The sequence below is a fragment of the Aythya ferina genome (genome assembly GCF_964211825.1).
Source record: "Aythya ferina genome assembly, chromosome: 2".
Classification (NCBI taxonomy): domain Eukaryota; kingdom Metazoa; phylum Chordata; class Aves; order Anseriformes; family Anatidae; genus Aythya; species Aythya ferina.
This window is the reverse complement of record NC_140297.1, coordinates 147,991,119-148,205,149: the sequence shown is the minus strand read 5'-3', so window position 1 is coordinate 148,205,149 and position 214,031 is coordinate 147,991,119. Positions and strand designations below refer to the sequence as shown.

The 214,031-nt window shown below is 39.0% G+C and overlaps 3 protein-coding genes and 1 long non-coding RNA gene across 8 annotated transcripts; 1 reads left to right on the top strand and 3 right to left on the bottom strand.

Moving 5' to 3' along the window:
• Positions 1-3,171: 3,171 nt before the first annotated feature.
• Positions 3,172-34,002, bottom strand: MTBP (MDM2 binding protein; the record flags this gene model as incomplete). The annotated part of the gene is made up of 22 exons (XM_084507425.1): positions 3,172-3,650; positions 4,955-5,020; positions 7,550-7,663; positions 8,922-9,168; positions 10,441-10,707; positions 14,496-14,591; positions 17,153-17,308; positions 18,543-18,636; positions 19,270-19,434; positions 20,769-20,882; positions 21,962-22,135; positions 24,552-24,669; positions 25,509-25,581; positions 26,791-26,885; positions 27,644-27,778; positions 28,354-28,468; positions 29,920-30,064; positions 30,977-31,035; positions 31,505-31,650; positions 31,744-31,817; positions 32,321-32,401; positions 33,765-34,002. The coding sequence occupies 22 exons, from the start codon at positions 34,000-34,002 to the stop codon at positions 3,615-3,617; spliced, it is 2,808 nt and encodes a 935-aa protein (XP_084363551.1). The 3' UTR covers positions 3,172-3,614.
• MRPL13 (mitochondrial ribosomal protein L13) lies at positions 33,784-67,810 on the top strand (the record flags this gene model as incomplete). Of its 2 annotated transcripts, XM_084507426.1 has the most annotated exons (7): positions 33,784-34,027; positions 36,396-36,519; positions 40,361-40,454; positions 41,686-41,746; positions 50,785-50,871; positions 51,202-51,323; positions 67,519-67,810. In XM_084507426.1, the coding sequence occupies exons 1-7, from the start codon at positions 34,001-34,003 to the stop codon at positions 67,541-67,543; spliced, it is 540 nt and encodes a 179-aa protein (XP_084363552.1). In that variant the 5' UTR covers positions 33,784-34,000. The 2 variants fall into 2 exon arrangements, with proteins under 2 accessions (XP_084363552.1, XP_084363553.1); XM_084507427.1 differs by lacking the exon at positions 67,519-67,810 and having other exon boundaries at positions 51,202-51,327.
• LOC311430646 lies at positions 55,307-61,423 on the bottom strand. Its single transcript, XR_014688924.1, has 3 exons — positions 61,025-61,423; positions 59,810-59,881; positions 55,307-58,018 (listed from the first exon to the last, which is right to left on the bottom strand). It is a non-coding gene; the product is annotated as an uncharacterized lncRNA (long non-coding RNA).
• Positions 67,811-70,665: 2,855 nt separating the features above from the next.
• On the bottom strand, positions 70,666-196,026 carry COL14A1 (collagen type XIV alpha 1 chain). Of its 4 annotated transcripts, XM_084507423.1 has the most exons (49): positions 195,941-196,026; positions 192,245-192,360; positions 186,561-186,677; positions 183,119-183,262; positions 179,925-180,011; positions 158,209-158,364; positions 157,370-157,489; positions 156,190-156,354; positions 155,636-155,797; positions 154,006-154,157; positions 152,831-152,960; positions 148,945-149,090; positions 147,521-147,650; positions 143,406-143,545; positions 141,521-141,647; positions 141,011-141,150; positions 137,364-137,496; positions 135,529-135,600; positions 134,606-134,757; positions 131,099-131,228; positions 129,906-130,028; positions 128,379-128,528; positions 127,309-127,425; positions 125,262-125,408; positions 122,719-122,793; positions 121,259-121,398; positions 120,217-120,340; positions 118,927-119,070; positions 116,766-116,930; positions 115,261-115,299; positions 114,906-115,044; positions 112,350-112,492; positions 110,826-110,935; positions 109,027-109,185; positions 102,640-102,717; positions 102,262-102,348; positions 98,615-98,668; positions 98,097-98,192; positions 96,827-96,880; positions 95,535-95,588; positions 87,705-87,758; positions 84,876-84,947; positions 83,122-83,157; positions 82,630-82,696; positions 81,929-82,117; positions 73,962-74,039; positions 72,910-73,065; positions 71,495-71,587; positions 70,666-71,401 (listed from the first exon to the last, which is right to left on the bottom strand). In XM_084507423.1, the coding sequence occupies exons 2-49, from the start codon at positions 192,324-192,326 to the stop codon at positions 71,262-71,264; spliced, it is 5,568 nt and encodes a 1,855-aa protein (XP_084363549.1). In that variant the 5' UTR covers positions 192,327-192,360; positions 195,941-196,026; the 3' UTR covers positions 70,666-71,261. The 4 variants fall into 4 exon arrangements, with proteins under 4 accessions (XP_084363549.1, XP_084363547.1, XP_084363548.1 ...); XM_084507421.1 differs by having other exon boundaries at positions 70,666-71,587; XM_084507422.1 differs by having other exon boundaries at positions 70,666-71,587; positions 134,615-134,757.
• Positions 196,027-214,031: the final 18,005 nt, after the last annotated feature.

Sequence of the window (214,031 nt, the reverse complement as noted above, 5' to 3'; positions counted from 1 at the left end):
TGTTACTGGGACTATTCTATCAGAAGAAAACAAAAAAACAATCTACAAAGTAATTGGAAATTGTATCTAAAATGGACACTTTGAATTCAGTGGCCTTATGATTTATAACAGGAGAGGTTAATAACAAACTAGCAAAATTTCAAGAAACAAATCAACTTGCTTGGTAGGAGGGAACCTCTAGATTAACCAAGGCAAAGTTTAATTTAAAACCACAAGGGGAAAAACAACCTTTCATGAATATATCAGCTCCATTGTCCATGTAGGATTCAGTTTGTTTCCTTCATTAAAATTTTTGTACTTGTGTAAATATTCAGTGGCATTACAAAATGACTCCTTAGGAAGAACTGGTGAGTTTGTTAATTAGGAAAAGGATTTTAACCAATTTAAGTGATATTCATAATGCAATTGCTGTAATACAGTAAGTACTCACCTCACCAGGTAATCATGACCGTATTAGCATTGTCTTACCCCAGGCTTGTGTAAGCACAGGGGTAGACCCCAATGTACGCTGATGAACGTGACACATCCTGAGGTGCAAAAACATGAAAGCAAGCACCCAAAGCTTCTACAGTAAACATGCACAGGGCAGACTAGAGTGGGATTCATCGCCCAGAAACAAAACATTTGAAGTTCAGAGGCACAGAGTGACATTACGTCCTGCATCACAAAGGTTACTGTGTGTTAGCTGGGCTGTGGGAGCCCTTAACTGTGGGGTTTTAAAACTATGGCAGGTGCAAAATGTTTTGGTTTAATGCTGTTACTGTAGGCCAGGTCAAATTATTTTGCATGCTTTTTGCTAGGTTAAGAGGATGCACGGGGAGAGTTATCACAGCTCAGATGGGGCACAGTAAGTTATTAAGCCATGATTACAAACTAGCTGTCATTTACCATAAAAAGCAAACAAACAAAAAACCACAATACAACAACATCATAATAATGAAGTGCAAATGAGATGCGGGCAGCACTGTATTAGCTCAGTATTGGGAATCATGCAAACAAATGATACATCAAACTGCTTATGTTTCCCTGACTGCTTTCCTGCTGATTATTTCAGGCCAGCCTTTGAGTCTACAGAATTAATTAAAACACTAACCATTGGCTTCTACTTACTCATGAAGCGAGATGGTATTTAAATCCAGGGCTCACTATGTACAGCACAGAAAGGTAAGGGAAGAATGAGGTGTGTTCCTGTTTTATTTTTTTAAGAAAAGCACTTTTATATAAAAGCCATTCTACAGATACATACAGATAGTTTTTCATCACAAAAGCCAGTTAAAGATTATGAATTACTTCCATGAAAGGCATTTTCTCTGCTCATGGCAGTAAGCCACATATTTTATGAAACGTAGTTTTTATACTTTTGCTTGTCAACTTATGTGTGAACAGAAAATTTATTAACCATATTTTTTTTCAATCTGCTGTAGCAGATTACAACTATACAAAACAAAAAAATCATACAGAAAATGCAAATTTCAGTAGCTTGCATAAATATCTACACAATAGTATCAGCACTCAGGCTGAATGTATGACTAGAACTTAAGACTTCTCTCTTGGGAAGTAAAGACTTCAATACTGGATGTTAAGAAAGCGACATCTTATTCCTAAGTTTCTTGTTGTATGGGCAAAGTATTTTATATTTAACACAAGAAGTGTCTGTGTTCATGTATTTTAAAAAGTGACTGTAAGAATGCGTACACAATTACATAGAAAAACAGCTTGTCTTAAATGCAGAGAGAAGGGAACCATGAACATCAGTTAATACAGTGGAGCAATTTTGTGCATACACTCATTATTGATATGAGTAAAAACCTTTTAAGTTATTGACCTGGATACTATGGATGTGTTGCAAGCACTCTCCAAAGCAGTTGTGCCTGGCCAGAGCCAAGATGATGAGGGGAGGCCTCATGGCAGCCTGCAGCTCCCTCACGAGGGGAGTGGAGGGGCAGGTGCTGAGCTCTGCTCTCTGGGGACAGCGACAGGACCCGAGGGAACGGCATGGAGCTGGGACAGGGGAGGGTCAGGCTGGGGGTTAGGGAAAGGTTCTGCACCCAGAGGTGGTCGGGCACTGGGACAGGCTCCCCAGGGCAGTGGTCACAGCACCGAGCCTGCTGGAGTTCAAGTATTTGGACAATGGTAGTCCTATGTGGAGCCAGGAGCTGGATTCAACGATCCCTGTGGATCCCTTCCAACTTGGGATATTCTATCATTCTATGATTGTACTCCAACTTACGGTCACAGTAAAGCAGAGAGTACAGTTCAAACAAGTACACACCCATATATATGTATAAAAGTTCATGTAGAGTTCAGGAGAACAATGCACATTGGAACAAAGGAAGAGAAGAGTAGAATGCAAGATCCTGTTAGACATGCACACGTGCATACACACCCCAAAGCAAACAACAAACACAGCTCCTTAGAGCTTGGCTGTACACAAAATAGAATTTAGCAAAGAATAAAATCACAAAATTATAAAGACTCCTCAGAGAACAGGTAGATATTATAGTATTAACTCTAATCTACACATGGTTTAGTTCAATCATATTTTCTTGTAATAATAAATTTTACATATATTAGTATTGCTTAATCCATTTTCCTTCTAGAAGAATATAGCAAACAGTAACACTGCATCTCTGTCAAGTGAAATCATGTTAGACTATATGAGAAATAGGAAATCCTTGCACTGAAAGCTATAAAATGTTTGAGTTGAGGAGATCCTACCAAAACAACACAATACTAAACGGAATAATTACCAGTACAAACCTGATACGTGCCCAAAACTTAAGCAAGCTGGGGCTGATTGAGTAGCTTCCTGAGTTTGCAACTCAGATAGAAATTCTTGTATTACATTTCATCAGTTTGCCCACTGTTTCACAGCTCTCTCAATCATCACTACTACTAGCATCTTGATTTTCTCTTCCCCCTCCATGAAAAAAACCCTCAGACCTCTGTTGTGAATTGTTTCTAAGGATTGCTAGGAAGATTACACAGAAATCCAGGCTGTAGCTCTCCCCTTAAAATATCCTTTCATGGGACCTTTCATTAGCTTTGAAAAGATGGTGATTTTCTTCTATTACAGAACTGAGAGATAATTGTGACTCAAATTCTAATTATATTTTGTTTCCAGGCGCAGAATAGGAACTGTTGTCAGCTACAATATAAAAATGTCAAAGGTCCACGCTGTAAGCAGTTTTATTCAGCTTATACAACAGCAAGTAGTAATAAACAGAGGTCTTTGTGCAAAAAAGTATAACAAAGTAGACCCATTATTAAAATTAAATTGGCATTTTTTTAAATTCATATTAAAAATACACTCATTGAAAAAGATACAAAGCTTTATAAAGACCAAGCTGTATTCCTTCTAACAATGAAAGATAATAAATATGCAAATAAAATAAAACCTTTTTCATTTGAAATGTTTTAAAAAATTAAAACTTTCAGTATAAAAAGTTTCAAAGCATGCTACTGTGCTTGAAAAGGAAGTCTATATAATTACACTGACCAAAGTTCTTCTGATGCTTGCATATGTGTATGCACGTGTTATACAATGTCATGTTTTTCTTGCAATCAGAAATTCTCTCTCTCCAGTTTCTAGGAAGGTGTGGATAGCAGGTAATCTACTTGCCAGATTTTTCCAAAACCCATTCAATCACCTGGGAAAATACATGAGAAAATTATTTGCATAACTCTTCCTATTGAAAGCAACTTAAGAACATCTGAGACATATTGTCAATTCTTTCTTGACCTGAAGACCTGTTGTTACTAAACGAGATTTAAAAGGCAATCCATTCAAAGGAGAGAGTTTTTAATAAACTGAGAAGATAATGTTACCTCCCAAGAATGGTATTTAATTGAACAGAACACTTGTCTTTAGAAAAAGGCATTTTTAGATCCCCTGAACTGAGCTACCTCACCCCACACTGTACAGTTTTTTTTATAAGGTAGTTTCAAAGTATTCTTTATTACAGGGAGAGGTGACCAATTTACAAGATGCCCAATTTCACTGCTGTTGACAAAGAGGTATTAATGTTCATATATAAAACTACTGACCAGTTTCCCCAGACAAAGACTGCAGTGGGAAACAGTGCATCAGCACAATATCCCGGTCCGGGATCAAACAGCACAACCCGTGTAGTTTTTGAAACCTTATGATCTATATGAATCAGTTCACAAGGCAAAACAGTGCAGAACACAATACTGTCCTGGCAGGATAAAATTCTGTAGGGATCTAGCAGTTTCACTTAAGAGTTTTGAGGGGAGACTATTTAACTAACTCTGTTCAAATCCTTATGTTTCATTTATAGTTTTGAAAACTGCCCTATAAAAATGCAAGATCGTGTTATCCAGAATTTAAATCAAATATTTACTTACTTTCTGGAGGACAGGAGTGCTTACTCCTGTTGTTTGCTCTGTGCTAGTGTTCACAGAAGCACCCATTTACACACAAGAAAACTCATTTGATGTCATTTCTGTTTATAGTTATTTCTAAGCTTAATATTACTGTGTTTTTTTTTCTTATACAAAATTTATTTCCTTTGATAGATCCCTCTATTGGCACCTAAACTTTGAAGACAAATGTTACTTCCTTGAACACAAAGAAAGAAGAATTCCTAACAATTTTGTCTTCTCTCCAAGGAAGAAAAATCTCATGATTTTTTTTTTTTTTTTTTTTTTGAGTTGTGGAAAAATTTTCTTCATCTACATTTATCACAGTGGCATAACAGATAGACTGTATTCTAGCTAGAACTGCCAAAACCATGATCATATGGAATGGAAAACTTTGCTTTAGAGAGAGTTTTTGTGAGATCAGAATGCAAAATGACCCACAGCCTAAGGAATGCTTCTCTTCATCTCCTAAATCTGTGGACCAAACCATCCTACAGCCAAGCAGCGGCGGTTGGACTCAGCCTAGGCTAGTGAATAGAAAAACATCCACAAATCAAACAAATGCTCTTACCTGTTTAGCATTGTTATTTGCTGTTTTCTTCATTTCATCAAGAAGTCCTCTAGAAGTTTTAAGATCCTAAATACAAAGCACAAAGCCACTGAGATTAGTATACTCATATCCTCATTATAGGTGGATGATGAGGGGATGATGAGAGCCCTAATTATCTTGGGGAACTTAATCCTTTCATGATTTTTTTTTTCCAGAACTACAGAAAATCAGATTATTTGAATTCACTTTTTCTACAGATTAAGTAAATCTAAATTCACTCCAAGGGCCGTAACTTTTCCTACAGCAGTCCAGCCCTAGTACTGAAGTGTGACTAAGCCAGACCTTTCCTTACTTTCAAACTTCTAGAAATGCAATTTTGTTGTTGTTTCTTTGTTTTTTTTAAACACCAGAAGTTCTTACAGTCTGGATTGAAATCTTCCACGAACATGGAAATCAACCGTCTGTTTAGACCACAATACAGAGTTCTGGCAAAGAACAGAAAAGAGGACTTGGAGGAAAAGAATAAATGCAGGACAGGAAAAATCTAGAGTGGTTTGTCTGCTTTGCCATTCAATTTTCCCAGGCTAATCCAAGAGCCAGATTGCTTGTATAGCAAGCATGTAACACCACTGTCTGAAGAGAAACCAGAAACATGAATCTACTAGTAGTCTCCAAAGGAAAACTGTATCTATATCATGCTTCTGATCCATGCAGCACAGTAAAGTCCTACAGACCCAGAGTACAGTTCAAGAGAACAAAATCCTGCCACTAGAGCAGCTTTCTGAAGAAAAGGATCATTGTCTCATCTTCTTTTACTCTTCATTTGCAATGGAACCATTAACCCATCTGAATTCGCTTCCTCATATCTACACACGGGCTCTGACTTCAGATGAGATCTTCCTTCAGGGCCTACTTTGGGTGGATCTTGGGAGTGCTTACAGAACGAGCGAACAACTGTCCTCTAATTATTTAAGAAGCTGCTGCTCATCAGCAAGATGTTATAATGGTCTGTGTCAGCTTGTAGCCCTCTTCAATTGCAGAGCAACTTCATTTAGCTTAAATCATCTTCCCTGAAGCTCAAGCGAAACTGAGTTCGTTCACAAATGGTGGTAGGCTAAATGCATGCAGACGAACAGAACAGCAGCTCAACTTGTGAAAAATAGCTTGTTAACCCAAATACTGTAATTGCACTCATTTTTGTGCTCAGGCTCGAGCATTAACTTACAAAGTCCCCTATGTATTGTGGAAAGAGATGCTCCTCATTATCTCCTAAAAATTGGGTTGATGCAATTCAGCACGGTGCTGCCAAGTCAGCATTTGTCAGATAGATTGGCAATGTATTTACAAGAATTTCTGTGACCACGTCATGGCCCTGGAATTTCAGGTACCATGAGCTATTTACCCAAAAGCCTAGAACAAGGGAGAAGCTGAGCTGTCACAGTGAAGGACAAAGATTACTTGGCATGAAGTTTTTTTTTTTTTTTTTTTACTGAAATCTTTCTTCATTTGTAATCAATGACCAACTGACCAACATACACAGCCTCCATTCTGACAAAAGAAATGTGATCGTATTCTACAGTTTTATATGAGCAAAGAATTTGTTTCCAACAGCTGCAACCACAAATTGTGAAATATATATAAGGGCAAATATGTATATGTAAAGCTACATTTACATAGCTCATTATAACAGTATTTATGACAAAACTAAGTTGATCATCAATTTGGAGACAAAATTATCCTGTTACAAGCAGAGACAAAGGCAGTACAAAATACAAAACAAAATGTAGGACAATACAGGACACTGACATGACTACATCTGTACTTTTAAAAAGTAACACACGCAGGTGAATGTAAACCAGCCTACACTACAGTTCCACACAACTATATGTACATAAGTTAATTTGCATTCATCTGATGCTCATTCCCAAGGGACTTGCAAAGCAAGGGTAAACAAGAAAGTGAGATGTGACGGCCATAAAACAATTACAATTACAAAAAGAAAGCAGTTGCCTTACTGTTTACTTTTTCTTTTTTTTTTTCCCTTTGGCATCTCATCTAGTGCCCCCAGGATTTGCTAAGTTCCCACACAGTTGAGAGCAATTCTGCTTATCATGTGAATCACCCCAGATTCTATGAAAATGAACTTTATTTACACCTTGAAAACAGCTATAGCTTACAACAGCCCACAGATGATCTCATACTCTAGTCTCGCTGAAGGAAGATAAATTAGGAGAACCTGATGTCATGAACATTTTTTTTCAGTAGAATATAAACAGAAATCTATGGCCCTAAGCTATCTACAGCAGTACGGAAAGCTATATAGTATAAACACAACCTTACCTACCTGAACATTGCTTTTACATGTTATCTAACACACGTAAAAGACTAGTGCTTTATAAGGTTTGAAAACAAACAGTAAAACACCAAAATATACTGTAAAACTAGCTTCTGCACTTGACAAGACCACAGGTTTCTCCACATTCTACACATACTAGTGACATGCCACTAGGAAATACTAGCACCATCAGGTCTAAATACACCCAATCTCAAATTGCATTCAGGAATAAATTCATTCAGTTAAGCACAAAGAACTGTAAAAGCATGTCTTCTAGTTACCTTTAAGTAAAACTTCGATATCTCAAATAGACGTTGGCTGCACGATTCAAAGCACTTGTGATCCTCTGGAATTCCATGTTTTTGAAGAGTCTTGGCTACCACCTCCTTCAGCATCTGGGAAACAATAGAAACACACTCAAAGCTTCATCCCAATTACTGGCATGAAAAACTGTCCAAGAAAAACAAGTCACCCTTCTTTATATCTTCCCAACAAAGATCACAACACAAGAGTCTTAATATATTGAGAAGACTGAAAGACAAAAAATCCTGATCAATTTTGATGTTGCCTCTGTCATTAATCCACTGGCTAAATGCCATCGACTCACTGACCAAAGTTAGGCAGAGTTATTTAACGCTCTATTTCCATTTCCTTCACCAGAAAAATTAACAAAATGCTTACATATCAAAGCCATGTAGAGAAGCAGTAACTATCCACACGGGACTTCAAAGACAAGAAAACTAAATTGATAATAACATGGGTTTTCTCTTCTCTGAAATACAATATGTATTACTTTGCTTTATATCAATATTTTCCCGTTTCACACACGCATGCAAAAATAAAATCCAGGTACTACAGTCAAATTAGAAAAATTACTTTGTCATTCTTTATATCAAAGGCACTTAAACTCTGCTGTAGGTCTGAATGAGTTGCAGTTTATGACTGCAACCTTACTAAGACCTTACTAAGGTCTTACTGACATGCCTTTGACACCACAACATTTACATCCAAGCATTGTCTTCTCTAGTATGCAGGGATTAATTTAAAATTATCACCAATATAGAAAACAGAAACTGTTTTCTGTACTGTATTTTAAAAGTGAAATTATATACTAATATATATACTAGTATATATATATACACTATATGATGCAATAATGTTAAATTAATAGCAATAATGTATTTAAATATTATCTCTGTTAATGGACTTGTACAAATACTGGAACACCTCTTTATCCCCAGAGTAGTCCATTCTTTCACAACGGCTTTCATCTTTCCAGCACAGATTTCTCTGGTGGTTTTAGGTTTTATATTCATTTTCTGAATTTCATAACTCCTATTCACTGATATCCATTGCCACGTTTTTTTATTCCTATTTGTTATTTCTTTCAGCCTTAATTCCCTGGACGTGACGTAATAATAATCCTTACAGATTTTTTCACTCACTGCTTCTGGAGCACTCTCCTTAGTGCCTTCAAGATTCACTTACAAGAAGTTAATAGAATGAAATTTAGCAGTAACAGAGATGAAGACACAGTCCACATTTGAGTTAAAAGATATTAAAATAATAATAAAAAAAAACAATATGCAAAGAAAGAAATTAGGCAGACCTTCCCCCCACACACACCCCCAAGCAAACAAAATAAACCTTTACCCTTGTATGTTTCTGAGATCTCGATTCCTTAACTGGCTTTGACGTCTCAGATTCTGTTGCACTTCTGTGACTTGCGGAGCCAACCTTAGAGGTTACTTTGGGAAGCTGACCAGATTGTTTCAGTTGCACTGAAGTTAAAGAAACTGATCTTTCAGAGCGTTTCCTTGTTACCACCACTGTACTATGACTTCCACTACCTCCACTTGCCTGGGAGAGGAGAGAGTCTGTACTCTCAGATTTGGTTAGTCTAGAGAGGGGAAAAAAAAAAAGGAGAAAAACTTACAGATTTTGTACTGATTCTTCTGGTAGCATTGTTTCTGCTGTAGAGGCTGCTGCATAATTGCCTAGCAGACTATACATAGAATCATAAAGGTTGGAAAAGGCCTCCAAGATCATCTGGTCCAACCACCACCCTACTGCAAAGAGCATCTCAAAACAGCACATAGCATTCTAGTATTACCCCCAAAAAATTGTGTATTAGAAGAACACTTACTGATTTGGTTTCTGATACTTAGAGACCCATTGCATCTCTCTGATTAAAAAAAATAAAACTATAAACAAATTGAACAACTAAGACAATTAAGAAGAGAAACTCTTTGCAAGGAGGACTAGTTTTGCATACAGACGCTTTGTCTAGAGAGCCAGAAATGCTGAGTTTCTGGCCTTCAGTCTCAGGATAAAATGAAACATCTTGAAACTGACAAATTTCTTTTGGCCTTACAGGAATGTCACAATTGATCTACTGGAAATTGGGCATTACAGTGCCACTGGAACAGCAGAATGTTTGATCCTTCCAAGACTAAGAGCGCTATTCTGAAACGCCAGTTATATGACACACTAAGCATAATCACATCTTTTCTAACTATTCATGAAGCTGTAAGAGATGCAGCTATTTCCAAAACCATACCTCTGTTGCAAGGGGACATTAAACTGGAGTGAAAGCAAAGTGAAGCGTTACAGTATAAAGGTATAAAGTGAATTCAGAAATAGTGTTACATGGCAGTTTTTTTGTTTTGTTTTATTTTTACTGATGCAAGGACTTAGCATTTTCAGAGTGAGGTCAAGGTACAAACGGAAGTCTTAAAAAGTGAATTTTCAGTAAATATTTTAATAAACAAGGCTGTCAACAAGTTTAGATTTTTGTGGGTCATCTTATACTAGAAGTCCTTTGGATTAGGAATTCAGTCATTCTGTTTGTAGAGTCCTTGACTTTCTAAACCTTTAGTTATTTCAGTCCTAAATGAGGCCATCACCTTTACAGAGGCACTTTAGACTTTGCAAGATGCACTCACAAATCTCTTAAATAAAAGGTGCCTGTGCTGCATGGTTTTGATTAATCTAACGCTATCAATGGGAGGACACACTTGAGAAAAACTGAACTAACAGAAGAGGATTAAACAACTAAAACATTTGTCTAGATAGCTTCACTAAAAGCATTTCAAGATGAAAGAAAAGATGCATTTCAAAAGAGACTACTGAAATATTTCATACCAAAGATTTATTTTATTCAGTGCATTACCTCTTCTTGGGATAAAAGCAGTCCAAGTCTTTTGATCTGCGTTTGAGCCTTGATGCCTCTGTTCTGAATTCACTTTGTAAAGACTCTCCATCGGGGACGCTTCCAGGCTCTGACAAGACTGCAGGAGATGGGAGAGGGCTCAGGACAACCGGCACAGGGCAGCACTCTTTGGTGCAAGTAGTCTGGGTTTCATAGCGAATAAGACGAGTTTGAAGTTCAGCATATCCCACATCTCTCTCTAGGGCTTTTCTGTTATCTAGACAGTATCTAAAATAGAAATTAGAGAGAAATCTGTGAGAATCTCTGCTTTATTACAGTCCAAAGGGGAAAAAAAAAAAAAAAAAAAAGAACAATTTACTTTTGACTGTAATATAATATCCAGCACTTCTTTGTTTGATACATTGTTCTGAGAGATACCTTAAAACAGCCCCACAAATTAAATATAGTTAAATCCATCAGGAGTGTGTTAAGTCGAACTGCGACATATAATTTAAATTTTGTACTATTTGTAAGCCTTTTCCTTGACTAGAAGCTGGCAAATGTTCCAGTTTTCAAGAAGGGCAAGAAAGAAGACCCTGGTAATTATAGGCCTGTCAGTCTCACTTCGGTGCCTGATAAAATTACAGAGAAGATTATTCTGGGATTTATTGAACAACACCTGAAAGACAATGCAGTCATTGGTCACAGCCAACAGGGGTTCATAAGTGGAAAGTCCTGTTTAATGAACTTAATTTCCTTTATGACAAGGTTATCCATTTAGTTGACCAAGGGAATCTAGTAGCTGTAATTAATCCTTTTGGATTTCAGCAAAGTTTTTGATTCAGTTTCTCACATTAGCCTTCTGGACAAGATGTCCAGCATGCAGCTAAATAAGTACGTAATGTGATGGGTGAACAATTGGCTGAAGGGTTGGACTCAAAGCATAATAGTAATTATTAAGCCACAATATAGGAAAGACACAAAACTATTAGAGAAAGTCCAAAGCAGGGATGCAAAAAATGGTGGAGGACAAGATGTATGAGGAGCACTGAAGTCCCTTGGTTTACTCAGCCCCGAGCAGAGCAGGCGGAGGGGAGGCCTCATGGCGGCCTGCAGCTCCCTCAGGAGGGAAGCGGAGGGGCAGGCGCTGAGCTCTGCTCTCTGGGGACAGCGACAGGACCCAAGGGAACGGCATGGAGCTGGGACAGGGGAGGGTCAGGCTGGGGGTTAGGGAAAGGTTCTGCACCCAGACATGGTCGGGCACTGGGACAGGCTCCCCAGGGCAGCAGTCATGGCACCAGCCTCTTTAATTCAGATGTTACTGCCTTTTGTATTCAGTCTGTACTTAACAGATGTTACCTCTATTAATATACTAAACAGTGTGACACTCCAGTAAAACACTGAAGAGGAAAGCTCTAAAACCAAATCTATGAAGAACCCAGCACACCATAATGGATATAATATCTTCCAGAACTCAGGGCTTGCAAGCATTCATCAAAACTTCAAGACCCAGATAAAAATAGGATATTTTATATAAAATTATACACTGATATAATAGCATGATCATGGAATATGCCTCAGTTTACCCCGGTGACATCCACGATACTTGAAACAAATATTGAAACTTAGATGATTTCTCCTCATTTATTCTATCTTCTGTAAGAGGAAAAATGCAACTTTCCTATTCAAAGCAAACAAAAACCACCACAACGTGATTTCTTCAGTGCATATATCATAAGAAAATTGTATAGGAAATAGCAAAAGAAAACATCCCAAAGTAAAACATATATAATTTGCAGGTTTTAAGCACTTAATGAATACCAAAATGCAAGGACACTGACGTAATTTTAGGAAGAGCCAGGTTCTGCCAAAAACTAGATTGCTGTGAGATTTCACTAAGTGAGTGTAAATATGAGGAAAATCAGGCACAGCAAGTGTTTTAGGTGCTATTTAGTACAAATTCTTTGCTAACTGCACTCTTTGGAAGTGCACATTTAGCTTTGTCCCAGCTAAGCACCACTATATGAGAGATACACATTTTTAAAAGTGCTAACTACAAAAGTATCACTGAACAAGCAAAATATACCCTAGCTTTTCATCTTTCTATTGATTAGGAGGATTAAGTGGTTTAATCAATCAAGTGAAAAGAAGAAACTGTATTAAGACTGGTGGGACTGCAAACAGATCTATAACTGCAACATTTTTTTAAAGCAACCCCACAGTTTTATATAATTTCACATTTGAATTTGAAAGAGGACAAAAAAACAGCACTAATTCAGTGAAACTGAAATCTAATTCAGTTTCAGTAAAAGATACTCAGGAAATTACAATACAAAATGCATATTAACTCTTTTCTTGTATAAACGATTTGCAGGATTCCCTGCAAGAGCCCAAAATTTCATTTTAAGTAGGTAACTTACATTACCTCTCTACTGCAGAACAAAACATTATCATCCAAAATTATTCTACCCATTACTCAAACAAGCAAGCATTCTGAGAAAAGTGATCTCTCTCTCAACCCACCCTACAAACTACTTACTTGTTTCCTATTCTTGGAAACCGTAGACACATTCTTTACTTTTATCTCCTCACAAAGAGTTACATTAAATTACTAGATCTGATTTCTCCTCTTCCCCCCCCCCCACCCCTGCCGTGTTTTCATATTCAGAAATTCACTTTTCTAATAACATACCACTGAATCCATTTCTACAGCTGATTAAGACTTTCCACTGGAAATAAATACATTATCTGATAAGAGTAAGTTCTGTTAACTTACAAATTTCAAGGTATTTAACTTTCCTTATTTATATTCTCAGTCGCTTGTGTAATCACATCCCCTACAAAGATAAAAATGTTTTCATCTTTAGTAGTTATTACTCACTCTTCTTTACCTGCAATTACTTTCTCTTTGCAACACAGGATCTGCGTGTTTGGCACAGGTTCATTACACCAGAAATTTTATTAAATAACCACTACGTCTGGTTTTGTTGACAAAACTCTACTGCCACGTATAAATACAGCAGCTATGCAGATGGAAAAAATCACAACTGCATGGTCCGAAAAGCAACTGCTTCCAAAAGACCACGTGCTCCCTCCGATACTCCCACAAGAATATATTCCAGTCATAAAAATCAAGATTCTTTCCTTTTTACACAAGTTTCCACCACCTCATTCTACTTCTTCCTTCCCTTATTCCTAGGGCATTCCCCTCATCACCTTAATATGCCAGGGTCTCCCACCTCCCCACCACATCCAGCTCTTATTGCTGTCTCTACCTGTCTTTATTTTATTTTATTTTATTTTTTGCTATGACTAGAGGTAATACAAGCTGCCCTGTACCTAATTTAAACTCTCACATGCACTCCTTGCTGAGGTCAGACAGGTCATCAAGCTACCATATTCCAAGCCAATGTCCAATTGCTTTTCTCCTACAGCTGGGAAGATGAATTTCTCCTATCTACCCAGTTGTCTCCTTGTGTTCTTTGTTAGATTTAATTCAGGAAGGCTAACAGGCTCATAAGTAACCACTTAGAAAAAGAGAAGAAACAGATAGCTGAACAGAGAATGACTGCTTCATTTCTCCAGAGAACATGGCTGAAGATACCACATTTTCAACACAGGCTTAAACAAACTGTGTAAAGTTGATAGGAAAAAATACCAGTAGTATCATTAGCCACATGCTAATAATTTCAAAACGCAATTTTAGAAGAAGGCAGAGATTTGCATGAAGACCAGACTGCATACGCTTTGTACCCAATGCATTTCTTAGTGGATATCCTATCACAGAATAGTTTTCTCATGTACTACTCCAGTGACTTGATATGTACTAATGAATCCTCATGCTCTTGCCATTTCCAATTCTGAACTCAAGTTTTCAGAGACATTGTTAATATACTGCAGTACAACTTAGGGAAAAAAAAAACAACCTCTACCTCTCTACATTACCATCAAGGCAGGAGAGTTGCAATTAACCCAGTGAATCAAAGTTTTCCATAATTAATATTCATATTGCTTGAAATGTTTCTTCTTCTACCTTTTGAAAAATAGTTTTTTGGAAAAGATATGAGAAAACTTACTCAAGTCCATGATAATGGCACCCAGCTGCTTTTTCAAAAGGCAAGCCTCTAAGTTTCCGAGGAGTAAGCTCTGGTGTCAAAAGGAATGCATTTTCACTGAAAGGAAAGAAGCATAGATTTATTTTAAATAGTTGTAGTCAGGATAAAGTATGCTTTACAGAAGTCAAAAACAAATGCCTTGACATGGGAAGACCAAAACAGCATGTCCTGTAGCTCATGAAGGCCCTGAGACAGAGCATCATTGGGAAATTAAATCTTTATTGAAATAAGAATTTCTGCTCAAATAATTACTATCTACCGAGCTGTTATTATTACAGAACCTCTTTGATGTTTCAACCAGTTTAGAGGTCACTGCTCCAAATAATTTATTGATAAAACCAGGCAACTATCACATTTCACAACAGGGCACCTGAACAAACAGAGGAACCAGTAGCTCCCATTTCTCAATCCAGTGCTATAATCAGCAAATTCCTTTATTTGAGCTTCAAGTTGTTGTCTCTCCTAACAGTCACCTTTCCCATGCTTCACATGAATGTGTTTGAAAGTATTTCAATGGAACAAGCTGTAACAAGATGGAGAGAACTCACTGCCAGATCCTAGCACATGCTGAAAAGTCACATCCCAATTAATTCTGAAGTAGGGAGGAAATGAAGACAAAAGATGCAGCAGTATCTGGAACCTATATATTGATTCAGGTTTTGTCATTCTCATAGATTGTCTCTACACAATTACCACTGGAAAAGTTACCTGGGAAAAACATCCATGAAACCCAGGTTGGTGAATCTAGCAAGATGACTATTTAAAAAGACTATCAGCCAGAACTCCAACCTGTATTTTAAGCTCAGATATGGAAAACAAACTCCTTTAATTCAACAGTCTCTCTCAAAAAAACAAAAACAAAAAATAAATTGTGTTTGTCTATAAAATTTTGTGCTTGTTTGAGACACTGTGTTCAAACATTTACTATTGCAAAGCTGCTGGTTATTCAAGAGAATCTAGCCAGAGAGCCTGCTAGGAGGTTGGGCAGCTCAAAGTAGAGTTCTGCTGGACACAACAGTAATGGCAACATGGTATGTCAAAGGGAACTGTCCACTATCTTCCAGCCAACAATCTCATTATGGATTTTCACAGGTTTTCTGTTGTTGTTTGTTTTTTTGAACCAAGCAAAACACATACACAGAGTATAAGTCACTGCCAGACCCTATAGCCTTCATGTAAAAACATGTAGTTTATTTTTTATCTAATATCTTGATTTTGGCTTTTTACTTCCCTCAGATCTTTAAGATCTCTTGAACTATTAAGCAAGCGATTTGTGTTACAGTAAAGAACTTCAAAGCAAAGTTTTTCTAATCATCCTTTCTTCTGATAATTGACAGAAATCCAAGCAAATTGGGCCCAAGCCTCTCAAATTCAGACTTCACTTAGCTATGGCTCAAAGCAAGTCATTCAAAACAATCAAAATATTCTACACAGTAAATCTTCTCTGAGGGTTTTTGAAAAATCAAGGATTAAAAAGCATTTTTGTAGTGAACAAATTATTAACTTCTTTCCCAGACTGCTAAATGGAATGAAAATATTTAATATTATAGACAAAATCCTAAATCATTTGCACTCATTAACTAACAGCTCTGTAGGAGACTCAACCTTCACTGCAGATTTTCTACCTTACTTGAGTTATCTGCCCAGAACACCTTTTAGTTAGTTTCAAAACTTCAGTAAGTACTTTAACAGAAGTCTCCTAAGTCATACAGAACTTGCCCTTCTCCCTTGCCCTTTTAATTTATTACATATAATGAGTTTTATAAAAAAAACTGTAGGGGCTGTACAATAATTCCATTAGACGTTCCAGTATTCAACATTAAGAAGGTCAACAAATAACTCCGGTGACTGCAAACATCTTCTGCTTATCTAGCAGTTTTTTGACACACTGCATGAATAATACAGGCTCTGACTCTACAGACACCATCTGACTGTTGTGTAGGTTGGCCTTACTCTAACAGATGTTTAAACTCTGAAAATTATTCCTTTAAGTAATATCAATCTCGCTGCTGAAAAGGGAGTGGTCAATGCAGTAATACCAGCAAACACACTAAGAATGAATTCTCACCAAGCAGAGCAGACAAGCTTCCTGTCAGAAGCACCTCAGCACTTAAGAATATTGATAGGAATGCTGGGCCAGCATGACAAGAGACACACATAGCTAAATAGGTTCAGCTACTGTACTTTTAAAATTTTTATTAATATTCTTCCTACTTAATATCCTTCTCACTAAATGAAGGAAATCACACCAATGAAACTGAGGCTCTGCTGTGCTAGAAATACTCTTTTGGAAACGGATGTGTGGTGGCAGTAGTTTGTAGAATAGCCATGGCAAAGTCTGGTGCCACACTTTTGCACATCAGGCATTTGTTTTTTTTTTTTTTTTTTTTTTATTTAAATGCATACAACCAACATCATCATCTCTGGCCATTTCAGACTCAAAGTAATAAATAAATAGCAAGACTAACCATAGCAGTTGATTGCACTGGCAGGCATGTGATGCAAGATGTTGCAAGTTACAAACCCAAATTTTGATTCTGTTATTTGGTCATTATTCCCATTCTCCTACATCACTCCTGAATATGGTCTTCAGTGGTTTTATTATGCTGAAATCATACCGTTTGGGAATCTGTAGTGGCTGAAGATCACCAACTGGCAGCCCTTCTGGTGTGAAGTACTTCAGTAATTCTTTAGCATCGAGCAATGTCAGCGACTCCCGCTGGCTATCTTTATGCCCCAGCAGTTGTTCAGATGAATGTGCAAACACAGAAGCCCTGGGGGAACAAAAAAAAAAGTAAATACTAATCTAAGAAAATAGTGTTGTGGTTTTTTTTCCCCAGTTATTATTATTTTTATTTTTTTTTAAAGGACAAAATAACTGCTGCTCTGGAGCAATTAAATGTAGCTTATTTCCCAAGTAAAATAAACAAGATTGTTTCTTGAGAACATTTGTACAAACCTTCACAATAAAATATATTTGATGGAAATTCCTACTGAATAAAAGAAGTAATTTCTTCAAGTTTTTATAACTTGAAGTACAACATGGGAAGCATGTTATTCATCCCCTTTTTCCATTTACGGATTCTAAGATAAAAAATGAGTTTCCATAAAACAGAAACTTATAACACACACCAAAGGAACCATAAAGACACTACTGCATATAACTTTCCTCTCTCTTTTTTCAAGTCCTCAACCAAGTTCAGCAAAGTTCTCTCTTTTCTACTGCTAAGCCACATGTTTAAGACAAGTTAGTGAGAAGGAAGAAAATTACCTGTTTGAGAAACAAAAGCCAAAATTTAACAACAACAACAACAAAAGCTATGATAAAGCACAGATCTAATTTGTGATATACAGGACTCTAACCTAGGCCACGGACATCTATGGTATTTAAGACAGGAATAGGGTGGAAATTACTGAAAAAAAGTAGTTGGACATCTGAGTCTAAAGCTCATTACGTTGCATTAAGTGACACAGAAGTCTACAGGTTTCATTTACATAGCCAAGGGAAAATATATATATATATATTTATATATATAAATTTAAAATTATATGAGACCTGATATTACTCTTGACTATTTAGGAAATATGAGATTAGAACCACATTGTACATGCTGATAAAAACTGTTTTACAATCTTTACGATTTATTTATACTGCTGTGTTTGCTGGGAGAAAAAAAGCCTTTCTATGTTTTTCTTGTACGGCTGAAGCCTAGAGGTATCATTTTGATAACTCAGCTTTGGAACTATGCTACTTGTAACTAACTTTCAGCTGTGTTTTGTCAATGAAAATAAAAAGCAATACTACTACAAATACCAAGAAATTACCCCAAAACAAACTTGGAAATTGACAGTGTAAAGAAACTTAGTTTTATCCTTAAACAAAGTTTCCACTGAAAGATTGTCTATGTATTTGAAAACAGTTTACAAAATAGCCTTCAACATACATGGTTCATTTAGAGTGATATTCAACGCGCATTACAGAGAAAGTCTCCAGTATTTAATTAGTACCTCATTTTCTGCTTGATTTTTTCAAAGTTTTCCAAATTCTGAAGAACATGCCTTTCTGGCCAGTCCAATGGATTCAACTCCATTAAATCAGATTCTGCAAGAAAACATCCACCATAAAAGGAAAGCCATTACAGTTTGCTCATAAGAATCAGGATGCAATTTGTCTCCAAATGTAATTTATACCATCAACCACAGAAATTCTAGATTTGTGGCTCTCAAGACTGTTTTTTTCTGCCCAGCAGCCTTGTCACCAGCTATGATCCTACAACTACGCACATAAACTTTACAGGATCTAACTCTACAAAAATGAGACAGAGAGGAACTGGTCATACAAAAAAAAAAAAAAAAAAAAAAAAGACAAAATACCAACATTTTCCTTGAAATACAGGAGAGTCAAGAAAGAAAAGATGCACACTTTCTTAAGATATTTAAACACCTGTACCAGAACGTGGGTAACCCGTAACAGGACTAAATAATAATGGCATAAAGAAAATCAGCTTTGTGCTGTGGTCAGAAGTATTTTCTGAATATTTTTTTGGTCAAGAAAAAGAAAGGAAATAGTTCACACAAGGGTAATTTTAGTTTGAAAAAAAAGCCTTGAAGGCTATTTTAGTTCTCATTCCCTTCCCCACCCCCTTCTGTTATAAGACTTTCATTCTTCTGATAAAAAAAAATTGAAAGCAGGTTTGAAAACACATCAGAGATCTTTTTAAAGAACGATACGTACCAGAAGTCACAGTATATGGCTTAGTTTTATTGGCAACCTTCTGTCGAACAGGTTTAGGAAGACTAGTGTCGCACAGGTCCAAAAAACATTTTCTTGTAAGTTCTAACAAGTTTTTGAGCTCACCAGCTGAAATAACTGGAGGTTGCTTGGTCAATTCCTTTCTCTCTATAAAAGCAAAAAGGAAGAAAGGAAAGCTGCTGCATTTGTTCAGTAACAAAGAGTAACTGTAGCCTGCTTAAAACAAATACACAAATGAAAAAAAACATTTACTTGACATTAACAACATTGTTTCCTTTAGCAAGGTGCAGATGGTTTATTCCATAGACAAGTCGAATTGCTGAAACTACACATGAATCACCCTTTTAAAGGTCTTAACTTCTGTATATGTGTATTTCTCAGTACGCAGTTCTGAATCCTACAGAGATAAACATCTGGATTTGCTGATCTTAAATATGAAAAACTCCAGCCTGCAGAGCCTCCTACAGGAGGCTCACACCCACCGTATAGCTATTTGTACTGCTGTCACAGGAGTGTGGCTCCTGTGACAAACTGATTGCTTTTTCCAGGCTCTTTGGTCAGAATGTTAAGAGTCAGGTCATTCTGATATGATTTAGGATGACTACCAAATGCCAGCTGCTGCTATCCTGTCTTCATTCTAATGGAAACGGGTGACCCACCCATTACAAACTAAAACATAAGCTCTGAGGCAGCCCCAAGCTCAGGGTTATAGTATAAAGGAAACCTAGAATGACTGAGGGGGGCGTGGTAGGAGCAGACAATAAGCACAAATCTTATTTTCCTTAAGCTGGTGTTCTGTTAATGATAACACAATTAGGTTATCTTCATAACATGCCATTTTCAACAATCTCTTAGATTTTTTTTTTGTTTTAATTGCATTTCTGAGTAATGGCTTTAGATGGAAAAAGTCAGGACATTCAAATTACTTCTCTGCAAAGTCATGAAAATCAACAAAAGATGACCTTTTGGTCGGGTTTATCATGATCCATCATTCATAATAATAACAAATCCCCAGTACATTCTTCCCCTCTGTTAGTCAAGACTTTTGCAAGAAAGAATAAATCAACAACAACAAAACCCGTAATAATCATTTTTGTAAAAAGGCACATCCAGCAGTAAGGTTTTTTTTGTGGAAGAGAAAGCATTAAAAAAAAGCATAGAAAACCACAGAATTATTTTGAAATATTTAACGACCACAGAATTATTCTGAAACTATGCTCAAACTTTTGGAGTATCAGTGTAACAAAGACCCAGTAAATGAAAATAAAGTTCAGCTTTCTCTTTTCCCCAATATTTAAAAGGCATTATCTGACACACAATCATAGATATGCTGAAAAAAGTTTCTTTAAAGCTTCATTTTTTCTTCACAAACTGATCAGCTTACCTCAGTTTTGTAAGGAGAGCTATCACATTCAATTTGAAAGAGACTTTTTTTTTTAAATACTTGTTTGAGAACTTTCAGTGCACTCTCCATTACTTACTTAGATAATCCTTCAATGCAGATGCTTGGAGACAAGACAGTTTCTTCTCCCTCTGTACAATCTGCTTTCCACAAAAATGTGGCAGAGACTCAATAAAGTCAGCAATAGGTAAGCCTGTGCAGATTAGGAGAAATCTATTATTAAGAGTGTCTCATAAGACTTTGGAGACACCAGGTCATTACCTCTCAAGAAAGTTTGCAGGAGGACACAAACACACCAGCTATACACATTTCATAATCCAGAGAAATAACTAGATTTTCAAATACATCAAGTTTTATAGAAAAAGTAGGAAATTCAATTAAGACACTAGGAAGATAACTTGATATATATGACTGACCATCAGTTTTGAATTTCTGTACAAAACCGATGTAATGATAATGCAGTTAACGTGACTGACACTTTTAAGGACTTTCTGTCTTCTGACATACTACTAAAGAGATTTTAATTAGGACAAATAGTAACCAATCAGTCATATCCCATACAGATTTATTTCAACAATAAGGAAATAAGAGGATACAGGTTATTGTGTTCTTTTCTTTGTCAGTTATTGAGAGCAAATACATGAATTTGCAGAGCTTTCTAATACACGTAGTAATAACAGGACAGCTACTCGAAGATAACTGTTCACGTACTTGTTCTTATCTAGTGGAGCTTCTGATCATCTGCTAGCTCATATCCTAATCACTCTGTGGTAATACCTGCCAATTATCTGAAGACACGCTCACAAAACTCAGCTTGTCTGCTTGCTTTGTAGCTTTTATTTTATATCAATGAAGTAGGTTTGTCAATAGATAATCGATTAGATTTTAGGCGTGGGCTGGTCAGTCTTTACACCAACAATGCATACCTTTTAAGCTTAAAGGTTTTGTATATTTGATTGCCATTCATATTACCTTGACTTCCCTGTACAATAAACATTTACACTGCTGCAACCACTGACAGTTATGAGAAATGATTGAGTACAACTTTAAGCAGTTGATTTACAAAATACAGTAATAATAAATTTTGTGAATAAATGCATCTTACTATTTTTCTGAATCAATTTGAAAAAATATTTCTGAAAGAATACAGGTATATTCATCAAAATGTAATGTCTTCTTCCTTTTAAGGCACATTGGAATGAATAAAGGGAACATATATATTTCAGTAGCATTTGGCTGTCTTCAGGCTCTCTTAAATAATTAAATACTTACTTGACTCTGTTTCTTCTGTGTTTGTCTTTAGCTTTCCATTTACTGCAGCAAGAGTGGCCATACCATTGATTTGAGTAGCGGAATGAATCAAGGTTGCTTTACATCCTCCAGAGCCATTGCCTTGTACCAAGAAATAATATCGGCAAGATTCTCCTTTCAGTTCAATTTCTGGAACTTAAAAAATAATTTAAATTAAATTAAAAGAAAAAAAGAAACACAACCAGGACATAAGATGCCTTCTTACGGGTGTTCCACAGTTTAAAACAAGCCATAACACCTCATCAAAATTCTTTAGCTTGCTCTCTTTTGTAAGAAATCTCACTAACTAAATCTCTCTAAGCTTTTTAGAAGACACACTAAGCATAGACTATACTTACCTTTAAAAAAAAAATAATGGTTTTTTTGGGGGACAGAATGCAAATTAAACAAGCTACAGAAGCAGAGATGAGTTAGATTACATTGCTGGCTTTAAGCACATTACCTGCATGGAACTTCTTTAAATGCAACATCGGCCAGCTTCCTATGGGAGGCTACAAAGTACATCTGGCAACTGAAACCATCAACCAAAATAAGGTTTTTAACAGAGCTTAGTAAAAGGCAACTCCCCTGCAAAGATACATTTATACTTCGGAACAATGTGGTGTTGGGGAAACAGTGTGCCACGTACGCAATGATAGAGTAGAGTAAAATGTGGATTTCTGCATATGCAGATTGAAATGACAGTACACATTCTCTGGGAGAACATACATCTGTAGAAGAAAGGAAATAATGTACACCTTCTTCCCAAAACAGTTACTCATTTGTAAGTTTCACCCACTGCTTTACATTCGTGCATAGACTGGATGAGAAATAAACACATTTTATTTTTATACACAGGCATACACTAATTACTTTTTAAAATAAATTCATGTACAACTTGACAACATTAAAAGGATGCTTTTGTGATCTTTTGATGAAAAAAATGATGGCACATTAGTAATGTAGAGATTGAAAGAATGGAAACTTCTCAGTGTACTAAGTTTTAAAGTTCAAAACAAATTCCTAAAATATCTGCAGTACTGTCTCAACAAATAACTAAAGAAGAGGTTGAAGCTTATTCTTTACATTTGCTATTAACAGAAATGTATATTTGCTACAACAGCAAATTCCATTATGTAAGCTGGAGAGGGAATGGAAGAGAGAAGTCCCTCTACCAGAATATATAAGTCATGGGAAGAAAAGAAAAACAAAAAAAGAACTTCACGATAGTCCTGTTCTTCACTCCCCTAGTCATTTAAATATTTCTCTTTCCAGTTTGTCTTGACATCTGAAAAGCTGATTCCTCATGGGAAAGTTTTTTTTTATTCCTCATTTTAATCTTAATGGATATTTGAGAACTAAAAACATGAAGAATTACACCTCCCATAGATTGGAAAGATTACTGTTCACAAATCCTTAATATAGTCAGATTAGTGGCAACCACTAGAAAAGAGTTTTCAACTTACCGAATGAATATGTTTAAATGTCCATGTTTTTCCTCCTACTTAAAATTTTGCTCTAGAAGCTTAACGTGCAGAGATTAGTTTGATCTATAAACTGCCAGCACCCAATCCATAGAATTTAATTCCTTGCTTTATTATTCTGCTCTTCCTAATTCCTCTTAATTTGTTTCCTGTCCCCAAACCTCCAAGAAAATCAGCCTTTGCCAGCCATCCACATCTATTTGTTGCAAATTCTACCTTTGGTTGCCAATAGAAGAGGTCACAGCTCCTTGGAAAACGTGAATTATGTATTAGAAGACCACAAAAGCACGTAAGAAGGCAGAATGCTACAACTTATCCTGTCTTAGATAAGTACTTTAAGCATTGGGCTATCACCAAGCTTCTTTTCAGCCTGATGAACCTAAATCACTACTTGTACAATGTCTCCACTTGCAGGGCAGCATGCAGTAGATTCTCACCTAAAATACTGGATGATTAAGAAACTCCATCCAACCTTGATCTGCACTGATTCTATTCTCTCACTTTCTGAATGAAATTTCTAACCACTAGCATGTTGTGTAATAGGAGTTGGCTTCCGTCATTATACCCCACTGAGGAAGAAGCAGCCTCAGATTCTCAAAGCACTATATTAGACACATTGGGTCTCAGGTTGAATGGAGGCATCCAGCCTTGCCTGACGTTCTGTATTTTCCCTGGAAGAGACTGAAATTAAATGCAGGTGCACTTAAGAACCTCTGGAACTGAGATGAGAAGCACTTAAATGAAGTGTGTTGGATTTCCACCTGCAGAAGCACCATCTGTGCCCGCAGGTTGTACAATCACCGCCAAGAAGCACGTGGAAGCAGGATCTTAACTGATGGATGAGACACAGAGATGGTTTAAAGGAAATGCATTGATTCCCTACAGCTCACCACAATGTTATTTTCAATTTTCCTCTGCAACTGGTCTGCATAGGCCAACACACATTCACCAAAAATTTTTGGGCAAAGATCACAATCACGGACTTAATTTCATTGGAGGAAAAAAAGGAAACCCAACTTTATAGAATATATACATTTTAAACGCATATACACGTAAAATATACTTGTAGCTGTCTTTATTTCACTCACCAGTAATGTTCTTAGGTTTCCTAGCCATATATTCCTTCCATTTCTTTGTACTCAGCTGGGCAGGGGATGGGATCACTATACTGCTTACATTACACGGCAATGCAAATAAAGCTCCCACCTAAATAATGACAGCAAATATAAGACAAGCAATATTACTGAAGCCTACTTCATATTTCATTTTGAGCCACTAATTTGGCACTGCTTCAATTGTACTTCAATTAAAAGGGAAGCCTGTTTATTAAATGCTTCTTTTATTCACGTCAATGGAGATGGAATACCATCTGACACGTAAGCTGTAAAAACTGCTTGGTTTTGCTCCAATTGAGAGAAAACAAACTGTTGAATCACTTATTTTATATATAAAAATGCTATTTATGACATTTGTATCAGTATTTTCACATTGCAAGCAGTTTTGATTAGCACAGATTTATTTTATAAACATTACAAAACTTTCTTTACATTGTTATAAGCATTCAGGAAGAACATTTTAAAACTAGTATTGTAGCTATGAATAATACTCTAATATCTGGAAGAAAAAGGTAGGCTTGTAAATGTTTCAAGAGTTCTTATACAAAATGAGAGTAGAAATGCAGAATGCACATACAAAATGAGAAATCTTCCTATTTCAGTCTGCTTTTTTCATTTTATAAGCTGCGTGAAGAACTGTCTTTTGCTAAAGAGCAATTGAATTATTATAATATGGAAATATCTGTCATAGTATGAATAAAACTAACAACATATTTTGGAAGATTGGAACTTCGCCGAGGTAAAGAGAAACCATTCAATGGACTTACAAATTGTCAGGACCTGTACAGCACGTACTTTTAAGTTATTTGCTTTTAGTATACTGAAAGAGCCCACTTAGAGACAAGGTATTAATATATTATTTCTGTATCTTTTACAAGTAATACATAAGTCTTTGTTTTCCTGCTAAACTTACATAAAACAAAACTTTACCTTCCCAGATAGAGAAGAAATCTGATCTAAAAGCAATGCGGATGTCTTCTTGACATTCTTTCTTGACAGGCTCCTTGAACAGAATAGGTTAAGGAAGGAAGCTTACCTTCAAAAGAACTGTATGCATTTGTATTTTACAAACCATGTTACCATCTTACTTCAAGTAAGGACTGTAAAAGTCTAATATTTAATACTTAGTACCACAAAATATATTAAGCTCACCCTTCCAGACAAAACAGTACACTTGGAGATGCTTGAAATATATGATGAAATATACTAGTGACACCTCTCATATAAGCAGACATTAACAAATAGTTGTATTTGTTTTCCAGTACAAAAAAGACAGGGATCTCCTGGAAAGAGTCTAGAGGGCAACAAAGATGATATGGGGGCCTCAATCATTTCCCCTATGAGGAAAGGCTGAGAGACCTGGGTCTGGTCAGCCTTGAGAAAAGAAGACTGAGAGGGGATCTTATCAATGTTTACAAATATCTTAAGTGTGGGAGATGAAAGGATTTGGCCAACCTTTTCAGTGGTTTGTGGGGACAAGACAAGGGGCAATGGCCACAAAATGGAGCACAGGAAGCTCCGCACCAACATGCAAAAGAACTTCTTCACAATGAGGGTGATGGAGCACTGGGACAGGCTGCCCAGGGAGGTTGTGGAGTCTCCTTCTCTGGAGATATTCAAGGCCCGTCTGGACACCTACCTGGACAATCTGCTCCAGGGAGCCTGCTTTGGGTTGGACCTGCTGATCTCTTGAGGTCCCTTCCAACCCCTACAATTCTGTGATATATTCAAGTTATATATTGGCAGGGTCATACAAGCTAAGCTACTATTGTAACATCAAGACTAGTACCCGAAGTTTTAAACCAATATGAATACAGTTTGAAATCCCTGCAGTATACACAACTCAAACCAAAATTCCTCTGCCATACCTCGCCTCAGATTCTGCAGATTCTGCTTAGGTTTTTTTAAACTTACACACCAATAAATATTTCTGTTCTTCCCCACAAGTAGCATATCCATCAATAGACAAATTATATGTGCAATAATATAAAAACAAAAGCTGGTTATTGTTTGTGTACTTTACATTTCAACATAAAGAAATCCACTTATGAAGACACAATATATGACTATTTCAGCAGGCTGGTATGAAATGAATCCTTGCTACTCCTCATGTGTTGTTTAGATAGATAGTGATTGTATTCTTTTTGCTATAAACCATTATCATTAGTAGGTTAGAACCTTTAAAAAAAAAAAAAAAAAAAAAAAAGGATACAGCTCAAATTCCAGATCTGATACAAAAAAGGACGGTAGTTCAGAGAGGACAACCATCTGCAGAAATTCTAACGCAGGACCATAGTAATGGAAAACCTGAAAAGAGATCAAATACAGAATCTGTAACAGTATACGTGACATGATCTCAGTAAAACTTCCTCATATGTTTTGCTGGACGTATGTCTTACAGGTACATCTGAAAAACACGTAAAGGAATAAAAAGAGAAATAGTTCACAATACCATGCTAAATAATTATATAAAAACAGGGAAGGTATTTAATTCTGCTTAATAATACTTGCTTCTTAGAATTCCAACCCTGTGCATCACACAGGTTGTTACTCTTACCCAAATTCAAAGAAAAACAAAATCTACCAGGACCAGTTAAATGCAATCCCAAATGCGCATATTTTAACAGTGAAAATAATAGTCTGTTAACTGATGTCAGTTTCCATAAACAAGAATTTTTGTTTTCATCAACAAATGCAGAGTTCCCATTATATTTCTACTTCCAGGGGAAAACATGAAGCAGTAACAGTAGTTTCCAAAAATCATGTAGTTCCAAAATGAAATTCCAAAGTTTAAATAAATACAGAATTCAAATATTAATTACATATTTTAAGCATTAAGATTGAATAAAGTTTAAATTTCTACTTTAAAGTAATTTTGGTATCACATTACTTACGAGCAAACGTATTTTTAAGGACCCATTTTATGAGCACGCGTTAACAAAAGAAGTATTCCTCAACCTTATGCAATCCTTACTTTCATGTTTAATTTTCAGTTACTAATTTTCTCGGGAAGGTAAATCAAATGAATTCTGGTGGCACAAAGAGCCATCAAGAATAAGACATACCTCTGGCAAAGCATCAGTATTCCTATATTGCTGCTCTTTTTCAAGAGCAAAGCAAGAATTTAAATGTGAAGTGCTGAATGGCTTTACTGAAGTGCTCTTCATACAAAATTCTGGAAACCTGACTTCTGATGCAAACTGAAAAAGACAATAAAATTTAGCCAGTTACTTATATTATTAAACAACTACTATTAGATTTCTTTTCACCATAACTGCAAAATTAGGTAAAAAAAAAAAAAAAAAAAAAAAAGGATTTAGGTAACCAACTACTATATCCAAAACCTCAACACTAGAAGTGTAAACAACGTCTTTCAGAATCACAAGCCTTCTGCTTTTGCAGAAACACTAGATATGTTCTTTCAACAATGACTTATGGAGCTATATGATAATGATTTGTGATAGAAACAAAAAATAAAAATAAGATCTAATTTTATACCTAATTTTAAATCTAATAACAAGAAGTTCTAAGGCAAATATTTCAGACGAGAATGCCTGAAGTTCACATTTAGATGCCTTAATATCATTTATCCTTTTACCAAGCAAAAAAGCATATTTTTCCTCCCACTACTCAGATACATTGAACCAAGTATTTACAAACGTAATCTCTTTGAATTAAATTTGCAAAACCAAATTTGAATTAACATATAAAATGCAGTGTACTACACATGCTTTAAATGATATACAAAGATGCTTTAAAAAAAGTTTTTTTTCACCTTTCTTTCCCATATCTGAATCTTTCCCCTCCAGAGTTCTTTGAAATCAATAATATTCATGACATTATCTGAAGATACAAAGTCTGCCGATAGGTAGTCTGCAATCTTTTGCCAGCTATTGGAGAAAAAAAAAAAAAAAAAAAAAAAAAAGAATCTTTCTGAATTCAGCATTACATATTATCATGCAGTGCAATTTGATGGAATCCTGGTTCAGACTATAAGTGAATTGTTCGTATCCTCCATGAACGTGGCAGCAAAGAACTTTGTCAGACAACTAAAACCTCTTGCAATGGCAAGCTGTAGGCATGACAGAGTAAGGCTGGCTGCCAGAAGCTGAAGCAGAGTTAGGTCGCCATCACTGGGGCTAGTACTGGTCCATCTAGGTGGTTTTTAGTTAGCCTTATAAGTAAAGAGGTGCCTGCAGTATAATTATTAGCCAAATGCTGAGAGAAGGAGGGAGAGAAAATAGCCAGCATCCATAGGTCCCCTTAGCTTTATCTTTTGTGAGAAATGTCAGCACCAGCAACATAGCAGGAAAAGAAAGTACAATTTTTCATCAGAGAAACCAAACGCTCAAATAACCTCATTTTACATAAAAGGCAGCAGGAAAAAAAAAAAGTTCAGTCAAAAGCTGGCTGCACAGAAAGACATCTCTGAGCACTGAGGTGAAGCATTTATGGAAGTCACTGCAATCACTTTATCTTCCTCCATATATATTAGGAAGCACTGTGTGGGTGGTATACTACTGATTCTTACCAAGAACCAAGCATTCAATTGTTTCATTTAATCAATTTTGTTAATTTAAGATTAAGCTCTACCACATAATCTGCGAAGCAGACTCAAATCTTTTGGGTGGAAGAAAAAAAGGTGCACAAGGCCTTGCCAAGTTATTAAACACCCACACAATGCTTTACTGCACAGGAGAAAGCAAAAACAACCGTGGTTTATATCAGACACATCATGGCCTACTTCTATCAATCAGGAGAGGACAGTAAGAGATAAACTTCTATGTGACTTAATTTCAAGTTAAATAGTTTTGGGGTTAAAGCTCTTCAGAAGCATATAGGAAGTAATTGAACATTTATATATCATTTTTCAAGAAGAGACATGCCAGGAACCATTTTTTTTTTCCTCCATTAAATGTAATGATGAAGGTTACTATTTTTAAAGTCAGATCAGCGGATTTACATACTTGGTTTCACAAAAATTGGAAAACTACAACCAATGCAAGTTAATGCATACCACAGTACATCAAACCTTCAAAACAGGGTACACACACTAAAGATGTTAGTGATGTAAAGGAAAGTGACAGACATTTTATTTTCTGCTCTCATCAGAGCAGGTACTTCAGAAGGCTTGGGTTTTATGCCTGCCTCTGCTGTTAGGACATGCATTTACAATAAATCAGCATGGGCAATTCCTCTCCTCAAACAATAATAGAAGACAAATCTATGTATTTGCAAAGAATATATGTGAAGTACTAAATACGTTTCAGTGTTTTCTTTTAAAATACCCAAACACAAAACAAGAGTGACCTTGTTTGTAGACCTAAAATGAACAGCATACCCTTTAGAGTCATTTGCTGCAATGGTGATTTGCGCAGAGTGCCATTCTTTCAGGTGTTTCAGGGCACCAATAGCAGGTAAGCAGTCTTTTAACTTGGGTGCATCTCGCTCTACTGCCTGTAGTATCACATCAACCATTGCTCTTCCTGTAAAAACAGTTATTTATAACTTAAAGTACCATTATTCAGTAAACGATTCAGTCATTAGAAGATAGAAAAATAATGATTATCATTGACTGAAATGAAATGGGTTTAAAGATCAACTTCAAATACTTTTGGCAATATTTAAAACACTTTTCACACATTTTAGCTCATCTTTGTTCCTCCTGAATTAACACAAAATAAAATTAAATATTTTGCTATTCACTCACAGCAGTTCCTTCTTTCCGTTCTTACTGAAAACTGTACTGATTGCAGTCCTGTCTCCAGTACAGTTGTGCTGTTTACCTCCTTTCAACACTTCTAAATAGCTTATTTCTCATTCTTTCCACGTTCAGTTTCTTTGCTATTCTAACTCAACTACTGCAACATTATTTAACCCAAACACAAAAGGTGATACCCACCTCCAGTTTACAAAATCTGAATCTAATGTTTCTCATCTATTTTCCTTCACAACTTCTTGGCTCTCACCTGCTAACAATCAGCTGTAACATCTACACTTTCAATTTTATTTTATTGCTTTAGATAAAAAACTTCTGATGGTTGCCTGTTGAATTTTGCTTATTGTCTATTACTACTTTAGTGCCATTTCATATGGAAAAAAACATTACATAAATAACTACCTTAATCACGATTGAAATGCAGTCTTCCAAAAAAAAGAATCAGCAAACTACTTCCTAAACTGATCTGCAAGGCCAATCACGCTCAAGTTCCTTAAGCTACTTGCAAAATCTGCAAACAAGTTAATTCAACCAAACTAATATCCTCTGTTTTTTCTTATGTGTGTGTGTTTTTTTTTGTTTTGTTTTTCCATTTGACTACGACTTTACCAGCTGAGTTTTTAGACAAACAACTAACAAGATAAATTCCAAATTAGATTGCTCTTTTAAGAAAGGTTACCTGGGGCAGGCAGCTTGTCAGCTAACTGATGCAGGCTTTCTGCAGCTTCATCATAAATGCTGAAAATGAAGAACAACATAGTTGGAAACTAAATATAAACAGTCATTTAGAAAGAAGTTAAAAGTAACAAATGCTAACTGATGTAAATAACTTATCTTTAAAATTCAGCACAGACTTAATACTAGGCAATGAACTATACTTATCTCCCCTTTTACTGAGGCAGAAATAAATTCAAAACAATCTGCAGTAAAATTTGAAGTAGGATTTCAGACAGCCTGCTTTCCCTTAGCAAGACAAAACTATCAGATGTTAGAATAATTGTTCTGTTATTCTATAAAAATCATCTGTAGCTAAAAAGAAACAACAATTAAAGCTATGTTAAACAAAGAAAGTAGTAGGAGGGGATTGTTCATAGTTAACTATATGCTTGGTAATAACTTTTACTGGTTGAATTTTCTCAATTCCCTTGGGTTATTACTGTTAAATGTCAGCTCACTATACTTGCAATAAAGATAACAATATGCATACTCAGTCATAGACAGTGACTCCCTACTGTTATTGTCTTCTTCCTCAAAATTCTGTATGGCTCCCAGACATTCATCAATACTTGTTTGGAGAGAGTCTTCATTATTCTGTGCGTCGGAATTTATTTCCTCCCAGTCAGAACTGCAGAACTAATAAAGCAAGAAGAATTTGGAACACTACAATTTTAACTTGCACTAGGTAGAGAACTGTGGAACTTACATTATGAAAAAAATATTTCTTACCTGATAATAACCACATATAACATGACTTGCAAAATACCATTTCCTTATGCCTGGGATACCAGCCAATGAACATGCTGAAAAGAGACACAACAAGGATTTAAAATAATCAATCCACTACAAACTAAATGTACTAAAGCAGATCTTCAGAACTCCATTTTAAGATGATAAAATGATTTAATAAATTCTCATAGTGTGGGGTTCTGAATTGCTATCCAACAGACAAATAATGCTTCTACTGAAAAAAACATAGATCACAGGAGTAACAAAAATCATAGGCATGAAAATATCAAGCTGCACGCTGACATGAGAAACAAGCCCTTTTCTACTCTCAGTCAGTCTTAAAATAGATTGAAATTTGTCAGCCTTTCAAGACACTTGTCTTTCATTTCCAGTGCCTGGTATATTTAATCATATGCTAACAGCTGAGCTGCTAAAGGAAAATCAGTTCTCCATAGAAATGGTAGCAGCAAGAGCAAGAGAAACTGGATTTCCTCAAGTTTCTGATTTGTTTCATGTAAATAATAGATTTGCCTAGGCCAATTCCTTGACAACATTTGGCATATATTACTATGCTTACCTGGGAATGTCCTTGCATCTGTGTTTGTAGATGAATTACAGTTTTCTTTCAGAAGTTTATAAACATTTGCAGCAGTCACAGCTGGAAAAAGAAGATTTTCTTAAATCCTCTGACTTCCAGAAGGTAAATCTCGCTTATTGCAAATGCAATTTAAAGTTCAGTTTAACATTAAAAGTTTTGTTTAAAAGAAGTGTCAAGTACAGATTTGCAGGAGTCTAAGAAGACTAATATAAAGTTCTAGTTAAACTACTGGATATATTGATTTACAAGCTGAAGAAATGGGCTGATAAGAACCTCATGAAGTTCAGCAAGAAGTGCAAAGAACCGCACCCAGGAAGATCCAACCCTGGACACCAGGACATGCTGGGGGGCAGAAAAGGACCTGGGGGTCTTGGTGGACACTGTATTGACCATGAGCCAGCAGCGTGCCCTTGCAGCTAGGAACGCTAATGGTATTCTTGGCTGCACTAGGCAAGCACCATCAGCAGGCCAAGGGAGGTGATCAGCATTGGGGAGGTTGCACCAGGACTGCTGTGACCAGACCTGTGCTAACTGGTATGAGAGAGACCTGGAGGTCCTAGGAAAAGTCCAGTGGAGGGGCACAAAGATGATGAGGGGGCTGGAGCACCTCTTCTACAAGGAAAGGCTGAGATAGTTGGGACCATTCAACCTTGACAAGAAAAGGCTATGGGAAGATCTTATCACTATATATCAGTATCTGGAAGGAGGGTGCAAAGAAGACAGAGCCCAGCCCTTTTCAGTGGTGCCCAGTGGCAGGACAAGAGGCAATGGGCACAAAGTGGCACACAGAAGGTTCCCCTGAACATCAGGAAGCACTTCTGTGCTGTGCAGGTGATCAAGCACTGGCACACGTTGCTCAGAGAGGCTGTGGTGTCTCCACCTTAGTGATCTTCAAAAGCCACCTGGACGTGGTCCTGGGCACACTGCTCTGGGTGTCTCTGCCTGAGCTGGGGTGGGACCAGGTGGACCCCAGAGAGCCCTGCCAGCCTCGACCATCCTGTGATCTCTCTGAAATTTTCCAGTTAGCTAACATCAGTGTTGTAACAAAACTCAAATAACCTAAACTTCTTAAGGCTAAAGTCGTTAAAGCCTTCTATTCTGAAAGGAAATGATTTTTATCAAGGTAATAATCATGAAAACAGACTTGCGCACAGACCCTAGACCAGAAAGCATAAAGAAAAAGTCTTCGAGAACAACCCCCGAGGCGTTTGAGGCAGGGGCATCGCTTAACCGGGTGAAAGCACAAGAACTTAAGGAACATATCTCTAGGACACACACCTTACAAGCCCTAGGAAAGCCGTACCGAGGCTAATTCCCCCTCTCCAGCCCTCACGATGGAGGCTCCCGCTCCGTGCCCTGCCCCGCGTCCCCCCCTCCTCGGCGGCAGCCCCCGTTCAGCATCGCCCCCTTGATGCAGCGATACCTGCAGCGGGCTCCGCACCGCCCTCAGCCCTGCGCTCCCCCCAGCTGAGGAGCAGCACGTAGCGGTCCATGGCCGGCCGAGGACGGGCAGGGAGAGGGAGACGGAGGAGCCGCCGCCACCAGCAGGGCTCCGAGCAGCCCGCGCTGCCCGCCCCCTGCACCGCCCCTCGCAGGGCGACGTTTCCGCTTCCCGGGGCCGATGGGCTCCGTTTCCCTTCCCCTTGAGCCGCAGCGGCCATGGCCAGTTACACCAAGGCTGCCCAGGTGAGTGCGGGGCTAGCCCCTCAGGCGAGGGGACACCGCGGTGGCCGCTGCCCTCCGTGTGGCGGCGGGCTGCTGGCGGCCGCCATTTTGTGGGTGCCATGGCCGGGCACTGCTCGGCTGGCGTGGGCGCTGCTGGAAGGAGCAGGCAATGCCCGCTGTGGGGCTGCTGGGGAAGGGAAGGGAGCTGAGAGGGACAAGGCTGCCCGCTGAAGGCGCATAGGGTTGTTAGTAGGCACAGAAGTGTGTTTAGGTGTTGCTCAGGCAGCCCAGAGAGGCTGGGGGGTGGAACTGGGTGGAACTGGGTGGGCTTTAAGGTCCCTTCCAACCCAAACCATTCAATGAACCACTCCAAGCAGCAAATGCAGCACAGGAGGTCTTAAAGGTGCAGGAGCAGGCTGTCCCTGTGCGCCGTAAGATGAGTCAGTGGGGAAGAAGATCGGTGTAGCTGAACAGGGAACTTCTGCTGAGTGTCCGGGAGAAAAAGAGAGTTTGTGTCTGGTGGAAGAAGGGGCAGGCAACACAGGGAGAGTACAAGAAAATTGCCAGCATGTGCAGAGAAAAAATCAGGAAGGCCAAACCACTGTACAAGCTCAACCTGGCCACTGTGCTTAAAGATAACAAAAAATGTTTTTATAAATATATTAATGGCAAGAGGAGGACCAAGGAGAATCTCCATCCTTTACTGGATGCAGGAGGGGAACGTGACTACTGAGGATAAGTTAAAGGCTGAGGTTCTTAATGTCTTCTTTGCATGTGTCTTTACTAGCCAGAGCATTTATCCTCAGGGTACTCAGCCTCCTGACCTGAAAGTCTGGGATGAGGAATAGAACACCCCCCCCACACACACACAGTTCAGGTGGAAACAGTTAGAGACCTGCTGCTCCATCTGGACTGTCACAAGTCCATGAGACCAGATGGGATCCACCTGAGGGTGCTGAGGGAGTTGGCAGATGTGATTGCCGAGTTGCTTTCCATCATCTGTCAGCAGTCATGGTCATCCAGAGAGGTCCTAGATGACTGGAGACTTGCTAATGTGACGCCCATCTATAAGAAGGGTCATAAGGACCTGGGGAACTACAGGCCTGTCGGCCTGACCTCAGTGTCAGGAAAGGTGATGGAACAGCTCATCTGGAGTGTAATCACACAATGTATGCAGGACCACCAGGGGATCAGGCCCAGTCAGCACAAGTTTCTGAAAGGGAAGTCCTGCCTGACCAGCCTCACCTCCTTCTGTGACTGGGTGACCCACCTGGTGGATGAGGGAAAGGCTGTTGAGTAGTCTACCTAGACTTCAGCAAGGGCTTTGACACAGTCTCCCATAGTATTCTCCTGGAGAAGCAGGCAGCCCATGGCTTGGACAGGTACATGCTTTGCTGGATTAAAAACTGGCTGGATGGCTGGGCCCAGAGAGTAGTGGTGAACGGAGTGAAATCCAGCTGTCAAATGGCCACATCTGGTGTTCCCCAGGGGTCAGTGTTGGGGCCCATCCTCTTTAATACCTTTATGGATGACTTGGGTAAGAGAATTGAGTGCACTCTCAGTAAGTTGCATCCTGAACATGAGCCGGCTGTGTGTCCAGGTTGCCAAGAAGGCCAAGAGCATCCTGGCTTGTATCAGGAATAGTGCAGCCAGCAGGACCAGGAAGGTGATCATGCCCCTATACTCTTCTCTGGTGAGACCGCACCTCGAGTGCTGTGTTCAGCTTTGGGCCCCTCAGTCCCAGAAGGACACCGAGGCCCTGGAGCGTGCCCAGAGCAGGGCTACGAAGCTGAGGAAGGGCCTGGGGCACAAGTCCTGTGAGGAGCGGCTGAGAGAGCTGGGGCTGGTTGGTGTGGGGAAGAGGAGGCTCAGGGGAGGCCTCATTGCTCTCTGCAGCTACCTGAAAGGAAGGGGTGGGGAGCTGGGGGTCGGCCTTTTCTCACAGGTAACCAGTGATAGGACCAGAGGGAATGGCCTCGAGTTGTGCCATGGGAGGTTCAGGTTGGAAATGAGGAGACATTTCTCAGAAAGAGCAGTCAGGCACTGGGACGGGTTGCCCAGGGAGGTGGTGGAGTCACCGTCCCTGGAGATGTTCAAGGAAAGGTTGGGCCTGGTGCTTAGGGACATGGTTTAGTGGGTGACATTGGCAGTAGGGGGATGGTTGGACCAGATGATTTTGGAGAGCTTTCCCAACCCTGATGATTCTATGATACAATGTCTAGCACTGTGCTCTACCCTAATGCTACATGACAGGCGGTGTTTTTGAATATTAGTATTTCTTATGGTGCTTGAAATGTAAAAGAATGCATTGATCAAATCAGAGAAGCTAGATTCATTTATGGTAGTGTATTCTTTTCCTATATTAAGTACCACTTCTCTTTCTCTTTAGCAATGGGCTACTTTTGCCAGAGCTTGGTATCTCCTAGATGCAAAGATGCAACCACCAGGAAAAATAGCAGCTGCGACTGTAATCAGACTTGAAGGCAGGCATAAACCTATTTATCATGCACTAAGTGAGTATTGCAGTACACAGAAGCATTTTTAATGTATTTTTCTTTTAATTTCATTCTTAAAAAACAGTGCTTTTTACAAGGTTGCATTTTTCAGTTTGTAAATTATAAAGGGTTCAATTTCATTTCCCGTGTTTTCCCTTCATACCTCTCCAGAGGTTTAGGCCATTGTCTTTACCAATCCATACAAAGCTTGTTACTAATTCATTATTCAATTTTAGTAGCAAAATTATGATGGGATTCAGTTGCCTCAGTTATTTTTTTAAGTTCAAAATGTGTTTTGTTGCACTGTTTTTAAACAAAAAACTAATTCACAGTGCATGTAATGAAACACTGACATGATTCTTGATTAGATTTTTCTGAACGCTACTGTTCAGTAGTTGTACAGCACCACAGCACCTTGGAACAGTTCTTCATTCTGAACAACGTGCGAAAAAGTCCTGTGTGTATGAGCCAGGAGACACAAACTGGCACACAGGAGGTTCCCTTCGAACATCGGGAAGCACTTCTGTGCTGTGCAGGTGACAGAGCACTGGCACAGGTTGCCCAGAAAGGTTTTGGGGCCTCCTTCCTTGGAGATACTCAAAAGCCATCTGGACATGGTCTTGGGCAGCTGGCTGTAGGTGTCCCTGCTGGAGCAGGGCTTGGACCATATGGCTTCCGACATCAGCCACTTTGTGACGATGAGACTAGAACCTGTCTGATTTTGAAATAGGAGACACAATTATTGATGAAAGATATTTTCTAGATCCAATGACAAAAAACCTTGCTTATCTACTGTTTAGAAGATTCAGCACTAAAGACACCTTGCTCGTTATTGGTAATACCATAGTGCTTGTCTCACTGTGATGAGCATTTTATAGATAAATGATAATAAATGATGATCCCTGTTCAAGAGACTTTACTGAAGCATAAAGAAGCATTAAGCTTTGCTCATACATGTCTAATGTAAACACTAAAATTATACTTGATCTGATTGTCATAATAAAAGGTAGTATTTGTAGTTTTTGGAAGATATTTAAAATACCCAAATATTGCTATTGCAAAACTTGCTGTATCCACAAGATGTCACTGGAGTCTAAGGATATCTTAAAAAAATAAAGCAGATGGAGGGAAAATTCTTTTGGCTGTCCCATGGGAAAGATCTTTGATGGTTTTATGTTCATGAAGTTATAAAAATCCTGGAAAGCCATTTCAAGGATAACTTCATTCGGTCTAAACTATTCTATAAATCAGTACCAAATGCATTACACCTGAGATTGATAGATTACTACCAGTGGGAGACATTTGATACTCTTTAAGGAAGCAAAGGATGGATGAATTTATGGTTGGTGTGCTCAGCATGTCTTTCTTTTTACCTAAACTAACAAGAAATATTTTAGCATCTGTGAGATAAGAGTTCCTTAGGCAGAATAAGATTGTGAGGCATTTTGGTTTTCTGGGTTGACAGACACCTTTCCGTAAAATCATTATTTATTTATTGTTTTGAAAAATATCTGGAACTGAAATTAAGCTGTGGGTAGGGAAAAGAAATAAATATGATGTTATGTACGTTTATTGTCTGTTTTAGGGATAATCTTTATTTATTCTCCAAAGCATTAGACTTTTTAGATGCTGTCAGACCATATGCCTTAAAAGGTGATACAAGTTTTGTTCGTGAGATTTGAATCTGGATTTTTTTGCTTTCTTCTGTACCTTCCCTTCCCTCTATTCTCTTTCCCTTACATCCTGTCTTTGCAAGCAGCTTCACAGTAAGGAACCAAAAATAGTGAGCTACATTTTTCAAAAATTGTGTAGTCTGGTTCTTTGTATTGAATCACGAGCAAGCATAGGCAAACCACTTGTGTTATTTGGGCAGGATTTTCTACACGAGCGGCTGTTCTCTGCATCCTCAGAGAAGACTAGGTTAGATGGAAATGCTCCGCAAGCCAGATCTGGCCCAGGTACTACTCTTGCTTGCAATGTTAGTTTCAAATGGCTCGAAGCAGCAGCTCAAACTTGTCTTGTAATGAAAGAATTGGCAAGTAGGTTGTCAGTCTTGTGAGCTAACAGTTGATGGTGCCTTCAAACAGCATTTAGTCCATAATTGAAATGTAGGAGGAAAAAAGCACCTATGTGAAGCCTGTGTTTTTATTGTGAGGTAGGAATTGCTGAGAAGTTACAAACATTCGGTGACACAGAATGGAACCCCTGAGCAGGTTAGCTTCATCTGAAGAGGTGTAACATTTACATTGTATTTAACAAGTAGCATATGCTATAGTGTGAGAGAATACTATGGCCTTGGTTTTGTGCATTTCTGGAGAAAACTATAAAAGAGAAATTTTGGATATGACATCATAACCTGAAGGAAGAGTTTTCTTGAGTAATCTTTTTCAAAAGTAGGATGCAATTTGTGTTTGTGCAGCTGGTAAGTATTTTTGCTGTCTTCCTATTGAGAGTGGTTGTCCCTGAGGTGATGGAAGCAACGCTGTTAAAAGACTAGTGGAGACTAATGTATTAATTTGAAATTCTGAATTCTATTCATCAGTTTGGTCTACTATAAAAGAACGGGTTGCAGTCATTATTTGGATAGGTTAGTTTTTAACTTGGCTGCTTAATGTTGTTTGCAATGGATTTATCAGTGTATAGAATTGTTAATTCAGTATTATTCAGGTGGAGAACTTTGGGCAAAAATTTCCATAGATGAACTTATTCTTTTCTTTTCCCAACAAAACAAAAACAAACAAACAAAAAACAGCAATAACAACAACAGCAACAAAAAAGGCACAAAATCCAATATCAGCTTCCTGGCAAATGCATTTAGATACAGTGTTTTAGAACAGATCTGTCAGTCGAAGATGATAAATATCAGAGAAGATACTGAAATTGTGTTTGAGCTTCAGCTGTAGTTGAAAATAGAGCAGTAAAGGAACAGAAGATTAGAAAATGGTAGAAAACTTTAACCAATCGAAGTTTCACACCTTACTTATTATATGCTCATGCGAAACATGAATATTCTATTCAGTTCCTTCTTTGTGTAGCTGCTTTGTAACCTACTAAGGAATGCTGTAATCAAAGGAGTTTTCAAATGCTTTTATTCTAATATTGTGATGCCTAAGAAGGTGAACTTTGGACTTTTTGAACTTTGCAGTTGATTCAGCGGGTGGTTGGTTATAGCTTGTACAGCTGATCACAATTACCTCTAAAATGAAAAACTCCATTTTTTCATATTTTCATTGTATTTTTTTAGACAGTAAGGGTTGTATAGTAAATAAGTAACTAATAAACTAGTAAATAAGATCAGTAAAGTAACTATTCCTGGCAAGGTATTGCTGACAGAACATAAGGCTTTGCAATTAAAAAAAAATAGTTACAACAAACAGTTGATATGGAAGTTGCTGTTACTACAGGAACCAGTAAATGCATCTGTCTGCTGTAACATTCACTTTTGCTTGACTGATGAGAATGTGTTGGGGGGGGGGGTGATTTTTTTTTTTTTTTTCCCCTCAACAGAGTTGATTTTTATTTGAAATCTCTTTGCATCTTAGATACATTGAGCCCTAGGCTGTAGTTCTTTAGTAGAACTATTTTACTTACCCAAAGTGTTCAGTCCTCTGGTAAACATTGGCAGTGTTTTATAAGAAAACGAAAACATTTAGGATTGTTGTTTAGAGCTTACCTTTTTTTCCCTGAATATTTAAAACAGGTTCATATACAGCATGTGTTATGTTGACTAAAATAAAATACTTGCTCCTAGGCCAGGCAACTGGATCTTAGGTGAACATATATACACCCTTTGTAGCTGTTATTTTGGTTGATTATTCCTGGGTTCTCTTAATATTTTCTACTGCTTTCTACCTTGTAGGTGACTGTGGAGATCACGTTGTCATAATAAATACAAGACACATTGCTTTTTCTGGTAACAAATGGGAGCAAAAAGTATACTCTTCACATACTGGGTAAGGCACTTTGTAGTGATGAGCTGGTGGTAAATTTAATGTAATTTTCTTAAGAGTTGCAGTCTTTTTAGCATGTTGCTTCAAAAGGGAATTGCAACTTATGTGTTTGTTTTGTGGTTGCATCTGTTACAATGTTTAAAAGTATGCAAGACTTTTTTTTTGAAGTGTATATTGTTAGGGAAATAATCTGATTTAGTCTGTTTTAGCCATGACAATGGAGTAAACTAACAGATTGCGTAGACCACATTATTTTGTGTGGAGATTAAGCAAAGATCATGACTACTGTATCTATTAAGCAGTAGAAGGCTTTCCTATTTATATGTTTAAGATGTATACAGATGCCAACTACAATTACATTACCCTATTTAACACTTGATACCAAGATTGATACGTTCTTAAGTCAAGGAACCAAAGAAAAAAGAAAATGTGCTTCATGTTGGATATCAGATTTAAATTTCTCCAAAATAACTGTAAAAACTGGTAAAAAATGAGATACTCTGAAGAGGTACCAATGTATACAATAGTGTGTAGGATATTATTTTGTCAGATACAGCTTCTTTATAGATGGAAGTACAATAAACAATTACAGTATGGATCAGTTCAGTCAAATAAGAACAGTCACTCCTATTTTATGCTGTGGCAACACTAGATAATTATTTCCAAAGTGTTAAAATGTATCCAGTTGGGAGATTATTAAATCAAGTTGAGAAAGCTAATTTTGCTGGTATTGATGTTTCAGTCCTTTGTCCTTTGAAGTTCCTTTTTTGAGTTGCTGAGAAGTTCTTGTCAGAGTTAATGGAAATCAAGTTTTTTTTTTTCTCCCCTGCTCTTAATGACTTCTTTAAATTTTTCAATAAGGAAGCGAAAGCAGTTGTGCAATTAAAGAAATACTTAAATCTGTACAGCTCCCTAAGTGGACAGTTCTAATGATGTTGGGTTTATTTTCATTTCAGTTAGGCTGATTCCTAATAACATAATTAAATGAAAGGAATCTGTTTTACCTGACATCTGTTTGATTTCTTGCACCATTTAAAGTATATGCTTAAATGTAAATTAGTGCAACTACACCATTTCACTAAGACTAAGTAGGTCAGGCTGATGGTGGACTTGATGATCTTGAAGGTCTCTTCCAACCCAGATGATTCTGTGATGCTAAGATACTCTGATATTTGTGTTAACATCATGCTTGAGCATATAGCACTAAGCCTGTATGTTTCTTCTGTTTCTCTAGTTATCCTGGTGGTTTCAAACAGGTGACAGCAACTCAGCTCCATTTGAAAGACCCAACTGCTGTAAGTGGTTTGTGTTTTTTCTTTTTCATTTGGAAAGTAGGTGTGTTTTCATTTAATTTGTTCCCCTACGCAGAATGGGTTACTCTTATCTGTGTTAAATGTGATTGTGAACATTTTATTAATGGGGCTTGGCTTGTTGACTGTGTTCTTGGACACAGCATGTTTTGAGGGTCAGATTGTAGGTCGTGAATTTTTGTGTTTCATGCATGCTGTCCAAATGAGCAAATCAGGTTTATTTGCTTTGCCCATTTTTGACTGATTCACTTGCTTTTAGTTTCAAAGGTCTGACCTTTGTCGTTGTCAAAGTGACTCAGCTTAGACTTAGCTAAGCAGTGCTTCAGTTTAACAACCGTAGCAGATTAAGAGCCAGCAAGAGTAAGGGTAATATTAAAAATATTAAGGATAATATTAAAAAGTGTTAGAGAGTACACCTGCCTCCTTCTCCCGTTAGAATTCAACTGTAGGTTTTGTTAAATGATTTATTTATTTATTGAGATCTTGTCTACAATGCTGTGTATTCATGGTCTATGAGAGGGTTTGAAGTGGTGACTACATTGAGCTTCAGCCTCTTTAGTAAATGTCTGTATTGGACCATTATTAATTCTGCTGAACAACAGTGTTGTTGTTACTAATTAAAAAAAAAATAGTTTTTGAAGTTTTTACTTCAAATACTTTGCCTTGAGTCACCTTATATGTAAAATATTAAAATACTTCTTCCTTTTCCTAGTGAAATTGTCTGCTGCCAAATTATTGGATTTTGTCACTGATGTTTTTAATCTGTGATTCAGATAAATTTGTTGGGATAAATTCGTTTATCCCAAGACTTTAATTTAAAAAAAAGTCTGCCGCAAGAATTTATCTACTTTTTTTTATATATATTTTATTTATTTAAAATGAAATGGTGAAATAATTAAATCTTGCAGTTCAATTACACTTTCTACCTAGAATTTTTACAAAGTGCTTAAATGCTTTTAAGAAACGGCTCTAACACAGTTGTAATTCCTTTGGGTAGTTCCACGTCTGAAACGTTCTCCAACTTTTTCCATTTGAGCTTCAGACAAAAGCTATGCACTGGGAGGCAGTGTAACACAATTTGTTAGGGCCTGAGAATTAGATGTTCTATAAATTACCTACTGGCATTTGTTCTGAAATATCTCTTTTCTTGCCAGACTCCTAGATGAATTTCTGTGGAAACAGAGGAGGATTAAATGCATTGCCAATAACTAAAACATGTTGGACAGAGATTCGGCAAATGGTGATGTGGCTCAGGACTTGGTCTAATTTAGCAAGAGAAACTTTTTAAATAAAAAAGCAATTCTGGATAGCTCTCAGCAATTAACTCCTTAATTCTGTCAAAGTGCTTGAATGTCCCTATTAAAAAGTAGTGGGTGGTAATTTGGCAGGATATGTTCTATATATGCAGCGGTCACAGTTTTTGACTACCAAAGGTTTTTATGGCTAGAAACATTTGTTTACTGTTTTGGTGTGAAATCTACTGGGATAAAATAAAGATGAAAATTAGGATAGTGATTTATTAACATGTTTTATTTTGGGAATCACGGAATAGTTTGGAAATAGAAGGGAAAGACCTTAACGACCACCCAGTTCCAGCCCCCTGCCATGAGCAGGGACACCTCCCACCAGACCAGGTTGCCCAAAGCCCCATCCAGCCTGGCCTTAAACATCTCCAGGGATGGGGCATCCACAGCTTCTCTGGGCAGCCTGTGTTAGTGCCTCACCACCCTCTGAGTGAGGAATTTCTTCCTAACATCTAATCTAAATCTCCCCTCTTTTAGATTAAAGCCATTACTCCTTGTCCTATCACTGCACTCATTCCCTTTTAAAGACCTATCTATATAACTCAGTACTGAAAAATAATTACCATGCAGAAGGCCAATGTCTAGCTGAAGCATCATTTGGTTCTTCAAAATACCATGGAGACTTAGATAAACTACATTGTTTTCACTTTTTTGAATTAAAAAAACAAACTTTTTTTTTAAAAATTGTGTTAGATTCAATTGCTGAGAGGCAGTAGAACTATATAGGTTGTAGGAAGTTGAATACATCTTTTTTTGGAATCGGTCTTCATACTTTAAAGCATTGTTTTCATCCTGGAGGCTAGTACTTCTTTTCTGCCCTTGGTCCTGTTATCTCCTGCTAGCTCATCCTGATGGCTCCTCATTACAGGAGTCAACATTGATTTTGGAAAAAGTGCCGTTACAAAAATTAAGCCATTAAATTATTGGGAGCAAATTAAAATGGCTGTAATGAATAATTTGATACAAAATGATGTAATTTATTTGCAGGGGGGACGAAAATCTCAAGTAAAGTTGTTGGAATATAGACATGTTTATGGCAGTATTGTTAAATAATCATCCTTGATCAATTCTTGTTTTTTCATAAGGAGGAAGACAAACATGATGATCATCTGATAATCTCACTTAATGTAGTTCGACCTCATTGCATTTATCTCATTAACTTTGGACCTTACTTTTTTTCCCCTCATGCATGGTAGTTAGTGCTTGAGAAGGATTTCTACTGAATTTTGAACGTGTGTATACATGTTGGTTTCTTAAATAGGATGGAGGGAACCTCTGGAGATCCCTAGTCCAACCTGCTGCACTATTGCCTTCCAGGTCAGGTAGGGCTGATGGGAGCTTACCTAGACTGGGCTTGGAAGCCTCCAATGACAGCCTCTCTGAGCTGCCTTCTCCAATTGCTCAACTTTTAAGTTGAAAAGAATAAAGGAAAAAAAAAAAGAGGTCTGTGTAGTTGATGTTCCACTCAGTTCTGTGTGGATTGTGCCAATTTTTTTCAGCAATTTGGAAACTTTTGTTTTCATGGAAAGGTAGAAGTTACAATTCTTGCCAAAAAGATATCAAAAGCAAATATTCTAGCACATTTTTGCCTTTAACACCTTTGAATCCCTTTGGGAGGCGTGGGGAAGGGGATGTCTGTGAATTTCTATAAAAGTTCCACTGGTTTCAGTTGTCTGCTCTTCTGGAGAATACCCGAGAAGAGCTCTCTTAGACTTGGCCAGGCTGCTCCAGGAAGTGTTTAATAAAGAAAAAACAGCTTCATGTTTCAGCATTTTCTTTCTCTCTCTTAGATACAGTGTCAATTCTCAGACAACCCGTAGACTAAGGTATTAAACTTGTTCTCTAGGTGCAGCAGAGCAGCTTGTGGCCATACAAAATAGTCCCTCTCCATCAGAGTAATACAATGTTAATACCTGTATGGTACAGCCACTCCTTTAGGATACGTGGTAGGTACAGCATTCATTTCCATTGTAAGTTGCTGAAATCTCGTCTGAAAGGTTTAGTGTTCCTCTTCCAAGGAGAATCAAAAATAAAGGAAACAGTTAAACTCCTTTATTTGAGGCACGGGTGTCTGGAACGCATAGACGTTTTGTGTTTTCATTGTTGTTTTTAATAGAACTTGAAGCAGTTTTGTTTAGCTGGGAAAATGCTAATAGGTACAAGACCAACATTTTCAAAATTAGGCTTCAAAGTAGTTGTATGGGAAGCTAAGAGATCATGTGTACTTTTTTTTTTTTTTTTTTAACTGTCACAGATATGAGAGGGAACAAAATATTGGGGAAAAAATATCTGGAAAAATCATAAGATTTTTAGTTAAAATGCCTGCAGAATATGTTGACAGTTTTAATATGCAGAACCGGTTAATAGTCCAGTCAGGATAAAATTTCCAACCAATTTTTATTCTATTTCAAGTTTTAAAAATAATCAAAACTTGGCTTTATTTTTTTTTCTTATTTAGTTGCGCCAGAAACTCCCTCAAAAAAGAAAGATCACGTTTGGCTAATACCAAATACTTGGTGAGAGGACTGACCTCTGCAGCATTCAGAAGCTGTGTTGCCTCTGACAAAGAAATAATGAGCAATAATTACTCGGGAGGAGCGGCACCTGCTAAGGCAGATTATGAAGCCAGGGTCGCTCTGCAGATGCACGCTGTGAGGAAGCCTCCGGGGGTGTCAGGGTTTGGGTTTGTTCAGCTGCTGGCCCTGGTCTGAAGGGGCTTAAAACATTCCCATTCTCCTCTTGAGTGCTCTTTAGCAACCACTAACATGTATAGGCTTGCCGTTACATCTGCATAATAATGTTCTGAAGAAAAACTTGGACAGAAAATATGTTTAAATCTTGCTGCTGCTGTTTGAAAGCCTGTTTTCTTTCCATAGAGGAAAGTAAAACATCATGGATACAATGGTATGTACATACATAAAGCCTGTTACTGAAACACTGCGTAGTGCGTTTTCTTGCACTAAATAAATATGTTTATTTTTTAATTAAGTAGAGCAAAACTTGCATATGCTTACTAATCCAGACTTTGAAGTTAGTCTGGCACAGAGGGGGGCTGTTGTATGGAAGCCAGTATCTTAAAACATCTAAGTAAGACTTACAGCTGGGTGGGTCTTTGACTTCAAAAATAAATACTTCCTTGTTTAAAAAAATAAATCTTAATCCATTTCTTACATGAATTTGTAAGGTATAGATATTAATTTAAAGAACAAATGAAACTTCTATGTTTTTAGGTGCTGCAGGTGGAAGACAGGATGACATGCAGTGGAAGTTCAGTTCACCTATGACCCAATTATTCCTATGGCAGTATTAAGGGCGATCACTTTTGCCATACTACTCGTGTGACTCTGTAGAAGTGGCTAGGTGAAGTTCTCCTTATTCTTCCTTATTCTTTTATAATACATGTAGTGAAAAAGAACAATATCCTCTACAGACCAGAAGACAAAGAACTGGTAGGAGGAAGATACAACGTCAAACTGTATCTCTGGAGAACTTAATACCTGAAATTGTTCTAGTGTTTTTTTTCACTAGGGCCTGTCAATAATCCCACTGTATCATTCTCTGGAGTGGCCTTGTCCTTTCCATGTTCTATATAGAGATGCTTCCTGGTGGTTATTGTACTTCAGTTGTCGGGGCAGATTTTATTCTAGAACTTTGGCCAATTATTTTGTACTTCTCAGGACCAGGAGCAGGCTAGCTCTCTTGATTTCCTTCTTTAAAGCATGTTTTATCTGGCAAAGAATCTTCCCCAGAAGTTGGTCTCCACCAGGTATAGTCTGCAGTTTGCTTGGGAGCTAAAGCCTAACACAGACATTGAACGTTGGAGCCTCATTCAGTGTTTCAGATAAATGTGTTCTTTGATTTCTTCATACTCATGCAATGTTAAAGAGCACAGTAAAGAAGAGACTGAAAGTGCAAGTGCTTTACTGGAGGTGACACCACATTCTTTTCCTGCTATATTAGCCCTTTAAATTGGAAACAGTATTACGTGACATTGTGGTGTGTGATTAAAAGCATGTCTGTGCTGTGTATATATATAAATTATCCAACTTAGGGAAAAAAAGTATTGTGATATTCAAGAAGACAATTTGAAGTACAACCAGTAGAAATTTTGTAATTCAAAAGAAGTTCGGGCAGACAGCATCCCAGTACTTTAAACCCCAAATCTTAAAGCTCTGGTGTTTGTTAAGGAGTTATACGTCTGCTGGATGGTGGATAAAGATATTTGCCAACTGGCAGATGCCTTTACCTGATGGAGAATGCGTTGTCAACTGTAGGAGGGAATATTTAGGAAGACATGCTATATTGCAGGTTACAAGTACTGAAGATAAAGGAGTGGGGAGAGAAAGGAGCAGGAATCCACAACTGAATAAACTGCAAAACTTTACGCGTTAGTTTTAAACATCAAGGTTGTAGTGAGAACCGTGAGGAGGCCTCTTTGCCAATTTGAAGTTACGCTGAAATCAACTGGATTTTAAGGGTGGGATGTATAAAACCCCCACAGGCTCAGTTCGGGAAGGACGGCATCCCGTGGGAGGGACCCCATAGGGAGCAGGGGCAGAGAGGGATCTTGAGGGCGTCAGAGACTGACTGCAGCCCCCATTCCCCTGTGCTGCTTGGGGGGAGGAGGTGGAAGAGGGTGAATTTGGTGGAAGGTGTTTTTAGTTTGTTCTTAGTTTCTCACTGCTCTAGGCTGTTAGTAATAGGCAATAAGTTTATTTAATCTCTCTGCACTGAACCTGTTTTGCCTGTGATGATAATTGTTGAGTGATCTCCCTGTCCTTCTCTCAACTCTGAGCCCTTTCCATCATATTTTCTCCCCCTTTCCCTTTGAGGAGGGGGAGTGAGAGAGTGGTTGTGGTTGAGCTCTGCTGCCCAGCTGGGTAAAACCACCGCATTGTCACTCTCTTGTTCTTTTCACTGATGTAACATACAAATGGCAATGTTTTCAAGTGGCTCAGATGGTAAAGACTACCATAAAAAGATGAAGTTAAAAAAAAAAAAAAAAAAAGGAAGCTCTTTGCAATGTCTAGTTAATAAGTTGTAAGTTTGTTTCCTCTGACAGTAATTAAGCTCAGTTAAATGTAAGTTGGGAAGTGGGAGAGACTATGCCAGGGAAGTCCAGTTTCCTGCTGGGTATCAGGCAGGCTGGTATCATCTGCTTAGCAGTGGAAAAAAAAGTGAAAACACTTCCATGTTAGCCTGTTGCCCCCTGAGGTTGTCAGTTCTGCAGTGACTACACATTAAAAATATTTCTTGGTTGTTTAACTTGGGGAAAAAAAAATAATCAGTCATTCTTTTCCAGAGTGACTTTTTAGTAGACACCTTGTTACAACTGGATTGTTCTTTTTTAATGTTTCTTAACAGAAAAGCAATCGGATCAGATTTATCAAGCAGGTGTGTCTACAACCAGAGTAGACCAGCAGCTCGTCTAGTTCACTGACTTGTTCCAGCAGGTGTCTGTGCCACATGCTGCAAGGAAGATGAAAAATCTGGCACAAACATCGGTTGCTTGAAGAAGTTAAATATTTAATAACGTTCAATGAAGTATTTTGAAGTCTCTTTACTGGAGTGAAATCATGCACAGGGTCAAATGTGCAATATGTGACTTGCAGATACGTGGAGATCGTTACTTAATGAACTAACACTGGTTCTGTCACAATCTTAAGTAATTTTTAGATAAAGAAAAAAATCCCTACCGTTAGGCAACATGTTATGAAGCTTCTGTACCCATTGTTTTAGACCTAATATATTTTGAATTTTGCTTTCTGTGTTTTGTGTTTGTTTTTATTTTCTTTTTAGCCAAATAAGTGTACAAAATGAGAATTACTATGGCAAAAGGGCTGCTCAAAATGAGCTGTTGGTAATATCCACATGTATTCTTGCAGCGTTCCTGTGTCTCACCTCATATTTCCGTATGCAGTGAAGGTTTATTTTCTATCTTACCTTTGTCACATGATGTGTTGACAACAAACTGTGGTTTGCTGTGAAAACATGAATGGTTTTTATCTTTAAAACATTAGCTTTCGTCTTACATTTTTTAATAGTTGTTATTAGTTTTTATTAGAGAATGTATCAACGCTATAGATTACCCTGCCTGACCTGATGTATTGCTTCTGTTATCTCAGTTCATTCTGCTTGTCCACAGATCTGTGGTATTGGCAGCATAACATCCAAAAATCTTCATGATGTTAAGACCTCAGAGTTTGTCAAGGCATATAGTGTATGTTTGTGAGGATCTTAAGACAACATTCTTTTCTCTTAAGTTCTGTCCCCAACCTACAAATAGCAAAATGAAAAAAATATTGGGGCCAAACTGAGTGTTCACTAATTTTGGAATCCAAAACAGGTGGAGTGGGTTTACTTCTGCTTGAAAAATTGTATGTTGGTCTACTCCTAAATGACGTGCTACCCTTCCTAAAGCCCCTTCTGTCTCCTACCTTTGCGTGCCTTGTTTTATGTACAAAAATGTTCCCCTTCTGGCTGGAGTCCTAAACACTGTGTTTCGTGTTTAAATTACAGCCATCTATATTGGAGTCCAAGAGAAATCATAAAGAATTATGTTACTTTTCTACAAGCATCATCTAGCGTAGATGCACAAATTCTGTTCTTTCCTGATGCTCAAAAGTGGGTTTGTTCATCTGGAACCAATAGCAAGGGAATAAATCATACATATGTACAGCATGATCATGATGCTGCATCTTGTTATATCATCTCTTACAGAAACATCTAACACAGCAAATAACAACATTTAAACTAAATGCTGAGGCCACTTGGTAAATCTGTTAGAGCCTAATTCCTTTTTTTTTTTTTTTTTCAGTGATGGTGTTGTGGTTTAGCCTGTCAGGCAGCTGAGCACCACAGAGCTGCTTGCTCCATCTCTCCTTCCCCACAGTGGGATAGGGGAGAGGGGGGGAAGTAAAGCTTGTGGATTGAGATGAAGACAAATTAATAGGACAGAAAAAGAAGGGAAAATAAGAATTATGATAAAGCAGTGTACAAAGTAAGTGATGCACAATGCAGTTGCTCACCACCCACTGACTGATACCCAGTGAGACGATGGCACCCCACCAGTCCCCCCAGCTGTCACTGCTGAGCACGATGCCCTGTGCTGTGGGACGTCCCTTTGGGCATTTGGGGCCAGCTGTCCTGGCTGTGTCCCCTCCAGCTCCTGTGGCACCCCCAGCCCCTCGCTGGCAGGGCAGCACGAGGAGCTGGGGAGTCCTTGGCCCTGGGTGAGCGCTGCCCTGCAACAACCGAAACAGCAGCGTGCTATAGCATCGTTCTCATTTTAAATCCAAAATACAGCACCATACCAGCTACTCGGAAGAAAATTAACTCAATCCCAGACAAAACCAGGAGAGATTTTTTATATAAATGTATAATCCAATACTAAAATAAGGAGTTAATAGAAGCCTCTTAATTCTTTTCAAGTTGCACGATTATGTGCAGTCACCCACAATGCAAAATACAGCTCTAATTTCAAAGCAGAAATTTTCAATGTGACTGTTAGAGTAAGAGTTTTTACAACTGAGAGTAAGTGTTCCTTCTTCCAAAACAGTAAGCCTGTAATGCTTTCTTAATGTAGTGCCAGAGTTTCTCAGCGTGGAAGAAGTTGACTGAAAAGAGGTTGAGAAACTAGCAGAATGGGCAACACAGCTTGCCTTTTTCATGTTATTTGTAGGTGGTCTGATTTTTTGTTACTGTGTTCTCTTTCCTCAGATCGTCAAGCTAGCTGTTTATAGAATGCTTCCAAAAAACCTCCAGAGAAGAACTATGATGCAGAGGTTGCACCTCTTCCCAGAAGATGTAAGTAGTCACACAGTTACATGTTCATTCCTTTTTCCTTTGAAGGTAAAGAGGGATCATTATCAATAGCAAAGCTTTATTCATAAGGTAAATTAAGAAAAATCAAGCCGCTTTTTATTTATGTATCTACAAATACTTGTATATGTTGATGCTCTTTTCTTTATGACACAAAACTGTGAGATCTAAGACACGCATGAGATAGTTTTATGTGTTTAGGCTTCGTGTGACATGAAGAATGCAATAGGGTTGATAAATTTTGGTCTGGATTTGGGAAGGAGCAAGGTGTTTTCTAAACCATCAGGCAGCTAAGACTGTTCTTGCTCACCACAGGTTATCCCAGAAGATATAGAGAAGAATCTTCTCCAAGAGATTCCTCAGCCACGTGCAGTCCCCAGGAGGTTAGATGAATATACACCAGAAGAAATCGCTGCCTTTCCAAGGGTTTGGACTCCGTAAGTATCTTAGTATTTATTCAGTCCAAGCGTCCATTTTAAAAATCTGTGTTGGCTCTTACATTGAGTAACAAAAAAGGAATTTTTTTTTCTTCGTGCCACGTTTTTTTGGTGGGAGGAGGTCAGTTAAGCAAAGAATGTTCATACTGGGGGGCGGTGCCAATTTTTTCATATTTCTTGCCTTTTTTTAAATCTAAAAAAATTATTTTAAGTAAAGCTTTTCTGATCTTCATGAAAATATAGTTGAGTAAATGCTTACTCAGTTATCCTACTTGAGTTGTCAACTGGTAGTCATAGCCAAAGGAAACACTGTGAGGGAGTGATTCATTTTAATTAAAAAAAATCTATTAAAGAATTTTCAGATTTTCTCTAGAGGAAAGGAAAGAATTCTGCTGAACTAAACCTTGGAGAATGGGTCTTTGGCAGGGATCATACCACATGTTTATTTTGATAAATAATTTATTTTCAGTGCACAAAACCAGTTCCACAGTAGTTGTGTGGCATATTGAGTGTTTGTGGTTTGTTTTATACCACCACATGAGTCAACCTGAAAATAATGAAAATAATGCATTATAGCTGGGACATTTTCTGCTTGGTACTAGTGTGATCTTTTTCTTGTGGTCATTCTGAGAGCCCTAATACTGGGCTCCCTTTAAATGTCAAAGCCAGAGAGTGGGAATGAAGCAAATGGACTAGAGTTGTCTTCCAAACAAGCAGGGCCGACTTGTGCTCTTCTGCTTGTTTTCAGCATGTAGAATTTGATAGGATTTTTGGTAAGGAAAGCTTAAACATCTGCCAACTGTTATATGGAAGACACCTAAAGTAAGTGTGGTCTGCAGGTCTCTAGGCATTCATTTGTGATAGTGTTTGCTTAATGTGGGTTGGCTTAGGTCTTTTAAGGAAGGACATTGACAGCTGAAGATGATTTTGGAAATTAGTTACATCTTGTGGTACTTTTCCTGGGTAATACTTTCAAAAATGTAATTAAAATAAACAAAAAAAAAAACATTGTAATTAGGCTCCTGGTTCCAGAAGATGCTGAAATAAAGCCTGTGCATCAGTTCAGACTGAGGCTCCTCGGTATTGCAGCCTCTGCTGTAATGGGATGAAGTCCAGTAATGCTTTAAGACCTCTTCTGGGTGGACATAGGTAGACTGATCTTGATTTTCTTTCCAATTATGTCAGCATGCACATTGCTGTATTGGTTTTATTACAATGACTGGATGCAGTTGAAAACACAGAGATCTATCTCATGGTTCCTGTGAGATCTCATTGGATTCACCCTGAAGAAATTCCAACTCTGCTCAAATGAGCAGAATTCTGCACTGCGTTAGAGTACAGCTGAGGAACTGCTCGCGCGGTGTGGTGTACTGTACTCTCATGGAACTGTCTTTAGTACTTAGGCTGACACAGATAATTACATGATAACTTAGCAGTGAATAAGAATTTGGCACTTAAATTGAACTAGCTAATTGGGAGTGTCCCTTCCATCAGAGAAAACACGCTACCAGAGCGTTGGAAATGCTTTTCTTTGTTCCCACACACTGCTGTAATCTGCATGAGTTCATCTTCTCAGCGCTGGGCCACCCTTATTGAGTTGATTTATAGCTGTATGTGGCTGAGAACCTGATGCCTTCTAGTTTAGTAATTCCTGTCAAATTAAGTCTCCTAATAATTTCATGTCAGCGTTGAGGAGGCTTCCCTCTCCCCCCATTTCTTTGCTCTGCAGTCTCATCCTGATCAGTTTTGGGGAAGTGCTCTCTGTAAAAGTCTTTTCCTCCATGCCAGTTACGGAGGTCGGGCAGTGCTGGTGCCACAGAAGCCCTCCAACTGCCTCAGGTTTGAAGTTTTTCAAGTGTGATCATAGTGCTGCTTCTGTGGGATGAATGGGTGACTTCAGTGGGTATTTGTGGTGAGAAGAACCAGGGAATAGGAGGACCTAGAGGGGAAACAAAGAGCTCTGGAACAAGAGTGTGTCAGAGCACTGGGTTCCCCTTCAGCCAGCTGCCCTAGCTAGGGCCTGTTCAAAAGGCAAGAGGACATAACTAACCCTGCTGCTGTTCCTTTGCCCTGTGTGGCTTTTGTGTTCCTCATACCTTCTTTTCTGCTCTAAGGAACTACTAAGTCCAAGCAGAGAGATGAAGAATGGAAGTGGTTATCTCCCATCTCTCCACTAGCCTCAGGGTGCATCGGTGTTGCCACTGCTCCAATTCTGGCTTCTTGTCCTGGCCTGCAACCAGCCCATAATAGATGTCGGATACTGCTGTCAAACAGATGAGCTCAAATTTAACCTCCAGCTCACTTTGATATTGGGCAGAGTTTCCAATCTGGACTAATGAGAAAAACAATCATGTTTTTCTTCCTGACTGAGGGAATAGAAGTATCACGGTCATTCTGCAGCACTGACAGTGCAGTGGGATCCGACTCTCGTTGTGAAATAAGAGGATTGAGCAAATTTGGTGAAATAACTTTCTGATTTGGTAAGTAAAACACAGAAGTCTGTAAAGGGGGACTTACTGTGAATCATAGCAGTCACTGTTCTCTCGTTAAAGTGCCAGCTGGAGGATATTAGCATAGACAGCTTTACAGTGAAGGCACTAAAAGGAAGGCTGTATAAATACCCAGCTGTACGAAACTCTGCTCTGAACTTTGCCAGTGGGAGCCCATGGAAGAAGTCGTGTGCGCTTTATTCCTTTCAAAGACTGTAGAAGCAACAAAGATAGAAGTATTTACATGCTTGTTTGTTTTTAATGGTGTCAGCTTTTTAGAGGAATATAGCAAAGAGAATGTGTTTTTTTTTTTTAAATGAGTCAAAAAATGGACAAGTTACTGTAGGCAGCTTTGTACAAGAAACAAAAGAGAAGTTAAGATGGAATAAGGCTGTATAAATGGGATAATCTGCAGTTTGTGGTGTACTGAAGAACAACATCAAAATTGTTTCAGAGGGGTTTTAAAAGGGAACATTGGTTTGTTTGGTTTTTGTTCTTGTTTTTTAAACAGCTGTTCTCAAACACTGACAGGACTTAAAACGCAAACGTTGCACTAACACATCTGTATTTTGGATTGCAAAACTGACTTTATCTTCAGGTTCTGAGTGATTTTATTATTTCCCAGATGACTGGCTGCCCAGAGAGAATGGGGAATCTCCAGCCTTGGAGATGCTCACAACTTGGCTGTGCAGCTTCTGAGCAACCTGATATGATGCTGAAGTTAGTCCTGATTTGAGGGGGGGACTTGTGGTCCCTTCCGATGCAAGTTGTTATATGGTTCTCTATCTTTTATGAATTATACAGACACACATAGTAGAGTAATATTTTAATAATCTGTGTTTAAAAAACCCAAAGTATGGATTAACAGGAGTGTTAGGCCTATTCAGCTTTTCATTTGTTACTCTCTAACAGAGTCTTACAAGTACGGGTGTGAGCACAAAGCACAAAGATGAACAAATAGCCTTCCCTTGTTCTCTGTGTCCTGTACTTGAACTGCATTTGGGATATGTAGGGGCTGTACATTTACTGCTGTGTGCTTCGGTCTGTGAGCTTCTGCAGAGCTCACTGGTAGCTTCCAATCAGTGAGAGCAGAACTTACGATTAACCAGAATATCTAGGGTTCATAAAAACTGTACTTTTTTTTTCAGATGGTTTTAATAAGTCTCTCTGCCTTAAGTGATTTTTGTTTCTATCCTTCATGAAGTTCTGACCCAGCCACTGGCCACTGTTTGACAAAAGACAGAGGTTCAAGAGAATGAAAAGTGATTAAAAAATAAGGAGAGGAAGATTCTTTGTGTCATGCCTTCTTTTTTTTTTTCCTAGAAGAAAAAGATTTAGTTGATACTATCCCTTTAAAAATAGCTGTATCCTTCAGTGGAAAAGACCAAATTAAAACCATAGCTAGATAAAAAGTATTTAGGGACATAAAGGAAAGTACAATTATGACAAGAAAACTAATGTTTAACGTTTTGTGTTAAAACTTATTCCCCAAAAATGTACCTTACTGAATATAAAAGTCATAAGACAGATAATGGGAAACAAATACAAATTCAGTGCATGGGAAGAAGTTGCTAGCATTAGGAAGAAAGAAGCCTTTTTCTATTTAATCTGAAGTGGTACGTAAATAATTTTCGTTCTGAGTGTGAGGAGAACATGCTCAGTGTTACTCACGGTTTCAATCGACTTTCTACCTGCGTTTTTATTAAAATGTCTTGCTACGGATGGTTTTTAAAGGGTATTTTTCTGTAATTGGAGACTGATGCTGTAGACAAATATACAATATCCAAGTTGAGCCATGGAGCAATGGTTTTTAAGGAAAGCAGAGGTCTCAGTGTGGAAACTTAGCCAACAGTTTGTGTTTTTCGGAGGGGACAGTCTTCCCATCGCTCCTCCTCCTTCCGGTGCCACACAGTTCATGATGGGACAGCAGGCTGGCTTCTGCTCTGTGAAAACAGGGAATTTCTGAATATTTCCAGTGAGAGGGATTTTATTTGAGCATTCTTTCCTTTTAGCCTTAACCTGAACCAGTCGGCTTCCCAAATGGTGCAGAGCTGCCCTCTTAGATCTTTGATGGAGAGAGGTCTGAAATAACAGTGGTGAAAAACCTTGTAGGTGCGGGGAAGTGAAACTGTGTCTTTCCAGGCAGATTTAAAGGGGAGAAAGATCAAAAACCAGTTCCTTTGACCGAGTCTGAGTTTTTTTTCCACAGGTTCTTACCGTGAATGAACCATTATTTCAAGGGTGTTTGAGGTTTCAGATCAGATGGTTTTTAATGGGCTTCAAACAGAAACCATCACAAAATTCACCAATCGTGTATGACTAAACAAACAGTTACGTTTCATACCTGTCTTCTAAAGGCAGGAATACATCAGATTTATGTGTAAATTTTCCCATTAAATGCCATCTAAAAAGTTGTTTAGCTGACTGCATAGATATGTTTTCAGACAGTAAACTTCTAAAGGCAGGAAATTTAGTTTTGAAGAAGCCTTTTAAAATCACTCGGACAAAAATGTTACCAAATACATAGAAGACCTCTGTGTTGTTCTAGCTAGATGGATACACTCCTAAGAGTTTCCCTTGAGGAAGCAGAGCATGCTGACTTCCAGGAGAGCTCTCAGGCTGTTGCTGGTGTGCATAGTGAGTGCCTGTTCTCCTGCCAGGCTTTATAGGAGCTCTCCGTGGACCTCGCTCCAGGCCAGACAGCCTCTCACTTGTCTTTCTGGAAAAGAAGTCCTTGCAGGCTTTTGACATTTTTAAAACTTGAGGTATTGTAAACTCTGAAACTTGGTTTAAGAAAACCAAACACCTTCTTAATGTTTATGTTTGAGTAACTTGCCTGATTCCTGGCCCCCTTCTAGGTAGGGGGTTGCAGAGCCTGATGTGAAGCCATAAATTCATTTCAGCAGAGCAGTGTGGGCTGGGCACAGTCCCAGTTCTGACACTGTCACCCATATGCTGATCCATGTGGCATGGCACACAGGTTCCTGTTCATTCATTAGCAGCACTCTGTGCCTTTGGAAGCAGAAAAATGCCATGTTCTGGGGAAGAAATGTTTCTAGATGATGAAACACGAGCATGTTGGGACACCTAGGAATGGTAGATGTCTCTGAGAACCCTGTTACATGTTCTGTGCCAATGATATCATGGTCATAACTCCCTTCTGCAGTTCTTCCCTGGCTTTGTCTTCCTCAAAGCCAGCCTTGCCAACCCTAGGAACCTGAAGTCTACTGCTGATGTTTCTAGTGAGTAGCTTTGTAGGCATTGGTAGACAGAAAGGCTCTCACATTAAGAGATCTTCTCAGCCACAGTTGCCCCTTCTGTTTGCTGTCTTACAAAGTAACTGCAACAATAGTTATATGGTTCGCCCAATTGTACAATATCTGGTCAAAGTTTCTATTTGTAGTCTCTACATCTAAGATATTATATGGGTAATAAGATCTGGAAAGGAAGCCTGAGATATCCTGGCTATGTGGCTGAAATGATGTTATGAAAGTCATACAGTGCTTGCAGTTTTACTTCATGAAGTTTTTTGTCTGTTAATTTCATTATTTTAGATACACAAATGATAGTTGGAGTATCTCCAGTGGTGGACTGTGTCACACACTTCGTAACTTGCATTTAATACCAATAATTAATTTATTTAAATTAATATCTGTAAAATATTTTTTGTTCTACGGTGAAATAAATATAAGGTACGGTATATGAAAAAGAATGGGGGGGGTTGTTACTCCAAGTATCTGAAGAAGCTCAGTGAAGACTTCCACCAAAGATGGTGAGGTCTTGAGCTACTTTTGTAAGGACCCTCTCCGGTATATAAATGTGTTCTTCCAGCTATTTTCGTAGTTCGTCCAAACTGCAGTGCCTGCGGTTGGTGTGTGCAGTGCCTCCCGTGCTCGTGCTTTTCTTCTCACCTTGGGTGTTTGTGTAACAGGAACAAGTACTGCCCCTTCGGATTGAGTGCCCATCTCTCAAAGAGCAGGGTTGGCAAGTATCAGTGATCAGAGCTGCGATGGCCAACACAAACTTCTGTGAAAGACTTGAGCTGAGCCAGGCTTAGTTTTTCCTAAAAACACAAACTGGATAGATGAGGAAAAAGCTCTCCTGCCAATATAGCCCAGTCCTGTTCCAATGTACTCTTGGAGGAATCCCTCTGGAAGTTCATTTTCTGTGGCTTTTTTGGTTCTCGGTAGGAATTCCAGTAACTAGCTGTAAATCATTAACCCCATTAAAATTTGAGAATTATCACTGGTAACTTTTTTTTTATAGTAAGGGCATAAAAATATCCCACAATTTCGTGTTGCTTAGCAGAAGGCTGAAGGTAACCATATCTCATATTTCAGGCTACCAGAGCTGAATCTAAATTCCCATGGACAAAAAGCCACACACTTGGATACTTAAGAAGAAAATTGCTCCCTTTTACAATAGGTTTTAACTGCAGGAGGCAACTCAATACTGATTGAGAAGGGTCAGTAGCGTAATCATCCTACAAATCTGACAAATCCATATTTAGAGTGTTCAGCCTGTTAAAATTAATTACTGGCTTTTCTCTAGCATGTATAAAATAGCTGATACTACTGATTCTCTTACCCTTTATCTGAGAGCAGCTTACATTGTAGCTAGAAGTAGAGCTGAATGTAAAAGATTTAATAAGTGAGTGACTGAAGTTTCACTTCAGCTGCCTGAAGAGGCTTTCAGAAAGAAAATGCTAAAGCTGCTTTCCCCTTTCCCCTGAAATCTGTTGATCTCATATATGAAAGAAAAAAAAAAGGAGAAACTAAATTAATGGAAATTTGACAAGCAGTATGAGAACAGCTGTATATGATACTGTTGAACTACTTGCCCAGATGAAAATGGAATTAGAATTTTTTTAATTACTCTTTTATAGATGTCTAAATGTATTTGCTTTTTTCGCTTCTGGTGGTGACAGAAAGTCTGGAAAGCGTTTCACCGTTCCTTTACCCACTTCTCTGTTTATTTGAAGAATAACGTAATTCTCTGGACAAAGCCAAGTGTACAGTGCTGTTCCTTCTACAGCCCTACAGTTTATAGCAGAATATATTTTTAAAGAAAACACTTCCACTTGCAAAAAGCATCATCTTGCTAAGATGAAGTTTACGTGTACATTGCATGGATTGAATTCATATCATCTTGCAAACAGAATTCCTATCATCCAGGTCAAAATCTGGGATCAGTGGCACTTAGGTAGCTTCGTTCAGTTCTGCTTAATTTGTTTTTAGGGAAACTGGGATTGTAAGCAGCTTATTTTTAATTTTAATTAAACCATTCCTCATCTCACTAAGATTACCTAAGTACATATTAACATTGGGTCAAATAACTCGATTTACGTAGACCTCTTAAAAATCAAAACAAATGCAAGTTCTACATAGAAAAATCCTGAGCTGAAGTTGAGGAGCACAAAAGATTTATCTAAAGCTTTGTATACGCACGGAGGAGTTAGTCACTGTAGGTGATGTTAGAGTACCAAAAAAGCCACCTTTACTTTGTTTTTAAATGCGGCCTCTGTTATGGTAGCTTATTACCAGATCTCTAAGTAAAATAAGCTATATTTGTAAAAATGCTTAACTCAGCTCATAGTCTGCGGGAGGACTGCGCCAATATGGAAAAGGTTATTTTGACCCCAAACGGAGCATGAAGTTCAGAGTTCAGAATAGGTCAAAGTGCCTATTGGAAATGTAATGATAGTTCAAATACCATTGGTGGTTTCCCTGATTATTTTACCAGAGGCATAGAGCAACTCTGGGCTGGTAGGTACATCTTGAGCAGGCAAACAATTTCACTCCCCCCCAGCTGCACACTCAGTTGATGTTTGAGTGTAACTACATAATTTATTTTGAGAGAATGAAAGCCACATCTAATCCGTGGGGTTTGATTTACTAGTGTGATTAGTCAAACAGATGAAATGTGTGCAGAAATTCCCTTCAGCAGTTATGCATTTACCTTATAGCTATTTACTTTGGCACAACTTGCTAAGCGTACCTGAAAACTACATATTCCTCTTGTTTTTGAGTAAATTTTGGCTCTGTGTTGAGGTCTGTCCTTTAAGGTTGTCTATAAAAAAAAAAAAGAATCTTAAGATACTGAAAATTTTATAATTATATTTGCAAAATAATCTTTAGAAGTATGCCAGATAGACCACAAGTTTTCTTCTGTGTTTACTGTGTAGCAATTGTATTCAAAACCAAATTAATTGTAGCCTTTTAGCACCAGAGGAAGCTAAAGAAACACCTGTGCAGAATTGCCATAATTAAGGGACACGAGAGGTAAGGCAGAAATTCTCTAGGGTGTGCAGCTGCCTGTCGTCAGCTAGCACTAATGCCACGTTCCTGGGACTGATTCCCTAAATACAGAGAAGGACTTCACAGGTGTCTGCTGTCTGAGTGAGTGGATCAAAGGCTGGCTGAAGACTAGACACTAAGTGGGGTGATCTACCCACCAGATCCTTTCACTAATTGGTCTTCCCCTAAGCTGTTAGAAAACACCGTGCTTATAAACTCTTAGACCCTGTGTGTATGAACCACTTTTGGTTACCTTCAACACTATTTAAATTACATTTCTTTGGCTGAAAAACTGTAAAACACACAAGTTTGGAGAGATTTTATCCCTGTTCTTACAGTTCTTGTCGTCTGTATAGGAAAATGGTGCAGAGCTGCTGTAAAACTGCAGCCGTTCTGAGGGGTAGTACGCTTAGCTGGCTGGGGAGCTTTCCACTTCTTCGCAGGAAGCAGCTAGATTTTAGTAACGACAAAAAAAAAAAAAAAAAAAAAAAGAGAGAGAGAGAAAGGAAACAAGCCAGTGGAAAAACCTATCATAGAAGCTAGAGACCATAATCCTCTGGCAACAGTAAATCTTACCACATTTTGATAACTTTGAGTTACAGCTGATTCTTTATTTTTTGGTAGGCAATCAGTATAAATGGGGAATCATACCAGACATGGGATTTTTCAAGTTATAAGTAGTACTAAGCATTGCTTGTAAATGGAAGAGATGAAGGTACTTCAGTACAGGATGGTTATTAGTTTTTACGTTGTTTTTCAAGACACCTGGAGTGCTTTTTCTCATTCATAGAAGCAATGGAGCCTTACCAAAATTCAAACCTACAACTAACCTTTTCAACCTCTGCTTTCACACCACTGCTTTCATCTTAGTGACAATTTATTAGCGTGCAGCATTAGTTGGCTGTGAGGCACTGACCTTTTACAGGGCTGGTGCGAGGTTCAGTCCTTTCTGAACAGTCATCCTTGTTGTTGGTGAGGTTGCAGAAAGCACAGGGAGCATTGTCTCTCTGGGTCACGTTCCCCAGTGTTGAGATAATCGCCTGCAGGTGAAGAGAAAAATGCAATTTGAGATCTTCAAAGCTTCCCAGCCAGGTGTGCATTGTTGCTGAGTCAAGAGCAGGTATTGGCAGGACATTCCTGCAGTATTGACAACCTTATTCCTTAGCAGAGGCTGCCTTGAAAATACTAATTAGGAATCACAAATACATACTTACAATTGCATGAATGACTGTAAAGACTCTGTGAAATTTGGCTTTGTAAAACTTTTTTGAAATACAACATAGAACTATTTTGGAATTGAGATTGTTTATGGAGAGGTAAGCATCCTTTTTTTTTTTTTTTTTTTTTGAGATTGAAAAAAAAAATCTTCTGTTGTCAGAAGATATTTTATCGTTGGCATGTGGTTGAAATAGCAGGCAGGTTAACTACATTTTCTCCCAAAAGGAAAAGCGTCATCTATTACGAAGTGTTATCAATGCATTTAAAAGCTCAAAGAAACATAATAATTTGGGTTGAAATACATAATTTTGAAGAAGTATTCTAAATTATTAAAAATTGAGATTTTTTTTTTTTAATTTTCTGAAAATCGAAATACTGTAAAGGATTATAAAATAACCAGTTTACGTATAAAGCAGGTAACACTGTGTATTACAGCAGAGCCTTAACCTTATTCTCTAAGGCGAGTAATGCTATTTTTCATCTGTCTGCTGTGAGGACGGCCTTACAAAGTTTTCAGCTAGATTTTGGGCTATTAAGTTGGCTGCCTGTATATTTTTGGAATCGAGACAGATCCAGTATTACACAGACCGGTGAGTACTTAGATCTGGCTTTCACAAACAGAGCAACAACGTGCATTCCCCCCACCCCCTTTATTTTTTCTGAGGATGTTTTAGCTCCTCAAAACATTGCTAGGCAAAGGGAAACCTCTTCCCTGGAATGTGCTGACAAGGATTTAATAAAGATGGAACTGTGTGACCAGTCTGCTCGGGCTCGATGGAAATAAATGTTCGCTACAGGAGTTGGAAGTTGAACACATTTCACTTTTGGAAAGGGTCTTTGTTTTGTCCCTTTTGGCAAGAAAAATACCACGTCTTGTTGAAGAATATTGAATTTTTGTTGTTGTTGGGGGGGGGGGGAGGAGGGATCTCATCAGAGTTGCAGCAAACAGGTTTCTTTGTACTGCTGGTTAGTTTGCCATATTAAGAGCCTGGGCTTACAGCTTCGTGGGCATTTCTTCGGGCAAAAAGGCTGTTGTTAAGTATCATCCATTACTTCTGCCTTCCCATTCTGCTTGTGCAGCAATGGTATAAAGAACACCAAGGAACTGGCCTCGATAACGCTAGCCTTGTTTTGTGCAGCCCATGGACAGGCCTACGTTGGAGTTCTTAGGGAAGCACTTAGGTTGCTCTTCCACGGTATGGTCACCAAAATCCAGTATTGCTTTAGCACAGGTAGTTTAAGCTCCCTTTGGGAAAAAGAAATGGGTCCTGCCTCTCTTCACTGACTTTCGAGATGACTTGAAGCGGCTCACCTCCTTAGGCTAAAGCTTGCCAGTGGGAATTCTCTCTTTGGTGTCCAGGCAGATTTCACACACTGTTAGGTTTTTGTCTGAAAAGCAATTCTTACTGTATTAGGGCAGACCAGACTAAAGCTATGTATGTAGGTGAATGGTATCTGAAGCATTTGCACATCTGAATTACCCCTTCCAACTCACCTTTTGAGAGACAATAAGTCAGTTTTGGGCTTGTGAGGTTTTTCTAATTGTTCTATTGTTTCTTATCACTAGAAATAATCTTGATGTATAAGGTGTCTTCAGAATCCCTTATATATGACATGTTATTTCTGAAAGTTTAAATAATTAAATCCTTATATAATCTAGGGTTAAATAATTTAAATTCTTAATTAAACCTAAGTTTTAGTCTGCTTCCTACAGAACCATGAATTTGCAGTGTTACAAGGCCACAGTCTAGTGGATGAATTTGAGAAACGTGATGTGGCATTGTGCCTTTTTTTTTTTTTTTTTTTTTTTTAACTTAGATGATTTATGTAGCATATACAACAGCCGCATCCTGCTGTCAGTGATAGAGCTTCTCTAATGCAAGAGTTATGGTGGAGGCTGAAAAGACACAAATTGTAGGTGCATGTAGCTTTCATTTTAATGTTTTAAGGAGACATTTGGCTTATTTCGGTAAACAATTAGACTTATTTTCAGATATTTTTTTTTAATTCATGGAAAAAGACTCTTGATATTGCACCGTCTCTGAATATTGTAGAATGGATTAACTCTTGCTGAAGCTATTATCATTAACACCTATCATTGATTAAAAGATAGGAATAACAAGTCTTTTTCAAAATAAAGGTGAATGCAAGACTCTAAAAATTGACTTACTGGGGTTGAGAAGCTTCATAGACTGTTGGTTTACAAAGACGTGTGGTATATATGTGTGTGTAAGAGAAATCAGATTATAAAATAGACTGAACCAGACTGAGTGCTCCTCATGAAAACCTTAGCTTGTGATCTACGATTTTGCTTGAGTTACGACTTGAAGTGGGTTACAGAACAGAGCAGTTTCCTTGTAAATGGGAAACCTTTCTTGGTATATTTGATTTCTTCAATGTTCAAGAGCGTAGGGCTGACGTGCATATGAAAAGATAAGGTTTATGTGGCTTACCTCAACTCTGAAGAGTTTTGGGAAGAAGCAAGTGCTGTTACAGTGGGGACCCCTGGGAACCTTCTGTTTTCTGTAGCAAAATGTGAGCCTCTGAATTACACAAATAGACAGGTTTACCTATTTTATAAGGCTCAGTGACTGGATAGTCAGAGTTTTACATCAACTGTATTTCTCTTCTGTTAGCTGTGAGAATGGAAAAATGATTGGGTAGTATAAGAGATTTAAGATCTGTAATCAGACCTCGGGGACAGGTTTTCATTTTCTAACCTGTAAAGTATTTGTGTGGGAAGCACTGAGATGCATGGCATTATTGGACGTTATTTGCTATTTTGCCTAGAATTTTTTTGGCCTGTCTGGATGTTTATGTGCAGTATAAGATGTTAGTGGGACAGATCTTTTTGATGTTTCACTGGCAGGCATCCAATGCACAGCCTACTGTTGCATATTTTCAGTGAACCCATAATACTTTGCCTTTCAGCATTGATTTCAGAGATGCTACTCCAGACACACTCCCTCCGGTTATCCCCCTTTCTTTGGAGTCTGCTCTCAATGTACAGCAAGCAATTTTTTCCAAGAATGCTACGAGTGAAGGCTGGAGTATGGGTGAATTTCCAAGCCATGTCTTCAAGGAGATGCCATTTCCTTTGTCCCAGATGCATGACTTCAGTGCTTTGCTGAGGAAGCACGAGAGTACGACCGTCCAAGAACAACACTTGCATAGATTTATGCACTTTATCAATGAGCAGTTACCCGTTGTTTATCACAAGTGGTTCATAATTCTCTCGGAGTGGACAAGGTTTTTGTGGGTTCATATTCTTCCTTTGACAGTATTTATAACACTTTTACCAAACGCGGTGTTTTTCAGGGCTTAGCTCTCCTAGTGCCAAGGACTCTAAACACAGAGATTGTGGCCTCCAAATGCCAAGGACTAGTTGGCATAAAAGCCTACTGTGACGTTAGAAAAGGCTTTAAAAACTCTTATATTTGTTCACACAAGTGTTTCAGTGTAGAGAATTCAGCCTTTAAGCTTCATTAACTTTGTAAGGCTGCAAACTGAGGCCAGTGTTCTCTGTGTTTAACTTTAAGGCGAGCATTAGGGTTGAAATACAGATTGCGAGCAAGAGAAAAAGGATTTTCACCCCAGAAAAAAAAGTACTGTGAGATCCCTAGCTCTGCAGCACTCCAGTGTAACTCCAGATTAAAGCTTTAGATGTGCCAGTCAAAGAAAAATTATAAATAGGAGGACTCTAAATCAGAGTAATAAATATGAGCTGCAAGACAATGATGTCTTTACCATGCAGGATCTCTAAAATCCTTCAGCATTGGCTCACCTGTCTAGGGTGGATGCGGTGATAAAACTTTTAAGTCACTGCTGAGAATTTTTCAAAATCCCCCTCTCCTAATAGACTGCTAACGTGTGTTATGTAGTGAAATGTATATTCTGGCATGCAGGGATTAACGAAAGGTGGAGTATTTTCGTGGACAGACATCCAGGATTCTAGGAGATAGGGACATTTTATGATTCTTTAAAGACAAGGTGGTTTTCATACTGCAAAGTTGTTGTATTTTTTTTCACTTTAAAATTCATATAATCGTCAGATTTCCTGTGAGGCACTTGAAATAGCGGGAGGGGTTTTGATCAGATATTGGGAAGAATTTCTTCATGGAGAGGGCGGCCAAGCGTTGCAGCGGGCTGCCTGGGGAGGTTGTGGAGTTGTCGTCTCTGGAGGTACCTGAGGGACATCGGGACGTGTTTAGTGGTGGACTCATAGGTTGGGCGATAGTTGGACTTGGTGGTCTTGAAGGCCCTCTCCAACCTGAATGGTTCTGTGGGGTGCATTAAACACGGCATTGCTAGCCAGCTGACAGGAGTGCTTGTCCCTGTGTGCTCAGTGTTGTTGCGGCCTGTGAATGTGTAGTATCGTAGCATGTGTATTTTGGGGCTCCAAAGGGCTTCCACAGAAGGATAAAAAAAATACTAGTATGCCTCCAAAGTAGGACACCAAAGATGGTGAAAGGACCAGAGGGAATGGCCTGTGAGGAACAGCAGAGGGTACTGGAATGCAGGAGGCCGAGGGGAGGCCTCATGGCGGCCTGCAGCTCCCTCACGAGGGGAGCGGAGGGGCAGGCGCTGAGCTCTGCTCTCTGGGGACAGCGACAGGACCCGAGGGAACGGCATGGAGCTGGGACAGGGGAGGGTCAGGCTGGGGATTAGGGAAAGGGTCTGCACCCAGAGGTGGTCGGGCACTGGGACAGGCTCCCCAGGGCAGTGGTCACAGCACTGAGCCTGCTGGAGTTCAAGAAGCCTTCGGACAATGCTCTCAGACGTGTGGTTTAATTTCGTAGGTAGTCCTGTGTGGAGCCAGGAGCTGGATTCGATGATCCCTGTAGGTCCCTTCCAACTCAGGATATTCTATCATTCAGTTGTTTGAAGAATACTACATCTGCAGCGCAGGATTTTAATTACTCACTAAGTATTAGGAGATTTTTGTATGGCTTCTCTGTGGCAGTCTGAACTCTGTCTCCAGAAGGAGCTCCCAAATTCCATTGCTATCTGGTTTTAATTTGCATCGATCAACAAAATTAGTGATAAAATTTATTACCAGTGTCAAGTTAGTTTGGATCCCTGATGCAGATGGCAGTTCCTCCTGCAGTCCAGACTTTGTTTTCATTCAACTTCACAGAAAAGCCACCAATGCAGTATCCCATTACATGTCTACAGAGCTTGCTATTGCATCTCTTATAGCTCCAGCGAGGCACCGTTCATATCTGCCTTTTTTAATTTGTGTCCGAGAGAAGCAATCCAAAGAGCCGAGAGCACACGGCTGCCGTATTACAGCAGATTGTATCGCTGCAGGCTGTGTGTGTGCTGCGACGAGCAGCTCCTTGGTGCTGTGCACCCATGGAGCGCATCCAGGGCACGTCAGAGGCCATCAGCCTGCACCGGTCTCTGTTGGAAGCTACTGAGTTAGGGCAGAGCCCCAGCTTTTTTCCAGGATCTGTGAGGTGTAGGGACTCCCAGCCCGCCCCTAAACTAAATATTCTTACAAAAATAATAATCTGGCCTGATCCCATGCCTTGTAGGCACAACGTAGTTTCTATGGCTAGGGGATGTATGGCAGGCAGAGTGGGGGACACACTTGGAGAGGAAATTGCAGAGGATTACAAGGAGCAGTCTAGTCTGATGCTCGGATGTTTTCCACATTTTTTATTTAAGAAGGAAGGATTGCAGAACCTTGAAGATCCAACGTAGATTTTTCTTTGTCATCAATTTTAATTATTCTGCTGGTGTTGTGGTTGGGCTGTTACCTTAAAACTCGAAATCTTGTGCAAAGATTATATATGTATAATAGATGTATATAGTATATGCATTATATATATACTTTATATATATACATATGTAAGTGGAGACAAATTAGTATAAGTGTTTAAAGTTATTTTGAGGCTGCATTCAGCCAAAATTGCTCTTTGCTTTGCATAGGGAAGTAGCAGTGGGTTGTAAGAAACACCTCGATCAACTCACTAGCCATGTCATCTGTACATTCATAGAGGTATTAGTAAAAACTTCTTGATCTGTTCAGTCTTTTTTTTTTATGTAATCTGGAAAATACTCAGCAGCACTAAAACTTCGAGCACAAGAATACGGAAATAAAAATAGATATGTCTATTACTACATCCTTAAAGCAAACCCACTGTAGCTTCCATATATTTTCGTAACAAAGCACTTTTCTTTTTCCAGACCTAAAGATTTTCGAAGGAAGTAATAAAGGAAGAAGAATTGCTATCAGGAATGTGTCTCCTCCTTGAAAAAGAAATCTTCTAATGTGGAAAAAGACACATCTGTGCATCTCAGACATCTCTTCTATACAAAATATTTTTGTCAGGTACTGGCATAATCTATTAAGAAAGCTTATAAATATTATTGTATTTGAAACAGCTAAGAATGGGTATTACACTGTTAATATCACCTGTACGTTGTGTTGTACGTTCTGTTATTTGTTAATTAAATGGGTTTTATTACGGTTCTTAAAGAATTGCTCTTTTTTTTTTTTTTTTTTAATTCACATCTCAGGGAAAACACCACCTTGTTTCTTGAAATTAGGTTTCTCACTCTAGAAGTTGAAAAACTTGATTTTCACCCAGTAAGGACAGTGAATTATGGATTGAAAACCAGTGGCTTGACCTGTTTAACCTATTATTGCTGTAGCTGTGTGATCTTGCATGGTTTTTCTGAAAGCTTTTTCTAGACCCTGGAGTGTGCACGTAGTATGAAATTAATGGTGAGATTTTGCTGAATGTGCATCTGTGCAGGCCTGCAGTTTCCATACCTTTTTAGGTGAATATGCCCACTGAAAATATTGTGGTGGTGGTGAGCATAAACTTCTTCTGGAGCCAAACTAAATTGAAAAATAAAATAATAAAAAAATAAAACACTAGTCTTCAAAGAAAACAGAGCACATACTCAAACGTGTGTGCACATTGTAGTCCTGTTAGATGTAAGAAATATATTAAAATACTCATCTTGGGATGAGAGGGTGATGTGATTTGTGGTGGTCATTTTGTAGGTCCTGTAGGAGTTTCTTGGCCTTCAGCAGTGTTCTAGAAAGAGTTTTTCTGCTCAGCATGCCTATAGCTTAGTCTCTGCCTTACGATCAAAAAAAAAAAGCATTGGTCACTGACCATGATCTCTCATCCTGAAGCTCTGGCCATCTCTTGATAAGGTGTGCCATACAGCGTGCTTACAGCACTGGAAATAAAGGCAACGGGAAATCAGTCTGTGCTTCCACAAGACCTGTTTGCTCTAGGGAAAGAAGTTGCAGCACTTTACAATGTCAGGAGTTTCTCAGTTGTCAGGAGATTGACGTTTCAGTACCAGCAGAACGTGTTGCTGGAGTACAGCAGCTCAACAAGGCCAGCATGCATTTCACAGGCGACACTGTCTGCTACACCGAGAACAAGTTTCTCTCTTCCAGATGTTTCCAGATCACAGTTGTCTTTCTGCAGGTAATTCTTTAACCAAGTCATTGTGTAAATAAATGAATCACTTATTTTTCTACTACTTATGTAGTAGAAGATGCTGATACGTTATCTTCCAAATTTTACAATGTTTAGTGACGAAAATTTGTGTTTACTATGTCCATTTTGTACAAGGATTGTGTAGGAAGAAAACCACTGCTTTATTTATGACCTATTTTTCATATAAGTATTTCTTTAGTATTCGAATGGGCTTATCCTGGGAAATACTTCTACCCAGTGAACTTGCCCTACTCAATTTCCAGTTCGGTAACCAAACTCAGTTAAATACTAAAAGCATTTTTAAAAGTAAAAGATAAAATAAACACTTTTTTGTGTAAGGACATAGTACATATTTTGTAGTTAATATCTGGGTGGCATCAACTATCTGTGTGTTACAAACTTCAGTCAGCAACTTCCTTTTCTTCGGCTCTCTGGAAAAATATGAGACACTGCTGATTATACAGTGACTGAATTCTGGAGAAAATGTTGACCATATGTGCGCCTCTTACTTTTTTTGGCAAATAATACAAATCCTGAATAATATTTTTATATCTTGGTAGTACCCACCAAACAGTTACTTTTTATTACCAGTGCATACGCAACAAGTTAACGCAGGCCCAATGCTACATGGAGCGTTCTGGTAACCCCCAGACAGCCCCTTCATTTGCTTAATTCATTGCAGGTACTGCCCGTAGGCAGGGATGGAGGCTGGTTGTGCCTGCCCTGGTCAGGTGCATGTCTGTGGAGCAGGCGCTCCCTGGGCCAGAGCTGCCCCAATTCCCAGCCCAGGTGACAGGGTGGCTGCAGGAGCTGCGGGGAGTGCAGTGGAAGGAACAATTGCTTTGCGGTATTAAACTTCTCAGGAAAAAAAGAACTGGATTGTTTTATATCCATACACAGATACTTACATTTGTACCCAGACAGAGTTTGAGCCTATCAAAACCATGCAGTGCACTCTGACCGCTGTGTATAATGCAGTGAAAGTTTTGTACTTGGGTGCCAGCACAGCCTCTGGTAAACGCACGTGTGTACCCTTAGCTACACCCATTTCCTTGATGCCACAATACTCTGTACGGGAGGGTCATCACCAAGTTATCGTACACTTTTCACCTTCTGCAAGAAAGTGGTGGGAGATAGGGGTGAGCAAACTAATGGGAAAAAAAGAAACAGGTTAGAAAGGGATCTGGATTAACACAGTAAAGGTATGCAGCTGTCTCAGCTGTCTCATTTTCCCCATAAGCTAAGGCTTCTGGCAGTGGCCAGTGGCAAAAGCTGACATGTCTTTCCCTGCAGAGGTGAACCCGAAGCTCATTGGGGCAAGCAGGAACACAGTCCTGGGAGCCACAAGTCAGCCTGGCCATGTCACTGTAGGGCTGGATTACAGGTACTCAAAATCTGTGACTTCATCTTAGATGTATCTATGGTTTTGATCTTCTACTTTAAAACCTTCTTTGTTGCTTAGGCTCAGTAGTGTTGTTCAAAGCTGTTCAGTGACTCGCTTTAAGATTTATTTATCGGCTTTAACATTAATGGCTTTGTTATCCTCAAGCAATTGGGTTGCTTGTTTTTTTTTTTCTTTCTCTCTTCATCAGATGGTCCAAGTTGCCTCTACCACTGTTCCTGCCAGTCTTTTGACTTTGGCATGTTAATATGCAAAAATCTCAGCTCCACAGATGGTACAACATCCTTATCTCATATTTATTCTCACCATATATTTAAAAAATAAGGCTAATATTGTTTCAACTAAGTGCCTGTAACCTTTAAAGTAAAACTGTTGCACAACTGTTGAAAAAGGGAAACACATTTTCTTCTCTTTAGGTTCTGTCCCCTTGAAGATCTAGACAACCGTTCAAAGTTAAAAATCAATCAATTGTAGAATTAACAATATAAAAGCTTGCCACTTTTATTTGCATACAAAACAGAAATGAAAGAGGTTCACAATAAATTATCAGTGTACTCCCACAGAACATTCTTGTGTATTTATATAATGTGGGTGAAAAAGAATTGCATAAACATAAGGCTTTGCAAAGGGGTAATAGCTGGGTTTAAGGAAACCTGATAATGCATTGTTCTTCGGTGAATTTAGTAGGGTTACTCTGCTAGTAAAAGCAACTCATCCAAAACTAAGAGAACAGAGTCAGCTGGATAACAAACATGGACCTCCCCGAATGGTTCTGTACAGCAACTTAACCAGATGAAGATTTTTTAGATGCAGGTTGAGTACTGTCTCAAACAGTACTCTGGAAAAAGATCTACAAGTGATCCTTCCCCATCATCTAGCACCAACCCACTAACATACTAAGTTTCTGGCATGCAAGATAATCACCTTTATTTTGTGTGTCAGCTGGTCACGTACATTTATTTTCCTTTAACATAAGAGCTTGTAAACATCTTCCATGACAGGTCAGGTACCCGAACAAAGGGCCAAATATAGATGCACATAAAACATTTCCCTTTCTGAACAGTTCATTGAGAGGGCTTTTTTCCGTTTGCCCTTTTGTGCACTGGAGCCTTGACGCTTCTCTTGGCTATCTTCCGTGTGAAGCGAGTAATTCCAGGGGATCTCAGTTCAACAGCTTCCATCTCTTCTCGAACGGGAGTAAACTCTGGTTGAGCAAGATGAGGTGATGGATAGGAGGACTGGGAGTATGGGGACGGGAGGGGGTAGGACCCGTGAACTACATACGGCTGTTGCTCACCATCATAAAGGTCCTCGGGGTCATAGATTTGGTAGGAGTTATGTGGCAACTGCACTACGGGGATGTCTTGATCGGTTGGCTCACCGTATCCACCTTAACCCACCACCACCAAGAGTATTCATATGGTTAACACAGGAGAAGGGGAGTAGAAAATTAAAGCATTCATTAGGAAATTGACACGTATTTTATATATATATATATAGCGCATGTGTGCATAGATATCATCTTTAAATACACATTTTTATTCACATAAAGGAACAGTGAAAACATTTAATAAAATTAATAAGCTGGAGCAATTGGAAACCCACCAACAGACAGCCAAGTTAGTTGGAAACCACCACCAAAATTTGTCTCATGTCCAGTTGTAATACGGTGCTTATTATACACTGCACAATCTGCCTGCTTTAGCTTATTCCAATTACGGGCTAAAATATATGATTAATGGGCAAAATGGGTCAGGCAATAACTTTTAGCAGTGCAGGGAAGCTAGGTGCATGTACAGCTGCCAGTAAGTTCATTAGTGGTAGTCAACATCGTTGATGGAAAGCACAGAGAAGTTCAGCATCCATATCTGACCTTCAGCCAAATGAGAACTGAACCAGAATGAGTCTTTCACCTTCTGGATTGGTAGCCATTGTAAGGGATGGGGCCTTCGAACAGGAGATGAACAACAGGGAAGGGAAACGAGGAGGAAAGGAGAGGAAGAGACGACAACAAAAACATTCACGTGAGTAAAACGTATGAATCAGTTCACGGGCAGATTAAAATGTAAACATCAAACAAATACGCCTTATGCATAACATTTGTAGTAACTAGTAATTTGCTAAAACAAATTTCAATTTTAGGTTGGGCAACACCACTTTTGGTAATTGTGTTAACTTCCTCCCATGGCTTTACCGTGCTCTAATGAAAAGGAAAGTAAGATATACAGAAGACTTAGAAAGAACCACTTTCTCCAGATCGTTTCACTTGTTAATCACGGACACGTGCACCCCTGTTTCAGGTTACACTATTACAGGTTTAGTAACGTTCATGCTGTCATGCCATGAAGAGGAAGTGGAGCGACACGTTGTAAAAACTACAAATGCTCAGCTCCGCTGTCACAAACATGAGGAGAGGGGGGACTCAACACACAGAGCGTTCAGTTGAGGTGGAGCAGGCTCATGGACTAACACAAAGAGGTACAGGACAAAAAACCCAGTATGCTTCATCCGTTTCACAGGCCTGAATCAGATGGTGGACTCTGCTCGCTGCGTGGCCCCACAAAGAGCAGCGGCGTTGGACATGCGTGCGTGTAGGGAGCCAGCCGCATTTTGCCAGTAGCCTCCAGCTTACTTTGGCTGTTAGAAGGACGCGCTCCTTTTCCTTACCGCCCCACCTCTGAAACCGGGCGGCTCCGACCGCAGCCTACTCACCTCCCATGCCGTACCCCGCGCAGGAGGAAGGGTCGCAGTACCCCGGGGGGCCGGAGGGGCCCTGTGAGCCGGGGGGCCCCGTGTGGCCGGCGGGACCCCGCGGGCCCGGGGAGCCGGGAGGTCCTGGGCTGCCAGTTCGGCTTTCTCCTGGAGGCCCTGCGTGAAACGGGTAGATAAATGTGTGACTGGCATCTTGTAACAGCAGCGGGTCCAGGCCGCCTTGGCAGCGCCGCAGGCCTCGTGCTAGGAGGAGACGGCACCAAGAGCACTGCGGCTACGTCCAGGAGGCAGCTTGAGCACGGGGGCTGCAGCTCCCTGCTCCAGCTCCCCCAGGCACACCGAGGGAAAGGCTCCAGCCTCTTCCCTGTTCCTGAGAAGCCGCCGCGCTGGCTGGTGCTTTGTCTTCCGTGCCAGAGGCAGCTTCTAGCCAGAAATTTATACTAGAGTTTCTACTGAGCACGTTTCACCAAGTGCCAGACGTTTGGGAAGGCGGCTTCATGGGGGAGGACAGCCCTGGATGCCAGCATGGCTCTCATGTCCACCCACTAGTGCTGTGCCTTGATAGCAATCCTCTAATGAAAGAATATCCTGACAAAGTCAGTGCAATTTTATGCTGCTTTCAACAGGATTTGAGTATCGGTCTGTTTTTTCAGGAGCTAAATCTAAATCCCTTTGATTAATGTGCTGAATTCACGTACATTTCCCTCTCAGGTTACAGTTAGGTATGGCCTTGGGTCAAATAGGAAACAAACGCAATCAATCCAGATTAATTTTTACCTACCAGACACCGTCACTGAAAAAAAAACGAAACTTAAAACATTAGAAAGGAGGGGTTTGGAGAAGCAATATATCACAGGGAAAAGGAAAATTCTTGTGTGACTGATGACACCATTGTGCATCATAGTAAGAGCCTTACAACAGTGGGGTGCCTAAATGCCACCTTCTTCGCTGCATGAGCCCTAAAAGTGGAGGACACAGCCACAAAATTCCTAGGTGCCTTTCAAAGGGGTGAGAGCAGCGTAACCCAGCTGCCCCAGCCGTAACGACCTTACCTGTAGATCCTGGTGGGCCTCGGGGTCCTTGAGTTCCAACACCCGGGTTGCCTTTTTCTCCCTTCTCGCCCGGTAAACCTAAGGAAATGGCACTCATCAGAGCCACATCCTGCACAGCGCCGTGCAGTGGTTATGATTTAACCAGGGCTATGGTTCCATCCATTACTTTTCACTTAAAAACAGAGGGGAGAGGAGAAAGGAGGTGAAATAGAGAACTATTAGGTTCCTTTTTCCTCCCTTCTTCAGTAGCCTCTCAAGGGAATCACGGTGTCCCTGGGGTCTTAACCATTCCTGCTGCCAGGGTGGATTCATCAGGGTGGTTTACGAGGGCACAGACCAGTTTCCAACTGCGCTTCCTGCTGGAAGGCTGCTTCTGGATTATGCCAAGGTCCAACTATAGTAAGTCAGAAGAACTGTCAGAGCCTCACAAAGCTGTCTGTAAACTATGGGACCCAGATTTTTAACGCTGCAGTCAATTTTCCTTCAAGCGTTCATCCACCAACCAGTGGTTCATCACAAATGGTTCCAGAAGAAAACTGAAAGTTATCAGAAGGCCTTAAGCTGCTGAAATGCAAGAAAAGTCTCACCACAGCCAGAATTCGTCCCCCAGTTGAAGCCCAGTCTAAGAGCTTCACAGTCACAAAACTTTATTTTCCAACACACGCTGCCATACGGTTATGTTCCTGCACTTGCTTATGGCCCTGAATTTCTATCATTGGGGCTGATCCGTGAAGGATCTAGGAATCCAGAAACAGTACGACATCCTTCCAGCTTTCCATCTCCTGCTCCTCTACCGCTACGGCATCCTATAAAAACACTTCTGCAAGCAGCGATCACAATGAGCGGTGTCGAACTGAAGTAGGTGTCAAAACTACAAATTCCAGACCCTGAGTTTCCACCGGCGACTTGGAAACTCTCATAAAGTCTGTGTTTGATTTGGATGGTTCAGAGACACAAAACCCAGGCTGGTTGTGGGACCGTCCCCCCATTTTCCAGACCTCCCAACGCTGGTAATTGCTCTCACTGCTTCCACGCTTTCAGAATGAAAGCCAGCATAGAGCACCTTCATGAAAACAGAGTAGACAGAAAGAAGTGCTGCTAGCCTCACTGAGGCACACTCTCCAATTTCAGCTGACTGGCCTGCTGCCGTCCCTTCTGCTCAGGTAACTGCTGCATCGAAGGAAAAACACCTACGAGGCACCTCCCGGGTGACTGCGTCCAGACTCTCGTTTTTACAAGGAGCCACAGAAGATTTTTTTTTCCTTTCTAAGCCAATTTCTGATGGATGCAAGTAGGAACAAGCTTTAACGGTGAAAGATTTTGCAATTAAACCCAGCACTGACAATGCATTGCTCTCCTTGAGTTTGTAAAATAAGGGTGTACAGGAAAGCAATCCGGTGGGTGCGTGTTTGTCTCACGTTGGTTGTTGGGCTTTCGATGGAGGTGTAAGCAAAGGGGGGGTGGGTCCCCATGTGGCCCCAGGAAAAGGAGCTCTCTTGGTTCCCTGGGGGCTGATACCAAGACCTGAAACAGAAAGGGAGGCAGGGAAACCCCTGTTTCCTGCATTCTCTTCCCCAGCTGAAGACTTGAGAAGCACCAAGGTCTCCCACGCAGCACCCTCGGGGACTGGACAATCAGAAATCACAGCAGGGAGGGGATTCAGGATCCCCTGGAGAGTTCTGGGTCTGCTGCTGAGCGTGTGGCCACATGGAGCACTGAGGCCCTCGGCACAAGGACGTGGACCTATTAGGACAAGACCAGAGGAGGGCCATGAGGATGACCAGAGGGCTGGAGCACCTCTCCTATGAAGACAGGCTGAGGGAGCTGGGGTTGTTCAGCTTGGAGAAGGCTCCGGGCAGACCTTACAGCGGCCTGCCAGTACCTAAAGGAGCTACAGGAAAGCTGGGGAGGGACTCTGTGTCAGGGAGAATACAGCCTCCAGTCTCCTGAAACGGTGCTCTAACCATCCGGTCATGAGAGCAAAGCTGGAGAAGAACTAGCACCCCCCTCCCTTCTCTCAAGCATCCCTCAAATCTCATCTTCCAATTTTCCATCTTGTTTGTACACAACTGCTTTCTTTTACAACTAAATCAGTTCCCACCTGGCTTTTTACAGGCAGATAATGAGAAAGCTCTGGCCAAACTGCAAGATTACTAAAACTTAAGTGAAAGTGAAGGAGTCTTAAGTGTTTGAATTACTCAAGCATCCTGAAATTTGCCAACATCTTTTCTTCTGGGATTCTTAGCGATGTAACTCTTGGGATTCCTGTTCTCTGAGAGTGGCCTCCCACTCCAGTACAGGCCTCCTGTTTGCAATCTAGCATTTAGTTAGAGCACAGACTGCAGTTTCAAGCTGCAGTGCTGTTCAGCACCTTTGACGAATGACTGCACTGCACAGCCCATGGCAGGAAGCAGTCCTAGGTGGCAGGGAGATGCTCTAATCCATTTTTATAGCATGGGGGGAACCTGCCAAAAAAACACATCTTCTGTGAATTCCACACATTTTAAAGATGACTTTCTCATGCAAACCTCCTGTCCTGCATTCCAAATGCAGTTTCCAGACATCTAAAATTTGCTTAGCCCCTTCAAACACGTGGAGAGTCTCCTCTGCAGTTCTCTACTTTTGCTGCAGGCTTTTTAAACAAGAGGAATTCGTCGAGACTGTCCCTTTCCATACGTGCCCTGTAAGGAAACGCTGGCTGTTTGCAAAAGGCACAGTGTGTGTGTGTGTTTGTGTGTGGATTACTTTGTTCATAACCAGACTGGCCCACGATAACCATGTGTGATCTACACAGATATTTAGTGTGATTGTTTATCCGACATTATGATAACATTAAATGGTGACCTCAAAAACAATTGCCACAATATTTTCAAATCGCTGCCTTCCATGCACTCGGTTATTCTTCACACACACAAGTACACGCAGCCATACACGATGTTCCCAGGAGAAATTCCAGTAAGCAGCGATAAAAACAGAACAAATCTACTCGGGCTAATAATAAGACGCTTGCCCTGGGACACGCTACGAAGCTCTTGCATGGGGCAAACTTTCTTTGAAATCATGTGGATATCCAGTTCCTAGAGCAAACACACTGGAGGCCAAAAGACAAGTTTGCTTCAGGTTTCTCGCAGTCTGCTTTCCAGAAAAGTGTACCCAAGTGGAAGACAACATAAACACTGAAGCAAGAATAATCTAGTCCTACGGCAAACCTCACACGAGCTAAAATCAAGCACTCTGTGAGCTCCACTAACAGGCTTCCCATCAAAGGGCTTTACTAAGCGTAAGCAGATTCACATGGCCATGGTTAGCAGCTCCCTCCTCTCAACAACATTCAGACTTCACCCATTGCTCTTTACATCACCCAGAAACGACCTCACTCCTGTGTTGGTTACTCCAGTGGTTAATCCCTGGTAGGGATAAAAGGTATGCATCAAAAATTGACATTTGGGTTAGGGTGGCTTCAAATCCTAGTAACTGTTTACAGGTTCATGCCTGGACATACTTCAGCTACACCATCCATCTCTCCCCCTTCAAGTTAACTGTTTTTATGTCTCGTCCCTAGCCAAAATAAGCAATGGCTTGGGTTCAGCCCACGGAGATCACAAGCAACTGAAATCAATTATTTCCAACTCTCTGCTAAAGATCTCTCTGATAGCATCAGTTATTAAAAACAAAAAGCAAGATCGTGAACACATTCCTAGCAAAGAAAATTAAATGTGCATGGCTTCTCCACAAAGAAAAACCCAAGGTATTGTTCTTTAAGAGAATATTGTCATTTGGGAAGAAGTGCATATACAGCAACTGAGAAAAATTAAAACAGGACCTAAAATCCTCCTCTTTTACAGATGCTCAGTTGTAACCATAATATATTATAACACTAGGTGATTTATATTTTTTTTTTATCTAGATGAAGCTAAAATTGGAAATAAAAATATTTGACTCAACTGGCAAAAGTTCCTTTTAATTCCATTAGAACATTGCCATCAGAACCACAAACATGGGGCATTTGATAACATGTTAAACTAACCCATTCCTATAAAGCCAGACAGCAAACACAGATGAAGCTGTACTTGAGTACACTGACATTCCACTTGAGAGCCTGGGTATTTGTTGTATTTTAGTAACAGTGAGATAGAGTGAGTGGCCACAAGTTTTGTGCATCGCTTCAGGACACGTGATAAGGGCCGAATTCCACCCAATGGCAGGACAACAACTGCATCTTCACAGCATTTGGAAGCTAGAAGTGGATCAGTGTAACCTTTACTATGGATTTTATGTTATTCAGAAAACCACTGAAGTATTATAAAAATACCTGAAAAAAAAGATAAATAGAAAGAAATTGTACTGAATCTTTGCCTTTTTATATTATTTTGCAGAAGCTGAACTACTTCCTGAGCACTCAGAAGCCAGACACTAGCTATTTAAGTCCCAGTTCATGCACACAAAATCAAAACAAAAGCTGTTGGAGTGAGCTGAAATAAAAATAGAAACCAGTGCTGCGAACTAGTTAAAATAACAGAGATCAGTGCTGTGAATAATCAGTTTGGATGTATTTTTTTTCCAGCTCCTATGTTTATGCAAATATGTAAAACAGCAAAGTCCTAGTAGTTTATCTGGGATTAGATATCATAACGCATAAGACAGTGGGGCTTCCTTGATCTTTATGACTGGTTTGATGGTCTGTTGGGCCACCACTAAGATGTTAATACTGCTAACAAGCATACAGGGGTTTCCAGAGATGTTTCTGCTCACGTTATTAGAAAACTGAGTAACAAACATGTTACTGTGATCCCGATCCTTTCACTGACGTCAACACAAAAGACTCTGCAAACTGAATCTGTCAAGAGAATGACTTCTCCTCCTCGCCGAGGTGGTCCTTCTTGGAATGACTAGCTCCGTGTAGTCCTAGTGAGAGACCGCATTCAGGAATGGGACAGCCTGGACCTAGAAGTTCAAGTGGAGGTTTCTAACAGAACTCGAAGCCACTCTCTCGATCCAAGTCTCCTTCCAAAAAAATCTGATTAAAGCCTGGCAGGCTGACAAGGTAAACAAAGGGGAAGAAGCTATTGGCCGGGCAAATTAGCAGGGAAGTTCACTGGTTTCGAGATCTTCCACTGCTGACATTTTCCAGTAAAGCTCTCTTCGGTGCCTAATTTTGAAGCAGTTCCATGCGCTGCTTCCAAGGTCCCCATTTGTCACAGGTCTAGACTGGATGGGTGGTGGGCAGGAGAGGGGAGGGAGAGGAACCAGTGAGCCTCCCCCCACTTTTTTTCTTCCTGCTGTAGCACCTTTCCGTTCAGTTCAGGGCCTGTAACAGGTTCTTGCAGCAATTCAAACAGCTCAAACTCAGAGAAAATACAAACAACACCCTACTAGATAAACAAGTGGGTCTTTTTTCCCTTCCAATGCCTATTAGTCTTTAGCGTGCCCTGCTGACACTGCTGTCACCGTTCCAGTGCATTTTCTGTATTAAGGACGGAGGCTGACTTCTCAGAGTTGCTAATCTGGCACTGCTCTTAACATTAAATTAACCTCACATAGAGCCAAAAGGTGGTGACATCAGTGAAAAGAAACACATTGTTCCCAAAGACTCCAAGTGGCTGGCTGGAGATCTTCATGACAGGACTGTAAATCGGGACTTGCAGAACAAGTAAAATGCAAACAGTGCTTCAGAAGACAGCAGGGGGTGATGGGTTTCGAGTTCATTTACCCTCCTCTCTGTAGTCACTGGGAGCTAAAAAAGCTTCCGTCCAGAAGCAGAGCAATTTTTATTTGTTAATTCACTGTATATGTAACTAAGAATGAAGCGAGAATTGGGAATGCACAAGAAAAATCCGATCAATCTCCTCAAACACGAAGCTGGTAAAAATAATTTCTACTTTTTGCTGCTGTGGTTTGGAGTTAGCTTAGAGCAATCCCTTAGAAGAAGACTATGAAAATGTCAAATCAAAATGTATCTTTCTGTTAAATAAACTGCTGCTATATCCATCATGCATCAATCTACAATTTCAGTTGTGTCTGAAGAAATTAAATCCTCAAGACTAATCAATGAATCCTTATTTTTCCCTAGGTTCTGAACTAGCTCCTTCCCCTTCCTTCCAGGTTCTGTTCAAGGTTGTAGTTATGTGAATGTCCTAAAAACCATCCTCACTCCAAATGAACTAGCTAATTACTTAGTATTTAAGTTTACATATAGATTCTTCATTCTTAAAACAATCTTCTTCTAAGCTATAAATACAGTAAAAGACTCTCAGTTTTTGGCATCACACTTCAGGAAAATCTGCAGCGTTCTGGCTGACTGATTATATTTCTTGAAGTATGCTCGATAAGAGCTTGCTCTCTACCAAGTATGAAACTCCCCACAAGCACAACCTGCCAAAATCAGTCCCTTCTAACATCAATTATCTACAGAGACAGTAAAAGGAACATAAAAGCCACATTGAAGTGCATTATTTTGTTATAACCACCTCATACTCTTTTTTTAACATGCTTTTACTGTTTCAGTACTCACACTCTTGCCAATGTTGATTCCTGAAGATGAACACTACCAACAGAAAGTTAGCCCCCACCATGTTCCATTGACGTGACTGTATCTAATCACTCTGTGACTTCACGGCACTACAACATGCAGGTCTGGGGCTCGGCACAACAAACACAATGGGCAATGCACGCTAAATACTGGATGGGTTTCCCTTTTTATACCCCGTGCTTTTGGTTTCTCCATTCTCCAGTAAAATATTTTGTGTGCTTAAACAATTCCTGCCTGAGAGGCCATTTAAAATACATGAGTATGACTATGGAAGCAACTACCCTGAGATCTGCATTCATTCTCTGGGTCACCACTTTTGAAAACAGTTCCTAACTTGCTGCCTCTTCCAGTTTTCTTTCATCCTTTCCTCTGCCCTCTCCTTCATAATTCTTTCTGGACAATGTCTTCTCTCAACTGGAGCAGGCAGCACCACAACTGAGAGGCCAGGACCCAAAATCATGCCTCTTTTTTACAGAATTAGAATTATGGTCTTGAGGAGAAGAAAAGACCAAAAAACTCACAGGTCCACACAAAGACTTTATCTTCAAATCAATGCTTTAACGCTGGCCGTCATGGCTACTGAGAACTAGAACTACTGAGTTCCCGAACTGAAACGCCTTCAAAATAATTTGCTTTTTAAATTCCAGTTGGCAGATTTTGTAACAGCAACACCAATTCATTGCTCTTGAACACCACAGTTGTCTCTTGGGCTTTTGGTCACTTCCTTGTGTGAGGGTCTTCAAAGCACTTTTACAAACACAGACTCAGTGCTACCTCTGTGAGGTTTGTGCTATGAAGATTTCCAGGGTTGCATAGAGAGTAAACCAAAACATGGAACTTGTTTCTTTATTATACGACGCTGGAGGAGGAAAGGAGAAAGGGACAGAGCCTACAAATAAGAATATAGAGAATTCTTGTACGTGAACAGTTCATTATATTATTTCTCTGTGATCTCACCATTTCCTGTCCTTGATCCCCTAATCCCTTATAAACTATGATTTTTTCCCTCTTCTGACAAACTTGCTCCTTTCAAATGACCATAACTCAGAAATCTTCTGATGGACACGTCCCAAGTTCAGCAGAAAAGCTCAATCTTTCTGCAACACAAACCTATCAGTTTTGCAGCTGACCTTCTCCAATAGCTCCTTTGCTTACACTTAGAAACCTCCCGCTTACTGCAGAGTCCTACTACAATGCAAATGTGACGTGCACAATTAGATACCACCAATATTCAACACAAGTTATTAAACTTGTCTGATCCTATCAAATCACACATTACCTTCATGACTAAGAGCTTTCATTATGGTCTGTATTGAGCTCAACAATCAGCTAGAGAGAAAACTTTGTCCTCAGAAAACATTTATCCAGGAGACAAAAGCCACCACAATGTATCAGGAAAGAGAGGTATATTTTTGTATACATGAAGCACGAAGCCTACCTCTTTCTCCTGGTCTTCCTGGTTGACCAGGAGTTCCTGGAAACCCTTGCATGCCTGGTGATCCTTGCTCACCCTGGGGCCCTGGAGCCCCTGGCCGACCTGGCTCCCCAGGAGGTCCTGCAATGGTTCGTGTTGAGACAGACTGGCTTGGAATCTGGTTCAGGATTGAGTTATATCTGGCCATATGACCTGTCAAGAGAAAAGTGTCATCGTTTTCAATTTGCAGTGGAGAATCTGGTTCAGTGAAATTTGAAAAGAGCACTGGCAGGTCCTCAAGGCTGTGGCCTGTCGTGCTGGGGAACTTCAATAATGTGAAGTTGTGTGTTGTTGATGGAGAAACTGTGGTTTAGGGAATATATAGAAAAGGCGAAGAACTATTGTCTAGAATCTCATTTCCTTGCTTTGATGGGGTTTTTGGTATTTTGTCTGTAAAATTTTAAAATTGTTACCACAAAAGCTTCTGTATACTCTAATAACTTGGAGACAATTCAAGGTCTTTTTTTAGATATCTGATGGTAATGAGCTGTAGTTGGACACAAATTCAGTTGAACATAAATCTAATTGGACTATAAATACTGACAGCCTAGCCTAAAATGGACAGATCCCCATGAATGCTCTGAAAAGCATCATATTTATAAGCAATTGTGGCAGGAAGAGATGTATCCTAGAGATAGGAGCACATGAACTATCACTGTACTTACCCTGGATAAGTTGTTCACACACTTGACGAGCAACAGCACGCACCATTGCTTGGGACTGGAGATCACCCTGGATAACAAAAGCAGCAGTGTAATACAGTTTTACATCATTTCTGTCTTGAAAATGCTCAGTGCAATGAAAAACATTTATTACCCCTGAGAGATTATATCCTTGCAGATGAGAAAAAAAGCCTAAGAAGTTTAGGGATTTCCCTGGTTGCCATTGCTGTTTTTAGCCAGCAAACAGAGGTCTGAGAAGATAACCCTAGTGAGAGATTTGGGAATGTGCTTAATGCCATATATTTCTCACCTTCAAAATATTAATATAGCTATATATAAGGCAGTGACTGGAATAGAAGGAAGTTTGCCTGATTGCACAGGAGAAAACTATTGTGCCTGTAAACACAGAGAACAATAAATCATCGCAGAAAGCATTTTACAAAATACAAGGCCAGAACAGAAAAAATATGGCAGCTAACAAGTGAGCACACTTACCCGCTCACCCCTTTCTCCCTTAGGTCCAGGAGCACCCTATGGAAAGATTCAATACAAAATTAATTCTCGTTTTGATCCATCTTAAAACTTTTAACCCTTAAATATTTTGTCCCTTGCAACATGAACAAAAACTAACAAAGGTTTCAGGAAGCTATGTACCAATAACGAATATACTTTTTCCATTTCAGTACTCATAAAAATGTTCACCTTTGCCAATTACACGGAGAGTATATGACTTTCTCAGGGGTTTGTCACACACTGAATTCTCTTGTTTAAAATGGCAGCAAGAACAGGCCACCAGGAGATATACTTTCATGGCTCAAATGGGTCTAACATTAGCATTGAATATGAAAGGCTGATGGGAGACAAAAGTTTGTAGCATTTGTAGAAAATTTAGTATGACAGTCAAGATAATACTGTCATGCTGGTAAAGATCATTATGCATTGGGACAAGATACATGGGGCAGTTACAACCTCACCAACGGAGGCTTTGGGGGTAGGCTAAATATCCCTCAGGAGCTCCCAAAGCAAGGAAAAGTCTGCATGAAGAGTTAACCAGCTGACTGATACATGCTTAAAACATCGTTTTTATCCTACCCTGGGAGGGAGATAGGGACCTATGAAGACTGCAAGATTATTTTTAGGCCTATTTTATATTGCTCTATTTTGGGGAAAGATAGTGATTGAAATTCAATTAGTTTTCACCTACCGAGCTGTTTTTGTAGAACTACTAAACATTTGCGGTAAAGGTCTTACATGGCTCACAGGAATATCTACACTCTAGGAGATTTAGTTGAATTATCTGCAACATGTGTTTGGATATGAATTGAACAGGCAACATGTTATACATTGATAGTAATAAGTTCCATAGCTCATCAAATCTTACTAGATTTCATGATTGCACTTAGAAACTATGCAAAATTGGGCATGAGGTTATTACCTTTGCTTACACATTATTAGTCATTTCACTCCCACTTAACCAAATAAATATGCTTGCATTGGACTAGGTCTCCAAAGCAAAATGGATTTTGAAAAAATAAAATAAAATCTGTTTTAGAGGTCCACTGTAAATCTTCTAGCTCTGTCTTTTATGTAATTTATACACTCATTTTATAATTGGATTCTTTTCTTCTAGTTAAACTGTTTTATTTGATAATAAATGAAATAATATTTGAAAGAAGAACTTAGTGTTAGAGGTTCTTAATACAGACTTTAGGGGTAGAGGGTGTAATTCTGAATGGAATTGCTGGTCAAATTTCCCGCAGCTGAAATTTAGAATACTATTACAGAAAAAGCCCTGATCATTAGTCAGTTGCCCTGACGTAAACATGAAGTAATCACTAAAGACAGTTTTTTATTCATACAATATTTTCACAGTTTGAAAGTCAGAATAAAGTTATTATGGAAATATTCAGGTTAATCAAAAGGCACACTTTAACTTGTAAAGCAAAGGAATAAAAGGAGAAAGCAATGACACAGTGACTACAAATTCATATACCATTAATTTTTACTTCCATGATTTAATCTTTTCTTTTGACTCTCTCATACCAGTATTCCAAACACTGTATGTAAGATCAACAAATAAATTAGGTATGAAAAATGAACCAAGAAAGACCAATATGACATTCTGATTAACTAGCTGCAAAAAGATTGTAAGCTATAAATCCTGAGGAGTTCTGAAAACAGTGAAGCCAGAATCAGAAACCAATGAATGCACAAGAGCGAATACATTCATATTAATGTATTTTACTCACAGGAGCTCCAACATCACCTTGTGGCCCCTGGCTTCCTGTAACACCTGGAACACCTGGAGCACCAGGTATGCCCTGCAAGGAAGAGAGAAAGAAAATACTTATTGGTGATGGCAATTAACATCCATGAGGCCCACTAAGAGAAATACTGTGATGGAGAGAATGTCCACAGAGCAATATTCTTTCACTTAGAATTTAGGGATCGTTTAGAGATGCAATGTTAAGCACAGGTACATATTGAAAGAAGAAGGTCACACCTTTTGTGGCAAAGTGTGATCCTTTACAAAATCCTATGGCCAATGATTCAAATAAGAGGTAGATTCAAATAAGAAGCAGACCATTTTTCTTTTTTTAAACATTACTGAAATTGAAATAAATAAAAATTATCCTTACCCCCCCCCCAAAAAAAAAGATTAAAAGTTCCTTTTCTGAATTTCAGAAAAATTATTAAATCTGCTTGCTGACCTCTACCTCCTGCTCTACAGAGGAGCCAAATATTATGAACCAAACGTTAGGCATAGAGTTCTATTTATTCTATGTGATTAGCAACACATGTCATTAATGGAATGACAGAAAAGATTTGGAAAGTACGTTAAATAGGTAAAACATTTTTTAAAAGCACTAAGTATTAATTTAATAATTAAATAATTAAAATTTTGCAGTGCCAGAAATGAATGTAATTTAACTGCAGCAGAAAAAACTTCGACTGCTCCTTACCAAAATTATGGACATGGAAAATTTTTTAGTCCTGTCCCGATAGCAATCAAGGTAGCTGCTGACGAGAAGCAGCAGTGACCTAATCCAGCCTGTTGTTCAGACAGAGATCTAGTGTGGAAATGAAGACAACAAAAGCAGGGAACGCAGGGAGTGTGAGATTCTACAACAGTGCTGAATTTGATCTTGATCAGGTTCTTTTATACCTTCTCCACACAAAAGGAGAAATGCTACAAATGGTCTTTCTGTGGTCACAGAATCACAAATGAGTCCTAAATTGCCGGTGTTTTTGTTTAATTTATATATACGCCACAGATTCACAGGCTGCCAAGTTGCTCATACCATGTAACCTGTTCTTATCATCTGTTTCTAGATGAACAGGGAAAAATCCCATGCAATAGAATTTTCTCATTTCTGATACTACTTAATAAAATAAAACATATGAATAAATTCAGTGAGGTACTGTGAATTACTACAAAACAATGGTTTCCATTCAGAGCTCAAAAAATAAGTGAGTCTTTTACAATTACTGAACTGTTTTCTTCTGTTATTTTTAAATTTAGGAGCTTATTACTGCTTCAATTTATTAGTTCAGTATTCAGAAGAAGAAAAGCAAAAATCAGGAGACTGTCCATGGGATTTTAATTTTTTAATATCTATTTATTTCAATCAGTACAAACTCTTATGTTTTCTGATCTGGCCAACTGTAACAAAACAACTTAATACTGCCAAGTTACAGTGTATATTGTTTGTATGATAAAATCCTTTAAAATAGTAAACACAAACACAGATGATATTTACACATTAATAACAAAATTTTAGGTCTGGATTTTGACACCCTGATCCAGATGATTGTGGATTTCATTTGATCTACTTGCAGAGAAGGGGACTGTGCTCAGAGTCAGCAGAAATCTGGGCGTTGGTTTTACATATGCCATATCACAAATAAAATAGGTTGTGCTTCAATATATCTGCACTACTCCACATCTTCCTGGTATATTTGAACTGTTCCTGACCAACAGGTTACCACGGACTGGGCAACCCAACAATTGTTGGGCTGACAGATAATTTCCCTTCAGATTACAGGAGCATAATATAGAAACCTTCTCCCTTGACTTAATTGAGTATGAGCAAAGTAAATAGCATGAAGATGGAGTGAGAAAGGCATTTCCAGGGAGCAAACATGGTAGGTACATCTAGACACAGAAAGTTCTGCCAGTTGAAGACCAAAGATGGTAGTAAAGAGAACTAAGACGCACGTGTTGCAGGAAAAAGAGCACCAAGAGCACAGCCCTGAGAAAAGTACTTGAGAAAAACTGATTTGAGAGGGTGGTCAGGCACTGGAACAGGCTCCTCAGGGAAGTGGTCATGGCAGCAAGCTTGCCAGAGTTCAAGAAACATTTGGTCAATGTTCTCAGACATAGGGTTTGATTTGTAGGTAGTCCTGTGTGGAGCCAGGAGTTGGATTCCATGATCCTTGTTGAACCCCTCCAACTTGGGATATTCTATGATTCTCTATGATTCTATGCATTGAGAATACTCAACACCATCAGCAGTTTTATCTAAGTTAAATCTGCCAAAAATGTATTAACCTTGTCTAACCACCCCCACTGAGAAGATGTGAGACTGATTCCAGAGGCAACATATATCTTGCTCGGAAGGCAGAATGTGGCTTCTGCTGTCTTTCTTGATTACTTTATTAGATTATCTGAATACCTGCACACACCTCCAGCCACAGCAAATCTGAGCAATTCACTTCAACTAACAACCCTAACTGGAATTTCTTACAAAAAAGAAATTCTTGCCCTCAATGTTAACAGCATTAATTTCCCTTATATAGTGCCATTATTTAGCTCAAGAACAAACTACCAATCTCTTGGTGGAACAACTCTCTCTCCTTCCCATGGGAGACATTTTTTTCTCGAGCTGAGTGAGAACGGAAAGCAATGACACTGGACAAGCAGCTCTCTGCCAGCCCTGTGAGTCATGAGAATTTCAGCTTCCAAGGAGAACCCTTGGCCTTGGCCTATCCACTGATGCCCAGATAACAGAGTGACCCCATAATCCCCCAAAGTCCTGCTTACTTGTACAGTAACAAATTCCATGGGCAATACTCACCACTGGGCCAGGAGGTCCTTGTGGGCCTGTGGGTCCATCTTTGCCAGGAAGGCCCTAGGAAAGAAAAAAATGTATATAATATTATCAGCTTTTTATAAATAATTTGTTAATCTGTTCCATTTCATTTAGAAGGGTATTTCTCTTTTTTTTTTTTTAATCTTTTTTTTTTTTTTTTTCTTAAATTAAGAACTGGTGGTAGTGTTTTTTTTAGAAGAAAATCCTCTTATTTGCCCTGGGGAGGGTTTGTTTCTGGAAAGGAGCTATAGCATAGCCAATACTTTAAAAAAAATCCAGCTATAGTCTCACTGTATTTTTGAAGTAAGAAGTAGTAATACAAAATCCTTTTGTAATGGCACTTTTCACCTCTGGGTGAATTTCTCTTATAAAGCTGCCGTAACGTGGCAGATGAGAGGGTACACTGGCAAACTTCTCTCCAACAAGATGCATCCTGTTCTCACTGCTTGCAACTGTTCGCAGTCCCATGGATTAAGTGCTGAAAGATGGTAACTGCGAGTATATCTCTCTGCCCAGCAATACTGTACACATGTACAAGCTATCACAGAGGTCCTGACTCAGGAAGCAGCATAATGAGAATTCGATAGGAACACTCATGTGGTTTACATTATGAACATGCTTCAGAGCTTCCAGAAATGAGAGCCAGAAACTAAAGATAACTTGGAGACTGGAAAGCAAGCAAATCAGAGAAGAAAGACTGACCAGATGTAGAAGAAAATACACTATCAGTAAAGTATTCTTGCAAATTAACCAAAGTACACACTTTGTGTCCACATGCTATAAAGCATGGGTTTCTGAGCAGCCTAGTGATAAGTTAATTACTTAATTAATATACAAAGCAAAAAGGAGAAATATGACCTTATTACTGGCTCAAGACCAGAATCTAGACATATAAGTAGAAGGAAAATGAGGCTTTGAAAGTGTTTGTGCTCACACACAGAGTAAAGAACATTCTAGTTCTTGGTATCCTGTAGAGCTTCAGAAAAAAAGTTTCTTTTTTGTTTTATACTTTTTTTTCTGATTTTTTTTTCTCTTACACTATTTTAGTAATTAATATGGCATGAACTAGAATTAGTATGCTTTACGTAATCTAGAAACTGAATCAAAACTGCTATCATGTGGCATAAATAAATGATTTGGGGATATTATCTCTCATGTACCTGGGAAGGATTGTTTTAAATTCCACCAGACAGGTGTTTCAATGGTAAAATAAGCCATATAATCAATTCATGTTATGTCAGCTATGCATCCTTTGGCTTGATAAAGAAATACTTTCCTATTTCATAGCATAGCCAATGATTTCTGAAGCTTCAAGGTACAAAGCAGGACCTCCATAACAATAAGAACAAAAGCAAACATATCACCACAGTGGCACTGAAATAAAGATACCGTAGCACAGCAGTTATAGGACATATACAGAGAAACGGCTGCAAGCCCAGCTCAACCCAAATAAATTTCCACAGTAAGGAAAGCACGTTCAGACTTCAAAATTGGTATTTCTAGAGGAAACCAAGGAATGGCATGAGAAACTTTGAAGTGCATTGCAAACGATGAAATTGGTTTTCAGACACTCTCAGGAAGAAGCATTTAGTTGAAAAAATTCAATGACAGCTGCCAGCAACTTTATAGTAACATTGAAGCCCCTATAAGATAACACAAATTACACTATCGACATGTTTTTGTAATCTGTATCACCTTCAGGAAAATTGACACCTTCACATTTACATGCATATTTCATTTTCAAAGCAAAATTTTAAATCTCCACTTATTTTTGATCAGTGCTAATGCAGGATGAAAATTGGTTGGACCCTCCTAAGTGCTTAATTTTCCTAGTGGGGAAGGAAATGGAAAGCCTTCCATTGACTACTAAGATCTAGCATAAAAATAACATTGTACGTCCATCCCTTCTCCCATCCAAGTTAAAGAGTAGAGCTAACAGAACAATCACAAATATCACGTTTTCTTTTAATATAATTCACAATTTCTTTCTTCTAAGCACTGTTCTTACTTTTGGCTGCTCAGGAATCATCTTCCATCTACTCTCCTAGGATTCATTTCTCTTGGCACTGTGTCTGTATTTCTTGGCCACATAGAATCACCTCCTACTGTACTTGTTAATCGTGAAATTGGCTATTTATAAATGAAGTCAAAGAGAGGTTTGAATCACGGGAGAGCATGGAGATATCTGTTTGGTCAGGTTAAAGGCCAAACCTCTTTTTTTATGCTGCTCTGATGTTACTCAGATCACCTGATGGCCAGAAAGGATCTGATACTCATTCTCAACTTGTGAGCAGCGAGCAGAGGAGATTAGAAGGTAACAGGAAACTGGCAGACAGACTGTGAATGTATTTCTTCTGGCTCTTTCTCCCATTATTTTTGGTCCGTGTAATGCAGAGGAAATACAGCACTGTGAGAATTCACAAGCTGTATTCAGAGCACTGAAGCCTTAAAGATGTTATTTGCTCTTCCATTTGCTGAAATTTCTTCTTTGCTTAGCTATCTCTAGAATGGCTGGAGGGACTGCACAGCACAACAGCACTTTATCTCTGATGGGGTCATAGGCAGGATAGGAATGACTGTCTACAACGACAACCAATGGGCCACTGCATGACCAAGAGCAGGATGGGAGAGATTTAGATGTGTGACCTCAAATGCAGGGCAGTTTAGACTCAAGATGAGTATTATTTTGCAAGGTCAACTTGAACTGGAGCATATTTTGCTAACAGCATGAAAAACAGTTGTGGAGAAAAAATATAGCTGCAATGATTTATTTTTATTTCTTATTTTTAGAAATATTATTATTATCTGGAATAAAAATGGCATCACGGAATACAGGCACCACCTAAATCCCTATAAAACCTCAACCCTATCGAAGACAGTGGAGACTGACGATGACTTCACTAGAAGCTCTTCAGCTTTTGGTAGCTCAAAATTTGTTTGTGGAGAAACAATTGTTCAAGTAAGACTAGACACTGGCAAAACCTCAACTGAAGCTACCGAGTTCAGGCTTGAAGGACCTCCACGTACAGCTTTTGAATATGTCTAAAAAAAAAATGAGTGCAAGCTGGGACCCATGACTGCTTCACCTTTCTTTTCTTCTTTTTCTGATGAAAATTTCAAAAAGTAATGCTCCTCCTCTCAAAACACCCCGTGACCATCAGAGAAATGTTACTAAACACTTTCAGTGTATTAATCTGAGGTGTAGCTCCCAAAAGATTTTGAACCAACATGAGCTATTTTCAATTAAAGCTAACACAGAAAAAGAGCAGAAATGTGGCTTTTGGGAAGCTTTGCTTAGAACACAGACCTTTTATTCAATCACAAAAGGCTAGTTCTGTCTCAGCACACAATCAAAATGTTGACTGAGCATTTCCTCTCTTCCTTGTGAAACTACCAGTGCTGTCTGTGAGCTGATAGTCTGAAATCAATTCCTTATTAATTCTTCATAATTTAAAACATATTTTTTGCATATTTTTGTTAATTACTCATGTTTTAACTTCAGTGTTTGCAGTGTGCTACTAAAATGAAAACCTGGAAGACAAGATTCCTTTCCTTCTGTATCTGCATCCCTCTGACTATGTTTTTGCTTATAAATTAAACAGATCCCTAGAGCAAAAGACGTGGCACAGCTCCTATTGACATGCATAGCTGCACTTCCGCGCCTTCCTGGAAAAGAATCTGTGGTTCCTAGGGGACAGTGGATTGAATGTGAGTCACCAGTATTACTCAGTAACAAACAGGACCAACCACATTCTGGCTGCAGGAGCACAGCCAGCAGGTTCAGCAGCAGGTTCAGCAAAGCCATCCTTCCCCTCTGTTCAGACTACCTCTGGAGTGCTGTGTACAGTTTTGGTCTTTCCAGTACGAGAAAGATCAATGTACTGGAAAATGTACAACTGAGAGCCACCAAACTGGCCTGGAGTTGGAGCACAGGGCATTTGAAGACAGGCTGAAAGACACCGAGCTGAACATGAGCCAGCAGTGTGCCCTTGCCACTAAGAAGGCTTGCAGCATCCTTGGCTGTGTTAGGCAAAGTTTTGCCAGCAGGTCAATAGGGGTGATCCTTCCCCTTTACTCAGCACTGGAGAGGCTGCACCTGGAGTGCTGTGTCCAGTTCTGGGGTTCCCAGTCCAAGAGAGACAGGGACACACTGGGAAGAGTCCAACGGAGGGCTACCAAGATGGTCAAAGGACTGGAGCATCTCTCTCATAAGGAGAGGCTGAGAGAGCTGGGACTGTTCAGCTTGGAGAAGAGGAGGCCCAGGGAGGGTCTCATCAATGTGTATGAAGACCTAAAGGCAGAGTGCAAAGAAGACAGAGCCAGGCTTGTTTTGGTGGTGTCCAGTGCCAGGACAAGAAGAAATGTGTACAAACTGGAAGAGGACAGGATCCATCTGAACATCAGGAAGCACTTCTTTACCATGTAGGTGACTGAGCACTAGCACAGGTTGTCCAGAGAGATGGTGGAGTCTCCCTCCTCAGAGACATCAAAAGCCACCTGGACATGGTCCTGGGCACCCTGCTCTGGGTGTCCCTGCTGAAGCAGGGGTTGGACCAGATGGACCCCAGAGGGCCCTTCCTACCTCAACCATTCTGTGATTCTATAATTAGGTTTCTCTTGCTGCAGCTGTGTAGATCTGTCCTCTCAAGTGGCCTGCATTTTACAAGAAAGAACAGGGATTGCAGTTGTGACCTAACTTTGGATAGTAGCCATGGAGATATGGGAAAGGGACGACTTTTCCCCTCTCTACCTACACATATAAACAAAGGTCAGTCTCAGTCTGCTTCCAAACTTTATATTCTTGGCTGAAAAAGATGAACCAAATGCACAAGAGAGTCTAATTACAGCCTATGTACTCACCAGGAGCATGACATCAGTTTGGATTCTCTAGCATGTGCAATTCAAACTGTATCTTTCAACAGGATATCCTTGGGAGAGTTGGTAGAGAAACACAATCTGTTCTCTTTAGTAAAACCTCTCTATGTTGCCAGCTACAAATATGGTACAGTAACAGTGGACACCAAACAACCACACCCCAGCTATAAAATAAAAAGAAACCTTTTTCTACTTTATAAAATTTTTATGACACTCTTTTATAACCAGGATCTGATGAGAGGGCAGGAGAATGTTCCTAGTACAGATTCTGAAATGTAGATTGAAACCAGTGACCAGACAGGTTTAAAAATATCAGGGATAGTCAGAAAGTTTGCTTTGTTATCACAAAATACATTTCTTCCTCTGATTCAACTTTCATACCGTATTTTTGTTACATCACACTTTTTTTTGTTGGGAGGGTGTTTCATTATGAAAACGATCTTTGTATGAATTCACACCACTGACAGGAGATGCTGTAGTTTTCCAATGAGCTATTAAAATCCAAGACAAGCAAAATAAAATAGGGATTAAAAAGCAGAAAGACTTTTTTCTATATTAATGGCTGAATTAAAATACTAAAATACTTTCTCAACTGATTTCAACAATACGAATAGAATTGATGAATGCTAGAAATCAAAGCAAAAAGGAAGGAAAAAGAATTGTAAAAGTGAACTGATCCCAAGCACCAGCAACTGGAGGAAAAAAAGCTTGATTCCAGGACTTCTTGAGTCTAATATCACATTATCCCCAGTTTAGTGAAGCTCTCAGAGATCTTCCAATAAATAACAGTCCCAAGCTTATCTCCCATTTAAACTGGTGTGATTTAGCCATCTGTTTAAGTGCTTTATGGCACTGGTTCCATACGATAAGTAAAATATTTCAATGAATAACAAATACTAACAGGGAAATGATGGCTAAGCTTAGAATAAGAAAAAAATCTCAGTTCTGGTAGTAAAATAGCTGCAAAACAGTTCGGCATCTTGGCAAATGGGCGGAAGCCCAACAAAGGAAACAGTATTTAAAAAAAAAAAAAAAAAGGCAATTTACTTCTAAGGAATTTTCCAGTTCCCCTTTGCTGCTGCTGCAGTTACGTCTTTCATAATTATGCTTTTCTCCAGTGCTTGGCCTTCAAAGAGACTGTGGTGAAATCATTGGTTTGAATCTTCACCCATTAAAAGCAATTTTATGTTGTCATAACTTCATGGGAATTAAATGAGTTAAAACACCATAAAACTAGTCTCACATCATTGTTTGTTGCCATAGAAATAATTGCTGCTGGACAATGTTGCATAAGGGTCACACTAAGACATTAGCAGGCTAACAGACCTCCTTCTATGTGATCTAGGCTGTTTATCCAGTTCCTTTGATTAATGCCAGAAGAAAGCGAACACATGAATCAAGCATGATTACTCTATCTGTAAAAAATGGCAATTTCTTTAATTGCTCTGCCTCATTATAGACAACACTGGGGTCTTCTATAAAATAAGCACTGCATGCCCTTTCCAGGTTGTATCAAAAGCCTTTGCTACCCTAGTCCTAGTCCTCCCCCCCTAAGCTTTTCTGAGAAATATCATCTCTGCATCAACCTGTTGAGTTCCACGTGTAGGAAAACCAGACCACTTCTGAGCTGCTTTGCTCCACAAAGACGTGGAGGCTGAGTGCCTCCACTGCTAAAGACAATACTGGCTACAGCATAAAACAAAAATTCTGGATGCTCTTTGCCCTGAATTGCAGAATGTTTCTTTTCACTAGCGACCAGAAATGCAGGAAGAGGAATCACATACCACTCACATATACAGTTTCTAAAAACAAACCACTTCAACCTGGCTACAATCAAGATTCATGGTGGCAAAAATCCAAATGTCCATCGGGCTCTGGGTCTTTATTAACCTGGGGATGAACAGGTGATGCCAAGTTTGCGGAATTTAGGGGGAAATTTCTTTCTTTGAGATAAAAGCATCCATGCATTGCCTAAATTCTACAGTAAATTCAGCAGAATAACTTACATGCTTAAAGCATGTGCTTAAATTCACAATAGTGGAAGTATTTAAGCATACCTTTAAACTCACAGTAGTGAGCTCAATACATGTATCACTATAGGTTTTTGTTTTTTATAACAAGTTTACAGGATAATGCCAGAAATCTAAGGAAGGTCCAGATTTCTCAGAAATTAAAGTTACATCAAAATACCCAAACCATTATCATAAACATGGAAATCTTGTTGAAGGGAAGCTGAAAAGTCATACTTAAGAGAGAACTTCTGCTGTATACAGTAACTATGCTATCGTACTCTGATACCAATTACCTGCCAGCACCTGGCTAACAGTGAAGTGAAAGGCCTTCCATGGAGGAAGTTTGAACTGCACATATGAATATGATGATTTATTTTTTTTACTCATTTCTACATAGACTCTATGTATCTTCATCTGCTCTACCAGAAGCAGAATTAGATTGACGATTTCCATATTGTCATTCAAATTTTCCTTACTTCGGTAGTTTCTACAGGTGTTGTTTTACATTCCGTATTAAATTCCCTTGCAATCATCTTTATTATTCATTAATTAGCTAGAAAGTAAATTTAGATCATTGCACTACATTGCATGCTAATTATGCAACATTTTCTCACCATCTAATTTTAAATGTGTAAGCAAATGAATGGCAGCTCTGGGCACAAGTGACTTCTATTCCTATGAAGTGTGTTAAATACAAACACAGTGCATGGTTCCCCATTACTCGTCTAGTATTTCTCAACCTTGATTTAGTAGAAAGGAGTCTCCACCCTATCTCTGCCTTTTCTGATGACTGGCACAGAGTTATAGGTCTCCAGATACAACAGAATTTATGTGACATAAACCATAATAAATCAACCCCACTGGGAAACATATTCATCATGGAATGGAAACTCTTAAAACAAATGCAAAATTGTTCATTTTACCTTACCCTTTGACCTTGAGCTCCATCTCTTCCAGGCGAACCTGAGGCTCCTGGGACACCCTGAGCATTATAAAGGGAGGGCAAATGATGAGATCAACAGAATACAACAAAATCACTTCCCAATGATACTGTATGGCATGTTCTTGGATAAATGGGAGGAACTAGGGAGTTTGATAATGGGTGGGGCCATAGAGGAGATTTAGTAAAGAAGGTATTTCTGTGAAATGAGAGATGGTTAAACACACATTATTAAAAACCACAGGCTTCACATTCCCTAGTGCAATCCTCTGTTAGTAACATTGACAATTTAGTCACATCAGGCTTCCAGTGCCACTAAGTTGTAAAGAAATCTACGTCAATGCAGTGCTGTGTCAATATAACTCCACTGCAGGAATCAGTGTCTTAACCTAAAAATTGAATTGATATTTTTTTCTCTCTTTTTTTTTTTTTTTTTTTTTTTTTTTTTTTTTTTCTAAAACGGAGTCTGCTACCGTTTTGTTTGAAATCAGCGCAGCCATATCAAAGGGGAAATATCTGCTTGAGTATGATTTCAAATTACATCCAGCAGAGCTCCACATTGTTCAGATGAAATCTCACTCTGGCTCATGAAGGCTGCAGAGCAGCAGTCTGGGACCATTACTGTAGTGGTCCAGAAGACTGACAAAACTGATTTATGAGGAAGGACTGTATGAGTTTACTATCCCGAGAACATATGAACAAGAGGGGGGAACCTGGGAACAACCAACAAATACTGGAGGGATATAATCAGAAGAAAAGTATTTGAAAAGGGAAGAACAAATGACCCCAGGAAGTGGCGCTAAGTTGGAACGCAAACTCCAGACCAAATGGCAGACACCAAATTGAATAAGATTAGCTGAAATTTACAGCTTTCTAAGATGCTGATCTTGTGAAAGATATCATAAAGAACAATTGAGTGACTGATCCATCCTCCTACATAATTTCAGGAGGAATTTGCTGAGTTTAAAGGCAAACCAAGCAGATGCTACCGATTATTCACTACATAAGCAGAAATCTAACAGTCCATAGTTTCTGAGTCCATAAAGTCCCTGTTTTTAACAAGGTCAAGCAAACAACAGCAAACAACTGGTTCTTCAGGTCCTGAATGATTTGGTCACTGCATACCAGGACACCTAGATTCCTGCTCCTGAACCTCCACTCAAATTTAGCACAGCAACACACTTCTTGGCAGCTTTGGATATGTGCCTTAAATTCAAAATTATGCAAATTCAACATTCAAACATAGTAAGTGACAGGTTGAAGAATAACTTAGGGAATACCTGCAGGCCAGGAAAACCAAGATCTCCCTTCTCTCCCTTTTCACCTGGTGGCCCCTGCCGATTAAGAATCACACATTGTAAAACAAATATATGGTTATTTTCCTATTTGCAATAGTTCTTTTCAGCATCTTTAGGAAAAGAAAAACCAACCAACAACCATACAAACAAATAAGCAAAAAAGACTTTTTCATTTTGAAATCAAACCTCAGTTTGCAAACCTGTAAGTGAAGATTAACGAATCCAGAAAATAAATAAAATAAAACTCATTTTAAAAGACTTCAGAATTAACCTGGCAAAACTATACCCATTGTGTTACAAAAAAGGTAGCTGTTTTCTGTTCTGCTCAAAGGAATCCACTTCAGCCCTTGGGGATATTTCCTATAATGATGAATCCTCTGGATTTCTATGGAATATATGTATGATAAACTTTTCCAGATAACAAACTAATTCTAATTAACTTTATGCAGCAACACCATTCCTCTACAAAAGAACCAATCGTATAATTAATGTATTCTGTATTATTTTCTGATGAGAGCATCAAGAATATGCTGTTTTGAGAAATCATTTCATTATATTATTACAGCAGTATTATAAAAAGAAGAAAGAGCATTATACCATAGTAAATTTGGAAAAAAAAGTCTAGCAGAAAAATATATGTATCTGGTACTTCTCAAGATTTGTGTGTACCCATCTACTGGAAAGGTATATAAAATAAATTAATCCTGCTGGTACATTATTCTACCAGTGGGTCTTTATGACAATATTCTGAGACTTATTTCACAACAGCATTGCAAACTCTAATCATCTCCTGTGATGACAGACTCCTTAAATGCAGTGAATACTATTGTTTAATTTTGGCAGCAGATATGGTGTTCTTGCTTGGATATACCTTTCAAGTCAAAACTCATCTGCAATGAGCAATACCAGAACTTGAAGATATCATAAAAGATCAGTATTTTAGTTTGGGGCCATGTTACAACCCTCACCACGACTCTTTTTCCATGTCCCAAGGCCTGGATGCTCATACCTGGGTCATATTCTAAGGTTGATCAAATCCCTCCAACCACCTAGAAGTTCCTATCCAAATACAAACAGAAATGCTGGCACTGCATGCACTTCCACTGTAGGTTAAACCCAGATCTGTGAGTGCAACTCAAATATTAATATTCAGACTCTGGTCAGGACTCCAAAATGTATTTCTCTCCAATCTAAGATAAAGCCCTGTTCCAAACATTACAGAAAAGAACCCTATTGCTTTAGTGAGTCTCACTGGAAGTCCTTGAATAGAAAGTCCGCTGGGTCCTTGTGGTCCTGGAGGTCCCTGAGGTCCAGGAACACCAATTTCACCTCGAGGTCCATCTGGTCCCTAAAGTTGTACAGAACATAAGATAAATTCTCATCGTATGGACAAAGGCAGCTTCTGTTTAAAGAATTCAGTGCCAGTAGACTCAAAAACATCTGAAATAGGAGTTAACACTTGAGTGAACAGTTAGGGTTCCATTTGAAAAAGGACTGGTTCCTTTATAAATACAAAAAAAAAAAGAAAAAAAAAAGGGGAGATTTATGCTGTGATAGCAGCATTCTGAAATTTATTTATTTCATCAAGAAACAAGCATGACAAGCAATTGTTATGAAAAGAGATAGATGCACCAAACTCCAATGGCAATTCTCTATGCACTTTCCCCAACAACAGCAGAGGCAATCTGGGATTTATTTCACAGTTTATGTGCAGCAGGGAAAAAATGAGAACCTGTGCATCTGACAACAGTAAAGTGCTGTGCAAAGTACCTTTGGACCTGGATCTCCACGATGACCTTTGGCACCTCTGACACCTGGGCCACCCTGTAAAGCACAAGCACAGGATTTGCTGAAAACCAAAACCCTCAAATAAACATAAATGAAATCCAGAACAGCCCAAAGAGTTCATTCTTGTTCTTGAATCATAGTGAATATCCTGTCCAGATTCTTCCAGTGGAGTAATTAAACTGAGAACATATTGAAGTGTGGTCATACACAGGAGTGGATTTAAACACGTATGTAACTACTTTCCAGAGCCAAGAATGCACACCATGTAAGCATCACAATAACACTGAAAGCTGCCATAGGGATGGAAGTGCATACATGTGGTCATGGGTTCCCCTCCAGATGCCGAAACCTCCTGCACATCTGTCTGCCCTCCCCAGGATCACCACATTGTTAAAGGCCAAGTTTCCAATTACTTAGGAATATTTTTCACCAAGGACAACTCCATGATCTAGTCGATCTTCCATGATTAAATTTAGAGCTACACTTAGGTAAAATAATCATTGCCCATGTTTCTCTTTTTTTACTTTTTTTTTTTTTTAGTGGTGCCTACATCTGTTAATCATTTATTAACCAACTGTTGACTTTTTTATTAGTATCATCTGAAACACTGGAGTTGTATATACCTATGGATGGCTGCCATGAATGTGTTTTGCATATACATGTTGGATGTGCTTTGTCCTCTAGGACAGTATAAATAAAGATTGTTTTTCACTTTTTTTCAGATCAATTTCCGTCTTCCCCCACTTGAGTGTATTGCTCAGTCTCTTGGGATATAAGTATTGCAGGGACTTTGCCCTTCTTTGTATTCAAAAAGGACCGTGTACAGCACCATAAGTGAACGGTGTTATTTTAAATAGGAATGTCAACTACAGAAATGCTTGGTTGTACCAGAGTACTCCTGCTCTTCAGTGAAGGTATCACAATACAGTCTTTGTGTGATCTCAGTGAGTTTTCTACTCATTGTCCCTGTTCCTTCAGCCTTCTCACTTCCATTCCACAGCTCCATAACCACAACCCATTCTGTTGCTGTCAAGCCTCAGCTCCAACATAAAATCTTATCCCATGCTTTTAACAGAATCATGTTCCAGTTGCTAGTTCCCAAATTCCAGGTCCTCCCATTTCTGCATTCCAGTCCAGTAGCTTCCCTCTGCCCTTTCTTCTACCTTTGCCTTTCTCCTACCTCTCTATCAGATTAAAAATTCCTACACAAATGCTCATCAGAATAATGACAACTATTTAACATAATCACAGTTTTCTCCCATTTTGTTCTCCAAAACATTAACTTTTTTTTTTTTACTCAGTAAGGATATATATTTAAAAATAGCCTGATGATGACCCATTAAATCATATGTTTTAAGATTCACAACAAGTTTCACTTAGCCATGTTTTGAACCCAGTAACCTTTGCATCATAAAATCCTGAGTTCCAGAAGAGCCTTGATTTAAGTTGAAAACATCACAAAAGCCTCCCTTATTTTTCTCATAAACTTATTTTGGTAGTTAAGCCTCAGCACTACTAAACTTGTGTGACTAATTTCACATTTTTCATTACTTTGACTTCAAGTTTTAGCCAAGAATTCCTGTTATGTCTTTTTCTGTTATTTTTAAATAACTTCTTTATAGACAGTACTTTCCCCCAGAAACAGTTCTTAATCAACTCTGATCAATTCACATCCTTCTCTTCTTTTTTTAGTGGTTAAAACCTATGAAGTACTGAAAGTTTTCATTGCAATTAAACTTCTCCAGTCCTCCAATACTGTTTTTTGTCTCCTTCCTCATCTTCTCCAGTTCTGTAGCACTCCTCTCACAATGAAAGAATCAGGTTTGTGTGCTATCTTAGTTTTACATGGGGGATTTCAAACAGCATGATCAAATTCTGGCAGATTAAGCCATAAAAACAGTAAGCCATAATGAAAACTGCCAGATAATCTTAACTCTAAACAATACTTTGTCTTACCCAAAATGACCCACTTTCTAAAAGATCTTAAATAATGTATTCCAGAGATACAGTCCCAAACAAATGGAAGCCTTTTATTGTGAGTCTTTTTTAGTATAATGTTTAAAACTGGCTACATGGAAGAATTCTGATCCCTAAAACAGAAAAATCCTTGGCTTAGGGAAAAGTCACATGATATTTTAACAGCTTGGAGCAGTATTGACCAGACATAGCACAAGTGACTATGTGACTTTCTGACTCTTGGTTGGCTCAGAGACATACCCTGTTAATTATTTATTTTTTTGCTCTGCTTTTTCCTAGACCTCTTACTTTTTTTTTTTTTTTTTTTTTTTTTTTTTTCTTTCCTGAGCTATGCTGTTTAATTCCCTGGCAAAATAAAATATCACTCAAAAGAGGCTGAGTTCCAGAATCACATGCTCCCCTGACCAGGCAATGATTTTTCTACTTGATTTTAAATTTACTCTTGCATAGAACTATCCTACTCAAAATACTCTTAATCCTAAATATAATAAATAACAGTACATTATTTTATTCCTGGATTGAGCTTTGGCATTTCTTGATCTGCATGCATTTTGAACTGTAGCAACACACATCTTTCCGATCACATAATTTTTAAACATGTTTTATTTTACTGTGAGATGTGGTTAAAGGACTCTTGAATCATCTCACTGCTTTTTTCACAGAAAAAATCTGGACACCAGTACATGGGAATTAAAACCTTAATCCATACTTGATTCATAACCTACATTCAAATAGGAGAACAGAACAGAATATTTTTTTCCTTGTCCAACATACACTTCTTCAATGAAATGTCTCCTGAGTTGCTTTTCAAGTTTTTGTACCCAGAGGCTGAAGAACAGTTCTTGCAAAAAGACTAACCTCTGAGTTGTTGCTAGGATAAGCATCTGCTGGGATCTAACGTGTGAATATTTTATGTGCAAGTTAATTTTATTGTTGAACATGTATCTCATGTAATTTGAGTACTTTCAGAAACTTGTTTTCCTTCACGTTCTTCACTGGCTCTTTACCTTCAAAACATGCTCTTGTAGCATCCAGAACACAGTAAGAGCAGAGAAACATAAAGTTCTAACTAGTTCACAAAATGGTCTTATGTCAACCTTGCCTAGCAAGCAGCCCTAAAATGGCAATCAGAGTTCTCAATCTATTTGTAAAAGAAAAAAACACATGACCATTCTACATATATTCTAGTTAGGAATCTCTTAAACTAAACCAGTAATACACCACTGTAAACGGAGCCTACAACTTTTTTAAACTGCCAGGAATCAGCCTTGTGATGTGAGATCGAGTTATCTGACCTTTATCTGCCATATCTCAGTTGTCTGGTTCGATCCATTACCTGACACCTTCCAAAAGCCAACATAGAGAAAGGGAATTTATCCCCTAAGATACTACACTGAGATGGAAGAAAAAGTTAAACAACTGTTTTCTAGAGGAGACTGTCTAGTTCCACTTACTGGGTAACTGAAGTTTTTTTACAGCATATTACTTGACTTCTTTGCTATAAATGGAATGTCATTTTTATCCCTTTGCCAATGCTTGAAACCCTAACTCAATCTTATTAGTTATACAATGGCAGTATGTTCACATGTCTTGGATAAAGGTGGCCACTGCACAATTTGGTACAGTTGAGTAAAACCAGAAGAAAACCTTACCGGTGGTCCAGGAGGCCCAAGAGGACCCTTATTAGCTTCTGAACAGGAACAAGCATGAGGAAGGGCAGGGCAATTTTCCTCATCTCTCTAAGGAAAGATCAAGATAGGATGAGATTGATGTCCTTGATTCAGAAGTTAAGAATTTTATGAATCTAAGACATAATACTGCATGGGTGCCTTAAAAGTACCCACTTGATTTAGAAACATACATCACATTAACTACCAGTAGGACAAGTAATTCAAGTACACTTGGGCTTTTTTTTGAAAACTCTTAACCATCTATTTCATTAAAATAATGTCTCAATAGAAGAAAAAAAGAAAAAAAAAAAAAAGAGAGAAAAAAAGTAAATTCTACAGTTATTGAAAAAGGTTTCTTACCAAGCCAGGAAGCTCACAGCATTTGTCTCGATTGGCCCATGAGGTAGCACAAACAATGTCAAACATCTGTAACTGCAACTGTTTTAAAACAAGGAGGATTTAAAAGATGACTCTTAGTTTCAAGATCAGTGCAAAACAGAACCATCAGAAAGAAAAGCAACCTTCATTCAAGCACTCAGTCTAGGCAGAGGAAAGGCTACCAAACTTGTTCACAAGTTAGAGCAGCTAGCCACAAATACACTAACTTAAATGGTAAAAGCTTTGTGTTCTAACCAGCTTGTTCAAACTATCAGCCATGATGACGACCAAACTACTCAAGGTTAAATGTTATAGACATTTGTTTGATTAACTCTGCCTCCTTGACTCAATTCCTGGTTTCATCCAATGGTGCTTCTCGGTATTTTTTTTTTCAGCAAAAGAGGCACCAAGAAACAGGCTTAAGAGAGTTTAGCTTCTCAAAATTGAGTAATTTATCTTATCCCATTGGTCTGGTGCTCAGATTTTATCTGGGACAAGGTCTCCTCTAGCCTATTGCATACACTGGAGGTGAGCCACAAATAATATTTATCATCGTCTCCAGTTCTATTTTATTTTAGAATGTGCCCTCTCTTACCCATATTATCCCCAGGCAATGAATGTTTAAGCATGGTGAAAAGCTTTCTCAACACGACAACTTTGGTTAGAAAGAAAAATTCCTACCTCACGTCTGGGAACATGGTTTGGACAAGAATTTAATCTAGAGAACACACATTTGGTAAAAATAACAGCCATGAGGTACTCAGAAACAATATACTAAATAGAACTCAATGGCAAAACCAATTGTCTCCATTACAGCATTGAACTGAACAAAGGGGTCTAGAGAGATGAAGCTTTATGCAGTTTCTATTTCTATTCTTTTTCCATGCCTCATTTATGTGCATACTGAGTAGAGAAGGGAATGGAACAGAACACCCCATTAAATTAACCCCACATGTTAAAAATATTGTGGAATGGGTAGAGATAGAAGAATGATCTCTAGATCTAGAGATAGGAGTTTTGCTCCTATATTCATTTAAGCAATTGCAAATGATTATTTTGAGGGGTATTATGTTAATGCTAGAACAGAGGGAGGAAATTAAAGATTTTCTTAAAACTTCATTGCTTCTAGAGGTATTAAAATGAAATACAAATGTGCACCTTTGGTTTTGCTTCATTTTTTTTCTTACAGAAGTCAATGGTTTTGTTTTAAACAAAGGGATGCTTTCATATACATAGATTTTCTCCTTATCTGACAGCTGTTTTGTAGACATACTATACTACAGATACAGACACATCTGAGCTGGCTCCATGTTCAACAACTTGGGCAGCTGAAGTGCAGCATGAAGGCAGCTTTTAGACATTTGGGTTGGCTCCACAAAGTCCTATCCCGAGTCAAATAAACCCGTTTCCCAACCTATGCCAAATACAAGCTGGCTCCATGTAGAGCTTCTTAGATGCCTTGCCACTACACATCTCTGGGCTAGTTCCAGGAGCACTCATTACTTGAGCAGGGTGTCACATGAGCATACTGCCCTGGGACGCAAAATGATGCTGGGCATTTGCATGGTACCACACTTGAGCAAGTAAGATATCCCCAACAAGGAATTTAGAAACACCTCAGCTGGTTGTACAGAAATCAGTTCAGGGTCAGACGTAATTAGTATTGCCATTTTTTCCATGACCCAGTCCATCCCAAGATGTTTTCTTATCCTGTATAATGGAAGGCTGACATTATTGGCTAATTTTATGCAGCCCTACATAGGCGTGTATATGCATTCATATACTGGATTTGACAATCTAGAGATCCATAGTAACAAAACATGTTGGTGTAAAATAAAGACCAAATAGACTTTCTCTGAATTGCTGTATTCACCATCCAAATGTTGAATGAGTCAGTATTCTTATTTTAAAATATTATGTGGGTTGCTCTGACTCAAGCTAAATAACTAAACAAAGCTTTCTTTGCTACTATTAGGCATTTATTCATAAGTCTGTGTATTCATAATGATTTTGCTTTCTAGATATCCAATATTGCAAGCAGAGCCAGTAATTCAGAAAAGTCTGCCCATCCTTATCTAATCAGGCATGGTTTTGCAAAACTTTTCCAACAGCCAACTACATCACATCTTACTTCTTTTGACAGTACACACATGGAAGTAAAAAAAAAAAAAAAAAAAAAAAAAAAAAAAAAGTTAAATTTCAATGAAAATTAAATATTAATAAAGACAAAGTTTGTGAATTGTATATAAACAATGTTTTAAACCTTGACTTTTCATTCAGTCTCACTGAAGGAATAAAGATCATTACTTGCTGCTTGTCAGGGACAAGTTTCCCTGCTCTAGCTGTCTGGACTTTCTAACCTGGAGATGCCCTCTTAATAAGGATTGTTAAAAGTGTTATGAACTTTTAGCTTAATCCTCTTTTTATTCTATCTATCTCAGATAAATTTCTGTCCATTCATTAAACTGTAGAACACTGTATGCATTGGTGGGAAAAAATATTGATTTGGGAGATACTCCCTCAAAATTGTTTTGTAAATCCTAGAATCATAAAATATCCTGACTTGGAAGGGACCCACGTGGATCATCGAGTCCAACTCCTGGATCCACACAGGACCACCCAAAAATTCAGACCATGTGTCTGAGAGCGTTGTCCAAACACTTCTTGAACTCCAGCCGGCTCAGTGCTGTGACCACTGCCCTGGGGAGCCTGTCCCAGTGCCCGACCACCTCTGGGTGCAGAACCTTTCCCTAACCCCCAGCCTGATCCTCCCCTGTCCCAGCTCCATGCCGTTCCCTCGGTCCCGTCGCTGTCCCCAGAGAGCAGAGCTCAGCGCCTGCCCCTCCGCTCCCCTCATGAGGGAGCTGCAGGCCACCATGAGGCCTCCCCTCAGTCTCCTCTTCTCCAGGCTGAACAATCCAAGTGACTTCAGCCACTCCTCATACATATTGCCCTCTAGACCCTTCACCAACTTCATAGCCCACGTTTGAACACGCTCTAATGGCTTTACTTCCTTCTTCTATTGTGGCACCCAAGACTGCACACAGCACTCTAGGTGAGGCCACATCAGCACACAGTGGAACAGTCACTTCTCGCAACGGGCAAGCTCCTGTGCTGACATACTTGTAGTATGTATGTATGTATGTAGTAGTATGTATGTATTTAAGCTGTCTAACAGACAGCCACCTTATATGTATTAAAAGTAATCAATAGGAAGAGGTCAAGTAATTTCTGACTGAAATCTTAAGGGACCTAGCAGAAAGAAAAGACATAACACATTGCACAGGTATGTTATCTTCTAAACTCAGGAATATAACATTATAGCATTATAACATTACATATTTCATCTAATGTGTAAGAAAGGACAGATATGCCCCAGAAAATAGTAATAATAATAATAATAATAACAACTACAACAACAACAAAATCACATGATCACCTGTAATTATATATAAACAATTTTTTGAGGTTTATGTTGCATATGACAACTTATTTTGTACAGAATCTGGACTATTTCAATAATCACACCCACTTACCATGATTTTATAAAAGACTTTTTCTATATTTGTTTGGCTTTCTGTATGTCAGCAAAGCTTATGTTGTAGCTTGCAAGGTAGCTTTTATTTACAAAGGTTACCTTTGATAATTACAGAAGTCTGTAGGCCGCCATGAGGCCTCCCCTCAGCCTGCTCTGCTCTGGGCTGAGCAAACCAAGGGATTTCAGTGCTCCTCACACATCTTGCCCTCTAGATCATTCACCATCTTTGCCTTCCTTTGGACATTCTCTAACAGTTTTATGTCCTTTTTATATTGTGGAACCCAAATGTGCACAGAGCACTCGATCTGAGGCCACCCCAGCACAGAGCAGAGTGGATCACCTCCCCTGACCAGCTAGGAGCGCTGTGCTTGATGCAACCAGGATAGTGCTGGCCCTTGGGGCTGCCAGAGCACACTGATGAACTCATATTCAACCTAACAACAACCAGAACTTTTCCAGAATGCTTTTCCACGGGGCTGCTCTCTAGCCTCCCATCCCCCAGTTGGGACATATAACCAGGGTTGTCCCATCCCAGGTGCAGAATCCACCACTTGTGCTTGTTAAACATCATGCAGCAGGTGATTGCCCAGCCCTCTAATTTGTCAGGATCTCTTTGCAAGGCTGCCCTATCCTTGAGAGTGTCAACAACTCCTCCCAATTTAGTGTTGTCTGCAAACTGATTTAGTATATGTTTGAGTCCTGTGTCCAGGTCATTTATGAAAACATTAAAGAGAACTGATCCTGAAATAGAGCCCAGGGGAACCCCACTAGCAACAAGACACCAGCCTGATACAACCACATTTACTATTAACCTTCAACCCAAACTTATCAGTCACTTGTTCACCTATTGCATTATGGTTTTATCTAGCTGTATGCTGGACATTTTGTCCAGAAGGATACTGTGAGATAGTATCAAAAGCTTTAAAATTCAGGTGATTTAATTGGTTTCATTTTTTAAAAAATACACTGAAAGCCTTCTGACAATGTTAGACATTGCCATGTAAGCATGGTCAGAAGCAAATGTCCACAATATTATTCCAAAGTAACATGTTGCCTGTATTTTAAGTAACAAACATCCCTAAAACTAAAATAAAAGCATTTCATGAAAACATAGCTGGTGAAAACGGAAAATTTCTGAGCAATCCAAGAATTCCAATGGTCATGTAAATTCCCCATTTTCAACAATGGCACGACTGAAATCTAAGGAAGCACAAAGATACAAGTCATACTTCTTTCTCCCTTACAGTCTACTAGTGTTTCATGACATTCAGATCAGGGATTTCTTACCCCAGATTTCTTTCTCCACGGTTAGTAACACCAACTATTTCCCTTCCATTAATTTGTCAAGACATCCCTAGAATCTTACACACTTGCCTTCCACAAAATTATCATTACTCATTACTACCTGTTGTGTGAAGAACCACTATCTTGCCTCCTACCAGCTTCCCTTGATGACCTTTAACTTTTGTAAAATATAAGAAACCATCTCCTTTCATTCAAAACTTGTGACTATTCACACAAATTCTTCTCATTATGAATAAAACGTGCAAAATGGAGACATTAAGGCATGGTATTTGCATGCTTTCTTGACCTGCTTGTAATTTGGTATATGTGGTAAAATTTGATGGCAACTAAACAGTCATATGGATTAAAGAAGTTATTTTTTCAGCTACACATTTGTTGTCTTATATAAGCTTTACAGTTCATTTGAACAAAACCAAATTTTTCAGTGAGTGGGTAATCTGATTTATCTCTTATAGATTCCTTGGTTCTAACAAAAGACACCATTTCTTTCCACTTCTCTTTACAAAGCCTCCTTTAATTTCAAGTTCTTCTACATTTGCCTTTTTCTGTTTCTATTGGAAAGTGACTACAAAGGTTTCTCTGTGTAATTGTCTTTACAGACTTGGTATAATTATTATTCGTAAGTTTAAGCCCTAAAGGCTCATTTTTGTACACAGAGATATACTCTGAGGGCTTATTTTTGACTAAACAGAGTATCTCCATATAATAACAAGTAAATACATTTTTGAAACCTCATTCCTATTCAAATCAAGCCTTGGGTTCAAGGTTCACATTCTATGCTAACCTCTTTCTAGGGTCAAAAAAGTTCAGAGAAAACCAGCAAACAATGCTGCAAAGCAAAGCCTTTCCAAGATCCTCACCAGACTGGCAAGTCTCCCGCAGCAACTAAATGTACCTTGAAAAACAGAAACAAATCTTCTTAAAGACATCTGAGGCAAAATGACCTACAGGCTGCCATGCAAATTGAATGATCAGTTACTGCTGCTAGGAGAATAATTTCAGAGGAATTAAAGAGTACCTATCTTGGGGAGGATCTTTCTCATTTTCAAATATCTTAATATTTAGATACTGAACTCATTAATGGTTCAATAAGAAAGAGATATACTAAAGCAGATTTTTTTGAGGGCAATCTGCATCAAATCAGTTAAATTATTTAATGAATGGACAGTGTGCATGGGGGCAAAGTGTAAGAAGGAATAGGAGACACGAGGAACAATTATCACTACAAACAAAATCATTCCAGGCAAGTGAGCTATACATTGTATTACTACACTGTGTAATACAGTTTTGAACACACTGTGTTTGTATATGTCTTTGAGAATAACATCTGAACAATGATTTAGTGTATTAAAATATTTTAAATAGATTTTGCTTAAGTTGAGAACTGTTGCAGGTTTTTGCAGAATTTCTGAAATGATGGAGCTTTTCTATTTCAAAGAAAGTTAATTTAAAAATAAACTGCAAAGATCCCAAATGCTTGTTTTTAGGATTTTCAAACTGTTTAAAAGTATTCTTGTTCTACTCACTGGCACAGAGTTGTCTCTTGGTCCTCTTGATCTGACCATTCTTCCCAGCACTTCTATGCCATCAGAACTAATATTCCCTGCTGCATTAATGGTCTTCTCACCCACTTCCTTGCAGTCAATAACTATTTTGGCCGTAGTCTTGCTGATAACAACATGCAACTAAGTAAAAGAAAAGATGCATTAACATACAAAAAACCACATAGGATATATTAATTTGCTGGGCATTTTTTGAAATCAGTTCCTAATTTCATGCTTGCTATCAAAACTGAGACTGATCCACAAAAAAATAATGTTGATGGCCTCTAGAGGTCCCTTCCAACCTGAATTACTCTGTGATTCTAATCTGTTTAATCAATATGGCTTATTTCTCTACTTATGGAACATCTGCATAAAAAGTGGCAATTTTCATAATTTACTCAGAGAAAAAATAATTTATTCCTCAAAAAAAGGTCTACATAAGGTTCATATACCACACAGATCTCACAGAACCTTTGATTTGTGTGGTCAGTAATATTTCCTGGGCCTTGTACAATCCTGCTGCATAGCACTGGATTTCACCTTTATAGCTGCTTGTAAAGCCAAAACTAAGCAGCAAAAGTTATTCTGTAAATTATACATTACCACACAGGAAAACCCTTCACAATGAAGTTTTTACACTGAAAAAATATCAAATCACATCAAATGCAGCATAGAAAAGAAGAGTACAGCAACAAAGATTTTTCTTTCTGCCTTGAAATCACTCTTGTCCATTGCTGATGCAGCAGAGCCATTCCCAGCAGAAAGGCGTGTATCAACTATCATGATTTTTTTGTTTGTTTGTTTGTTTGTTTGTTTTAAATATTATTTTTATTTTGCTAGGGACAGGCCAGATGAAGAACTGGTAGAAATGCATCATCTGCTCTATATCAGTATCCTGCATGGAGATCAGAGCCCAAGGTGTGTATAAGAAAAGGCCACGAAGAACTCCCGTAGCTGCTTTGTTCTGGGCTCAGCTGGAGTTTTGAATTTGATCTCTTGTGGCTAGGATCATCATTCAAAATGCAGAAAAACATTTAAAAGGAGAATTTGCTATGGCCTCACATGTTTTTCCAAAGCACAACTTAAAACAGTCAGTATTAAACTCCTGTTCTGACCTGCCTTCCCTTTCTTGCTCCTTCAACTAAAAAGGAAGTCTAGAGAAGTTAAGCTCTGTGAATATTATCCCTCAATTCACAGTCTCCTTTCTTCTTTATTTCTTTGTTTGTTTGTTTGTTTAGTTTTTAAGGACATAAATATCAGGAATAAAAGTGAACCAAAGCGCCTTCCACAACAAATATGTGCTACAATCTCAGCATTACCTCATCTGCTTTTGGAAAGAATGTTAAAGGATCTCTTATAGCCAAGATAAGTTCAACATGTCATACTCCTGTCATACTCCCTTAAAATGTGTTTAAAAATAACAACTCTGAAGGATAACTTCTTTGCAGGAGTTTTTCTATGCATTTTAGGTAACATTTCCAATGCAAACTTAAAAAGAAAAAGCCAATTTCATTCTAAATTACTTTTCAAGGCAGTATTTTTAATCAACTCTAAAATAGAGGCATAAAGCATGAGATGAAAATTGGTCACATCAGCTTCATCATGAAAACAAGTATTAGTTTAACGTTAATTCAATATTGCAAAGAGACTTAAGTTTAGTAGATGATTCTGAACATACAAAATATATTTCTTTTTGCAGTGTATGATCATATGAAAGAAGAATTCAAAACACAAAAAGCTCTCATTTAGACTGCCTTTTTTTTCCTATTACCATTACTAACCTTATGAAAACTCCCATAAAATATCTTCCTTATTTCAGGACCTTCAAAAGTCACAGTTTGAAAGTCTCCTTTGTAGTCATAGTTAAAGAAAGTCAGTGTTTTACCACCATCTGTGAGAAAATAAAAATAAGGGCTCTGTGTTAGAGGAAGAAAAGGCCTGATAAATTATTTGAAAAGGTCAAATTTATGTTTAACAAAGAAAACCAGAGTTGTCAGTTGTCGTTTCTAAGACAAGATATCAAAAAATAAAACATATGTTATAGAACTATTTAAGAAAAGGAATTCCATTTTGCTTAACATTTTGAATTTTGATTATCTTATGAATGAATAAGAAAATCAAAATTTTGTGTGGAAAAATAATCATGTTAATAACAATGGGTTATGTTTTGGTTGAATTCACTATTTTAATTCAAATTTAGAGATAAACATAACCCAAAATGTCTTAATAGCACTTTAATAATTCAAACTCAAATGTCCCTAGCTTAAGAGAAAGGCCAGAAGTACAACTTTGTGGGCCAAGGACATTTACCTAAATTGTCATGTGTGCTAAGTGACTGCAAAAATATTTAATTATCTAGTTAAATCTAAGAGTTGGATTGTTTGCTGAATATAAACGTGTAACTATAAGCTGTTAGACTTGACAATTGATTGGTTCACGATCAATCAAATGTTAGTAAAACATGTTCTTAAGTGATATAGTGATTCAAAAGTAACGAGTTGTCAAAATGCTCTTTCCTGGTTTGACAGGAAGGATAGGTCAATATTTGGGAGTCTACCTCATATGTCTACCTGATCCTACGCTCCCACTAGCTCTCTTTAGGATTTGCACAAGAAACTGAGGCACAGATCCTCAACCTAGATAAATGCCTAATTCTCACCTATGTCAATACGACATAACCAAAAAATTCTAGGAAAGATGGAAGGATCAGTACTAATAAATCATGCTTTAAAGAAAAATTAGCAGCTATAAAGCACAGCTATCACAGTACCTGCATCTTTTCAAAAGTAAATATTGAATCATTCCAAATTATAAATTATATATAGCTGTTTATAGCCATGCAATTCCAATCAAGAAGAAATGAAGAGTCATCAGGAGTTCATTTCTCTAGCTCTAAACCTATTATCCACCAGATTATATTGCCTGTACATACACCCTGCCATCAGTACCACTGTTAAATATCAAGACAGATTCTGTTAGAACCAGATTCGGAGCAGTGGAAACTTTAAAGCAAATGAGTAGGAATCAGATCTCATTTACATCCATTTTCAATAGGTGAAACTCTATGGTTTTCAGTATCATTACTTACAATTTACAGCAGTGTACTCAAAATTTGACTTCAACTCCAAATTAAGCTCAGTTACATTCAACACAAAAAACATCCACCATGACCATGACCTTCAAAATTCAGGTAGTTGTTCTAACAGCAGATTAAAACATTGGCAGTAATAATTCTAGACACAGAATGAACCATTCATATAGTTAAAGAAAAAAATCACAGATAAGATGCTGTCTAAAATACATACTGTCTAAAATAACTCCAACCAGTGGTTCATATTGTTCATTTAAAATCTCCCAAAGAGCAAATGGTTCTTGAGGCGTATCAGGAAGTATGCGAAAGAGAAATGTAATGGTGTAATCAGAAGGGAGACCTTCAGGATGCAAATACCTGTAAAAGAAGCAATGTTTTTTAAACTGAAACAAGCATTAAATCTGGTGATTTAACTCATCAGATGTTCACTTAGTGCATTTTGTATCACTCTACATTTGTGTTTGGAAATCAAGAATGAGAAGCAATATGAGTGTTTGCAAAATCTAACCAACTAGATAACTATCAAAAGAATACTCAGGGAAAATGAGGAATTTATCTTTTCTTTATCTTGAAGTTTAAAAAGTTGCCCTGAACTTTTTTTTAGTAAATTTGGAGATCAAATCAGAGATCAGTTTGAAATAAAGTTGAAATTTATTATATTAAAGGCTTTTAAAACATAGTAGCCATGCGCAAGACCTTCACCATTTTTGGAATTAACAGACAATGAAAACAGAAGTTGCTTGGAAGACCTGTATCAATAGAAGTGTCCTTTGTCATTAAATAATGGATAGAAATTAGGAACAACAGACAATATTTCAGGATGCTTTATAAATTATAGGGAATGCAGTTTATACATTTCAAAACCAAAATATAACACTGTGCAGTCAAAACAGACCATAAATACCAATATACAACCCAGTCTCCTAGAATTATTGTGGAAGATATAGGAAGTTTATGATATAAAAGAAGCATGTTATTTCATTTCCTGAAGCTTGTTATTTAGTACTTCCAATTTAATTTTTCCTTTCATTGTCAAATCCCAAGGTGGGACTATGAAATGTCTGAAATGACTGTCTGTATATTGAAAATGTTCATTAGCCTAATTCCTTAAATCATGGTAAAGGGATTTGAAAGAAGCCTGAAAAGTTTATATAATCCATAACTTTTCCCAAAATACGATCCTTTTCACATAAAGGTCTTCTGGCACTTTAATATGTAGAGATATGTGTCGTGCTGGAAAAAGAGTTAAATGTGATATGCGATCAATATATTCCACACAATGGTCTATAGATGAACAAAGGTAATATTGCACTGTACACTTTCCAGAGAGAAAAGAGAGAGAGAATTCAACAGGTGTTAAGAGCAAAGCCTTAAAGTAAACCCATTCTAAAAAGACATAACGAAACTAAATTCAATAAGCAGGGTGGAGAAAGCATGATGATTGGGAATACAGCATAGGAAAATTAATGAATTAATAAAGAGCATTAATGGCATTGAGTGCACAGATGAGATGAGAAAGAAAAAAAAAAAAAAAAAGTGGTATTCTTCAGACGTACCTGTAGATTGTCAAGAAAAAGGTATTCTGAACCACGAAAGAGACTGAATGCCTAATGAAGCAGTATTGGGCTGAGGTGGCAGCTAGGTAAGAGTATATAAATGCAGCAGATCCGATCAGGAAGAAGCAGAAAAGGAAAAAGAGGTGAGAAATGCTAATCCCTAGAAATTCCACTCCATCTAGACTCAAAAGGAAACTAAACAGGTAGAATACGACACAGCTCCAAGAAGCATGGCTGCAACTGTGACATAACAGGATAATCACACACAAAGACTAACATGCCTTCAAATACAAAATTAAAAAAACATTTCCCACTGTTGTTCTTTCTTATTTACCTCAGCTAAGAAATCCTTAATCCTGTTACCACTTCCCATGTTTAATCCAGTAGGGCCACTACTTTTCTCTGGTGCCACTTAACACAAACTGGGGAGACTGGACAAGGTGGAATCAAACATAATGTGCACACTGCTCAGAGAAGAAATGGAGATTTTCCCATCACTTCCCCTCTGAGGAACAAATGTACAAGTTCCCTAGGAGGTTTCCTCACTGCCTTCTCCACATCTCTGCCAGTACATAGTCCTTGATACTGAACTACATCCTGGCTCTCAGGAAGGTACTGGGAAGTGTTCACACACACTCACTTTAGCATTAAGAGCATAACCTTCTTCTGTATTCAAGGATGGATATAGATTGATTCAGTTGGGGACCTAAAGCAGCTTCCTACTCCAACTCAGACTTCCATTCTTTCTCTTTCTCTCCCTTTCTACTCACTTCAGGTGAAGGTAAACCTTAATAGACTACCAACAGCTTCCAGGATAATTTCAGTGATACCCTTCCTAAAAATAGGCCATTCTGCACTCTGAGACCTCAACCCACTTTCCATAAGTTATGTCTTTCTTTTAAGTCTTTCACAAAGCACTACTGATATATGCATGTGTGGAATTGCTAGGTGCCAAACTTGCACATGCCTGAAATTGGCTCATAGAGGAAACTCCAAAGAGCTAGTGAGTTTTCCTACTTTTACCCAAAACTGTTATTTTTGAAGAAAACTGGTTGAGGACTTGGGACACCAAATGCTCTTTCTATTTATAAGGTAGATATGAACCATCCTCTCTGCTCTTCTAATGTGAAAATACCAACCCTTAAAATGAGTAATTGCCTGCACTGGACAAGCATCTTTGTGTATTTTACAAATATTTACATATAAAGACATACTTGGTAGGTTGGGACACCAGGGCATCCTTGTGCAGTCTGTAGCATGGGTAAACGTTAAATGTACCAGGTTCCATCGAAACCCCTTCAACACCTGAAAACTCCTTTTCAACCAAGCCAAACATTTCCATCATTTTAAATCCTGGAAGGCACCAAAATATACATTCTATTAATTTAAATTAAATTAATACCGCATTACAGGAAAGAAAAAAAAGGACAAAGTCGATTGCATCAGTTTCTTATCACCATCTGTGTAACAGCTGTTAACATAAAGGGAATTTTATTGCCTAATACTGAGAAAATAACGTAATAAAAAATCCATAAATCCAGAACAAAAACAAACACAAAAATAGTGTACCTGCAAAATTGTTGCCATCTTTAGTTACCAGTGGACAGGCTGAAAAAAAAAAAAAAAAAAGGAGAGACATTTAAGGATATAAGAGATGTTCTATTAGGTCAAAACAATGGTCTACTCAGCTCAATACAATCCCCAACTGTGGCAAAAGGAGATGCTGCTAAGGAAATACATGCAAGTCTGGCCACTTTCCACTCCATTCAGTTTTGCTCCTCAGGATCCACAATGGTGGTATCAAAGTTGTCAAAGGGCATATCTCTGCATGTTCCATATAACATCCCTATCTGTTGTCCATGAATGTTTAATGATTCTACAAACCTGTCTTCAAAACCTCTTGTGGCAACAAATTCACTGCCCACTGTGTAAAAAAGTATTTCTTATATTAGGTTTTAACCAAATGCCCCCTGTTCTTTATCTGTGAATTTCAACCTAACTTCAGCTCCAGCTCAATTCCTTCAGCTGGAATCCTCTGTACTTTTTTGAACTCCTTCATGAGAGACAGACCAGTGGTGAACACAGTCCTTAAGATGTGTGCACTCATTTAGCTGTAAGTCTGGTTTTTATCTCTCTTCTGGCAGGTAAGAAAGCACACTAATCTCTTCCAGGAAAGGCAGCTTGGGAAATCAATAAGCCTAGATGCAGGGTGTCAAATACGGCACCCTAGGGCACTTATCTTTGGAGATCACTTTTGGAATACAAGCTTAAAAGACAAATAAATGCTACCATTGAGTATTTGCAACATTCAAAGTTATCCCTACCATTGAAAGTAGAGACTATGGTCATAAACAAAGAATTGCTGGGATACAAGCAACAGTCTTGTGTTCACCGGCTCTGACAATTCCCAGTCCCATGCACAAGGACTCTGTACAATCACAAGTGATTAACATCAGCTATACACTGCCTACTTCCTGGCTTACACATTTTGGGGGCATACAGCTAAAACCATGTGAATTATTGACCCCTAACCATTAGGTGTTTTTCCAGAATGTCTTCCCCTTCCTTTTCATACAAAGTCTGAATTGTGGCATTTTCACAGATTTCAGAGTTTGGGCCTCTTCCACTCTTTTCCATAGGCCACAACTCCTAGTTTCCATGATAATATAAACATTAACTTTTGGGTCTCCAGTAATAAATTAACTTTGTGATAGGAATAAATATGAATGTAGCTAACTCTGCTCCTACAGATGGTTAAAGCACACAAAATACAAATGCAATTAACTTTTTATGACTAAATTCTGAACCATTAACAATGTTTTGAATGTGAAGAAACTTTCTTACAGCCAGTGGATCTATTCTAGATTTATGTCAAACAACCATTAATTATTTTGAAGTCATAATAATTTCATCTCATTAATCTTCTATGGAAATAGCATTAGAGTTACAATATCTGTACTAACTTATGCTCAAAAGATCTATCTTCAAGAACGCCTCTTAATAAGAAATAGTTACAAACCCCCCCACAGTATTTAGCATTTATTTTAGAAGCAAGTATAAATCAAATGGCTAACTTGCTGATGCAGTTTCACAAACAAAAGTGATCAGCTCATCTTCGATCTTTGTGAAGGCATCAAAGTCATCCACAAAGAAGACATGTCTTCCGCTGGGCTTGCTGCCAATATTAACTAGCTCTGAATAGTCAGCATCGGCTACTCCAATAGCAAAAAAGGTAAAGCCTGTAAAGCAAAAAAGAACACTCTAGTGAGTCATTTGAGGAGTGGAAATAAAATATGAACACAACTGTATTTGCATTGGCTCTTTTCCTGATTAAATACAATGATGGAAATTTTATTATTACCCTATCACACAAGAAAATGCACGCATGCGATCAAAAAGAAAGGTAACATATTATCTGTGAGGTATTTCTTTTGGCTACTTGTGCTTAATCAGTTAATTAAAATTAATATTCAAGTGGGTTTTTTTGAAGACATATAAGATTACTCAGTTGTTTAAAGTTTCAGCATATGTTTAAGTGCTTTTCTAATTTAATGTTGTGCTGTATTACAAGTAAAAATCTCCATGCATTGAGTATATCATAAATACAAAGCACAGACATTAATTTCCTGTAGGTTTTTCACAAATTCTGTTCTGTGCCATATATTAATCAGAATATTGAAGCTACTGCTGTCTCATGAGTGAACACTGAAATGCGTTCTCATTTCATCAACAATTTAACTGCACTGGTCAAATCTGTTCTATGTATTCGACATGAACGTATTTTCAAATTTGAGCCTGACTTAAAAGACTTAAATGAATGAAATGAAAGGAAATGGGAATCATATCCTGTATGTTTGATGATCAGCAAACTAACCAAAAGTTTTTTCTACATTTTCGTTCCCATAAAACGTAAAGAAAAACCCTGTCTGCCTCAGCCTGAATATTGTTAATGGACATGTATGGCCCAGACCCAAATTTACTAGAGTCAAAGAGTATTTTCTTTAAGTTCCAATGAGGCCCAAGGGCCTTTATTACCTTCTGCAGAGCTTTTAGCATAACAAAACTTTGATTTAATATATTATAACAACAACTTCATGTCTCATCCAACATCAGCATCTCTTCATGCTAGTCTCTATCACAGACACAAGTCAGTACCTGCTCCAACCTAGCTGCAGCCTGAGCGGGCAACATGCACAAAAGGAAATGGGAGGCAGAAAGTTATTTGTCTAGGGTAACTAGGATGACATGTCCCAGTCAGCAACTGAATCCCCATGATACGCCTTCTCCTCTCAAGGTCATTCCAAGTCTAACAGATACTAAGGCAACCGCAAAACTTACCTGACAGTTAAACATGTTTTCATGTTTATTTGTTTAGGGACAGATTCCAGTTTAATGACACATGCAGAGGTTGTTTTCTTGATTGCTGTTTAAAACAAGTTTTCCATGCTCTACTATTTTGCAACATGTTATTTGCAAAGGCACTGAACTCAACATCTAACAATGATACAAGCAGGCAATGAAGCTCAACAACTACGTTGGATTTCAGTAATCAGTAATATGCCCTGGTACCTTCATAGCTGCCCACATCTAAAGGCAACTTAAAAAGCACAAATCTAATTTCTTCTTAGATCTCCTCCAAAAAGAATGATTGTGGCTTTTTTTTTCCCTGTCCTTAAGTTTCATTCTGTGTGGTGCACTGTGTCCTTAGGGTTTTGATACAAACCTTAGTATCAGTCATTTCTACTTAACCAACTTTACATAACCAATCAAATTCATATAAAAATAAAAAATAAAAAAATCCTACAGGCAATTATTGTAAGATGAGATCAGATTAGAACCAGCAAAAGAACATGCAGAAGAACTTCAAAGGACCTTTTGTATAGAAAACAAAACAGTTCAATTTGCTGGAACCATAAGACTACATTTCATAGACAACAGCACAGTTTCTTAGGATCATGCCCTCTAAATACTTCGTTATGGGAACAATTCCATTAACTGCTATATGATTTTAGAACTGCTTCCAAAATGAAAAACAGTAATATTAATCACAAAAATATATCCAGAATCTAACCATATCCTTATGATATTCTGAGAATCTCAACATTTGCTGTTTTATTTAAACTTGGAAATTATTTGGAAGCAAAAATTAGCCTTTTATTTTGTCTAAACTTACGTAGTTATGTGTAATGGGAAAAAAATGAAAATGAGAATAGTTCTTAAATCTACACATTTTACCATCTAGTTGCATTTCTCTGGAGACTTTGTTCACATCGTCCTGTGATCGCCCATCAGTAATGACAACCAAAACCTTTGGAATGCCCCTTCTCATGCCTGCCTCTCCAGTGAACAAGATTTCTCTCGCATGTTTAATGGCTTTGCCTGAAAAAGAAAAAAATGACAATGTACTTTCACTGTGACATCTATTTGATTTCTGTTGGCTTTTCATACGATGTCAGATATCAATAAAAGGAGAAATCTCCACATACTCTGTCTCAAAAATATCTACCCAGAAGTATGATTTAAGACCTGAAGTATTTATCATGGGACTGAAGAAAGCTGAGGACGTAGCTATAAATGGTTTTCATGAGGAGCTGTTGTGTCCTCAGCAATCTATAAGTTAGTGCATTCAGTGTGTGTCAGAGATTCAGAAGCTTAATTTTGACCTTAACCTTTGAAAATATAATGGCTTCAGCCATCAGTTTCTTTAATCCAGAAGATGAAGTTCAAGAACATGACACGGTTGGAAAAGGGTACTCTGCAGGTTAGAGACAACAAAATAGTCTCTTTCTGCATTGTAGGGCACGTCCAGGTAGCAACTGAAAGTGCCATCGTAGCATTTTCTTGAGAAAATCGAAAACATGTCATTTTGATACTACTGAGATTTGATGCAATGCAACAGCTGCTAGAAATTTCTGTGCAGCCTCAGAATAATAAAACATATGGTTTCCAACTCAGACTTTAACTCTTTCAGTTCTCATCTTTAATTTCCTCACATCAGAGAGCTATCCTAAGAGATTAATTAAAATGTAACTACCTTCAGTTAACAGACCTCTTCACCCAGCCCAGTCTTAAACATACCACTGAGGTTTAACTGTCCTGGCATTTAACCAACAGACCCTCCACTCTGTCCACTATTTTCCTACACGCTCTGCAAGCTCCCTCCCACCTTCTCCCTCCTCTCACTTTTGCTCTTGCCAAGTTGATTTCAGATTACTCCCCATTTCAACTTCCACAATCCCCAAAGTCACTCACTTCTGCCTAACTCGCTCTCCCGTCCTCCCTCCCTCATTCTTGAACTCACTGTTGGTCAGAGGGGTGAGTGCCCAGCAGTAGGTGGGGAGGGATGTAAACCACAAATTCCAAAGACTTTCTAATGCCAAAGCACCACTTTTCATCTCCAGGCTGGAGATACGACATTCTCACCATTTTTGCACTGATATCTTGAACTACTTCACAGATGGAATCAAAATGCTGTACAGAGAGCAGCAGGAAGAAAATCTGCATCATAACCATGACCTTTCTCACCTGTTTTTGTATTTCCTCCTTTGTAGGCTATTTTCTGAATCGCCTCAAGAAGAGTCTCTTTCGTTTTGTATGCATTCAATTTAAATTCTGTCCTGGGATCATCACTGAATTGAATTATTGCCACCTGTGCATACAGAAGATGTGTTCATTATTAGAGCACCACCCAGTGCATCAGCAAAAAGTAAGAGATCAGAGCGTTTAAAACAAGGATTTATCTCATAACTTTGCTTTATCCTTAAATTGAAGGCAGAACTTTTTTCTTTTTAAAAAGCTTTCACTAAATAAAATTTAGTTTTACTCTCTGCAGCTTTGGCAGTCACCTGATACTTTCTGGTTTCATTTTGCAGCAAGCAGGATGAGAAAAGTAATACCCACTTTGGCAAAAATACTCCCAATCCAGCCCAAAAGCAAAATCCTAGTTACAGTACACGTGTACAGTTACTCACACACACAACTGCAGGGACTTTATTCAGTCTCCATGAATGAATAGCAACTTACAGTTAGGGAGCAACACTGAAGCAAATAATAGAAATATGCAAGAACATATTCTGAAATATTGCCTCTTCCAAACACAGTGCTATTTGAGTCCAGACAGTGCCCTTCAATATTATATACTGAATCTCTAAAATGCACAAAATGTATTAAACTTCGTAGTCTGTAAGTGGTGTTCACAAGTTGAAAGGAGATACTCACTTGCTTAAACTAAGCATGCATGATGCACATAAGCTTCTGAAGCACTGTGAGTGATAAATGAACTAAATTAACCTTTAGTTTTTGTTATCCATGCCATTTTTAGCTTATTTAGGCATAAACATGACCAATTCAGAGGTGACTAAAGTGATACTTAGTCTTCATGCTAGCAAAATTCATGTCATGAATTTTACCATATGGGATGTATAAATAAGATACTAAACGAATACCATCATAAGGCAGTTTATGTTTTCAAAAGAATTGTGAAATTATGTCAATAACTTTTTTCTGGTGCTAATGTAAACTGCCCTGTCTAGTGTACATACTCTCCCTGTCCCTCTACATTGATTACCTGTGTTCCATCAGGGCCAATCTTATCCAAGGCTCCAACAGTGCTATACAGAAAGCTAATTATTTTATTGAAATTGTCATCTCCAATACTCCATGACCCATCCACCAGGAACGCGAGGTCAGCTTTGGCTGCTTTGCACACTGGGAAGGAAAAGCAAGTGTTCTAGAATTAGAGCAATACCTCAACTCCTCAGGAAATCTCATAAATTACTTAAGAAAATATTACGGTGATGAAAAGCCCTTTTTAAATGTTAGTTAATGATGCTTTAGCACACAGACCTGCTGGCACTGATTTCAGTGCAGGTGTAGAACCAGCTGAGCTCCACAAGGGGTGAATGATGTGCACTGACAGATCCTATCACAGAATACACTTTCAGGCCCTAACAGTTGTTTAAAATCTGGGTGACCATTTTTATTTAGGTTGTTAAATAAAGTCACACATGCACTTATACAGTCCCAGATTCTTTCCATGACACAGTAAGCAATAGGAGAGAATCTGTACTCCACTATAGAGGCTCCCTGTGGAAACTCCTCTGTAGGGCCTAGTGCTCACCCTTTTATAACTGCAATATTAAGGAGCCATGCAGGTATCCCCCATATAGTTTTATTCCAGCATGTTCTTGTGCAAAATAGTCTGCAGAGCTGTACACATGCCCACACAAGTTGCTCTCTCTTTCCTGGAAACTGGGAAACTCCAACACACTACAGAATCCAAGTCTATTGCTCAGGGTCAGAATCAAACAGTCTCAAAGCAGGGTTGGTTTTAAAACATATTTCATCTTGAAGAAAAACATTCATCTACATCCAGAGACTGGGACAGGAAGATACATACCTGCATTTCTAGTTTTCTGCTGATTACTACTTGGATTAAAAAAAAAAAAGAAAAATGATCCTATGCAGTTCTAAAACACACACACACAAGGTCTTTTTTTTTTCCTGTACTCAGGGATTAAATTCTCAAGTGCTGCAAGCCACTTCAGGCTGATGGATTTGGCCCTCAGTCTCCAACAATAATGCTTCCCTCACAGAAATATTTATGAGACTGTACAAAACACTACACGTTCAGTTGATAAATAAAAGGAAGTCTACATTTAAAGAGGAGAGCCTGAACACAGCCAACAATTTTGTCATTAACTAAAGTAGACATATTTTTTAAAATCAAGCTGTTTTAGAAGTTTAATTACCCCTAGGATATCTGCTTCAGTTGCAAAACATGTATGGTTTAGGAGTTGTGTAAAAAGAAAATCCCACAGACATTAACCCTCTTTTCTGCAAATTTCAACAATACAATAACCATTGCAGACTTCTGGCTCATTAAGTTTAAGCCAGCTGCCTTAACAGTGCAGTCGCAGCAAATGCATTTTGAAAACTGATCCCCAAAGCTCTAAAAATAGTGTCAGAAGCAGCTAATATTGCATAAACACCTTAAAATTATTATAAACCCCCACAGGCAGCACTTACCCTCTTTTGCAGGAGGGATTGTAGGTGGTGGAGATGTTGTTGAAGGAGAAGTTGGTGGCTGAGTTGGAAATGGTACTTGAGAATAAAAGGAAGAAATATAAAAATGCTTCAAAGAAAATCCCAATATGTTTTATCTATATTGAAGACAGTATTTTCTACTCATCCCCACATTTTAAATTCATGATCTCTAACGAACTAGTTATGCAACTGGAGAAAAAGGCAGATGAGTGCATGCATGCAATGTCTTCATCTAATGAGCACCTGAAAAAGGATGGTACTATTATAAAGCAACTAGTGGGTGCATTTCATTCTGAATGATACGATGTGTTGCTGAACTACTACAGGAATTGTCCATTTCTATGTTTCCCAGTGTAGCAGACCATGTGGCGGCACCATTCTTGACACGGTATTCTTAATTCATCTTATAAAAGGTCAGAATCCTTTTCCTTTCTGACCACAACCAATCCTTCATTACAGAAAGTAAGTCTCTACCCACACTGGGAGGAAGAAGAGATTAGTCCTGCAATCCAAAACTTGGAGAGATAGGGCAAGTGCAAGCCAGTGCCTGCAATCCAGAGCAAACCACAGCCTGTCCTGATTAAAATTTTCCTGAATTCTGTGAAAGTCATGTTATGTTTTGCTTATACATGTCTAGTTACGCTTCCAGCTAGAAATGCAGCTCCTAGCACAACTCCACAAGACTGTAGCTTCCTTGTTTGATGCAACTTTTACGAAGACTGCCATAGAGAGTTTCTGAAGAGTGGTTAATCTGTCTCTTCCTTCTCCTAAAAATAAGCTTTGGAATGACAACTCCCCAGAAACCTCATTGACTACATGACCACTGACTGACAGCTTTGCTGCATGCAAAAGTTCTGTTCAGTCTTTTTTAATTCAGCCTTGGCTGAATTCTCAGAGATAACATGCACACATGTTGACTTCCACGTCTATAGCTAAGGAAAAGTTTCCACTTTGGTTCAACAGCATTTTTTTCAAGTTTTGTCAATGCAATTGTCATAAGAAGCAACAGGTGACATAACTTCATTGCTTCTAGTACAACTACTTGGTGTTTGCTATATTTGTATATAAGTGTCCTGGTTTCAGTTAGAACAGAATTTTCTTCCTAGTAGCTGGTGGAATGCTGTGTTTTGGCTCGGGATGAGAAGAGTGCTGATAACACCCCGATGTTCTAATTGTTGCAGAGCAGTGCTTATACCAAGCCAAGGACATCTCAGCCTTTTGCTCTGTCCTGCCAACAGGCAGGCTGGGGGTGCAGTAAGAGCTGGGAGGGGACAGACCCAGGACAGGTGACCCAAACTAGCCAAAGGGGTATTCCATACCATCTGACGTCATGCTAAACAATATATAGGGGTGGCTAGCCGGGGGAGGGGGGCCGGACTGCTCGGGGTTAGGCTGGGCATCGGTCAGCGGGTGGTGAGCAATTGCATTGTGCATCACTTGTTTGTACATATTATTATTAGTAGTACTATTATCACCATTGTATTATCGTTATTGTTATTGTTATTTTCCTGTCTTATTAAACTGTCTTTATCTCAACTCACGGGCTTCACTTTCCATTTCTCTCCCCCGTCCCAGAGAGGGAGGGGGAGGGTGAGCGAACGGCTGCGTGGTGTTTAGCTGCCAGCCGGGTTAAACCACGACAATAAGTCCTTATATAAGTCCTATAAGAAAACATTTATCACTTTACTCTCCAACTCTGTAAGTATGGAGAGGTGAAGTTGGAGAGTAAAGTGATAAATGTTTTCTACCCTGAGAGAAGGGTAACAGCACTGTGGTGCACAGTAATGAAGTATGAGAAGTGGATCACCTAGACTGAAAGCAGGCTTGACGATGATAACATTTGAGTATGTTTATTTCATTCAGTTCATCCCATATTTTCTTTTACAATATTCTGAACTCATGAGAGTAGGGTCCTGCCTTCATAAACAGCTGAAAGGGTTGTGTTTGGTTGGTTGGTTGGTTGGTTTTGTTTGGTTGTTTTTTTGCCTGTCTCATGGTACTGAGAATAATACTAAAAAGATTGCTTTTTCTTCTTTTGATATATATGAGTAGACTGGGTTTCAAAGTCCCATTTAACTGTGTGTTACTCAGACAACACACATGATTTTTTTTTCTAAATGACAAGAACTGCAGCATATAAAACAATCTCTACTTCTGTTTCTGTTTGCTTTGTTTTTCTGTATTTTTCTTTTTCTTTTTATAAAGTCACAGACTTTCTGAGTATCCCCCAGCAGGCCATTTTATGAAAGGATCTAATCCACTGTCCCTGTTTCATTCTCATTAAGAAGTGCAGTGCAGTTGCTGAATGTGACTTCACAAATAATACAAAGCAGCAGAGTAAGAATCCTCTGGAGAAAGCAGCCTTTTGTGCACTTCTGCAGAGGAGTCACATTGTAGCCAAAAATTAAAATCTCAGCTAAACGAAACTGTGTAGGAACAGCACATTTGTAGGCAAGAAGCGAAAAAAAAAGCAGAAGCAATCAATCATCATTGTTGCTAGCTGAACTCTGATCTGCTTTACTCACATGTTGTCTCCATGATGCTTACAGCAGGGCCCTCTATCTCCTGAAGCTGTGTGTGGACACTGATTCTGTATTCAGTTCCAGGCATTAGCTCAAAGAAACAATGTCTAGGCGTCCCTCCACCAAGATTTACTTCTTGCTTTTTCCCATCTGGAATCAAAAAAGAAATCATTAAAACATAGTTTCCTTTGCTGTTTTATTGAATAGTGCAATGTAAGTCTGAAATTAGAAGGGAACATGACAGCAGATGAAGGACAAGTGGTTGACATAAATCTATAAACCACATGTTGCCTTATTTCTTGAAATTCATCTCTGTGCAGAGGTCCCTGTGACATTCCATCCTTCATATTAAGTAGGAGCTGAGGGATGTGTCAGATATCTGCAGGAAAAGAGATGAATTTCACCCCTTGCACTGAAGCTAATAAAAACACTAACGCTGTCATCAATGGCCTTTGGATCTGGTCCTAAATTATCAGAGTCTAATGAGGAATTGTTGCATTATGCAATTCCACAGCATCTTTTGTCTATGCCTCTGGTTCTCAGAGTCTGTAATCTGCTTAGTAATTGCAAAAGAGACTGAACTACATATTGTACTCAAGTTTCCACTAGTAACCATTAAATATGTTGGTTAAGGAATAGGGTTTTATAGGGTTTTCAGATCAATTCCGTTACATTCTGAACTGGAAAACATTTTGACAATGGAAAATGCCTAGATGCTGGAAATAGCTTCAGGCATATTTTAATAATAATAAGAAAACCTTCAGCACAATTCATAATCTTGTAGCAGCAAGAAGTATTACAGTGAAATATACAAGCAACCACTCTCACTTTCTACAGAATATAAACACAAAATGCCAGTCATTCACTGCCAAGTGAAAAAAAAAACATCTGATGCTTATCAGGATGCATTAGATTAGTATAAAAATAAATGATCACTGCCTGGATGAGACACATACCCTATCTGACGATCAAAATTCTTCATGATAGATGTTATTAAGAGGCAATTGTTCACACTTCAGCTCATTTTGCTCATATTTAGGCTCTCTTGGCTCAGTTAAAACAATTCTGGCTCAGTTGAAACAGTTCTGGCAGTTATATAGATGAGGAATGAGGTACCAAGAAAACAGAATACTGTCTAGCTCCCAGCTGAGAAGAAAATCTGTGCTCTCTTGAGTCAGCAAAGACCTCTGCTTTCAGAACAGCTTGTCTGTATTTCAGGCCTTCAAATAAACCATATCACCACCTCTTTGCCATAGCACAGCAATGTCATTATTCTTTTGTAATCAAATTAGTAGTACTTTTCCTGATAACTTTGATAGATGCCATTAAATGTTATTAACTACACTTCTCTCAAGTTATCCAAGCTTCTGATTTGTCACCGTTCAAAAGATCATTCATGTCTACTGGGGCTAAGAAAATTACTCTGCACAAACAGTGACGTCTCCATAACTTCTTCTGGCTACACCTTAGAATCACAGTGAAACAGAAGAAAGTGTATTTCACTTTCCATATAGCCTTTGCTAAAAGCACCAAGACACCACGTGTTGCCACATAAAAAACATCTCGTGCTTATCCAGATGAGTAACATTACTGCAATCTGCAATTAACAATCAGCTGCAGGATAACAGACAACTGGACCCTCTTCTGTCTGTGATCATGGTCTGGATTTAATCAGAGCTTTCCCTTTCCTTCTGCCCTCCCCTAATCCTACAGAGTGATCCCTGATGGGCTTATTTACAATCTTAAATGCATTCACTTCAATTTTTATCCATCTTCTGTCCCTTACACCAGTGAAGAGCTCACATAAGCACCTATCTTCTACTGACAGATAAAACTCAAACCAATAAAAAGGTCAAGTTCACATCTATTTGATATAAAAGGACAGAGATGTCCTGAAACTTTCAATGTGTAGATAACTCTTCCTTCTGTCCATCATTTCCAGTCTTCCCAGAGCTAGTCTACAGGTCCAATCAAGTACAATTTCTTAACTCATGCAATTCAGTTCTCTGGGTTGGGCTGAAAATGTACACGAAACGATTTAGTAACTTACCCACAAGTGATTCTAAAACTACTCTGTATGCAGTAGCATGTCTGTGAAGCTGCCACTGAGCACAGAGACTAGTCATGCGGACTTGATATGCATCCAGATCTGTCACACCCAGGTACACTGAAAATTAAGTATTAAAAAAAATAGATTTATTCGTCTAATATGACACACAAGAAAAAGTGACAACAGAATTAGAAAAGTCATTTTTAACAAATAACTTTAATTAATATAACTTTAAAATAACTTTAAAAAAAATAACTGCTTACAAAAAAAGTCATCAATAAAACCAAAAAAGGGAGGAAAAAAAAAGGAGGAAAAAAAAAAGGGGGGGAAAATGTGAATTTTCAGATCTGAATTTTGGAACTTCAGTCAATGTAGTTAAGACTAAATAACAAACGTTGCTAAAAAGTCAGTCACTACAAATCAGTATAAAAATATTATAAAAGCACTACTTCTGCACTATAAACCACTATAAATATTGGCAGAAATATATACCAATATATATCCCAATATAAATATTGGTATAATTAATATAAATATTAATTATATTTTTATATATGGAGTTAGAGAATAAAAAAAAAGAGTGAACAGATTTTCCATTACAGAGGTTTGTATCTATTGTTAAGCAAATGTTCTTCTTTGCTCAGAGGGTGGTGAGGCCCTGGCACAGGCTGCCCAGAGAAGCTGTGGATGCCCCATCCCTGGAGGTGCTCAAGGCCAGGCTGGATGGGGCTTTGGGCAACCTGGGTTGGTGGGAGGTGTCCCTGCCCATGACAGGAGGGTTGGAACTGGATGATCTTCAAGGTCCCTTCCAACACGAGCCATTCTATGATTTTATGAAATGTTTGGCTGGTAAATAGTGTCATCTGGTTTATGATCCCTGTTTTGCTAATATCCAGTAGATTGTAAAGCATGACAAACTTTGATTAAAAAGAGACTTCCATTTCAGGAAAACAATTTGCACATAACTGAAAAACAATTCCATGTGAAATTTTATTCAGGGAGCTGCACAAAGCTACAGTTACAGTGAAAAGCAGCCTGTAGATATCTGAACAGCATGAAATCATTCTTACAGGTTTTGGCTACGCCTGTTAGGGCATCACTGAAGCCTGTTGAGTATGAAGCAAATACTTTCACACTGTACTCTGTTCCACTGAAGAGATTTAGAATAAGAATGGTATTTATATCATCCCCTACAAAGGTCTCCAACGCAGGACCAGGGACTGCAAAAAATGAAATAAAAAATTAGAAAAGAATTTGCCCATCCACCAAATTAGCAGGAATAAAAATAAATCTTAAGACTTATCCAACATTACATTCAATCCTAAAGTTACTGCTTTTTCTTTTTTCTTTTTTCTTTTTTTTTTTTTTCTTTTTTCTTTTCTCTTTTTTCTTTTTAACATGCACAAAGACAGACACTCTGCTCAGAACAGTGTACAGTCCTTGTATGGACAGAAGACCCAAACCACTTGGGAAATTCAGCAGTGGGATTCATTAGGGCAGGGCTAGACACTGGCATCTGTTAAAACTCTTTTGTTCTGCTTCAGTGACTTACTACTGCCCTAAATAGGATGCCAAAGATCTCCTCAGTTTGATGGTGTGCCAGGACCAACAGGGGACAGCAGATGCCAGCCAGCAGAACAGTCCCTAAGGGGTTCTTATACAAAAACATCTTTTAACACTGTGCAAAAATGATAATGAAAATAGAAAAGCATAAGATTGTACCAAAACAGAAGTACAAACAGTTCCCTTCTCACCTCTCCTAGCTGTTCTGGATAGACTTAAGAAACAATAGCATTGTCTTTGGGTGGTATTTTGTCTAGCTGCAAGGTGCTGGTGAGTAGATGCAGCATAGACAAAATGGTCCATGAATAAAAATGCAATTGTCTGCAAGGCAGGAGTAGGGCAGAAGTAAAAGTCAATAAACAAAAGCTTTATTTGTGTTGTAAGGAGAAGGAACTTGAAGGAAAGGAGGACCACAGAAGAGAGGTACAGGAAAAGGAAAGGTGGCCTCTGAAATAAATAGGAGTCAGGGTAAAATGACATACAAGGACGGACTGAGAGAGTTGGGTTTGATCAGCCTTAGGAAGGGAAATCTTAGGGGGAATTTTACTGCTGCCTACAACTACGTAATGAGAGGGAGAAGAGAAAACAGAGCCAGACTCTGAGGCAAACAGGAAGATGACAAGAAGAAATAAGCAAAATTTGTAATGTGGGAAATTTTGATTAGATATTAGGAAAAAATTTTACAGTAAGGGCAGTCAAAAATGGAACAGATGCCTAGGGAGGTTTTGAAATCTCCATTTTTGGAGATGTTACAAACTTGATTGTCCAAGGTCCAGTGAAACCTGTTCCAAGCTAGCCCTGTTTTGATCTGGGAGCTGGAAAAGATGATCCCCAGAGATCCCTTCCAACCTGTATCATTCTCTAACTCTGCAAAACTCTCATATTCAAAAACTGAGACATCTAAGTTAATAGCACTTTTAAAGTTGTAACTGCAACTGTTAGATTTAAGTACATAACTCAGCAAAAGATGATGTTATAACATAAAACATTGTACAGTCAAAGACAAACAACATAAAATCAGTTTAAAAACTCACTGTTTATAGGTTTGTAGACAATTCTGTAACCCATTGTTGGTGATGGTGGGGCATCCCAACTAATACGTAATCTGTTGTACCATTCATCTGAGACACGTAAATTTCTGGGAGCAGACAAGGGTACTAAAAAGAAACCACAGTGAGCCTTTACAAGTGTAACACATACAAGCACATGCACAGAACTCAGATGTGTACATGAAAATCATGAGATACTCTCTAATTTATTGGCAAAATTACCAGGAAGAATCAAATCAACATTTGAATCAACCTTTGAATCAAATTTATCCTTGGAATTATGCCAGTGGATTAATGATGATGTATTTAAGAAAATTATATCAATTTACTCTAAGGGCTAATTTCAATCTTTGAAACAAATTCAACAAACAATGAATTTCCAGATTAGTTTCCAACTTTGTCCCTAGTTTTTTGTTTGGTTAGTTTTTGTTTGTTTTGTTGTTTGCTTTTTTTAATATCAGAGATAATTAATTTTCATTTATATAGTTTCTTTAAATCCAAGTGCTTGAAGTTTTTGAAGTATAAATGAACACTTACACTTTCAAATTGAATGATTTACAAGTGATTTACGTGTCTGCACAAACATCATTTCAATTTAGGCATAAACTATGTAAATTAGGAGAATAATTCAATGAAATTATACTACCATGACTAGCAGTAAGCAATGAGATGTTTTTCTACCAATATACTTAGAGAGGCAACTTAAGTTAGAGCTGAGTAATCTTTTGGTACTTGTTCAGAACTCTGGAGATAATGCAACTACTTTTATAAAAAGCTCAGCAGTATTTCTAATGACCTTTTGGTCACACAAAAGAACATCTAACAGTACAATGGCTGGCTTGATACTATCCCAGCAGGCACAATTTACATTATTTTCTGTATTAGCTGGGTTATCCTTGGTGGGTTATCTATAAAAGACTTACCAGTTTTATTACTCAATAAGTTTCTGCGTATTCACTGTATTTGAACATAAAATACAATCTGTCAATTAGAAGCAATCCATTGCTTATAAACCGATGAACTGAGGTTAATATAAAGCTCTTGTGTCACATATATCACGCAAAGTAAGCCCACATTTATATTAAAATATATCGCTGCAGTCAAAAATGAAAGGCCAAAAGAATAAGCCTTTCTTCATACGCATCCTGGCCAAAGATCAGCAGAAAGTTTGTACTTACATGTTTTGCCAGGAGCTGAGACGCTGACTCCTTCTCCATCCGCATAGATGGGAGTAATTGTGACTTTATATTCTGTATCAGACAGCAGAGGCTGAAGTAGAAGAGTGTTTTGTCTCCCAGGCACCATTACCTGCATTGTCAGAATACCAGAAACAAACCAAGGTTAATGTTTAGGGCCAAAACCTTTTAATATCATACATGTGACACTATTTTTCACTGCTACAGCTGTGGAGCTTGCATTTTCAAATATTTCTGGCACTGTATGGTAAAATAAAACAATGAAATTGTCACCTCTTTTAGCAGATCTACTGATTATACCTGAGCAGAATAAAAAAGAATGTGCCTATGAAACACCCACCACAGCTTTGCATTAAAAGCTCCATAGACCACTGGTGTCATATTCATGATTAGTACTTAAACAATCGTACGGACAAAATAAAGCCTCTTATTTATTTCTTCTTGACATGAAAGTGATTGCCCAAAGCTAAAGCCATTAACAAAGGCTGATTGTTACTTTCTTCCTCTGGGGACAGAAAATCTTCCTTCCCTGTTCTAGAGCAAATTAAGCATTTTAACACAGTGCAAGGTTTCCTCAAAGCAGCTAATCCTGAAAACCTACAATGAATGACTGTATATTGACGGGAGCCACAACAACTAGAATAGTAGAAGTGCCCAAGAAAAGCCTGGAAATCTTTTAATTTGTCAGTAAAATTTTAATCTCAGTGAGCCTCAGAAACCTGAATGGGAGCTACCTGCCACAGGAAGAGGACAGAGTAAAAGGGAAAATACCAGCCTCTATTTCCTGCACCAAACCTGTTTTCTGAATTAGTATTATTGGAAGCAGCAGTCCCAAAGTTCAAACTCTTATTTTGGACCCTCCCTGTCCCATGTCCACCGTGTGAACCTATCACCTGAGCCAGGAACCTCATACATTTGGCAAGGAATTGAAAGACCTCTAATGAGCCATTTTAACTCAAGGGGGAAAAGCAGTCAGTGAGCCTCAAGGAGTTTAGGTGGTTAAAAGAGGATGCATGTGATGATGGCACAACAAAATTTTCTAGAAAAGAAGAAAGCTCTCACCAGATCTAATGCTCCAGGACACATTCAAACTACTTCTAAGTTTGTCAAGTGATGCACAGAAAGACATTAATCTAGTACACCCAGGTGTTGAGACTTGTCAAAGAAATATTTCATTTGTTTTTCAAAAATGGAATTTATATTAGGACAGGATGATTAGCGCATGACAGATTCCTGTGCTAAACTCCTCTATACACATACCCAAAACACACGTTTCTGAAAACCACCAAGTGTTCAGGTTTTTAAAAGAGGGGATACAACCATTAAGAAGTCTCTCTTTCCACATCTGCACATCAGTGATCTTCCAAAGCACAATACGGTTTTCAACAATGAGAAACATTCTTGGCTTTAAGGAAGAAAAAAAAAAGTGGTCCTTCCAGCATGTACAGCACACCCATGAAAGAACATGTAATTTAGGGCTTAACCCTTCTACAGTGAAAAGTATTCATTTTTTAGTCTTTGATTTTCAGCAAATTGTGTAAAGAATTAAAAAGCTTGTTAATACTTTTATGGAAAGGCAGGAGTAACTGAAATTTAAATGACAGAAACATGAGCCAAAAAACCTACACATCTACTACACGCTACAGTATATTTAAGACCAAACTCCACAAAACTTTTGGGTTCTGTTTGAGAAATATAGTTAAACTTATGAGCACTACTTTTTTAACATCTGTGCTGCACCTCTCAGGTACTTGAAGCCAAATGACAAGTTACCTTCCTTCAGTTTAAAATATTCTTACTTTTAAGCATGATCTTAAGTAGTTCCTTATTCCATACAGTATTTGTACACACGATAGTTTTCAGAGATGAAACCCGTGGTTAATCTGTTTGCTTGTGACCAAAGCTATCACTTGAGTGTGTACTTAAAATTAAATCATTTGCAGAATTAGAGCTAAGATACCTACCTAATCTTAAGATTTTATGATTTTCTTCAATGAGGTTTTGAGTCAATTCACAGTTTCAATAACCAGAATTTAAACTCCATTCTTGTGGTTTTAATTTACTTTTAAAATCATAGTAAGTGCATATTATGATTCTATGATTAAAACAGAGCTATTTATATAATGAATTTGATTTGGCTTTCCAAAGCTGAAATCATATTTCTAGGATCTAAATTTCAGAAATTTTAGATGAACGGTGCAACTTTGCCACTGTATTATATACTAAGCATTTTTTCCAGTCCAAAAGGAAACCACTGCATTGAGTTCATTTTCAGATTATAGATGAAAGATGGCTAGAAGTATTTTTCTACCAAGTTCGCATAAAAGGTAAATGAAAGCAAATTGAAAAAAGACTGACACATTTTTCTAGAAAAAATAAAAAAGATATTCAATTAACTCATTCTTTTAATATTTTTAATTGATATAGTCTGATAGACTTCAAAAATAATATTACATCATTTCATTACTACTGTCCTACAAACAGAAGTGAGTCACACAACAGACACTACTGGAACTCTAATGAAGGAGGCTGATATAGGGAATATTTTTGCATTCTGAGCTATTGACTTAGAAAATAACCCTGAACTATACAATTTAATCTGTTTAATACATCTACACACAGCTATCTCAAAAATTCTATAACCTAGTGTTTGTGGAAGCCAAGAGCCGCAATATTAAGATTTCGCCAAGGGGAAAAAAAAAAGCATATGGCCTCCCAGCATTCTGAGATTATCTCAACAAGTCTAAAATCCTAAAATAATACAGCTATAGCTTAGGGCTTCATTTTTTATTATTTGATATATGCACAAAAGAGTACACGTAATATTCTTCAATCTTTCAGATATTTTCCAAAATCTTGATCACCACAAACATTTTTTTCAGTAAGACAATGTTAATTTTGATCATCACATAGTATTAGAAAAGTAACAAATATTCTTAGGCACTTAGATTAAAAACTGCTGTTGCTGTTTTGGCATATTCACAGTATGTAAGCAGTATGGAAGGTCTGTATTTGAACTTAAATTTCACTGATTTGGAATAAAATGAGAATGTTAAGAAAGGAACAAAATTGTTGAAGTCAAAAGAATTACTTAAGATTGCCCTGAGCAAAACTTTAAGGATTGTTAAAACACAATCTGAGGATAGCAAAAAGGCCTAGGAGTTAAAAATACAAACAAAACAGTCAAAAACCTTACACAAATTTAAAAAATACAGGAAGAAGGGGCAGGCAGCAAGTCATTTAACTGAGTCCTTCAAATGTGCGTGACTGGGCCTAGATCATGCCTTGGACTGCCTATGGCTGCTGTGCATCAGGTGCTGTTAGGACTGAAACTTTGAAGTTCTATCTTACAGTAATGCCAAGCATGAATCATTTACTAGTTGCACCTGGAATGTCATGTAAGGAGAGACCATGCCTTAGCAATTATTAAGCAATCATTAAACAAACTTTTCAAGCTTATGAAGTCAATTCATAAAAAGCCATACAGACCGTTCTTACCGCTTCCTCGGCACGGTCACCATCCGCAGTGAGATAGGTCACTCTGAACTGCTGAACATTGTGATCTGAAATGTCCCATACCACTCTCAGACTTGAGGTTGTTTCATCATCTATAACAAGGTTTCTGACTCCTGTTCGAAAAACTGTTTGAAATAATAATAATAATAATTTAATTAATATTTTATCAATTCTAGTTTTAGATTTAAAATTGTCCTAGTTATCACCAAGTCCATCCTAGGGCAGACCCACTCAGTTCAGTCCTACTTCAGCTGAACCACATAAAAACTCTAACAATTTAATAAAATACCAGTTATCCTATACTGCCATCAATACATATGACCCCATTTGCTTTATTTATATTACTCTGCTTATGAAGCTTTCTAAGAATCAAAAGCTCACTGCAGACAGAATGTTACAGAAGAGAAATAATGTAGAACTTTTGATCCATAAAATTAAGTTTTCTAAACTCCCAAGAAGACAAATATAATCTTCAAAGCTAAACAAAATTCTAAAGAGCATTCATGCTCGTATTTATGAGGGAACAGTGAAAAGAGAACTGGATTTTCCAAATTAGTCTCGGTCTCAGCATTGCAATGTAATATTTCTGGAAGCATTCAGAGTCCCTACACCATGTTGGCTCCTCACCCACATGTGTGGAAGCTGGCTACACACAGCAGGGTGGTGGAGGAAAGCAACAGGGTGTACCTTTCCATGGTGATTTTCCTCACCTGGGGTCTATACCTCAACAAGATCTTCCACAGCAGTGTGCCAACCACACAAACCACAAGGAACTGGGGTTACCAGCCCCTCAGTATTATCACAGCTCTCTGCCCCTATATCTGGGTGTGCTAGGCTGCAGGAAGCCTCAGCTCTTTGCCTGCAGCATTTGAACTGTTGATATTTATTCCATTTACCTGCTATGGTGGGCTTAGGAGTCGTGGTACTGGGAGTAGTCACAGTGGTAGGTATTGTGGTAGTCCCTGCAACTGAAAAACAGTACTCAGCTCACAAACAATTCAACAAGATATGGAAGTCACAGTATTTATCTTGGATTTCTAACCATGACAACGAAAACTATGTGCTCACACCTACGAGCATCCCACACACTTCAGGCCTTTCAGAGATTACAAGGGAACTATTCATTTAACTTACTTTAGGCACATATATTTGCAGGATTAGCACATAGATCTGCAGATAAGGCATAATTATAAACTGTACCATTAAATAAGAATATACATAGTCTACATTTCTGGCTGAGCTTCCATGACTTCCACTTAGACCATTTGTTAAGGTTGTCATATTAACTGAAACAAGGACTTTGTGAGGATGCTACACTAGTGTCCAAGGAAAAACTGACAGTACACTCAGCACTATGCCAGCATCACTTGGATGTACAGTAAGTTCTTGTCTTAAGAGAATATTGAAAATTAAGCTTGTGATTTATAAGAATCAAATATACATGTATTTTTGAATTTACACCTTAAAAATAGATGTTAACTATCCACCAAAAGAGAATGTGCACATGAAATTTTGAAGAAACGTTTCTTCCTCATTGAAAAGGAAAACAGAAATGATCCATATGAGTTTACATCATGCCAACAAGTATCCTAACCTGCACTTCAACAGCAATTTACCGGTACTTTAATAGACTAGATAAGAAAAACAAACTTCTTTCCCCATTAAAGCTCCCTTTGTATGCCAGAAACTAAAAAAAAAAATAATTTTGAATTGGTGCTTTCACATAATCTTATAAAAAGCATTCTTTTACATACACACACAAAAAGATATCCTTCCAGTAAACTCCAAAAATTTAATTTTTTAGAGAAAAATAATGTCAGCAGCCAAGAGCAAGTTATCTTTCATGTCTGACAGTGCCTAATGTAAAGAGAAAAGACATTCTTCTTTTTTTATTAAGTTGAAAACATTTATGCATGAGCTTGATTAATGCTAATTTCCACAAATAGTACAGTACTCCAGAAATAGACTTGAAAAATTAATACACTTTTAGATTCAAGTTTTAGTTTTAGAGATGGGCATGGGAAGCATGAGTTACTTGACAGAGAATGAGAGAGACAAAAATCACATAACAGATTTATCAAATACAAATGATGCATCTATATGCCCATGTCATTCAGTGTGTCACAATAATATTACTGAGCAATCTAACTGAAACTGCTTGCCACTGTTTCAGTTATGACTACAAATTACACTGTATATGATTTACAAGTTTTATCTTTGTTATATTAATTTCACAGGCTACGTGTGTAAACTTTCTGGACCAATATTTTAGCCAAAAGTGAACACAACTCCTGTGAGTGAGTATAAATTACACAAATAAGAAAGAAAAAGACATACTGTAAATTGCAAACATCTTCAATGAAATTCCTGTAAAATAATTACTTTAAAACACTTATTGCCATCCTCCTGCCCACAGTCTAATATATCTTCTAATGGGGAACACTATTCTGAGACTAAATAATGAAATGAAGAATGTCTTTCCAGATCAATTGGTTATTAATACCACTGCTCAGAGAGGGAGCCAAACCATCATTTTGATTCAATGCCATCTACAACATAATATTAAATAAGAATAGCACAAAACACAGTCAGCAAAGCCCTGCTGCTAAACCACCACATTCTTCAGTATTAGAGCTATCCAAAGATGGACTATATTTTAAATATTAGATTTATACTTTAAATTTAAACCACTTAAACATCTGTAAAAATTGTAATCAAGACTTTGCCTTACATGTAGCTCCAAGAACAGCAACAACTTCGCTCTCACTTTCATCATCAAAAACTGCCAGCAAAGAAACTTCATATTCCGTGTTGGGCAACAAACCTTCAATAACATAACTGTCTGCATCTCCATTTAAGACAACCTAAATAACAAAGCAAGAATAAAGACAATCAGTTCTACATTTGATTAATCTATATGAAGTGACTGCAGTCAAGGAAAGAAAATAGATTTTCCTTTAAAATAAAAGAAATCTACACTCAGATATGCGCAAATCATTTATTAGGTATGTGGAAATAAAAACACCGTTAAGAAAATTAAAAAAATATTTTTTATTTCATGGCAGGTTTGATTATTCTAATGTGCAATCTTATACTTTCACCCAGAATTAATAAATTCCTAAAGCTGAACATAAGCATTACCTTTAAAAATCACTACAATTCCAAACATCAGTGAAGGCTATGTAACAATGTAGATGAACTTCCATTCATATTTCTACCATCCAATAACACTGTTTCTATACTGTATTTATAATCTGAGTTATGATCACACACTTTTGAATGCAACATGAGGTATACAGATAAACGCACTCTACAAACAATTGCAATAAATGTAAAAGGTTACTACTAACTCCACCAAGCCCTAGTTACCATAAGTTACTACATACCTTCTGCCACATCAGCTCATCTGGGGTAACCACTCATAAGAATAAACATGTTTACCTCTGAGAGTTCAAACAGAGGTTCTTTGCCATTTTTGCTAGGTCTGTTTCACTGTGATTGAACATGGTCAGGGAGCACTCATACAATCATTGTCACTGGCAGATTTGATGACTGTACACATGAAATGCTGATCTGGGCAGGAAACTGGTGGCAAACAACTGGAAAGCATAATTTATCCTGCTAACAAAGCTGGATCCAGAAAGGGTGTCCACAGTCAAAGAAATCAAATAGATTGTATGCTGTAACAAAAAAACCATTTGCAGCAGACCTGGGGGTGGTAGAAGATGCCTCACTGAGAAGTTGGCTATATGTCATGGTGTTTTAAACAGTAATTTTCTTTATTTTCCTTCTTTCTATCTACGACAATAGCAGAAGATTCACAACATTGTAAATTAACTTTTACAATGTTAACTGTAAGCAGAAGGTATTACTTTGGATTTTTTTTTGTGTTTCATTGATTTTTATTGGAAGGGGTCAAAAGATGGGCAGGAGCCCGAGCAGTAATTTCAGTGAAATGGACAGACTGGTCTGGGGAATAGTTATTAGTTTATGCAGATCAATATTATCATAAAATAATCTGTCTTTGAAGTAACACTGGCAAGTTTTTAAAGGTGGCCACTGTATAACTGGAATACAAATAAGACTTAAAATGGAAATCAAATAATATATATTTGCAGCATAAAGTCTACTACAACAGCTATTAATAGTGAACCACACTTTATTCTTTTCATGGCCACAGATTTCCTGAGTTGACAGATAGGCACGGTCCAGGAAAAAAAAAAAGAAAAAAAAAAAGAAAAAAAAAGAAAAAAAAAAAAGAAAAAAAAAAAGAAAAAAAAAAGAATACCGTGGGGAAGAGGGACCCATCAAATAACCACAGACTTTTTGAATTCAGATAAAGAAAACAAAAGGAGAAAAATTAGTTGGGCCCATGTCCTCTACAATTATCGGATAATGAAATAGGCAGCCCACACTGTGTACTCTGGCACAGACTTTTTTGGGAAAAATTCAGAAATGAGCTTGAGAGAATCTAGCTTTACTCTAAGCAGGTACAATTAATATCCTCCTTTCCAATTCCCCATAGTCTCTAGTCATGTGTGCCATCATGAAATTTCTATAGTTACCATCCTACATGTAAATTTGGCAAACTTTCTGAAGCATAACTTCTACAACCCACCACCCCCTGCTAATTTGGCCCACAAAGAACAACACACACACAAAAACAACACAAAGCCCTGAACTTTCAAGTGGAGAGGAGAAATAAAAGAAGCAAAAATAGCAACAAACACAGGAGTATAACAGCATGCATTTCCTACTTCTGCCTACAAATAAAAGCTCACTCTTAAATTTATTCTGGCTCTTTCGTACTAACACCTCCCTGAACTCTCCTCGCACGTTAGTACTGTGAGTGAAGTGAGCTGAGAGGTGTGTAATTCTCAACACCACTCTGTGACCCCACTCAGCTAATTGGCAAGTTGGGTCTTGGGAGAAAGAGAGGGAGAGCATGTTGTTTCTCTGCATGACTGATCACTTAGCTGGGAAAGAAGCTTAAAGAGGCAACAGCCTGGAGGTATTGTGCCATCCTAGGCCTGACCCCATTAGAGAGGTCATGCAAGGAGAACAAGAAATCAGCTTGGGTATTTTTAATATTTCAACATACAGAAAATATTAGGGCCTCCAGCAGTTCTTAATGAAGGCAACAAACAAGAAGAACCTTAGAAGTTCAAATATTTCTTGATCACTAATTCTCACGCTCTAAGGATGCTGCGGATACCATCTCACAAAAATAAAAATCATATTGCTTAAAGGGGTTCAGTGACAGCTACTCACTGGAACTTAAAAGAGAAATGAAGCAGTTCACCTACTGCAGGAGAATGCTAGGGGATGACCTGTGCCCACTCACTCACCTGTCAATTCCTTCTTTTCCTTGCTCATTCCTGTAATTTCTTCCAACAGTTTGAAGGACTACCTCTTGTCAGGTGAAAGAATCAACTAAATTTACAGAAAATGCCATATAACCTAATCTGAAAAGACTGCTTTCTGCCTTAATGGATGAAAAAAACAATGCACGAAATCTAGGCAGAGGTAGGAAAGGTCATCTTTCCCCATCATGTTTTCTACCCCGATCAACAGTTTGCAGACATGTCCTCTCTTTGCAATGCTGATACCAACTGAGCAAGATGTATGAGAAAGTATAAAAGACTGAGGAATACAAAAGAAGCAAAAACTGTGAGTGAATAAATAATGGAGGAGAGGAAATGAGAGACTATGAACAAGAAAGATTTGGGAAAGGAAGATAAAGTGTCTGTTGAGAAATACTTGGAAAAATTGGATAAAACAGAAAAAGCCCAATGGCAGCAAAAATAATTTGAAAATTCGAACTGATGAAAATGGCATTATGAAGAAGATGAACAAGGGATTAGAGAAAAAAAATAGAGCGTGGGGAAGAAAAAGAGAAAGAGCCATTATGAGGGAAAAAAGGGGGACAGTCTAATAAATTAACTATATGTAAACTTTTAACTTTCAAACATTTCATAACTAAGGATTCATGGGCAATTTTAATGAGGCCAGATTATTAGACAAATGTGGAGCCTTATGTGAGGATATCACAGCTCTGGCTCAGTTACCATCTTCAAAGCAAAATGAAGAATATGAACATTTGAAAACCAAAGTAGCATCAAACAGCAAAGCTAGTTCTATGCAGTTGGCACATTACAGACTAGACTGATTTTTCACAAAATATGTCTTCTGTTTTCACTTCCTCTTCAAAAAGAACCCAGAATATTGGTTTGATTAAGGTTTAGAGAGCTTTGCAGCAGGGCAGATCTTTCTCATAGTCAACTGGCCATAATTGATTGGCAAAAGTTGAAGCAAAGGTGACCTCAGAATAGAATTCCCTCTTCTATTTCACACCCTCAGAGAATCAAGGCAACTCACCTCTTCAGACTCTCCCCCATCCAAAGGAATCCATGCCAATCTGTAAAACGCAATATCTGAGGATGTGGGTTTCCAGCTGACCCTAAAACTATCTGTTGATGCTTCATCAACTTCCAAATGCTGGGGAGGTGGAACTTTTTCTGCAAAATATTATGCAAAAGAAATGTGAAATTCAATTATTCTCTAAAACTTAGATGGCAACAGCAAGGAGACACCACTTTACCTGCAGCTTGTTATAAGGAGTATAACATGGAAGGTGGATAAAAAAGGCACATGAGATTCTTTGCACACGTATTTGGGAAAGTGTTTTTGTGATTGAGGAGGGACATACACACAGTACGAGCTATTTGTCTACTCTAACTGTACAGGCCTTGTAATCCTCTCTCCACTGAAGGACCTCCATGCATCCACCGTCAGAAACAGTTTCTATCACTGGTCTTACTTTCCAGTGAAGTAAAAAAGTTTAGAAAGTCTTTCTTGGAAAGCCTTCAAAAGTTAAGACATACATACTTGTGGTAAAGCTGCCAGTAAGTGGTTCAGATTGTCCTTCATCATACAGGGAGAAAATAGCAACTGTATATTCCGTAAGGGATGTCAGACTTGTTAAGGTATGTGTTGAAACACGATCAACTTCCACCTAGAGAAAGCATAATTTGCAGGCGATATTGAACAAACACTAGAAATAAAGAAGCAAAGTTGCTTTATATTCTGAAAATTTTCTGGGTAATAATGACACAGAAAGAGAATGTCATATAATTAGCAAATAAATTATGTGGAACTATGAAGAATGATAATTTCAAGGCACCAAAGCTGACAAAATTAATTAAATATCCTAGCTTGTGACAAACTAGAGGAAAGCAGAATTCAGCCATAGTAAACCCAACTCGGGAACACAGGAATACAGAACTGTAAGGAAATTTTGGGCTATTGAATCCAGTCTTTTAGTATTTTGGGTAATTTTTGCATAAACCAGCATGTACAACTTTTGTCATGAGAAAAGATGACAGTTTTATATGGTCTCTGTTGAGGAAGCAGTTAACGCGACTTTGCAGTGAATGGATCACTCAAAGCTGTATAAGCTGACAGTTTGTCAGTCCAACTATTCAGTGTCATGGTAGCTCAGCACCACAGGGGAAATGTTACCAGTGCGAAGCTAACAGAAAAAATGCCGCCCGCTCTTTGAACAGACACAAAGGAATAGTTAAGAGGTAGGTAAAAACCTACTGAACATTCAGTCACATTATAAATTATATTACCACAAGCCTGAGATGTTCAAAACCATTCTCACAGAATCACAGAATATCCTGACTTGGAAAGGACCCACAAGGATCATCCAGTCTAGCTTCTGGCTGCACACAGGACCACCCACAAAATCAAACCATATTTCTGAGAGAGAGCATTGTCCAAACGCTTCTTGAACTCCAGCAGGCTCAGTGCTGTGACCACTGCCCTGGGGAGCCCATCCCAGTGCCCGACCACCTCTGGGTGCAGAACCTTTCCCTAACCCCCAGCCTGACCCTCCCCTGTCCCAGCTCCATGCCGTTCCCTCGGGTCCTGTCGCTGTCCCCAGAGAGCAGAGCTCAGCACCTGCCCCTCCGCTCCCCTCGTGAGGGAGCTGCAGGCCACCATGAGGCCTCTCCCTCAGCCTACTCTGCTCGGGGCTGAACAATCCAGGTGACTTCAGCCACTCCTCATACATATTGCCCTCTAGACCCTTCACCAACTTCATAGCCCACGTTTGAACATGCTCTAATGGTTTTACTTCCTTCTTCTATTGTGGCACCCAAGACTGCACACAGCACTCTAGGTGAGGCCACATCAGCACACAGTGGAACAGTCACTTTCCGCAACAGGCAAGCTCCTGTGCTGACATACTTGTAGTGTCTAACAGACAGCCACCTTATCTATATTAAACGCAATTAATAGGAAGAGGTCAAGCAATTTCTGACTGAAATCTTAAGGGACCTGGCAGAAGGAAAAGATGTAACACATTGCACAGGAATGCTATCTTCTAAACTCAGGAATATAAATATTTCATCTAATATGTAAAATAGGACAGATATGCCCCAGAAAATAAATAATAATAATAATAATAAAACTAAAAAAAAAAAAAAAATCACATGATCACATATAATTATATATAAACATTTTTTTTGAGGTTTATGTTGCATATGACAACTTATTTTTTATGGAACCTGGACTATTTTAATAATCACACCAACTTACCATAATTTTATAAAAGATTTTTTTCTATATTTGTTTGGATTTCTGTATGTCAGCAAAGCTTTTGTTGTAGCTTGCAAGGTAGATTTATTTACAAAGGTTACATTTTATAATTATAGAAGTCTGTGGAGGTCTGAGATTGGTTAAGGGAAAGAAGGAGCTAATGATTTACCTCATTGGTTTCCGTTCCATCTGTTTTAACATACATGATGCGATAGCCTTTCACATTTTTGGAAGCAGGATCCCATGTTAGTTTAGCACTATTGTGTCCTACATCTGAAAATCTCAAATTCGCTGGGGGACTCAGAGGCACTTGAAAAGGAAAGAGATACAATCATGGGTTTAGCTGTGAATCTTTTCATGCCTTGAAAATTAGCAGCGCATTTCCATTTAAAAACCTAAATGACTGATATTTATATTTAAAAAACCCTTCATCAACGGGGCTACACATGTACTTAAAGGCTACACATGTACTTAAAGACAGGTAATAAGGTTTAGCTCCTTGCTGAAGCAGAACTTTCAGTCTTGGTCAGTGTGTCTCACCTAATACTGAAAAAGAAATAATGCTCCTGCTCATACTAGATATTATAGAAGGAGCTAACTTACACAATAGTTATAATAAATTATAAATTAGTGTTTGTATTTGTAAATTAATGTAATTCAAATAGATCTGTACCTCATACTTGTTTTGTTTTTGTTTTTTTTTTTTTGTTTGTTTGTTTTTTTTTTTTTCCATAAGTATTCTATCAAAAAGATTTCCTGACAGGAATATTTTGGCAAAACATTTTCTGAATATAAAAGTCCCTGACATAAGGGAAAGTTTGTCCAAAAGTATAACTATTTCAGAAGTTGAATTTTTTATTTTTACTGTTTTATCTCTGCTTAACCTTTCCCTTTTCTTACAGAAAGGAATTATTCTCTGTGTAAAGGCCACATTTGACTGAAGCTGCTTCCTAACAGCAACCCCAGTTAAAGACATATTTATATACTATACAATCCTTGACTGCCATGAGCTGGAGGAAAGTTAGGTCATGCAAAAGTTGCAGATTGCTTCCACTTTTCTATCACCCAAGAGGAAGCAATTTGTGCTATCTCTGTTACTCTGAGCAGTAGGTTCTGTGTTACCCCAACATCTGCTTATTTTCTCCAAGTTGTGAAACTTCTCTCTCTCCATCTTGCCTTCATGCACACACTCCTCACCAATCCACATGGACAGAAAAATATCAACACTTTAGAAGTTGTTTCCCTCACACAAGAGCATATGGGAGAAAAGAAAGAAAGAAAGAAAGAAAGAAAGAAAGAAAGAAAGAAAGAAAGAAAGAAAGAAAGAAAGAAAGAAAGAAAGAAAGAAAGAAAGAAAGAAAGAAAGAAAGAAAGAAAGAAAGAAAGAAAGAAAGAAAGAAAGAAAGAAAGAAAGAAAGAAAGAAAGAAAGAAAGAAAGAAAGAAAGAAAGAAAGAAAGAAAGAAAGAAAGAAAGAAAGAAAGAAAAACGATATATGGGTTCTTTATTCAGGTCATATAGTGACTCAGAATCTGCAAGCAAATGCCTAACCAGATTAGGAACAGTCAAGTCAATTTGGCTATGAGGAAAGAGAAGATGAGAACAGATTGGAATTATACTAAATGGCTTTGCCACACTTTCTGGCATGCGATATATTCCTCTGAGTCAAGTAAAGGGAGTATCACGTGCTGGCTTTCCTTTCTACTTTCTGTCAGTCGTGGAATTCACTTCATTTCACCAACCTGGCCATACCACAAAATGCTTCAGTCTCAGCTCTTTCCTTTTGGAACATAATCTCCTGACAACATTGCTCATGACCAGACAGGCAGCCTTGCTGCCAAAGTTATATGATATTTACAGTGAGACTTGGGTAAATCCTGCCCCCTCCCCCTCCCTCCCCCCCAAATGCTAACTCAGAATGGGCTCATTGATCATGTCACGTCGTGGTACAAGACAGATTTTGCTAGAGTGATTAAGATGACTGTGTGTGTAGCATAATTTTTAATAAATACAGACTATCTGATGCTACATGTAATGCTACTGCAAATTAGGCAGATCCCTCTCCAGGCAGATGCATGGTACAGGAAGAAATACTAGGCAGCCTGTTCTTTAGTTGAAAGATAGAAATAATCACATTGAAAGAAAAATAAAAATAATTAAAAAAAAATTAAATCTGAGTCCAGACAGGGAAGACATTACTGAGCCAGCAGTGTGCTCAGGTGGCCAAGAAGGCCAACGGCATCCTGGCTTGTATTAGGAACAGCGTGACCAGCAGGGCTAGGGAGGTGATCGTCCCCCTGTACTCAGCTCTGGTGAGGCCGCACCTCGAGTACTGTGTTCAGTTTTGGGCCCCTCGCTACAAGAAGGACATCGAGGTGCTTGAGCGGGTGCAGAGAAGGGCGACGAAGCTGGTGAGGGGCCTGGAGAACAAGTCCTACGAGGAGCGGCTAAGGGAGCTGGGCTTGTTCAGCCTGGAGAAGAGGAGGCTCAGGGGTGACCTTATCGCTCTTTTTAGGTACCTCAAGGGAGGCTGTAGAGAGGTGGGGGTTGGCCTGTTCTCCCACGTGCCTGGTGACAGGACGAGGGGGAATGGGCTTAAGTTGAGCCAGGGGAGTTTTAGGTTAGATGTTAGGAAGAACTTCTTTACAGAAAGGGTTGTGAGGCATTGGAACAGGCTGCCCAGGGAAGTGGTGGAGTCACCATCCCTGGAAGTCTTCAAAAGAAGCTTAGATGTAGAGCTTAGGGATATGGTTTAGTGGAGGGCTGTTAGCGTTAGGTTGGAGGTTGGACTCGATGACCTTGAGGTCTCTTCCAACCTAGAAAATTCTGTGATTCTGTGATTCTGTGAACACTGACTGTGTGTGACGGGTATGCTCACCAAGAGCTTTCTCTCCTCCCAGACTGCCCCAATGCCTGATCAATCAAAGCCTCTTAGAAGAGGCTTATTTGAATAGCTGGATACAGAAGGTTAGAATTAATCCTCTTTCTTATTACAGTGCTAAAGACTAGTCAGAGTTGGCTGCACTGTCACCTTAAAAATAGATGAAGGTTGCAAGGTTAGTTTTCTTTTTATTATTCTGGTCTGGTAATAGCAATGATGCTGGTCTGACTAACATATGTTACTAGCTTCTGCAATCAAACACTGAGGTCATGATTCCTCAGCTTGTGCCAATGTATCTGGAATTTGCATGTGATCTTCCATCCAATGTGTTAGCAAGGTTTAGAGCTGTGCAACCTCCAAGATCATATGACATGAAGTGAATTCAGGCTGGCACAGTCATAAACTACATAAACTACTAGGAAAAATGAAAAACAGATATTGACCAAAAGGAGGGGGAAAAAAAATAAAAAAAGGAATGAGAGACACACAATAGGAGAGAGAATGACACAGAGAGAAAAGTCAAAGACTTGATTCTCCAAGTGTTAAGAATCTTCCACACTTTTAAAGTCCACAAACATTCCCAAGTTGCATTAATTGCCTGTCTGTGCTTGTCTGTCTTGAACTGTTCAATAGCACTTGTAGAACTTCTCCTACCAGTACTCACTTTACAGGTCATTGCTCTGGCCCTTCTATTTCTTAGCACTCACATGCCTGAACTTTTCTCACCTATTAAATGTAAGCCACTTTCACACTGGCCCACTCAAGCCAGGAGCACAAAACAAGGGGAAGCATTCACTCCGCTGCTGGAAGCAGTAGAGGTATCACTGAATGCAGTGCCAGAAATATCCCTGCAGCACAATTGCTTATTTTCAATTCCTTTGTCTTCCAAATTGCTGAGGCTATTTAGAGAGCCGACATACAGTGCTGTGTACAGTTAGTAAAGGACAGAATTTAGCTGGCCAAACTCTTGCTGCTTATTAAAAACACATCATCTATCATGAATGCACAGGCGCTTTCCAACCCCTAGTTTACCAGATGTTAAGCAGTGGGGGTTGGACAGAAATCTTCCCTTGCTTCTTTTCCATCTGTCCTGACTCCTACTGAGCCAGAGGAACGAACTTCTCCATCTGAGCAGACTTTCCCCCACACACACCTGGTACGCTGGCTATAGGAGACTAAACAGCAGTCTCAGTTTAGTTCTACATTGTGACCTTCATTCACCTTCAGCACATTCAAAAAACTACTACTAGTTCCACTGAAATCAACAGGGATACCCATAGTATTGCTACTGACAAGAGAAAAGAGTTCAAATCAGATTTTAAAAGGAGATGTCTTTTCTAATATGTGCAAAGACTGTTGTGAAGTTCTGTTAATACTGAAGTGAATATAGGTACATGCTACCCACGTGTAGTTTCTTGTCCTGTAAGGGGATCACTAGCTTCTTCTCCAAACATGGCATAAACTGTGACTGTATATTCTGTATTTGGCAATAGTCCATCCAGTTCAAGTTCTGTGGAAGCCTCCCCAATTTTTATCTAGAAACACCAAGAATAAAAAAGACACATTATTTCTCAATTAGCTCATGATGGGGAAGAATACTAATTACAAACTTGGAATTAAACTTGTGATCAAATACTTTGCTGAGCATTTTTCTGATATTGTGCCTGATCTTGTCCCAAGATTTGGGGATTTTGCACAATTATGAAAAGAACAAAATTGTCAAAAGGCCAAAAGCCAGCTCGCAGGTAAGAAAACTTTGAAGGTAACTAGTCACATTAGCAATGACATAAGAGACCTCTCTAGAAGGTGCAGCTCCTGTGCCCTTTCCATTCCCAGCTACATCTTCTTTCATCTTCAGTCTTTTACAGGAGAAATTCATTTCTATGCGCAGCAAGGCTCAGTTTTTCTGCTTGCTAATTCAGGCGTGTATCACTTTTCATTTCCACCTCTTCAATGAGAGCCACAGCAACAGGAACTGACTTATTTACTGGAAAAAAAGTCTTTCTTCAGGGTTCAGCTCAGATCTACTGATTCAGCTAGGTTTCAGGGAGAGACTTATTTAGCAGAGAACACAAGTCTATGCGAGCTTTTGGTAGCTTCCTACACTCTTTCACACACAAGTGTGCATGCCCTAGCATGCTTTTAAATGTTCTTGCTTGAACAGAGATGCTATACATAATCTGAATTATACATATAGAAACTTGAACTTAAAAACTTTTTAAATCCTGCCCCAAAAGTTTCACTGGAACCATGCTAGAAACTATTTTTAGTCTACTGCTTTTAGTATTTTACTTACAGTAGAAGACTGTAGTTTACCTAGTCCCATTTTTTTTTTCTAAAGATATTTATTAAAAACACTTTTGATGGAAGGCATTATTTTTAAATTAAAAAAAAAAAAAAAAAAGTAAAAGTTGAACAGAATTAGAATAGAATTAGAATATTTCCTAATTTGATTTACTTTCAAAGGTCCTGGTGAGTACAAAGGCTTAACTTCAAGTTCTTGTGATATCACACTTAGGAAGTAATTTAGATGTTTTGGGCTTTTTATGAGTGTTTTCTTTATATGATGACACAGTATCACCTCTTACCATTTCAAAAGAGTCACTTTAATTCAGCTGAAATTGTTGCATTTTTTGACAATGACATATAAAAATAATCAACTGGTACTTGCCCTCTGTTCTTAAAGTCTAACATGAAATACTTAAGACAGTCATGGAAAAAAAAAAGTATTTGTTGATAAAGTTGAATGTTAAAGGCCAACTACTATTTTATTCTTTAAATATTTATTTCTTTAATACTTGTTTTGCAAATGAAAGCTCAGTACATCACCTCCTTTTCATCTGCAGCCAATCCTTCCGTCAGAGGAGCGTACAGGATCATGTAACCTGTGGCACCCGCTACTCCATTCCACTTAGCTCTCATGCTGCTGTGCGACACATCGTACAACTGCAGATCTGATGCCATTGGCAAGGCAACTACAGTAGAAAAAAGAGACAGGCACTTCAGTTGTCTCACATGAATAACCAGCTATTTTACAAGCCGTTTATTTTACTGCAGGAAACACAAAGGAAAATAGCTATCTCCAGGCATGGAAGTGCTGTTTGTGTGACACAACTATGAAGAGCTGGTTAATACACAAAAGACTGCAGAATTACAGAAACGAGGAAATTATGATCTAACCATGCCAGGTTATGCCAGGGCAAAGTTTGTCCCTACAAAGCATTGCAGCTCTTTGTCTTAATAGCTTTGAACTTTTCAGGTGGGAGGATTTCAGTTCTTTAAGCAGCAAATCGCTCTGTTCAATCCCACCCTCCCTTCTCCCTGATCTGCACAAAGATAACCACTTGCTATTGAAGAATGGGCAAGGTTGCTACATGGAACAAGTCCCCAGAGGTAGCTTTTTTACAGCAATAATTGCCAAGCCTGTGTGTGGGAAGGACAGCCTTGATGTAGGACATCATGGAGGAAACCCTGAATAAGTAGATTACACACAGCAAAATATATTGACTACAAGCTGTTGTGTTTAGAACCTTGAGTGTCCAAACTGACTCCTGGGCCTGTGTCAGTGGGATTATGCAAATACAAGCAAGATCACCTATCGCAAATCACAGTGGATGCTAATGTGACTATATAAGCAAATGTGCCCTTCTTCATTGTGGTGGCAAATTTTAATCTGTCAGTATCTCACATAAAGGCAAGAATTTAAGCTACATTTTTCCATAGTTCTCCACTGGGATGGTAAAACAAACAAACAAACAAACAAAAAAACTTTTAAACTGCCCATATTTTATCATCTGGAGTGATTGATACTTGCACATGTCAGGCTGTCACTTCTAACACACAATCAAATCAGTACTCTGTGCTGCATGACCTTGGGGTGTGATCTGAGCAGATCTCACAAAGTCATCAGGGCTGGGCTCAGTCAGAACTTGACTAGGTGACTTCAAAGGAACACCAGGTGCAATAGGAAATGATCCCGTTGGCGCAGTACGCGTCTCTCTTCTCTCTGCCTCAATAAATTAAACCATTCCCAGCACTGTGTCATGGGCTAAAACACAGCTGGAGATGACATTTTGGGAGACTAAGACAAAAATACAGGCTCAAATAATTTTATATGATCCTATTTTATTTTCGTATTGGAAAGATTAGCTTGACAGAGAATCAAAGAATTGTTGAGGATGGAAGGCACCTTGAGATCACCGAGTATTATTTTTGCTGTTCAGTTAGGATCAGCTACAGCAAGTTGATGAGGATCACGTCCAGTAGGGTTTTAGATATCTCTACAGATGCAGACTCCAGTCTCTTAGGACAACTCACTCCAGTGTTTGACCATGACAGTAAAAAAGTGCTTTCTTTTGTTTAGATTTTATTTTATTTTTAATTTGTGCCCATTTACTTTTGTCTTGTCAGTGGGCACTACTGAAAAGAGTCTGGCTTCCTCTTCTTCATTCCTTCCCATCAGGGATTTTGGCACATTTATAAGATCCACCGGAGCCTTCTATTCTCCAAGCTGAACAGCCATAGCTGTCTCTCCTCTTATGAAAGATGCTCCAATAATTAGTGATTAGTACCTTTGTGGTACTTCACTGGACTCCAGTAAGTCCATGTCTCTCATGTACTGGGGAGTCCAGCAGTGGATGTAGCATTTCACATGTGGCCTCACCAGTGCTGAGCTGAGGGGAAGGATCACCTGGCTGGCAATGCTTTGCCTACTGTAGCTTCAGAGGTGGCTGACCTTCTTTGCTGTGAGGGTGTGTTGCTGGTTCATGTTCACATTGTTGTTTACCAAGGTCCTCAGGTCCTTCACTGCTGAGCTGTTTTCCAGGCAGCTGGCCACTAGCATGTACCAGTGGCTGGGTTTATGCTTCCCCAGGGGCAGGACTTTGCACTTCCTTTCTTGAACTTTCTGAGGTCAAAATTGAATCTCCTTTCATAATTCCATGCTGACTACTACCTTCCTGTCCTTCATGCATTTGAACAGGGTTTCAAGAATTAGTTACTCCATTATTTTCTCAGGCATTGAGATGAGGATGACCAGCCTGTAGTTCCATGGATCCCCTTCACAAAGAAATAACACTCACTTTCTTCCAGTCTTCAGGAACCTCTCCCAGTCACCATGACCTTTCAAAGATAATCAAGAGAGTCTTCACAATGACGTAAACCAGCTCCCTTAGCACTTACAGGTGCAACCCATCAGGTCTTGTGTCTAGTTTGCTTAAGTGCTACCTAATCCTGGTCCTCCTCTGGTGAGGGTAGGTATTCTTTGCTCCAGACTTTCTCACTGATCTCAAGAGCCTGGGACTCATGAAGGCCATTTTTACTGATAAAGACTGCATCAGAGAAGGTATCAAATGCCTTTGCTTTTACCATGTCGTTTGTCACCAGGTTCCCTGTCCCCTTCAGGAGTTAGATGATGTTTTCCTCAGTGTTTCTTTTGTTGTTCATGCACCTGCAGAGTCCTTTGCTGTTGCTCTTCACATCCTTTGCCAGATTAAGATCCAAATTGGCCTTGGCTTTCCTAAACCTATCCTACAAGATCAGACAGCAACTCTGTACTTTTCCTGGGTCACCTGCCCCTGCTTCTACCACTTCCTTTTTATGTCAGAGTTCAGTTAGGAGTTCCTTGCTTACCCATGCAGGTATCCTGCCACCTTTGTTTGATTTCCTACTTGTCAGGATGGACCGTTCTTGAGCTTGGAGGAGGTGATCCTTGAGTATCAAGCAGCTTTTCTAGACCCCTCTTCTCACCAGGGCCATAATATTTGGATTCTTCCCAGCAGATCTCTGAAGAAGTTGAACACTGCACTCCTGAAATCCAGAGCAGTGACCCTGCTTTTTGCTCTCCCAACTCTTCTTAGAATCCTGAACTCCACCATTTCACAGTCACTGCAGCCAAGGCTGCCTGTGACTTTAATATCCCTGATCAGTTCTTCCTAGTTTGCAAATATCAGCTTCAACAGAACACCTTCTGTTGGCTCCTCAATCATCTGAGTCAGAAGGTCAATGCACTCTACAAATCTTTTAGATTGCTTGAGCCCTGCTGTTTTTCTGCCAACAGACGTCAGCTATTGATATATTTCATATTGACTTTCTGGCTCCTAATTTTAACATCAGCCTTATTCTTTATTTCCCTTCCTAATATGTGTAATGTTTACTACAGAAAATAACTGTATTTTGTATACAAATATATAATTTCTATTCCTATGATCTATAACAGCACTTAGTTTGAGGTACTAACATGGTTTTCCTTACAGAACCCCAAACTGCAAATGCATTCATTCTAAAAATATCCCACGTCATCATCTGACAGGTAGAAAATCAACTGAATCATTGAAAAAGCAACTTACAGAAGTTACTTTGAAATACTTGGCACTGGTGGGAATCACATGCAGGTAATTTCTGGTCCCACCTAATACTCTACTTATTAGATCATCTTCAACCACAAACCTTATTTATAAAGCTTGGCTCTCCAGCCAAAACTGAGGAGTGTTCTAATTTAGCATTCAATACAACTGACTTCAAAGTTCAGCCCAGAGATAAATAAAACTTATCTCGGCATTTAAAAATCTGCAGAGCATTTGGGCTTAGGAATTTGGCCCAGAATTAATTCAAACAGGAATAATTTAAGACAAATGCATTAAAAGAAGCTGATGTTTAAACAGTGTGATTAAATGCAGAAAATAAATTTCCTAAGAAACATGGTTAGGATACTCACGTGTAGTTTCAGTTCCACGAAGGCCCTCGCTAGCAGCATTTGAGTATATAGCAAATACAGCTATCTGGTATTCAGTTAAAGACATCAGGTTTTTCAGAACTGTTGTCGACACAGTTCCATCCACCACAACCTGTTTAGAAGAAAGTTCAGCTAAATATGCATATGGCAAACTAACAATATTGATATCTAATCATTAAATCTCTCTTTCAAGTGGTTTTTAAACTAGAATCTAAGAATCAGTGTGCTAGATTTCAATTCTAGCACATTTGGATTTGCTTCTGCTACCTTTATGTAACAGTAAGGCAATTGGAAAAAAAAAAAAAAAAAAAAAAAAAGAAAGAAAGTATGTACATAATTCAAATGTTTAGCTGATATATAAGTAGCTATTCAGAATACAGGAACCATTCAAATAAAGTGCTTGCAATGCAGTTTAACTCTGTGTATTGGTCACTTTTTAATATTATTACTACACCCTCATAAGTATTCCTTTGGGACTATATATGTAAACACTGTACTACAAATTGACATTACTGCATATCCATGCTAAATGCAATGTTTCTAGTGCAAAAAGAAATAAAATATATCTTTAATAAAATCCTTTTGCTCTTTTGCATTTCCATTCACTTTCCATTCACCAGCCAAAGCCAAAAGCTTGTTCTACTGCATTTTTTGCACATCTCCAAAATGCCTGTAAGTCCTATGCAAATAAATACCTTGACATTTTAAGCGATCAGTTGTAGACATCCCAAAATATACATCCATATTTTCTTCCTTTTATGTATCTCTCTTCTTAGAACCAAAAATTTGTTTTACCATCAGTTCCTACCTCTTCTGTTCTTGTAAACATAATGGCACAGGGGAAGTTGATAGATTTGTTTCAAGTAACCATATGTGTAAGCAAAAATGCAGGCACTTAACTGAAGGTACAACTCACACCATTCCCCAAAAGTACTCCCATGTTTATAGCACATTTACTTTAAATTGCACGACAGATAAGCAGCCTGGCCACTACCTAACATTCCACTGCATCTTATGTGTCCATATCTCTTTTTTACAGTGTGCTTCATGTTCACACAGGCTATTTTGTGGTAGATTTAAGTAAGACCAGGGATTTTCTGTCTGGTTAGTTCTTCCTGCTGTATTATAAACTTCTGGGAAGCTTGTACTCATATTACCTCTTCTGGTTGCCCTCCTCGAGTGGGATAGTACACAACTCTGTATTTTTCCACTTTGCCTGGTGCATGGGTCCAGCTAACACGGAATCCTCTAGCTGTTACCTCAGATGTGACCAAATCCGTAGGAGCCCCAAGCGAAGCAACAATTGTTCCTAGGTTAGAAACAACATAGTTTATTTTTTTTTTTATTCCTCTCTGCAAAATATATATATATTTTTTTGTTTTCTTGTATTTGTTGAAGCTCCAAAGATCTCTCCTCATCAGCAAATCTAATGCCAATCAGAAAATCTACTGCCCGTTCATACCATTAATTCTCAGTGGAAACAAAGAACTAACAATATGAATGAATACTGCACATAGAGTTTTCACTGGGACTAAGCCTCCCTGGTCTTGCATAAACCTTATATCAAAGAGACAAAAATACAAAACTAAACCTTCCTTCCCTTCCTCCCATCACTCTTTCAAGCCCATTCTCTTCCTTTTTTTTTTTTTTTTTTAAGGTTGTCTTCTTGCCAGTCATGAAAAACATGCAAGTTTTAATCTCTTGTGTTCCTTTGCACCTTTGCAAGTTGGAAACTGATATGCTGCCTGTCAGCAGATTGAAGAGATGTACTAAATAGCCATCTTCTCTGGCAATCGTTCCCTTCCACAAAGATGCCTCATCTCTGTACGTTTTTTCCATCCTTTCCCTCTCAATTTCCCCATTTAGTTTTTATTCTCCCCGCAAGACACTGTTAATATTTTGTATTTATTCCAGTTTTCAGGTAAATTAAAGAGTGAAAAATGCAGTGAAACCTGACTAATACACATTTTTCACTGCACAGGTAGGAATATGTGTGAAAGACAACTTTCCTTACTGGTATATATTACAAGCATATTGAAAAGTCACTCAGCATTTCTATGATATTACAGAATCACAAACGAAGCAATATGAACAAACTTCAGTGAAGCCATTCAGAAAGAATTTCCTCTGGTATGACTCTTTCTCTGACAAATTGTAGTATTTTATCATAGATATTTCTTTAGTTCAGAAAAACAAAAGATTATTGTAGTCAGAGAAGTTCTTTTTTATATAAGAACAGTGTTCTCCACCACCAACTTTTCTTATGCTCTGAAATATATTTTAGAAATGTGTTAAAGAATAAAGAGGAAAAAATATATATCATCAGGAAGGGACAAAGCAATCTTAAAAGTTGAAAATTTTGAAAACTTATGAGACAATAAAAACAGTGAGTTAGGAGATGGAAAGCATAGCACAGACATAACAATTCCATGTGCAGCTGTTAAAGTAATTCATCCCCAAATCTGTGTGTTATGATTTTTTCCCCTTACCCACTACTTGGAAATAGATATAGCAGAATGAACATGTGTAAATATATATATGTGTGTATATATATATTTGTATTACAAAAAATCATAATATTTACCACTATCAAAGACAAAGAGCAAAAGTTCAAAGCTATCAAAGCAAGAACAAAGCATAACTTCCTAACAATATACCTTCTTGTAAGTAAAAGAATATACAGCTTGACATAAATGCCAGAAGCCAGCTTGGAACTGCAGGTATTCAGAATAGGATTTTGAGCTATAAATTCATACTAAATTATGTTAGATTTCATTTCTTATTCACCTTTGATTTCCTTTTCCTGTTCCTCTACTCGTGAACACACTGTTCTAGTAAGACCTTCAACAATAGTGTGCATGAAGTTGAAGTCAGCAACGTTGTAGACATGTGTGCTGTCAGGTTCAGAGGCAATCTCTTTGAGTTCATTTATGTCTGCATTCTTCACACCTTTCAATAGAAAAAATAAAATAAAATATTTGCAACAATAACAACAACAGAAAAGCTCGCATGCACAGGCACTCATAAAAAGTGATTTTTTTTTCCAATTTCTTTAATGACCAACTATAAATACAGCTCTGTCATTAAGATATTACTTCAAGAAGTAAATTTCTGCCAGTGTACACTATTTTTTCAGCTGTCTCTTGATAATGTAGCATGCATGTATCATGCTAAATTCATGTTATAGTTTCATGTATTGGTAAACATATTAAAGGTTTAAAATAATGATTATACTTACGGCATGCAGATAAAAAAAAAATAACAATTAATGCACCGGGTAACAGATACAAATATACCAGAGTTTAATGGGACACTATATGTGGATATGGCAGAATACCCACCAATAGCGAACAGCTCAATGCCAGCATCTCGTAGGTTTTTAGCAGGAGGGATAACATCATCCTGGGACTTCCCATCGGTGATCAATATGCCAATTTTAGATACACCAGGCCTCGCACCTGCTTCAGGCTTAAAGCTGTTTTCCAAAATGTAAGTTAATGCAAGACCTAAAAATGGAAACATTTTAAAAGGGAAAAACATCCATTATTTTTTTGGATATCACAGTGTTTATATTTCCACTCAATTTAAAAACCCTGAGAAACCTTTTAATAAAGAATGATTATGGAAAGAGAGCTTATTTAATAAAGAATATATTCCAACAAGCAAACTAAACAGCCGTGGTGACATTTCATTTTTAGCAGCCTTTTGATCAATCAATGTATTTTAAATGGGCAATGGAAGCCTAAATTGACCTTCCAATGAATTTGTCATTTTTCCTTTTTGCATTCCTCCAATCATACGAGAGTCTCTCTGTCCTTTGTCCCACTGCAATCACTTCTACCAAAATAAGGGCTGTTGAAGAAGAGAAGGATAATCTTTCAGATCCTTTCTCCCCTTTTCTTCCCTACCAAATAAAAAAGGCAAAAATTTACTTAAGGGCATGCTTGGGTATTTGAATATGTCATTCTCCTGGCAAGACAGCCAGTGTTACTAATAACTACTTTGATGATAGTGGAGTTGCACTGAGGCTGTATTTTTCCCAGGGTGACGGGCATCCTCCATTTATCTATCACTGAGTATCTTCTTGGGTTTTAATGCTCTAACTACCAAAAGGTCAATGGAAATCTAAAAGCCCCAGGTGATCATTTGAACAGTTACTATTGCCAGTTGTCAGATATTAGAACAGCATTCTTTCCTTCCCCAGAATAAAGCTTTGTGCAAGAACAATACGAATGGATTTTGCATGTTTTCCTAACAGGTTAAAGATTTTACTTCAAGCACAGAGTCCACGTACACTTTGCTTTATGATTAGACTGTCCTGACTAGAAAGATTCCCAGTGAAGCCGATGAGACAAACACTTCAGAAAGACTTCACAGACATCAGACAAAGCCATTAGCAAGCTGCAAAATAAACATGCCTTTTAGCCTTCACAAGAAGATACAAAACTTCTTAGTTTGTGCAGCAAGATGTGTTTTTTAACAGAAGGCTAAAATTTAAACGTATACTGTGCTATACTGTACCTGTTAACGTATTCCCTCCTTTATATGGTAGATTGCGGACCGCATCCAACACCGCATCTTTTGTGCCGTAGGCATTCAAATGCCATTCAATGCGAGGATCACCACTGTACTGGGCAAGACCTAATATACCAGAAAATAAAGTACTCCATTAGACAACAAAGAATTTTTTTTCTGAGTGTCTGTACTTTACATACTTGGTTACTAACAGCTTCCTACTGTAACAGGAAAACTGTCCTGCTTGATGCCAAAAAACCTGCATTACGTTGTTCTTAGTGGCAGCTCCTCCATTTATTTTCAAAGCCTTCCTTTCAAGTGCTAAACTAAGTAAATGAGAAGGATCACGCAACGTTTTCAGAGGTTAGTAAGATTCCAGAAAAAAAATGTTTTTTTGAAAAAGAACATTTTTATTTAATATGTTTTAGAACAGACTAAAATGTAAGTAGCAGAACAGAAATGTAACATTTGAGCCAGTTAAAACCACCAGAAGTCATCCACTGGCACATTCTTCCTTTCAAAATTAAACTGTAAGGATTTGATCTAATGCTGATTGAAGTCAGTATGGCTTTTTCCACTTTTTTTTTTTTTTCCACTGACATCCCATTAGAGTTTGCTTAAGCAGAGTACTACAGTAAACTGTGAAGAATACCTTCATTAATGTTGGAAATATTCTAGCAGTATTACTCCTATTGATACAAGTGGGAGTTCTAGTTGTTTGCTATTAGTGAGAAAAATTAGGACGAATCTTGCACAAACAAGCAGCATTAAGCTGTTAATGATCTTGAAACCATAACATTTTTTACATTGCTGCAGAAGTACTAAGAAAAACCATGATACCTTACCTACTCTTGTTTTCTCAGATCCCACATTGAAAGCAGAAACCAGATTTTCCAGGAACAGTCGAACAAGTCTGAAATTGAATCGGCCGATACTCCAGGAACCATCTACTAGAATCACAATATCTGCAATAGCTGGAGTTTTGCATGTAAACAGGCTTCCTGTAAATCATTAAAATGAAAACATAATATTTAATTCAACAATAAAATTGCAACTAAATAAATTTAAAACTTCTTCCTCCCGGTAAGCTTAATACCTAAAGCTTTCTTCCAAGGGCAAAGTGAAAAATAAACAAAATCCCTGAATATATTTGTCCCAAATCTGGTAATAGAACACTTTGGTCATTATCTACTTTGATTTTATTTTTTTTTAGGTTATTCAAAATTACTTTTGGGAGACCCACAAAAAAAAATCTAAAAATATGATTCTTCAGAAAGAATAAGTTAACCATCATATAACGCAACCAAACCAGTAGTTCATTTTCACTATCAAGATGACTAATTCTATACATGGTATAAAATTCATGACCTTTAGGTGTAGACAACACAAAGAGTAAAACTGAAAGTCGATTAAGTATGCTGTATTAAACCTAAGTAGGATGCACTCAATAGAGCAAAGGTAAAATATAGAGATTCAAATTCACAATCTCTATGTTAACTAGCACCATATAAAGACTGAGTCAAGTGCCTCTCTTCTAAATGTATGAAAAAGAAGCAAACAAAAATAAAGGAACAATAAGAAATTAACAGAAAAGATCTGATGAGAATCACCGGAGATGCTTCAGGGTTTAGCTTACCAATGAAGAAATCAGAGGAAATGGGTGCAGAGTTCAGACACAAATTGCAATATAAGCCAACAAGAAGGCTTTCAGGGAAACAAATTCCTAATACATTGAGAAGTCTAAGAAAATGTTCCATGTTCAGTTAGGGAAAATGACTGGAAGGCAGGGAAGGGGAAGGTATACCATGGAAGAGTGTAAGGAAAGGTTTCCATAACCTCAAATAGAATAGCCACCATCCAGAGGAGTGACTGTAACAGTAAGGTAGTGTATGGAGGGAAAATGAATGATGTTATGCAGGTACACCAAGCAAGAACCTGTGTTTGAGCTCTAAAAATAGCAAACCACCTGCAAGACTGACTACAGAATAAGGATGGAAGCAGAAAAGTCAAAACAAAGCATGTTAGTGGAAAAGGTCTCATGCATGACAAACCATTTAGGGAGGAAAAACATGTCCATGAACACAGAAAAAGAAACCAAGGCTGATTAGTGAGGTAAGCTGCATCTCAACTTCCATCATCAGTCTCTTCAGGGTCCACTACAGAAATTAGCTGACTAAGGCTATTAACATCAAGGGTGATATACTGACAGCAATGACCAACAGAGTAAAGAATTCTTAGAAACAAACTGATCTTGAGCACAGATGCTCAACAAATAGATTTGTTGAGAATTATCAATAAGGTGTCCAGTTGTTTGCTCCTTTGAGGGAATAAACCACATGGTTAGCAACTCAAAACTTTAACATCAAATTATAGTGACAATCTTATAATTAAAAATGAAATGATAATCTCACGGACAAAAACCATCTGATGTGCAGAAGGACTTAAAAATTATTAGATTCTTACTGTAGTGTCAATCCACTGACCAGGAAACCCAATCCATAAATTTACAGTTAATATCTTACACATGTGCTAAAAATGTCTTGAAAAGAGACAGGAACATTTCCTACGTGCAGTTAGCAGTGTAGAATGAGTTCTAAACACATGACAAAAATTCCACTTACAGAGATGCCAAAACAAATATTTTATTTTAGTTTTTACAGTACAAGACAACGCTATTTGAATTGGCAACACATTGTAAAATGTAAACACTGGGGAACATTTAGTAAGCATCACAAAAATCTTAAATTGGAGGATAAATCCAAAGGAGGTCCAAATCTTTCTATCATTGAACTTAATAGGAAAAAATCCATTGATTTCAACAGGAATGAGATCTGCCTTTTTGTGATTTAATAGGAACTTACTGGTCATGGCAAAATCCATGTTTTAATTATCTTTGCCAAATAAACTTCCTGCTAATCAGCCCTCATCACTTGCAGCATTTGTCTTCATTAAGCATAAAGTTCAATCATGCCATTCTCACACTGGCCACGACTAGCTTCTTAAGCTTCAAAATAGCTATTGGCAAAGTTAAGCGCTGCTCAACACCAGCAAGGATGACAGAACTGGACCCCTGATTCACATCCAAGCAGCTGCGCTGTAGCACAGATGTACCTTTTCAGTATGATCCTGGTAGTTTAATCATATAGCCCAATGAGGAAAACAGGATTTGCATGGCTGTATTTCCCTTCAAAACTAATAAAGTCTTAGGCTTACTACGAAACCCGGTTAGTACCCTAGGTCATACTCTTTTCATACCAACAGGTTTTGCCTATAGGGCTTCTTTAATACTGTAGGGCTTCTTTAATACTGTTTTAATACTTTTAAATCTTTGTGAATAAACGTTTTTATTGGTTTTAGTAAACCCATTCAGTGCAGCAAAGGCCGAAGAATAAAAAAAACAGTAACAGCATTCCTTTCAATACTTTATTTCCACGTCATCAGATCAGTGCAAATAGCATCATTCAATTATTTTGGTTAAAATAGCGTGTGTGGTTTAATCCAAGACTGTACTGCAATGCCACAGAATGTGAGAATATGATTCTTTCTTCGTAGATAGCAGATACTTGTTGAATCTTTTCTGCATAAAACTTTTAGGTTTTGTTACTTCTGTACACCCACTATTTGCTTATGTTTTCTCCTTGTTGTACTTAATAGAATTGTAGAAAGGTCCCTAAAATGGAATAAACAACAGTGAGATATTAAATAGAATAACATGCTGTATAGAAATCTTTAAAACCTGCTAGGAACACAAACACCATATATGATCCTGGTTTATAAAGTTATTCTAAAAGACACAGTGTGTAGCAGCTAATTTACACACCCCACTGAGAAGAGCCGGTTTCCATTAACAGCTCCAGCAAAAGTCTTTTTCAATAATCTCTTCAGACCACCATACAGAGTCATGGATTCCTATGGTGCTGGAGGATAATTACGAACTTTTCAAATATCTAAACAAAACTTTAATGGTTAGTTTTCTCAAAGACATTTCTTGGACGAGGATGACAACATATAATTTCATATGAAAATGCTTCCAGAACTTTAGCCCACTACAAACTTCAACACTGTGAGCAGGTTGTGCATATTTTCCTTTCACTCATTTATTAAGAAAATAGTGGTGAGAGAGAAGGCACCGCTTTCCTCTGATGTACAGAATACTCACCAGCTCCAAGAGTAGGGCAGCAGGGAGGTAACCTGTTGCCTGATTTTGTAAAATGTTTCCTATGATTCAGCATCATTCTACTTCTAATTCAAGTGCTGCATTCCACAACAAACAGTAACAGAGGCTGTGATTTTTGGATTACAGAAAATGACAGAAACACAAACATTGTAAAGTCAAGCAAGCTCCATATTTTACAGCAGCAACTGTCTTCACTGCATCTGCCTGCCATGGGTGGAGGAGTTTCTTGGGGAGAAAATAATAAATTCATGATCCTTCCATAACAAATTTACAGTCTTCCTAGTGTCACTTGGCAAAAGGAATTTGCCATTCTGTCAGGCAGTTCACTGAGGAGGAAGGAGCTCGGTCTGCTCATTTCCTCATGAATGAAGGGAAGACATTTAATGTACTTAGAATTTCTCCTCTGAAGACACCAATTATGAGGCTCACAGCAAAGTATTAGGAGAAGGTATTCACACAAAACCTGCTTCAGTAATGCCAACAGCCTTACCTTCATCAGAAAACATGGATCTTGCTGCCTTTATTTCGAGGAAATCTTTCAAAGAATAATTAGCAGTGAAGGAATTTTGCATCTACCAAATGAAGTTTCCTGCCTTTGATCTCTCCAGGCTCCAGACGTTAGAGATGATTCACTTGCCTGCATCTCCAACGTGCAAGTGCTTATTGAACTACCAAGACTCATGTCAGAATTTGGCTGCCAGCGAGGCCAATGATGGCAATGCTGAGAAAATGGTCCAGCTTGATCCTCCTGAGATAGAGGGAGAGTTACTGGAGCATGCAAAATGTGACCCCTGAGACAACCCGTTGAAGGAAATGGAGAACAGAGTCAGGGCTGGGAGGGGCTCTGGCAGCAGTGAGGATGCAGGGAACAAAGCAGGGTCTGCAAGCTTCTGAAAACACTGGCACTACCTCTCTGAGGCTCTGTTTTCAACCTACTGTTATTCCCTTCTTCACACATGCACTCAGTGAGTGAGATAGCAATGTCAAAAAAAGAAGCCTAAATAAAAAATAATACAAGCCTTACTAAGAAACAGATAGAAAAAGTATGATTTTTAGACTGGAGTAGTGGCTCTTTGACTCTTAATACTACTAATCCTTGAAAGTTCTTTGAAAGGCAAAGGAAGAAGCAGCAAATACAGGCACTGCTACACAGGAGGACTCCATGCCTTAGAAGAACCTGTTCAGTTTGCATCCAGCTATGATACATTTTGCAGAAATACATTTGATATTTTTCCTCCCTTTGGTCCGAAACTCCGTTCGCATTTTCAAGAGCCAAAACACACACTTCGGCTAGGACAAGTGAAGACTATAATTCTTACTGAGTCTGCAATAAGTCGTTTCCTTTCTCGCTCCCTGTCACAGTGGAAAAGGCAAATAATGTTAAGGAAGATGGTTCAAGTGGAGGTCAGTAATAATACAAAATGAATGGGAGACTCCTTCACGGAGTAACAAAGCACAAAAGGCAAGACACTTGACAAAAGTGAATGGAAAATAGCTCAGTAGTGTCCGACAGCACCACAGCTGAGCAGCAGCACCACTGAGGACAAGGGCAATATAATTCCACAGCAGCAAAATGTTACTTCTATTTTTAAAAAGGGTTAAAAAATAGAGGGACGTGGAGCAGTGTTCAGCTCCAAAATGCAGCAACTCACCAGTTCACGCTTCTGACACTGATATTATTGCACTGTGCTGGTGATATCATCATTGCACTTAGACCTCAGTTTAACACATCCCATATGTCAGGCTAAGGACCAGACAAATGCATACAGCACAAATGCTTCTCTTTGAACTGGATCCAAACATAGCTTGAATCTGAAGAGCTCAAATGCTGGAACATCGTTAGGTTGAAAGAGCAGCCCAATGAGGTCAGAAGCTCATCCCTGCTCCCTTAAAAATAAAATAAAAATCAACGCACAAAATAAAAAAAAAGCAGCCAGCCCTTTCCCATGCACCTTGCTCTGTTCCAGAAAATGACTCTTGCCCAATTGGCAGCCCTACAAATTTCTTATTTTGGAGAGCTTGAATCTTAAGGTCTGTTGTGTCTAATCATGTTTGGAATATTTTCTTTTCATTTGACTGTTAATGCTGCAGTTCAATACCTGCTTAACAGCAATTTGCTTCTTTCAAGAAGTATGCAGCCATAAAAACATGTCATTATTTCAAGTATACCTTTTGAAAATAAAGTGACAAAACTAATTAGCAGTAGCTGATAAAAAAAATAAAAATAAAAATTAATTTGTCTACATTAAATAGCAAAAAATCTCAACTGTGAGAAAAGGAAGCATAAAGCCCTTTTCTATGCACCTTTCCATGCCCACTGCATGACAGCTGGACGTCTGCAGCAGCAAGCCCTATCTTACAGAAATTACCAGAGCTTTCTCCCTACACAGCATTGTAGAACTTTCTTCCTATACCCCAATGTTTTAATTTACTTGAGAGGCAGAATAAATGTGGAGAGAGGCAGATAACTATGAAACAAAGTGACACTTCTGACTGATAGCACTGACGTACCTATGTTTCCAGCAGCTTGCCAACCAAACTCTATTTGTGTATCTTGATAGAAAAATGAGTTAAGAAATCACCCTGTCTTTTAACTGAGAGTGCAATACATTTGTATTTCTCTTCCAATAGGCAACATGACAACAGAGAACAAAACACAGTGCTGAAATCTTTCCTGAAACTGAAGGTAAACATGGCAAGACATTATGACCATTAAGCCATAATGATTTACAATGGAGATGTTCCACAGGCCCTCCTATGAAGCACATGAAGCTAAAGACACTCGTCTGCAGATTACAGTGATAATTCCCCACTTCTCTTTGCTCTCAGTCCTGCATCTGTGAGCATTAATGTTTTAAATGAAACAGCTGTCTCAAAGTCTAAATGACTTTTCAAGGCAGAGAACTACATATTTTTATTACTGTGGTCATACTTATCCACCACTCCTGTGTCTAAATACTCCATCATTTGAGTTATTTTTCCCTTTGGTTTAGTGAAGGGTGAAATCCTTGAGACCATTTTCTCTGGCTGTATCTGGAAGGCAGTGAATCAGGGGAACTGCGGACAAAACCGGTGCTCAGAAATCCTGAAGGTTAATTAAGCTGTAAGTCCAAATCGCTCTAAACCATGATAAAGAGCTGGTCTGTATCTGAGCTTGTAACTAAGATACAGCTTTAACGTATCAGGTAAAATGACAGAAAAGAGCCTGCCTGAGAGAACAAACTGCAGCTCTACGAAGGTCATTAACCCAGAACTCACTTTACAGCCCAGCTCTGTAAAGCCAGGTGCACAGTGTGTTGTGGCCAGCTTGTTCCAGGAGAAAAAAAAAAGGGATGGTCAAGTAGAGTTACAGTACAGAAGACTTTCAAATTCAAGTCCCTGTATTACCCTCAAGCATTTCTTGAAATGGTATTAACATAACCCATGTCTATGTTTGTATAAATAAATATGTGGGATCTTCAGAAGTGTCACTGCCCTGTCAAATGTAACAATTCCTCCTTTGCCTATTTTACAAAGATGTCTGAGTGAACACCCTATGCACAGAAACCACAGGCACCCAGAACCACAGTGTGGGGAGGTGGGAAGGGATCTCCTGTGAGGTCAGGTTTGGTGTCTCCAAAGATGGAGACCCCATAATCCCTCTTGAGCAACCAGAGTTTGACCACCATCACAGTATAAATGTGCTTTCTTAGATTTTAATTTAGAGTTATTTCAGTTTCTGTGCACTGTTTCTTGTCTTTCCAATGAGTATTTTTACACAATGAGTATTTTTACACATTTTTACATCCCCCTGAACTGCCTTCTCTCCAGCCTGAAAAGTCCCAGCTCTCAGCCTCTTCTCACCAGAAACATGCTCCAAGCACTTTTTAATTGTTTCAATTAAAAAATGAACTTTGGTTCCCTTTGCAGGATTCCCACCCATAAATCCATGCCTTTCTTGTCCATCTCAGCACTGGACCCAACAGTCTTACCCAGGGCAGGATTTTGTAGTGCCTTTTACTGAGCTGCATGAGGTTCCTGCTGGCTTATTTCTATGGCCTGAGGGCACTCAGGACGGAGCCCAACCATGCTGGTAGATCAAGTACTCCTCCCATTTTTCATCATCTACAAACTTGTGGAGGTACCCTGGGGTACATCACTAGTGACTGGCCTCCACCTGGCCATCATGCAGGCAGAGATCACAACTTGCAGGGCTTGGCAGTTCAGGCAGTTTTCCGTCTACCACACACCTCCCTCACACCTCATCAGTTTGTCTGTGAAGATGGTATGGAAGGCAGACCTTGCTGAAGTCAAAGTAAACAGCATCCACTCCTCCCCTTCATTCACCAAATTAGTCACGTCATTGAAGAAGGCTATCAGCTTGGTAAGGCATGATTTCACCTTCATAAATCCATGCTGATTACTCTTAATCACCTTCTTGTCCTTTATACTTTGGAAATGGTGCCCAGGAGAATTTGCATCATCACTTTTCCATGAATCAGGGTGATGCTGCCTGGCCAGTAGTTCCCTTGCCCTTCTGGAGGACAGGAGTGACATTTACTCTATTCCAGGTGTCAGAAACCTTCCCCCATTTGCCACAACCCTTCAGAGATAATTGAAAGTGGACTTGCAATGAGATTGGCCAGCTCCTTTACTCCTGGGGGCATCTCATCATATCCCATGAACTTCTGTCTGTCAGTGTTGTTTAAATGTTCCCAAACTTGATTCTCCTCCACCAAAGATAAGTCGTTCTCACTCCAGACTCTAATGATTACATTGCATATGGTATTTTTTGAAAACATTGTCCAGAAACAACCTAAATGATCAAAATCTGTAAGAGTGAATTTAAAATTTATGCTAAAAAAAAAAAAGAGACAATTATTTTAATTCATTCAGTCAAATCAGTGGTTGATACCCAAAGTATGCAACTGCTATTGGAGCTATCAAAACCAGAGTGTCTGAACTATCACAAGGTACAGATTATGCTTAGACATCTGGGTTTGTTTTCAGTTTGGCCATTAGCTTGTTAGTAACTTAATCATAATCAAAATGAAACTGCTGACCCTAACCTAAAACCACGTACTTAAGTACACACACACACACTTACATCACCCTGGTGCCTGAAGAGCAGGCTGAGGGCAACCGTATAAAATGCATGTTATTTATTTAAATAGTTCAGTGGAGCTCAATAGAGGATCTTTTCCAATGTTTCCAAGCAATAATTGTTCAATATTCAATAAATAATTGGTCAGTTGTTCTTGCTCATTTTTTTTTCTCAATAAATAATAATCATTGCATCACAGAGATATAATTACAAGCTATTAGGTCAGCTTTAGGGTTTCCCTCCCCCCATCTGTTTTCCATTCCCAGATTAATAAAACAGTAACAGTTGCAAGGCTGGCAAAGGACCTGTGATTTAACTGAGACAAAACATGAGCTTCTGAGCGTCATTCTCCTTTTTTTTTTTTTTTTTTTTTTTTAAGATATCGCCAAGCATAACTGCCCCACCAAAGTCATAAAAATATCTCAACCAACCTCTAACAGATACATCATTATTGCTTCCAAGTGATGTGTTATTACTACTTCTGAAGAGAACAAAGAAACACTAAACATTACGAAACTCAAGGCAGAAACATCTGCCACAGTTTGACACCACCTGCCTGCCCCCAAGGTATGGAGCTAAATTTCCATGCCGAGTGCGAAAGGTGTTGGGGGCAGGGAGAGAAGAGACGAGATACGGGTGATATTTCACAGGCCACAGCCAGACTTTCTGAAGGAGTTACCATCCCTGTGCTCACAACTTGCAGCTTTCCTCCCTTCATCATTCTTTTTAGATCAGTGCAAAAGACAAGCAAGTTTAACGTGTATTTTCAGTGCTACATAAACAAACAAAAACCCTCCTGAGGCTAACATTTACACCTAAAACAGCTGTTTGCACCACTGTGTAGACCTGCTGACTTCTTGGATGCAAGGAAGCAGAATATGCTCAAGCACTGGTCCCTGGAGGACTCCAGGAGAGCAAGGTGAGAATACCATGGCTCAATTCACTGGGGAATAATGAGCCAAACACACACACAAAGCCCAGCAGCTGGATGAGGAAAAAGGACTCCCTCATTTTAGGAGGAAGACGAGTACAATCAGCACAGATAACCAGACAGGCGAGATGGGTGAGAACATCTTTGAGGGGGAAAACAAGGACTAATAAATTCTGTTTCAGCTCCTAACCAGCACCTTTAAAACCAAGGGGCACGGCTCTGCTGTAGCACCAAGGCTCACTGAGCACAGGGCACCAGGCAAAGGGTGCTGACACACAGACAGGCCAGAATCAGAGTCCTGCATCACCGGATCAAGAAGGAACACGGAGACCCTCTGATTACACAGTGAGGGTGGCAGTGACCCTGAACTCATCTCTCCTGCTTCACGTTGATCACCAGCGTTGGTATCAGATGAATGAGACAGGCTGTGAAACAAGACTCCCCTCTCAAAGTGGTAAGGAACAGCCTTGAAAGGGAACTTGTACAGCAAACAGCTCAAAAGAAAAAGACTTGGCACCTCCTTGTTGTATTCAAGACAAGGCCATTTCAAGGATCATAGTCCCTGAAAACAGATACCGAAATGTTATCCTTAATCTCCTGTCTTGTTGTCCAGAGCACGGAGCGATGCAGCTTGTTCATTAGGGTACTCAATGCAACTGGAACGTAAATCCACGATACAGGAATCTGTTGGTGAATGCCTCAGTCTCTTAGGACTGCAGCTTTCTTACAAGTCTTCATCTTGCACTTCAGCACTTGTTAAAGAAGCAGAAGGTGCTGGTGCAGTCTGCTACTGCCTCTCCAAACCTTTATTTTTATTTTTTTTGGCTCTCCCTTCCAAGATTGCCACACAACATTAAAAAAAAAACATCCGGAGTTTCAACACGTTACTATGTAGCTTCAGTTTCAAAGACCAGGTAGTGTCTTTCATCAAAGACAATCATCACTCATGATATACAGAGATATTTACCTAGTATATACAGAGTCATGAGCAAGCCTACAGACTTCAAATTGTGGCATTATGAGAATTCATGCTGCCACAGGATGAACTGTTAAGGAGTGTCTCAGCTTAGTAGTAACACAAGTATTTCAGTAATGAAACATGTCAACACAGCCCCGAACCTGGCTGAAGGTAGCAGTCTCTTGCTGCCAGCACAATCCAACCGTGCCAGCACACTCTGTGGATTGGAAGGATGCTCAACAGCTAATGACCTGAAGAGATGAAAAGCAGCCTGAGAAGAGAAGGAAAGCCAAAGCTTCAATTATCAGTCACTCAAGCATGGGAATTGCAGTCTCCTGCTTCAGGTAAGAATTGATTGCACAAAGAAGCCATGCCCTGAGGAAAGCTACCAAAGAAACAAAGAGCCCAGATGGGAGGGTGTTCAGTTGGTAATGATTCAGACTTACCTAGGAATATGTGATTTCCTGTGCTGAGATATGAGGATGCATGTCTTGTAATTCAAGGGTTATGAACCTGAACACCCTGATACTACGAACTAGATCATTTTACGATGAAAACAAAACTTACTTTAGGTCCAAGATAGGATGTGTCTCTTTTTCTACTCCAACGGAATGGAAAGAGAATTATAAGGTGTGTTGGTTTTTTGTTTATGACTGTGTATATGAACTTAATGCACTGACAGAAGAAGAGCAGCAGAGCTAAGACGAGGAGCCAGGAGGTAAGTGGGATCCCTGCGTATGAATGGAGGCTGACCTTACCTGCTAACACCAAGCATTTACTTTACTGAACAATGCAAGAGTTTGCCTGACATACACAAATTAAGGAATATATCCAGCAATCTCTGTATTAATACACAATTTCAAAGCAGGCTAAGGTAAATAAATGAAATAATTCACAATTTTACAGATGTGTAAATAGACAAAGCAGCTACAAAATATGAGAGACCCTGTTAAATCAACCCTCCCCCCCCTACACATACACACATATTTCTCTTTCTCTCTGATCCTCTCTTTCCTTATCTCACTTCAATCAGGGATTCCTTCTGCCATGGTCAAAGTGCATTTCTCAGAGCGAACCCTTTCCCAGTTCCAGCCTTTACAGCTACTTTTGGGTCTTCACTTTCCATCTTTCTTTCCCTCAAGAACATAATTCTCTTATGCAGATGATTGCAACACATTTACAAGTAAACTAATGGCTATTTACCCCTCATAGAAATAAATGCTACAAGGTGTCATCTCTCAAACTCATCTGCATATTTTTCCTCCTTGACACAACGAACAACAAAAACTGCCCTCTTCCATAACCTTGCTTCTCAAGTGGCCAGCAGAAGCCTACACTATAAGAAATATAATTCTTGCAGACATCTAAGATGCAGAAATAGCAGAGTTCACCTAGCTTGATTGAACCCAGTTCCAGCCCCCTGCCATGGGCAGGGACACCTCCCACCAGCCCAGGTTGCCCAAAGCCCCATCCAGCCTGGCCTTGAACACCTCCAGGGATGGGGCATCCACAGCTTCTCTGGGCAGCCTGTGCCAGTGCCTCACCACTCTCAGAGTAAAGAATTTCTTCCTAATATCTAATCTAAACCTACGCTCTTTCATTTAAAACCATTTCCCCTTGTCCTATCCCTACACTCCTGACAGAGTCCCTCCCCAGCTTTCCTGTAGGCCCCCTTTAGGTACTGGAAGGCCACTGTAAGGTCTCCCTGGAGCCTTCTCTTCTCCAGGCTGAACAATCCCAACTCCCTCAGCCTGTCTTCATAGGAGAGGTGCTCCAGCCCCTCGATCATCCTTGTGGCCCTCCTCTGGACTCAATCCAACATTCCCATGTCCTTCTTGTGCTGGGGGCTCCAGAGCTGAACACAGCACTCCAGGTGGGGTCTCAAGAGAGCAGAGCAAAGGAGGAGAAACCCCTCCCTCGCCCTGCTGGCAATGTTGTTTTTGATGCATCCCAGGATACAGTTGGATTTCTGAGCTGCAAGCGCACATTGCTGGCTCATGTTGAGCTTCTCATCAACCAACACCCCCAGGTCCTTCTCCTCAGGGCTGCTCTCAATGTCCATCTCAGTACTGATATTTCCTATCAGGTTTTCCAGTAGTGGGAGGCAGGAAGCAAGAGTCTGCTGAAGAATTGTGGCCAGGTCTATAAAAGCATTGCTATTGAAAAAGGAAATCCAAGTTGCAAGTAGTCAAAGGATAAAAAAGCTTAGCTATGTCCTCCAGAGATATTCATAGGACGAACTCTTGGAATAAACACTGATCATCCAAAGCACAGTGAGCTAAACTTTCCAGAAGGTAAAAGGGAGTTTATTCAAGAGTTTCCCTGCAAGAGAGTCCTTCTGGATGTCCTCCAGTGACTCAGAAGGAGTTCCAAGTGTACAAAGCTCTTCATGGTGGTTCATAGGTTTACAGACTATCATGGAAACTGAAAGGATGACTCTCATCAAATTCCACCTGGCTTGGATGGGATATCCTAAATTCAAAGGTCAAAGAAAGCAGCGTTATATTCTGGTAAGTCTTCAACTCCTGTTTTTAACCAGGTATTTGCATCATCAAGTTGAGGAAGAAGCCATCTCTTGCATAGTAGAAGTAGAACACAATCACTGTCTAAAGCAGCCACCATGCTTTGCCCACCTAGCAAGGATGGGGACTGCAGATAGAGCTGCTGGGCAGGTTCTAAGTGGAGTCTGGAGCAGAGATCTTTTAGCACTACTTCAGGATGGTGATCTGACCAGCAGTGAAGTCACTCACACACCAAGGTTCAAGCGAGAGTCTTATTGGCAAAGACCAGATGGGCAGGTGCTGTTTCCATTAGCAGGAGCTGAGATGAATGCATCATGGATCCTCCACTTGAGCTAAGGTTCAGTAGAAAAAAGCCTTAGATATTATCCAACTGTAAAAGTGAGAAAGATCAAAATGGGATTATAATATTGTTCCTGTGGCTGAGCAGTCTCAGAGTACTGAGAAGAGTGTGGTGAGGGAAGCACAATTAAAAATGCCTGTCAACGTTTTGTGGTGCTCCAAAATGTTCTAAGAGTATGGCAGCATGATCCAAGCACTTCCCAGTCTTCTCAAGGGATGCATGGGGATCTGAGGTCATCCCCCTAAAGGCACATGGATAATAGATTCATTTTTATGTTGATATTACCTTTAATTGAGCAGCAAATGTTACAAGCAGGTGTACACCACACACACAAAACCTATTCACAATCAGGTCAGCCAAGGGACTTCATCTTACTGCATGCAAGACGGTGCTGAAAAGTAATTTTTCTACTAAATTACTAAAATATTCCACTAGTTGCTAACCACAAAACTCAAAAGTAAACTGAAAAAAAAAAAAAAGAAAAAAAAAAAAAAAAAAAAAAGAAAAAAGGCAGTCCTGAAGAAACTATAACAGCCTACACAAAACATGTGTACCCAGTTTGAAGGCAGCTAAATGGCAGCAAACACACACCATGCTTCATACACAACAAGGTGATGCATCCACATTCCCCCTACAGATGCTGCAAAGGTGAAATGTTCAAGTCTCAGTATGATGTATACACATCCTTTAGGGACGTGCAGGCTGTAGCCTTATATTTAGACAAATGCAATCACTAATTCTAAACTTTACTTTATTCTTCAATGCAAACTTTAATTTACACATGGCCAAAAATGAACCCTGTCATGCTGAAGTACTACACAGCGTTTAAAGAACTTTTCATATCTCCCACGTAGGAAATGCATCCATCTACATGTTGCAATATCTAAGAAACTAATGATAAAGACTAACAGCCAGGGCCATATATACACTTTGTATTGGGGGATATAGCAGACATCGTTGAGCTAGCTAGTTCTGAGCAGGCTAGCACATATACCAGTGTTGTGGATGATACAACTGCACCGCTGTCAGCTTTGTTGTAAATTTGGCTGCATCTAGTTCAAGCAACCCTTCAATATTATACTGCACTCCACTGGAACAACAATAATAATAATAGTTAAGTAGAAACTTTGATCAAAAACTCATGGCTTATGAAATACTAATCACAGAACTATGAAAAGCTACAAGATACCTCTCTGGCGATCTTGGGCTTTACCTACTGTGCAAGCTCAGGCCAAAGTAGTTCAGCATTTGCCTCTTGTACAATTCCAACACAGCCTCAGAAACTAAACATTAATTACAGGGGTATCTTGCTGGTACCTTCCATGATCAGCAACATATTTTTATAACTCGTGCTTACATCATAGCATGGTCTAGATATTGGAGTAGGCATTCAAAAACAGGAAAACATGGTCTCCCAGCATAGTTCTGGGTCTGCTAACACCTCTCACATAAAAAGGAGGTCACCACCCACATGGTATAGCTTAAAAAAAAAAAAACAAAAAAAAAAACTCTAAAAAATCATATTTTTCTCTATTGCTCTGATTGCAGTTGGCCACATGTCTTAAAATTGGATGAATATATTTTGGGATATGGAAATAAAAACTGAAAATGAAACGGTAAATAGGTCAAAACAGGTTAAACTAGGATGAGAGGTTGTATTTTACATTTAAAGAAAATTCCATTAGAGCATTAATCCTGGAATCACAGAGAAAGGCAAACCTCTCACAGGCTGTAAGACTGCAGAGAATGAAAAAATAAAAAAAAAAAAGAAAGAAAGAAAAAAAAAAAAAAAAAAAACAACAAAGAGAAGCAAAGGGGCAGGAAAGAGAAGACAGAAAAGAAGTAATCCACATTAAAAACCACAGACAAGAAACAGCCCACGAACAATAGTTTTATTGTGCAATGAAGAAATGGAATTCCCTTTCTTCCATCTGCTGTGGTCATTTTGGAGTATTAATTTACCCTTATACAATAAATCCATATTTTTTGCCATCTTGGTTCAGGCTTCTCATCCAGTTCCAGGGAGAGAAATATAATGCATTCACGAAAACACAAGTGAACCTACAGTGTATTAGGTTATGTGCTTGCCTTCACACATGAAGGAGCGCAGACCTACAATGCCAGTTGGAAGAACCTGAATAACACCCTTACAGGGTTATTCCCACATCCATCACAGAAGAGCCATCAGCCCATGGTCCTGGGGTGAAACCCATAATGATGACCAAAGGAAAGGCTTTTCAGAGCACCCTTCAGACTGATGGGGTTACTGCCTAGGAGGTAATGAGACCTATGAGATGCAGGAAATAGTATTTGGGGATTGTCTAAGTCTTAGCATGATAGGTTTAGGGGAGGAACCAAAGAGAGGGAAAAAGAGGGATCAAGGTAATTTGGGAAGGAACTACCACGAGAAAATAAAAAGATAAAGTGATAAAAAGGGTCTCTTCCACATATGCAGGTAGCTGGTTAGTACACTTGCCTAGTCAAGCCCTGTGCCACAGGCTGTCCCATCTTCTCATTAAACTCCTTTTGTAATTAATTTTCTAGGTGAGGAGCGCTCTATTCTGTGTGCACGGCTGTAGGTGTAAATGCCAGCAACCAAAGTCAGGCACACGAAATTGGGTGACTTATGGTCTGTGATGCCAACAAGTGGAACAAGTGAGGTCTAGATGCCAACAAATGCAGCGGGCATGGCAGGCCACAAGCTCTCGTGCATCCATGGTGCCAGTAACAGAAGAAGCAAGGGTGCTTCTTCTAGCTGTCAGCAGGCTAAGTGGCTCAGAAGCCATGCACCAAAGCAGCCCTAAGCCTGGGCCAGATATCTGTGTGTCCGTATGAGACAACTGGAGGAGCTGGCTACCAGAGGGACTAGGAAGTCCAGGTCTAGAGAGATTTTGGCCTGGAGGTCAACTGAGACCCAGCTGCCTGGGCGTGTGTCTGTCTGCTGACGCAAATGGAGATCCAGGGGTCAGTTACCAGAGGGATCACATTTCCCACTAACAGGCTTTCATCCTGATCAGCCAGAGAGGTGAAGAAGCCACTGATGTTTTTGTCAGTGTGAACCCTGTCTGCTTTTGCTCATGCTGACCTGTGTGGCCGGACATGTATTTATGCATTTTACTGTACTTATCAGGACTACTTGCTCAGCTTTGCTGCTGGTTGGATGTGGGGACATGGAGCTACAGCAACCCTGCTTGGCTATATTGGGCTGCTGGATCCCGTGAGCCCTAACAGGACACAAGAATATCTCACATTGAAAGTGGGAGAGAGAAGTACTTTCCAGTAAACCTTACTTTTAGCCTCAGATTGCAGAAGCAGACTAGCGTGCAAGACTGAGAAGCTGCTAAAGACTATATAAGAGGAACAGAACGGCACTGGGGAAATATACCCACACAAAACAGTTACGATCTCTTTCTTCTGGCTTGTCATAATGCAAAAGCTGAAGTGCCCTCTGGAAAGCTCAGGGAAACACTGTTAACATGGCCAATTAATTACAGGTTACACAAAGACAGTTAATGAGTTCTGTAACCTCAGAGTTCAGTAAGCAATAAAAAAAAAAATAGAAAAGTGTCATAACTAAACCCAACATTTGCAGCAACGCTAGCCAGGATGAAGTGAGTAAAACTTGGAAACAGCCAATGGAGCAGCGGAAGTTCAGAAGGTATTCATTCCTGTGGCTTCGTCAAATACCACATGGCACTAATTTCACACTGTCTAGTAATACTTACTGAAGCATCCGACATTAACTAAGACAAGTTAATAAATTAGATGATGAGTCTTTTCTACCAAGAAGCATGTTAATATACTTCTCTGTGGACTTTTTCCAACACTCTTTAACACTCAATAGCTACAGAGTGAATGTCAAGGCTCACCTGCATCAGAGGTGATAGAGGTACTGGAAGAAGAAAGCAAATCAGAGTATTTTTCAAGTTTACTGCTCCTCTTATTTCTATCACTATCCAAAGACCAGCGTGACCCCACTGCAAAAGCTATTATAAGACAAACATCAGATACATATGCCGTGATATTTTGAGGAATGATATGCCTTTTGCATTGTCTGATAATGTGCACAGCAGTGGAAGAAGGAAAAAAAATATTATAGAGAAAACGGGGAAAGGGTTGAGGCAAGTGGTTGTTTTAATATTTGGGGTTGTGTTTCCCACTAAGTTTTTTACTATTATTATTTTGATTGGCAATAAATTAAGTAATTTTTTCACAAGTCAAGTGTATTTTGTCTGCAATAGTACTTGGTAAACAATCTCCCTGTCTTTATCTCAACCCATGAGCTTTTTCATTCCTGTTCTTCCTATTTTCTCCCCATCTTCGTGGAGAGGGGAGCGATCAGGCACGTAGGTTGGAGTTTGGCTGCTAGCCTAGGCTAACCCATGGCAACTCACAAATAACCCCCCCAAATGAAGTTTGCAAACAAAAAATAAAATTGGCCCTCACTGTTCTGTTGTTTTCATTGAAATGGTTGGCTAAAAACATTTCAGACACACTGAAACAATCTAAAAAGAAAGGATATAGTCGTAGACTTGCCACAGGGTATAGTCAAAACTCTGATTCTCCCTTCCCGAAAGGGATTTGATTAGAGAATCACTCGCAGAAGCTCTTTGAGAAACTGTAAAACATCTGAGAAGGCAAAGAATGTATTAACTCCTTTCACGGAACAGAAAGGAGCTTTGTACATGAGGAAATTGAGTACTTGAACCTTGGCACCTCTCCAAATATCAGTGCATGCTGAATGAAGCTGAGTCTGTGAACTTTATCTCAACAGAGAGAAAGAGAAAAGGCTTCTGACATGATTGAGTGTAGAGCAGCGATAAATCACTGTGCTGAAAACTGACAGGTTCAGAAAAATATAGAAAGAAGATTCAACACTTGAAAGTGGTTGTTCAGAAGAGCTAGAGGAGGTTTCTGGAAATCAAATATGAAGTTAACATTTGATGTATGAGTGCTAGACATTAAAGGTTAATTAATTTGGCACAATGACATTACTGAATATACACGGGAGGTTTATTTGAGATAAGAGCACAGTACTTAGAGCAGGAAAAAAAGGAGTCAATCTTTTCAAACTACTTGAACGGGCAGTACACAACAGATGGAAAATTTAATCTGGGTTACTAAGGCTGCTGGAAAAATTAATAATGAGCCACACAAGACACTGACAATTTCATAAACTGAATACAAGCTCGTTTAGAAACGCACAAAAAAGGTAGATTTGGGAGGTTAGGAGAAGATGCCCACACCTCCCAGAGCTAACTAGAGCCTCAAGCAGTTGCTAATCAAATAGGGGACAGCACTGCAGAACCAGTCCTCCAAACCACAGAAGAAAAGAAGAATGAGAAACCATCTGGAATCATTAATACAGATATCCATCTTGCATTTTTGAGTGAAGAACTGGTTTCTGTGAGTAGAAGGCTTACGGTGAAATCTTTGTTCCACTGAAATTGAAAGTGAGTTCTGTTTTATATTGTGTGATCATGAAGAGAGTTATTAGCTAAGTATTTCTAAATGACAAATTTCAATGATGATGTGCCTTTCATGCCTTTCAGGAAAATTAACAGGATATGTAGAGATCAGACAGTAAGAGCTATTGTAACGCATACCCTGGACCTGCCATTATTGGCAGCATCCACATGCTTTTTCCATATATTTTAATAAATTTATTACTGCACCTTAATAGTTGCAGTATTATTGACAGAGTCCACATGCTTTTTCCATAAATTTTAACAAGTTTATTACTGTGTCTTAATAGCTTTGCCCCCAAAACATGCAGATGAAATTATCTAGCCTACTAAAATGTCAGATTGGTCTAATATTCACACTGGAGAATTTTGCCAGACAGTTCTCCACATGGAGAAGACAGACTGATGACCTTCGCCTTTGTAAGGCTTGCAAAGACACTCCAGCCTCTTATATAATGATCCCTCTGTAAGATTTGGGGCAGATGTTCACAGAAGACACCTTCTTACTTCAAAACTTGGCACAAATACTTGCAGAAATGGTTAAATAAGCTTTTGCCATCCGTTCAGTCAAGCAAAAATAGAAGCCATAGCCATTTCCTGACAATACCAGTCCAGACAATGATTGCTTTCAAATTAATTTGTGGGTAAAGATTGCTCCATTTTCAGATAATATATTATACTACCCATTTATTTCATTGTGTGTTAACTCCTAAAGTCTCACCAACTTGATCAAGGATATAGTACAGCCATAGAATGTATCAGAGTTGCTATTAAATCCATCAAATTTAGCCATAACACTAAATTGTTATGAAACCAATTAACTGCTGGCCTGAATTCATTTGGTCATACTCAGATCATTTCCTGTCAAACATCTGCAGAGGATCAAGTTATTTTTCATGGTTTTACCATAAAATTTTGCTCTTACTTCTTTACTCCATTTATTTCACAGACTCTTCCTGATTAACTTTTTTCATTCATTGATCCAATTTCAGTTTGAGGAAAAACAGTCTTTACACATTAAACTAGTAAAGTTTTGATACCATTTCTCTTTATGTATCAATTTTGAATCCACTTCTATTCCAGCTATGCATTTTTTGCTGATGCTGTTATTTCTGCACAACTTTTTTTTTGCTTGGACTTTCACCCTACTCCCACTGAAGTCACTCAGTTGGAATCTCCATCACTTTGAATAATCATTATACTGTGCAAAGGGAAGAAATATGCAATAGCTAGACAGTAGGAAAAAAAAGAAGTCTAAGAAGTCTTATTACTTTACATTTCAGTATAGCTGGATTGGGAATGGGTTTAAACAAAAGCAAGAGTTCATACAAATTAGCATAGGCTTGGGGTTTTTCTTCGTCTATTTTGCTGATTGAGAAATTTTTAAATGTTGCATTTCTTTCAAACATATAGCCCATTTTTCTAGTAAAAGATGTTACAGTAAATATAAATTTTCACAAGTTATTGGTTAAAATCTATTTTGCTCTGATACAATTAAAGAGGTTTAGATGAGTAAGAAGTTGGAGGGGGTGGAGGAGAGTTAAAGACTTTGCAAGTAAACAAGAATCCTGAAGAGGAAGAGGCTGCAGATCCAGTCTCCTCTTGCCAACTGCATTTTTGCCCCTACTGCATGAAAAAATCATAAATCCTCTCCCACAGTCTGGCAGACACTTTCCTCTGTCTGCATTTAATCAAGATTTTTCTATTACAGGCCCATTTTTCCCTCCTTCAACTTTTATCACTTGTCCTTCGGTAAGAAAACAAATCATATTTTCCTTCTTTGCTTCTCTCATTTCTTCCATCTCGATCTTGTTCTAGACAAGAAAAAAAGATCGCTACCCTATCATACACTTGCAGGTATAATTTTCTTCTTCTATACTAAATGCCAATTAACATTGTATCCAATGCACCCAATGTCATAAACTTAAAGGTACTTTGGCTCGAAAAAATGCTGCATGGAAACAAACTTGTATATTGTAAATAAATTCAACATGGCACAAATACATGTGGTAAGAAGACAATAATCGCTCAAGTGAAAAAAAAATTGCATGGACTTCATGAAGTTTTGGATGAGGTTTCTGATACTTTGTTACCAGGACACAGAACAAAAAGGGACTGGAGAAATGGGAGCCTCAAAACCATCCAATTTATTCAGAGAGAATAAGGTCATATCAAGCTTTTCTCTGTGCTTGTTCTGTACATCATAAATAACTGCTGAAGGGAATAATTACTGTTGGGTTTACTTCATAAAGAAGATGCTATTTGAATTTTAGAGAAATGGGAAACAAACATATTAAGCTCAAAATACTATTGCCCATTTCAGATGAGCTTCTTCTGACAAGCAATATTGCATTTCACCAGAAGATTGGCTCCTTGCAACTGGACAAAGCAGACTCTTTTTTCCCTTTCAAAATATTCCAAATGCTTTCATCATATATAAAAACCCATATTAGGACAGAGGTATCAAGTTATCACAAGCATAATTGTAAAACTATACCACTTTGACTTTAGGTGAGAGTTAATACTGCAAGTCTGTCTTGCAGGCAAGACAACATGAAATCATTTTTTTTTTCCTGTATACATCTGAATACATACATATATATATATATATAAATAACATGATTTATATAAGATTTTCATACATTATGATTATTTAACTGTATTTAAATATACACCCCCACACACACAGATACATATAAATATGCATACACAGACTAGGATTTTTTTTTTTTTTACTACTCAAAGTGCACCCAGTGGAGAACTACAGGCAGTACGGTGTTTTTTGCCTTTTTTTTTTTTTTTTTTTTTTAAATGCAGGTTCAAAACCTGCTTTTATGCTATTCATAGTGGTATTTAGTGCTTACTGTATAAAGTGATAAAACAGAACACAGAACTAAAAGCAACCCCTCTGTTGTAGCAACTCTCCAATATTCCTGAAAATACTGATTCTTCCCTTCTGTTTAACTTAATCCTGGGAAACAGATTTAAAGTAATCATTTAAATAAAATCTATACAGTGGCCAAGTTAAATAAAGAAACTGATATCTATCAGAATATCACACAAGTCCTATGTGGTATGATCTGACCTTCTGGAGCTGGTTTACTCGCGTTTGTTTTTTCTGGATCCTTCACCTTGGATTTACTTGTTTCTTTTCTTCTCTCTATATCTTTAACTAGAAAAGTAAGGGGAAAAATAAATCAGTCAAACCAGAAACAGTGCAGACAGAAGCGTGTAATTTTGCTCTTCCAGATAGAGAAGTTTCATGCATATCTTGCAATATGCTTAGGTGACAAGTGAGTGTTACTGGGTTTTCTTTCCCTCCCTTTGGGTTTATTATTTTTACAAGTCTGCCCCCATCCCCATCATCATTAAAGTTCTGAAAAGTGACTCTCCTCACTCAGGAGACTCCAACTACAGTGACATCAGCATCTAAACCCACAAAGACAAGAGCCAGTACTGGAAATACAGCCCAGAAAGCTGGCAAAGCTAGCTGGGGAAAGTCCAGTACTGCAGAGTTCCACTGCAAGTCGTCCAGCACAAAAGCACATAAGCCAGCTGTTACATTATCCTCTTTAAAGAACCCGCTTAAATCCCATGCCCAAATCTGTGCTCAGGGCACCAAATATTCCCATGAAAGCAAAGTTGCTCCAAAGCTCAGACTTCAACAGTTCCTTTTCCTGCAAGTGGGTGGAATGCCTCACTTATTATGTCCCAGGTTTCTCATAACAGCCTAGCAGAACCCAGCTTGATTAGCAATTCCTGATATTATAATAGTAGCCAGTATCTACTCCATCATGGTCTGAAAGATTCTGGCAGAACCACTGCTAAAGTCACATACTAGAAAAAAAAATATCAGAATTTCTTTAGAATGGTAATTGGTTTCAACACCCCACCTATCTACAATGGCCAAGAAGAACTTGAAAAAATAGTAATAAAATAATATATTTCACAGACGATAGAATTATACTCCAATTAAAATCTTTAGTTTATGTAGCCCAGACTTGTGACCAACATTCTTTCAAGTAGACACTGAATCCTAGCCCAGATGAGAGTCTCTCCATGCTACATCCCTCACAAAACACTGTGAGAGGGTGAAAGGTTATCTGTCTCTTGAAACATACAACATCAAAAGGACAATACACATATTCTGTTTTGCATAAGTGAAACCAAAGCCAAATGAATTTCATTGATTTACCCTACTGTACATGGAGTATCTGGAACAGCATTCTCTCAAGTCCCAACCCAAAATATAATTACTTGACCATCTTAAGGTCTTATGAAGACAACAAACCATCACCAAACCTCTCCCTGTGGAAAGCCTCTTGCAGAATTTACAGCCTTCACACTCCAGGTATAGAAATAAGGATACTGGTGAAAAAAAGTAACTGAGGTTTTTACTCCTTTCCAAACTAACATACTGTGTGTAGCTGTACCTCACCTCTGTCTTTTGGGAATGGTTGTGAAACTGATTCAGAAGTAAGTTAAGTCTGCAAGCTTATTGAGGAACCAGCTTTTACCACAGCACATCTTGGATATCAGTTGTGCTACAGAAAAAGCCATGACAACATCAGGTCTTACTCAGAGGCCTGAGTTTAATCCTTACATAAACAAGTCTCCAACTAAAATAAAAAAAGAAGTAAATTTGGCAGAGTACTACTAGGCCAGAAAGGATGCCATTGCTTAGCAACTAAGAGCATTCCTTTGAATAAAGGCTAAGAGCAGCCACCACTAAGGAGATGCCAGTGGCCTCCTCTAATGCTAGTGCTGGGGAGGGACAAATCTCCAGAGAAATGGTTCAAAAGTTTGAAAACGCTCACAGGAGACAGGCCAGTCACATGCTGATAGAGAGTTTTGGTTTGGGGAAAGCCCTTTCTAATTGTCAAAATCCTAACCACATAAGAAAAACAAACAGGAAGACACCAGTTTTACCCACTCATTTACACAGTGAACTTAACTACATCTTCATGGCTGGATCCTAAAGGAAGAAATTCCCCAGTGCCCTTTGTTAATTATGTACTATATATAATAGCTTACAAGCAGTGACAGAATAAAAGAGAACCCCTGACTATATAAAAGGAATACTCTTTTAAAAATAAGATCTTATGGTAAACTTGAGAAGAATGCTTTGTGTATCAATTACAACACAACAGCATTAAAAACACACTTCCAGTGCACTAGAACGCAGCATTTTCTCCAAGCTTTGGACTTGTTTGACCTTTTATCATCTCGACAATCAGTGACTACTTGTCAGAGAAAGGGGAGAGAAAACATGGAATAGAGGATCAGAGAAAGGAAGTCTTTGTACACATGTTGTACCTGGTTTTATTCATGCAAGGCATCAGATGGTCAAAGAAACTCCAGTCTCACTGAGTGCTACATGTTTTCTTTGGCAGCAAGGGAAGAGAGTACTGAGTAGAACACAACCCCCACGTTGTTAATTCAAGCTGCCAGCTCTGCTTTTCCTTTTTCTAGGAATAGAGCTAGTTTAAAAAGCAACCACACCTAATATTATAGAACTTGGTACGACTTTCTGTGGGCTGCTCTTTAATGCTAAAGTAATCTGCGGTTTTGTGGGTTTCCTAAATGGGATGGTACTTAAAATCGTCAACACACAGTTGCAGTGACAAAAAGCTGGGAAGACATCTGTCTTCATTGGCCAAGTTGACACCATACTTAACAGAGCTGTTTAAAATGCAAATCATGGAAACTCAAGTGTTTTACCTGTGAATTTCTTGTAATACCACCTTTTCACTATGATACACATACTAAAAATACATATAGGTCAGATGAGACTCTTAGGCATAATCTGTAAACATATTTGACAGCTGAAGACCAGTAAGGATTTGGCCTTTCATAGTATCATGGAACAAGCAACTAACAGCCACTTGGCACAGCTATAAGAATCTTTGAATAAAAACAGTTGAATGAAAGGAAGAAAACTTTTTAATGCATCAGAACATAGCACTTCCCTTCTTATTTTTGCTCACTGAAGTTTCTCTTCCATGAGATACTGGCAAATTTCATACAGGAATAGGAAAGACAGGAATCCCAAACAAATAAAAACAAAAATAGCCCAAAGTAAGAATCTCCTGTGCAATTGCAACTGGATTAATCGAGACTTCCAGCTGCATCAGGTAAAAATCTGTGACTCTGATCAGCCTTATATCACAGAAGAAACTGGTTTTCTATTATCTGCCTTTATATCAGAGCTTGCTACGGTTTCATAAGTTACACTGAATAGCTGATATACTCTGCACATCAGGTATAAAAGATACCTACTTCTGAACTGGCCTTGGGCTGGCTTACTCTCCTTGTCATCACTGAATGCAATGATCTGCAGGGCATAGCTTTGGTCTGGAATAAGACCTTGAATAATTGCTTTGGTAGCAGTGTTTTGAAGAATTAGTTGGTTGGTTTTTCCACCTGTAACAGAAAAGACAAAAAAAAAGACACATACATAATTTTGCTTTTATTGCAGTAAGGTAAATGGAATGACTTAGAACTACCTCAAGCTCTACAAAGACCCAAGTATCTTCCATTACCACTTTTGGAAATATCAAGACAGCCAGGCCAGAGAACATCCCAGAAAAGCAAGAAGTCAGGCAGCCTGACCAAAGACAGAGGCCAGATTTTTTGATATAAGCACTCTAAAATTAATCAATTTGACCTTGTACCTGGGTCCCACAGAATATCCAACATACCCAGCATAACTATTCAGACGGAAATCAATATTTATCAATAAGAGGAAACAGCTTATGGAAAGCACAAAACCAACTCATAAAGCAGAGAAATACTGCTTATAACAAAAAGTACAGACTAAAGATTAGTGATAAAATAACAAGCCACGTTGAAAGGAACCGCTCAATGTCTCTCAGAATCACCGAATGGTCAAGGTTGGAAGGGACCTCTGGGTGTTTTTTTATTCGACCCCCCTGCTCAAGCAGGACCACTTACAGCCACTTGCCAAGGACCATGTCCAGACAGCTTTTAAATGTCTAAAGAGATGAGGCTCCATAATCCTTATGGACAATTTGTGCCAGTGTTTGGTCACCCTCACAGAAAGTGTTTCCTAATGGAACACCTCCTGTGTTACAGTTTGTGCCTTTTGTCTCTTGTCTTGGCACTGGGCACCACTGAACAGAGCCTTGGCTTTGCCTTTTCCTCCCTCCCTGCAGGTATTTATACACATGGATAAGATCCTCCCTGAGCCTTCTATGCTGAACAGTCCCAGCTCTCTCAGCCTGTCCTCAGGCTCCAGTCCCTTCATCATCCTTGCAGCCCTTGGCTGACTCTCTCCAGCAGCTCTGTATCTCCAGTCTACCTTCCTGCTCAAAGCTGGCCTAGTTAGAACAGGTCACTCAAGACCACGTCCAAAAGAGTTCTGAATATCCCCAAGGGTGGAGATTCCCCAACTTTCACATGGTTGCCTGTCCTGATATCTGACAAGCCTCATGGTATAGGAAACCACCAATGTTTCTCAATATGTGACTGGAATTCACAAGCTCCAGTTTGTGTCTATTGTCTGTCACTGTTGCTACCCACCTCTGAGAAGAGTATGTTGTCTTCTTTTCTATGTTGTCCCTTTAGACAGCAGTAAGACCTACCCTGAGATTTCTCTTCTTAAAACCTAACAAACCCAATTCTCTTTGTATAACCGTGTGCTCCAAGCTTCTATCTTGGCTGTCCTCCACTGGCCTGCTCTGCTACCTCAGTGTCTTTCTGGCAATGCAGAACCTGAATTAGGACATAGTACAAACAAGTGCAAGTCGAGCAGGCACCAAACACAGGGAATGAAAAACTCTGAATCAGGTGGCTATGTTTTTGTTGGTATAACTTGTTTTATCATTGTACTTCTTTACTGCATGAGCATCCTTGCCTGCTGGGACCCCAGATCCTTTCTACAGAAGATGGCTTACTACTCTGAGCAGAAACACGGTTATGCTTGCTGTTTCCAGCCCATATTTCCCAGTGTGACAAAAGAACTTTATAACTCTTTTATTTACAAGAGAATATTTGATAGTGTTGATAGTTTTTCCTCCTGACTTGAGCAACTCACAACATCAAGCAGGTGATCAACTACATGGATGAAGGAAAGAGAAAGCATGGCAACCACGCTGACAGAGCAGCTTAAGAAGCATCAGAAGACATCATTTAAGCAAGAAATTCAGGAGATGGAGAACTCACTGTACAGTGGAATTATAGGCTTGTTACAAAAGAGACAGAAAGGCTGATCAGTCCCTTAAATGAAAGGCAGAATTAATTCAACAGGCAAAGGGAGCATAACACACAGACCTAAGAGCTTTTGATCTATGAGATGAAACAAGAAACATGAACTGAAACAGATTAAATATGGAGGCAGTATTTCATAATAGAGAGGAATGAAGTTTGGGGCAAGAAAAAATCTTTAGACACCCAAACCGAAACCCAAAACTTTTCCAGGTAAGTAAACCATAAGTAGTGTTAGCCAACTTCCTTTACAGTATGCAATGTACCAAAGACATATATTGAAAACTAAGTCAATTGCACATTTGCCATACCCCATACATTTAATTATCTATATACAAGACAAGTGTATGAAAACTGTACGAGTGTATGGACTGCACAAGTGTAAGGTCTGAAGTAACAAGATGGATCCAAAGAGCTTCCAGCAGTATAAATGCCATGCAGCATTTCATTGCGTACCTCCTTGCACACCACTGCTACTCTAGGCCCCAGGAAAGTACTTAACCAGCTGTTGAAAAGCCCCATGCTTCAAATGACAAGGATTTACCTGAGCTTCATGTCATGAGCTGCCTGTTCCCACAGATCTACTTTCAAGCTCTTGAAACTGCTGAAAATACTTTTCTCTCCTGCCCATCCATGTTGCCTGCTGCTCAGCCCATTAGAAGTTAGTGCCAGCAGTCTGAGTACAAGGTGAGAGGTGCTGTGTCCCAGTTCCTTGTGGAAGCCCCCCCACCATGGGCAGACAAGTGCCCCAGAAGTCCCTCTCCTGTTCCCAGTTTCTCAGTCTGCTTCTTTTCACTTCTGAGGGCTGCCTTTTTGTAAAGCATCATCCCTCACGTGCTCCTTGACACCCTGTGACTGGTTAGGAGGGCAAGCCACCCTTCTGGTTTGCCCAGAAGTACTGCAGGTACCTCCCACTAAACACACAGGGCCACTGTTCTGTTTTGACTGGCCTCTTAAGGCAGGGAGCTGTCAAGTGTGGTACATCATACCCCATGGACTTGCACACTGCTCTGTCATTGGCTGCCAGTTCTGGCCTCATCATTCAAAATTGTTTGTTTTGTTTAGTTATTTATTTATTTTCTGAAACCTTATTGATCTTTTCTGGAGAGCTCACTATGAGAGAAGACACAAGGAGATCCACCTCAAATCTTTGACTGGAACAGTGTTCCTGTGTTCTCCCTTGAATACTTTCCTAGGCCTCCTTACATCCCACTGGAAGAAAGGTCAAGACAGATGGTCAGTGACAATTCCCAAGGACGACGTATGAAGCTTATCCAATATCCACCTCCTTCTACTTTAAGCCCCATGCCTAGGACAATCCTGTGGCAAGTCCAATTTCTCTCTTTTGTTGACCAGTCAACACTCTTATCCACAGGCTGCTCACAATTCCTTGGTTCTAAAGGGTGACTTTAGCCTCAGGAAAGCTTCCTGGCCCCAGGTCTAGAAGACAACAGTCATTTCACCTTCCAAGAAAACATACAGGCTTTTGGTTTACCTGAACTTGGAGTGACAAGCAGCTTATATCCAGTGAATTGCCCTTTGGGGGCTTTCCAAGAGATCTGTACACTGTCAGGAGTGACTACATTATATCTTAGTCTTGTTGGTGGGGACACTGCAAGTGGGGAGAGAAAACAACATTTTAAACTCAAATAAAAGGCAATCATCAATTTTAAACAAACATTAAAATAAACATATAGGAAGACAACACACATTTTTAATGATAAAGGATGCAAGTTATTCAAAATGTCACATACATCAGTTTATTAGTTTGTAAAATGACAACCCCAGGTGCACTACTTCCCTCAGACATACCTTTTATCTCTTTACAAAAAGATACTAACAACCTAACAGCAGAGGACAAAGACAAACAGGGTTAGATGTTAAGATTCTAGTTTAGCAGGCAAAGCTGGAAATACAAATGCTCTTTGTTAATACAGGGGAATTAAAATTGCTCTCCTTGCTTATGCTGACAATGTGTGTTACCTAGCCTCCCTTACTTCTCATTACTGTGGGTGTTTCCCCACATTTAAAGTAACTTGGGGCCAAATTTTCAAAGCCTTGTGAAGATGCAGTAACCAAGAGGAAAAATAGACATGCACAGAGCAGAGGGAACATCAGCTGCCCAATTTGCAAACCTAGCCTCAGGGATGCCCACTTTCCCAGCTGCAAGCACTGCTTTGGTCTCATCAAGACCAGGACATGTGCACAGGCTGGGCAAGATTTAGGCAGGAGGCAATCTGGAGGCAGTCAGTAAGTTTGACCTCTACTTATCTTGTGCCATCAACTAGGTTTCAAACAGAAGCAGCAGGTGAGATGAATAAAAGCATGAAATGAAGAAAGATGTGACTTTTCAGGGAAGTAACACACAGAGGAACAAAAGGTAACAACCCTAGGTTGTTACTGCAAGCTCAGCAATGCTGTGCCCATGTACATTAACTGGCAAATTCCCCTAGACTATACCCTAGATGGCATTTTTCTTCTGCCCCAGGGAGCCACTTCCCCCTTCACAGCAAACAACTGAAGCACTGCTGCTGGTTGTGCAGCCTGTGGGATCCAAGACTGTCAAATAATGGGAATCTTTATACATTTCAGTAGGTTTGGGCCCACACAGAACTAACTGACCTAGAGAGAAAGGCAGCCAAGGAAGTTATCCAGAGGCTGAGAAATAAAAAGAGTTAAAAGAAAAAAGCTTAGCACAGTACTCCATTGACCTTAAACCCTCCTTTTCCCACTACCTTCACAGCCCACTGAAATTCTTCCTTAATTTTTAAGTCCCTTGATGCCTCTGCCACTACCAGCCTTAAGGTTTCTCTTGATATGTCCAAGAAAGAAGGGAAGTTATCTGAAGAGGGTGGGAGGAGTGGCAATTTCTTTGCTCCAGGGCCCAATGTAGTTGATTAGGCCCATGCCCATGTTTTCTTGGTCTACTACATATTATAAGTCAATAGCACTCATGGCATTTCTGAGATTTAAGGATTACAGCATATGGAGCATCTGAGCCTAGAGGCAGAACGTGCTATCCAGGAGTCTCTGGCCTCTCCATTTGCCCTGCTACAGTCAATGCAGCTCTGGCAACAGCAGCAGCCAAAGACCTGTCCTTGATTGATTACTTTTTCCTACTTGTTTCTTTTTCCGAGAGTTTGCTGAAGAAAGAAGCAAAGAGGCAAGCTGTATTTTTTTTTTTTTTTTTGACATTTGAAGGTGTTTTTAATGCCATCTAACATTAAAAATATTTTGAGGCTTAGAAGTAAAGTTTAATAGAAGAGATTTATTCCCTGTATGCAGCCTATCAATCCCCAAGGGACAGAAAAAGAGAGGATACAAGCACCAAGAAAGCTTAGCAACACCTCTATGCTCTCAAAGACTTGAGAGAACAAGCTCAGGAGAGAGGCAAAGGGGTGAAGAGAGCAGGTGGCACACCAATTTCACATACTCAGCATAGTTCTGGTTTGCAGCACTGGGCACACATCCAAACAGTGCATCTCCCCGTTTGCTGGGCACAATCCTGTCAGATCGAGCCTTCACCCTGCCTGTCACCTCCCTCAAGTTCAGAAGATGAGAGGCTGTAAGTAAGAGCATGTGCAGGAATCGTTGCAAATCCAAGATCAGTTCTTTGAAAATTTGGCCCCTGTACTGCAAAAATATTTCCCTGGGCAGGCTTCTGCAAGAGCATTCAGCATGCTATAATTGTAATAAAATGACAGAGACTATGGCAAAAAGTTTTGAAAGCCAAGCAGACTGTAGTTATGGATTACAGCTTTTAATTCATTCTCAAGATTCAATCCGTCTTTGAGCTACACATAAATCATCATGACTTGGTGCTGAATGAACAAGAGTGACAAATCATACCTAGAGGTTTGCAAAATATGCACTTCCTATCGTTATTTATTTTGTCTAAGAATGAGCAAATAAGCTTTTTACGCTTGCATACTGTCATTGTTCAAAATGCTACACATTTCACTGGGATTAAGTGGTAAATTTGTACAGGGATTAAGAGGCAGAACTGAGAGCTATCGTAACCAAAAAAACATGGACTGACAAAAAAAAAAAATATCACATCTTAGAATTTCAGAGTTTTTCTCTGCCATCTTCCTCCTTCCCCTGTCACTCCATCTGACTTCAAACTTAATTTATGAAAGCATTTTCTAACAAAGAAGCATAGTCCTGGCCTAATCACCATCACCAACTAGGTAAATTTCGGGAGCCCCTAAAAAACAATCACAGATCTTACAAGCAAAGAAGGACACAGTCACCAGAAGTTGTTCTGTTTACTACAGTTATAATGTGAAAAACTAGAAAAGTTGTGCCAGAATAGTCTTTACATAACTAGTCAATCTTCACTGGGTACTTTTTGCATCAAAAGTGACAGCACAGGGGAATGGACATTCCCACACAGCAATTAACCATAAGGAAAAAAAGAATTTTTCATCAGACAGATACTCAACTGTGTCTTAGTTGTGCAAAGACTAATGCTCTGGCATAGAAAAGTACATATAATAACTAAGGAAGTTAAAAATCTAACACTTGAACAGACAAAGTATTGATGGGAATTACTACACATTCACCAACCTGAAGAGGGTATCTTTATTTCTTTGGACCTTTTTTGGCTGTGGAACAAAATCTCACTTCTTGCAGAAAGGGAAAAAAATTAATCCAAGCTGAGTCAGTTAACTGATAAAAATCAGTAGCTAAAGCTTGTTAAGTGGTTCTACAGGAATGCAAAAGTGAATGGCCATCAGCAACATTAGAGCAGTCACCGAAAAGAACAGTAAAGACAACTTCAAGGCTTCGGTTTGTGGAACCAGATAGATCAGCACTCCAAATACATTATTCTCACGGACAAATGGGGAAAGAGTGTTTTGAACTGTTTGGTGTTTTAATGGAAAGGAAAAATACTGATAAACTGTATACCTGCAGCTGTCTCAAAGGCATCCAATACTCTAAAATTGGATATTAACTAAACCTTGTGGCTTCCAATGTACTTTTGTCTTAAGAAAAGAACTGAACAAGTTAATATGCATTGCAATTACATTAGTAACACATGGAAAGTATTGCTACACGAGGACAAGTTTCCATCTTTAAATATAGAAGGAAAATACTTAAAAATAAGTCGCTTTATGAACAAATGGAAATTTCTACAGTAGTTTTCTTGCCCAGCACTTTTTTGTGTGCTATGTAGGAACTGAAATAGATGAAAACCGGATTTTTTTGTTGCTGTTGTTTAAGTGACATTATGTTGGATAAGGAATAAGCAGCAGTGAGGAAAGAATAACTGTTGTTGAGTAAAAACTGAATGGTGTTTTGGTCTATAAGACATTCGAGCAATAAACAAGATAAAACCACGTAGCTCGGCGCAGATAACTCCTCGGTTGAAAGAAATCAGTTGTAGCTTCAGGCATGTTCACTTCAGTCTCCCAAACATTTTCTCCTTTCCAAGAAGTCACATTGCACACCTTTAACTGAGCATCTTTGCCAAAGGAAGGAAACACAAGCTGGAACTAAATCCAGCTCTTCCTACACCTCGACAGAGTGTACAACTTCGTAAAACAGACAAACTTTGTTAGTGCTGTATAACATTGTAGACAGTTGGCCAGCCGTATGAAGAGTTTACTGCAAGGGGTGGCAACCTTATGAAAGTATTTGAGAAGCATCTTACTAATTCAAGTGTAGCAAGAGATACTTTTATTCTGTGAAAAGAGATTAGACTTCACATCACCTCTTTCAGTAACAGCACAGTCATGTTAGGCCAAGGCAACAGTCCACTTAGCTTAGTATCTAGCTGCTGACAGCATGCAGTAGCTGATGCTTGCTGAAAGAGTGTAAGAACAAGGGAAGTATTGTTCTTTATTCAGCAAGTACACCAACTCTAGCTTGTTGCTGGTGTGTTGATTGTGGAAAAACTCTCTCTGACCTTCTTCTCATTGTATTAATAGTTTGAGAGTTTTCTCCCTTACAAATGACAGATTAAATCAAAGCTTAAAAAAAAAAAAAAAGTAGGGGGGAAGAGTACGCTTTTCCAAGTGCATGGAATTGCACACAACTGTGGATGAACCTCTCCCCCCAGTCCTGCTGTGCAAATCTTAACCATATGTAGTAGGACTGAACTGCACAGACAGGGGACTGACCATATGCTTTGCTTTATTGGCTCATTAAGTCACAAACATTCTGGCCCTCGTTTCTGACCAGAACTGATGTGTTGAACATTGGGAACACGTATTTCTTCGTTCACCTCACATCACCCACAGTAAGTATTGCTGCTAACTTGTGTCCCTAAGTTCTGGGAGAGCCTTGTGAAACACTTGCAGATGCCCAAACGTCCAAGCCAAGATGCTTCCCCAGCACTTGAGTGCCACGCGGACTGGACAGCGCGGCTGCTCGCTTTTACAAGTCAGAAAGCCTCACGTTGACACCAGTCTGAGTGTGCTCATGAATAATGCATTACACAAGAGCCTTTAGAAGAGCCCCAGGATCACATTCTGCTCCCAGTTATGCCTAGGCAACCTCATATCAAAGGGATTAAATAAACATAATGTTGAGAAAAATGTCCTTCTTCAGGAATCATAAAAACTTGCTGGCATTTTTCCTCCCTCCTTCCCCAAGCAGTATGATAAATTTCCTCGAGAATCATACCACTGTCCATCTGATCCAGCAAGTATGTAAGCTTAACAATCTCAGCAGGATTTTTTAATATCCACAAAGGAGATTAAAAGAAAAAAAAACCTGCAGAAGTAGTCTGTGACATTTACCAGTACTGTGTAATACTGTATGATCTAAGTGTTACATGAGCTACTGTTCCAACAAAGAAAAAACAGTATATTCCATACAAGGTTAATACCAAGGCTGGTACTTCAAACTTCCTTGATTACATAGGGGGCAATCACAGCAATTTCTAATCAGTACTTTCAGGTAAATAAAAGTAAAAAATGTCCTGTAAAATTCATTTTGAGACACCTGAACTTGCAAAAAGAATGATTTATGCTATTTGAAATACATGGTTCAAAAAGCACACATGAGCATGTAGTTCTTCGCTCCCAGAAATCAACAACAAAACTGCATCATTTCAGTAATACTGGGTCAGCAACCTAGTACGAGGAAAGTAACACTTGCATTTGGAATAAGTCTATTTCTGCACATCAGAGTGATCTAGTGAAAAACTCCATCTTCTTACTTAGCACTTACCTTGGCCCTGGGCGTCACTGATGGAGTAAGCTGCTAAAAATGCCAAGAGAATGCAGCTCTGTACCTCATACCAACAATGCATCTTTTTCCCCTTGATGAACACAGTATCAGTGAGCCTGAAAACACACAGAACAGAAATATTTATTAAATTTGTAAATCTAAAGTAAACACTTTTCATTAAAGTGTGAGCAAAATCTGGATTCCATTGGGGAAAAAAAAAAAAAAAAAAAAAAAAAAAAAAAAAAAAAACTACTAGGAGTTTGCCATGGACATCAGTGGAGCTAAGATTTCATCCTGGAAGCAGTTTATAAACAAACCATATTTTAGTTGAGAAGGACAAAGAAGCACGTTCAAGGCTCTGAACAGTTCTAGAAATTGGTCCCATGTAACCAGAAGAGTATTAATCATTGCATAGCATACATTAGCATTGGAAGTAGAGTTTGCTATGCATAACAAGGCAAAATGGGTATCTCTACAGAATCCAGCATTGCAAACACCTTACCAAGGCACCTGTGGTAGAGAATTCTGAATCTCTAGATAAAGTAGGACTTTAACCGCTATCTACTTTATATCTAGAAAGAATCCAAAAAGGGATATTAAGTCATTTATTTCATGACTCAGCAATTAAAATTAAATGAGAAGTGTCCTGCAAGCCTACCATAAAACATCAAATATGCATACTTCATCTCCCCAGTGAACTCATTCCCTGGTCAGTTCAACTGAGCAATTTTGCACATCAACTGTCAAAAAAGGCAAAATTTGTTCTGAGGAAATGCAAGTCCTCCTCTCAACATCCTCTGTTTCCTATTTTTATCTTATTGAGCTTATTCTGAGCTCTCTGTTGTACTATCTGGCACAGTGACCGAAGCAAACAAGTCAGAGGCATACAGGGTGTCAGCTAAGTACTAATTTTATCTGTGGGCAATTCCATGGTCAAAAACATCTAACTTAATCCATTAGAAGCATCAGAACTTCAGAGTGCAGCACTGTATGAACACTGAAGGCAGTTCTAGGTGAGCTGACAGGGTTACCAGAAGCAACTCAGGTGCCAAAGTTCAAGTTCCAGGTGGGGTAGTTTATCTGCCCAAGAAACTAGGTTAAAAACAGTACAAAATTCTTTATCTGGACTTGGCTATTAATATTGGCCAGTAGAGTTACTCAACGTACATAGAAGCACCTCTCAAGACTCATCATCTTCATGACATCATGCTTTTAAATGTTTACCTATCACTCAACTTTACTGCACTAGTTTTGGTCAATTTTCTGGGCTAGGAAGAAGAATTTTTGCTGCCCTCTCCTGTTAGTATTTTACTGGAGAATTAATTTTGTTAAAGACAGCATTTGAAGGTTTACTTTGGTAAACTTTGGTTTACATATTTCTGCTTTGCAAGTCCCTCCCCTTTACCTTCCAAGTCATTTTCTCTAATATCCACAGGATACCACCACTTAATTTACCTTTCCTGTTTTCAATGTCTTCTGAGGAAGGCGTAATGCAAATGGTCCAGCCACTATCTAATAATACAAAAGGCAGACTGACGTACCTCATTGAACAGATGAGAGGATAACCCTACATCTCCTTCTCTCTTGTAAAAGGTATTTACAATTTACCATAGTTATCCCAGTCCTTGGTGTTTCTAATGTCACAAATCCCAATCACGGATATTTAATATTCCACCTCAAAATATACAGGTGGCTTCATCATTTGAGGTTCTATCCCCACAGAAAGTTACCTAAGTTTCAGTCAAATTATCAACAAGTTTCACTCTACTCAGATACACATTTTGAATCCACCTCTTACAGCATGGATCTCTCAAGACAGAGAGAAATATCTAACAACAAAACCATGCATCCAAAACTGAGGTATAGCTATGCCCAGATCTTAGGGTGCATCCTCCAGATAGAATTCAAAAACCCAAGCCAAGTGCCCAGGCTTTCTAATACACAAACATAAGGAGTCGAGCATCCAAGGACTGGATCCAGATGAGCCAGCATCAGCAGGCAGTTGCCTAGTGACAGGCAACAGGGAAAACAAAGAGAGCTAAGTCCTGAACAGCATCCCTTGTGCAACTTCGTGTATCAAAGTTTCTCCTCACCTCAGGAATACAACCTGAAGCATTGTCCTCTTCAAAGGACAATACACGACTCATTCTTCACTTCAGTCACCACTATGTGTGAGATTCTTTCCATATAATAACTCAGATATTAAAATAGCCACTCACAGTGGTCGCTCAGCTCCCCGTTTGCTAGTTTTGATATAAACCCTCCTCCCACATAAGGGCTATAAATACTAACTGACACGCAATGCTGTGTAGGAACACTCTCACCCGCTCATTTTAGAGAACAGCAATCACACGAAGAAGGTATGATTTATTGACAGAAACATAACTGATACAGGATAAAACACAGCCTAGGCACAAGCTGACTTCTGCAAAGACCAGCACCTCAGGGTTTGCTCCAGGAGGAAAGGCACACAGAGGCAACCACGAGTCTGCAGCCACCTTGTGGCTGACACCATCAGGGAATCAGAAAAGCCATCCCATTCCCCCTGCTTTTTATGTATTTCTCCACTATTTGGTGGAACAGCTCTCCAACTGAATATCTCTGGCAGCAGAGACCCAGCTCCAGGCTCCCCTTCCACACCAAGAGCCCAGCTGATGAGCCGACCCCTGCTGCTCCACAGGCACTCGCTGCTGTGGTGGCCTCGTCTCCTGTCCCAGGAAGGGGAAGGTTTACACACCGTAGGCTGCCCGCAGCATCCACACAAGCCACCTCCTGGGGGAAGGACCTGCCTTTGAGGCACTCTAAACTTGTTATATGGCCACCCTGCTCGAGGCAAGACCCTCCAGAGGAGCGCCGTGTTTCTGGGTGCCAGTTAAACTCAACCAAGGAGCAGAGCCCAAGAGGCTCAGCCAAGGAACAGATCTCGAGGACCAAGGAGCTCAGCCCTGAGGAAACCTGCCCAAAGCTGCAGCGCCTTCACACACCTGGCCAGCTGTAACATCTCCCACTGCAGTGCTTAGAGCCACCCTGCCACACCACAGCCTCGGTGAGGCACCAAAGGATTTATAACCCATATCGTGGTGGCTTATTAGGGTGCAGTGTGACCCAAGTTTCTCAGATCGACGTCCCACAAGGAGGAGTGGGAGCAGCCCCAGGGCAGCAGAGGGCTCTCGGGTGGCACCCCGCTTCTCACAGCACCCTCAGCAGTGCCCGTTTTAAGGCGACATTTCCCCTTTTCTGTTCAAAAAGGGGGGCAGTTGTCCCCACCGAGTTGGGGAGGGGGGACGGGACCCCCAGGGGACCCGGGCGAAGTCCCCTCAGCGCCCACCGGGACGGGGGAACCGGGGGGAAGAGACCTCCCTGGGGCCGCTGAGGGAGGATGTGCCCAGCCGGACCCTCAACTTTAAGTGCGTTTTCTTTTAATAAATTCTAATTATCCTTAAAAGTACGGCTTCTGCAGTTTTTAAGGATCTTCCCCTCAGGCTCGACACTTCTGTCCCCTGCACCCAACAGCCTCGCCCGCTCCCTGCGGCTCCGCTCCGGTCCCCACCGCCCTTCCCCGGGGCTGTCCCCACAGGTGGCTGCGGGACACCCCCCACCCTGTGCCCGGTGAAGCTGTTCCGGGCTCAGAGCCCCCCGGGACCTCGGAGCCAGCCCCTGCCTGCCTCTCCCCATCCCTCCCGGGGCAGCACCGACCTGGGCGGGCAGCGGCGGGCGGCCGGGGCTGGGGCTGGGGGTGCTGCTGCGCCGCGCCGCTCCCCTCCGGCTGCTCTTCCCCTCGCAGCGCCGCATCCGACGAGGAGGGAGGGCAGGGAGAGGAGGCGGGCAGTTATAGAGCTGAAGGTGGAAAGAAGGGGGGAAAAGAGGCGAGCACCGGGCCCGCCGGCCAGCCCCCGCCCCCGGGCCCCTGCGCTGCGGCGGGAGGGTGCGGCCAGGTGCGGGAGGGGCCGGGAGGGGCCGGGCTGCGCCTCGCCTCGCCTCACGGCACCCCGCTTCTCCCCTCACAGCACCCCGGTTCTCTGGTGTACCCCGCTTCTCCTGTCAGCATCATGACCCTCTAGTGCAGCCCGCTTCTCCTGTCAGCACCCCAGTTCTCCTAGTGCACCCCGCTTTTCTGGTGCACTTTGGTTCTCCTGGTGCACCCCAGTTCACCTACCAGCACCCCACTTCTCCTGTCAGCACCCCCTTTCTCCTGTAAGCACCCCGCTTCTCTGGGGCACACCAGTTCTCCTGTCAGCACCCCACTTCTTCTGTCATCACCCCGCTTCTCTGGAGCACCCCCCCCGCTTCTCCTGTCAGCACCCCCTTTCTCCTGTCAGCACCCCACTTCTCTGCCGCACCCCCATTCTTCTGACAGCACCCTGGTGCACCCCACTTCTCTGGTGCACCCCCCTTCTCCTGGTCCTGCTCCCTCTTAACTCCCTCTCCTCCTCCCACAGTTGCTTGTTCGCTTTGTTATCAATGATTTAGAAGGTGCCTGCCCCACAGTGTGGCTAGGAATGCTATTCCCCCAGTGCTGGTTATTGCACTGATGGATGATTAATCAGGGAAATATTTATAATAAAGTGTTCCAGTGCTTGTCTGGCTTGGCATAAACCTTGATTAAAAGCGCTGTAGTACACGTGTGCATTTTTGCCATCTATGTAGACACAGCAATGGGGAAGAGGAACTGCAGAACCTGCATTCATACACAAATTTGGTTTACCTCACAGTATACCCTACTGAATTTACAATTAAGGCTACTACTCATGAAGTTTGTAAGTCCCTAGAATTTAAGAGGAGAGTGAAAATACTCATTTCAATGTGCCTGATCATCTGTATAAAATTACAAATTAAATCACTGAAGGACTGCAGCTAAGAAACAAGAGGCAGAAGTGAAAAGAGAGACGTGCATTGCTTTGTTCACATAAGTAGGACTCCTTTTGAAGTAAGGGGAACACCGTAAGTCTCAGGGAGGCGACTGTGTCTAAACTCCATAAAGCAGGACCTTCTGTGGCTGGGTAGGGTTCCCAGTCCTGCAGACTCTTGTCCAAAGTCACCTTGCACAGACATCTTTCTATGGAAACTACAGAAGTGTGTAAGCTTTAAAGATACTTTAAGTCCTGTTGTTTCATATAGCAAATGTTAAAAAGCATTCCTAGATGTTGTTCTGCAGTACTGCCAGGTGTGTGCAATGGCTAATGCTTTGTACCAGCCAAGAAGAGAGTAGCTTACAGGGCAATGATTCCTCTGAAGCCATAAAATGTTCAGCTCATTGATGCTAAATGTGACACATTTTATACCTTTTCAGTCCCTAATTTATGTACTTAGCTAAATAATAGTCATCAGAACACAAGGACGTAGATGGATAAGTCTGTTTGCAATACCCTTGAAGACTTTGTAAAAGCAGGGAGATAAATCAGCCTAATCCATGACGGCGTGCTGGCTCGTGTATTTCAGGGCATGACAAGGAACAGCCTGCCAAAGGGAGAGTCTGGCTCCCTCTCTGTCTTTTTTTTTTTTTTTTTTTTTTTTTTTCCTTCCATGTATTTGTACTGTAGTATGCAAAGTGCATGAGCACCATCCTGTGGCTCCATCTAGCCAGGGAGCTACACTGAAAAGTCCTAGATTTCACTGACCAGCAAGTAGATTCTGAGCACACTGCAGCCTTCACATGAATTAATAATCTAATTTTGACTCAGCAATTTGCATCAGGAACTAAATTAATATTTTACATTTTTGCAAAGTATGTGCTTTCAAAGGTAACTCTGCTGATTTTTCTTGTATCAGTTTAATTTTCCTGATTTACAATATTATTTTTTACACCACTTGTTCACCTTGTAGAGTATATCCTGCTTGTTACCATTGAGCTTTACTCAGCTTGCTCTGGAAAGCACCATAGAACTCCTTGCACAATTATAAGGAAGAGCTCATGTTTTTCAAAAGTTAAAGCTAAACATTAAAGTATAATGCTTCTTTGAAAGAGCTCATATATGCTGCACATCTGGAAATATATTAAGAAATACAGTAAGATCACAGTGGTGACATTTGCACAATATTAATGTGCAAATGATTTACCTATATTTCCTTCTTGTCTTCTTTTTGGAAAAAAAAAAAAAAAAGTTTCAGAAGAAATTTACTACCTGTGGCTCGGTGCCATGGATTTACTTTTCACTGTTTTGACTTGGCCAAGCCTTTGTGATTTCAAAAAGAGCAACAAGAATTAATAGCTGCTGTGTTTTAAAAGTATACAAACCAACAAGAGAATGACCATCCTTTGCTAGGCTAGTATAGATTCCACAAAATTTATATCAGTAGGATTACTTGGGAATTATATTGAAAACACAGCTGGAAACAATTCCACTAATCCAACTCAAGTGCAAAAAAGATCATAATTAACACAGACTGGTGAGCTCAGAGTGAACTGGACTGAGTAATTGTACAAGTGAACCAAGTAATGAATCACTGTCAGCAGAATTTGTGGGATCTAAACAGAAACCAATATAATAGATATCTTTGGTGGCTGCAGGGAAGAATTACTTTAATTAATGATCCTCTGTTTTTTAGAATATATTCTGCTTTTTAGGATTTACTTAGAATGTTTCTCTGATTTTTTTCCAGTATAGCAATGAATGCAATATTCATTGCAGTGCTTTCTTTTTTTCTTTCTTTCTTTTTTTTTTTTTTTTTTTTTTTTCCACAAGACTTTCAGAAAATGAGAATGTCAAATTTCAAGGACATTTTAAAATTGCAAATAATTGAAGCCTGATTAGGTCTTGTATTCTTTTATTACAATGACATTGTAAAAGGTGAGTAGTGTTTTTACCTCCTAAACTCATCTATCTTACAAAGAAATGTTCATTCTTAGATGTCCTCTCCCCTCCATTAACCAAAAACTCATCACACTCGGTGTTGACTATAGAACATGTATTTTTGTGACTAGAGCCATTCTCTAGGTCTAACAAAAATTCCTAGAGTTTTGTTTTTCTGTTAATAGGACGAAAGAACACAAAGACAGAGGTAATACTGGAAGTAAAGCACAGTTGAATTTTCCTTTAAATTTTGGCAGTTCTAACTAAATACGGTGGTACATACAATGCTCTTTGGAAGGTGCTTTTGCCAAGATCAGTCTGTCAACACTTGAAATAATTAAGTGATTTATGGAATCATATGCTGAGAGATCTGAAAAGGACTCAGGACTGTATTCTTCCCAAATTAAAAAAAAAAAAAAAAAAAAAAAAAAAAGAAAAAGTAATAAAAAATGTAATTGTGATACACTATCTTACCATATTAGCCATGCTTGCTTCCTCAAGTTTCTTGTCTTTAGTAGCTGAGACAATTTCATCACTATTTTGTGATATAAATATGCAGTGAAATGACTTCTGAAAAGGCTAGCTCTGTTTTGTGAAATATTTTTTCTATTGACTGTTTTTACACAACAGCTGTTTCTCTGCTATCAACCTCACAAATGTGGCATTTTACAGCTCTGTTTTCAGGCAGAAACTATCACAGAAGTCCAGCTTTCCTTCATTATTGGTTGGCACATCTGATGAGTCATTTTCATTTCCTTGATATTTTTTAGAAGATTTCAGTGCTGTCAGCACTTTGGTGAGCTTCTAGGTTTATTCATCTGAAGTTTATTACACATAATGAGGTAAGTGAAAGGGATATGTAGGAAGTCTGACTGATGACATGGCCATTAAAGTGTAACTTTTCAAGTGTACGGTGGTCCTGTTCCTCCAAATCTGCAAGAAAGGGAGCAAAGCTGGGAAGAAATGAGTACAGAGGTACAGAAAAATAAAAATATTTTTCAGTCATACATTTTTCTGTCTGTCTCTCAGTATGAGGATTCCAGAAAGTAATGGGAAGCATGAAGAGTTTAGTGTTTGGTTATGTTAGTTTTTTATTCTGCATCAAATCAGATCTTTTTTGTTTTATACAGTGAGATTCATCTGTCCTGGGTTACACTTCAACATCTGAGCCAGGTTGCCTGGCCAGTGCTGAGGAACAGCCACATTACCTGTATTAGCCTGGAGATGCGGCCAGGAGCTAAGCTCCCTGAAAAGTGCAGCTTGTGCAGATCCATTCTGGAAAGGAGCTCAGCCACACATTACAGTCTCTGAGCAACAGAGGGGCCGAGTTCTGCCTGTTGAGAAACTAGAGTCCCACCTGCTAATTCCCGCACCCATAGCTTCCTCACAGCAACAGAGAACAGGAGAAGTGACATTATCCTCTCTGACGTATGTATGTGCTCACACAACGGCAGTCCGCTGTACCTCACTGAATAGGGAGGGTTCATGTGTGTTCGTTCTCCTTCAGAGCACAAGGAGAAGGATGTTTGAAGGAAGAGTTTCCCAGTGTCCTGCTGAGCAATGCTCTGGACCCGTGAACATTACACAGGATCACACAATCCTTGCAGCTGGAAGATCCTGAGATCATCTAGTCCAACCACGGTCAGCTAGAGCAGGTTGACCAGGGCTATATCAAGTTGAGTTTTGAGTACCTCTAAGAATGGAGACTTTATAGTATCTCTGAGCAACCTATTTCAGTGTTTAATCACTGACATAGGTTGTTTTTTGTTTTGTTTCTTTTTTTTTTTTTTTTTTTTTTTTTTTTTTTTAAGTGTTTACTTGTGTTGAGGTAGAATTTGCTGGCTCATGGTCAGCTTGGTGCCTAACAGGACCCCTGGCAAAGCTACTTTCCACACACTTGACCACCAGCACAAGCTGGTGCCTGAGTTTATTCCTCCCCAGAGGCAGGACTTTGTGCCTCCCTTTGCTGAATTTCATGAAGTTCCTGTTTGGCCATTTCTCCAGCCTGTCAAGGTCCCTCTGAATGGCAACACAGCCCTCTGGTATACCAACTATTTCTCCCTGTTGTGTATCTTCTGCAAACTTCAAGATGCGCTCTCCACAGCAAACCAGTTCATTAATAAAGATTTTAAACAGATTAGCTCCAATACCAGCCCCTGGGGTACATCACTAGTGGCTGGCCTCCACCCAGACTTCATGCTGCTGTTCACAACCCTCTGAGCCCAGCAGTCCAGCCAGTTTCAATTCACATCCCTGTCCACATATCTAGCCCATACTTCATCAATGTGTCTACAAGGACATTACAGGAGATGTGTCAGAAGCACAGCTAAAGTAAAAGTAACCATCATTGCAGCCAAAATGCAAGATCCATAATCACTGCTCCCATCTGCTCCTGGGCTGCATGCTGAGACTTGATCATCAACCAGCCTGAGATGGGCAGATCCTGGGATGCTGCCAGCACTGAGGCAGGGGCATGCAGAGGGAAGAAGACAGAGCGGACTTTGTGGTCCTTGGATCTACCACCAGCTGGAAATAAAGCACAAGTATGGCTGGCAAAGGCAAGCATGGATTTCTTTCCACTGGGCAATGCTGCGGTGCAGATTAAGTTGCAGCCCACCAGCAGCACAATCTGGCACAGCAAGCGAGGGGTTCACCGTGTCTTAATGAATAAGCAGAAGACCTACAGATTCTGGCTGTCTGTGCCAAAAGTAATTTTCTTTGGAATGAAATCCAGGCTGGAATGGATATTTAAGCCCAGTAGGAGCTGGAAGCAATACCATTGTGGTCTCTGTAATATATACCTTGAGTTATGAATACAGGAGATGTCTGCAACAAGAATTCCTTTCCAAATGGCATGCATCATAAGCTATTACCTGAAAGAAGCAGAGCTTCTCGTCTATGCCCTGCTGAGCTCTTGCCTGAGCTCCTACCCGGTGTTCAGCCGAATGCTACAATTACACCTCTGCAGGCTGGTTCCGTCTGCTGTAAGCACTTCTCTGGTACATGCATCCACAAGAGTAAAATTCTTAACAAGAGCCAGATTTGTTAAATGCTGCTGATTTTGGTTTTCCATCTTGCTTATTAATTAATTTATTAACGATGATTAGTTGATATATTAGTATAATTGGTTATTATTAACATCAATAATTTTAATTCATTTGAAACTACGAGTTTTCTCTTTTTTTAATTTGCAATTTTTAGAAAAAAAAAACAAAAACAAAACCTCTGTTCATAAGACTCCAAAAAATAATTACTGAGTTGTCTCCTAGAATAATATCACGTGATAGCACACTGTTATGTTTTGCAGCTAAGCAAACACCCGAACAAAACTCTCCTTTAAGGCAGAAGTTTATGTTGCTCACAAATTTTATTCACCAAAAATTTTGTTCCATTGTAAACCATTGTCTCTGTTTTTTTCTGCTGCTTCTGTTTTGAGGGATTTAAAGTGTATGAAAAAAGAATCAGAATTGAGTGCTTTGTTCCTCTACACATATTTAAGAATTACAACTGGAATATTCAAGAACAAACTTGGTTTTCCCATATTTATTTAAGCGAATGCTAAACATAAAAAGTTAGCTTTCCACAAATAAAATATTGAATTGACCTTAACAGAAATTTTATGAAAGCACAGTGCTACTGTTCTGTAGTTGCTAAAGAAAAAGCCATTAGACTTTAAAAAAAAAAAAATGTAGCCTGTGTTTCAGAGTAATTTTATAGAAAATGGAGGAAACCAAGAGAAATATTAATAGTTTAACTTGTTTAATAGTTTAACTTGTTGAAAACAGCTCAGTGAAATTGCCCCCACTCAAATACTCACTGAAGAGATTCAGTATGCCTTCCACTTTTATATGTCAGGGGCATTTAAGCAGCTGAAATAACTGTCGGTTAATTAGTCTAATAAATGTCAACACTCAATATCTGTATACTGGAAATCTCACTTTAGCAGGTATGAAGAGGTGACAGTTTCAACTTTTTTTTTTTTTTTTTTTTTTTTTTTTTTTTTTCCAGTCATGAAGCTGTAACAGATGGGGGCAGTCTTGGACAAAAATCTCTTTTGTGCATTTACAAACCTCTATCTTGCTAGCTTCTGAGCATCCAAATTCAGGCACTGTGTCTGTTAAAAGAGACCACTTCAACAGCCTCCGTTTTTGATCTTAGTGGTGAAGACCTGTATCACTCAGCTTCAGAGCAAAAGGGCTCCACTCAGCCGAAGGCAATTCGTAGAATGCTTCCCCTCACAGGAAAAGGTTTCTATTTAAAAAAAAATAAAATAAAATAAAATAAAAATAAAACCATTGCACAACTTTTCAGGCCTAAGCATCATCTGATCACTGGAAATTTAGTCTTGCGTACACAGAGCCCTGTTTAACAGCAGCTGCTGAACCCAACCCTCAGCTCCCTCTGGAAGCAGCAGAGATTTCCACACTCTTGACAAGATCTAAGAAGGAAGATGCAGGACAGATTCCTCCCCGTCTGGAAGGTGGCACCACGCGACAGGCTCAGGGTTACTGCCAGCATCGCTGAGAGGTGCCTGCACCCTGCAGCTGCTGTCAGTGAGCTCTCCTAAGGCTGCCGTAACCATTTGTTGTCTCAAGATTTGTGGAGAATTGCTCGGATAAAGACAAGAATGAGGCACAGTTTGGGTTCTGCCCTGCACGTGCTAGCAGAACTAATTCTCTGTGTTGTGTGTGCACTCAGGAAGTGTTTGGACACTGCCCATTGAACACGATCTAAGGGCCTTAAATATGAAACCAAAAATAAGAGGAAACTACACAGGAGGAAAGCAAGCTTCTGTTACTTGCCTTAAACAAATAGCCAGGAGTAATTGTGCTCCAAAGCAATTGATCTGATGGCTTAAAGAATCACAGGGTATTGTGACAAAGATTGTGAAAGCTGAAAAAAAAAAAAAAAAAAAAAAAAAAAAAAAAAGAGAGGCAGTAGTTTCCTACCACAAAAAAGCAGATAACATTTTGAAAGATTTGGGGTTAACCTTTTTTTTTTTTTTTTTTTTTTTTTTCCCTCACTTTGAATGCTCAGAGGTCATATTTTGTGCACTCGTGCAAGTTTTGCAGCATCTGGATCTTTCACTAGATAAGCTGAACATCACCTCAGTCCACGTACTACACAAAAACAAGGTGTAAATAGGACATTCAGCCACACTCCACAAATCTTGCAACTTCATTTTTCACTACTCGCTCATTTACTCATTTAACTGCAGTGACTGACGTTTCATGTCAGGCTTTTTGACAAAGTACTGTAATCAGCATGTGATCTTGGTGGTTTGTTTTTCTTTTTTCTTTTTTCTTTTTTCTTTTTTCTTTCCTGTTTTCTTTAGATCATCCATTGGGGTCTGGTTGCAACCTTTAATTTACTGATGGCATCCTTCATAAATACTGGTTTAACCATTCTTGTAATATTGGCGCTGCTCACAGTAATATTCTTTATCTTAGAGTTCACAGAAAAAAAGCTTGTCCCTGTCCTGTTTAAATTAACACTGTGCTTAAGGTAAGACAGTTTGCAACAGGGCTAGCAGGAAAATAAAGCCTTGAAGAGCACAAGGTTTCTTAAAGTGTGATTGTCAGAGGCACTATTTGAATAGCAAAAGTTCTTCACAAGCACAAACAAAACCTCTGTCCCAAGGCTTGCAGACTTGGAACATTGGCCACTAATCAAGTATTTTCCCTCATTCAGGCAAAATTCAGTCCTTTCTACAACAGTCAAGCATTTTGTAGAAATTTATCATGTCTCAAGGTTGCAACATATTTCTGTGTATCACAGAAATATGAACAGAGAAAAAAACAGAGCTTTAACCTAGAGCAGATTTGCTTTTTAAAATAATTCTTTGCCTTCAAATCAGCCCAGGCTGTCTCCTACAGCTCTGGCAGGATCACAGATTTCTCCTTGCCCTGTTCCCACTGTACCCCATAACACACACACAGGATGCTCTGCAGGACTGCTGTGTGCAGTTTGGCTGCTGCTGTTCCATGCAACATGGTGCAAGATACAACACAGGGCGATGGTGCTGGAACAAGTCTCCAACTCATCTCTGCCACCCAACGCAGAAACAGGAGAAGAAAGAACAGGCTATGTTGTTCTGCTGTCTTTGAGGAAGAATTTTGGGGAAAAAAATGCTTCTTAATGTCCTAGCTGTTGTACCTGGAGCCTAAGCCCTGCTTCAGGCCACTGTGAACTTCAGAGTGTTGATGATGATAATAATAATAGTTCCGCACACATAAGGAGTTACTGCTGTTTGGAACATCTGCCGTGTTAAATATTTGAAAGGTTTGGCTCGGACAATCAGTTCTTAAATGTGCTCTGAATGTTTTGAGCATACAATGTCTGCAATGACAGCAAGCATTTCAGTCCTTGTAGTAACAAACCATGTGTTTGTATTGCTTCTGCACATGCTGGTTTGTTAGAGCTAATATTAGTGTGTGTAAGAGACTGAGGAGTCAGCAGCTTAATTAAATCAAGATTCATCACGATCTTACTCTATCCTGTTCAATTCTTTTTCCCGATGCCAGGCAGGTGAATAACTTCCCTCCTTGTCTCCCATCCCAGACAGGTAATGTTTAAAAATGACCGGTCCCAACCTCTGAGAGAGAGTCAGCCTGGTCTTTGACTGACATCAGTCTTTTGATAGTTCTCCCTCTCATCCTCACTGCCCTCCTCTACTGACAGTCTGGAAAGCCTGGCTGGGAAGCTCAACAGGAGGACAGTTTTGTGTCTTTCACCTCTGAGCCTTCCCCGGTGAAATAATTCTGCAGAGATCCACCTAAGCTCCGCAAACCATCAGAGCCTACAAATGGGACTTGAACCTGTGTAATGATAAAAGCAATTCAGTTAGAATTTGACAGTATTCTGCTAAATTCAAGAGCAAAACTCATTGGTAAGGAAGAGGGAGGATAGGATCAGATCATTTCAAAGGGAGCCATAAGCACCTTTGAAATTCAGTAAGCTTCAGGCTCGGCTCCTACAGACAGCAGCTCTCTCCAGCACTTCCCCACTGGTTCATACAGAGCTGTCTGCATGTCTGTCAATTTGCTGTTTCTGTACTGTGTTGGAAAAAGAGGCATTTTGTTACTGAAATCAATTGTGAATCATAAAGGTGCAATTCACAGAATCATGTTCTGCCCTTCCATGTGGTCTAAAGCTCATTTTCTTCGCATTTTTTTCATTGTATCTGATGATAGTTTAAAAACTTGGGTAGTTAGTACCTGCATCCTCCCCTTCAGAAGAGGACAAAAAAAAAAAAAAAAAAAAAAAAAAAAAAAAGTGAAGGACAGCTTTGTTTCTTTGTTTCTCCAGTGTCCCACATTTTTCCTATACTTTATCTTAAAAAAAAAAAAAAAATCCACCTGTGGCCTTTTGCCATGTGCAGAAAGTATCACAACCATAAGGCAGGGCAGATAAATTCAGATTACCAAGTACATGCTGTTCTTTTTCAAAAGCTTTCCTCATAAAACTTATGAAATATTTCATGGTATATACAATTTTTGAATTAAGGGGCAAATGAACACCACAATTGTGCAGTGCAGTGCTTCATCTTTGGGTTCACAATATTAGGTCGTAGCCTCGTGTGCCACATTTAAGGTAATATTTGAAAATAAGGGTTTGAACGAGGATGGTGATTTAATGATGTTTTTGTGCATCAGTGGAACAGCAAAATTCTGTATTGGTAATAGGTGCAATGAGCACTAATTTTCTTTTTCGTCATCCTTTTTGCTAGAGTGATTTAGAGAACCACCGTAGTCAAACCTGTGCTTCCCACATTGAATAATATTTCTTAGTAAGTCTGCATTCAGTGGGCAAGTCCAGTTCAGATGTACAAAGCAATTTCCTAAGTATTTGCCTCTTATCTTTCTGCCAGTAACTGGTCAGATTATAATTTTGCTTCTGCTTTTATATTTGTGCCATTTTTGTACAGTTCATGCAATTCTCTCTGATTTTCAGCTGGGTAAATAAAGGAGAACCTCACCACAAATATTTATATTTGCTATTGTCATTTGCGTAACTGCATTCTCAAAGAGTTTTCAACGCTGTTTGTTAAACTGCCCCTGATTTTCTTCCAAGCAGGGCTCGGCTCTGCCACTTGCTCTAGAGGGAGCCTCTGGCTTGAGAAGATGGGAGGCAGGGGAGGGAGAGGAGCTCTGAGGGCTGCAAAGCTGCAGAGGCTGCAGGTTGATCCGCCTGACAGGTATCTGGCAAAGCGGGACCAGAGCCTGCCAAAACTGAACATATGGGCTTGCAAAGAACAACTTTATGGCTAGAGAGGATTCAAAACTCATAAAGAGTAATATTTTTCCACAGCCATGGGTTGCAGCTGATGGGGGGACCTGCTGTCCCTCTGCATGACAGGAGGCTTGAGGCCTTGCTCCCGCCTGGAGTCCGTGGGATAAAGGGTGCTCCAGTGGGCCAGGGGCTGGATGAGGACTTGGCAGAGCAAATTCCAGCTCTGCTCCTCTGCAGGCCTCCTGGCTTTTGGTATCCAGGCTGCCCACGTGGGATTTAACCTTCCAGGGGTTTGGGAGCTCGCCCAGAGACACTCGGAGAGCAGCAGATGTGGGAGTGAGGGACCTGCGGGCCGGCTGCTGGTTGTAAAACCCACTGACCGTGAAGATGTCTGAGTGATCTAGTGGGACATATACAGGCCAATAGGTAGCTACAGGTGAAACCTTAAATGCTGGTGGCCCTCTTAACACCTATGTGGGTCATCAAGTACTTTTAATAGATTTATTTTTATTTTATTTATTTATTTTTTTAATGTCAGCACTTAAATTGTCCATAAATTTCACTTTGACTTCTTCATTTGTTTTTGGTCGCTGTCTCTGTCCTCCTTGTGTTACAGAGGGGGAGCAGAAGCCCCCCATGTACCAAGGACTGAGGTGCCAAACCCTGAGATATTTGACTACTGGTGTCGCATGGGACATAGCAGGGAGATCCATCACCGGCACATATGGGACAAGTATAAATGCTTCAGGACATGTGGGAGCCACAACACCTGCCATAATTGCAAGCAGTGGAACAAAACTCAGGTTTAACTGCTTGTATCCACCTGTGCTTCCTCTGCTCTCCTCTGCTGCAGCCGCAGTAGCTGCCACTTTCTTTGATAAGTCTCGGTTCCCTGATGGCAGTAGGTTGCTGCCCTGCTGGGACTCAGTGGGTGAAATGAGCACTTTTCAGGACAGATTAAAAACAGTACCACCCAAAAAGCAGGAAGAGTCTGCTGGAGCATGCAGAGAGTGATTATGTACGATCGTTTGTGTATACAGATTACAGCTCAGCTGACAAATGGCTCTGGTCTCCTTGATAGGCAATTCAGAGAGAAAACTGTTCTTGGGTGAGAGGCCACTTTGCAGCTTGACAAAAGGCATGAGGAGAGGAAAAGAAGGCCCATTACATGGGAGATTTAATAATAGTACATCATTACAGTCAGTTCTGTATGATACAGTTATGCAATGATTTCTCAGAGAACTGGCTAGATGGCCAGGAAGTCCTTTCCCATAAGCAACACTAATTGAATATGCAGCTGGATAACTCCAGCAAAATGACCAACAATAAGATGGTTGAATTAGCTGATATTATGAGGTGTTTTTTAGGGCTGTGATTCAGTTGTCCACACCTCGTTGTCTTGCACTGTATTTAAGTCATCCTTATGGACTTAATCTCCAGATGTGATTTGGAGGGGCATGGCTTTCCCCATAGGTCCTCTCTGCCCCATAAGAGCATCTTATATACCCGAAAGCATCTTCAGTGTCACTCAATATTTAAATGTATGCAACTGCACTGAGCCCCTAGATTCTAATTCCAATGAGATAAGTAGTAGATGCCATCACTCCACTGCAATGCTTTTTTTAGATTATCTGCAGATGGAGGGAAAGAGCCCTGCATTAAACCACATGCCAAAGGTCATCTTTGCAATTACAAGTCTATTGTTAGGAGTTAATCATGATAGCTGCTGGAAAAGAGGTATCATCAAGTAGCCTTTAAAATGTGGACAATTTGCCCCTAATTATATGATTTTTGTTCCTGTATTATGTTGCTTCCTGAAGCTCTGCACATTAAGACAACATTGCCTGTTTTTTGGTTTATATGCTTCATTGCTTGGTTTTGTGTGTGGCTTGTTTTTGGTTTTGTTTTCAAAAGAAATAGCAATCAGTGAGAGTTAAGATGTTTTCTGTGTCTTCATCTCCCAGATACAATTTTTGACTGAACCAGAAGAGAACAATTTTTTCTGTAACTATGAGGTCAAGAGGATTTGTATCTAAATGGTCTCTGGAAGGGAATACTGATGCTGCTATAGAAAGGCAAATCAATAACCCTTGGAAAATAACCTCTTAGGAGAATGAACAATAATACAATCATTCGGATACATGCACAGCAGGTAATGAAACATTTTTAGAAAGTGTAAGGCAGATTTCATAATCAAAATTGAATATTTAAGAGGGTAACTCAGTATGCTTTTATAAAGGCTTCTTTTAAGTGTATTTTGCAGTGGGTGATTTGTCTGCTGGACTGTAATGGAAAATGAATTATTGAATTTTTTAAATATTCAAGAGGATCTTGTGGATTCTGGAAAAAACAAACAAAGCACACACACATCCCAGTCCCCGGTAACAAAAGTGTGTGTTAAGTTATCTTCAAAAAGCAGCTGAGCTAACAATGCCTATAAAACAAAACAGGCAACAGGAAAATGTAACATCAAGATCTTAAATACTTTCATGTTTCTTCCTTTCCAAGTTAGCCCACAGAATCCAATAGGTTCCATGTGCAATATTTAAAAGAGTTTCAAGAAAATCTTATCTTGTTTCCAGAAATACTTTGCCGGTAAAGCAAGGATTTTGAGAACACAAGTTAAATGGATTCCTGTTCCCGCAAACTGCCGAGCACTTCTTCCAATGGAATCACTTAATCTTTCCCAGGCTTTGCTCAACATCATGCTTAATTAAACTTTTGCTAATAAACATGAAGGGCTCAATTTAGCTCCATAGCTACACTCCATTGACAGAGCCGTTGTTCAGTCAAGCCCACTTATCTGCTTGTGTATTTATTTTCAGTTGATATATGCAGTGTTTGCACATATATAACTATGTGTATGTATTTTTTAAAGAAATCTAAGCTTTAGGAAAATAAAAAAACTTTACTTACTTGACAGTATAAATGAAAATTGCTTTTATAAGGAGATATTTTGTCTCGGGTAGCTTTTTTTTTAGGCCTGAATGTTCTTAAATGCAAATGCATTAATTACAACTTTATTGAAAAAAAAAAATAGGGTTAAGAATGTAAATTGTAAATTTAGCCATAAAATACTATATTTTTCTGCCCTGTGATGCTGTTAAGGTACATGACAGGGCAGTGGCACCATACCTGTCTGATGACTGCTCTTCTGAGTAAGATGTTCCCTTTGCTTTTAATTTAAAACCAGCAACAATAATTTTAAAACACGCTAACTTGATGCTATGCAAAAGACACGGCTTATATGCACTACGTATTTTCCAGCTACAATCTAGTAATGGGCACCATATTACAGCTTTTGCTCAGTTAAAATTTTCTGAGGTAGACTCAATAAAGGTTTCCCAACAACGTGTATGTAAGAACTATTATCCTATGAGTTATTCATGGGTACAATTGGGGAAGTCTCATTTCTGCTAATTGCAAATTCCACTGGAAAAGTAAGGAGGAAAAAGAAGCATTTACTAACCGTAAGTTCTAACAATTAAATTCTTCAGTCATCCACTGTTTGCGATTAGGACAGGAGTTTATGTGGCTGGAAGCCCAGTTCTGGCTGTGAGGCCGTTCTCTAGCTGGGATGTGGTAAACACCCATAGCTCAGCTGCAAAGGAGCTTCTCAGAGGAAGGTAGCAAAGGGGCTGTGTTAGCTCGTCCAGGGGATGAGTAAGAGTGAGAAAGAAAGCAGGACCATCAGCACTATTAGCGCCAACAGCACCATCAAGAACCAACTTTTTAAGCTGGGACAGGAAGCAGCACCATTTGAACCATGTGGCAAAAGGACTGGAGGAAAAGGAAAGAAAATTAAACGCGTCCATCCAGCAGCGGTAGCAGCAAAGCATCTGGGTGGACGCAGATTGTCCTTCACACCGCTGGCACGTTTGAATTTGAAGACGTGTAAATTCAGAAAAGAAGTGGCAATTGCTGTCTGACAAGGCAATTCAAAAGGCCAGAGGCAGCTCTGTAACTTCAGCAAGAGCTACAGTGGTGTGGGATGGGAGCCCTCGGTGTTCAGGACATCATTTCTCTGTAGGAGGCAATACAACAATTTGTTCTATCTCACGCTTGTCTGTTTCAAATAAATGCTCCTGAAGCCAAGTGTTTAATTCTGTAAGTCTGTGCTTAGGCAACTTGACTTACAGCACTACTGGAAATGCACGGCCCCCATGGACGAGTGTACAGGTATCTAACTGCAAAGCAACATTCTTCTAGAGGACATTCAGTTTGACAGCTATAGCTATTCCCTTCTGAATGTTTTCAAATTTTACTAGGAATTATGAATATAAAGACTAAGTACGCATGAAACCACATCTGTGGTAAGTTCATTGTATCGAGTCCTATGAACATTGGTGTTCATAGATAGTTTCTTGTGTTAATGGCTCAGTTGAAAGACGTGTATGTAAATGTTTATTTCTGTACAACTTCCTAGAGAAATCTAATGGTTTAAAATCACTCAGCTTCCCTGTAACATCAATGATATTTTTATCTGCTCCGTGTGTACACAAAAGGAATTATTCCATTGACAGTTATTTTTTCACAAGTGACAAGTACAAAATACCACCTCACTCACCAGATAAAGAAAGAAAGAAAGAAAGAAAGAAAGAAAGAAAGAAAGAAAGAAAGAAAGAAAGAAAGAAAGAAAGAAAGAAAGAAAGAAAGAAAGAAAGGAGGTGATTTATGTAAATCTTTAATGGCTGCTTTATAGTAAAAGGTTAGAAGTTCTCTCACTGTTCAAAGTGTTGTGGTCTAGCATTACTTATTCATGTGACATACACATGCTTTTTCACTTACACAAGTGGTTTAGCTTTAATTATACACTGAGAAGAAAATAATTGTAATGGCAACAATTGATTTCTCACTCTGTCTTTGATTAGGCAAATATTTTGGCAAACCATATTACCTCAGTTTTTCCTCTCTCTAAATTTAGAAGAATACTAATTTAGCACAATTATCTTTAGAAATTAGTTTTATCTGAAATTACTATAGCATTACCCCATAAGCTGATCATCCTGTCTTCATCCACAGGGAAAAGGAAACCTCCATGCGCACGTAGCTGTCAGTGCAGCTGAAGAAAGCAGTCAGTCACTCATTACTCTTTCCTAATCCTCCATTTACTCTCTCTGGCTACATCTGTATCCATGAATCATAGAATCATAGAAAATCTTAGAATCATTTAGGTTGGAAAAGACCTTTAGGATCATCCAGTCCAACCTTTAACCTAGCACTGCCAAGTCCACCATTAAACCATGGAAGATTGGTACAGGGACCACCATCAGGTTGATACAGGGATCCTTCTCTGGTCCTAAGGCCAAAGGGCACAACACAGCCAGCCTCTATGCATGAATTCTGATCTGGAGCTCTGTTATTCTCTGCCTACACACCAGCAACTTTCTCAGAGGTGCTAACCATTAAATCAGTAGTTGTGGGATTGCCTTTGACACATCCCTAGCACTCTGCAGCTATTAGTGAGGATTTAACCACAAAATGAAGAAAATACCAAGAGAAACACTCCTACTAGATGACTTCTTCCTCCCAAACCTTATGAATGTCATCTCACAAGAGACAGTAGAATGACAGATCCACTGGTATTGCAGATGCTGCTATGACACCACTATATTTTTTCAATGCTGACTATTTTATTCTCTGCTTCTCTCGAGACCTAAACAGCAGACAATTGCAGTCAGGTACAGCTGAAGTGGGTTGATGCATGACTTCAGGAGTCCGATGCCTTCAAGGGCACTGGCAGTGGGATGTAGAGTTCAATAGTATACACATGGCATTTAATCTAGATAACCAAAATTATGCATCTTGTAGCAAATAAGACAGAAGAAAAATAGGAGAAATATGGCATTGAGTTAATGCTCCAATTAGTTTAAATGCTACTTGAACTTAATTAACTATTATATTGCTTGAAGATGTTCCATAAATGAATTGCAAATGTACATATGCAGAGGAGTGGCACTAATCTATGTTATTAAAAGATTTATGAAAGGATCTCACAAGACTTTCTGGTTTCTTGCTTCAGTCCACGCTTGATATTCTTGATCATGCCTTGAAATTCCTTACTTTTGCGAACAGACTTACATTTCCCCTGGTCCTTCGCAGGGAGTCTGCTTCTCTGTTATATTCAAAATCCTGTGCCCTCTGAAGTGCATGAGAGTTTGACACTGGCTCCTGGGGGATGTCTCACAGGGCGTGTAATCACTGTGTGCAGGCAAATTGCAATTTAATTGGAAATGATACATTTCACAACTTGTTAAATTTGCATCCTTTTTTACAAAATACGAAATTTCATTGCACAGATCATTTGAACACCTTTGTCATATTGAAGGGGGAAAGAATTAATTAAATCCTGGATTGCCAATCAAGTTGAGAAGACAAGATGGAAATCCCCATAAAACAATAGGCAAGTAATGGTGCTCAAATTGTGATAGAGACTAATGGGTCTTGCAAATGAAAATGCCATATCCAATCTGTAATATAATGATGTGCACAGATTTCTCCCTGCCCCCATTCCCACTCTTTTTACTCAAGTTTAAAGTGCACTCTGTAATGCATTATTAAGCTAAATTCTGACCCAGTTTCTTAATTATCTGTAAGCTACAGGGAACTTGTAGCAGAATATTAACTAAGGCAAGAGATGTAAGACAGGAGAATCCACAATGGTATTAGAGAGAATCATTAACATTTTGCTAAGAAAATCCTTCACATTTTAATATTTAACCTAATCTAACACGTAGAATTTATATTTTAAAGAATTTATACCG

Coding starts and splice junctions, on each gene's coding strand:
- COL14A1 (XM_084507421.1), bottom strand. CDS start 192,326: ATGCATTGTTGGTATGAGGTACAGAGCTGCATTCTCTTGGCATTTTTA. Junction 149,091..152,830: donor TCGTGGAACTGAAACTACAC/GTGAGTATCCTA, acceptor TTTCTACTGTAG/TTGCCTTGCCAATGGCATCA. Junction 127,426..128,378: donor AACAGGCGTAGCCAAAACCT/GTAAGAATGATT, acceptor CTTAATTTTCAG/TGTACCTGGGTGTGACAGAT.